Below are 242,132 nucleotides of genomic sequence, written 5' to 3'. Positions count from 1 at the left end.
AGGAAATAAGCAGAGACTTTATTGTGGGTATTCAGTCGAAATCACAAGCCCACTTTTTCCAGTTAAACTGCAAGATGGAGGGGTGAATGCAAATTACCTGGTTCCCCTCTCTTTGAAAGCATCATAAATCAGGACTTACTTGATTGTAACACTTTGGTGCAGATAATTCCCAAGACTCAATATTGCTGAAATGAAGATGGATCACTCCATGCTTGGAGTTGTGGTCCTCATATATTGTTATATTATAGAAAAAATAACAGTGATTTTCAGACACATTGTAAAGTTCTGTGGGTTCTAGAAACACTCTAGATGCTTATACATTTCAGACTTAACTAGAAACTATATTATAAAGAAACTCAACCCTCTATTTCATAAAAAGTATTCAATTTTCTTCTTCTGGTTTTAAGCACAAAACAGACACCCTGCCACCTTTGAAATTATTCTTCTCTTTGCTTTCTACAGAAAATGAGTAGGGCCACATACTGATATCATAAATACTTCTCAGTTTTTTTTCAGTTACCAGGTTTGTGTTTATCTTGCTATTGCAAGTCTGGGGGCTCCACAAGGAAATGTAGCAGTCTTTAAACCTAGAATGTTATGCACAGAAAACAGTAAGGTAGTAGCCTTTCTCATTGCATTTCACAGTACAGGAAAACTCCCAAGTAAACAAAAGCAAGTGCTTTCCCTGGAGCAGCAATGTGTTGTCTATGGGCCAAATGGTCCAACACACAAGACACTGGTAATTGAGCTGTGACTGAAAAACTGTACAAATGGAGTCCTCCTAAAATGTTTCCTTTCTTCTTGCTATGACACGGCTGTATATTCTAGTGCTGTGCACTGGATGCTTTCTGATTACATGGACATAGGTCAGTGTTTTTATTTATTTGACAAGTTGCCACTATCCTAGGCAGCATTCACATTGAGGCAACGCACCTCTAGGTGGCCTGGGCTGAAGGGGCAATGTTTTTATTCCAGAGAATCAGAAAGTATTATCCCAACACTGAGGAGTTGTTTTATTCATTATTGGTTTGCTTGCTTGTCTCCCGAAGAGGGACTGGAATTGTGTTTAGAATATGAATAGATGGTGTGTAGAATTCTGGTGGGCATGTTTAGGCAAGGTTAAAATTTAGATGAATTAAAATGTAACATAAATGTCACCTTCAACTTGACCTAATCGTAAAGTACTGTTTTGCTGGTGTATAATAAAAAATACATTTTCTTTAATTATGTCTGTAAATTTGCTAATGTACTAAATGCCTAATTATTTATGGCTTGCTTTAAAATGGTTGATACAATTAAACATTTTAAGCAGTATGAAACTCCAGTCTTAATTATTCAACAGACATGAGCTACCTGCACATTGCATTAGAGACCTTGACTCATTCTATCCTGCTTCCAGTATTAATATGTGCTGTAAACTGTTCTCATGTAGCATTTTTTAAAATCTAGTTTTTAAAAATGCTTTCACAGTAACTACTGAAAATATTTTTATCCCTTTCCCTTTGCTGGGTTTTTTTCTCTGGATGACCTTTATATATGTCAACAACAGCTTGACATTTGAGGGCAGAGAGATGGTTGTCAAAATGACCTTTTGAAGGTGACTTCAAAGAGAAGAGCTCCATCTGCGTACAGGAATCCCAGAGGCAGGAGCAGAAAAAAAATCATCAGGAAAAAATGAACTATGTCTAGCACCTGAGAGCATACTGGACTGATGTGACTTTGAGTACTGAATAATACAAAGCACGTAATAGCAGAAGCTGTGAAACAGACTTAGGCCAATCTCTAGAAAACAGAGTATTCAATGGGCCAGATTCTTCTAGCGACACCAGTGTAAGTTGAAAGTAATTCTAAATAAATAGAACTACAACTAAGGTAAACCTGGCATACAGGAGTTCAGAATCAGGTCCTGCATGCCCTATTGCAAAGGAATATGATATTTCTTTATTAAATAAGTACACCTAAAATATTAAAACCAATACTGTAATCTTGATGTAATTTAAAAAAATCATATCATTTTAAAATAGTAATGATTTCCTGTAAATTAATGATTAAGTGCTACTTTTAAATTGTTTTATCTTTATAGATTTTAGGTTAGCACTATAATGATATCAAAAGGTGAGTGTTTAAATGTTATGTTTCCTTCTCATAATCCTGCTTTTTAAGATCAAACAAAATGTCTCTCTGTGGTTACAACACTGATGTACATCTCCTGTACTTCTCACAAGATAGTCTAACAAGGTCTTTGTCTGTACATGCATAATTCTCACTCACACAGACAGGCCCACTGACTTTTGTCATCACTATTTGTATGAACAGAGATTATTCACTAGAGCAAGAATTGTGGAATTAGGTCCTTTCTTAACATGCCGCTTCATTTTCACAGCATGTGAACTAGTATCTTCATTGTACTACAGAGATGAATCTTAAATTCTGTCTTTTCACATTATAATAGTTTAATATTTTTCATTAAAAATGACACTTTATTTGATGGGGTTCTCTCTCTCCCTTTAAACTGCTGAAAGGAGTGCATTATCCTTCATCCGCTCTTTTAGGATAGGCTACTACACAAAGAAACTACCCTGTATGCGTTCATTATTTTACATCAAGATAATGTACTGCTGACTTGGACACAAAATGAATATGAACAGCAACCAAAAGAAAAGGAGCTTGAAAAAAAGCATAATAGTTTTCAACTTACTGAGATTACACCAAGAAATATATTCCATCCATATTAGAAAATGATACTTATGTGAATAGCAGCACATTTATTAGCATTTTTGGCTCTTAAGTATGTTTAACCACACTGACATATTTGCATATATTTGTTTGACTTGATTTTTAAACTCTGCATTTTTTTGTATTTTTGTCCTACTGTAGGAAAATGACTGAACTGTACTTGTTTTCTTCATGCAGACAGAAACTTCCAGATGACCTGATATTCCATTGACTTTAAGCATGTACATTGCTGAAGTATCTTGGTCACCTGAACTAATTTGATTGCCTGTTCTCCAGATTCATGAGAAATAAGGACCCAGTTGTTGCAACTTCCAGGGACACTTTCTTCAGCCCCAACTGCTGCAAGTTCTACACTGGGAGTGTATAAGCATTCAAATCAACAGGTGGAGATTAAAACACTTTAGATAAAGCAGTTGAAAACCCTACCAGTTCTAGGTTGTAGAAGAACGCATCTGTTTGGCTGCCTGCTTGACAGACTGACTGCACAGCAGAGGGCACAGTCAGGGCGCCCCAGAGCATGCATCAGAGCCTGCGCAGGCTCTGCTGTCTACCTGGAGAGAGGTGACAGCGGGGAAGGAGCCTGTCAGGGCTGACTGGCTGTGATCAAAGGGGACCACACTGTACTCCTCACAACACCCACTCCCTCCCAGCCTCTCAGCTGTTAGGTTACTGGCTGAATCTTTTGAAACTGGGACTCTGGCCTCAGAAGCTGGGGGTGAGGGTTGCCTATAGTGATCCTGGATCTCTGGCTGTGGGAAGCCACGGCTTCTGCAAGAGCTCAGGTCTCTCAAGACCTGCTAGGGGGAATATCTCCCCCGTGCAGCACTTCTAGCCTAGGCCTGTGGCCCTGCATGTGGGGCTCCAGGTGTAGGGCTCTCAAGTGCCAGGCTCCCCCCTTCCCCACCCACAGCACTTCAGAGCTGGAGCCAGAACTCACCCAAAGGACAGCAAGAGTGCTTCTACCAATGAAGAAACTGTACAAGCATTTGTTAAACAGTCTAATCGCTATTGGTTCAGAGTTAGATTTCATTAGATGAGGTCTAACTTTAAACTGGGTGTGCTATCTTTAAAGCAGATTAAGAGCTGTTAATGCTTACATACCTAGAGTTTCTACTGGAGTAAACTTAATTCTGACCATCTAAACCAGGGGTGGGCAAAATACGGCCCGCAGGCTGGAGCTGGCCCATGAGGCCATTCTATCTGGGCTGTGGGGCTCCTAAAATTTTTTTGAAAATTAAAATTTATCTATCCTTGGTTCCTATCAAAAATGACATGAACAAGGGGCAGTAAGACCCAGGGGAAGCCCAGCGTGCTCCTGCAACAGCTGGGCCTGCCTGGCCCCACCCCCCCCAGCCAGAAGCCCTAGCAGGGTCTTCTGGCCTGGGATCCTGTGGCTGCTCTGGCATGGAAAGTTCAGGTAAGTGGGGAGGGAAGGGAAGGGACAGGGAAGGAACTGGTGTGGAGCATGGGGAAAAGCTGCCCCTTGCCCGCCCTGTGGCCCATGCTCCCTGCTGCAGCCACTTGCAGCCTGTGCAAGGCTGTCCTGAGCATGCACAGCCAGCCCCATGCGGGCTGCGAGTGGCTGCAGCGTGGGCGATGGCCACGGGGTGTGTAAGGGGCTGCTTTTCCCCCACACTCAGCACCAGCTTGTAACCTGGCCCCGTGCTGGCTCTGAGCTCTCCCATTGGGGCTGCACTGTGGTGCGAGCAGCTGTGACCCCCCCCGCTTGGTGTGCCAGACAGTGTTTGCTGCTGCTGCCTGTCTGAAGCTCATGCCATGGTAGGCTGTGTTGAGGCTGCCACTGCCACCTCTGGGCTGCCCAGTGCACAAGCTCCGGTCGGGCAGCAGCAGCAGCAAACACTGCCCAGCATAGTAAGTGGGGGGGGGGGCACTTTCCTCCACGCCGAGCAGCTACTGCCATCATGGCGCAGCCCCAACAGGTGAGCCTGGAGCCACGTGGGGCCCAGGCTGGCAGCGGGGGTGGGTTACAACCTGGTGCTGAGTGCGGGGGAAAAGCAGCCCCTCTTCCACCCCGTGGCCGGTACCCTGTACTGCAGCCTCTCGCAGCCCACATGGGGCTGCCTGTGCCTGCTCAGGACAGCCCTGCGTGGGCTGTGAGCAGCTGCAGCAGGGAGCATGGGCCACAGGGCAGGCGAGGGGCTGCTTTCCCCATGCTCAGCACCAGCTCCTTCCCTGCCAGCAAGCAGGGGGTTGTGGCTACACGCTTCCTCTCGCCTGTACCGCACAGCTAGGGGGGACTGGGAGTGAGCGGGTTCATGGGGCCTGCACCGGTGTGTCCTGGGGCCAGCACCAGTGGAGCCCAGAGCAGGGTGGCAGGGGTACAGGGTCCTGGCCGGCAGGGCTCTATGGAGCTGGGCCAGCTCCCCCCTCTCCCTGCTGGTGCAGCCCAGCCCGGCTCCAAAGACCCCTGCCAGCCTGCACCCCATTCTGGGCCCCACTGGTGCTGGCCCTGGGACATTGGTCCCAAGACATTGGGACATTGGTTCCAAGATAGTGACCAGGGGGTCGGGCACCTGTCAAGGGGCGGGGCTACCCATGCAGCCTTCAACAGGTTGCCAAAACTGGGCAAGCGGCCCTCTACCCGAAATAATTGCCCGCCCCTGATCTAAACATAATGCTTGTAGGCATCCACTGGTACTGTTAGGGGCTTTAAGGAGTTAACTCTTTCCTACCATCTAGCTCAGCCAACACCAGTATCATTGCCCTGATAATGCTAGAGTTGAATTTAACACAAACCTACTGTGCATTGCAACCATCTCAGTATCACCCCAAAATAACTTAGTATTTGATCTGTAGATGAAAACATGGCCAGTAAATAAATGGAAAATATCTTAGAGTAATTTGCAAAATGTGATGACATTTACATTTTGGATATGATAGTGTGAGATTACTTCTGGCACATTATCAGCTTTAGAAAAAATCTTTTAGTGCTTTAAATTATTTGCTTTGGCATCATTTTCCTGCTATTCAGCATAAACAAAATGGCTATAGGTACAATAGCCTTGTGATACCACATAGAAGAACATGTAAAGAATTCAAAGGTTCTCTCTTAATATCCTTTTTTTTTAAATTAACACATAAAGGTAGTGCTTATGAAGTTCTACCTTGGCAGTGTTGCAACTAGTCTTGAGCAAGTACAATGTAAACTAGACTCTGTAATTTGTGAAAAATTCAACCTTGTATGACTTGTGCCCTGATTTTTAATAGACTTCAGCTCTAGATTAAACAGAAAACTGGAAATTCTGGCTCATAATCTCTAGTCCAGGTAAACTTCACTTACTGCATAATCAGAGTGGGTGAGATAGGAAAAGATTACCTTATGCATCTTTGCATTCCTAGGACTACTCTAAATTGTGTTCAGCTACCCAAGGGTCATTCTAGTAGCCAGAGATTAACTGAAGCATAATACTACCACTAATTCCATGACTGTCTCTCTCTATTCCCCTGCAATCTCTTTAACTGCTTATATAGCAGCATCTTCAGAGGATCCCTCCTCAACTCTATTCAGCTTCCTGTGGCCTTTGTCTCCTTCTCTTTCCCCCTGTATCATATCTCTGTGTTATCTCACCCACAAACACAATTTTAACTGTATATGGACAATTAAGAGATATTTATCATTAATAATTATAAATTATAACAATAATATTAATTAATTGTTATAATTTATATAGATATTTAAGAGACCTTTATATGGATAATTAAGAGATCTGCCCCTTTGCTCCTGATTTATGCCCATTTGCCCAACTAAAACCAGGCCATGGCTCTGCGACATTCTATTATTTGCTAATACAACATGATTAAAACAGAGCTCTTAACTTTCCTCCATTGCAAGCTGTCTTTAGGATGTGCTTTCATAATCACTATGCATAACACCAACATCCTGCTTGTCACTCCAGTCCATAATCTTCAACCTTAGTCCAAAGCCTCCTGTTTAGGTTATGTCTAAGTCTTGAAGACCCGTTGTATAACATTTATAGTCTTTCCTGCCCAAGCACACAGTGAAAGTTCTTGTCCAAGAACTCATCGTCTTGCATCTTAATTAATACATTATCTCTTTACCTGGTTTTAAATGCCATTGTGCCCTGCTGACACACACTCAGAATAGTGATGCAGAGATCATTTTCCTAATTTGCTACCATAAGCACAATTCTTTTTTCAGACTTCCACTTCTTCCTTTTTGTCATCATATCAAGTATAAGCTACTTTTCACTTTTGAGGTCCTGACCCTATCTTGGTTATCATCTGACCCTACCACCTATCATCTGAAAGGTCAGCTTTTCCATCAGGTCAGCTCTCTCCTTCAGTCACCCTATAACACCAGACTTATTTGCTTGTTAAAATATGAGACAATGCTCAGAAGGATTAGATGCAGCAGAGTAAGAAGGGAACAGGAGGGCACAAGAAGGGAACAACAGAGTAAGAAAAGAAGTAAATATAAAAAAGTGAGGGGCTACTCATAAAGTCTTATACCACCAAAAAGGACTACCAGAAACAAAATGGAGAGTATGTTATGTAATCAAGCAGTTGGTCCTGTGATAGTATTGTGTTTATTTTCATCTTGCCTTCTAAGAAGTGTAACCTAGGTGGTATATGGGAGGTACCCTCTCTTCAAACAGAAGGGATGTTAGCAAGAGTGTGTATGCTGTGGGGAGCGTGACTGTCTAGCTATAGGCCAGCTCACCTCCTTTCCTACAGAGCAGAGCAGAGAAGACTAGGAGTCACAGTGATTCTTAACTATGTACAAATTTAATGTTACACATTAATAAATAACTTACAGCCTTAAACTTATATACGTGAATATATATATATATATATATTTTCATGTATATTCATGTAAATGCTGACGGAAATACATTTACACAAACAAAGGGCTCTAATTACCCCCGAACTCAAGCACAGGCCTATCCTCTGGCCTTCTGATTATTCTGCAATCCTGCCCCCCCTCCCTCCCCCCCCCCCGGACAGGGCCCCCTAGGCAGCAGGAGAAGGAGCACTTAATGATAAAGCATCAGGTTAATCAATGGACTGATGACAAAATAATAGGCAGTGATGGGTCAATAATTTGACATATACAATAAAGTTACATCCAGTAGAAACCTATATACCTAAAGATAGTCAATACAACCCAATGACAAAAATACCTGATGGTAATAGGACGATATATATACTTATACAATAAGGTTACATCAAACAGAACATATATGCATAAAATACCCAAATACACTAGATACAAATATAGTACAGCTAATAATCCTCCTCTAATACAATGGACACAAGATAACAATAAGAACCCCAGAAGCGTAGGACAAGAAACAGAACCCAACCATGGCACAGCTGCTGTGCCCAAAGAACACAAGCAGGGTCCCTGTCACCTAATAGGGCACCATTACCCTCCATTACCCTCTCCAGGTTACTCAGCTTGGCAGGGCCCCTGTGATGTCCTCAGTTGGTGGCATGAGTATCTCCCTGCTTCCACGAGTATCTACCCCGACTTTCCTGCCACAACTTGATGGAAATATAATTGAAGGAGGGGTTTGGTGGTGTTCCCACTGTGTCCCAGAGATGGTAACACTCACTGAAATGGTGCGACTGATCCTTGGGCTCTACCTCCCCTACACCCCATTCCACTCACCAACCATGCAGGCTGTTTTGCCGCCGTTCCCAATTACGGGCTCTGGCTTCTTATGGCCTCTCGTCAGGCCTCAACCCCATCAGCCTAAGCAGGAAGTGCAGGCTTGTAGTTGCAGCCTGGCACTCGTCCCTAATCCTTGACCCTGCTCCATCCCTTGGCCAGACCTGGAACTGCTGTCCCCTCCATGGGTTCAAGGATGGCTGTAACAATCCAGAACTCACAGGATGGCAACCGAGCCCAGAAACCCTTATTGGGGAGCTGTGCATGGGAAGCCTGTTCTGGCTCCCTTACACTGCTCCTGCTCACCTCCGGTGGGTCATCATCATGAAGGAACCCACGCTGGCTGGGATACAACCTGGTGAGCTTGGCATATCATGCCATTTGTTCCCGCTGTACCTGATTTCTGTTGGGGTGTTTAAATCTTCAGTGGCAGTGGTCGTAGATGATGTCATTAGCTGGCCGCTGCCCAGTCTGATTGATAGATGTTTGAAAAACTAGTGCAGTACCGGCTCAAGCGGCTCCAGCCCCTGCCTCCGGCTCCCTCCTGGATAAGTTCTTCATGGTGCCGAGGCTCCTGGGTCTGCCTTCAGGAGCATCGGGGTCTGTTTCCAATGCCTCCAACCCGTGAGCGGCCCCAGCCGCCAAAGCCCCAAACTAGGGAACTTCCAATATCAAACAGGAGCCCTGGATCCCTCTTTAGGCCCCAAGGCAAATTGTCCCCTCCCGTCAGGGGCTTCCCTTCAGCCCCCCCATAGCGTGGAGGGGCCCTTCTCCCTTGTGGGAATCCCCTTCTCGAGTGACTCACGATTCCCTCTGGCTTGAAAGGGTTGGACTGGTCTCCAGTGGTGTGTGTTGGAGGTGCACGGCATCCCCTCTCTCTGTGGAAAGGCCTGAGCTGGGCTTGTGTGGCTCTCCTGGCCTGTCAGGCTGCCCTCCGCCCTGTGCGCTGAAGAGGCACCTGCCCCATGCAGGTAGGGATGGGAACCCGAGCTGCATAGGACAGTCCTTGGCATCCCTTCTGTTCTATGGCCCTGTGCACCACTATGGCCCTGTGCACTGCACTGATGACATTGTTCCCACCTTGTGTAGGTCTGGGGACCTGTGCTGCCTCATGCAGCTGCTGTGGTCCTGTCCGCTCCTGGACTCTCTGTGCACTGGCTCTCCAGCCCTGTGCACCGGTCTGTGTACTGAGGGCTTCTACCCCTGCCTCGTGCCGGGTTGGGGACCCGAGCTGCTTCATCATCCCTCGTCAAAGCTGCCCATTTGCTGGGCATGCTGCTTTCTTATTCCTTCAGAAGATTCCACCCCTGGAGTGGGAGCGGATCAATAGAAAAGCCTGAGGGGTTAGTTCCCCCTCAAGTCCTGCTTTTCACCTAACCCCTAGGTTGGGAAGGGCAAGGCTTTCTCCCTCCCTTTCCTGATTCATAGGGAAGGGAAATGCCCTCACCAATTGCTCTGAGCCTTCCGGCTCAAGCCAGCAAGCTGGGCTGCTACCAGCAAGACTGCCACAGAAGCATCTTATTTTATGTAATCAATTACTGGAATTGGTGTTTGACTAGCTCAGCAGGTAAACTGTAGGACTGGAACTTTGAGGGGAATTATTCCATGAGAGTAACTGTCAAAAATGTTGTCCTTAACGTGAAAGAAGTTTGAAAACTAGTGCAACAGATAATCAGTACTTAGAGATCTAAATGCCAGCAACGTTTAAACTAATGCAAAAAGACATGTGCTGTGAAGTGATGGTAGGTTGACAGTAAAGAAGGAAAGGCAAAAAATGATACAGAAAAATGAGATTCAAGCACCATTTAGAGCATCACAGTGGTACTCAAGGTGACAAAAGGAGTATTAATTACCAATGAAAGTCTTAATAACTCAACTGATAAATTCACTAGAACTAAAAGACTGTATTTAACACTTCAGGGAACTTAGACAAAATCAGTAATTAACAGAGAACATCCAGAACTTGTAATTATTTAAATGTATACATAATATAAAATAATCTAATAATAGAAGCACTCAGCCTGAGCACGGATCCGAGTGTCTATAAAAGAGCTGTGAGTTTTCTCCAATGCACTGGAATTCCAGACTCAATTAATCGAGTCACTGGAGCGTGGCAATTGCTACACTCTAGCAGCTTCCTGCATCTTGTTGAACAAGCTTTAGACTGCAGACAGAAGTGCTGCTCCCAGATGTAACAGAAAGATTTCTGCAAAGCGCTCTGTTACCTCAGACCAAACAGAAGTTCACTGTTTGTTCTGGGGGGAAGGGAATCTAGCTGTGGGCCATGAACCTGCAGCCAGGTTCCTATAGCAATAGTCAAGCTCTCTGCAGTGCTTGCTGTTTTCAGAATGGGAGGGGGAAAGGCTGCGGAGAGAGCTCATTCTTGGGGCTACCCAGCCAGTGCTGAAGGGCGGGGTGGCTGAATTGGAGCCTCCTTCACCGGGGGGGGGGCTCCAATACTCCTGCTTCACCCTTTGGAAGAGCTGAAACCCCCCCAGACTGACCTCCCTCTGCTCCCTTCCTCTCTCCCTGCTCCTCACCGCCCCGCTTCTAAAAACAGTGACAGGCTGGGAGTTGGGCAGACACAAGTTACAGAAGATGCCACATTTTGAAAGATCTCATGCAATGAGGGTCAGATTTTCTCCCAGTTAGCCATCTTTGAAGCTCTTTGCAGCTGTGTGCTTGTGTTTGGCCACAGCTATAAACTGCTTTCTGTGGCCAGATGAGGCAAAAAAAAAATGTCAGTTCTGTCTGCACCCTAAGTTTAAGCGTCCCTGCTATCATTTTTAAGTGTGAGAATGCTGATACACAAGACGCAGCGGTGTTTTAATTAGAGTACTTGGAGCTCCTCTAATTAAAGCGCTGCCCCCTCACCTCCGGAGCACATGGAAAAGTGCCCTGAGTAACTTCATAAGATTTATATTGAACAATAAGTCAGAGAATAACATTAGATACTACTTGTTCCCTTTTAATTACAATAATGGCCATTTCAAGAAGCCAGGTGACAAATAACATCACCACCTCTTCCTGCAAGACAGTTATTACATGGCATTGTTGTGGTGCCTGTGTCATTGCACCATCAATATTCACTCCAGATACATTTTTCAGGTTGCTAATACCTTAAAAATATGGATCAAACATGAACAGAACTAGTATGAAGGTAAGCATATCTGACCAGAAAACATTGCAATATATACCACAACTGATACTGGTTCGCATAAGTATTTAGAGAGGAGAATGATGAGGTTAACATTTCTACTTCTATGAAAAAACAGACGGTTAAGAATATTCCATGACCATGGAATGTGGGTTTTGTCATATACAAAAGAGATCGCTCTCAACAGCTCGGCGCCTGCTAGAGATGAGCCAGGGTGCAACATTTGATGGAAGGGTGTTATCTACAGAGCGCCAAAACCATTTAATGGGTGTTAAATGTTTTTAAATCACATTTAATTTGATTTCCACAACTGTATGAAAGTTTACTATAGTTGCCCATCCGTGGGGGAAAAAAAACTTCTCTAGAGATGGTAAGGGTAGATTTCACAAACTAAGTTGTTCATATTGCCTAAAATTATCAGAATAAATGTTATTTTCATAAACCTAGGCATTTAGCAGCAAGACCGACAGTAATGCCAACTCTCGTGAAAAAAATCGTGAGACTTGTGATTTCTAAGTCAAATTAATTCTGACTCATGACCCCAGGATAGAGCCCTTAAATCTCAGGATTTTTTCTTTTGGGGCAGGTCGAGCAGCGCCCAACAGGTGGAGAGGAAGGGGCGGGGGGAGAGGAAAGGGGCCTGGGAAGGCAGATTGAGGCCTCCATGGGCAGGGGCTCTGGGACCGAGGCAGGTCGTACGACAGCGCGGGGGGAAGCTCATCCAGAGGTGTGGGAGGTGCGGTGCCACTGCGCGCACTCCTGGGGGGGGCACATGCTAGGGTTGCCAGTTCTGTTCGGATGTCATGATGTAATGGCATTAATGACTGATCTACTGTACACAGGAAGGCAGATGCACATTACTAGTATTACATTTAAAAGACACCCCCATGGGACTACTGTATAAATTGGATTCAACATTTAATACTTCTCTTAATGAATGCCCTATCATTTATCGCCCCGGTGCCTCTGAGATAACACTGAATTCCTGGAGACTCGAGGGTGATTCTGGAGGGTGGGCAGCTCAGCATGGCCGCCCCCGCCTGGTTTGTGCGCAGGGCGGAGGCGGGCTGGGGTCTGCACCCTGCTGCCTTTGCCCCAGGAGCTGCGCGCTGGCCGTGCCGCACGCCCCCTGCCCGCCCCGCCGCCATAGGAGGCGCAAGCTGCCATCGCACAGCTCCTGGGGCAAAAGGGCAGGGGCAGGTGTCGAGGTGCGAGAGTGGCAGCCTCTGAAGTGTCACTGCTGTTTTAGGGGTGCAGGTTGTAATATTGTTCTCCAACTATTTAGCTGGTCTAATAAAAGATATCAGATTCACCTAAAGAACCTTGTCTGCCTGCTGCCGTTTTAACATTTCAGACGCCACCAGCTGATTTTCCCTCTAGACCACAGTGTCCCCAGGCGAGAGGGGCGCAGGGCGGAGAAGACACCAGCACACGGGGGCGAGCGGCTCTGAGGGGCCGAGCTGGGACTCGAACCCTCCACCCGCCCGCAGCCGCCGGCCTGTGCCGCGCAGCCCAGGGGAGAGGGCGCGGCCGCAGCCCGCCCGCTTGCCCGCGGCCTCGAGCGCACGCGCACTTCTGCGTCCCCCCCTCCCACCGCAGAGGTGCGATGACGTCACCAGCGAGCATCATCAAGAACGGCCGACGACTACGCTCACGCGCTGAATGGCACAGCGGAAGTGACGCGTCGGCAGTGCTGGCTGGGTTGTGGTTCCGCTGGTTGCTAGCAGCCGGCTTGTGCGGTACCCGCCGTTTCCCCGGCAGCCGTCTCCGTGCGGTGCCTGGGCCCGAGCGCGGCGGGGCGATGAGCTACGAGCACCGCAGGGGATGGGGCCGCGGCCGCGGCGGGAGCGGGGGTGGAGGTGGGGGCGGGAGCTCCCGGCCTTCCTCCTCCGAGGCGGGATACGGAGGCCGAGGGGGCGGCGGCGGCGGCGGCCGGGGGCGACATCCCGGGCACCTGAAGGGCCGCGAGATCGGGCTGTGGTACGCGCGGAAGCACGGGCAGAGAAGCAAAGAGGCTGACAGGCAGCAGGTAGAGAACGGGTGGGGTCTGCGCCCCCCAAACGCACTCCTCGGCCCCGGGGCTCCCGTAGTGCCCCTGACATCTGCTTGCCTGTGAGCCCCTAAGAGCAGGTGACAGCTCGCAAGCAGCCGGATGTCAGTGCCAGCACTTCTCAATCAATCATCAGCAATTAATTTCCACCCCCCTTCACCCCAACCCCCACTTCTGGGTCAGGCTAGCATGTTCCTCCCTCAGAGAAGCCAGTTGGAAGAGAAGTTTGCATAGAGGCAAGAAAACATGTTAGTTTTTAAGCTGCAACTGAAGATAAACTATGGGGAGGACAGCTCTAAAAGACACTTGCTGTGCCCCTCTGAACATTTGAAAGGGGATTTGAATAGGGCCTAGTTCACCTGTCATTTATTGTTCCTCATACAGTTAAGCAAAAAAACTGGTGAATACAAAGAGGAGCCTCCTCTATCTCAAGCTAAAGGCTTTGATGGAGCAAATAGGAGATTTTTTTTCCTGTTTTTTTAATGTTTGTGCTGATTTTGCTGTCATACAAAAGGTAACATTTGTGCTATGACATTTGTGCCGTTTGTCATATACAAGGATACCACTCTCGGCAGCTCAGCACCTGTTTTCAGATACAAAACATTATCTTTCCTTTTTAAAAATTCCTCTGCAGAAGAGGAGGGTGAAGTCTTTGCTTTTACACTATATTTCCCCCTGGCAATAACATGCGGCTGTAATGCGGTGAAACGAGCAATTCTTCTCAATGTGTGTGTCTTGTTTTATGTGTCTTATTTTTTTTCCTGCTGGGAAGAGGCAGTTTGTGTGCTGTTGCCTGTTTGTGCACTCCTGTGTAATATCAGTGCACATCCACATGCGTAGCTCTGAAAAGAACAGTTTGGGAAAGGAGGGGGAGAGGCAAAAGAATGTGAGGAAAGTGCTCTCAAGTAATGTTCACGGACAGGAGATGTACAACAGTGTCAACATATGGACCTGTTCAGTTCATTTCTTTTTGATCCAGCAGACTATGTTCTTTTAAAAACTGTGAAAAGGTTGTAGTGTTTTTTGCTTTGTAATTAATAACCTAACTTTTGGAAGATTTGGATGACTGAAAGACTTGTCTATTAAAATAGTTACTCCTCACTTAATGTTGTAGTTATGTTCTTGAAAAATACGACTTTAAGCGAATCCAGTTACATCACAGTAGTTACCTACTAGCAGGCAGCAGCCAAACACCATTATAACCAAACATTGTGTGACTTTAAATGAGTATGTTCTCTAATAGATCAGTGACGTTGTAATGAAACAATGTTAAGCAGGGCAACGTTAAGTGAAGAGTACCTGTAGCTGTGGAACACGGATTTGAAATCCATTAATGGCATTCACTGTAACTGGATTTTTTTTTTTAGGACTTTAAGGCATTTAACAAGTGAGTAATGAAGGGCTGGCATACTGAAGGTGAGGGCATTATATAAATCTCAGCTTTTTAAACTTCAGTTTCCATTACACCTGTAATGCAAAGAAAAATTTGCACTGAAGAACTTAGAAATAGCAACTTGTGCACACGTTTGACCATAAGCTTGTATACAAATGAATATGATGGTTACAATGTCTTCTGTGATATAGCAAGAAAAAATACATTGCCCTTGTTTTCTGAGTTACTGGATAAACAACTTTTTAGGTAGCTTACCAATTATAACAGCTTCAGAAAAACGATGCTTTTGCATGTAAACCAAGAGTGTTTTCGAATCTGAAGTGTGAAGCTTGGTGTAAAGGCTACTTTTCTTTTGCTTTAGAGAGCTGTGGTGCAAATGGATGAACATCGTGAAGAACAGATCGTGCAGCTGCTGAATACTGTCCAGACTAGAAATGAAAAAGAACAGGAAGCCATGTCCTGGTGGTCAGGCGAGGAAGAAGGGTAAACGGAACAATTATTTGTGCATTATATTGATCTTGGTTCAAACAGTGTCGTTCTGGGAGTTGCTAGAAAGACTTCAGTAGAACATCTAATGTCATTGCATGTGTGGCTTAGCTTAAAAATGTCGTAAAAAATTTATCTCTGTTATAATATACCAAGGAAATTAATATGGGTTTGTCACATTGTTTTGCAGGAAATGTTTGTTTAAAATATTTACCCATTTCAGAGGTTAAGCCGATCAACTGTAGGCTGAGGAAGAATACATTTCCTTAGCTTACCTTGGACTGATGTCTTTTTGTTTCCTGTGGCTGGGAAGGGCCAGGATACTGGGCCTCCTATTAATTCTAGGGACACTTTGCCTTACACTATTTGTAATTCTGTAATTCTCTACTAACCCACTACTAATGGCTGCAACTGGAGAAGCTGCGTTAGAGAGAAGACTGTCTGGTATTTGAAACTGGTTCTTTTGTCCCTTCTTCTGGGTGGTCAAACTTTGGCACAGGCAGTCTGTGTGTAGCATGTGGCAGATTGGAGAGGGCATAGGCAGCACAGTGGCAGAAAGATAGGAAGCCGATAACCTGTGGTCCCTGACCAAGCTAAGGAGCAGAAAGTAGAGCAGCAGATTGGGCAGGTGAAAGCGATCAGAGTGGTATTCAGGGAGGGTGCACAGCTAACCTGTGGCATCATGCCTACCGGAAAGTTTTCCCTTCCATTGCCCTACTCTGTTTAACTGATGTGGTGATAAAAATGCTTGCCTATAGCAGAAGCATGTGGTGTTGCCTTGTCTTCAGTTTGCTCTTGCATCTGTCTGAAATATTATTTGCTGTTGTTGTTAATTATACCTACAATAACTACAGCTGAAGGATTAGAAGAGTTTCTTTTTTGCTTCGTGCATTTGACAGCACTTTCATTCCAGCAATGGGTTTTAAAAGTGGGAAATTGATTTCTAAAAAATGAAAATTGGCAAAGGCCTGGCAGGTATAGTGGCTGAAATGCATTTTAAATAACTCCTTAAAGTGACTACATTTCAGATTGACATTGAGGATGATTAAGAAAGAAAATTTAAAAATCTAATTTATTTGTCACTATGCTTTTTTGCTTCTCTTTGAGATTGAACAATGAAATCAAGAAAAGCTTTGCTCTTGTATAGTCCGTTTCACTTGCAGACATCTTGCAGGGCATTATTTGGGTTTTTTGCTATTGTAGGGGAAAGGTTTGTTCCAAAAAAGTTTGTACATGAATTTTGTGTCTGTGTGTGTGTGGTGCATGTGCAAGTAGTTTTCACTGGCGGTTGCAAAATTACTTTGAACTTAATAAAACTTAAAGCAGTTCCCCATGCATACCTGAGAAACCTAAAGATACCGATTTTCTTCAAGGTGCTCTTGAATTCATATGTTCAAGAATATTAGTGCACATGGTCTCTGCTCAGAAAAGCAAACTCATTTGTATGGCTTAAAAATTAGACAGACTCAAGGTATTTAAAAAAAAGTTTTTGTACTTGTTTCAGTGGCCAAGTGTATCCTTAATTATTTTGTTTTAACATTTTAATATGGAAGTTAAAATACAATCTAATCTTTGTTCCAGACCTGATCAAGTGGAGCAAGTAAAAGAGAAACCAACCTTGGAAAAGGTTCCTATAAAACATAGACCAAACTTGGAGAGAACATTCCTAGATCGGGATGCAGAATTTCTTTTTCAAAAAAATGAGCCAGATATTGATTTAGATGAGCAATTTAGAGAAGAATTAAGAAAGAAGAAATCTGATTCAAGATACATTGAAATGCAGGTACTATATAATGCTAAAGTAACTTGGTTTGAGTAAAAGGCGTAGCTTGTTTGATCTTATTTAGTGAAAGAATGTTGGTTTGATAATGTTACCTTAGTTTTACTAAAATACCTGAAAATAACTTTTGACATTTTTTGTGATACTATTTTTATGTAGCTAGCTAGCTAGCTGTCTATCATTTTAATTAAAACATTTTACAAGGGTAATTACCAATTCTGTGCAATCTAGTAGAAAGTATTAGACATTATATTAATTTGTATTAATATGAGCATACATATTTATATTGTGCAATGTTTTTCATGTGGCTAACATTCCAAAATTCATAGTTAAGAATGAAATCCAGAGCTGTGACAGCCTTTGGTAACTTTGAATAAATTAACTGGGTAATTTAGTCATGAAAGCAGTAACTGGCCTTAAGTTCAGTTTTATTTTGATATTGTGCTAATTGATTTGATGGAAATGGGTGAAGGATAAAACAATCCATGTATAATATGGGTATATAGGTTGTCTTTACAGAATATCGTTAAGGGGTGCTGATGTGCCTACAACAGGGAAGGGCAATTATTTCGGGTGCAGAGCTGCTTAACTTGTCACCTCTGCCACAAGAAGTCCCTCCTCTTGCCTCTCATAAGTACTCCTTTTGGGAGTGGGGATTACTATCTTGGAACTAGAAAAAAAATCATACAGTAAAAGTCAAACACCTGCTAGAACATTTTTTAATTTATTACAAAAAATATTTATCATGATTTGTGTTTGTGTGCTGTATATAGAAGGGACTGCATAATAACTCAAAAATAGTCTCATTCTTTTATATTGTGTGTGTGTGTGGCTTGGGTGGGGGGTATATGGTGGAGGTGTGGCTGCGTGGGGGCATAGGGTATGGCGGGGTGTGTGTATATGTGGGGGGATTGTGGAATGGAGTGTGAGGTTTATGCAGCAAATGGGTCAGGGGGACTCAGGGAGCTCCTGCCCAGTGCAGGTACTGGTGCCTGGTGTGGCATCTCTCCGGCCAATGCTGCGCTGGGGGCAAGAGGTGCAGCCTACCTGGCCACCTCTATCCCAGTGGCTCTGCATGCACCTGCAGCTTCTGCCCTCGCATGTGGCAGCCCTGTTGGACCCTGTGGGGAACCAGGGGGCAGGCTCCCTCCACTTCCAGTCAGCAGACCTGCGTGGCAAGGACAAGAAGACAGCAGCTCCAGTGCAGCGATTCTTCCAACACGTGGCCCTCGGATAGAGGCGGCAGCAAGAACCAGCCAGGAACCATGGGGCCAGGCTGGCTTCTGCTGTGTTCTGCGTTGCAGCATTGCAGTCAGGAAACACGCAGCATAGCATGGCACAGAGCCGTCCAGCCTGCCTGGGCAGTGCCCCGCCCTGCCCCGCCCCTATGGTTCCCAGCTGCAGCGTAGCACACAGCAAGAGCCAGCCCAGCTCCACAGTTCCTGGCTGGCTCCTGCTGCCGCTGGCTCTGACCCCTGGGGTCCCATGCTCCCACCCGCTGCCACTCCTCCTCCTCCCCCCCCGGGCTACTGCCGCTGCCCTTCCTTCCCTGCTTGCCACCACTGCTGCCACTCTGTGGCCATGGTGCCAGGACTGCGGCGCAGCAGGAGCACTATGTGGCTTCCAACTGGGCTGGGCTGGCTCCCGCTGTGCCGGTGGTCCTCCCTGATTCTCCCCCTCCCCTTTCCCCAAGTTCTTACCCGAGTTCCTTTCTGGGGTGCAGCAAGGCGGGAACAACCCCAGAGCACAGGCCAGGACCCTCTGGTAGGTTAGAAGCTTGCAGGGCGTGGCCGGGCGGGCCTTGCTGTTGCTGCCACTGGGTCTTGCTGCTGCTGCCACTGGGTCCTGCCGCTGGCTTCTCCTTGGTCTTGCTGCCACTGGCTCCTGTCATCTTTGACAGGCAGCCCGGGGCAGATAAATACTCATTTTTAGGCACCCTGCAGGCCGGGTAGAATGGCCTGGAGAGCCTTATTTTGCCCACCCCTGGCCTACAAGTTCTCTGTGGGAGTATGAACTTGTAATTTGTTCAAGAGTCAAATCCAGAAGATGAAACTATGAAACAAAGGCCCCAGTCTCTCACACATGCACATACTTAACTTTAAGTTTGCAAATACTCTTTTCCCACCCATGCCCCTGCCCCAAGTGGAAACTGTGCATGTGGTTAAACATGCACATAAACCTAAGCCTACCAATTCTTAACTCAAGACCAATATGCTGTTTTGTTTTCTGATTGAAAGATGGATAGTAGACAACATTGGTTATATCTTTTACCTTGCATTGTTTTTTTAAATGCTCTTCTCAACTGCATGTATTTTTTTTTTTTTTTTTATCCTAGAGGTTCCGAGAAAAATTGCCTTCATATGGGATGAGAAGGGTAAATTATATTTTTATTTTAAAATTGAATACATACTTGTTCTTTTATTTAAAAAAAAAATAAAAATAGAGAAGCATTTGTAAAAGTATGGCTTTGAGCTGAGCTTTAGAATTGAAAGCCTGTTGGTCTTGGTGCATCTCTTCTGAAGAATCCTACCTTTTATAATAAAAGTTACCTTTTACTTGTGAAGCATCAGTATTGGCTCTGACTTCATTTCAGAAGAGATGAATTCTTCACCAGTCTGTAGGAACTTATTTTGATTATGCTGAAATGTATAATTTTTGTCAGAGGTAGCATTGTGTATGGAAACAATCAAATGTACCAAAATATGGTACTGTTAAAATATATATTTTTAAATGCCATTTTTCTCCATGTCTTTGCAGTGTCAACTTCTAAAGTTGAATTTCATGGGCTGTTCGAGACTCAAACAGCCTTAACCCCAGACTTTGCTAATGAATCATATTATGCCTGCTAGCTTGGTACTTAGGGAACCCTATTAGCCCATTATATAACATTGTATTCATTGCTACTGCATTTTTGTAGATTAATTAAAAGCTGAGTCTGTAGGAAATTCTTCTGAAGTCTAATGTCCACTTAATATAACATTTATTATAATGCTTTCTTTACCTTTTCAAATAGGAACTAGTAAACGTTATAAATAATAATCAGGTAACTGTGATAAGTGGTGAGACTGGTTGTGGAAAGACCACACAAGTAACTCAGTTCATTCTGGATGACTATATTGAGAGAGGAAAAGGGTCTGCTTGCAGGATTGTGTGCACACAACCAAGGAGGATCAGTGCCATCTCAGTAAGTATCATCTTGAAAACTATATTACTTTTTTGAATATTAATTTATTTTTGGAAGAAAGGAGTGTCTCCTATTTGTATTGAAGAACTGCAAGAAGATTGCAGTCTGCTTTTGTTTTCTTTCATTTTCTGTTCTGTCTCACAAAGTTTGTGCTGCCCAAAGAGATTAGTCCTAAATCCCCACTCCTACAGACACCTATACCCCTAATTAGTTGTGCAGATATAAAAATAAACAGAAGTTTGTTGATTATTTTTGCAGGTTTGCAGCTAAACGTTATTCACTAACAGTAAGGTATTTTACAGCAGTTAACCAATTTACCAAAAATTGGCTGAACCCTACAATAGGAAATTCATCCAGAACAAATCCCCTTTATCTTTGCGAAGATCATAGTGCTTAGGGTCAGAAGGGACCTAAACAGATCATCAGATCTAACCCCCTGCCCTGGGCAGGAACGAGTGCTGGGGTCATAACACCCCAGCCAAATATCTATACAGCCTCCTCCTTGAAGGCCCCCAAGGCAGGAGAGAGCATCACCTCCCTTGGGAGTCCATTCCAGAGCCTGGCAGCCCTAACCATGAACCATCTCCCGATGTCCAGCCTGAACCTTCTTTCTAACAATTTGTGGCCATTATTCCTAGTAACCCCTGATGGTGCCTGGGGGGAACAGAGTCTCTCCCAATTCCTGCTGACCTCCACTGGTGAGTTGGTAAACAGCCACCAGATCCCCTCTCAGCCTTTAGCTTAGATATTAGCTAGGTTTTCTGTTCTAACACCCATATCCTATATGAGCATGTTACAAGTAAAGGAGAACATAAGAGTTTGCACTTGACCTAGTTTTCTAGCTACCTTGTTTGCGAGTTGGTCTGGTTCTGTGACAAACAAGACACCTTTAAAAAATAACAGATTCTGCGCTTACAACTTCATTTCACAGTCAGTTCGATAGTCACAAGACAATACAGCTAAGTCTTGCCTAAGCAATTTCACAATCTAAAATAGTTGGGAAAACTGTAGCACTTTGCTTTGTCCAGAATTTTGAAAGTTACAAATGAACATTTCTGAGCGTGTTTGATTGCATGAAACTTGGTAGCCAGAATGAACAAAGAGTCTTTAAAGTTTTATAAAAAAAAATCTCCTTGCTCTTAATCTCTTCAAGTATAATGAATATGTGTTTGTTATAGGGTTGGCAAGCTAGTCAATTGACTAGTCAAATATTGGCCACTGACCAGTCAACTGACTGGATTTTTTTTTCCCTGAGTGGTCAAAGATTATAGCAATTTTACAAAAACCCCCAACAAAACCCTACATTTTTTGCAGTTGTCTTCACAAAAAATATGGGGGGGGGGGTTATTTTATTTTTTTATACATTTGTGATTTTTCTGTGTATTATATGGACCTGTTGGTAATTTGTTTACAATTTTTTTGACTGAGATTTGACCAATCTTTATTTGACCAAATGAATACCCAACCCTAGTTTAGTATATAAAACTGTTAAGTGGGGAAAGCTGAAAAAACTTGTAAAACCCCCTGTAAATTGACATAATGCATATGTAGTGGTCATCCTTAAGAAATAAGTTGACTTAGTAAATCAAAATTACAAAATCATGAGTTCTCCCAGTCAGCCCATTGAAGACAACTAAGCTAAACCTTCTGGGTTTGTTTTGGTGCTAATTTCATACCATTTTATTTAAATGGTTACATTTTGAAAACTCTAATAGTAAATGCTTTGAATTTTTGGTGGTTAATGAAAATTGATGCTGTGGGTCTTAATCTATTCTGTATTTACTTCTGTCTTATACTGCTGACTTCAATTGACTTACACTTTTTGTAGTCCTGGAATCATGAATGCTAATACATTTTTGGTACAGAAATTACAGAAATTTGTTTATTTAAGGGAAGATCTTGGTCTACGTTTACAGCTATTTACTAAAGTTGAGATTTGTTTGAACGAAGTCAGTTGACCATAGAACCCTTCTCTCTTTTTATTTATTTTTTATTTTTTATTAATGCCCATCAGGGAGAAGGTGTATTGCCCAGGAAAAATTGCATGTCATACAGCGAAGAATTAAGGAGATGTTTAAAATATCTTTCAGTTCTGTTGCATATAATTTTTGTTGGTTTTTTTTTTTTTTTTTTTTTTTTAACAAGTGCATGTACAACTTCATTATAGGGAATGACTATTAAGAAATAATGAGAAGTTCACAGATAACCATTGTAACTTTTTAACATGTTGGTTTGATTTTAAGGTTGCAGAGAGAGTTGCCACTGAAAGGGCGGAAGTATGTGGTAATGGGAAGAGTACAGGATACCAAATTCGCTTGCAGAGGTAAATGATGGTTTTCTTGGAAAACTTTGGGCATGTGGTACTGGTTGAGGTGAAGCAGAACAATGTTATGGTCTAAGAGTATACTGTATACTAATCCTAGAAAACTGGAAAAAATTAGAAGATGCCAAATGGATAGCAGACTAAAATGTTTCAAATGGGTTATACGGCCCAAGTTATCTGAGATCGTAAACAGTATAGAGAGATTTTGACAGCTTAGTCCTGTTTGCCGCATCTTATTTGTGGAACCCAAGCTCGCTGTCTCATTTATAAACACTGCTTAATAGAAATGAATCTTCTACCATATTGTTACTCTCCAGCAGTCATTTGCACTGTGTTTTAAATTGCTGCAATAATTTGAGGCAGTAAGGAAAAGCAAATCCCAAAATGGTAATAAATAATGGCTGTACAGTCTGATTCTGGCAGATTGACTGTCTGTTCTCATCTGAAGAATATTGTGGCATAGCCACTTACTTAATTTCCTCCTGCAACAATTTATTTCTAAATGAGTGAGTCAACAGAGTAAAGTTGAATGATACAGACCATCATTATAGACACTTTAAAGCGTACATTTTGATTTTTTTGAACTTTTAAAGTACTTTGTAAAATATTTGGAAAAAAGAACTCAGGAATTCTTAATGCATCTCTTTTCAGTCGGTTGCCAAGGAAACAAGGTTCCATTTTGTACTGTACAACAGGAATCATCTTACAGTGGCTTCAATCAGACAAGTAAGAACTTGTTGAAAAGAAACAATGTAACTATCATAAGATATAATTAGTGAACTAGTTGTTTTAATAGTGATATTTATTGGGTTTTTTTCTTTAACATTTGCTTCTAGTCTGTGATATGCTAAACAGAATATATTCATCTTTGTACTCTATTTTAGGCAATTGTCCAGTGTTAGTCATGTTGTCCTTGATGAAATCCATGAAAGGAATCTTCAGTCAGATGTCTTAATGACTGTTATTAAAGATCTCCTAAATGTTCGTTCAGACCTGAAAGTAATACTGATGAGTGCTACTTTGAATGCAGAGAAATTTTCAGAATATTTTGGTGAGTGAAATGTCTGCATTGTAATATTAAGTACAGTAGTTTAGCCATACTTGCACACTATAATTGCAGTTGTTTTCTGGTTTAGGAATAGCTTCACACTACTGTCGGGCATCAAACTGCTGACCATCTTAATGCTTCCTTAGTTTATTCCAGGCTTGTCCAGCTTCCCTTTGGCTGGAGGCTGCATTTGGTGCTGGTCCCTAGGGTCCCCCCCTACCATGCAGACAGTGCTGGCAGTGCATGGCTGCCTGAGATCCTACCTTCCCAACTGTATAGGAACATCCCCACACCCTTGCTTCATGGCCTTGGGAGAGGTGGCTGCAGGGGTCTGCCAGTTGGATGGCCCTGATTTATTCCATCGTGGATATATGCCACTGTCATTTTCTGTTAGTGGGATGTCTTTTAGAATTGTCTTTTAGAATAGTAGAGCATACTATGTAATAGAAGCTGCTACACAGCAGTTGGCTTTTTCTTTAGGTTTTAGTAAATTTAAAAGATCCAGGGATGAACATTTCAAGCTCTCTCATATCTAATTCCAGCCTACAAGTGGCCTCTGGTTTGGGTTTCAGACAACTAATAAGAATATGGGGAAGCATGTGCTCTTGTTACGTATGGTATTTTTATTTATTCATTTTCTGTGAATATTTTCTGGCCCATTTCAAAGGTAATACATTTTCCTGGAAACCAGAGATTTAAAAAGCATGCAGTTAAGAAGATAAAAAATAACTTAGTGAGAAATGTTAGCCTAGCTTCACTTTTTTTAATACAGAATAGTGCTATAGTTCTGTCCTGTCTTGCATTACTTGTTTAAGAACTACTTATTTTACCTTGTTAGACAATTGTCCCATGCTTCATATACCTGGATTCACTTTTCCTGTAGTGGAATATCTTTTGGAAGATGTCATTGAAAAATTAAGGTCAGTGCATTTCTAAATGTAAGGATCATGAAATGGTAGCAAACATTACTGGGTGCATATGTAGAATGAAGTTTACTTTTTGCTCAGCTGAACTCTGGAATTACCAAAGTTGCCAAGCACTCTCCACCATGACTAAACTGAAAGGCAATTCACTCTTTCTAGTGACAGCTGACGCTTCTGAATTGAAGGCAGGTATCTTGTTTAAGAAAACATTTTTACTAATGGAAAACTGAGTTGTTTTTGTTGTAATTTCATAAATAACATCTTGCTAAATGTGAGGTGCTATCAGTAGCAATTAAATATATTTTTAATGAGGAAAAACTGTTAAAAAGATCAATATTTGTTCAGGATAGATGATGGTGCATAATCATCTTGTTACTTTCAATCTGCTAGACTGAGCTAAATAGTGTTCATGTATATTTAGAGACTTTGTCATTTTTTATGCTTTGTAAGGATGGTGCCTATTTTGTAAGGAAAGATTCTTAACTACTTTTGTAATATAAAGTGCAGCAAAATATTCTCATGTTTCTTACTGGTTGTGGATTGCAAAAATAATGCATGTAGTAATGTTCAGATTTTACTTTTTTTTTAATAATTTTCATTTGATTATGAATAAATAATTTCTTTTTAACATACACTTAAGGTATATGCCAGAAAACACAGATCGCAGACCTCGCTGGAAAAAGGGCTTCATGCAGGGGCACATAAGCAGACCAGAAAAGGAAGAAAAAGAGGAAATCTATAGAGAACGTTGGCCAGATTATCTAAAGCAGCTTCAAGGAAGGTTGGTCAGTCTAGTTTTCTTTGCTGCACTTCAAATGTTACCAATTACATGTACTTCTACAGCTGCAAATGATTAATATGACTAACAATCCTATAGTGAGAGGCATAACACCAAGTGTTGAAATGCTAATTAAGAATTTTAGATAGACTCATGTAATTCTAGGTCTGATCAGACTAAAAGCTGCCAGTGTCACGGCTAATGTAGACAAAGTTGTTACTGTTATGCATTTTCCTGTTGGTACATATGATCCATAATTCTGTCTCTTAAAGAAACTATCTGGCTACTGTTTCTCTTAGAATCCCCTTCCCTATTCAGTTTTTCTTTGTATTAAATGCTGTTGATGGTTTGGTTCCACAATCAATAAAATGCATGATTAAACACTCTAGTGGGCTCTAAAATACTTCTGACAACTTTATGCAGACCGTTTCTTCATACTGTTTTAAACAGATTAAAAACAAAAACACTGCTTTTTCCAATTTTCTGAATGATATTCTCGACTTGAGTCTTTGTTTTGTTGTATTTATGGCTCTTACAGTCCTGTGGTCATGTCAAAGGCCTAGCTGAGCCCTTCCTTAGAAGTCCCTTTCTCACAGGTAACCCAGCCCTCTCTTAAATAGAGATGTTATATTGGAAACCCTCCAGGGCTTGGTACCTATGCTGTTCTTGGTGATAGGCTGCATATTACAGGAAGTAGCTCCACAACTTCAGATCTCTTGTGTGAAAGCCATCAGGTCCTGGCAGTTTGTTACTGTTTGATTTATCCATTGTCCTCTAAAACATCATCAGTTGACACTTTAGAACTGACTCCTAATATTGATTTGATCCCTGGGAGGAGTGGCTCTGGCAAGGGAATCTCTCTAGTATCTTCCATAATAAAGTGATGCAAAAAACTCATTTAGTTTTTCTGCAATGACTTTTTTGCCCTTTGGTGCTCCTTCTACATCCTGATCATCCAGTAGCTCACTTATTTCCTGCCATTCTTCCTGCTTTTAAAGTTTGTAAGACATTCTTACTATGTCTTCTGTTCCTTGTAAATTTTCTCCTCAAATCCTCCTTTTTATTTATTTATTTTTTTTACTTCTCTTATAGCTGTCTTACATTTCACTTCCAGAGTTGTTCTTTTTTTATTTTTCTCACTTGAACTTGACTCCCCCCCCCTCCCCCCCCCCCTTTAATGAAGTGCACATTTTTTTTTTTCCTTTAACGTGTTTTCCTCTCCTTTGGTCATCTCACTTTTTTGGTTGTTCTTCCCTTCTGAGTTCTGTTGCTCCTCTCTTGAATGAATCTGTCCTAAAATGAAAAGTATCAGCTGTACTCCTACCAGGGTAACATATGCTTTACTAGAATATTGCCTATCCTGTACAGTTTTTTTTCTTCTGCACATCCATACCTTCATTCTACCCAAAAATCCAGTGTTTTCTCCACTGGATTTAAAGCTTCTCTACCTTTGCCGCTTTTGTTGTGGACTGCAATAATTATGAGTAGCGATGCCTATATAATGTATTCTAAAGTCTTTACTAATTGGCTTGAATTAAGTCCCTCAGGAAGATCATTAGTTTGAATGATGAAGCATGGAATGTTTGTAGGCTGCTTAAATTATTTAGTTTAATTCAGACAGGTTATATTAATATAGTCTGCCTCTTTTTGCATTGCATATCAATAGAACATAAAATCTTTCATTTAAGATGTAATGCCAAGTAGTATTTAGTATTTCTGTACTATTTTGGGGTATCTCAGGGTAGGTGTTGACAACCAACAGCCTACTGGGTGGATCTGGTCTGCCAAGGTCTGATAAAGCTTTGGGTCACGTGGGGGATTGGAGGCACACAGCTGTTTCTTACTGCCCATCCCCTCCATAGCCTTCCCTGGTTTCGTGTCTGAATTTACCTGTGCCATGGTATTTGTCCCTCCCTATTGCCATTGGGAGCAGGGATTGGTGGTAAGAGTAAATGTAAGAGGCTTAGATGGCCTAGAGAGACAAAGATGTACCACTTGTCGTGCGGGGCCAGATTGGAAACAGTGGTCTGTAGCAGAAAAAAGTTGCTGATCCCTGTAAGGTGATCCAACTTTATTAAATATTAGTTTGAATAATGCAAGAGCTCTGACAATATTTTACAGCAAATTACGTTTAGGTTAAACCCACTATATAGATTAATATAATGCTAGCGTGTCAAAAGAATTGTCCTACGTTAATGCTATCTTTATGTTGTCAGATTGAAATTAGTTTTGTATACAGCCTTTCCCATTGCAATGGCAGGTCTTTGGAAGTGCCCTCATTTATAGTGTTCTTATCTGTAGTATGTTGTAGGAGGCTCTTGATGTTTCTGAATTTATGCCATATAGTTGCAGGAGTGAGGGTTTGAAGTGGGTGATCATTGGGTAGAAGTACTGCCAGCTAATATAGGGGGCTTGACTGAATCACCCAGGAAGCCCCTTCTGGTTATATTCCTATGAATGGATCTATGATTGTTGCTTTGTATGCAAACAAGTTGCCTCCATATTCACTTGATGTTTATAGGTATTCAACAAGTACTATAGCTGCTTTGGAATCGATGGATGATGACAAGATTGACCTTGACCTCATAGCTGTACTCATCCGATACATTGCCTTAGAAGAAGAGGTGAGTTTTTGCCTAGTGTAATTTTTTTTTTTTCCTAGGTAAACAGTTTTTAACCCATTCAGTTTAACTTTTTTTTTTTTTTAAGTGGTACTCTGCCTTGTCAGGCAGAGGCAGCATAGGGGACCACCTTATTAGACCAACTACTTGAAAGGGACATGAGCTTTCATAAGGTACAGCCTCCTTTCTCAAATGACATGCTATGCTGTGCATCTGGTGAAGTAGATCGTAGCCTACAAAAGCTCAGGTATCTCTGAACGACTCAAGGCACGGAGACGCCTTTATAGATTGCCTTCTGCGTAGCTTTAAAAAAATAAATTATATAACATATTTAAAATTGTTACACAGTTTGTTACGCTGATGCCAAAAGTAGTCTAACATTCATATAAGCCTTCTCCTCTATTTCTCAGCACTTTCTATTTTCCCTTCCAGAAGCTACTTTCTGATGGAAAAGGAGCATTTACTTAGGTTTTATGTATATGTATATGTATATGTATATGACGAGGACGAATGGTCACAAACTACTACAAGATCGTTTCAGGCTGGACATAAGGAAGAATTTCTTTACTGTCCGAGCCCCCAAGGTCTGGAACAGTCTGCCGCCGGAGGTTGTTCAAGCGCCTTCATTGAACACCTTCAGGATGAAACTGGATGCTTATCTTGCTGGGATCCTATGACCCCAGCTGACATCCTGCCCTTTGGGCGGGGGGCTGGACTCGATGATCTTCCGAGGTCCCTTCCAGCCCTAATGTCTATGAAATCTATGAAAATATAAGACTTGCATTCTTTAGAAAATCCAATGCTCAGGTAAAATATTGAGCAAAGAGCACTCAAGTCTGTCATAGCATTGTTACTGTTACAGCAGTAATATTGAAATGTGACACCATGCTTTAGGAAATTACTACACTGGTCAGTGGTCATCAAGAAAGTCACAGTAGATGGAAATTTTGCTGGATTCTATAACTACACTGTAACTAAGTTTTTGTTTGTTTGTGTGTTTGTTTTTGGTTTTTTTCCCCTCAAAGTCACCTACAAAATTTAGATGCATAATTCCTATTCAAGTCCCTGAATAATGAGAGTACAACTTAATTAAGTCAACATAATTCAAGCAATTGCTTACATTTAATGCCTGCTTAATGTTTTCTTAGATAAAGCCTATTGAAATTAATGAAAACTGTGCAGTTAAATCCTGCTAGTAGCTTTGAAAAAATCTCACTCTAAATACATTTATCAGTTTTGTGGTATATACTGAACAACTGAAATGCAGCATATATCCTTTACCTAGGCAGGAACCATTGTGTAGTGAGTAAAGTGCAGGGTGAGAGATTTGAAAAACCTTAATTCCCAGAGGTATTAATAAATGACTGCTAAAATATCGAGGGAAGCCAGTATAGAAATCTAAATGAAAATGTTGTTAGTAAGTAGTTTGGAATTTATTGTTTGACTTAATGGTACACTGACAGCAACCTTAGTTACCTTATATACTCTCTAGAAATTTCATATAAAATTAATCTCTAGTGCTTGTCCATCTTCTTAAGTGGACAAGTGGCTAGGAAAAAATGCTTGAATGGGTGGAGAGATGTTTTATGTCCTTGTCGTAATTGTATGGGGCGGTAGGTCTTAAATTTACGCATTTCAGATGAGTCAACAAATTCATTTCAATACAGTGGACCCTGTTTCTTTCTTTAAAAAAAATTTAATTTCATGGGGTCATATTACTTCAGTGATTAAACACAAACATTGAGGATACATCTCTGCCGCCTTAAGGTTGTTTACCTGCTTGAGAGATACCAAAGCTTTGCATTACTGTTGAATACAACACTTGTATCTTTTTTTTAGTTAGTCCTGCATATGCCTATCCCATTGATGTCTAAATTAATTACACATTTATACATTCTGTTGTCTTGTGTGCTTACGAGATAATGGACTTAAAAACTTAACTACTGCTCACCTCTGCAGCAGCATGTTTTTGCTCCTGCTGGAGGCAGGATACCAGACTAGATGGCCCTATGGTCTGATCCAGTATGGTAATTCTTGTTTTCTCTTTATATAAATTTACTTAAAATTTTAGTTCCATTCCTTTATTTTTATTAGCGAAAGTAGGCCATGGAATGGATAGGCATACACTAGCGATAAGTCATGAAACCCTAATAAAAGGCCACTTTCACTATAACTTAATATACTTTGTCAGAACGGTTCTGCACCTGAGACAGATTTCAAACATGGAAACTGAAGTTAATTCTAGAAAGAGTAATGGAATAACTCAGTCCTCATCCAGCACATCTGTTGTTTGTCTTCCCCAAAGGACAATTGAATATTAAACCATATACTTTCAAAATCACATATCCTATGCTGCAAAACAATTAGAAAACTAAGAGTGAGGAGAAATACTTGCTTTTTCAGCTAGTTCTCTGTCTTTTATTTAATTGCACTGCTAATTTCTCAGAATGTTGAACTGGAATGTCCTTTATAATAATTCTGCAAGGGAATGTGTTAATTTTAACTTGAAGTATTGAGAAAACTTGAGAGGTTATGTAACCATCTCTTTGTAACAACAAGCTTATACAGTTTTGTGCCATGTTTTGTTCAGTGATGTCTCAAATGTCAGCTATTCATAATACCCAACTTTGTCTAAACATTTCGAACAAATGCTTTTATAATTTTAGCCATAATCCAATTTTTCCCCCATTTTTATATGTAGGATGGTGCAATATTGGTGTTTCTCCCAGGCTGGGACAACATTAGCACTTTACATGATCTCTTGATGTCACAAGTCATGTTTAAATCGGGTAATATATTTTGTTTTTCCTATATAGATTCTAAGAGTTCTGTGTCCCTTCCCCCCCCCCCCCCCCCGATGAAAATGTCTTCAGTATTTTCTTGTGGTTTCTCAGATCCCTACATACTTGGCAATGCATTTTTTCACAGTCTTTCTCTTCCTCATTCTTTAACGTGAATTAATTTTGCACGAGTAGTGTCTTTCATCTGAGACTGTTGGCAATGCCATTGGCTTCCCATATTTTAGCTTTTGTCTCCATATTGATGAGTCTCAGACTTGCATTTCCTCTGTCTTGTCTCGTGTCAGAACTTTCCTACCTTGTCTTCCTCTATAGAGAATTGAGCTTGTCGTCTTCATTCCTCTTTGCTGATTCAGTCTTGCTGTTTGAAAGACTTCTTAAAAGTCTTTTAATAGAGACCAGAACAACATTTCTTGGAATAATGATGGCTCATATCTTCTGGGTACAGAACTATTTGCTCTGTCCTCTTGATGCATACGAGGCCCCATCTATACATTACATTTAGGGCATGATTAACCAGTTAATTATGCCTTAAGTTGTCATCCAGTTACACATTCAGTCAATTAGTGGCATGATAAAAAGGAATAAGCTACAAAGATATTCCACAAAACGTGCAATAAATTTGTAACTGCTTCCTATAATGCCATTACTTGAATGTGTGGCCCTGGGCCCCTGTAGCTGGCAGTCTTTTCAGCTCATGAGAGCTCCCAGTTGGGGGAGTCCATGTGCATGCCCAACACTGGGAGTTCCCAGCCCTGGAGGGCTGCCACACACTCCTGCAGTTGGGAAGCAGCTGTGAGAGTACACATGGTGCCCCTGTGGCTGGGAGATCACAGTAGCTGCGGCACTGGCAATAAGGTATGATGGGATTTCACTTGCGATTCCACAATCATGCATGTATGGATTATGTGAATTGTGCAGGTACAAGCATCATGGGATCTAATGCATATGTAGAGGGGCTCTCAGTTGGAGAAGCACAAAAAAATGGTCCATGAGCTTGTAATGTTTCTGATCATTTCTGTGAATGAAATGCAAACTGTGGAATGTCAGCAAGGATCTGTGTTCAGCATGCAGTCACCCAGAATCCAATCTATTTGCTTTGGCCAGGCAGATAAGTTTGAGCCCAGCCAATCGGGCTTCCCCTGGCGGCCTTGGTCCCCCCTCTCCCTGTGTCGGTCCTCTCACAGCCATAGCTAAATTTAAAGCTTTGATAGCCGGATCTACTTGCAGATCACCTGCACCAATGAGAGAGTAAGGCTGACAAGGGGACTCTGGCTTGGGTCCGCACTGCAAGTCTGCAGCCCTTGGGTGCTCTAAGTGCAACATCCTGTCCACCCCCACTCCCAGAGCATGTGTATAAACACCCCTAGTTCTTCCAAGTTGCATGGCTGCTTCTCTGCCAGTAGATGGCCAACTACAGCTAACCAGCTTGGTTATAGAAAAGGCTGTGATAACCTTACAGCCACATATCATGTTGTCCTGGAAAAATGTGGTAACACAATTTATCCTGCATACTTTGGCAAGACTTGAAGCAGGACAGTGGTCTTGTATGTCTGTAGCCGTGGGTGGGGAAATGCTTTCTCCTGGGACATCTGTTTACAGCCTTGGTAGTAGTAAACAATAGCTGTACACACATTCTTTTTTTGTTCAGTTTGTTCATTTCTGCTGTATAAGAATTGTATTTTTCATTCTATATTATAATGCGTACTGTTCTAATTTGCAGATAGATTTGTTATCATACCTCTCCACTCTTTGATGCCTACTGTTAATCAGACGCAGGTAAATGGTTTTTTTAATAAGAAAATTTTGTGAATGTTGGACCATAAAAAGCATCAGGAAACGTACAAAATTTCTTAAGTACATTGTACAGAAGGCATAGACAGTGAATACTTTATTTTCAATTTTAAAACTTGACTCAGTGATTTTATTTCAGTGTTTATATATTCAGATATCATTGCTGTGATTATCCTGTACTGTGGTGCTGTTAATGGCAATACGATTTGTGTGAGTGGCTGCCCCCCATTGTAGAAGGTTTTCTTTGTTTTAACCTAATTATGGTTAACTGTACACAAAATATTATTTATTTAGCATTCCTAAAAAATATTTACAACTAGTTTGTTTTGCAGAAAGTTTCACCTCCGCTAAATAGCATGAAAGTGTTTGAGGACAAGTGTGTACTAGGGGTGTGTGAAACGGGCAGTATTCGCTTCAAATTCAGCCTGATTCAGAGGACAGTGATTCGATTTGCTGATTTGGATTACTCTCCTGACTTTTTTTAAGAATTGGCTGAATCTCTATTTGAAATCAGAGCATTATTCCATAGAAACAGCTTTTCTATGTTTTTTATTCTATGTACCTCCAAGGTACCTGTGTGCTCGGTGGTGGACCCTCCCCCCGCGTACCCCCTGGCTTGGCAATCAGCTGCAGGGGGACTCTGGGTGCCCCCCAGACCCAGGAGGCACCAGGTGCTGAGCCGGGGGTGGGGGGTCCCCTGCGCAGAAGTATCGGAAGTACTTCTGGTCAACTGCTGGGTCTGCTGCCAAGCGCGTAGGGACCACCCCCCCCCCGCCCCCCCCAACACTCCTGTGGGACACTCCATCCACCCCACCATCTCAGCATTCACGAGCCACACCTGGTGCCTTGAGGTGCGTAGAAAAAACATAGAAAGGTGCGTCTACGGCCGAATTGTTGAATCTCTCTGAATCGAATGGGAGGCTTCCAATTGGATTCGCAGAGATTAACGAGTCTCCTGATTTGGATTCGGAATTTTGGCTACTGAATCAGGACAAATCTCCTCCAAATCGACTTAACGACCAAAGCTTTGCATAGCACTAGTGTGTACATTTGTTCATATCTGGAAAACAACTGATTGACTATCCTTCGTTATTGGCAAATGCTTAAATAGGAATTAATAGACTCTGTATTTACAGGTTTTTAAAAAGACCCCTCCTGGAGTACGGAAAATTGTAATTGCAACCAACATAGCAGAGACCAGGTAAAATATTACATGTACCAGGGGTGACCAGACTTCAACTTAATGCAAGCAGCATACATTTTGATTTATAAAATTAGAAGTATAAATCTGTTAAATAATATGGGAAATGTATTTTGCTATTTTTTACTATTGGTTTATAATGCTAAAAATAAATTTCTCTTCATAAATGTTCTTAGGTTCAATCAATCTTCTAAGCAGATTTCAAGGAAACAGTTCAGAGTATGGAATTGTCATAATGTTTCAAATCTGTTGCGTTTTGAAGCATCTGAGTTGCTTGTTTTTCTGGCAAGCTTTTTTTTCAACCCGTCTTTTATTAACTTACTACTGCAAGGCCGAGAAAAGTGACTCAGACTTTTCCTTAAACAGTTATGTTGATAAACAATTTAACATTCCACCCCAGGGTTTTTATTTGCGGTTTGTAACTCATGGAGAAACAGTTGACTAAGATGTAGACTGAGTTGGAAGAGCTGATGGTAAAAGTATGCTTTTACTTGTGCAAATATTATAGTCCAACTTTTTGTGTAAACTATTCTTGTTCATGATAATCCCTTGTTGCCATGTTTGAACTTTCTAAACTTCTGTCCATAATTTTAAAAAGTTCTTTAAAACTAGGAAGTAGATTTTCCTGTCGTATAATGGGGAGGGTAACTCGTGCCAGGTTATTCTGGTTCTGATTCCTGCTAGAGCACCGAGTTATCCTTAAAAGGTTTGTGTAAACATCGGGATGAGTTTAGAGCAAAATTTTGAAAACATCTTATCACAGCTTAGTTATGAACAATGATCATGCTGCATTTTGTGTCCAAACCCCCCCCCCCCCCCCCCCAAAAAAAAATAAAAATTAAAGTGACAAGCCTCCCACACATACCACTACAGGGTGGTGGTGGTGGTGTTGTTTGGTTGGATTTTTGTGGGGGGGGTTGTTTTTGTTTTTGTTTTTTTTTTTGTTGGCAATGTTAAATCTATCGGTGCTTAATATAATACTTGATTTATAGGTACTAAGTGTTTGCTGGAGAGCTGCTACAGTAGAACAAGAGCTGTCTTTCTTGTAGTTTAAAAGAGTACAAAATGAAGGTTTTTAAAATGTGTGCAGAATTGCTGCTCAATTCTCTTTTATATGTAGCAAGTACACATCTTTTGTTTTATAGCTAGACCACTTAAAATAGCACTAATAACCTTGATAATTGTATGCAGTTCTTGAAACTAGTATAACTTGTAATTAATTTCTTTATGTAGAGATGAAGTATTAGTTGGTCTCTGTAGAATGGGTACTTCTGTTCATATGTCAAAGATGTGACAAATGAAAACTTCTTTTATTTTTGACAGCATTACCATAGATGATGTTGTGTTTGTTATTGATGGAGGAAAAATAAAAGAAACTCATTTTGACACGCAGAACAACATTAGCACCCTGGCTGCTGAGTGGGTTAGTGATGCTAATGCCAAGCAAAGGAAAGGCCGAGCAGGAAGGTAAGACAGATGGCTAATAGAAAAATTCTCATTTCAGTAATCTCTAAAAGGGAATCCAGTGGTGTGCTTTTGCACTCGAGTTGAGAACCCTGATGTTCAGTCAGTGAATATTAGAACATTTTAAAGCATGATTTGGCATAACTGTCTCTGTTTTACTGAAAGAATGACTGTGTTAAGTTTTAGGAACCTGATTTACTTTTGACAGCCTCTAAAGATGTTTTTCCTTTACAATAAAATACAATTAGTTAGGCATTGTCTTGCATCCACTTGTTTTAGTAGGGTTTTTTTTTTTTTTCATATTGACATCTCATTAAATGAGGATGAACTGTGGAACCAAATTTTTCTTAAAAGCAGTGTAATTTTGCAGTATATCGTTGTAGCCCACAGATCTGGTCTGTGCTCCCCTTATTGTCACTGCTTCTTCATTAATCTTATCACCATTGTGGGATGTTTTCAGTGTTGCTCCTGTCATCTCAGATCTGAAATTTTGCAATTGCTTTTACCTGTCTAAATAGCCCTTAATTATAGGTCCTTGAAATGTGTTTTGTAATACCATTTTAGACACTGTTTCCAGCTAGGTTAAGATGGAGGGAAAAAAACATTCATACAGATCAAATATGTTACAGAGTCCAGCCTGGTCACTGTTTTCATCTATACAATGGTCTACGTGCCAGTCTTCTAGATGATTATCAGTTACCAGAAATCCTGAGGACGCCTTTGGAAGAACTCTGTCTACAAATCAAGGTGAATATCTGTTAGATGGGTGAGTTGTTGTGAATGGCACTATGTTTTAGAATTTTTTTTCTGAATGCAAGGGTAAAGAATTTGCCACTTGTATACTAAAGAAGTTAAATAACTCTGAGCCTGAGGCTGTCCTTTGCCTGGCATAGCAGAGTCCAGCTGATTTGAAAAAAGCTGTTTCAGTTGTTTCTTTGAGGTATGATAGAGGGTAAAGACCAGAAAAAATTGTTTCCCAAATGGTTGGTTAAAAAACAATAAAAACCAGACTCTGAAATACATCAGTCAGAGAACTACTTCTCCCCCGCCCCCCAATTTCTTTTCTTTTAATGTTTATTAGAATTAAGGGCCTCTCTAATCATGCAGGTAAAGGCATGAGAGGGATCTAAGGTGCAATCCATATAATCATACTTCCTACCATGCCATATATGCCTGGCAGGAGGTATGATTGTGAGATCTCACATTAGATCCTGTTGTGCCTTAGCATGCTGTGACTGAGACATCATAGCAAGGTGCTGCCATGACCCAGTCTGCAGCTGCTATGCACTGCCTTCAGCTGTATAATGCCCAGTCCCTGGTGTACCCCTGTGGTGGAAGTCCAGTGAACTGACGGGGCTCCCAGCTACTGGGCTAGACCCTGCTACATGTGTAAATTTTATATCTGGTTAGCAATTGGCTATAAATTTATTGCTGGAAAATGTGTAACTTTATAGCTAGTCAGACCTTTTTATGGCACCATATTTAATTTGTGCATGTAGCTAATTTAAATTAATTGCACGATTAACCTGGTAATTGTGTGATTACATATAGCATGTTGTGGGGGGGAAGGGGCTTACAGAACAAAATTGATGCAACAGACAGAAAAGGACTATGGGTTGCAGGATTTGCTGGCTTAGCCCCTTCTGTCATTACTGTTAATGTGTTTTGTTTTTTTTGGGGGGGGGGGGGTTGTTTTTGTTTTGTTTTTTTCTCTTCCATCTCCATACTTGGCAGTTTGCAGTGAAGTGTGTGTGACAATGAACAGTTCATGGATCTTAAATAAAAGCTGTTCAGTTCACGACTTAATCAACACAAGTTCCAGACATGCAATTTGGATGAGGAATGGATCCCTAAATATAAATAATGTTGCTAGTGCCTGTTTTATTATAACTTAGTGCTTTTTCTGTGGGGAAGGGGGAATAAATCTGAGTATATTCCTAGTGAAATTGAAACTTACAAGTTCTTACTTACTCACGGTTTTGTAATTAGTGAGTAGCACGTTGGTGGTCTGCAAATGTTCACAGTAACATAAAAATATTCACTTTTCGAGTCATATTTCTTGGACCTTGCATTTTTTCTTCCAGATTTTAAAGCTTGGGGGAATTGCTCATTTTCTAAGCAAATTAATGGATCCACCATCTCATGATGCTGTAATGTTGTCCATAAACCACCTAATGGAACTGGTAAGCATCTTCTGTTCCAGAACAAAACGATTCATTTGCTCAATATAGAGTCATCTTGCTAAGTTATCTTAAGATAATTCAGGTCTGGCTAGTACAAGTTTGGATTATTGAATTGGCTCAGATTCTTTTGGCTCTCCGTACATCCAGACTATATTTCACAGCAGTGTTGCTCAATCTTCTGGCCCCACAGGCTGGATGAGTGGCACAGGGTTAGTCTGCAGGCCAGTTTGGGCCCCATGCACTGGGATCAGGTCCTCTTCTGCCTCAGCCCAGCTTGCATGCTGAGATTAGACCCCATGCCTTTATACCCCTGGTTTACGTTTGCGATCATACCCTGTGCCATGTAGCTGTTACTGGCTGGCCCTGTGCACCCTGACTGGGTCCCCTGCCACCTGAGCCTGACCTTATGCTGAGATTGAGCCTCGTTCTACCCTGTGCGCCCCATCTACCAGGCAGGGCCATGGGCTTGGAAATTTGGCAGCAGGAAAGCAGCAATTAAACCTGCCATTGTCTGCCTGCTGCCAAACTTTTGGACGCAGGAGAGTCCTGTGGGCTAAATTATATATGGCTCTGTAAGCTGGATCTGGTTCTTGGGCTGGGGGTCGAGCACCCTGCTTAACAACATTGGAATCGCTATAGTCTGCCTCTGAAATGGAGGGAAAGGACTTGGGGCTTGAAAAATAGGAATGTAACAAATTGAGAGAACAGAACATGGAAAAGTACCATAACCTATTTTAAAATTTTGTTCTAGACTCTTTCCATCTAGTATGGTATAGTAATACTATTTGATATTGGTGCTTTGTCTAATAATCTTTTAGCAATCGCAATAAATCCTAAATTCTAATTACAAGAATGATTTGCTGTTTAATAAAGGTACAGATATTCTAGCTTTCAATGTGGAACATAAGTTAATTCACTAAAGAAATTCAAGTTTGCCGCCACCTTAGCTGTCATGCTTTCCTTCCAATCACATCATCTGCTTCCAAAAAAAAGTCTGCCTTGCGTAAGAACTGTGCACTTTTTTTTTCTTAACAGAATGCTTTGGATAGACAAGAGGAACTGACTCCACTAGGTGTCCATTTGGCACGATTGCCAGTTGAGCCGCATATTGGAAAAATGATTCTCTTTGGAGCTTTATTCTGTTGCTTAGATCCTGTGCTCACAATTGCAGCCAGTCTCAGCTTCAAGGATCCCTTTGTCATTCCACTGGTAAACTATCTAAGATGATATTGCAGATGAAACTAAGACTTTTTGTTTATTTTAAACCTTTTAAAATAAGATTTGATAAGGGTTGATTTCAATTTGACTTAAAATTTGTAGAACTGTTTCTGCCAATCTCTCGCTATGGTGTTGTCATTGCTATCCTGAATATTGAAGTAGCTCACTAAAGCTATTTTTATTTAAATAAAAAAACAGTTGGGAGAACAATAGCTTTTCAGTGTTGGGAGTATTTGGCATGTTTTAATTTTTTCTTGTGTGGTTTTTTTTTTTTTTTTCCTTTAGGGCAAAGAGAAAGTAGCAGATGCAAGGAGAAAGGAACTCTCAAAGAACACTAAAAGTGACCACCTAACCATTGTGAATGCTTTCACAGTAGGTACATTAGTATTAATATTCCGTTAGTCTTTGCAGTTGTAGGTGTTCAATTAAATTGAAGAAGCTTTTAATTATGTGATTCCTAATCAAAGCTGATTTCTGTACACTTATAAAGCATTTGTGCTCGACCTTTACTGTGACGTAATGCCTTGCAAGTGTTACAGAACTTTGTCTCTGGATTAATAGTAGCCTCATTTCCTGCCCATTGCTTTATTAAGGGGAAAGGAAGAATGGGTAAATTCATAGTTATGCTGCAGATGCCTAAATATTAGGGCTGTGTGAAATGGCAGCATTACATTTCAAATTTTGTTTCGATTTGAAACAGCTGCTCCGTTTCGTTCCACTGACACAGTTTCACCGTTTTGACCCTGTTTTGACGTTTCGCCCATAGGATATAACGGGGAAGATCAAAACAGCCTATAACTTTTGTCATTTCTGTCCTGATTTGGATGAAACTTGCAGGAATTCTTGCGCATTCTGAGGGCATGAAGCCTGCCAAGTTTCAAGGAGATAGGTGCAGCGGATTTGGGGAAACTGCACCCCAAATCTTGAAAGCAAAACTCATGTCATGTGTATGTGTTAAGCCACAGCGAGGTCAAAACTGCAGGCTTGCTAGCCCCTGCTGAGTCCATGAAGCCTGCCAGCTTTCAAGGAGATAGGTGCAGAGGTTCTGGAGCCCTGCACCTCTAGCTGCTGACAGGCAAACTCGTGTCATGGGAGTTTGTTATGGAACTGTGTCTGTCTTGGGGCAGAGGGGGGTGAAAACTGCAGGCCTGCTAGGCCCTGTTGCTGCCATGAAGCCTGCCATAGTACCTCACAGTTGTTTAATGAACTTATTCTCAACACTCCTGTGAACTGGGAAGTGTAATTGCTCCATTTTACAGGTGATTAGTGTCTCGGCCGGGTGGAGCCGACCGAGGGGAAACGCTGGTTAATTAAGCAAATGTCAGGCGGGCTGGTGGATGGAGAGGCGAGACGGCATATTGGTTTTATAAAGAAAGCTTTACTTACACTGCTGATGGTCACAGTGCAGGGTGGAAACTTGCTTGAGTTGCAGTTGCAGACAGACAAACACAAGTGAGATCTCTTCCGAACCGAACCGAGATGGGCCGTTGATATACGACTCCACGAGCGCTTCTTCACACGGGGGATACGTCAAATTACACTATGACGGGGAGTGGCTAAATGCTGATCAGGCCTCTCTGTCCTCCTCCAAGACACATGCGGAGTTTGCTAGGCTCCACAGCGCGCTCAGAGTTTTCCACGAGATAGATGTGGAGTCCTCCAACTTGGGGGGAAACTGCTCTAACCTTTTATACTGCTAGCGAGCCAATTGCTAGCCGCCACGTAGGAATAATTTAGAATCAGCCAATAATGGGGTACAAATTTGCATGTGTGTGGTGGGAACTCTTTGCACCGGGGATTTCTCTCTGCAGCTGAGAAATCCACCATGCAAAGAAAGCTCCATGTGGCAGGAAAATTCCAATGTGCCGAGGCACTAAAAATCATTGGGTTATGACAATTAGGTGAGGCTCAGGGAGGCTAAGAAACCTGACCGAGCTTGCTCTGGAAGAACTGTTTCAAAGCCATATCTCCTAAGACTTAGGTTCCAGCCACTCAGATTGTAAGGCCAGAAGGGACCTTGGAAGATCATCAGATCCAGTCCTCTGCACCAAGCAGGAAAGATAACTGGGGGTCAGGTGACCCCAGGAAAGTGACTGTCTAGTCTCCTCTTGAAGATTTCCAGGGTAGGTGATCGCACCACCTCTGGAGGGAACTTATTCCACAGTCTGGACACCCTAGTTGTGAAGTAGTTTGTTTCAGGCTCAACATTAGAAAAACTTTCCAGGTGTTTGTGGCCATTGCTCCTAGTTTCCCACTCAGGTGTCCTGGTGAACAGTTATTCACTGAGCCCTAGGTGTACGCTTCTGATGTTGCGGTAAGCTGCTACCAAGTCCCCCCTCAGCTTTCTCTTTTTCAGGCTGAAGAGTCCCAGGTCCCTCAGCTTTTCCTCATATGCCTTGCCGTGCGAGTCTCTGATTAGATGGGTAGCCCTTCTCTGGACTCTCTCAAGCTTTACCACGTCCTTGTTAAAGTGTGAAGCCCAGAACCGGACACGGTACTCCAGCTGCAGTCTCACCAATGCCGAGTAAAGCAGGAGAATCACTTCTTTGCAGCGGTTTTGCTGGAGCTGCATCAATTAATGCATGCCATGGTATTGTTGGCCCTGCTGGCTACAGCATTGCACTACCGGCTCATGTTCATACTGTGGTCAGTTATTAACCGCAGGTCTGTGGTGGCAAGTGATGCGGGATTTTCAGTCCTGCTGCCTGATTAGAGGCAGCAGTTGCACAAGCACCCATGTCACAAGTTTTGCCTGTCGGCAGCTAGGGTTGCAGGGCCCCAGAACCACCTTGCACCTATCTCCGTAATAGCTGGCAGGCTTTGTGGCTGCAGCAGCGCCTAGCAGGCCTGCAGTCTTTACCCCGTTGTATCTTAACAAGTACACAACACGAGTTTTGCTTTCAAGACTCTGGGGTGCAGTTTCCCCAAACCTCCTGCATCTTTCTCCTTGAAACGTGGCAGGCTTCATGCCCTCAGAAGAGGCTACCATTAGTGCAAGTTGCATCCAGATCAGGCCAGAAATGACAAAGTTATAGGCTGTTTCAGCCTTACCCATTATAGTCTATGGGCGAAATGGCAAAACGTTTCGCCAGCCTTGTTTTGTTTCGAGGCTGTTTCGACCATATCTGTTTCGATTTCTCCATTTTGACTTTGAAACAAGTTGAAACAGTGTTGAAACAAAACTGGCAGCTAAATTTCACACAGCTCTACTAAATATGTGATTTTTGTATTGGGTAGAAGAGTAAGAACCTTGTTATGGCTTGTTCTTCCTTCAAAGTCGGTGACTTTTCACCTGGCCTCTGCAAGGGCTGGGTCTGACTGCACAAGTTTTAAAATTTCCTTTAACTGTACCCTTGTGGAGATGGAAACTAGGGGAATGCATAACTTTAAAGTCCTCTTACACATTTACATCAGTCTGCTCTGGCTATCAGGAACTGTTACTTATAGTAAATAGAGTAAATTAGCAACAGTTAGATAGCAGTCCTAAAGAATTTTCCATTCCTGAAAATATACTCAGAAAACAAAATATGTACAATAGCTTGGAATCCATACTCTTTTCTCTTTATCTGCCTGGTACCTAAAAAGTAAAAGAACCCATTCTAGGGACTAGCATTGTGCTTGATCTTTTAAACATAAATTTTAAAAACCTTTCTGCCATTCTTGGCTCTCTTGCATATGCTTGTATGCATGATGTGGATGTGTAAAGTAAATACAAATATTATAATACAAAGAATTAAATGTATAATTAAATGTAGTATTAATATGTGTGTGCATGTGTATATATAAAATAAATAGAGTAATTTGTCCTTTAAAGAACTACAGTTCAAAATACTTTTGTGTCCAGGGCTGGGAAGAGGCTCGGCGGCGTGGCTTCCGAAATGAAAAAGACTACTGCTGGGAGTATTTTCTGTCTTCAAATACACTCCAGGTAATATCTTAAGTGTGTCATGTTAGGAAGCATTGTTTTTAGGGGAAACTCTGTGACAGTATAATTCCAGAAGAATACTTATTACTTGACATTCCTTCCTAGATGCTGCATAATATGAAAGGGCAATTTGCTGAACATCTCCTAGCAGCTGGGTTTGTGAATAGTAAAGACCCCAAAGATCCAAAATCTAATACCAACTCAGGTAAACAGTAAGAGATGCTGGGTTTTAGATAAGTTAAACTCCTTATTTACAAAACTGCATTGCTTGCTTTGTTGTTTTCTACAGATAATGAGAAGTTGCTCAAGGCAGTCATCTGTGCTGGTTTATATCCAAAAGTTGCAAAGATCCGGCCAAGCTTTAGCAAGAAGCGAAAAATGTAAGGGTTTGATGTGAAAGTCCATTTGTTTATATTCAGGTTTACTGCAAAGATAGTTTATAGGTATTGAAAGTACCTTAGGGGCAAAATGTAATAATCTGTCCAGTTAATTGTACTTATAGGTTACTTAATTTATTGTTTGTTTTTTTTGATGTAAATCAGCAATCTTGAACCTATGAGAGATGGCAAGTCACTTTAATGTTAAGTTTTGGAGACCTGGCAGTGCATCTAAAGGTTCCCTGGCAATGCTGTATGGAAGTATATTACATATACAGAAAATTGCAACTGTCAGATTGTCCTGTTTATTTTTTCTCTTCAGTGTCACTTTCGATGTTTAATGCTTTGTCCTTTCCCCCTCACTATTTAGAAAGAGATCCAAACAGATCTGGTCTTTAGTTCATGATTTCTTAATTTCTTTGCCTCATATGAACTGCATGGATCGTGCACTTAGCATTACCCATGCTTGGCACAAAGGAACAATGATATGGCAAGTAACATGCAAACTATTAGTTGCTTAGCTCAGTGAAAAGAGAAAAATAGAGACTAGTTTGGATTCCACTGTATACCAGCTCATGTTGTAACCTCTGTGAAAACCTGAACTGAGTCTTGTTTCCTTGCTTGGGAAGGAAGGGAATCATGAACCTTTACAATTTTGCAAAGTCAGAACACTGATTAAACCAATCCTAGAAATGTATTTTGTAGCTTGTGCTTTCAACAGTATAGAGTACTGCAACCTGCATTTCTGCCACCTGGTGGTGCTAGTTGAACTTGTATTAGGAAGGCTTCCTCTTACAAATCTGCTGAAACAGTATTCATTCTCTGGACTGCTTCCAAAGCAAGTTTCTCTGTGTCTGTCTCTGCAAAGCCCCAGGTTCTTACTTTGCAAAACATTCCCTTCTACATACCAGTAGCCAAAAGGGTTTTATGAACCACAACTGCAATTGCTATCCTGAAGTATCTATCCTCAAGCTCTATGAAGGAGGAAAATCTTCTTTGCGAGTGTCTTGTAGTTGGTTTTTCCCTCTTTGTTCCCTTTGAATCTCAGGTTTCAGGAGGTGGATTTAAATTAGCCACATTTGGTCACAAAGGCAGGTGTGGTGTTCTTTCTTGAGCCCCCTTGGTTGGTCACTAGTGGTATTAGTAATATATTGTTTTAAACTCTGTCCTCTATATCTAATACAGTTGCCATGCAGAGAGCTCAAGCTGATTTAATATGCTTTTTCCATTAATTCTTTGGCAGCTTGTTTTGTGTACAAGTGTTCCTAAGCAAACTCATAAGTGCCTCTTTGGAAAAGGTGAAAATGTCAAATGCTTTTTATACAAAATTAATAGTTGCTAAATATAAATAATAGTATTTTTCTGATTTTGAGAGCAAATGACAGCCTAACCACTTACATGTGGTTGGATTTGTTTTTTTTTTAAGCAGATAGTTTCTTAAAGGGGACTTTTTATACATTTATTTTCAAAATTGAAATGTATGTAGTACACAACTTGAGAAGGCTTTATATTTTTTGTTAAAATACAGACTTATCTTTTCTGACACTTCAAAGATCTTATTGCCTTAATTTTTTTTTTAATTTTTAAAGGGTTAAAGTTTGTACCAAGCCAGATGGAACTGTTAACATTCATCCTAAATCTGTTAATGTGGAAGAAACTGAGTTCCATTATAACTGGCTCGTTTATCATCTGAAGATGAGAACCAGCAGTGTAAGTGAACAATTCTGTTTCCTTACTGTACCTGTCAGTGCACTTGACACCATGTAAAGAAAATTCTTAAAAGCAGCATTTTGCATTTGGTGTGAGAATTGTTGGCATACTATATTAACAAGATGAAAAGTCATTTTGTTAAAATCAAATCAGTATTGCAGGGGTAGGCAACGTTTTTTGACCAGAGTGCCGAAAACCCCCACAATGCCTACCTCGGACGGTGTCGGAGTGCCGGCATGCCAGAAAAACAAAATGAGGGCAGGGGGTACATGGAAGGATGCCCTGCTTGTGCCTCTGCCCCCCAGCTTGGGCTTCGTAGCTGTCAGCAGCTACCCAGAAGCTGGGCCAGCTGCAAACATCTGCTGCCTCTCCGTCCCGGCCCTGGGCTCCAGGGAGGCAGTACATACCAGCAGTGCCCCCCTGCTGTGCTGCCCTTGCTGCTTCTGCAAAGCAGCGTTGGAACCTGGTGCGGCAGGGCACAGCGGGGGGCACAGAAAGCTACCTGCTCCCAGCTCCCCGCTACCCTGCCATAGTTCCTCTGTGTGCATGGGAGCAGCGTGGGCAGCAGTGCAGGGTTGTGCCCCTTGCTGCTGCCCCTGCCTGCAGGGAAAGTGTGGCAGGGCAGCAGGGAGCTTGGAGCAAGAAGCTTTCTGCACCCCCCTGCTGCGCCCTGCTGCGCTGGGTTCCAACGCTGCTTTGCAGAAACGGCGAGGGCAGCACAGTGGGGAGCACTGGTGGTATGTGTTGCCTCTCTGGAGCCTGGGGCTGGGGTGGAAAGGCAGCAGATGTTTGCAGCTGGACTAGGTTCTGGGTAGTTGCTGACTGCCATGGAGCCCGGGCTGCTTGCAGCAGAGCTTCCATGGGAGCAGCCTGGGCTCTGTGGCTATCAGCAACTACACAGAACTGGAGCTGGCTTCAGCTGGGAGGCAACAAACAGCTGCTGCCCTCTTGCCCCGGCCCCAGGCGGGCAGCAGGTGCTGGCACTGTACCCATTGGGGCCGGGGAGGCAGCAGCTGTTTGTAGCCTCCTGGCTGCAGCTGGCCCCGGTTCTGGGTACCTGCTGGTAGCCATGGAGCCCAGAGTGCTTCCAGCAGGGCTTGCAGTGTCCCAGCTGCCTACTGGGAGCAGCCCGGGCTCCCGGCTGGCAGCAGTTACCCCAGGGGCGGGCATTTTGGGTGGAGAGCTGCTTACCCAGTTTTGGCAAGCTGTTGAGGGCCACACAGGTAGCCCTGCCCTCTGGTCACCATGTTGGGACCAATGTCCCAGTGTCTTGGGCCCAGAGCAGAGCACAGTCTGACAGGGGTCTGTGGAGCTAGGCTGGGCTGCACCAGCAGAGAGAGGGGGGGAGCTGGCTTGGTTCCATAGAGCTCCTGCCAGCTGGGACCCCTGTACTCCTGCAGCCCTCCTCTGGGCCCTGCTGGTGCTGGCCCTGGGACACCGGTGTGGGCCCCGTGCACCCACTCACTCCCAGTGCCACCCCCTCCAGGCCCGCGGTACAGGCAGGGGGCAGTGTGCTGCCTCAACCCCATGCTCCACAGCAGAGAACAGGCTGGTGCTGAGCATGGGGAAAAGCAGCCCCTACCCCACCCTGTGGCCGGCGTTCCCTTCTGCAGCCGCTTGCAGCCCACGCAGGGCTGTCCTGAGCAGACACAGGCTGCCCTATGCGGGCTATGAGCAGCTGCAGCACAGAGCACCACGCATGGGGTGGGCAAGGGGCCTCTTTTTCCAGCACTCAGCACCAGCTTGAGTAACTTGCCTCTGCTGCGGCCACCCCACTTGCCGCACCAGGCAGTGTTTGCCACCGCCGCCTCTGCTGGCAAGTGTGCGAGCTCTGGGCAGGCAGCAGCAGCAAACAGTGCCCGGCACAGCAAGCGGGGGGTGCCATACCTGCTGCTGCCGTGGCGCAGCCCTGATGGGTGAGCCAGAGCTGGTGTGGGGCCCAGGCTGGCAGCAGAGGTGGGTTACAAGCTGGTGCTGAGAGCAGAAAAAGCAGTCCCTCACCTGCCCGGTGCTCGGTTCTGCAGCTGCTCGCAGCCAGCCTGGGGCTGCCTGTGTGCGCTCAGGACAGCCCCACGTGGGCTGTGAGTGGCTGCAGGAGGGAGAGCACTGGCCATGGGTTGGGGGAGGGGCCGCTTTTCCCAAAATTCTTTCCCTCTTCCCTCCCTTGCCCCCCACCCCTCTTACCTGAGGTTCCAGCACAGTGCAGTCAGGTGGTCCCAGGCCTGAAGCCCCTCCTGAGGCTTCCAGCTGGCGGGGGCAGGGCTAGGCAGGCCCTGCTGTTGCTGGAGCCTGCTGGGCTTCCCCTAGGTCCTAGTGCCTCTTGCTCCTGTCACTTTTGACAGGAACCAAAGACTGATAAATACTAATTTTCTAAATTTTTTTATGGGCCCTGCGGGCTGGATAGAATGGCCTCGCGGGCCGGATCTGGCCCATGGGCTGTAATTTGTCCACCCCTGAGCTACCCAGAGCTGGGACTGGCTGCAGCCGGGAGGCTGCAAACAGTTGCTGCCTCCCTGGTCCCAACGTGTGCCAAGGAAAATGGTCTCGCATGCCATGCTCGACGTGTGCCGGAGGTTGCCGACCCCTGCACTACTGCGTTTTGTAATGATTGTAACACTTTATTATAACTACTCATCAGCATAGCATCTCAGCTTACTTTGTGTCTTACTGAACATGTTGTTTTAAAAAAAACAAACAAAGTGTGTGCACATGTAAAAGGAGTGACTACCTGGACTGATGCCAAATGTAAAATCCTTTTCAAAGAAATTCTGCGCATTAATATTTTAATCTGTACTCCAAGTAGCCTGTTTAACTGTAGTTACCACTTTTTGAAATGGTAGGTTAACCTCTGAGTTGATAGAAAGTATGTGTCTGAATCCACGGAGGTAATAGACTTTATTGCTCCAAATTTCACTTTAGTGATTTTTCTTTCCTTTGTTACTTTCTTCTTTACCCTCCTATCTCAGCTTCCAAGATGTCCGTTTATTCCTTTGCTCCCCCTATTCCTTTTGGCTTCTCTCTATCTTCTGTAACTTTCCAATCCCTTCTTAATACATATTTTTCCCTCTTCGTAGTTCTCTCTTAATTTTATACGCATTTGTTAGGCTCCCTCTTTCCTTTAAAGGATAGGAGGAACGTATAAGCACCTGTCTTGTCCAGATAGAAATTGCTTTATAGTATGCCCTTTTTTGTCCTCCCTTGAACTTTGTGGCTCTTCAGATTTAGTTCCTTGGTGACTACAGTTATAATAATTCATTTCATACTAATAGGTTGAGATAACTGTAATAATATACTAATTGTTGCTAACAAGATCATTCCTTTACTTTAATTGACTTGTGGTAAATGTCTTAATGTAAAAGTTTGCTCCAAAAGGTTGTAGCTTTGACTTCAGAACTTTTTGCCAAGGAAAACTGTTAGCAATCTGGGCTTCTATTCTTCTGTAACAGTTCAAATGAAGATATTATATATATTTTCTAAGTCATATAATTACTATTTTATTGATTCAGAAATGATTCTGAAGACATGATCTCTAGTGTTCTTTGACTTGTATTAGTGATATAGCACTGTCATTTTGGGTGGATTAATTTGCTTCTTAGTGTCGCTACATACTTTTGGCTTGTTGCAGATTTACCTCTATGATTGTACAGAAGTCTCTCCATACTGTCTCTTGTTCTTTGGAGGAGATATTTCCATTCAGAAGGATAACGATCAGGATACTATTGCTGTGGATGAATGGATTGTCTTTCAGTCTCCTGCAAGGATAGCCCAACTAGTCAAGGTGATAATTGGCATATTTTGGAGTATTGCTATGGATAATCGTTTGTGTTTCATAAATAAATTGTGGTGTGCAATAGGAATCTTGGCCGTGTGCTATTTAATAATTGTATTGATGTTCTGGAAGAAAACAATTGTAATTGCAAATTTGCACATGTATTAAATTCCAGTAGTAGTAAAAATCACAGATACAGAATGGTCTAGGTCAGTGATTCTCAACCAGATGTCACACGCAGCACTCTGAGGTGTCTTGATTTCTTTCAAGGGTGATCCAGATTTGCCATGTAATTGTTAGCACTTTTAGGTGTGTAGACATGACTCGCAGGTTAAACCCAGAGATTTCAAATAGGAATTCATAGTGTTAAAAAATATTGTGACCTGTTCTAGTCTGAGTTCTTTGCAGCAGAAAAACTGTGGTATTATTTTTCCATAATCAAAAAAACAAGTGAAAACAAAGAGCTAGCATTTTATGAGGGGTGTTGTCTCCATTCCAAAATGATTGAGAACCACTGGTCCAGGTTGTCTGGTAATCTGGGCAAAAAATGTTCTATAGCATTTAGACATCTGGAATCAAAGAATGCAGGACATTCACATGATGGGGTACTCTATCTTAAGAAGCATTGACTCTAGGAAAAATAGTGGGGGTTTTGACAAATAATCTTTTACATCAGCTCTTAGTATAACAGAGCAAAAGGGCTAATGAGATTCGTTTTATGGCAAAAAGAGTATGGTATACTTGTACTATCATGTACAAGTAGGAAGATGTGTTACCTGATTTCACTGATATGTAATTATGCAAAAGTGAAATAGTGCATTCAAAATTTAAAGAAGTTTGAGGTGTGGGCGTGGGGAGGTAGAGTTAGAGAGGGTACATAAAAAGAATAAGTAAAGGATTTAAAGGTCTGCCTTATTGTGAGAAACTTCCCTATGAAAGAGGAAGTTATGAAGTGACTTGATCAGTCAGTAGTTATCTACATGGTGAAAACACGTTTTGTTATTGGGTTTCTTATCAGGGAAAGGTCCAATAAAATTAAATATCTGGAAATGTAATGTAGAAAAATTCTTAGAAAAAAATTGAGTGTAAATGAAGCATTGGAACAATAACAAGGATTTTCTAAATCAAAATGGGATCTTTCTCTAAAAGATGTACCGTAGCTCAACCACAGATATTGGAATCTAAGCAAGAATTCAGGGAAGTCCTGTGCTAGAAAACTGGCCTTAATCTATTCATCTGTTTTCAAATAGTTTTAAGGCTTTTAGCTGGAATTATGGTTCATTGAATCTGATTCATGATTTATAGATCTTTCAAATGTTAATAATTCTAAGACTAGCAATGATTTTATTAATTTATTTGTTTACTTATGGCACATGTTCTGAGCGGGAAGTAGTAAGTCCTGGTCCTTGAGACATGCCTTTAGTCTTATTTCCATGCATTTCAGAAATAAATAATTTGAGTGCAAGACTTCAAAGAGTATTTAAAGTCAATAGCATTTTTTTGTCCAGACATTAAAATTCAGCATGACCATTTTTATTCGGGGATTTCTGATGAAAGCAGCAATACGATCAATGGTTGTATTCAACTTGTTTGTCTACTGACCCATTCTGGTATAATTTTTTGCCAGACATAAGGAAGCCATGTTAACTTCACATCTACTACAAATGGAAGTGTTGAAATGTTTGAGGTAAAGAATTATCAAGGATATGATGATTATTTTTGGAAAAACTGATGGTCTAAGTAATCTTACCTTTGTGTTATAACATTAAATTGTTTGCAGCATTCTAGGTTGGCTGTCGTCTTTACTCCAAAAAAACCCCTTTGTTTTATTCGCAGAATTTAAGAAGTGAACTAGATGACCTTCTCCAAGAGAAAATTGAAAACCCGCACCCTGTGGACTGGAATGACACTAAATCCAGGGACACAGCAGTCCTGACAGCCATTATAGACTTAATCACAACACAAGAGAATGAAAGTGCCAGAAACTTTGCTCCTCGATTTCAGAATGAACGTTATAGTTGACACTTTCTTTCTTGTTAGAAAGAGATGACATTTTGCCAGTTTTTCTTTTTAATTTTATAGCATTTATCTAGCTAGACTTGAGACTTTTTAGGGCAACGTAGTAATTTCACCTTATTAAAAAACAGTTAATTTCAGTAGTTTGTAATGTCTATATGTGCACGGTATCCAGTGTTTAATGTCTCTTTTTAAATACAAGACAGTGTATGCTGTAAGCAACTATTGGTGTATGTTTATTTCTTGTCCGTACTTCTTTGGAACTAACTTTGATGTAAAAGGTGAATAATGTTCAGAATGCACTGCAAAAAGTACTGCTTTATTATATATAAACTGTCAAGTTCCTGCTGCCTGTGGATTTTTGGGGAGGAAATAGATGCTAGTAGTCAGTGTTGTCAAAAACAGTAAAAATGCTGCATGGTTGCAACTGAAGCTTCCTTCAGTCAGTTAGAAACCAAACTTCTTGACAAAACGGTTAACATTGTACAGCGTGAAGATTCACTATTTAAAACTTAATCTGCTCTCCCTTCATCCAAATCATTACATCTCTTGTTTTTCTTTTATGCCCAGTGATCAGTTTGAGTAAAACTTCAGAATAAGGGAAGTATTTACTATAGACTTTAAAAAAATCAGGATGAGTTTAAAACTTTGACGTTTTAATTTTATTCTGATTTACTTAAAAATGTATGTACTTAATGGTACTTTAAAGGGTTTTGTTTGTTTGGGGTTTTTTTGTTAAAGCTGCAGCTATTTCTAGTGTTTCATGTTTTGAATACTTCCAAGTATGTGCACATAAGCTATAATATGCTTGTTTTATTTATGATTTAGAATATCATCTGGTATTATAGTTAAGGAATTCCTAGCTTTACCCTGAAAAAATGTGAATCAGTAACACATCTTTTTCTATTTAAAATTTGTTTGACTACAAATCCTACTGTTTCTCTGTCTCTTCCAGGTTAAGATCAAGTGTATGTTTTTCCTCTATTTGATATAAGGATTAGCACTCACTTTAATCTAACACATCTAGATGGTATTTTTTGGAAAGTTGCCATTAGGCAAAAAAATGTATTGGATATTGCAACTTTCCCCCTTTAATATAGTTTGTTCATCTGTCAGTGTCTTGAGATGATAAATGGGGAAGTTGTAGACTTTGCATCCACTGCTCTCATTGGAAGATAAACTGCAGTAGCTTAGTCTTATTTTATTCAGGTGTAAATTGCTTCACTTTTTAAATTAGTATCTCTACCCTTGCATAAAGAGAATTTATTAAACTCTCCCCCCTGATATCCATTACAAATATACCGTTACCACAACACAATGTTTTGACAATAACAAGTACACAATAAAAGCAACAAATCTTTCAACACAATAATAAATAATTCATTTGTATTTACAAATTTCTTAAAAACTTGACAGGCTGTAGGCCAAAGGAGAATACTAAATGTGGAGAAAGCTCTATCACAATCAAGCTTCATAATACCAGTGCCTCATCTTAAGTAATGCGATTTAAAATTGCAGAGAGCTGGGGGGGAGGGGAGGCAACAAAAAACAACAGCTCCGTGGAAAATAAATTACAAATCCATATATAATCAAATATACTTGTTCTTAACTCTACAACTCAGTTCCTTGGAAAAATTGCAAATCAGCTCCTAAAAAGCATGGAGTCCATAATGGCAGGAGTTCCTTTGTCTGGCTGTAAATGGTCTAGTACTGGAGACCTGATTTTTCTTCAAAGGTTTCCATGTCCCTTTTAAAACTAAAGTAACTTTTTTCCATGATAAATGAGAGAACCTAATGGATTTTACAAAAGACCCAATGCCTCTGTCATACATGAGAGTGACAGCTCAGCAAAAGCTTTTATTTGATTTTTAACAAAGATAGAATTCTCAAAATATGACCATATGTCAGTATTATGAAAAATATGGAATTGAAACGGTGCCAGACATCCAACTCAGAATTGCACATAAAAATTAAATGAAAGTGAAGACTTTCATCAATTGTATTTATTATATATATATATTGGTAGCTTTTTAAAAGCAGTCTGATCTACATCTGGATGCTTTCACTCACCCTTCAATAGAGCTTTACTTCTTCCTGCAAAATAAGATTAATCTGATGACATTATTATTTTATTAATAACAATAACAACAATAATAATCTGAATCTAAAATCGTGACTCGCTGGAAATGAAACCTCACCTGCTGCTGGATGCACTGTCACACTCTGTTATGCTAAGCAGTCTTCACATCTTTTTTTTTAACTATTTCTTTCTTTAGGGATAGCTGCTGTAGCTCCAGCATTTTATGTTTAAAGGGTGCTGTCAGGCAGCTGTAAAATCATGAATATGTGTGCAAAGTATATATGACACTTGCAGTTAACTCTGTTATTGCAAGGAGCTATATTACTAATTTCATGTAGATGGATACTCATATGATCATCAGATAAATATACCATTAAAAGGAACTACCTTGTTTGAATAAATGTATGCACAGTGCTCCCGCAGTGATTACAGATGATTTTCTGTATTCATTTTACTATATTAATAATTAGAGGTACATTGGTTTGATATCGCATTGGCACCAATGTAAAGAAAATTGACCGTATTGGAAATTGACTTTTTATGCCTCATATGGCTCATAATTTGGCTAAGTTGGCCATCTAAATAAACTGCCTTCTTGTTTTACATTTCAAAAATGTTCTCAGTTATCCTTAACATTTTGAAGAGCTGCTATGGTTTGGATTACACCTGGAGAATGTATCTCTCATTTGTCTGATCAGCCAGTTGTGGTTTCCTACAGACCTTTTGGCAATTGGTTGCCAGGTCAGTGGTCTTCAAGTCTTGGAAGAGGTTCTTCAGCTCCTGGATAGGTGGAAATTTGTTGGAAAGTGTCACTGAAAGATTTAAGGAATGGTATGACACATTGCAATACTCCACCTGACTGATACCTTTCCCAGAAGCTATACAAATGAAGGATTTCAGTTTCCAGCTAGGTGAATCATGGAATATAAAGTGTTTGTGAACACATTTACAGCCTTTTTTCCTTCCATTATTTTTTCTTTTGTTGGAATTGGAATAAGCTACACTGTAACTTACTGAATGTAACTTTCTTTACATACTCCTAAGCAGGTACACTAGTCCAGTGTTTCTCAACTAGTGGGACACGAAGGTTGTGTAGGTGGGAGTTCAACTAATTTCCCAATTAGAAAAAATCAAAGTTGTTTGTACGTCAAATAGATGAATGAATGGATATGTCAAACAGTGGGGTCTCGTTTTTGTCATGGTATGACCAGGGTTTTTTGACAAAAGGTTGGTGGGACATAAGGTGCCAAAGGTTGAGAACCACTGAACTGGTACATCTAAGATGATGATATGAAACTGCTTTTTTTAAAGCAACTATTAAACTGGACTCCTGGGTAAACTGGACTATGTCTTAAAAAGCATGCATGCAGCCTTGAGTGTGGCAGTGTGTTCATATCTGCATTAGTGTTTTCCCTTTATATCCATTACCTTAACATTGTCTTTAATTTTATTTGTTCAGAAACTCCTTTTAAAATATTATATGAGTCATTTATTGGATGACATGGTGAACACTAACTTACAAGTAAGTAATGCACCTTAAGGCTAGGGACAGACAATCAAAAAGCCTGAGCCTGAATTGATTCAATCTTTGTAGGTTAGTCTCACCTGCCTAGATTGAATCAGTTTGTAACTGTACACATTCCCTTGGTTGAAGAAATGCAGGCATATGCCTGCATTGGCTCAGGCTAGAAGCCAAGGGGTGCTAGAGCAGCCCTCCCCTTCCACAGTACTGAGCTGAAGGGCAGGGCGGGCCCTGGCAGGACACTTTGATTAGGGAGGGGTATAAACCCTCACCCTGCCTGCACTATCCCAGGCTTTTCCCTGCTCAGTGCTCAAGAGGCTGGAGTGTTGCCAGACCCTGGCTAGCACTCTGAGACAAAATGGGGGTGTGGACTGAATGCATCTGTTGATGATACTGAGCTTTTCAATCTCCCTCTCCCTGCTTCTTCATACTGTCTATAAACCTGACAGGCAAGGGAGCCAGCAGAGAGCTGATAACACGGAGTTTAGCAACCCATCAACAAAACAAAAGCCTCTCTCATAAGTTCAAGCTCTTCTTGAACAGCTTTTTTCAAGGAAGGAAGGAAGGGAGGGACATTACCAGCTACCTGTTGATTAGTTCCAAAAAACCCTAAGCAGACACTGTTCTATCTGGCTATCCCAGTGAAATTGGAGACGTATGCACAGACACCTCTCAGCATTAGCTAGCGTACCACATGCCCAGGGTCTGTGGGGCTGGGGTCTGTGCTATGGGAGATGCAAGGGAGGGTGAGGATCCCTGCTTCAGTAGTGAGCAGTGGGGGGTGGGAGGGAGGGCAGGTGGAAGCCGAGCAGACCCTGCTGCGTGTGCAGTCTCTGCTGGATCTCTGGCTAGGGAGCAGAGGAACGGGGCTAGCCTTGTTCTCTGGAGCAGACAGCCCATCCCAGGGCTGCAAGGCATCTGGGATCCTGGGGGACTCTGGTTTAAGTTAAACCAGGAAGGGGTCTGGGACAGATATTGCAGAAACTGGTTTGACCCAAATCAGTTAAGTCTGGTACTACATTCAAACCAGGTTTATCTTAAAACCAGTTTCAGCCATTTTGAAAGTGGTTTGTGTGCACTGAAATTCTGTTCTGTCCCTAGCCCAGAAACTTGAACTGCTTTGAGAATTTCTGAATCTGCAATTTGGAGTACACCTGGAGAAATATCTCAGATTTGTCTAACCAGCCACTTGCAGTTTCCTACAGACCCTTGGACAGCTGGTTTTCAGGTCAATGGTCTTCAAGTCTTAGAAAGAGGTTCTTAAGCTCCTGGATGAACAGTACTTTGTTAGAAAGCCAGTACTGTGTAGAGCACAAAACAGGTCTACCGCCCTTATTTCTCCTCAGCTATTCTGACTGTGCTATGCATTAAATCTACTGCTGGCTAAAAATAGTTCAATGGAAGAATTCCTTCAGTTGTCCCTTTTTGTGTTCAGTTGAGTGTTGGTCATGACAGAGGCTCTGGCTTGATTCATAATGCAGGTCCTCAGTGTTCCCAGCTCCTTTTCTGGATAAGTTTGGAGATAAAAGATTGTTGAATTAGGACAGATTTCAACATTTCTTGTAAATTCATTGTAACTGATGCCTATATATTTCCTGAGAGAGTTGTTTTCAATGGTATTTAGATAACTTCATGTATGCTAGATCTATTAAGGGCTATTGAACAGAATGGTTGGAAATGTTTCTTCTGGCATCTCTAAACTAACCATAATGGATTCCAGGGAGGCTATTGAGCAGGAGATGGATCACTTCAGATATACCCAGTTCAGTACTCTCCCTCTGTAGCATCCATTTCTACCACTGTCAGAGACAGAATGCTGAACTAGATAGACCATTAGTTTTACCCAGTTAGCACTTACATTTTTATCTGTCTTTATCTTTGTTGTGCCTTCTACATTTCTATGTTAAGACAGAAATAATATTTGGAGATGTTCCTTGTGCTTTAAAATATCTGTTTATTGATGACCAGATCTTGAATCTACCAACTGCCAGCTTGTGATTTTATGTCCCTTCCTGGCTCAGTCTGTGAAGGGACTCAATGTAGTTCTGTGTGTTCTTATGAAACATTGGAGTGGAGAATGGGTGGGATTCTCATTAGATGGATCCTTTTGCAGCTAGTTATGAAGCTTGCCTGATTCATAGGCTTTGCCAGACTAATGTTCTGCTTCCATGTGGATAGTGAGGTCTGACTAAGTTCCCTTCCCACGTAGTCAGTCTGGTTTCTGGTGACTTCTGGAGCTGTTTAGGTTAGGGCATGTAGGCCCATTTTCCACCTGCCCAACCTCCCCAAGCCCTGCTACAGCCACATCTTCCTTGACCCTTCATGATTGTGTGTAGGGCTGAGCTACTGCTGCTGTTGGAGCTTCCCTGGCTCAGACAGGTGGCCGGCACACCTGGCTGGAATGGAGCAGTCAGCTCAGCTGCATCCTGGGCTCCACCCTGGTACCAGGGTGGGAAGCAGGGCCCAGCGGAGACTGTGGACAGTGGCAGGATGTGCCACAAATTGCACCTGGGACAGGGATGCAGTGCTGAGGGCAGTGTTCAGGCAGTGGTGACAGGAGCCTACCCAGAGTGGCCTGGCCAGCTGGTGACAGTGCCCATGCAAACAGGCAGCACTGCATCTTCTTCCTGCTGTGCCCAAGCCTGTACCAGGGGTTCTGTGAAGAGCAGGCTTGTGTCCTTGGCAGTGCTGAGCACCTGCATGTGGGGGGGGTGGGATGGGGGTTGGACTTCGAGGCTGTCTTCACAGCAATAGCACCAACCATGGCCCCAAGCTAAGGAGATCTCAAGGATCTTGTGTACCCACTGCACCAGAATCAAAGGCAGACAGTGTTGCTAAAAAGACAAATACTGGCTGGGCAAAGACTTTGCATTTGTTTTCAGAACAGTTCTTGAAGAATGTTGCAGCTGAGGCCCTGCTGCAGTGGTGATAGATTGGTACTGCCACATCCCTACCCGTAGTGTGACCATACACAGTTGTAAAGCAAAATTTAGTTTTCAATAATCTAAAGCATGGAATTTTTAAAGTATTTTCTACCTCCCCAAAACCCTATATATTTTACATTTCATAAAAAAAAAATACTTGGTTCTTTATTTTTACACAATGAGAACCAAAAGTAGTGGAAAAACAACTTGCATTCTTCAGCGTGCCTGTGCACTGTGACTTTTCCTACGTGGCCAGTTATTGAATCCTCATAGAAATTGGTGCTGATGTGAGATTCAAAAGGTTGTGTTTTATATAGCTAAATTACGGCCATATCAAAGTTGTGCACAAATATTGGCTGACGGCCAGCTTCCAGATGACACTGTGTACTTAGTGGAGGTGGCTCAGTCATCGTTTCAGAAGTTCTAATGTGAGCTGGTGCACTCTCAGATTCAGAAAGCCCAGCCTCTGTTGCCAGGCATTCATTCTTTTTGACAAGTTGTGAAATGCCCTGGAGCCTGGAACAGCTAGCCAGTAGGGTCATGTGAAGCTTCAGGTGCTGATTCCCTTCAGAGGCGATTCAGCCTGATTTGGCGGCTGAATTTCTGAATCTGAATTGAATCAGGGGACCAATTAAAAGGTCTGAATCGATTCAAAGCTCTCCAAATCGATTCAGAAAAGATTTGGAGATCTTTGGTGATTTGGGCAGTCCCCACCCACTGCAGCAGGGAGCTGGACCCAGACTCCAAGCTGGTAAGTAGGGAGAGCTGGAGGAGGGGGGAAGGTACCATGGGGAGGCCCCTGCCAGGCCCCATCCCCGGCCTGCTCCCCCAGCCCTCTTATGTCTGCCCCACCCACCCCAGCTCTGGCCTCTTATGAACCCCTCCCCACCCCTGAACTCACCAGCTGCTGCAGCAGCCTTGGGGCTTCGAGGGGCTTGTGCAGAGCTCACCACATAGTGCAGGGCAGTGGCGGGCAGTGGGGATCACCCCCGCACCGGGCAGGAGCCAATGACTTGGGTTTTTTTTTTTATTAAAGGGCCAGAGTGGGGCAGGTGGAATAGCCATGGAGGGACTGGGAGAGTGGGCAAGGTCAGGGGGCTTGTGACAGAGCCCCCCGTGCGATGCGGGGCAGCAGGGATTGCTCCCCTGCCTGGCAGCAGCTGGTGAGTGGGGGATTTTTTTTTTTTCTCAAAGAGCCAGGAGCTGGGGCTGGGAGAGTGGGCTGGGGATGGGGCCTGCATGATTCTGAGATTCGACTGATTCAGCAGCAGCCAAATCTCTGAATCCAATTCGGCTGAATCGATTTGGGACAGTGATTCAAATCACTGAATTGAATCACTGTCCCCTGAATCGGCCAAATCCGAAGCAAATGCTAGCCGCTTCGCACAGGCCTACTAGCGAATGCCTTTAAGAGGAGTGGGCTATCATTATTCAGACAAAAGTAAAGGTATAAGCACATCCATGAAAATATCAGAGCCCATATGGTCCCTCTCCCCAGGTTTAAGATATAACCATCAACCTCACAGCTAACCCGTCTTCTAGCCTTAGTCTTGTGCAGCCATCCCATCTTCCCGCTCAGAAGTTTTGAATAATTTTGGGTTAAGTGTTTTTCAAGAAACACAAATTAGCTCTTTGTGAAGGCCATTGTGGCCAGGCTGGGGGTGAAAAATGAATACTCTCTCTTGGGGACTCTCCTGCCATGCCTTAAGATATGGGGAGATTAAGAGAGTTAATTATCCCTGAGAAACAGTGTAGTTAATCACATAAGTAATGAGATAAGCTAAATTTCATTTTATTGTGCTCCCTGCATGAATGTTAACAATCACCATGATCCACGGCACTCCTACGCTTTATTATCTTGCCCTTTCTTATCTCTTGCCTCACTTAGTAGGTGTTCTTCCCCCTGACATGACTTCCTCTCTGCTTCTGCCTGCGTCTTTCAGCTGTGTCAAGCATCCGTTCACTTGTTGCAATCCCGTGCTCTTTGGGCTGTGTCAGGCGACTGTCTGCTCACCACGATCCCAAACTCTTTGGACCCTGCAGGTAAGTAACTTTTCTCCTCACCTTTTCCTCATGCAAGTAATCGGTTGTTGAAGTGAGGCTCCCAGCTGCCAAATGTCTCCAGTCTCTAAGTGCCCCAAAGGCAACATCCTCTTCACATGCCACCGCTTTTGTACTCCAGTGTGCCGCTTGCCAGTTAACTCTTCCCCTGTGTGAAGATCCCCCCAACAATGACCAATGTTTTAATTATCCTGATGTCATTTTCTGACCCCCTCCCTGGGGCTACCCCCTCTAGTACAGGGTTGTCTTTCACCCTGTTGCAGCCATCATATAAGACCTCATTGCCAGTGCCAATGTCTTCAAAATATTACACACATGCATGAAAAACACGTATATAGAGAAAGTTCTCATATAGGGGACAACAAAAATTTTAAAATAACAATATGGTCAGATTAAAAAAAAAAATATGCCTACTGATTAAAAAAAAAAAATCCATCTCTAATTTGCTTCTTGAACTTGTAAATGTGGTGACATATAGTTTTTCATTTATCTAATAGTTTAAAAAGCAGTATCCTTCCAGCAGCTCATACAGCTATTTTATTTCCCACTAAGTTATCTATGCAAAAGAAAACAAAGGAAAACTTTTATCTCTCTGTCAAGCCGAATCCATCTCTCTTATTGCCTTTCAGAGAGAGTGAGCGAGGAAGCAGACATAAATTGGGTGGCAGGTGAACAGAGTACAATAATGCAAAAATGTGCCTTTCAATCATAGCCATTATGGTTGGCTAAAATTTACTATATTTTAAGGACTTTCAACAGGTCAACCATATACAATGGGTAACCAATTAAAGCATTTGGATATAGGCAGAAGCGACCTAATATTGTGTTTTGTTACCTAAAAATGGTTAGTAGGCGGAGGTATTCCTGATAGTATTATGAACTGCTTTGGCAATTTTCTTTCCTAGTAGGGTAAAGATGCAAGAATTAGTATAATTAGTTCTTCTTATTATTATTACTTGTATTTGTATAACACTTTTCAAAAGTATTTTGAAGCCCTGGAAATGCATGGAACTACAATCACCAAGACTTAGGCATTCCATCTCCAACTTCTAGGTGTCCTCCTGCCTAGCAGGTGCCACAGTCTTGACTTAGGCTTCCTACACAATGCCCCCCACCTCTCTTTTTGACACACAGGGACTGGAGCGCAGGTCTCCTCCCTTTCCTAATGATTAGGCTATAGTGTAACACACAGCTCTTACTTTCTCCCGCCTATATTTAATCATAGTGCAAAGTGGAACTATTTCGATAAGAGAAACCGCTACTCCGGGCCTAGGGGGTTAGAGAATTTTTCACGAGATGCAGGTTCAAATCCACTCAGAGAAAAATAATGCTGATTTTGTATAGGCAAACTCCTGGGTGACTCCTGAGCTATTGGAAAATAAAAACAGGGGGGCGGTCCCCTCCCTTTCTCTTTTGACTCAATTTTGTGCAGGATGTGCCCTATACACATGCTTTGAGAAAGTACTGTATTTTCTTGCATACCATGTGTACTTTTTCTCTGCTGCTTCTGAATTTGGTATTTCACAATCACTGTTGGACATTCATAGACACCAGTGTGAGGCAGAGCCACAGCTAAAAACCTTCAGCAAGAGGGAGCTTTGAACCCTCATCTATATTCTAGCAGAGTGTTTTAACCACAGGGCTGAGGGCTAGACTAAGGCAAATAGCCTACATTACATCTGTTGCTGTTGTCCCACTGGGCGTGGAAGGGGTGCATAAATAAAGGGAAAGAACCCATAGAAAAACCTGAAAGACAGTGCCTGGGGTTTTGGCTTCTGCTTCTGCCCCCATTTTGTATTTCTGATTTTTTAATGTAATACTTGCAGGCTAACATGGATAGACAGCAGGGCCAAGGAGAGGAAACTGTGAACCTACCACTCAGTTAAAGGGCCTCACCCCCATACCCATGGACTAGGCAGGGCAAAGTGCTCCTTCCACACCCCCAGTTAGGGGTGGCTTGATTGGCAATTAGGGGCAGGTAGGTGGAAATAAAGAGAAAGAACAGCAAAGAAGGCCTGACTATGCTGCAGTGACCTGGGCACTATCTAGGGGGAGGAAAGCCAATCTAGGGGACCCTACAGACCCAGACCTCCCTCCCCACCTCACCTAACTCTATACCCTACTGGCCCCAGGCATAACTGAACTCAGCACCACTTATGGGAGCCACCCGCTGACCCAGCCTGGAGGAGTCCCAGGGAAAGAATTTTTAGGGCTGGCATGAGTAGGGGTTCCCTGGCTGGAGGTAGCAATGGGGTTACTAGAGTTACAGCGGGATAAGGCCTGGAGCAGTAATGACTCCTGGGCTACGATTAGTAAGGAACCCTGGGTTAGGGTAAGGGTTTAGATCTGCAGGGTCTAAGTTTAGGGCTGCAGTGAGAAGTGGCTGTGTGGTTAGTGTTAAGGCTGAGGTGCAGTAGGCTTTGCTAGGCATAATTTGAGGGCTGGGAGAGTGAGACTTCCTGTGTTTTCTCCTTAGCTGAGTGACTAAGACAGTTACTAGGAAGTTGGAAAACCTGGGTTTTAGGTCCCCCTCATCCAAGAGGACTTTAAACCTGGGTTTTTCTGATTTCCCAGCATAACACTAACTCCCATGCCATGTATTAGCCCAAAGGCTGATGTCTTGTGCTCCTGTTGAAACTAGCTTATGAGGCAGCTACAAGAAGGGTTATGTGGGAAATATATGGGGCCAAGAAGAGGGACAGCAGCGAGAGTGTTAAGTGACGTGTGACCTCAGAGGCAGGGGAGTCCTTGGTTCTAGCCTGGGTCCATGTTTCCAGTGAGGCAGAGACTCTTCCTGCATTGCTGTCTGTCAGGTGTTTGTTTTTTTAAAGAAATTAAATGAATACACTACACAAAAGAGCAGTACCTCTTCTTCAAAAAAAATGTGTTGCAGAAGGGCCAAAATAATAGCTGACTTGTAGTGTGGGTGGTTAGAGCACTGTGCTGGAGGTGAGGAGGGGCGTAAAACCCCAGCCTTTGGGGAAAAGATGGAAAGTAATAATCTAAATTTGGTGGTCATGGGCTTTGATCAATCAGATTTTCATGTACCTAGAGGACAAGGAGTTTGCATCTGACTGTGCACAGCCAATGGGCAACCTAATATGCATGGCCAGCCTACATGCAGAGACAACTGTGTGCACACTCAGGCTTAGACTTCCTACCGGGACCTAAGTAGCATTTTTGGCACACAGATGACCAAATCTGGCTGGCCAGGAAAGAAACAGAATTTCAGCCAAGTGGATCCACTGGCTAGGGTTAGGGCTGGGATCAGTGCGGGCTGCAAGGCGAGGATTTTGTTAACAGGAAAGTACATAAGATCCAAATGAATTATAGTTCTATCTGAAACCAACAAGGCCTAGTTAGTTAATTTCAAAGAAATTATTTGGAATTAATTCAAAAGCAAATATTTGCATTTGATTGGCATTTTTTTTAGGAAAAAGAGGAACTTTTAATCTTTTATTAAAGGATTTAAAGATGTTTTATTGATTGTTGACTTTAAGAACACTGGTCTTTATTTTCTGCATAAAAGGAAAACTGGAAAATACATTTATAAAACTTTAAAGTATTTTGCAAAAAGTAGGCATGAACATATTTACAATGCATTAAAAAACCTGGATAAAAATTAATATCTGGATTTACATTCAGTTACCATGTTAACCATATGCCTTCATACAGTAAATTCTGTTGTTAAAATATTAGCAGTATTTTTACTATGTTAAATAAAACTTTGTCCAATTTATAAAGTTTACAATATTCTCATTACCACTTCATCAGTCCATTTATAAATTAATTCACAGGTTGTATAACCATTTGTCAGACTGCTAAGATCAGTGTGGTACTCACAGTGTTTTATGGAAAACAACTGCTTTACTAGTTAACCTTTAAGGTTAATCATTACAGATACATTAGAAACATTATATTCATTCACAAATCAAATTCCAAACATTTTACAATATATATTTTACAATGTGCAGGTCTCAAAAATGGACTGAAAATATTACAAGCCAAAAATCTTGTTTTTGCCTCATTTTTATGTTAACATTTATTCAACTCTGCTGAGTGATCAGCTATGCCTTAAAACAATGAAGCTATTTTGAATACATATGGGCTGTGTCTACTTGAGTGGCAGACTGTGCACTTGTTATTGCACAGTCATTTAGTACTTGCACTGGTGTTACTGCACGTAGCGTCCCCACACACTTTTTTTTCAGATGCTACTGCACAGTAGCGTTGCATCATGGTTAGTGCCCACCAACACTACTGCGCAGTAGCATCTTGTGCAAACTGTCAGACCTATTCACACAAAAGACGTACTGAGAATTATCTCCTATGTACAGGTACATCTTGATTACACAACATTAAATGGTTGCTTCTCTTGTGAAATTCTGTGAAAATTCAGCTGGTGAGCCTTGCAGTGCAATTATGACTGATGCTTTTCTAATGCAAGAACATGTGTGAACCAACCTGAACCATTTAAAGTGGAGCCTATGGACTTAATTATACATCGTTCCTCTCCCACTTTCGTATATGTACCTTGAAGCATCTAATGGCAGCAGATCACATTTTAGAATGGGGAACTAAACAACACAAAACTTAGCCGGGTGAGGCTAGAGAAACTCCCTGGAAAATTTTCCTCAGCACCAAACTGTCTCCTTTTCCCCAGCATGATTAAGACTAGGGACAGGCATTACACATAAACCGGTTTAAGTGATCAGAAAATGGTTTAAACCTGTAACATAACAGATGTTCACTGTACATAAACCAGTCTGAAAATGGCTGAAATTGGTTTGAGATAAACCTGGTTGAATATAGTATCAGACTTAACTGATTTGGCTCAAACCAGCTTATGCAATGTCTGTCCCTGACCCCTTGCTGGTTTAAGACCAACCAGACACCTCCAGCATCCTGGTATGCTCTCTGGGCTGGGCAGGCTCTCTACTCCACAGCAGAGCTGGCCCCTCCCCTCTGCTCCCTGGCTGAAGCGCAGCAGAAACTTGTAGGCAATTATTCCCCCTCCCCTCTGCCTAACACAGGCACCTCAGCATTAACTACACAGGGGTTTTCAACCTTTGTAAAACAGGGTACCCCTTCTGGGGGGTACCCCTGCCAGATGTGGAGGGGAAGTGCAGGGGGAGTGCTGACAGCCAGCCGGGGAGTGGCGGGGTGGGGGCTGCTGACGGATGGCCAGACGTGAAGCCGGCAGCATGGGGCGTTTGCGTGCAGCTACTGCCACCATCTATAAATTCCATGTTGCTGCTGGACACTGCTTTCCCGTGCCCAGGTACCCCCACTTTTGAAAAATCCTTCCCAACACTGCTGTAACACTAGGAGGACACAAAATGGGAACTGCTTGACTAGATAACATTCTACTATCACCAGGAAAAAAGAACCACCCCCAGAACCAGTCTGGATTTTCCCCCTAAAGTTCCTGGAAAATGTATCAGTTTTGCTATCTTGAAGAGAGGTGACTTAATTATTGCTTTAAAAGTTAAAGAACATTTTCTTTTTTTTAAAATAAAGGCATGCTTTGTGTGAATTAACCAGCCATTGTAGGAAAGAGTTCAAAGCTCAAAGTGCTCAAAAGTCTGTAGTTTCAAAGGATTAACACAAAAAATAATCTAATGTAATGGAAACTCTTCACACACACATATGCAGAGAGAGTGAATGGACTCACCAAAAAAAGGGGCAAAGACATTAGCAAAACCCAAGTCCTTATACAGCATATACTCATCAATCTTATTATGGTTAGATTAGGGACTTGAAAGCTGCTATATGATCCTCCAAACAGCACCTTCTGAGGCCAGGATTGCTGCATTGCAGCTTTTCAATGAGGCATGACAAGCCTAAATACTGAGCTGTCACCACTGCTTGCTGGTGGTTTAGTCTGTTGGGAGGGGCTGGTGTTAGAGCTAGGCAGAGAAAGCTAAGGTGAAAATTGTTTTTAATAATTGCAATGAATAAGAGAGAGAGAGCCTGGAGAGTGTATGTGTGTGGCTAGAGAAAGTCAGGGAAGAGTGTGTAAAAGTGGTTAAATGGAAAGTGAAGTCAAAACTAGTCTCCAGAGCCTAGGATGTCAGTCCTGATTAGTATCAATTTAGATGTTGAGTCAGGGCAGGATTCATTTAGGAGCTCCCTTATACCATAAAAGTAGGAGGAAACAACTATATAAAGAATCATATCTATTTTTTTACTGTGTCTTCAGAAGTTAATTTATTTTCAGGGATTTTCACAACTGATTTGGGATGCATGCAAGGAACTGCTGACTTGTTTCTGCATGCCTTTTCCTCACTGATGTTGTAAGTCTACAACCACATCTTCCATATGCCCACTGTAGTATAGCAACCAGCACAAAAGCAAGCCATCATTGACAGCATATAGTGCAAATCCTGCAGTTAAGAAATGGCAGTGTAAAAAACAGATCTCTGAGACTCTATACATTTGTTTCAATTCCAAGCAAACGCCCCATCCGCTCCATGTTCTTGTCAATTGTGGCTTGACAAGTGATCTCCTTGGCACATTCCATCGGAAACCAACCTCGCTCACCATCTCGCAGTCGTTCACCTTCATACCAGCCTGCAAAGGGGAATAGAGGAGCAACAATAAATAATTTCCAAAATGTTTCAAATACATATGTAAGAACTGTGTATGGCACACTTTTAGAGAGAACCTTGGTGCACAGTCAGCTATCCCACCTATGCACTTCTAATGTGTAAAGGGTAAGATACATACAAAAGGCAATTTGGATTAATTGTTACTACAGACTGGGAACAACAAACAATATAGTAGTAAAAACTATAGGATATTTGACAAAGAACAGTTTTCTTTGTATCTCAGACACTGTAAGTGATAGCAAATAACCATGTTGTAACTAAGAGCTTGATTATGCTGAATATCCTCAAGTCCCTTGAAACCAATGGGAGTCAGATTTACTCAGTATCCTTCAAGTCATTTTATAGTTAACATTTATATTTTGGCAGCATCTATTGGCAACAGCCAAGCTGGACTGTTCTGTGCTCACCATTTCATAATCAATTATAGTCCTTGCCCCATGGAATTTAGCATATTACAAATTACCCCATTATAGTGTGAAACACCCATATGTAATATTAAGACAAACTACTGCATATACTGCTTGCCGTGACTAATTTTTTAAAGGCCAATTTTTAAAAGGGGCTCCCTGTTTAAGAATTTGGTTCACGCAAAAACTATTCTAATGCTTTTTGGCACCTGCAACTACCTGCAAATCTCCAAATGAGAGATTTCAATAATGCCTTCATAAACAGAGGCTGCCCTTTAAATATTTGATCCTAAACCTATGGACTTTCCATGTTGTTTCCCCAAAGCAGAAGCCAGGATAGATTTGCACCTTTGTAGACTAAATAAATAAGAGATCAAAAAAATCAGAATGATAGAAAAATAGGGTTGGAAGGGACCTCAAGAGGTTATCAAGTCCAACCTCATGCTCCAAACAGGACAATCACCAACTGTATCATCCCAAGACTCTGCCTAGCCTGGTCTTAAAAACCTCCACGGATGGAGCATCTACCTCCTCTCTGGGTAACCTGTTCCAGTATTTTACTACCCTCCTAGTGAGATATTTTCCCCCTAATATCTAACTTAAACTCCCCTTGCTGCAACTTGAGACAATTACTGCTTGTTCTGTCATGTGCCACCGCTGAGAACAGTCTAGGTTCATCCTCTTTGCAACCATTCTTCAGGTAGTTGAAGGCTGCTATTAAACCCCCTCTCAGTCTTCTCTTCTCCAGACTAAATAAGCCCATTTCCCTCAGCCTTTCCTGAGAAGTCATGTGTTCCAGCCCCCTCACCATTCTCATTGCCCTCCACTAGACTCCCTCCAATTTGTCCACATCCTTTCTGTAGTGGGGACCCCAAAACTGGTCACAGTACTCCAGATGTGGCCTCACCAGTGCCAAATAGAGGGGAAGGATCACTTCCCCTCTATTTGATCAGCTGGCAATGTTCCTAGTAATACAGCCCAGTATGCTGTTAGCCTTCTTCACAACAAGGGCACACTGTTGGCTCATATTCAGCTTATTGTCCACTGTAACCACCAGGTCCTTTTCTGCAGAGCTGCTGTTTAGTCATTCAGTCCCTAGCTTCTACCAGTTCATGAGATTGTTCTGTCCTAAGTGCAGGACTTTGCACTTGTCCTTACTGAACCCATAAGATTTCTTTGGTTGAATCCTCCAATTTTTCAAGGCCTCTCTGAATCCTAGTTCTACCCTCCAGCATGTCTACTACTCCCCCCAGCTTGGTGTCATCTGCAGACTTGCTGAGGGTGCACTCCATCCCATCTTCCAGGTCATTAATGAAAATATTGAACAAACTTGACCCCAGACCTGACCCCTACGGCACTCCACTTGATACCAGCTGCCACCTAGACATCGAGCCATTGACTAGTACCCTTTGAACTGGACAATCTAGCCAGTTTTCTATCCACTTTATAGCCCATTTATCCAACCCATATCTCCTTAGCTTGCTTGCAAGAATGTTGTAGGAGAAGACCATATCAAAAACCTTGCTAAAGTAAAGGTATAGCATGTCTACTGCCCTCCCCACCTCCAGAGAGCCAGTCATCTCATCAAAGAAGGTAATCAGGTTGGTTAGGTATGACTTGCCCTTGGTGAATCCATGCTGATGTATAGCAAACACTTCTGTAAACAGAGGGCTTACTTCATTGGATACTTTGAAGGGACTGAAGGAAGCAGACTGCTAAATAGAAAGCAGTGATTAGAATACAAAGGGTAGGGAAGGGGACACCTAGGTTGACACCATGTTTTGTTGTGGAAAAAATGCTACAAGGACAAATTAATTCTCCCAACAAACTAATCTCCTTTGTTGACAGCATTAGCTAAGCAGAAAGATGTTCACCTACCATCATTCACTTTTTGATAAACTAGAACCACATCAGCAACCTGAAGGGATAGTTCATCTGACTGCTTTGCAGTGTAAGTTCTGATGATCTCCACCTGAGTCAATGCTGGGGAAGAAACAGAACATATTGAATTAATATTTTTATATTTAAACAACACAAGAAGGCATAGTAACAAAAAATCCCTATTTTAGGCTGTAACAAAATAAAATTGTTCAAGTAATCTCAGTAGTGTAGAACATTAACCAACTGGATTTCACTTGATAGCTACACACAAACATGAATTTAGGTGATGTGAAGTTCTGGCTTTCTCAACCTCAGCCAGGTAATAGGCTGATATAATTGACCAGATCAATCTAAATGAATGCAAGGAATATAATAATGTGTAAATGAAATCTCTCAAAGAACCTCCACAAAACCCCACCTGGTTCACTGTGTGCACAGAAGGTCACACTTTGGTTATGTTAGGAGGAAAAGAGCAATTTCAAAGGGAACACAGGTGACTGTTTTTTGCAAGGAAATACATTTCTTTTTTCAGTCTACACTTTTTCAGTTTAGCCACCAAGGGGCAGTATATTTCTGTTTTCATGTCAACTGACTGAACAGTCTTGTCTCTTACTTACTTGTCCTGTCTGTGCTCTGTCTGTCGCTGTTCTGTCCAAGTGTAGTAATCCAGCGAGCTCTTTCACTCCTGTAAACAATTGAGACAAATTCAGTTTCCAAGACCACTGACCTTAGAGTGTTAGAGGGCCTGCCCTTTTCACGACTCCGGATTTGAATCTTTCTCCTTTCTCATGGGAAGAAAACTTGTTTTCTTTTAATTTCACAAGATGGCAAGATAGATTTTCTTGGAAATACTTCAAAATTAAAATATAGCAAGATATTTTAAATGACCAACAATATTGCTTTTTTTTTTGTAGAAGTGGTATTCTGATAAAGGAAGAGCAAAAAACACGCTATCCATTTGGGGACATGTTAGAACAGTGTCTTAAAAGAAGTGCTTGAAAAATTTGGTTTTGTGTGCACGTTTAATTATAATATAAGCACTTTTTTAATCTCTGCAACCAGTGGGCTTTATATTATTTCTAATCTAACAAATAACTCAAAAGTAATATTTTCATTAAAAGATAAGCATTTGGAAGTATACTTCTGAACACCCTTTTCTATAAAAACTAACATGCAGGGTATCTTACAGACAAGAACATTTTTACAGAATGGGGACAATGACAAGAAATGTTGAATTTTCCTATAGCTGCGACTTGGCTGGATGTGTATTTAGAAAGGAAAAATGATCTCTTTCAAAAACCAACCAACAAACAAACAAAAACTTTCCGTATGTTCTGAAAGAAGGGACACCTTCTGTCCCTTGGCTATGCTGACTTGGGAAGTCTGTGAGAGATATCACAAATATCCAGCTTAACCCTAAACATTACCTTGCCAAACAACTGATTTCAGATAGATTATCCGGAGATTTTTTTTTTTAAGTGAGTAGAGATGGGCATAGGAAGAGTTTGATGAAATGAACAATTTTGGGAGTTGTGTAAGTGGGATAAGGATCAAGGAGGTAATGGGCAGTTTAGATAGGAAAATAAAAGATTATTATGGGTTACTCAATTCAATACCCTGAACTACAATTTAAGCTGAATGTTTCTGATCTTTGAAAAATTTAGATCTGACTTCAACTCACCATGCAGGGATGCAAGTATATAGCTCATTTTGTGAAACAACTATTTCAATTAAACACATTATTTTGTCTGACTGTTGTTAAAGGGAGACTAACATGTTCAGATGGTTCAGGTAGCAGAAAAATGGATTATTAAGATACATTTTTAAATCTGAATTCCCACGTGCTTTTAAAAGCCAGTTACTGAACTCTTTTAGATACACATCCTATGTTTCAGGTGAATAAATTATGCACACAAATTATATAATATGTTCAGAGGTATTTATTAACTAACATAACATTTCAGTATTTCAAAACTGGTGTCAGCTGGAATATGACATCAAGGGAATGCATGTGTTAGAACAGTGTTTTAAAAGAAATGGTTGAAGTATGAAAGTATTAGAACAGTTTTAAAGGATCACCAGACAAAAGAAAGTCATCGTGGAATCTTATCTCGCTCCCCACTCTGCCTCTTGAAATGCTGCTACTGACAACAACTTTCTGCACTTTGACTGTCAGGTTACACTTGAATCTCTGCTCTAACTTCCCTTTGCCATGCACATCCATTTTAAGCTCATAACTTTTTCTGTCATGTCTATCAGAATTTTTAATTTGAGCACTCCTTTTGGTCATCTACCAAACCACCTCCTATGCTTAAAACCCACTCCCTGGGCATGCATACATGCATTTATGCCAGCTTAAATTTGCTGTGCAGTAAATTACAGTTTATCCACTGTATTTAATATCTTTGCTGCCTTTAAAGCAGCTGCCCTCTATTTAATTATATCTTCAGGTAGGTTGACCAAAATTCAACACTGTGCTCCAAAGTGTAACCAATACTTTAAACAGTGATAGCATAATATAGTTAGACTTCACTGAATACACCTTGTGTATTCAAGCCAACAATCCTGTTAGCAGAGTACATTTGAAAGGTGCCAGGATAAATGTGTTCTAAGGAAGAGTTTGTATATAGGGTGTACATCTACATGTGCACATTTACACTTGTACTGTGCAGTAAATATGGTGACTTATGCCAACTTGAGCATAAATTTGATACCTACATCATACAGGTATCAAATTTGCGTCCAATTAGTGACTGTGCAGAAATGCACATGTAGACACCTTACTGTGGTAACACTGTGTTTGTGGACTGACTTGGGATAAGGTGTCACAGGACCGCACCCCCTATGTACAAACTCCTATTTAGAACACATTATCCTATGACACCTTTAGTCCCCAGTCAGTCCACACACACAATGTTACTGCGCAGTAGCTAATTGGATGTAAATTTGGTTTCTGTATGATACAGGTATCAAATTTACGTTCAGTCAGCATAATTTACACTCAAAAGATTTCTATTTTTTGTCAAAAATACAAACACTTGAATATTGAAAAAAATCATATTAGAAATCCCAGTGTGATACATTGTGGGAGTTTTAATTTGTATCCATTGTGTCCCCACTTTGGCATAGTCCCTTCAAGTTACTATATCACCTATAATGTACCACAGTGGCTCAGAACAAAAAGAAGGGAGATAGCAAAGGCAATGTAGTGTAGCCACCAAGTCCGGAAAGGTATGAGGCATTTTGAACAAATGAGGTAGCATTTCCAAAACAAAGGTTGTGAGTTCTGATATTTCTTTAAAAGGTAGAAATCTTCCCATATATATGAGAATATTCCCCAACATCCCCAATTTTCCAGTCAGCCCTAGTTGTTGGTTTTGTATTTAGAAGTACTCAGAAATGCCCTTAATGGAGGGTGTGGAATGGACATTTATGCACTTTCCCTAGATGGGTTATGCATTATTTTGCATGAGTCATTTTTATTTTCCCAGGAACAAAAATATTGTAAAAATATATTTAAGGAGTTAAAAAATGTTAATATGCATACAGACTCCTCCTCCCTTCTATCAGATATTTCACACTCATGAATGCCACACAGTTTGCTTACTGTCCTACATAAATAAAAAAAAAATCACTTCTGGTTGAAAAAAAAAATCTAAGAGAATAATCTACTAGTTACATGAAGATTGGCATGCTGTCTAAATATAATAAGCATTTTAGTTCCATAATTGAAATTCTGCAATCTCACCCTAATTCTTTACCCCAATTCTTTGTCATCTATATCTGTGCTAAGTAACTGGAAAACTCTACTATTTTTATTTGGTAACACTTTACACGTATTTTGCAAGGTTTTAAACAACAGCACAAGGATCAAGCCAGTGATAAAACAAATCAGATCCTTAGGGATGGGGCAGCCTTCAAGCTTACTTGACAGCTCCCTGCTGAGCAGGAAATCAAGGGGACAGCTGTTCTCCCTCCCCTGCCTTTCCCCTTGGAGCAGGAAGTGGGGAGGTAGACAAGAGCACTGTGGGATAGTGGGGAGTATAAGACCTAGCCATACATTAAATTCATCTTGACAAGACAACGAAGCTGATGTTTGAAACAGTAACTTCTTTCCTGTCAATCTGCCATTGTGGTGGTGGATCCATCCTTTTTATGTTGCAACCAACTTGAACACATGGGCCATCGCATTTTGTCATGCTAATCTTGCATATAAATCAGGACAAGTTTAACATCTAACAGGATCAAATCATGCTATTTACATGGTGGTATTTTCCATATTTTCCTTTTATTTGCACTGTTGTCCTGTAAACTTTTCTAAAAGGAAACCAATGATCTTCACGGCAGAAGCCATTTTTCTTTGAAGTGAATCAGAGTGAGGGGAAGAAGTTGACTATTCTAATTTAAAAGGATAGACAAGAAAATGTCCTTCTAAACTATGTCTAATGGTACAGACGGAAAAGAAAGATGATTCTGAAGAACTTGCACAAGCTGAGGTACATTCTCCTTTGGCGCTTTCAAGTAAGGTGTCAAGCACCAGACTGGTTGTGTGTCAGGTGAGCTGCCAGCATCAGATATGGATTTTCTTATGCTAAGTGACAATTTAATTTGAATCAATGCATTCAGTGGCAGGAGTATTATATCCATCCCAGGATGAATGTATAAGAAGCATACATGTAAAAGGCACATCCTGATTTTATGACAAATGGTTCTTTTTAAATAACAGAAGTAGTGGTATTAGCAGTAGTAATTGGCAAGCTTTAGGCATATAGTCTCATGGTGGCATTTTCCCTTCTTTCCACTTGATTCCCCTCACGCTAGGCTGAAGAAGATCTAATTTTCCCCTCACAGACCAAATGCCAAGATTGATCCATGAAGAACAATCTACAATTACACCAACTAACACTCAGCAACCCAATTTGCCAGAAATAATCAAACAGTAACTGGGAAACTGATCCCTCAAACTAACAGGAATATCTTATATTTATAATGCAGAACTATGTGCATGTATAAACACCTTTGACTCATTCAGTTTGACCTGCCTGGTTAGGTTTTTATTCTTCTGTGTTTTCCCCATTTTAGCATCAGTCTTAAGGGCACAGTGACAACTTTCAAACCCAGTAATTATTTTCTAGATTTTTCCTCCTAAGTAGGCTTTGCTGGATTGCTATTTTTATTAATGGTGGTAGAGAATATAACCAGTTGCTAATAGTCACAACAATAAATTAATAAATTAAAATATTTTATTAAAAACTAAACATCTACAAATGCACTACAGTGTGGCCACAACCTGTGCCAACTCAGAACACATTTGATTCATTTTACAATGATGCTTTTAAAAGGAAAAATAATGATCTATAGTTTCTTTCAGAGTTGTTCTCAACTTCGAAAGCAAGTCTAAAATGGCAAACTTTCCAGATTAGGATATGTCAAGAGCACTGAGCAGTTAATGTTTTCATGTGTTCCACCCGCCTCTGGTTTCCAATAAGACAGATAAAATCTGTTACTTCTGCGGAGGGCTCCTTGGTTGCTAACGACATCCCAAGGAAATGATGCCCCCTCTCAGAGGTTTCCATGAGAAAGAACAAGACACTTCTTGTTGCTTTAGTCAAAAGCAGAATGTTCCTTGAAACTGCCTCAACAGAACAAGGACCACCTCTATCCTTACCCAGATTCATAGCTTTGCCCAAGGCTATGCAGGATTCTCTGGCACTCTTTCTGCACTGTATCCCACTGCTGCATCACACAAACATCATTGTAAATAATTTGATACAAATCCTAGTTTCAGGACAATAAACTTTATAATCTAGCAGAGCTTTTCCTTGTTCTGTTACTACTATTATTACAGCTTAAAGTACATCTGTACTTTACCGGAGCTATTTCCACCTGAGTGGAATCTGTGCCTAGACATAATTTCATAAAATGCTAAAATACTAAAACATAAAAAGGAAAAATAACAATTAAAACTTATACTACACACCAATGAGGAAAAGGCAGCACAAAAGGAATACTTTCTTAGGCCTCTCAGAGAACTGGCTAGTGTGTGCCTGCATGATCAGGAAATACATTTTGAATGGGGTTTCATAACTGCTTTATAAAACATTCATAAAAACAGTATTTCTTCTTCAGAAATCTACAGCGGTATTCACATTTGTGAACACAATTACTGAACTTGCACAAGCAAGTGCAATATTTTATAGCAGTGGAGGCCAACCTTTTTGGTAGGCAGGCCACAAGTTAGCCCCCCCCAAGTTCCCCTAATCCCCTTCCTGTCCTATACTGTCCAGTCTCCTGCTTTGATTCCTGCTTTCCACCCTCCCTGCTGCTGTATTGCCTGACCCCTCTCTGATCTGCTGTATGGTGCACATTCAGGTTGTCTATGCCACTTATGGCAATTGTGGCTCCAAGTTGGACACTCCTGTTTTACAGGATCAGATGAAGATGCCTGCAATGCAACTCAGGATGATTTGAAAATACAGCTTATGTCATTTAATTTGCTTTAAAAATACCTTTCATAAGAGATTTAAAACTGTTAGTTAGTTACCGTAGAGACTAGAGCTACTTCAGTGTTCTGAAGTAAATCCACAATCTAAATCAGAGTTTCTCAACCCTTGGGTTGCGACCCAAAAGTGGATCACAAGAATATATGAAAGGGTCATGAACAGACTTTAAAAATGGATTCTCCTTTAAAGGAGAAAAATGTGGGAAACTGTGGCTTTTCCCTTTCCAGCTGTTAGAGTTCCAGCCTGTGAGGGGCTGCTTGGCACCCCCATGCCCCCCACACACTGAGGGGCACTTAGCATTTTGTTCTCTCTGCCTGGCTGGGACCAGCTACACCTTCCTCCTCCTGTGCTTCCTGGACTACTTCAGTCAGGGGCCTCTTGCCCTGTTGCTCATAACTGGTGGAGCTATAACATAAGACAACAAGCCCCCTCATCTCATCAGGACTGCCCAGGCCTGTCCTGACATGCATGTGTTTTGGTAAAGCATGTGCTCTCATGGAAAATGGCAGTCAAAAGGATCCGGATTGTGTGACTGCAGAACTCAGTGAGGCTTTAGAAGAAAAGTGCGGTGGTCAGCTGATGAGCAAGGATCGGGGGAAAAACATGGCAAAACCCAGATTTTCTCATTTTAAGGAGAAAAACCAGGATTTTCTCTTAAAGGAGATAAGCATGGGAAAGAGTGGGGTTCCCCTTGTAGGCTGGCAGAGTTCTAGCCTACAAAGGGCTGCAGGGAGTAGGAGAAGGGCAATTGGCAGGGGGTGCCACATGCATGTGTGCACATGGTTTCCAGGCAGCCTGGAGACCAGGTCCCCACAGGTAAGTTTGTGGGGAGAGGGAAGGATTGAGGCCTCCATAGTGAGGGAGGGACGGAGTTGGGCAGGGCTGGGGCTGGGGCACCTGGGTGGTGCATGAAGCTTGGGGCATAGGGCTGCAATGCCACAGGGGCCACAGGGCCTGGGAAGAGAGAAGGAAGGGGCCGTGGGAGGCTCATCCAGGCATGGGGGCTGGCTCCCTGCCATTGCATGCACTCCCAGGGGGGCATTGAGGGGCACGTGCCCCCCTGCTTTGTGCACTGGATGAGGGTCAGGGTGCCTGCTGCAGGCTTGGGCTCCCTGCCCTGCTGCAGTCTCCCCAGAGCCTCTGCAGCCCAGTGGGCAAGGCCCAGCACAGCATGGCAAAGCGGGGTGGGGAAGCTCGATGCTGCCACCAGGAGCCCTGAACTGCCATGGTGAGGTGCCCCCTGCTCACACAGCAGCAGCAAGGGTGGTAGCACGGAGTTGTTCCCTTCGCTGCTGCTAGGCTGGCAGGGGGTGCCTCACCATGGCAGCACAGGGCTCACAGCAGCAGCACTGAGTATCCCCACCTGGTCCTGCTCTGCCCTGTCATGAGCAGCTGAGGCCTCAGGGGGAGGGCAGCAGGGCGGGGAGCCCAAGCCCACAGAGGGAAGCCCATATCCACCTTCCCTTACAGGCTCTGTCCCAGCTGGGCTGCCCATGGGGGAGAGGGAGCTGGACCCTGTGGTCCACTCCGCTGCAGCAGCTGCTGCTTCCCACATGTGGCAGCTGGGGCTCAGGTACTGCTGGGAGGATCAGGGGGCTGCAGACCCAGGTCTCTGACCCTGTAGCCTGGGTAACTTGGGGACTTCTTTGGCAGGGCTGGGAGGGGCAGGAGGCTCTGGGTGAGAAGTGAGGGGCACCTGCAGGGCCCAGGAGGCTGTGGGTGATGAGTGAAGGGCACTGATAGGGCTGGGTGGCTGTGGGTGGTGAGTGAGAGGCACCTGTAGGGCCCAGAGGTTGTGGTTGGTGAGTGAGGGGCACCAGCTGGGGGGGAGGCGGGGGGCGCTGTGAGTGCTGAATGAGGGCACCAGCAGGGCCGGAGGGCTTGTGGGTGGGGAGTGAGGGGCACCAGCATGTCTGGGGGGCTGTCGTTTGGGAGTGACGGGCAATGACATGGGCAGGGCACCAGTATATCAGGGCTGCTCAGCATCACAAAGCGGGGGGGGGGGGCAGCTGCAGCTGGACCTGCATCCTGGTGAGTGAAGGGAACTTGGGGAGCTCTGATTTCCCATGATAAGAAACCCCAAATCAAATGCCAAGATTTATATGCTTATTTTAGAATTTATTTTATTATAGTGATTGAGGCACTAGTAGTCTTCTAAATCACTTCAGAATTGTAAATATAACAATAAAACATTGTGTTTAACTGATACCTATTTCATTTTAATCACAGAAAAAACGTGGATTTGGGGGGTTTAATCAGAGAATTTGTGCTTTTTTTTTAATCAGAGAAAACCAGGATCCTTGGTGATGAGCAACAGGGCCATGCAAAGCTGGATTAAGGCAGCCTGGATGCCAAGGTATGCTGTGATGCAGGACCTCACATGGCTCCATTCTCAAGACCCCCACTCAGGGCAAGTAGGATCTGACTGACTAGCCTTGGATGCTGTCTCTGAAGAGAACTTAAACATCTAGGGAAGTAACTTTGACAAGAAGCTCTGCAGGGAGGACTCAGAAGCATATTGCCATTTGGTTTTTAAAAAATTAAAAAATCTAAATTAAAAAAAATGCAGATTACATACTTGACATCCTTTACACTCATGTAAGATGAAAATGTAGTAGCTTATTTCCACTGAAAATGTCGTAGCTTATTTCTACCGTCAGGTGAACAGAATAACCTTTAAGGCTAAAGTGCAGTATTTTCTACTGCCATGAAAGAGATACCTGAGTCTACAATCAATTATTGGTACTAATGTTCTTTGGGCACTGACCATGAGTTGTGTTATCAAGATATTGGGCTAAGACTCAACTCTAGCTTTTTAACTCACTACACAAATGATAGAATAGGTCCAAAAGACTTGATGCTTTTGTACTTTGGCTAGAAAGAAAAATGTTTAAAATTGTAGGATGGAGAAAGGGAGTTAACAACGATCTACTTACTGACTCTCAGTCCCAAGTAGCATCTCCATCTTTTCTCCTGCATGATTACTAAGGATAGTTAATCTGAAGAGGTGACTTGCAGAGTTCTGCCGTGAATACAACATAGTTGAACTGGTTTTTACAGGAGAGGAATTCAGTTCTTCGTTGTCACACTGTTCAACCAACAGCTGGTCCCTTAAGGAATAGGCCGTAACACTGTAGCTCTCTTCACTGCAAAACAAAAGGAATGGTACTCTGTGTGAAATAAAGAAAACTACACACTTATCTTCAACGTGAATAATTCTCCACTAAAAGTGTCCAGAAACAGACTGACTACTACAGCCCATTTTCAGCAGTGTTCGTACCACATAAGTATTTTGACACTTTCACCCCCTACAGCAAATATTTTTCAGAAACTTACAAAACATCTGCTTGTCAAAGGCACAAAAGCAGCTAATTGTTTTGTCTTAAGGAATTTCACTCAGCAGTACAGTTACATGTTTTTGACACTCCTTTTGTAATGTAAGCTTAACTTACTTAATTTAGGGCACGTCTACATGTGCAAATAAGTGCAACTAAATTTAATGCACATTGAGTGATTTTGGCAGGTGTTTACACGTGCAGAGACTTTGGACTAGTTAGTGCACTTGGCACTAAAGTTAGTTCCAAGACCCTCCAGTCCTGTCATATGCCCTTGTGGTCACTGGGGGGACCTCCAACCTCTGGCCACATGGCTGCCAACACTTGGCAGCCATGTTGAAGCCAGAGCCAGCTGCCAGCACCTGGCAGCCATCTTGAAAGCTCTGATCCCTAGTCAGACCTTTCCCTGCACAGGAACCACATGCCTAGCACTGGGGCGGTGTGTGGCAGCTGCCTCCTTGCCCACACTGCCTCCCCATGCCACGGCTGCCCCATGCTTGGCTAGCCACAAGCCCGGGGGATGGGCTCAGGCCACACCTCCAGTGGTGCTAAAGTTAATGCTAGATCATGTCTACATGTGCACTCTCATGGACCCAGAGGGACAGACTTCCATCTTCAGCTCCCTCTGTGTAAAAATGACGTTTATTTCCTACCTATGGGGACTTTTTACCACCTTGTACCATCTACACTTTTCCCAGAGCCTGACGAAGGGACTTTGATCCTGAAAGCTTCAATTTTCTTGCCATTTTCCAGTTGGTCTAATAAAAGGTATCATTTTGGAACCAAGAGTTCTAGTTTTTTGTATATCTTCCATGTGCAATAATGCACTTCAACTAAGCATGCCCATATTTGATCCCTGCATTTGCGGGGTTCAAATTGAGGCCTGATCAGCCTAAATTCACCATTTTTAATGTGCATTAAGGGCGTAATGTGCGTTGTTTCTCATGTAGATGCACCCTTAGAGTTGATGACAAACAGTAACAAATATTGCTTATAGAGAATAATATCTCCTGGTTTATCTTCTCTAACCCTAAATAACAGCTGACAGCTAAAAACAATTGTTTGTTTCAGAATTTATTTTACAAGCAGAGCTACTAAGGCTGCTTACAGATGTGAAAAAGAACAAAATGGTGCTTTACTTTAAACTCCACACTCCCCCCAAGCCTAGCCCAGCACATGTCCAAAAGTGGCATTGAGTTAGTTGGACCTGGCTCACCCAATGACGGTATAGACCAGGTGCTTTAGTGGGGCTTTTTTGGTGCTTTTATCTAATAGCTGATTGAATCTAATAGCCGATGTAGGGGGAAAAGAGTGCTTTACCAAAAGAAGCAGTGTATTACTTTGACCTGGCTTGGCAGCATCTGTATAAATTGGGCACTTCAGCAGGGTTTTTGGCACTTGCACCTAATACTTGATTAGATAACAGGACTTCACCAACAAATCCTGCTGAAGCGCTTGATCCATACAGATGCTGCAGAGCCAAGTCAAGCTCACACGTTGCTTCTTTCGGTAAAGCAGGTTCTTTTTCCCCAGGGCTAGGTGGCATTACGTTCAGGTATGGCATTTCGTATGCTCCTTTAAGAGTAGCATTCTTGTATAGGGGGGTTAGACCAGATGACCCTGGAGGTCCCTTCCAACTCTATGATTTTGATTCTTTCTTTCTCATATCTTTTCGTGAGAAAAATAAATACTAGCTATCCTATTGATTGCAAATCCAAAGACTTCTGCATGTGCTTGATAACTTCATAAAAACTATTTGTAAAGCTACGTTAAAAGCATCATTTCTCCTTCACATGCATATTAATGTGCAGAATGGAGGACAATGCTGAGCAAAATAGCTGCCTACACAGTTGTTAGTCAACCTTACACATTTGGCATAGGAAACAGAAGAAATCAGGGCCTCTAGTTGGCCATGTAAGGATGAGGTCACAGTAGCTCAGCACAAGCACAGACATAAATTCTGATATTTCACACAGTAGAGAGTAGTAGTGCATATACACACTAGCCTTCATTACAAAAGAGAGAACAAGTAATTGATGACCATTGGCACTACTCTTCAGTATTCTTGAGGGTTAACAGGGAATGTAATAGAGCTTGACTATATTTATAAATTCCAGCATTACTTCTGTTTAGGTTACCAAAATTGAGCTCTGCCACAAAAAAACCCACTATCTATGTAATGAAAAAAATTTTTTTTAAATGACACTTTTTTGTAGATTACTAATTTTACCCACATAAACACCTTTTGTAGATGAGCCTACAGACTTCACTTCATAAATCTACTGGATACAAAAAATCATGGACTAAGTAAAGACATTGGATTTATGGCACACCATTGCCTGCCTGCCATCTGATAACCCCAGGCAACCTCTCTACATTTTACTGGCTATATTCCATCATCAGGTCAACATTCCCCCTACACTCCCCCACCCCCCTCCACCTACCTGTCTCACACCTATTGTCACCCATGGCCTCTGATCCTCAGTGCCACACATTTGCATTTTCACAGACCTGCATTTTGCATATTGGCTTCTATTCAATGCAGGAGAACACAAAACAACAGCAGACTCTCCCTATGCCTGAAGAAGGGTGTTTGTGCCCAAAAGTTTTCAAAGAACATTTTTTCCAACTATTTAGTTGGTCTAATAAAAGATACCACATTTACTCAAAGAACCTTGTCTACCCACACACAATCAGACTTTTAAAAACCTTGCCATATCCTCATAAACAGGCTATTCATTCATCTTCCTAAATGTCTCAAACAACATTAGCTAAAATTGTTCATTTCTGCATCTTCATCAGTTGCAGAAGGAAATCTAATCAGAAGATTTTGTTATATGTAACAATGCCATATACTGTTAATGAACAGTTACTTCAACCCTTCCAGCCCCCACTCCAGTAACATTTACGTATTACAATGGGTGCCTGAACTGTAGAACCTTCAAATATATTAAGAAGTATGTCTCAACACTCCAAACTGTGAATTCATAGTGTTTTTTTGTTTGTTGTTTTTTTCCTGAACTTATTGTTAAGGCACAATTACTGTAAGCCAATAATGCAAGAGTCCTTTCAAGCAGAAAAAAATTTTAATGACATTTCCAAATCTTTAAAATGTTTACCCAAATATACTTTAAAGGAGCATGAGAAAGGATCTGCATCATAAAGTTCAGAAGCAGAACTGCTCAGCTAGTAAAGAACAGTCTGAAAACCTTCTTCCATTTGCTAAAATGCTTGTGATTTTATTCCCCATAATTGTCTTACATATGTTCGCAAGTTTACCAGCTGTCTGTCAATACAAGGTACTTTTTGTGATCAGCTAACATAGCTTTACCCATATCATCTACTACATTTATTTGTAAAATGTGACAAGGTCCTCACTGCTAAAAGCATAATTTTTCAGATATACGTTTTTTCAGTGGTATGATGGAAGAGAAACAAAAATACCATAATTTATCTACTGAACAGGGATTCACATATTTCTCTATCGTTTCTGAGACTGTGCAGTAAGAAATTCTTTTAATTCAGACTAATGAGTATTTGCTGGCAAGTACAATCAACCCACACATTTCAGACAGAAGGCAATCACCAGCTGGGGTTACCAGAGAACCTGTAAGATGCTGTTCGGGTGCATCTACATGTGATGTTACATCACTGTAATAATGCGCTACAGCAACAAAGTACCTGTGAGTATCTACATATGACCAGCAGCTACTTCACCATAGAGATTCACTCCCCTTGTATAGTGCGCTGCTACAACAAGCTAACTGCTACAAATAACCATTTGCCGCATGCACGGCACAGTACTGTACAGTACAGGCTGTTACTGCACTGTGATTTAATACTTCTAAAAGGAAGTACTAAATCATGTCTCAGTAACAATGTCACCATAGCGACATGTGTAGATGTACCCTTTAGGTAGCAATGACATATCAATAGAACACAATAATAATGCTGAGTTTTATAGCTGTTCTGTTTAATTTCAAACTGCTTCCTTCATGTAGCCCTCTTTAAAGTGGGTGACCAACTGATTCATCATTCTTTAAAATCTCTATCCGGAGAGACAGAGCAGTGACATATGGACAGATAAGTTAAATTGAATATAAAAGTTAAATTTAAATATAATTTTAAAAATAAAGCCATTTAAAATTAAAATTGAAGTTATGAAACCCTAATTATGACTTAAACTTACTAGAGCTATTAAAATAAATACATAAAATAATATTCAAGTGATACATATTTTATGCCTCTTTTAAAGAAAGTCAAAACAGTGAACTCTCAAAAGTAATTGTCTGAAAAAATGCATTGGGACACTAAGTTAGCAGAGATATATTTTTCAATTTATTCAGTTGGTTCCAGCTCAGTAGTTCATTCAAAGCTGTGAGTTGAGGCTAGGGTGGGGTGAGGAGGGACAGAAGGAAAACCTGTTGCTCTTTCCCAATCTGTGGTTAAAAACGAGGTGGAAGAGGATATCTACCAGTTACAATTCTGAAGGACATGGCTAACTAAGGACAATCAAATAAATTTACTAACTACTCTTTTATGAAATAAGTCAGATTTTTAAATGAAAGAGATGTTTTCATAAACTTCCTTTTTTCCCTTATATATTTGGCATGCTCAAGGTACAGTAGTTTTATTTCACTAAATAAAACAATTTTAAATGGTGTTTTTGTATATTTTAATTGAATTTGATTTTCCATCCAAATACAGCTTGGCATAAATCATGGGGGGAAAAAAAGTCAACTAGCAATTAAGAATCATAGAATCATAAAAAGTTAGGGTTGGAAGGGACCTAAAGAGACCATCTAGTGAGTCCAACCCCCTGCTCAAAGCAGGACCATCCCCAACTAGATCATCACAGACAGGACATATGTGACTCATTATTTGCTAACAGAATAAAAATATAGAATTCAGGACCTGAGTATACAAAGTTATATAACTGCTTAAAATAAATATCCTCTTGGGTAGCAAAAAAAAAGAAAGCAATACTAAGAATTAGTGCAAAAGCTATACTTGGTTGTACATAAACATATTAGAATAGTTACTAACTAATAAGAAACAACCTCTCAAGTATAAATGGAAAATATTAATAATTACTATTTAAGAGTTACTGTACACTCACATTATAATGAACCCCATGGAACGATGAAGAAAGTTTATTAAAATAAGGCATTTGCTAAAATAAGGTGTCAATTTGCTGCCTCTTGATGATGATGATGATGGTGATGATAAAATAATAGTGAAAAAAATCAGGTCCTGCTATTCAAATTGGTAAAAGCATGAGTATCTTATAATAATGTTGTGCTATGTTTAATAATGCATTAACTGTACTTATTTTCATCAAAGCTTCCTTCTTGCTCATTTAAATCATGATTAAAATTGTTGCTTTAAAATCAATTCATTCTAGGGCAGGGGTGTTCAACCTCTAGCCAAAATGGCTCCCCATGGACCAGGAAATTTGGCAGTGAAGGAGCAATGGCAGTTAATGCCACCACCCTCCCTACTGCCAAAATCCCAAACTCTGCACAGTTAGTCAGAGCCAACCCCCTTTCTTTGTGTGGCTGAGCCACAATCCCTTCCCCTGGGCAGCTGGTTCAGGTCTGGGCTATGCCCCCCTCCCTCTACCCAAAAATGTGGGGACCAGGCTATTCTCCTTTTTCCCCCATCCCCCACCTGGCCAGGTTGGGACTGGGTCAGGCTCCCTTCCTCCCATGGGATCAGAGCATGCCCCCTTGTTTCCCTGCTGGGTCAGGTTCAGGCTGGGCCAAGCCCCCCTTCCCAGTGCTACTGGATTGGGATGGGACTCCCCCTCCAGATGAGGCCCCTCTGCCTACACCACAGGTGCCATATTGGGTCCACCAGCTAGATCCTGCCCACAGAAGGACAAGCCACTGCCCATCCAGTCCCATTGACAAAAGAGTTGAGCACCACTGTCTTAGGGGATACAATGGGAACTGTAGAGCTGTATTCAGGAATGTTGTACTTTGTTTTTTTGACTTTTTAAAGAAACTACTTGTCCACTTTTTAGTAGCTAAAGTCTGTACAGTAAAATGGATCTGGATAAAAGGAGATAAAGGATCATACAAAAGTAGGGATGGAAAGGATCTAACATGGTTATCTAGTCCAGTCTCCTGGTTAGGCAGGATCACTGATGACTAAACCATCTAGGCCAACTGTCTGTCTAACCTGCTCTTGAAAATGTCCAAGGATGAAGATTCCACAGGCTTCTCTAGGCATCCTGTTCCAATGCCAGACTACCCTCATAGTGCAAAAGTTCCTTCTAATCTCCAACCTAAATTTCCCCTGCTCCATCCTGAGGCCATTGTTCCTAGCCCTGTCCCCTGTGGCCAACGAGAAAAGCCCATCCTCTCTATAATTGCCCTTCAGGTGTGTGAATACTGTTACCAAATCCCACATTGGTCTTCTCTTCTCCAGACTAAATAACCCTAAGTGGAAATGATATAAAAAGAACTGATTCTTGTAGAAATTGATCTTACCTATTTTACTTCCATCTTACCTTTATTTCAGAAAAATATCTTTAAATCCTGATTAATAACTTTTAAAAGAATGTATGCTCAAATAAAAAAAATACCATTTTCAGGTTACTTCAAAAAAACAATGACTACACTGGAACAGAACACTAACCATCCTGCATCATAAGTGGAATCATAAATGGCTCGTCGTGATGATTAAATATCTTTTAAAACACTTGCATAATCCCTTATTTCCCCTTAAGGTATGTTTTGCCTGACTGGAATCTGTGAATTAGTTGCTCCTGACAGTTTAGTTAATGAAGCTATAAATATTATTTGATTTATTCATTACAGTAGTATTATTTAGTAATATTTATACTTGTGCTTGAATTTATTCTGTGCAATCATAAAATAATTAATTTATAAAATTGAGAATGCACATTTCTAAGTCAGCTAGAGAAAAATCAGTTTGCCCCATATGTTCATACTTCCATAAGCATTCTTTTGGTCCACCATTTATCATAGGAAAACATCAATCACATTTCTCATTACTTGAAGGTATTCAATGTAATCCCTGACAAAAACTGTGTAACTGTAACCTGTAAAAACTGTGTTACCAATTCAACTTCAGCTCAAGTCAACATCTCCTACTGCGTTATCCATGTTAATCTTTTTGAGATGATAACGTTTATTTCTAAGAAGTACTTTCAAGATTCCTTCTCCAATCAGTAAATCACACAAAACAGATGTTCAGCCCCAAGCTGTAAGATTGTATATTGCACACTATCAATCATATTACTATACAGCTAAGCAAGATAAAATCAACACCCAGACAAATCAGAATATACGACATAATGCTTTTTCACATACAGAACAGGGGACTTTACCTTTTCCCCTGATTGTTTTTTAGTCATTTCTTTACTCAGCAGAATTAATTTTGAACAGAGGTAGTTTTAGATTTGTGTCATTTTCTGACATTGTCAGAAGTCCCTCAATATGAATAGGACCTCAATAGGAATAAGTACAGAGATGGCTGAGGAGGCCAATCTGTCAGAGATTCTGATCAAGCAGATGGGAGCCAAGCACGAAAGTTACCACACCTGCCCGGATCCCTTTCTCATGTGGCTGACCCAGATCTCTGCAACCAGACTGGCTACTGAAAGCGCTACTCACTCCTTTTAAACACACATGCAGTCTTACACTGTAGGCATGCCTTCACATAGCCACAGTGGGCGCATCCACACATGCAAGCACATGCACTTGCAGCAGCTCAAATAGAAGCAGTACATAATTGAGTTGGGGCTTTTTGCCTTAGCACGTGTGCCCGGACATGCACTTTGGTGTGGGGCAAATTGTGCCACTTGAGGCAAAATAACCCTGCCTGGCTCCTCCCGGATCTACAGCCAGGGGGATCTAGAGCCTGGGGCCAGCATCTCTGCTGTCCGTAGCAGTATAAAAAGCTGCCCTGTCCTGGCCCCATCAGTAAAAAAGCTGCCCTGTCAAGTAGCTCAGGGCTACTCACTCTCAGGAGCTTCTGGGGCCCAGTCAATTGGTACCTGGGGACACTAGTGGCAGCTGGACTGCTGCAGCAGCCCTGAGAATTCCCTGCACCCTCTACCCACTGCAGCAGTCTGGTAGTGGGGGCTGCTGCCTGGTTGTGACCTGCTGTGCACCTGCCAGACCTAGATGGGGACTCTGGGCCAGCTGCCAGTGGGCCGTGGCTGCAGGGTTTGCCTTTGTGCGGCACTACTGCCATGTATACCCAGAAAATGTTCCCAGTGTGGTGGCCTGCTTTGAACTGTCAGCCACCTCCAGCTGGGTCCAAGGTGCTAGCTCTGAGCAGGCTCCTCTGCCTGGGTCCTGCCACTGGCCTCCCTAGCAGAAATTCTCATGTTCCCTATTTGAAAATTTAAAGATCCCTGATAAAAAAAAATCCCAAAGTCACTCTGTAAAATACCCCAAAATCTATGTTCCTCCACAATTAAAACAAAAGACCACTATATATATAGAGAGAGAGAGAGAGAAAGAGAGAGAGAGAGCGCGACAAAGAGACAGTGATCAGTTGGGCAATATATTATTGATATATCTACAGTGTTAAAGCAATTTGGAAACCTACCAGTGTCTCTATCATAATAATAAAATGAATTCTAAATACCTATATGTTTTGCTGTTTGCCTTTGGTTTCTTACCATAGAGCAGTTAGAGCTCCCCGTGACCCCTTCACTTACCAGGATGTGTGGACAGCTGCCCCTGCAGCCACAGCTCCTGCCAGCAGGTCTCATCCTGTCTGGTAGCTGGGCATGCAGGGTGTGTGCTGGAGGGATGTGGGGTTTGCAGGAGAGGGGTGGAAAGAGGGGTGGGGGGATGTGGGTGGCTGTGGAGGGATGTGGGGGGCATTGGGGTGTGTGGGTAGGTGTGGGTAGATTTTGGAGGGACTGTGCAGGGGTGGGGCTGCTCAGGAGGGGTGGGTCCCTTGCCTCCACAGGTTGCAGTCCCCCCACAGAGCTCCCCACAGGGGCTACAGCCCCCCCCAACTGGGGCCACATGGCTCCTGCAGGGGTTACCACTCCCCCCCCCACAGGGGCCACATGCCCCACCCCCGCTTGTTTCCCCAATCCCTCAGATTGCTGCCCATGCCAGATCCTGTAGTCTCCCCAATGGCTGCCCCACACAGTCCCACCCCTTGCTTGCACCCCCAGCCCCTCAATGGCTGCCTCACCCAGTCTCAGCCTCCCAGCACTTAAAAAAAAAAAAAGAAGGCCTCATACTCACTGGCAGTAGCAGGGACTCTGGGGACTCTGGTCGGCAGGGCATCATGCAGCTCTAGCTGGGGTTGCTGCAGCTGTCACCCAGGCCGCATGCTGCCAGGGGGCTATGCCATGAGGCCCCAGTGACCCCAAGGGCAGCTGCTACTGCCAGTGAGTGGCGCTTTTTTTTCTTCTTTTTTTAATTACCGGGACGCTGGGGCTGGGTGGGGCAGGGATCGGGGGGGAGGCTCGAGGGCAGGTGGGGGATAGGGCTTGGTGAGGCAGCCATCGGGGGACTTGCAGGGGCAGCATCAGGGGGGCTTGGGGGACAGATGGGGGATTGGGCCAGGCAGGGCAGCCATCGGGGAGTTGGGGGAGCAAGTGGGGCCAGTGGGGGTCCCCCCATGGTCCCCTCCCCCCTCCTCCAGCCCTCCCCACCCCCTACTTACTGGCAGGAGCCCAGGTCCAGCTCCCTGAGGCTGGCAAGCTGCCTGCCCCACACAAGCAGGCAGTGTGCTTCAGCACAATGGGCGAGGGCCAACCATAGAGACCCTCTGGTTGGCTACCAGAGCATCTATGTGGAGAATCCAGCATCCAGTTACCTCAGCGCATGGTCCAGGACCGTGCCTTGCCTGCTTTTTTCCTCTGTGGTTTTTTTTGACCCCTGGATATCCAGGGGTCTAATTTTGCCCCACGCTGCAAATCTGCAGTGCAGGTAACATTTTTTCTTTCCCACACAAGCCTCTTGCAGTGTCTCAAAGGGCTTTGAGACACTGCAAGAGGCACGTGTGCGGTAGTCTGGATGTGGCCAGTCTGTTCCATCAAGCTTGCATTCACAGCTTTCCCTGGTGCTCCTGACTTCTGACCAGACTTTGGCTTTTCCTGGCCCTAATCTCCCCAGAAACTTGGTGCTGGTTCTGCTCTCTCTGGCTTCCCTGGCATCCTGACTCTGCTTGGCTTCCTTGAACCTGATCTCAGATTTTCTCAGGAACTTGGCACCAGTTCTTTGACCCCTGGTTCCTGACCTCAAGTTACATCTTTTGGATGTTCCTCTCCACTCCAAAAACCTTGCTAACCTCTTAGTTGCTCCCCAGGGCCTATCCACAGACTTGACCACTTACATCCTGGCCAAACCCTCACACAATCCAAGATCTGAATATTCAACTGCAGATGGGAGAGGTTTCATCTTCCATGAAGTTACTTAAAATGTAACATTGACTAATAATACCTTGACTTTCCTCCTTTCCAAATCTTGTATTCAACCAAAAATCTTATTTATACGCTGCCAAAGTTCAAAGCATCTCAAACTGAACAGATTCTCATTTCAAGCTCAAACATAAAAAAAGAGAAATCAAATAAGTATCCTCACCCAAGCAATGTTGTATTAACACTTTTTAAAATAGGGATATGCTAATTAACTGAAGGGTAAGGGGCAGAGCTGGCGAGCTCCCACAGATGCCACTGGCAGTGTTGGCAGCGGGGGCAGAGCTGCTGAGCATCCACAGATGCCGCCAGTGGAAGCGGGGATAGCCCTGTCATGGGGGGCACATAAAGCACCCGCAAACGCAGCTGGCGGCGTCGGTGGTGGGGACGGCCCTGCTGGGGAGGCACAAGCCCCTCCACGCCTTCCCTACCAGTCACTTATATCTGTAGGAACAAAACCACTTTTACTTGGATCTGTAGTGCCTCTGACTAACCAGCTCTACAATCGTATCCATCATTCTATTATGCTATTTTTTTCTACTGTATTTTAAAATACAAATAGGATAGCATTTTTATTAATAATATGCATGCATACAAAGAGATTTTATTTCAGTTTATTGTGCATAGAATATTTTAGATAGAGGCAAACCTAACAGTGACATATTACTAAATATATTCTTTTACAAGTTTCCCACAATTTATCAAAGGAAATAATTTTTTATTATTAAGTCCATCAAATTTACAAAGAAGAGGTTTTAATCAAGATAGTAAATAGTTTTGCGGTGTGACTAAATTACTTTGAAATACTGGCACTTGATTGGAAATCTGGACATCTTTATTCTAACAGTACTATTTTGATATCTGTATGTTGTATAATATTATATAGCATAAAACTGCTCAAAAATTAAATTATATCCTATTGCTGGCTTTCCCTATAGAGACACATACATTTGATGCTTTCCATCCTCAAGACAGATTCCTGTTCTTGCCCATTTACACTAGTATACAGAAATTATGTTTGACTTACATAAATACAAGCAAGAGCTTTTGCTTTCACGAAGAAAGAAACAACTGCAAATGTCAGTTTGTGAATGTTCAGTTTTTGCATTACAGTATAAAAAAGTCTTTATTTCCCAACTGACCTTGTACTCAGAAAGTTAATTTCCTGACGGGAAGCATGCATCATCTCCGACTTCCTTTGCAATAATGACAGATGCACTGAGTTGGGACTGTTATATTGGCGGGCTCAATTATTCAACACCATCTCATTTCTTAATAGGTTTCATACTTCTCATAATTCTAAAAATGGTACCTCTGACCATATTATAGCAGCATTTGGGACACAGACAGAAAAAGATTCAATAATCTGTCAGGTTTCCAGGATTATGCTATAGCAAGCAACTTCCATGGCTTGCAAGCTCATATAAAACTGTATTAGAATATTTTCTTGGATCTATATAAGGAAGCCAGAAGTGCTGTGTTGCTAAATTGGACCTCTGAATAACTAATTTTAATCTCCCAGTTACATGCCGAAGATTAGTTATGAACAGCTTTCTTTGGGTAGGGGTATGCTTAAATTTAATAAGCATAATTCACAACAAAATTAATTGAAAAACTATTCAGTCTTTAAGTATTATGCATTTCTATTTCATTTCAATTAAGCAAGACAAACTTGTGTGTTCTGAAAAAAGGTCCGCAAAATAGTTCTACACTCACAACGATTACAAATTTACATCTACTTGATTATTTTACTACAGAAATTAAATATCTGTAAGAAGGAGTAGTGGGGGTTTGAGAGATGGTGTGGGAAGGATGATATGAACAAAGGGCCTCTGGTTGTACACTTCACGGTCCCAGAATACACTCAAATTAATTTACCAGTCAACAACAGAATACAATTTACCAACTAAAGAAAGTTCCAACTACTTTTCCATGATTACTGAAAACTTTATTTAAGAAGAAAGATTCTTGTTATAAGCTAACACTTCTACTTCCTCCCTCCAGAAAGTTCTCTTGATGTAAAAGTATTAATACATTTCACTAAATCCTCCCAAACATATTTATGGATCTAAAATCTTGGTAGGTTTAGTCTAGCTTTACAAATCATCAGTATATTATGAATAATAATATTTCATTACCAATAAACTCCACATAGGGACAGCTGGTTTTTGATTTTAAGAAGAAAGTTTCAGATAACTTTTCAGTTATATACCCAATTTCCTGGAGTTTGTAAAGAATGAATTCCATAGCTCAGCTGCTTTGGGAGGTAGAAGCCTAATTTAATGTTGTTTTCTAGTTTTTTCTTATAGTGAACACACACAGAGACAGATACAGTTCAAAAAACAAAACCACAGTTGATGAGACTGTTAGGACTACTGTTTTTCCTTTGGAAGAAAAAATAGCAAATACCATAGGAAAAAAAGAAAGCAATATGCAAAGGATCACACCTGTACTCTATAAAAATAGATAATCACTGAACTGTTTCATACAATACTTTAATTTATTTCATTTAAAAAAAAATCATTTGACCACATGGTTTTGAACCAGCAGAATAAAGAATTATAATTTTTATAGAAAAAGGGAATCAGATCTGTGCTCTGGTTAGATTATTTGGGGATGTATTCAAGAGGTTTGAATTTTTAGAATGTAAAGGTCCTGAATATACTGAAGACTGGGTATGTCTAGACTAGACTAAAGGATGTATTTAAAGAACTTACTAGCCAGTGACTAAAAGATACACTCTATCTTAGTCTAGGAAAGCCATATAGGGTTTCAACAAACTGTAAATATGTTAAAATGTCTACACTAGGTGTTTAAAGTGATGATTTAAAATGATGTCAGGTTATTAAAACACCTTACCTCTAGTTTAAACAGCTTTGCTATGAGAAACTGAGAATGAAGGAAGCAGGGGTCCCATCTCTGCACACCCCTTGCCCATCATATGAGCCTTCCTGGCCCTAGCCCTGGCCCCAGGCGGGTGGTGGCTCTGGCTTTGGCACCAGAGCCAGGGCTGCAGTCAGTGCCTGCTCCAGCTGGTACTCGAATCCAAGATGAGGGGCTCTCCCCGCTCCTCCCCACCCATGTAGAATGCAGAAAGAAACCTGGTCTTGAATAAATACAAATATTATAAAGACTTTAATCAAGAATATTTATTACTATACTCTGATTTGATTTAGAGCTTTTCACTAATTCATAAGTAGAGAGTATAAAGGCAACAAACTCAATCTATTTCTTTGTTCTATTTTGAAAATCAAGAATAACTAATGAATCTGCTATTACTTGAGGTTAGTAATATTTAAAGATAACTAGAGATGTTATTCTGAGAGCATTAGTGTTTCAGCACAAAATTTGTTTTTTTATATTTATACAGAAGTATCTATTTGCTGCTTTAATTTAAACATTATTTTTGGCATATGGAGAACAAACCCAGTTTTGCAAGCAGCTGTGAACAGGTAACATTCCAAAGTATTATTTGACCTTTGGGTGATTTCCAATTCATGAAGTCCAGCTGCATTCCATTGTCAAGATTATCTCAGGAGTTGACAAGCCATGCAGCCATTAGACAGACAGTATTTTAGTGATATCCTTAGGGGATTACAGAAAGTGAGCTAAGAACATTAAATAGCCTTTTTAAAAAACAGGTTTTCTTGCAGCTTTTGTGAAACCTTTTAACAGTCTCAGCATTGCACCTGGTGGATTTTTTCTGAATGGGTGAATAAAGAGTTTCTACTCCAACTATATTTAATCTTATCCAAAAGGTTAAGAAGTGATATGCCACAAACACACCACTTCTGGAGTATAGAGTTAGAGACATATTTCAAAGCAAGCCACACTATCTTTAAAGTCAGAATTTTTAATCAGATGTTTCTAGGTCGGTTCTAGATGAAGATATGTACTAGTCCTAGCAGTCTGCCCTTGTGGTGTAAGATACTGAGAGATATGGAAGGATACCCCTGCAGTCGGCTTACTTTTTAATCTGCTCTGCCAGGATGTAGAAATAGGAGTTATAGAACAACTGCAAAAAGGCAACACATGAATTGCCATTTATCAATGCATCAGGTTACACTCAGAAAAAGATGCATGTTTCTAGTTTTTTGCTGGGCGAAGAGGTTGCTCTAGAAGTTCAACACAGAAGAAACATTTTTTTATATCTAAAAGTTTTTCAGGCAAGATTATTGTTACCAAGCAAAGATAATATGCATATTTGTACTGAGATTTTTCCAGTTTAATTCTGCACTATCTACACGTGCCACACAGGAAGTCCAATTTAGCTACACTTAACCTGCTTGATGTATTTATGCTGATAACAACCATACTCTGGACAATCTTATCTTTCATTTAAAAAAAGAATACTTCTATGGTTGTGAGAAAAACCTTCCAAATGTGACCAATGCAGTAATTGGAAATTCATTCAAATCTGTAACACAACAGAAGTTCGGTACACATAAACTGCTTTCAAAGTGGCTGAAACCAATTTAAGATAAATCTGGATAGATGTAGTGTCAGACTTAATTGATTTTGGTTAAATCAATTTATTGAACTTCTGTCTCAGATCCCCTCCAGATTCAAGTTAACTCACAGTCCTCCTGCAACCCAGGATGCTCTGCACCTCCCCCACAAACTCTCCCTTGCAGGAGGGGCAGGCTAGCCTTGGCCCAAGCTGTCTGCTCCAGCCAAGCAGGGAAGTATACTTTGACCCCCCCAGCTTCTGGCCAGGGCCACTGCAAGCATATGATTGCATTTCCAAAATCATAAGTGAATGTCTGTTCACTTGCTTATCAGTTCAATTTATGAAGTTTAGACTAACCTGTGAAGATTGAATTGATTGAGCCTTGGGCTTTTTGACTGTACTTAGCCATGGAATCTACAGCCTGCCTGAAGCAATGACTTCGAAGTGTGAACTTCTCTACCTTCTATTAAACATCGTAGGTTGTTATCTTTAAGAGTGCAGACCTGCCATTTTGGTGTCCACCCAAACTATTTGATCGCTGCCCACTTCAGTGGAAGAAATGTCCAAAAGGACAGGAATTCAGAGTACTGTAGAAAAATAAACACATAGGGAAGAACTGAGGAAACACCAAAAATCAGGGGAAAAAGATGGGGCATTAAAAGCCATAGAATCAAAGAATCATAGAAATCAAGGGTGTCACAACCAAATTAAGTAGTTCCCATGTCACAAACAAGTAAAACCATTCAAAACAATTTTTTTCTACACTAAGTTAACTAAGGGTTAACAATAATGATAGTAACCTCTTTTTTGCTGCGCATGTCAAAAAGAGATTTATAACTGCGACACTAACTAGAAATGAAACTTAGCCTTCTGTGCTGTACATAAATCATTATAACTGGTCAGAGAAAACAGGGAGTAACCCTGTGAGATAACACCCTAGCAAAGACCGCTAAATAATTGGCGATTCTAATTAAATTTATGACGTGGTGAAAAACAATTGGCTATTACGCAAATAAAACCCGTCTTCACTTCCGTGAAGAACGGGAGACCTCCGCGCACACACCTGAAAAAACCTCTGAATGTATGCGTGAGAATAACTGACAAATTGATTGCTTGTCAGTCTCCCCTGTCTCGACCTTATCAGACGTAAATCAACGACCTGCCGGCCCGATTTTTTCTCCGTTTATCTGCCTGACCAAAGAACTTTTATGCAGACCAACCTTTGAACCTTAAGCTGTAACTAACCAAGTATCTCTGACCTCCGCTATTCACCACCTTGACGGCGTGAGTAAATAATCTTGTTTTGCAACCGATAAGCGTCTGCCTAATTAATTCCACTCCAAGCATCACAAGTACCCGCCTGATGGCCTTCTAAGGCCCCGGACCCTTATCTGCCCGGGTGGGAGTCAGGGAGAGCTGCTGGCCGGCTGCCCTGGGTCCCGACAAAGGGCTGGAAGGGACCTCGAAAGATCGAGTCCAACCCCCCTGCTCTGGGCAGGAATAGTGCTGAGATCAAATGAGCCCAGCAAGGTGTCTGTCCAGTCTCCTCTTGAAGACTTCCAAGGCTGGGGACTGCACCACCTCCCTGGGAAGTCTGTTCCAGAGTCTGGTCACCCTTACCATAAAGAAGTTCTTCCTTACATCCAACCTGAAACCATCCTCTAACAGTTTATGGCCATTGCTCCTTGTCCACCCCTGGGGCACCCTAGTGAACAGTTTTTCTCTCCGCTTCATTTTGTGCCTGGTATAATGATGAATGAAACATTCTAGTACTGAATAAACAGCAACAATAATGAATCAGTCCTTACTGAAGGGTTGAAGTCCACACAAATTCTTTTCACAAATCTCTAATGGACATCAATAGGATCACTATGTACAGTGTCAATGACACTAAATTTATGTTCCAATTCAGCAACAATTTTTCAGAGAGGAAGTTGGCCCTTTTCTAGAAGAGCTGGACATCCCTTGATACAAACATGCCTTCAAAAAAAGCTGTGCATCTTTCTCAAAAAAAGCTGTAGAAAAAATTTCATTTTTACATTTAAAATGCAGATATTTCCAGTTCCCTGGAATGCTTCATAGAAATTAGAGAACTATCTAGATTAAAAAAAAAATAAAAATGAAGCAGTAGAAACTGCCAATGAAGAATGGAAAAGGAAGGGGAGTTCTAGTCACTGTTCAGAACTATGAGCCAGAAGAAGAACAGGGGCTTGAGCCTGGATATAACTTGCCAACTCTGAATTACCTCAGGAGAGCTGAGGAAAAGCTAGCAGTGATAGGGCATCCACTTATTGTGGTTGATAAGGACAGTGAAGAGTGAAGCAGTGAACAGCTACTTGCCATATACTTCTGTTGATCTTGTGGATTTCTCATTAAAATTCTTTTGCTGGGATTGCTCTGTAGCCTGCAGGAACCAAGCGGTCAGGAAAATGAGGGTACAAATGCACCAAAGCAGAAGGTCTGACATGTTACCTCTCTAATCTGGTAGCTTCAGGGGCTAAAGTCTCTTTGAAGCAATTCTGAGTTTCTTGACCTTTTATAACACGAAGAGGACAGAATAAGTCCCTAGGTGATCCCCACAAACACATTTAAAATACTTATAAGTGCTTGAACTATACAGCAGCATGCTCTTAGAACATAAACCTCTAAAATCCTTTGACCCTAGCTGACTTCCTGTCCCTTGGGCAGGGGGCTGGACCCAATGATCTTATGAGGTCCCTTCCAGCCCCAATGTCTATGAAATCTATGAAAATATTTTGGAGCTGCATGGACGTTACCATACCACATTTATTAAAAGTGAAGAGAGATGGATCACTAAATCACATCCAAACTATTCGAAAAGGGGAAGGTTGTTAAGCCTTACCATTTCAGACTCAAGATAAAAATCAAATCATAGGCTGTCAAGGAGTCTGACTACTAAAGTATGATTAAAATGAAGGGATAAAAACTGTGGGGCATGCCTAAGCATACCGCATCATGAGATTTCTTGCCCTTTATCTTTTCATACTGAATAATTCTCATTGCACAAATGCTTTTGGAATGCTTGTACACTTTAATATATATGTACAGTTCTTTTAATGATGTTTCTGGTATGCAAAACATTCACAAATGCTTCTTGAAGCAATTATGTAAATACCAATGTACATACTTGAAGGTTGTTGGACCACCACTGCTTTTTAGTTATCTGTGGGACTACTTAGACATATACCATCAATCCTGGTCTTTAAAGACTTAGTCACTCCTAACTGAGCTCAACAAATATGATTAACTGCCTGTGACACAAGGTAAATAAAAGTCAGCTTCAGTGTCAAGAGTGAAAACTTATTTTGCACAATTCTGGCAGGTCAATATGTAGGACCTATAACCCAACAATGTCCAATAGTGTTATTTCTGGGAACATGGAAAAGTCAATGGAAACCCAAATGTGCAAATAAAAATTTAACCATCTTATACTTGACTAGTAACTGCAAGCCCATAACTTCTTAAAAGCTAAAGGAATTGTAACTATGAACTTTGTACAGCTATTACATTGTGTAATGTACCAGCTATCTACAGAAGCCTATTAACATATCACAATGAAAAACTGTATGGAATGGATATATTTCTGTCCACTGCTAAATGTTTATGGTGAAATTGTGTGCGAGACAATAGACTACAAAAAGAACATTATCAATAAGCTAGTCTGCTTTGTACAGCCTATATTTTATGATCAAATGTCCATGGAAGGAACAAGAGAGCAATACTCTTCAATTTCATCTGCTTATTTAGAAAGGTTTTACTACAGTGAATATATACACATTCTGTCATTAAGATTAATTTTTTGTTTACTGTGGCTCATGGGCCAATTGGGATAGCAGAAATTCCAACAGCCGGAAAATGTTATAAATCAAAAGCACCAGAGTTTATGTAGTGTACATCACTCCAAAAATCTTTTTTCAATCTGGGCAACCAACCTATCACATAGGAAACCGATAAACAATGTAATAACACAGATAACAGATCTTTTCATTGTTTTCTTAACTCAGATGTTTAATTTGCTACCAGCACAATAAAATATTAACTTTAGTCCCATGAGAAAAGAAAGCAACAAGCTGTTTGAAGATGTGTGATACTAATCTGTGATGTGCTGCCAATGTTTTAACAAGGGGTTCCCACAAAAAAATGTTTTCCTGAGGCTTGTGATAAACCATGAGTCTCAGGGATGCACAACAGCAAATTGCATGAGGAGAAATCTATTCACTTTTCTTCCTATTCAACTAACCACAACTAAAGATGGAGGCAGCAAACAAATTATGCTGCACTTTGTTGTAAGTGTTAATGTTTATTTTTTGGAAAACGTTGAGATTGGCAGCATTATAACACAGTGCTCAACTTGTGCTCCTGGAAATTTGAGCTCAAGATTTTGTAGTGTGGTTTGGGCATTTTTCTCCCTTGGGAACTCTCTTTCAAATGCTTGATATTTGGTATAACTAGTCAATTGCAAATTAAAACATATGTTCTTCAAAGTCATTTCTATCAGCAATGTTGAGCAGCATCTGCAGAGGGGATAGGCTCAATCAGAAGCAGACAATTCATCCTAAACAACCTTTCGTTTTGGTGATGGAGATTTAACTAGTAGGCTTTTTCTAAACATCACTGACATTTTACATAAAAGATCTGTCTGGGGAAGATCTCCCTCTTTATTTGTACTGCTAAACTTACATGTTTGCTGTGTCAGTAAAATTGGGACTTAATTTTTATTTCTGCTTGACAACCACCGTTTTGTAATTCTGAGTACGGTTTGATGGAGAAACGGGAGAGACAAATAGCTCCAGAAGCAGTGCATTCCTTGTACGGGCATAGCACATTTAAATATGTAAATACATTCTGTATGCTTTGGCAAAACTTAAAGCACTTTAGTAAAGATTTCCACTTGCATCAAGTTCTGTTTTCAAGTTCCTTGCATAATATGAACAACTGCTCTTTCCTGAATCTTTCTCATTCACTCACTCACACAAATAGTTGTTAAAGGGAGATAATAAAAATACTTTGGAAGAAATGAATTATACTTGAGATAAATACCAAAAAAAAGTTAGCCTTTACAAAGTCAGGAAGTAACTCATGGAACAAGACAATATTTAAAAGTAGCTGACATCTTTTAATTGTTCCTTATGTGTGACTCAAGGAATCAAACAAAAATGTACTGGTACTTTTAGATTGGTGAAGTGCTTACCTCTTCTTCTTTGTGATGATGAGGACATCATTAAAGAGGAAGAAGTACACCTGCTGCTTGGAGGTTCTTTTAGAAAAAAGTCCAGTATCTTCTACATATGCTGTTAGCTCACCCCTTTTCACTAACCATCGGGAAGAGGAGACCAATGGAAATGGCTACAAAATAAGAGAACAACATTTTAAGCTCTTCAAAGCTTATACAAATCTTGTGAGACAGAGAATAAAAATCACCTGGAAAGATAAAAAAAATCCCTCTGAAATACACAGATAATACCTGATAATAAGGGTACAACAGGGACTTCAAGCTTCAAAATCACAAGTCATACAGGTAAGGTACATTTCACAGTTTCATAGATTTTATGGTCGGAAGGGACCTATTAGATCATTGAGTCCAACCCCCTGCCCTGAGCAGGAATGAGTGCTGGGGTAGTATGAACCCAGCCAGGTGTCTGTCCAATCTCCTTTTAAACACCTCCAAGGAAGGGGACAGCACCACCTCCCTTGGAAGCATATTCCATATTTTGGCAACCCTCACTGTAAAGAATTCCTGATATTTAATCTGAATTTGCTCTCTTCCAGTTTGTGGCCATTATTTCTAGTTACTCCGACAGGCACTCTGGTAAACATTGTATCCCCTATTTCTTGCTGGCTCCCCCGATAAGTTTGCAGGCAGCCACGAGATCACCTCTCAGCCTCTTCTTGTGGAGGCTGAAGAGGTTCAGGTCTCCCAATTAGTCCATATAGGGTTTTTTCTGTAGGCCTTTAACCGGACAAATGGCCCTCCTCTGAACCCTCTCCAGGCCATCCACATCCCTCCTGAAGTGCGGTGCCCAAAACTGGACGCAGTATTCCAGTTGCAGCCTGACCAATGTCATGTAGAGGGGAAGTATCACCTCCCTGGACCTCTTTGTGATGCACCTACTCATGCAAGAAAGGGTGTGGTTAGGTTTACTTATTACCTCATCACACTGGTGACTCATGTTCATTTTGGAGTCGACTATGACTCCGAGATCCCTTTCCGCAGTTGTGCTACCTAGAGTGGTACCTCCCAGGCTGTAGGAGTGTTGATGATTCTTCCTCCCCAGATGCAACACATGGCGCTTATCTTTGTTAAACTGCATCCTATTCTGTTCAGCCCATTTCCCCAGCCTGTCCAAATCAGCCTGGATTTGCTCCCTGCCATCTAGTTTGTGTACCTCCCCCCGTAGTTTGGTGTTGTCAGAAAACTTGGACAGGGTGCTTTCTACTCCCTCGTCCAAGTCACTAATGAAGATATGGAACAGTACTGGTCCCAGGACAGAGCCTTGGGGGACTCCGTTGCCCACATTTCTCCAGGTAGAAACTGACCCATCCACCACCACTGTCTGGGTGCATCCCATAAGCCAAATTTCTACCCACCGGGCTGTGTAATAATCTACATTGCAACTGTTTAGTTTATTTATAAGAACTAGGTGCAACACTGTGTCAAAGACCTTTTTAAAATCTAAGTAAATAACATCTACCTCCATTCCTTCATCCAAGCATTTTGTGACACAGTCATAAAATGAAACCAGGGTAGTCAGGCAGGATCTGTCTGCTATGAACCCAGGCTGATTGCCTTTTAGCATTATTTTACCTGCTGTTCCCCCACAAATGTGATCCTTAACAATTTTCTCAAAGGTCTTGCCAAGGATAGAGGTGAGACTAAACAGCCTATAGTTACCCAGTTCCTCCTTCCTCCCCTTCTTGAAAATAGGGACCACATTGGCCTTTTTCCAATCCTCTGGGACCTGTCCTGAGTGCTCAAACAGTTGTGCCAGGGGATCCGCTACGACTCCGGCTAATTCCCTAAGTGTTCATCATTTGAGGACATGTTTTAAGCAATATTCACACTGTCTCTGCTATTTCAACTGAATATTAAACAGACTATATAATGAAATACTATAGGACAGAGCTAATGACATACATCCACCTAATGCAGAACTGAGTGAATTTCTTAAGGAGGGGACAGATAAAATGGCCATAAATATTTCCAGACCCCAATCTCTTGTAAGTCACAGTAGCATAAACAATTGTTCTTTCAGCTTGGAGTATGTGTCAGTATGGGTCCCACTGTATGTGACAGTCAAGTAGTATCCTCTCTGAAGAGAAGTAATCAGGAGTTTCAGCTTAATTTGTCAAATAATGATTGAGAAACTGTTTTCCTAAGTTTGATATTTGACCTGGATACTACATCCAGGGCATAACAAAAATAAGGCTGGTCCATAAACCTGAGACTGACAGAGCAGCCTTCTGAAGCAGTTTGAAGATGTTGTCTATGCTACTGTAGTATGTCCTGACATTCAATGGCAGGTGTATGATCCACTTTGAGATTTTCTGCAGCAGTGTGGTTTGGCATTTTATGAGCCAGAAACGGCCACTAAATGGGACACCCTAAGAGGCTTAGTCCTTATTAAGAGCAAGCCTCTGAGATTTCTTACATCTTTTCTCTTAGCATCATGCATAGTCCTGGGAAGACTACTCAGTTTTATTGATCAATTCTGATGAAACTTAGGAACCTTAAGGAAGAGCTTATGAAAATGGTCACAACACAACTCAGTGCCTGTAAAAGGATATGTAAGAGGTCTAGGCTATTAGATTGAAAATTGTTAATGCTGGTTTATAACAATGAGAAATCTGCCTTGTTGGTAGGGTGGTTGCCTGAGAAATCCAATGGTAGCTCAAAAGGAGGCTTATTGAACTTTAGGATGACAATGTTGAAGCCCTAGGGAGAGATGGGTATTTAATAGATGGAAGGTATGCATAAGATCTTTGAGTAATCTGGGGAGCATCTGATGAGAAGCACAAAACATGTCTGTACTATAGTATATACAAGGATGACCTCAAGATAGACTGGCCTAGTATGCAGCATGTTAATCAAGGATCCTCAATACTGTGACCTCTACTAGGACTAGATCACACCAGAATGACATTCCAGAGAATACCCTTGTCATTTCCAGTTGTCAACCATACTAATGGATTGGTTTTTATTTGGCATGAGACTTTCCTGACTCAGGGAGTATGAAAATAGGCAAGGTCCCAAAATCTGATTTTAAAGGGTTTTTGGCTTCAAAAGTATAGCACTTATGTTCTTTTGCTCTTCTTTAAATTATTTCATTTTCTTGATGTTTTCCCCCAAGGTATAGAAGTTCTTATAACTCTAATTTCACATTTATGTGCCAACTATCTGCTCCTAAACTGGACATAAAATAATTCTCAAAAGGCTGAAAGACCCTTGTATAAACTAAGAGGGCTATGTTAATACTGTTCACAGAAATATCAAAATGATCCACATGGTTGTTTCAGGACATCAACACTCAAGTGGCTGAAACTGAGAAACTTCTTAAGGAACAAGAGATATATGGAAAACTTTATTAGAAGTTTCAGTACTCTAAGTTTATAAACTCTACAAGGCAAAAGTTCTGAAATTCTGCTCCCATTACATTCAATAGCAACACACTCACTGATTTCATTAGTCCAAGAGTTGACTAGGGCTGTGCAAAGCTCTGGTTGCGGCTTCGATTCAGTGGAGATTTGTCCCGATTCGGTGGTCAAATCTCTGAATCTGAATTGAATCAGGACAGGAAACCCTTTAATCTCTCTGACTTGAACCCACAGCATGCTTATAGGCTTGGCAGTGCTACGCTGCCTAGCACTATGGATGAATGGGACTTGGGGGTCATGATTGACCACAAGATGACCATGAGCCTTCAATGTGATGCTGCAGCTAGTAAAGTGAGCAAAATGCTGGCTTGCATCCATAGATGTTTCGCAAGCAAATCCCAGGATGTCATTCTCCCATTGTACTCAGCCTTAGTGAGGCTGCAGCTGGAGTACTGCGTCCAGTTTTGGGCTCCACAATTCAAAAAGGATGTGGAGAAGTTTGAGAGAATTCAGAGAAGAGCCACACACATGGTCACAGTTCAGGAAAACAGACCTTATGATGAGAGGCTGAGAGCTATGGGACTCTTTAGCCTGGAAAAGTGCAGGCTCAGGGGTGATCTGGTGGCTGCCTATAAGTTTATAAGGGGTGCTCATCAGGATCTGGGGGAACGTTTGTTCACCAGACCACCCCAAGGGATGACAAGGTTGAACAGTCATAAACTCCTCCAAGACCATTTCAGGCTGGACATAAGGAAGAACTTCTTTACAGTCTGAGCCCCCAAGGTTTGGAATAGATAGCCACCGGAGGTGGTTCAAGCACCTACTCTGAACGCCTTCAAGAGAAATTTGGACGTTTATCTTGCTGGGATCCTATGACCCCTGCTGACTTCCTGCCTCTGGGGCAGGGGGCTGGACCCAATGATCCCTTCCAGCCCTAATGTCTATGAAATGTATGATTAATTGGAGCAGACTTGATAAATACCAATATAAAATAAAGCAGACATTGGGATAGATTTTTAGTTCTTTTTCCCAGTTGCTGCTTTTAATTATTGTAAAGCAGCCCTAAAGAGGCAGCTGGAAAGAGCAGTCAATACCCTCGCCCAATATGTACTGTTATTTTATACTGGATTTTTTTATATTATATCCCAGGATGACAAGAAGGGCATTCCATAAATAATTTTATTACTACACTGCCAGTGAAAAGGCAAACATAGTGAGAAGTTTCAGGGTGTATGAAGAAGAAAGATACTGCTTGTAAAACTAGGGAGGGATTAATATTCTGTGTAAAACTGAAGCAGGCCTAAAAGGCCAACTAGTTAATCGAGGTTAACTTGATTAATCAGTCTGCTCTGCATTCTAAATGGAATGCCCTAGCATTGCCACAGTGTCACATGTATAAGCCCCTCCAGGTTTAAAAATAGCTGCTGGGGCACTTTAACTAAAGCTCCTTGAATGAGCTTTAGTTAAAGTGTCCTGCAGCCATTTTTAAATGTGCGGGGGCTTAATATAGGTTACACTGCAGCATTTTAATTAGAGCAGCTCTCCAGGAACCACTTTAATTATCTCTCCCCCCTCACACACACACACCTCTGAGCACATGTATAGGCACTCATAAATTCTAAAGTTTTAAAAAGAGATGCTTGGAAAAGAGGGAAACTCACTAACACTGAAGGGACCATTAAGCCTATACCCTGTCTTTTCCTGATGTCTCTCCCTGATCCTGTACAATTTATAAATTCCATGATGTGTCTGCCCCTGTACAACCTAAAAGCTGTACGCATCACAGCAAATATTCATATAAATCACAGCAAGTGTCCTAAGTCCACCCAAAAACCTGGCAGACTAATTCAGTTTTTGTAAAGACAGAGATAAGATAGAACTCAAAATGGAAAGCCTATCAAAATGCCATATGGGGTGAACACTAACTAACTGTCTTTACAGTTGATGGTGATATACACCAGGAATCAGAAGAGTACAAAATGACCTCAGATGTACTGTGGAGGAGTCGTAGTACTACTCACCATTACCAATAGTCTGTTACAAAGTTTTTTGTCTCCATCATTTTCCATTGCAAACATGTTTTATTAGTTCTGGTGACTGATTTTTTGGTTACCACATACTAAATACTCTTTGCGACTGCTGAAACACATTATCTATCTTGCCATGTTTGACTAATGAAGACAACTGCTTTTTTTCTCTCTAGAACATCCTTTTACATGCTTGTAATTTTTTTCCCCTCTCAGTTGTCAGCCCTCTGAATCAATCTTCATAAGTCTGATTTTTTAGGCCTTAAATCATTTCACCTATCCTTTTGTGACTTGTCTTAAATTTATCAATACTTGTCAGGAGATATGATGCCCAAACTGAACAAAATACTTCAGCTGTGGAGCCACTGATGCATGGATTGAACACAGAATAAAAACCTCTTTCGTTTTCATATGCAATGATTTACTTCTGCTTACAATCTGAAGTATATTACTTTGATTATATTTAAGTCAAAGTAAGCTAATAACCAGGGATCCTGGTTTTCTCTGTTTAAAAATCACAACTTCTCTTATTTAAAACCCCCCAAATCCATCTTTTTACACGATTAAAATGAAACACCACCATATATATATATAAGTATCAGTTTAACATAATGTTTTATTGATATGTTTGCAATTTTAACCAATTTGGAAGCCTACCAGTGCCTCAATCACTATAATAAAACAAATTCTAAATATCTATACATTTTAGTGTTTGATTTTGGGTTTTTTACCAGTGAAAATCAGAGGTCCCTCTGCCCCCTTTGTTCACCAGCAGCTGTCCCTCCTGCTGCTTTGTGGTGCTGAGCAGGCTTGATATGCCAGTGCCCAGCCCATGACATTGCTCCTCACGCCTCACTCCTGACCCTCAGCCCCACAGCCCTGCTTATTCCCACTTCCCACCCACAGGACCCTGGCCCTGCTGGTGCCCCTCACCCACAGAACGCCCCCTGCCCCCCTGTGGAACTCCTCACTCCCCACCCACAGCCCCCTGGCCCTCCTGGTGCCCCTCACTCTCCACCTGCAGCCCTCCCACCCCTGCTGGTGCCCCTGACTCCCCACCCACAGTGACCCTGGCCCTGCCAGTGCCCCTCACTCCCCACCCATATCCCCTCACCCTCCAGGCCTGCTGGAGGGTCCCCCAGCTGCCAGAGGTAGGGGGCCAGGGATCCAGGTCTACAGCCCCCTGCCCCCCACACCAAGGTGCCCCCTGCCCACTCAGCAGAAGCAAGGGGGTACAACTCCATGCTGCCACTCTTGCTGCTGCCGGGCAGGCAGGAAACACCTCATCAAGGTGGTACAACAGTGGCAACGTGTAGGGGGTGAATGGGGGTGCAGGTGCACCCCCTGAGCCAGCGATCCCTGCTTAAATGATTGGGGAGGGGGGGCCAGGAAGGAGCACTGGTGCCTCCCTGAGAGCACCAGCTGGGGAATGGGGATGCCAGGAGAAGTGCCGCTGGCACTTTAGGTGCCTCACTCACACTTCCCAGTCAGCACAATCAGATGCGGGAGACTTCCCCCGCAGTTGGCGAGATCAGCCGTGGGGGGGACCCCTCCAGTTGCTGACTGGCCGTTGGGGGGGGCACGTGCTCTCCCTGACTCAGGAGGCACCAGTTGCCTATGCGGTGTGGTGCAGCAGCAGCACTGAGCTTCCCAACCCCACTCTGCCCTACTATGCAAGGTCCTGCCCGCTGAACCGCAAAGGGCCTAGGGAGAGGGCAGCAGGGCGGGGAGCCTGAGCCCACAGTGGGCAGCCTGTCCCCATTCTGTTTTCAAATCTGGGGGGCGATGTGGCCCCTATCCCTCCCTGGGAGTGCTCACAGTTGCTTATTAATTATTGTAAAGTAGCCCTGAAAAGGTAGCTGGAAAGAGAAGTCAATAGCCTGGCCCCAAATCTATTCTTATTTTATATATTTTTAATATTTTTTAATATACTATATGCCAGGGTGAAAGGAAGGGCATTCCATAAATTATTTTATTAGTACACTGCCAATGAAAAGGCAAACACAATGAGATGTTTCAGGGTGTGTGAAGAAGAAAGATATTGCTTGTAAAACTAGGGAGGGATTAATATTCTGTGTAAAACTGAAGCAGCCCTGAAAGGCCAACTGGCACAAATTAAAGCAGCCTTAAAGCTGTAATAACTAGGTATACCCAACTCCACAGAGAATAGGTGGGGCAGCAGTATGACAAAAAGGGAAAAGGTGACTTAGAGTCACTTGTCTCCCTTGCTGCCCAGTTGTATTAAGCGTAAAGACAAATGTACATTTTAGCTGCTTTCAAACAGGAGGAATGGCAGCCGGCTGGGATTGCACAGCAGCTGTTATATCTGCACGATCTTGTAGTGATACAAGCAAGCTAAATCACTTCAACTTCAACCCTGCATGAAGTAGGTTATGGTTTTAATGCACTTTTTACAGACATAACAGCTAGATAATAACATCTTTATCTGTATCCTTTGATAGTGATACAGTTGTTATGTCAGTCTATAGCTTAAGTTATATTTTGGTACAAGTGAATAATTAGCCTATTAAATTACAATGTCCTTGTTTAAGTGCATAGCCTTTGGACTGGAAGGCTAGGGACAAACTTTCAAAAAGCCCAAGCCTGAATTGATTCAATCTTTCTAGGTTAGTTTAACCTGCAGAGATTGAACTGATTTGCAAGTGGACAGAAATCCACTTTTCATTTCTGAAATACAGGCACGTGCCTGCAGTGGCTCAGGCCAGAAGCCCGGGGCTGCTAGAGCAGCCCTGCTTTCCACAGGGAAGCTGAGTTGGTGGGGTTGGAGGGGATGGGGCATGGCCAGGCCCTGGCAAGCCTGAGTATGATTGTGGTACAAATACGATTAGAGGTTAGACATAATGATTGAATTTAGACATAATGCCTTTTTGCAAAATGCTTCTGTATTCGACATGGCTTGCAAATGGCTTCCGCATTAGCTTCTGCACATAGATTGAAGACATAAGATAAGGGGTTGCTAGAGGATATTAAGTTTACCGCAGACCCCCCTGTTAAAAACACACAGGTGCTATAACATAACCCATAATAAGTTAAGCATAGCATGAAAACCCAAACTTCCCGTGGAAACTTAGATATAACCATGGAAACTTTGACGTCTTGCGGAAACTTAGACGAAACAGTAGAAGCTTGTAGAAGCTGTAAGACAGCCATTAAGTGCATAACACGCTACGGTTCTTTGTTTAGGTAAGCTATAAAAAGACCCTTGGACAAAGACTGGGGGTTGACTCTGCTTTGGGCTACTAGCCCCCTAGTCGATCTTGTTTGCGCAAACAATAAATTTGAAATGGACCCAGCCTGAGTGTGTGACTCTCTCCTTGAGGTCAATCGGAAAAGCCTCCGGGGGCACGAAACTAGCTGTTTGGGCAACAATTTGGCGAGCCAGCCAGGAGATGCTCTCGGACCACTCCGGGGTCGGACGACGAAATCGGCGAAGGGGTCCGTGAAGTGCGCACCAGACCATTCTTGGAGTCTGTCACGGTCCCTGGGTACATGAGTCGGGACACCCGGAAGGTTAAAGGCTCTCCTTGAATGAGTCACCCAGGCTGAGTGGGTCCAAAGAGACGGCGCCAGGGGTTCGGCAGAGTGAGTATTCAGTTTATTTGTGTCACCTGAATAATCCTTCAGGGAATTTGTGGATTGTTGGGAAAGTCCAGAATGGTTCTGGCATTTGGCGCTTACAAGGGGACATTAGATCCGGGAATTTTTCTTAGAGACATGAGCCGCTGACCAGGTCTGAGACTAAGGTTGAGTCTAGCCACCCCGATTCTGCCTGGTGAGGTAGCGTTGATCGCAAGGGGGCTCAACTGGAACCTCGTGACCCAGTGGACGTTAGGCCCGGAAACTCCCCTTTAGAAACATAAGCCGCTGACCAAGTCTGAGACTACGGTTGAGCCTAGCCGCCCCGATTCTGCCTGGTGAGGTAGCGTCGATTGCAAGGGGGCTCAACTGGAACCTCGTGACTCAGCGGACAGGACTCTGATTGAGTTTGTATACCAGTTGACACAATGGGTTCTGGTAGCTCCTGAGAAGAAAACTCTGCAACCCCATTAGGATGCATGCTAAGGAATTTTAACAAGTTTAAGGGAGAATACGGGGTAACAATGACAAAGGAGAACTTAGTAAAGTTTTGTTAGTTGGAATGGCCGACCTTTAAGGTAGGGTGGCCGGAGGAAGGCTCTTTTGATATAAGATTGACTAATGCGGTGTTGAAGGTGATAACAAGGGATGGTAATTGGGATCAATACCCATATATAGACTCTTGGGCTACAACTGTAATGAATCCCATACCCCCCTGGGTCCAAAGGTGTAAAGGAAAAATGTGTAAAATGTTACTGGCAAAAGACACTGGGAAAAAGCCCCAAGTCCTTCTCGATTCTGGTAGTGAGGGAGATCTGACTCAGGGACTAAGGCATAGGAATAGAGCACAGTCTCCGGCCAGTACCAACGTTGCAAGAAGGGGAAGCTTGGAAAGTTCGTCCCGAGCTAGCCCCAGCAGCCCGGAGGGATCTCCAGCATCATCCCTAGCGAGTCCTAGTACTTCGGGAGGGGGAGACCCAGGGAGTTCCTCAGCGTCATCCCAAATCGACTCCGACACCGCGGAGGAGAAGGAAGGAAGTTCAAAGGGCCTCCTGGCAACGGCCCCCCCCGGCTTATGAGTACAAAGGGAAAAACAACTCCCAGGGTCCTGAACCGGATCCGGATCCGGATTATCCTTGGCCACAGGACTGCTGGCCCCCGAAATGGTGTCGCGAATACTTGGATGGGTGGACACAGGCACCACCACCACCACCACCACCAAGCCGACCCATTCGTAGCTCCCGCAATCAGCATCCCCGATACCAGTGTCCGATGAGACAAGTGGCAGTTCAAGGAGAGGAACCCACCTTTGTCTATTTGCCTTTCCACACATTGGACTTATTTAATTGGAAGAATCAAAATCCTTCTTTTAGAGAGGACCTCGAGAAAATGCAGAGCTTGTTCCGGTCAGTAGGGCAGACTCATAGCCCCACCTGGGCTGATGTTCAGATGATGTTACATACCCTTCTGACCTCTGAGGAGAGGCGATTGGTACTGGGAGCGGCAGATCGGATAGCTGAGGGACAACTAGGGCAGGGAGGAGATATACGGAATATATGTCCTATTGAGAGTCCCGACTGGGACAACAATTCGCCGGAGGGAAGAGAGAGAAACAGTAGGTACTTAGGAATTATAGTGGAAGCTCTGGGCAAAGCAGTACCACGAGTAACTAACCTCTCTAAATTATACGAAGTCCGTCAGGGAAAGGATGAATCTCCCTCGGGTTTTCTGGAGCGGTTGTATGATGCCTTTAAGAAATTCAGTAATTTGGACCCTGAGGCCCAAGAAAATCAGCGCAGGGTAAACATGCTGTTTATTGGGCAAGCGGCCCCAGACATAAGGAAGAAGTTGCAAAAGGTTGAAGGGGGGCCGGGAAAGCCTCTTTCGGAACTCGTGGAAATTGCGTATAAAGTTTATGGAAACCGGGATCAGGTAGCAGAGAGGAAAGAAGAAAAGCGCGGGCAAAGGCAGATGGCAATGCTGGCAGCTGCTTTGAGCAAGAATACCAACACAGGCGGGGGATGGAAGAAGAAACCTGAGGGGGGGGAGAAGAGAGGAAAAGGCCAAGTAAAGCCGGATGAATGCTTGTATTGCTGAGAACAGGGACATTGGAAAAGGAACTGCCCTAAATTGAAGGATAAGAGGAAGGAAACCCAATCGGGGAACCGCCAGATGCGTGCGGAATCCTCAGGGGAAGATTCTAACTGAAGGGGACCAGGGTCCAAGGCCACCGCCCTGCGGGCAAACGCCTGGAAGGATCCCATGGTACAAATAAGGGTTGGTGGCAGAAAATACGAGGCTTTGGTGGATACCGGAGCCACTTTTTCAATGATTCCCAGGAAACCCCCCCTAGCTGAAGAAAGCGGGAAGCACATAACTGTAGAAGGGATAGAGGGAAGACGAACCAGATTACCTGTGTGTAAGCCCCTCCTCACGAAAATTGGGGATAATATGCTGGAGCATGCCTTCGTAGTGTCCCCTGCCTGCCCAGTAGCTCTCCTGGGGCGAGATTTGTTAACAAAATTACAAGCTGAAATTTTCTTCCGTGAGGATCAAATTGTAGTGTGGCTGCCAGTAAAACAGGGCTCAAATTACCAAATGGCCCTTCGAACAGCCAAGATGGGACCAGAAACCAAAGGGGTTGAACTTTTGGAAAATGTTGATTCGTGTGTATGGGCGGATGGGACCCCTGCCCGGGCAAAATATGTAAATCCTGTCAAGATTCCCCTGAAGGAGGGAGAGGGTCCTGTACGTGTGAAGCAATATCCTCTGAAGAGAGCCACTCGCACGGGCTTGAAGCCGCTGATTGAAAAATTCAAACAGTGTGGGTGGTTAATAGAGGGATCATCCCCCTTTAACACCCCGATTCTGGGTGTGCCCAAAACAGATGGTGCCTCCTTCAGGTTAGTGCAAGATTTGAGAGCTATAAACAAAAAGGTTCTAGTGGATCACCCTATAGTTCCAAATCCTCACACCATTCTGACCCAAGTTCCAGCAGATGCCAAGGTGTTTTCGGTACTAGACTTAAAAGATGCTTTCTTCTCTATCCCACTGCATGAAGATAGTCAAAAATTGTTTGCCTTTGAATGGGAAGATCTGGACACATATCATAAGACTCAATTATTATGGACAGTACTGCCCCAGGGATTTGTCTCATCCCCCCATATCTTTGGAACAGCATTACAAAAAGACTTGGAACACTGGAAAGAGAGGCACCTGGAGGTGGCACAATTGAAGTATGTCGATGATCTATTGATAGCAAGTTCCGATATACAGACAGGGAAAAGAGTGACAGAATCCTTGCTGAACACCCTGGGAAAGAAAGGATATAAGGTGTCACGGGAAAAGGCCCAGATTTGCCAACCAAAGGTTACCTTTTTGGGATATGAGATCGAGAAGGGGGTTCGGGCCCTGAGTAGAGATTGAATCCAAGTAATACAGGATATGCCTACCCCTAAAAACCCCAAAGAACTGCGAGCCTTTTTGGGCCTAACTGGGTTTTGTAGACTATAGATTCCTGATTATGGGGGAAAAGCCAAACCCCTATATGACTCCCTCACAAAGGAGGGCCTTGCTAATTGGAAATGGACTAAGGAAAACCAGCATGCATTTGAGTTATTGAAAGATGCCCTCTCGCAACCCCCTGCTTTGATTATTCCAAATGGGCGTAAGCCCTATAGACTATATGTGCATGAGAATAAAGGGGTGGCTTCCGGGGTTTTAACTCAACCAGTAGGCCCAACTTGGAAACCCGTGGGATACTACTCCAAGGTCCTAGACCCGGTGGCGAAGGGGTGGCCTGCATGTTTGAGGGCTGTCGCCGCCACAGCTACCCTTGTGGAGGAGGCCCAAAAGATTATTATGGGAGCTGATATGGAAATACATAGATTTATAGATTCATAGATGTTAGGGTCGGAAGGGACCTCAATAGATCATCGAGTCCGACCCCCTGCATAAGCAGGAAAGAGTGCTGGGTCTAGATGACCCCAGCTAGATACTCATCTAACCTCCTCTTGAAGACCCCCAGGGTAGGGGAGAGCACCACCTCCCTTGGAAGCCCATTCCAGACCCTGGCCACTCGAACTGTGAAGAAGTTCCTCCTAATGTCCAATCTAAATCTGCTCTCTGCTAGCTTGTGGCCATTATTTCTTGTAACCCCCGGGGGCGCCTTGGTGAATAAATACTCACCAATTCCCTTCTGTGCCCCCGTGATGAACTTATAGGCAGCCACAAGGTCGCCTCTCAACCTTCTCTTGCGGAGGCTGAAAAGATCCAGCATGGATCATACACCACATGGACACCACATACACCACATGGAGTTCCCCAGATTCTCGGAGGAGAGGGAGAGAAATTTCTGAATCCCTCCAGACAATCCAGATATGAAATCTTTCTTCTGTCTAATCCAGGCCTTACCTTCAAGCATACCACGGCTCTGAATCCAGCCACCCTGATACCAGAACCAGGACCCCCGTGCCATGATTGCCTGGAGGTGTTGACTCAAACCATACTAATCCGTCCTGATTTGACAGATGACCCACTCGAGGACCCAGAGGAAGAGTTCTTCGTAGATGGCTCAAGTAGTATGATACATGGGGAGCGACACACGGGATGTGCTGTGGTAACGCTGACTGAGACTGTGTGGAAAGAGAAACTCCCTGCAACCTGGTCAGCGCAGGCAGTGGAACTTACTGCCCTGACCCGTGCATTAGAATTAGGAAAAGACAAAAGGGTGAACATTTTTACAGACTCACGATATGCATTTGCCACCGTTCATGCCCATGGGTTGTTGTGGAAAGAGCGTGGATTCATCACGGCCTCTGGACAATGGATTGCCAATGGGCCACGGATTGTAAAGCTGTTGGAAGCCCTCCGATTACCAAAAGACGTGGCCGTGGTACATGTGAAGGCCCATGGCAAGGCCGCAGACGAGCGCCAGAAAAAAGAAAATGCGAGGGCTGACATGGCAACCAAAGAAGTGGCACGAATGGGAGGAGAGGCAGTGTTTCAGGGCTCGGTCCATGAAGTGTCTTTTTTCTTAGAGGATTGTAAGGTGGAGTACGGCCCGGGGTCAGACGAGCTAGCCACCGAACTCAAGGCCAGTAAAAATTCACAGGGATGGTGGATTGTACCTGGGGGAAAAGTGTTAATGCCTCAAGGCTTATTAAGAGAAGTCCTCCACCGGTTGCATTCTTCCACTCACATGGGAGGCACTGCAATGGGAGACTTGTTGACTCATCAAATGGTGGCTCCAGGACTTTATTTGGAAGCCCAGAGAGTGGCCTCTCAATGCCTGACCTGCCAAAAGGTGAATCCAAAGTCCGCAAAACCACCAGTCCCCATGGGAGGGAGACCGTGGGCCCAGTATCCTGGACAGGCTTGGCAGATTGACTTCACTGAACTGCCCAAATCCGGTCGGTACCAATACCTGCTGGTACTTGTGGATCAATTGACTGGATGGGTTGAAGCTTACCCCACAAGAACGGCTACTGCATCCACAGTGACACAAGTGCTACTTCACGAGATAATACTCAGATTTCTGTTGCCTGAATCTATTGAGTCAGATCAAGGTAGTCATTTTGTGGGGAAAATAGTACAGAAAGTGTCCAAAGCTTTAGATATCAAGTGGAAGCTCCATACTCCATGGAGACCCCAGAGTTCAGGCCAAGTGGAGCGCATGAATAGAACACTGAAGGCTATGTTAACAAAACTTTGTATTGAGGCTCATTTAAAATGGCCGCAGGCGCTCCCACTGGCTTTAACTCGTATTCGCAGTACACCACGTAGAGGGATTAAATTGTCACCTTTTGAACTAATGTTTGGTATGCCTCCCAGGGTCTTGCCAGCAGGGTGGAGAGAACCAGTTACTGTAGAATTAGGCAAATCCGAGATTTGGAAACATGTTATTGCCTTGCAGTCTGTTTTGTCTTCCCTACATAGGTTTGCTGCACCCTTCCAGAGCCTCCCCCTTGATACACCGATCCACAACTTTAAACCGGGTGACCAAGTCCTGGTACAGAAGTGAAAGAAGAATCCCCTCGCGGAAAAGTGGAAAGGACCATACCAGGTGTTGTTGACTACACACACGGCTGTCCGTTTAGCAAACAACAACAAGTGGACTCACTGTTTGAGGGTAAAGCTTTTTCGTCAGGAGAACACCAACTCCCAGGGTGTGGTCACTCCGGAAGCTGATAACACCCGGGAACAAAAAGCCGACAAGTGGACAAGCGAACCAGTAGGAGATCTGAAGCTACGTTTGCAAAGATGCAGACCTTAATCTTAACACTCTTGCCTCTTTTAGGTACCTGTCTACGTGTGACCAGTTATGATGTATCAAACTCAGCAACCCTAGAAATGTCTGTCTGCTGTAAGTGTAAGGAAAGCGGGTCTGTACCCTTCTCTAAGACCGCCTACGAACAGGCTAAGTCTTCAATATCTAAAGCCTACTTATTTCCCATTTCTCACTGCTGTCCTCGCCAAGAGATTGTGCTAGAATTCGTAGTCAGCATAGGCCACATGGTTAGGTGTGTCAAGATGGAGCAGGAACTCTGGGAGGCAATCCTCAAATATCGACCCGCAAGCCTCCAACCTATTGAGATTATACCCACCACTGTAAGCACTGCCATTCCGAGACTTGGGGGCCCACTTATAAACCCATGGGTGGGAAATTCCTGGGTAACCCTTCTCAGAGACTCGGCCCGAGCTTTGACTAATCATAGTTGCATTTTGTGTGCGCTTACTCCTACTTCTAGTGAGGAAGGAGTCCCCTTTGTACCCATCCCCCTCAATAAGACAGATATACTATCAGATTGGGGCTTTGACCGTCACTTCAATTTCTCCTTTCGTTACACCGGTTCAGAAAGGCTTAGAGTGGTAAAAGTTAGGGGCTCTATATGTATTTCTCAACGAGGAGGGGGCTTGGAGTAGGAAAATCAAGATGCCAAGAAACTTGGATTTCTAAAGAAGCGGCCCCTCGGGAGGGCGCCTGGGCATGTAGTAGTGTCTCAAATGATACGTCTGAACATTGTGGCTGCCTATGGAAACTCTTCTCCCAGCGTCCCGCTTTGGGTAAGAATCTATTTCTTTGGCGGAACTGCACCATACACCTACAAAGCGATACCCGAAAAGGCTCATTAACTTTAGATTTAATGTTCTCCCGCTCTAGCATCACAAATAAGGCCTGTGGGCTGTGGTGGATTTGTGGGCAGTGAGCATATAGACAACTTCCCTCCAATTAGACTGGGACTTGTTATTTAGGAGCTCTGATTCCTGGTGTTTGGATAACACAGCCTACAGCCGCTGATATTAAAACAATACCTCCCAATACTCACCGCGCTAAACGAAGCATTGATAATTCCTTTGAGAGTATAGCCAAAGACGGGAGCCAAAAATGGGGTGATGAGGAATGGCCAGCAGAAAGAATTATTCAGTACTATGGTCCCGCAACTTGGGAACCGAACGTAGTTGGTAGAGAGCCCACGTACTTGACAAACCGCATTGTAAGACTCCAAGCCGTAGTAGAGATAGTTACCAACAAAACAGCCGCAGCCCTACGCCTGATCAGCGATCAGCTCACTGAGCTACGTACTACGGTACTACAAAACAGGTTAGCTCTTGACTATCTACTGGCCAGTGAAGGAGGAGTGTGCAAGAAGTTGAATTTGTCCGACTGTTGTGTCGAAACTGATGATAATGGGGAATTGATAAAAGCCTTAGCAGATGACATGGAAAAGGTAGCACACGTTCCGGTCCAAACTTGGAGAAGGTGGAGTTTTGATTGGTTTCCTACAGACTGGCTTCAGGGACGGCTTGGATGGTTAAAGGGGGGCATAATGGCCTTTACTCTACTACTATCAGTGATTTGTCTGCTTCCCTGTATTATACCCTGCATCATAACCCTTATGAGACGAATTGCTCAGTCGGTCATCAATCGTGAAATGCTTATACGTTATCAGGCGCTAGCCCTCACTGAGGATTATCAAAATCTGTAGAGATAGAAAGCATCTTGAGGGGGGAGTTGTGGTACAAAACGATTAGAGGTTAGACATAATGATTGAATTTAGACATAATGCCTTTTTGCAAAATGCTTCTGTATTCGACATGGCTTGCAAACGGCTTCCGCATTAGCTTCTGCACATAGATTGAAGACATAAGATAAGGGGTTGCTAGAGGATATTAAGTTTACCGCAGACCCCCCTGTTAAAAACACACAGGTGCTATAACATAATCCATAATAAGTTAAGCATAGCATGAAAACCCAAACTTCCCGTGGAAACTTAGATATAACCATGGAAACTTTGACGTCTTGCGGAAACTTAGACGAAACAGTAGAAGCTTGTAGAAGCTGTAAGACAGCCATTAAGTGCATAACACGCTACGGTTCTTTGTTTAGGTAAGCTATAAAAAGACCCTTGGACAAAGACTGGGGGTTGACTCTGCTTTGGGCTACTAGCCCCCTAGTCGATCTTGTTTGCGCAAACAATAAATTTGAAATGGACCCAGCCTGAGTGTGTGACTCTGTCCTTGAGGTCAATCGGAAAAGCCTCCGGGGGCACGAAACTAGCCGTTTGGGCAACATGACCAAGGAGGGGGTTAAATGCTTACCTTGGCCTGCAGTGTTTGGAGGGTGGTCTAAGAGGGAGCATGGCTAAACAGGGCATAGACAGACCCTGCCGTTGATGGGGAAGAGGAGGAGGGGAAGAGCCCTGCCCGCTGCAGCAGCTCCTTGCCAGCCGGCGCAATCTGGGCACACAGCTCCGCTGCCCAGGCTCTGAGGGGGACTCTTCCCCCTCCTCCTTCCCCACCTTCCCTCCCCTCACCACCATGGGGCAGGGCAGGGGCTCTGTGTAGTGTTGGAGGGCAACTCTTCCCCTCTCTCCTCCCCCACTGTCACCTTGGGGCTGAGGTGGGGTGGGGGCTCTGTGTGGCACTGCCTAGCCTGGCCCAGCCTGGGCATGGGGAGCAGCTGTCACTGAGCCACAGCTGCTGGAAAGAGCCTTGCCCCCAGAGCCTGGGGCAGCCCCACTGAGTCCCAGCTGAGGCAGCTGCACGGTGGGGCCGGCTGTGGCTGAGTGACAGGAAAGCTGAAACCTGTCAGTGAAAGTAGTCTGGCCATGGGCAGCAGCTGGCTGGGCAGTGGGCTACCCGGGCCAACTTGGAGGTGCCGCAGGGGCTCGTGTGTCCATAGTGAGCCCCCCATGGCAGGCAGCTGCCAGAGTCCCCCTCCAGCACTGCACACAGCTCCTTCTTCCACCCCGTGGCAGCGGAATTTTTCCCAATTCTCTAAACATATACATTTTTTTAAAACTATAACTTTCCTTTTAAGTGTTCTCAAGTCTATTGAAATCCCCTAAAATATTTTTCTATTGTTTTTATCCAGGTCAGAAATCTCGCAAATATTTTTCAAAGCAGACAAAGCAAATGGCTTCAGTGGACCAGAGCATGAAATCAAACTGATTATAATAATTTTATTCACTTTGATGGTGATACTTCCAATTTTCTCAAAAACCAAACCAAACCAAACAAGCAAAAAGAACAACAGAATTAGGTCAGGCCTTTGGCTTTCTATCCAGATTTGTACCCAGATCACAGAAATTCTAACCAATTCAAATGCTTATTTTTTCCGCTATAAAAGTATTACAACGTTCCTTTTTATACTGTCGCTCTATTCAGACTCACATACACCCTCATAAGGAACTCCCCTATGCTGCAGAACTCTTGAATGTCATCATTATGAAATCCATTATAAAACTAGCTTCCACAGTTTTATATCAATAGCTGTCTTAACATTTTGGCTGAGTCTAAACCAGAAACTTAACCCACTTAATCAAAACTTAAGGTTCATGCAATCCTATGAAAACTAACATTGCTTAGAATATCTTTCCCCCCATTTCTTCTCCAAATATGACGGGAGCTCCAAGCAATCAACTGTCAGACTGATATGCCAACATCATGCTTTTGTGACTATACAAAAAATTGAGAGAGCTAGGATTTGAAAGTGTCAGCAGCAACCACAAAATACGTAACAACAAACGATCAAAATTTTTATTTCTATCTGAAAGAAAAACTGTTGTTTCTCTAGTACTATTGGTGAAAAACTTGATACTGACATCAATGAATAAATCTCCTTTAATCTTAATAAAAAATTAAATTCTCAGGATTAGCACATAGGTAAGTATGGAAAAGGGGAAAAAAACCCTGACAAAAGTTTCAAGAGTGGCGTCTCCTCTTTAAACTTTACAAATCACAAAATTAGATATAATGAAATACTGCAAAAAGAAATCAAAGACTGTTACCAGGGAGAGTAACATATATACACACAATAGAACTTAAGGATAAAGAACGGCAGCACCATGATACTGATTTTGATTTTTTTTATGCCCAAAAAGAGCTTTAAAAAGTTTCTTTCTGTGCCAAATGAGTTCAGCACATTTTCCTGATTATTCCAGGGGTAATTTGCTTTGACTTTTAACATTAACTCTTTCTTATTGTCAAAAATGTTGACCTTTAATACAGAATGTCATCATCTTTCTATAAAAAACCCTAAGTATCTGACTTAATAAAGTGTATTGGAACTATGTAAAAAAACAGGTTTTTACAAGCCAACTGGCAAACTCTCAAACCACATATAAATTCTAAACTACTAAGTTATATGTATGATATACAAACTGATACACCAGCAAAAAAAATCCAGGGAAGTGAAAGAACTGAAGTTGCTATTATTGCCATGAAACTAGTGAGAGTATTTAGTTGGAATATTCATTCAAGAAGAGTCCACACTCTTAAGGGAGAGTTCTTTCTATCTAAATCGAGATCAACAGATCTTTAGTAGAACTTGAGGATAAAGGACAGTTTATTTAATCTTTGTAATTACAAGTGAATATGTACATCTCACTCCTTATTCTATTTTTATTTTAAAATATGTAAATAACAATTATTTGTATGTTTTGAAAAACCTCTCTTTTGAGGCAAACATTTTCTACAGTCAAGAGAGAGAGAGAAAGACTCACATTTACTTTTAAAAAAATATGTAAAACTGTGCATCTTGCCACTGCATTAAGTAGGCTCCTTGGGAATGGATGCTGACAATGCTAAGAATATGACGGTCCATTAACAAACAATTTTTCATAATCATTTTTAAAGTACAAAGAAAATTCAATTGTTGTCATTATGTGAATGTTTTAAAAATACTGGAAGCCAGATTAACAACATTTGACTAGTATTTTCTTACTATTTTCTGCTATTTACTTGCCAGGCCAATTATGAATTAGATCATAAAATAAAAATTTTTTTTAAAAACTGAAAAAAGGAAATATTTATAAGTTATAACTTCAGCAATATATTTTCAAATATAATTATCTTAAGCTCTTTAAAATTAATTAGGGCTTACTACAACACACTGTGGGGGCTAAAGGAGAGTAAAGACCTGTAAACTCAGTACACAGCAATGATTTAAGTAAAGATTGTATAAGTCAGAGCTAGCACAACAACGTTACAGGCAAGTGTACAAGAAACTGCCTGGCTGGTGTCTTGTGTTTACTTCTGGGGCTTATTTAAAATTACAGTATACCAGAATCAGCATAGATTCTTTTCACACTGCCTAATCCATGTACAGGCCAAAACAAAGCAGTACTCAGCATGCACCATAACAGCAAATATATCAAAGCCCTGATAAGGTCTGAAGAATTCAGATTTTCGTAGGCCTATAAAAATAGTCCTAGTCCTTATAGTTGCAAAGACATATTAAAGAGTAAATGGGGATATTTTGTCTTAGTAAAGCCACATAAGCAATGCCTTACTGGTCTAGGAATGTCAGTGTACTAAGCTGGCAAAGTGCCCTCTGCTTTTTACCAGTAAATTCACCCCCAAGAGTGAACCGAACGAACAATGAAAGTGCAGATTTGCCTGTATAACTTGATCTATCCAAGGAATTTCTGAAGCACAGCTATGCTGGACAGTGATCACACCTAGTAGAGCCATTCCTTGAGTTCTTCTTACTTGAGAGGTCATCAGTCATCTCAGTAAAACTACCAACCTGCTGTGCAACTAATTGGGGCCAGCTCTGGATTCAGTAGTGCACACAGTACTTCCGTAACATTACATCTCGATTTCAATAGTTTCCCAAAGAAAAGGGGTGATTCCATAATTAACACATACAGGATGATCCTTACAGAGTTTATCTTTATCTGCTGCACTCATGCAAATACTACCCATGTATTCTGGATTCAGAACAGCTTTTTGAGGCCCCTAAAGTCACTTGCATTCACTACACTGCTATGTGCAGCTTGGGAGAGACCAACCAATGCTCATTGTGTCTGACCATTAAGAAAGTTGAGGGACAGAAGAACTGGCCAACATGTTATCATTTGTATTTACAGCTGTGATGTGGTAGAAAGGACAGGCTCTTTGAAAGGTAGATGCATGCAGGGCTGGCATTCTAAGTAACTGCAAGAAAATTAGAGTCTATACATCAGTCCTTTTTATTGTTTTATATTTAATATAAAAAAAATAAAAGATGTCAATTCAAAAATTGTTTTAGTATAGACAAACGTTCAACTACTAATACAAAGAGACTTTCCATTCTATTTTTTCTATAAGGTATTTATTTTTATTTAAATAGATTTTATTTGCCTCAATAAAAAACTTCAGACTATTTCTATCATTATATGCAACTTTTCTGCTAAAACTGCTCTGTGCAATTCGTTATGGGGGGGGGGAAGGGAGAGGGGGCAATGTTTTGTTATAAGAGTAAATTTTCTCCCCCCCCACCTCTCTCTCCCCTCCCCAGCTTGCAAGGGCCTCAAACTCCTCTGCTTCTTGGTCCAGGCATGTGTCACATTTGAGTTTGGACACTTCGTCTTGGAACAAAATGTGGATCAGTTTGTGTCATGCTCAGCCACTGAGGAAACACTGCAAGGTGGAAAAAGGAGAGCTAGTCTTAAATGTGTAACTCCATACAGCTCACTGCAGGGAGAACAGTCCAATCTCTGCTGATACGAGTGTTTAATATTACTGAGAAGTATTTTATGGTTGGCCACACACATTTGCATATTCATCTTCTGTTTTTATTATTTTTATAATAAAGTTTTAAAAAGTCAAAAGTTTCCCTCTCTCTCTCCCAAAAATACACACCACAAACCATTCAAGATCTGACAAAGCCTAAAGAGATGGACTACAGAAAGGCAAAAACAGAAAAACAAACGAGTGTGTGATTCTGTATCTATTGTTCCCTGAACTTTTATATCTTCAGCCACCCCAAGGGAATGAACTTTCAGCTTTTTGCTGAAAGGTTAATTGCTGCCTCTTCATTCCTTAGTGTTGTTTCATTTATACTGGCCGTGAATCTATTAAAACTTGAAAAAAGGCCAAAGCTCTGTAGGTATTAAATGGATTCATGAATGGAAATATCATACCTTGATTTTAAATTCCAGCTGTGAGTTAATTGTGTACATCATTTCTGTCCTCTCCATTTTCCGAGCACCCTCATTACATAAACGGACCAACTAGAACAAAAATTAAGAAAAATAGTGTTACAATGCATATATATTCAGACGTCGTAATACTGGCATTTCCTTTACAGTATTACTTTGAGGAAGCAAGAAATTCATAAAGAAGCTGATATTTTTTGTGTCATGCTTTAAGCCATAGAAATAATTGGGTGATACAATGTAGTACAGGTGGCACAAAGTCTGTCGCTTACATAATCTGTAGCTAGTCAGTCCAAGCAGGGGCTCCATGGGAGGGTGCCCCTCTCATTTTGACACACAAATGTGTTCTGTAGTTGTGACTCAATGATATATGCTGTAGGGCTGTGTGAAACACCATCGTTTCATTTCAATGTCTGTTCCGCCTTTTCAAAGGTACAGTGTTTCATTTTGTTGTTTCGTTTCATTTTGAAGCACTGTCCTGTTCTGTTTTGTTGAAACTGTTTCACTGTTTCGACTCATTTCAACGTTTCGCTCATAGGCTATAATGGGTAATCATGAAAATGCCTAAAATGTTGTGATTTTTTGCCTTATTTGGATGCAAATTGCAGCAATGGTAGCCTCTTTTGAGGGCATGAAGCCTGCCATGTTTCAAGGAGATAGGTGCAGAGGTTTCTCAGAAACTGCACCGCAAATCTTGAAAGCAAAATTTGTCAGCAGCAGCAGCTTCCTGTCATCCGACATGCACATCCGGGGGCTTGCACCCCTGGGAGGGCTGAGGGGATGTGCTGGACTCCTCCCAGGGGTGTAGGCCCCTGGATCTGTGTCAGATGACAGGAGGCTGCCACTTCCACCTGGGACTGGCGCTGGGTGCAGCCCGCACCCAGTGCTGGGGAAGAGAGATGCCGCCGCTGGCCCCAGGCAGCAGCAGCAGCCTCCTGTCATCTAGGCACAGAGAGGGGGGGCTGCAGGGCTGTGCTGGACTCCTTCCGGGGGTCCAGGCCCCCAGATCTGCACCAGATGACAAGAGAATGCCGACTGGACAGCAGCACCGGGTCTGCCCATGTCCCCCCACCAAACTGCGCTCTGTGGAGCTGGCAGAGCCAATCGGAGGGCATCCTGGTGACAGGAGGTGGGCAGAGCTGGCACTACCCTCTGATCAGCTCTGCCAGCTCCATGGAGCGCAGCCTGGTGGCAGGAGGCAGAAAGAGCCAGGGCTGCGTTCCCCACTGAGCTGAGCTACACGGGGCTGTGGAGCCTGGCTCTCCCCTGCTTCCCACCTCTGAGATGCTTCGAAACTTGAAATGTTTCAAAACTTTCAAAATGTTTTGAGTGCCCTCATTTTGTTTTGAAGCTATTTCAATGCTTTTTGTTTCATTTAGATTTCGCTGTTTCGAGCTCAAAACATATTGAAACAGCTGCAAAACGAAACACTTGGTGAAATTTCGCACAGCCCTAAAATGCTGTCCTTACCATCACAGGTGTGCAGATTTTTTATGGAAGGAAGACACCAAGGTAAATATTATGGTGCTCTTTTGGAAAGATAAGGAAGTCAGAAACCTTTTTACCCACTGTTAGTGTGCTCACTGTAAGTGAGACTTTAGTTACATTCCTTTAAGAAATGTAAAATAGGGAAGAATTGAAATGGGAAAAAGAAAACACTGTTTAACTCTTTTCATGGGGTTCCCAAGACTCAATGAACGCTTCCTTGTTGCTAAGACTTTCCTCTAGGAAGTTAGAAACAGTGTACTTCATTGATTCCCCAAGTTTCCCAGATCCTTCCAGTGATGGAGCAATTTAATGAAAAGCATACCTAACATACTGATAGCTAACACTGGGTGCATGCATCTACATGTGAAATCAGTGTGACACAATAACCCCCAGTGCATATTGTGCTGGAGTTTATTGCTCCTGGGAGCTGAATTTAAACATGCACGCAGGACCGCAGCATATTGAGCTGGGTTGGAGCACTCCCAACTGGCAGAGGACCAGGGGGGTCAGCCTGCCAGCCCATGGCTGCTCCAATCCAGCTCAATGCGCTGCAGAGGGGCTGGCTGGGGCATGAGAGTCCTTCAGCGCAGGGCTAGCTGGCAGGCAGCCCCCGCACTGAAGCACCCTTGTGCCCCAGCCAGCCCCCTCAGTGTCTACACGTGTGCTGCTGTGTGGTAAATAATGCTGCCACAGGACAGTACTTGAATTTACAAGTACTGACCTATGGCAGCATTTATTAGTTTACTGCAACCTAATAGGGCAGCTTGTGTAGATGCAGGGTCTTTACTGTGGTGTTAATTAGGCAGCTGCACAGTAAACATCTCTTGTAGATGTGCCCACTGTGACCCTTTCTAATGCTTGTCATCAACTTAGTATTGGATAGCTAACTGAACCCCCCCCCCCCCCCCCAAATCAATTGAGTCTGGAGAGTCTTCTCCAAAAGGGTAATATGTAGCATCAAAAGCCTAAAAAGGACAAAAGAACCCTCCTACTCCAGTAAGAAAATAAAATCATATTTAATGTGCTGTAATTACTATTGAGGAAGGTTAGAAAGTCAGGCTGCTATATTTTTATCACATGTTATATAAGAGAGAAGCCAAGCAGTTACTACCAGGCAATAAATTCATTACAACAGCTTAGTCATTTGGAGGAGCTGAGGGTATAGGGTTGGGGAAACAAAACTTGAAAATGTGTTCCACAGAAGAGTTTTTCAATGTATCAGAAATAAAATCATGCTCATCGAGGAGATTTCAGCAGTATCCAGACAGAAGGATATGAACAGTATCAATCAGGCAGATTCCCCTGCCTCGTGTCTTCCAGTTTGAATACAGTGTATGCCATATAACATTTCCACAGCAAAATACAAGTGTCGGCAAGAGCATTGGGTTAATGTCTGAATTCAGGATTTTTTCTTAAAAGATAGAGAAAACATGATTTAAATGTAAACCTAGCTCTCTCAGTAGTCACTGATAGATTTTCACGTTTGGAATTTTCATCTTTCATTACTATTCATCTTTAACAGAAAAAATAACATTTCCCATATTAAAATAATGTAAAGTGGACCAGAATCCACAGGGCCTAAGGCAATTACTAGCCTTAACAGGTGAAGAACCTTATTTCTAATAAGAGTATGCCAATTCATCCAATGTAACTATCATTTATTGAAAGTGCAGTTTTCCAAATTCTGATATGAGGCCCAGAAACTAATCCCCATCATTTGTGTCTCAAAGCACCTTGCTGTTCCAATAGCTATATTTCTCCAGTAGCAATGGAGTTTTCATTTGGAATTTGGAAGCTGCTACCAAAATAAGCTACTGAAATCTAGTCATACAGCGTTAACAGGAACATACCGGAGGTTATCATAAGATCAACTGTGGTCAATATTTACAATCTATGCATGGAATTTCTTTTGTTTTCAGTACTCAGTAAAGAAGTTCTTGCTCCAGAATGACAAGGGAATTTCAATGCATCTCTCTCAGACTGACACACAGGAATTATTTCATTTTATTTTTAAAAAGCAATCCTTTAATTTTCATGAAGATCCAGTTTCATGGTGGTTTCCCTGCTATAAGTATACTCTGTCATACCTTTTATCCCTTCTTTGGATAATGAACAATAAAAAAGCACAACCAAAGCAAGTAATAAAGGGAAAACTACATAGACATCAAGTAAGCCACTTATTGTTCAGAAAAGGAAAAGTGACTCCCTCCCATACTGGAATGATAAATTGACTATACAGCTGGGGAAAAGAAGAAGAAAACCAGGTGTGGGTATGAAGCAGGATTGAGTTTTTAAAAACTTACCTTGCTTACTTCTTTCAAAGCTCGTTTGCAGTCCTCATATTTTGGTGAGTCTTTGGGGGTTTTCTGACAAATAGTCTGAAAGAAAGAATGAGCCTTTTCAGGGATCTGAACACTTCAGACTGTTACATCTAAAACACAATTACAGAATGAAGATGCACCTGTGAGATTAACCCTGAAGGTGCTCAGTCCCACACCTGAATGCACCTTCTCATTTACCAGACCTCATCTGTGTGCTTAAGGGGACACCCACAGAGATGCCCTTCAGGGAGTGTGGCGTATCTTTCCCCTTGCGTGCCGGTCTCAATCTGTGGTCCCCTGCAGAGGAAAGAGATAAGCCATATCCTCCTAAGCATTTTGGAAGGCCACAGATCCTGCACTCCATTTTAGTTATGCCTGTGGCTTATGCAGACCATGCAAAAAGGGGGATAAAGGAGATTCCTTTTGTCCTTTATCCCTTCCATGTAAAACATGGCATAATCTGGTTCTTAATGTTTCAATTTATTGCTGAACATCTGCTGAAAATTTTCTAACCCAGTGGTTTTCAAACTGTGTTCTGAGGGACCCTGGGGTTCTAGATCATAAGAGGTTCCACAAAGAGAAGGGGTAATGGCAGAGTGGGCCAAGAAGAGCTGAACCACCCTTGCAAGATTAGGTTGCTCAGCTCCATGTCAGCTCTTTAAGACAGGGGAAGGGGTTCTGCAGCAGAATAAGTAATATGAAAGGTGATGGCTAGACAATGATATTAGAAATTCGCTTTTAGAAATTGGCTTGCATTAGGATGATGGTCCAGGGGTAATGGCAAGGGTTAACTGGTTTCTAAAGTCTGTAGTGAATATTCAGGTTCTCAGCACGTTAGAATCCAGGGATCCAAAGCTAGCAGACAGACAGGCACATACATCCGGGGAAACTGAGAACATGCAGCAGAAAAACAAGCACTTTGCTTCCTTAGAACCCATAATAAGATAGGAACATGTACAATTTGTATCAGGTCACAATGACCCACTGTAACTTGGTGAGATATCCTGACCAAATTAGAAGACCAGAAACTACCGAATTAAGGTACCAACAAATGATCAAATTCAGATATATGCATGTCATGTTTTTAAAGAAACAAGGGATGAGGCTGACAGGGCAAAATGTGGACAGCATTATGGCCACAGGAAAACCAAATAATGGTACCCAGAAATGAAGAATCATCAGGAGAAAAAGAAACAAAAGGAGGAAGTTTTGGGGCAATTATTTGGATGAGACATCGACTCCCAACCTACAAGGCTGCTGACATCCCGATTCAAGCAAGAACCACGAGGTGGCATTCACATCCCAGCCACACATACCATCTTGTGAAACTCTAGGGCTGGTAAATAAGTAGGAATGTGCTGTTATTTTGCTTGCTTTGCTTGGAGTAATCTTACTCGCTATTACTGTGTATCAATAACATTCACCTATTATCAAATGGAAGGGGTCGTGATTGGTTTCATTCAGAAAAGTTGTGCTCACCGGGAACAAAGTCTCAGGTCCAGTGCGAGCAAAAGGATTCTGTGACATTATGAAGTTTGAAAACCACTGGTCTAACTGTATGAAATTAGTGTTTGCAATGGGCTGCTATACCTTCACCCTCTCTGGAAACTATCTATTGGGAACATACTACCAACTGCTCTCTGTGCTGTACTGTTATGAGGACTGACAGCAGTAAGAAAACACAGAAAATGTAGAAATGGTCTTAAAACAAAAATCTGAAGGAGAATCAATAGAACCATAGAATTGAACTGTCCACAAAGTAGCAAAAGATGAATTTGATCAATGTATTAAACATGACAGTTTCACATACTGGAAAACTTTACTTTCACTAGTTGGAACAAACATCTGGCATTAAGTATTCCTAATGAAGAAGGGGCTAAATTACATTTTTTTTTCTTGGAGTAATGCATATATTGCAATACCTGTAATATGAACCCAGGAAAATTGTGGTTTTGGTCTGAATGTAATAAGGGAATCATCTTTCCTATATTACAGCTAGAGTGAAATGAAAAATTACTGTAAAGAAATAAATTAACATAAAGTATAGAAATCCATCTCCCAAGGCATGGACAACAACTGTTATATTCTAATTGTTATGTATGGACAGGTTGGGTGCAATGCAAATGTAGCAAAGGCCTCCATGTTTAACCCCTTTTGAAATGCCTCCAAAACTGTGTCAATACCCCAGAAAAAAAGTCTTCATATTTTTCATATTATTTTTCTTAAATTATCTGAAACAACAAAAATGGAATGTCTTAAATTTAGAGAGAAAGGGAAAAATACTGGGTGGGTGATGGATTCTTTTATTTAAACACAGGGTTTTATGGCACAATAGAGCATGATTAGACACCTGGAATATATAAACTTTCTACTCCTATCACCTGAAGGACCACTTCAAGCAGTCACTGTAAAATATTGAATATATACTCAGGGTTATTACAGAATTCCTAACTGAATCTTAATCTTGCCTTTGTATGTTCTGATCTGGATCCTATTAAAGGTAGAATTCAAGTAGTGACTTTAATTCACACCATTGGCAATGGTCCAGATCATAATTGATTTCTGGCATCCATACAGAAATGCTAAAAACCTCATAAGTACAGATGTTTTCCTCGAATTTCCATCTCTACTTCCTGACTCTTCCAATCAATATTATGACCTTCTGGGAGGTGGCATCCACAGGTTACTATATTGATTTCTGGCTAAATATGCCAATGATATTACTCTGTAGCAGCTGCCCCATTGAGTGTACAGGACCTATTACTAGATGTCTTAGCTAAAAGCAGATTGTGATCTTCCTGCCCCTTAATTAACAGGTTCACTGAGAACATTCCTGTGAGTAACAGTTTATCAATGTAAGTGGATGGGGCTGAGGCCTAGAAATGGAACCATCCCTGAACCCCCAAAGTAGCTAGTCTGTGTTTTTTGAACTGAGGGACTATAGCTCTAGTTGTAGTTTTGTATATGTGTTTTCTCTGGTACCTGCAACCAGATTTAACCACAATTTTATACCACAAATTTTACAATTGCCATTTTGTTGGTGACAGACCAGTTTATCTAGCTAGTGGCCCAGTCTAAAAGAGCTACACTTAAGAGGTAGAAATGGTCCAGTAATGAAAAAGTAGAGATTGTTGAATTTCTAAGTATACAAAATATGAGAGGAAAAAAGTAACTCTGTTCTCACATCCATCAGTAATGGAAGGCGTGTAACCCTCTGCATTGGGAGAATGAGGAAAGAGATCATCGGTAAATTCCTGCAGTCTTCATGGGATTCGATCCGTGACAGCACTTCTTTGAATGTTGGATTTGTAGCTCTGTAGAAAAACAAGGGGGTTTTTTGTTTGTTTTTTTTAAAGATGAGTATTTTAACAAAAATGTGTTTTCTTTTCTTTTCAAATAAACAGTGATGTCATTAATCTGAGGAATGGTGGCTTGTGAGGAATCATATTCTTTTAGTATTCAAAACAGTTTATTTAGAAGTATGATACAGAACAGTTTATTTAGAAACATGAATGCTATACACATAACACAATGTATGACAAAAATAAATTGGGAAAACTTATCAATGGGAACAGAGTTCTACACATGATCACAATAAGATTGTACTGTACAGCCAGACATATTTTTTACCCTTAATTTCTTATGTCGAATTTGAACATGTGCTTTTAGATAAGCACATGCTTACATTCTTTGCTGCACTCGTTCCTATATGGGCTGCTGACTCCTACTATTAAGGGGGTGATTTTACATCCTGACATTCAAAGCATAATTTCTTACAATAGTTTCTGGAGTGTTCGCTGCTGGTAGACCTCATTAGTGCAATATTTCACATATGGGTCAAAGGTTGATGTTGTATGCTTTTCAACAATGTCACTGATGTCATCTATGAAGATGTTGTTCTGATGCCTCATTTCAAGTTCTTTAAAGAACCTGAAAAAGAAAAAGAAATGATTTGGCAAATGATAATTTTGGCAAACATATTCTCAAAGATGGGTGCAGTGGCAGAGTGGGTAAGGTGTATCTCTATGGCTTCTGACATGTGGGATCAAGCTCTGATCTGGACTTGTACCAAAGGTCCCTCTCAGTTGCCCCAGTGACAGATGGTATCTGGTTATTCAAGATGGGAGTCAAAGGTGGTCAGATATGATGTTAACTACATCAGTCTCATGAATGCTACAGGTTCCAGAAACTGATGTGCCTTCAGCACACGAGCTCAGTAGGCCTCTAGGCTTAGGGTTACCTTTGACTAGACTTGGTTTCACAATGGCCATGCAAAAGTTTTGCTTGATATGACATGAGAAGATATAACAAAGTTATTCACCAAAAACTCCAAGAAACCAGGGACAAAGCTGAGAAGTTTGAGAATTCTGAGGTAGAAACAGGTTAATGGATGTAAACTCATTATCCTTTTGATTCGATTACTTATGTACCTCTTGCACATTAAAGTGTAAGAAATGGCAATGTAGCTGGACGGACTGTAAAAAAATTGATAATGGTCAAATTACTGTTTCACAAATTAACAACCATTTAGAAAGAACAGGACTAACACCAATTGAAACTATAGCGTGGGCAAAGACACTACACTTAATAAGCTTTAAGCATGCAGAAAACTTTACAGCCCTAACAGAACAGACAGTCATGACACATAAAGCATTTTTAAAATGCCAGATCCCGCTCTAAATTAACCCTGGATGGATGTGTACTAACCTAAACACATACTGCTAGAATGCTTTATCGAACATCTGGCCAGACCACGTCAAGGGTTAACTTAGAGTGCAATCGCTGCCATCCCAGGCAGTGACAGCCTCCAATCCCAGCCCCTCCAGCAGCCTGGCAGGGGGATGGGGAAAGGGGAGTTTCTGTTCCTGCCAGTGCCCCAGTTGTGGGGGGTGCTGTGGGGGAAGGGCTCCAGCGTCTCCCCATTCACAGCACCCTGGCCAGGGCTATTGTTGGGGAAGGGCTCTGGGGTCTCTCCACCACAGCAGCCCTGGCCAGGCAGTGATACATTAGGACATAGACCCCAGAGCCCTTCCCTGCAGCAGTCCTGACCAGGCCATGCCACTCTGCAGCTTCTATCTGCAGCTGTCAAGAAGTCGGGTGGAGGGAAGGGAGCCCCTCCATGCAGACTCAGCCAACACCCTCCAGGCCCCAGCCAGTTGAGGCAGCCTTCATGATGGGGGTGCTTCTTTTCTCCCCCACTTCCCCTGAGCCACTACTGACAGTCACCAGCTGGAGGGAAGAGGGGGGCAGGGCTGGAGTGAGGGGCTGCTCTGGCAACCTCCTGGGAGGCATATGAGAGTGCCCCCAGCAGCCAGTGTGGCTAGGCTATAAGCCCCTCACCAAATAGTAAACATCTCTTCAGTTGGCTCCTGCTCTGACTTACCATACTTTGAGTAAAATATGGTAAGTAAGAGTGCTTCCACTAGGGGCTTTTGGAACATCTGTACTTAGCCATACTTTCACTGACGTGGTTTAAAAAGAAACTAAAACAACTTGAACATGAGGAAAGAATCTTTTCCCCTTGTCATAAAGAAAGTCAAATAGCATAGCTACAATGGAAATTGGAAAACCTCTCACAGGCTTAAAGGTGAACTGCAAAACTCAGATTAAAATTAAAGTAAACTGTACACTGATATGCTAAGTGACTCAGAGAACGAGGCATTTTCACCACTCCTAAACAGTCCACAGGTCATTTTACCATTAAATCAACATTATAAGCAAGAAATTTAAGACAAAAAGAAAAAAGCAAGCCTGATCTTTCAGTAAAATTGTGTACTCTGGACTTTTTATGTAATAGTTTGGGATATCCACAATTATCAAGCATTATTTTTAAGCAATCCTAACTCACAAAAGTGAAATTGACATCAAAATATTGATAAGATTTCATTAAAAGTTTCATTAGATGATCAATGATCTGGTCAAAACAGATGAGGAAGTGGAAATGGGGCCAATCTTTAAAATGTATTACTCTAATCAATGGCAATGCTTTTGAAGGATAATGTATTTGGCATTTTCTCTCACACAGTTAGTTCTTACCTGGTGGTAGAGCTACAATAACTACAGCAGTTACAATGACACTTCTCCAGTTCTAAGAAGCATGACATCTTTGCAATTCCTTTAATGTCACTCCTGCTTTTTTTGATGCATGAGATGCCACAGGCTGCCATTGATTTATTTACATTAAATACTGTTCAGATGATTTGGCAAAGTGTATTGACTGGAAAAGAACACCAAGCTGAAAACAAATGTCATACTTGATATATATATTTTGCAGTTGTTGTTCTTTTCCAACACACACACACACACACACACACACACACACACACACACACACACACATTCACACTGAAGTATTAAAGTTGGTCTTAAAGTATTAAAGATGGTTGGTCTCAATTTTCTCTGGGGCTCTTCAGATTTTTATTAACCAGACAGGAGAACAGTTTGCAAGCTATGTTGTCTATTAATATTCTTATGATGAATTATAATATTCAGGTTTAAAATACTGACCAGCACAACTTGTAGGCAGTGACTGGAAACCATTTCTACTCTGCTCAGCTCAGGCAAGTTTCATAGCTCTAAGAAATTCTTAGCACGTTGCTGATTAATGTTGGTTTGCTGAAAAGGTATTTGACCATGTGGGCTAGAAAATCCACTTTTAAAATTTATCAGGTGCTTTGTCAGGTGTTATGTTGGTCATCAAATAGTGTAGCTCCTTCAGGGAACAGTAAAAGATACAGGTTAGGAGTGTTTTAGGAACAGAGGAAGAAATCATGCTGAAAGACTCCCTACCTTTAGGGCTAGTAGATACTTTTACATCCAGCATTATGAATATCATAAATTGAGATCTGGACCAGGGGGTTTCCTAGTGTGCATCCAGTTTACTTTTATTATAATGAAACCAGTGATTTCAGAAAATCAGTTTACTAGTTTTTTTACAGGTGGTGCTAGGTTTAAAGATTAGTTCTGATATGTCAAAAGTGTTTATCCCCATAAACTAGACCCAAGCTGGATCTGGCCTTTTGTTCAATATCAGAAGGATTTATTCAAGTGTTTTTAATGTCTTTGACTTTGACTTTTCTGACTAAACTCGGATCCCGAGTAAAAAGTTAAACAAGACCACAGGAGGGTTTAATTCTTTCCTCTTATCATTGCTTCTTAAAATAAATCTCCAATTTGTTAATAGTCTAATGGAAGGCCAGATTGCTATTTTCCTACAGGCCATACACAACCAATTTAGAAGATGGAATTTTAATTTTTTTTCTTTTCTTTTCAATCCAGGGAAGACCAGATTAAGCTTCAATCAGTTATACCTCTCCATTGACAAAAACGGTCTCTCTCCGTCTGTTTGTAACTGTGGCTCTTGTTGAGGGCATTCAGTTGCTAAGGGCTTTCATCACTAACCTTCAGTTAAACATTAATCAAGAACAGTGCTTTGATATTTACTCTGCCAGTCTGCTAATCTGGACAGCTTTAACCACTGATTGTCCAAAATGCCTTAAGACATGTAAGTTAATTTATATAATTTATATGAACATGTCATATTTTGTGGCTTAATTATGCTTCATGTGCACAGGCAAAGCATTCATCAACTTCAGCAGAAGTTTAGTGTAAGTTAAAAAGGCTCAAGGTAACAGCTACAAATTCCTCAGGACAAACCAACCCATTAAATCTAAGAGGACCAGTCTTCTCAAATTCACTGCAAAAAGTTACTGTATAAGACTTAAGATACTGGACAAATGGATACACATTTACATGCATACTTGGGCCTTCTAATGAAGATATTGTAGGCCTTGGCTTATGTCACACGGGAACCTAATTCCCATTTCTCTGACAGTGATAAGATATACTTCTATTTCTTCAGGTGCATTGGATTATAGGGATCTCTAGAGGTAGAACTGCTGTATTCAATACATGCTTGCTTTAGAGAAAGGACTTTTTGCCCATCCCCACTCCGCAGTTTGACAGTAGCTGCCTCCTCCCCCTGGCCTGGCTGGTGCCTGGCCATGCCCCCTCCACTCCAGCAGGAAGGACACAGCCTTGGAGGGTGTCTCTCTTCCCTCCCCTTTGGTAGTGGCTGGCAGGCATGCTCTAGTACCCCTGGCTGCTGGCACTGCAGGCATGTAGCTGCATTTCCTGATTTAACAGAAAATGTCTGTTCAGCTATTAATCAGTTTAAGCTGCACAGCTTAGACTAACCTGCAAAGATTGAATCAATTCAGGCTCAGGCTTTTTGAATGTCTGTCCCTAGCCCATATGACAGAACTGCTCAAAACCTTTCAATGATCTTTTCTATTCTCATATCATTTTGGGTCCTCTAACTTTTCATTCTATGAGCTAGGAGAAACAGATTTACTTGCATGGAGAGACTTGGGGACCTTTTTAGTACCTCAACCTTTCTTTATCAGTTTTCCACCAAATACAAATCATTCTTTGCTTCTAGCTCCCCCCCTGCCATCAAAGAAAAATTCAAACTTTTACTTAAAATGATTCCCTCTCCCCAATATTTCTACCTCAGGTTCTTAATGTTGGACTTTTATTGCTTCCCACCAGGAACATGGGTTGGAATCCTGTTTTAACATGCTAATTCCCTCCACATACAGTTTAAGAATATGGCAGGGAGTGTTCCCTCCCCTCCCCCCACTTCTGCACAAATTTCTGGCAACAGTTGTTCCCAGACAGTGGAGCTATGCTGGTTTAGACTGACAGTTAAGTATATGGTTCCAAACTCACATGTCAATTTTCATTAGGACAGAAGGGATATTAGAAATGTACTTTTTATTGACAGCACATAACCACAAGTCTCCCATAGTTCCTAGAGTTACTCTAGAGTTAAAACAGCATAAGGATCAAAATCTATCACCATACCATGTAATGAAGCATTCAACATATTCAAATTTAACCATCTAAGAATTAAAGTATGCTGCAATGTTGCAAAGATAGCTAATACTTTCTCTTTATTATCTACTGTATCTCTTATGCAGCACTGCATGCATTCAAAGGACTTAAAATAATTTTAATTTTAAATACCTGTGAAATACCTCAAGCAATCAGGACTCATAGTAGATATGAAATCTTTTATTAGACCAACAAGATCTTGGCAAAAAAAAAAAAATTAATTGCAAGCTTTTGGGCACAAACACCCTTCATCAGGCATTGGAGAAAAGATTGTAAAAGTTCTCCTGGGTAAAAATGAAAGTTCATATTTCATAGGATTTCACAGAGGAGTCAATAGATGGAAAAGTCCTTTGGGCACTCAGTTCATAGCTGGTCTGGAGTTTCTCACCTCTATATGAGGTTCTGTGATGATGCAAATTACCTTGAAACAAAGCCAGGGCAGTGTCTCAGGTTTCAGATGGTCACAGTTGCTTCCTGCTTGGGAAACTATGAAGATTTCATTTAAAAAACCTGGATACCTGACACATGGAAGATATTGAATTTTAGCCAATTTTTGAAGTCCTGATTGTTACGAGTCCTGATTGCTTCTTCCTTTAGACCAATATAGCTACAACCTGGATACCTGTGAAATACCTCAAATACCTGTGATGTATTATTCATACTTTACAGATCTGGAAAATGAAACAACAGGTTACTAAAGGAAAGAAAGGGTAGCAACAGAGGTTGTATTTGTCTCCGGATAAATTGTGCATGTGTTTGTCCTAAAACAATAATATCCTAGAATTAATGTGTACATTCATCACCTTTATAATCAGGGTTTAGTGAGTGGCTGAATGCACTGCTACTTTTAGGCCATTGATCCAGCAATGCAATTCCTGGATAACTGTACAGATGTATTTTACAATATCCTGGGATAAACCTACCTCTTATCTGGGAAACTTTTTAGGATTTATCCCAGGACAATGGACATGGACATCTGTATGTTTGCTTTGTCTGGGAGTAATAGAGAGACTAAAATGTGTAAAATAGAGAGATAAAATGTGTCTTCAGGTTCTCAAATCTGTATGAAATTCTCTTGCTCATTCTATCCCTTTCAGTTATAGCATTTACGCATTGCTCAAAAAATGTTAAAGTAATAAATATAACACCAAAATGCTTTAGGCAGAACCCTGTGGCCACCACAGCGATGCTATATTCTTTGTCTTCAGCCCAATGGCAATATAACAAAAAGGAATGCAATCAGAAACCCAACAGCAACAGTAATTTGGCTTTTAACAAAGTGTGTAGGAGTCACTTTAACTATTGTAAAAGGCTTGCCAAAGTGCAAGATTAAAAAACCCCAAGAAATATAAAGGAAGTAACTGCATTTCATTAGTTATTTAGCCAAAATATAAATAAGTCGGACTCGATGGGGGTCGGACTCGATGATCTATTGAGGTCCCTTCCAACCCTAGCATCTATGAATCTAAGTTTAAAACATATTTTGCTTTCCTGATGTCAACATTCATAAAATAAGGGTCTCATTTTTTTTTCTGTTTCTCACTGACCATTCTGGCAAACAATAAACAGAATTTAGAATGTATAACAAATAAAAATACTTTTAGAGAACACCACATTTGGCCAATGACCAGAAAAAAATGCTGAATGTTAAAAATGGAAGCTTGTTAAATAAGAAATTGAGAGTAGCAGAGTATCACACAGAACAGATGACCTTGTGTATCTGTATTCTAAGATATATATTTACATTTATCTATATATTTAGCTGTATCTGGAAGGCAAGAAAGGCTTACAAACTTGAAAGCTGAAAGACCCTGGCTTTCCAACATCCCTGTTCCTGTTTCCAGAGTGTCACTGTCTCCATAGCAACATACGGGCTGGCAAGCTAATGGCAACTAGTGATTTGCACATCTATGACTACAGCCCTACTATTGCCTGATTATTTTCATTGTTTCCTCTTGAATAACTTCTTTTTGTGCTTCAAAACCGGATCCTGAAAGGTGCTGGACAGCCTCAACTTAATATAATACCCAAGAAAATCAATGAGCATTTCATAGTGCTCAGCTTCTTGTATTATCGGAGTTCATACCACAAAACACTTAGCATCCAAGGCCCAATCAATAGTGACAGTATGCCCATTGAAGTCATCTACTAGAATCTACTGTACCAGCAACTGTAGAAGTCAGAAGCCTTAAAAATTCCTGAGGATTTTCTTTTGTAGTTTGGAAAACAAACATATAGGCCTTAGCCTATATGTTTGTGTTCAAGAACTTCGAGGAAGAAGCTCTCTAACTTTTGAGCTTTACTCTAAGTGCCCAAGATTAGATTGAGACCGAATAGAACAGATATTAGCTCTTTGGTGGTGTGGGGCTCAGAGCCTTTCTGCACAGACTGAGCCCAGCAGGTAGGGGGAGGCTCTCACATACCTCCAAGCATGTCCTGCTGCTTCCCTGGGTTGCTGAAGACTCCTGAATGGAGCTGAATGGGGGTGCCACCCCTGATTAGGTGCTGGGCATGGGCCACTATGCCCTCGACTCACTGCCACTGGGACTTGCATAAGCCTTTGTTTCCCAATTTGCAGACCCAAGCAAGGAGACCAAGGCGCTGCAGCAGGTCCTGCTGATCATTCTTTGGGAGTCTAGCTGGAGGCTGCAGAACAACACAGCTGCCCACCTGAACCTGATTTGGCAGCACGTCATCACAGCATGTGCCCTTATGGCCATAAGCCACCAGCTGGCCATCCTGCACATGGCTACCCAATGAACTCTGTGCTCTCCAAGCGTGTGAAAGTCTTGAACACCTGGGTTATGTGTGTACATATGTGTATGTATGTCTCAGATGACTGGGTGGGTTCTGTGTATGCATGTCTCTCAGATGCCTGAGTCCTGTGTACATGTGTGTACACATGCATATGACACCTGGGTTCTGTATGTGTGTGTACATGCATGCATGTGCACCCTAAATGACTGGGTTCTGCATGTCTAAATGTGGGTGTGCATGTGTTTCAGATGCCTGGGTTCTGTGTTTGTGCATGTGTGTCTTACATGACTAGATCCTGTGTGTATGCGTGTGTGTATGCGTGTGTGTCCCCAGAACTCAGCATACACAAAACCTGGCACCCTACTTTCATGGGTCTGGAATCAAGACCAGGCAGTTCTCTGTGTAGGAGGTGGACAGGTGCATGATCCCAGATCCAATGTCTGTCTGAGAGAGCTGTAGGCTGGGAGATGGCTGCTGAGCTAGGGATGGGGTGGGGAGGTGCAGGTTGGGAGGCATGGCCGCAGCAGGCACTGAGGACTCCTGGTTCTTCCACATGGGATCCCTGGCTCCTCAGCTCCCAGGATCAGGTCTCCCCCTTTGAGGACCATGGACCCACAGACCTGACCAAGATGTAGTGGTCATGTCAGGCAGCCAACCTGAGCTGGGGGACTACCTATTCTCAACAAGGCTATGCAACTCCCCTACAGCAGGACCTGGGCCAGGAGTAGGGTCAGGAGCAGAATACCTCCCCACCCAGACCTCCTGGCTGGTGGACCGTACTTTTTCTCCCATTCTGAGCACCCCTGTGATCCTTGAGGACTGGCCTGGAACCACTTGGGGGGAGTGGGGTGTGGAGGGGACAGGGCATACAGGGTGACCGCCAGCACTCAGGGGTAGTAAATTGGGCCTGGAAGGGTGATAGTGACCCTGACAGTCCCAAAATTGAGTCTTGGGCAGCTTGGAGTTGCTCCACCCACCCACTGTTGTTCCCCAGAGCAGGCCCTGCTGGGTGCCTTTTTGCCTCCTAGGACCATGGGGCAGTGGCTCCTATGTGCCGCATCTCCTGTCCCAGTGCCCCCTTGCCCCCCAGCATCTCTGAGTCAGGGCACAGGGGGAAGCATTCCCTCACAGCTGCCATCATGGGGTTCCCCCTTGGGACTCCTACTCCTGTCTCCCCAGGAAGAGTCCTTGAAGCAGGGCTCACCATGCCATGAAGGGCTAGGTGGCTGTCCCACTCCTGCAGAGGAGGGCTATGTGGTTCACTGTAGGAGCCAGTGCTGGTGCCATTCAGGTGTATTGTAAGTGGACCCCAAGGGGTCCAGTACTTTGTGCATTAATTCCCATTAATGCTGGTGCTGTGACTCTTAGGAAAGCTGCACCACAGGGTGTCTCCTCCAAACAGCAGGTGGCTATCAGGAGCCCTTGGTCATGTCCAGATGTAAGCACACCCCAGCCTGTTCACGTCCCCTGTATATGTCCTGCTTTGTTCCTTATCCCCATTTTGTAGCCCCTGGCACCAGGAGTCCACAGTGCATGGCCTGAGATCAGAGTGTGTGACCAGAGCTTGTAACATCTCTTCTTTATTTCTCTGCCACCTCATACACACATCTTTCATGCACTGTGCAGGTGTTTGGCTACCTGTTCTGGACCCACCATGCCAGTCACTGCAAGCTGGCCTTCTGTGCACAGATGTGGATCCTGCAGATGAGGGGGAGGGGATGCTTAGCTTGCAGGAGTTGGGGTGAGGGGGCAGGTGTGGGATGGGGATGAGACTGCAATTGCAGGAGTGGGATTGGCTAGGGGTTGATATAGTGAGTGCCTGTGCTGTGACAAGCAGAATCAGCCAGCACCCACTGGATTGCACCCACAGATCAGATCAGAGGGGAGGAGCAGACACCTGTGCTGTTGGGCCACTTGCCAGCCTGTACAGGTGTACAACCCAGGAGTCACCCTGGCGGCAATAGTTGAGCAGTTGAGATAACAGGTGCCATGTGGGAATCTTTCCATCACATGTGTCCCTTTTCTGGAGTGGGAGGGAGAGAGGAAGGAAGGGAAGTCTGGGGTATTTTTGACAAGGGGTCATTTTTTTCTTGTCTCTGCTGCACCATGACTGCAGCTGTATGCTACCTCCTGTCTCTAACCTACCAAAACTGTTGTTTAGTATTTGCTTGCTGAGCTCAATAAACATTAATGATGCCTTTCCGTGAGTGCTTTGGGGAGTGGGGGAGCTGTTTACACACAAACGCAACTCCATTTCCCATGGAGCACATAATGGCCCTGAGAGAAATGGCAAGGACACGTCAATTAGGCAGATTTATGATCCTACTGAATGACAAATGCTCTCTTTAACACCCAAGAGCAGGGGGGGAGAGGTAGGCTTGTGCTTTGGCTGGACTCCAGGCTTCAGTAGCGGAGGGAAGAGATGGGAGGAAAACTGGCAATTCACCCTCCTCCTATGTCCCAGCATTCCCCACTCCATCCTGCCCCCTTTTGTAGGCTTCTCAGCTGTAATGACCTAAGAGAGAGCTATGACCATAGAGGCCTGTGGCAGCTTCAGCATTCCCACTGCCCCTTCCTCTCCCTTCTTTCTCTCCTTAGGGCTCTGCTTTTCTCCCAGGACCCGGGTTCCCATCATGGTCACTTGAAGCTGAGGCAAACCTTACCATCATGGGTTGCGTAGTGTCCTCATGCAGGGCCTGAGTCACCAAGAAAAGAGTTGGGAGGATGGGCCCTGGGTGCTGTGGGTCACACTGGCACAGCACCCACTGAGCTCTTACTGGGGAGGTGGGTGGCGGGGGGCTGGTACAGTGGACTGGTGTGTGAAAGCACTTGCTCCAGAACAGTCACAGCCCCTGTGTGGGGCCCATCGTCTCAGGGCCTCCATGAACTGCCTCCTCCTCCTCCTCAGGCTGGGTCCCTGCAGACAACTCCTCTGGAATACCCTAGTCCCATGTGTGTGGGGGGTGTCAACTGCTCTGTTTTTGGCAAGAAAGCAGCACAGGTCCTTGTAGAACAGCATCCTGTGCCTCCAGTCCACAGACCACTTTCTAGCATCAAACATGTAGTAATAATGTCTATTCATCAATGTGGTCCTGACGAGACACTGCAACCAGTCTTTATTGTGCTCCCTCACATGCATCTGCTGGGCGATGTGTTTGAAGACATCTCTGATTCAATGCCATATCTGGAGCTGGTGCTGGATGTTCTTGCCCTAGATGCTGATCAAATCCTTTATTTCCCCAAACTGCCAGTTGCATGCCTGGGTTTGGCTGGTGGCGGCAGATGGGTTTATCCATAGTCCCCAGCGGTGCCCTTGGTCTCAGTGCCTGTGAGTGCATGAGGGTCTGGCTGCAAGGAGGTGGGTGGAAGGCTGGAAGGGTAAATGGATAGATGGATGGAAGCAGTGGTGGATATGCAAAGCTGCAGTTCTTGGTACATGGTTCTCACTCTTACTTCAAAGGCTTGTGGCCCCTGCTTGGGTGTCACCTTCACAATCTCAAGATGTCCAGGAGCTTTCAGCAGACACCCTATAATTCTGGCAATGCCACAAGCCCCACCCAGGCCATAAAATTCAAGGGCCCTTGATCCCCAATCAAGAAGGTGACTAGCCATAACCCTGATACCTCCAGGACCATGTAGGGCATCTGTCTATCACCCCAGCTTGGAGGTTCAGTACCCCCTCCAGCCACAACAACCTATACGCTTAACTAGCTAGTTGATCATCTACTAGGTAGTTCATGATCAGCAAAGAAGAAAAAGGGGAGTCAATCTGAACCGAATGAGAATGCAGAACATGGCAGGAGTCTTCCCTCCAAATAAAAAATGATGGCAAATATTTAGGGCCCAGCTCAGCCACCCTTACTTTACACCCTTATACAATGGAGGACATTAGTGCAGTGAATTCTATTGCTAGCATCTTATGAATTTCAACCCCAAATACTACTTGCCAAATTTGATTAAATTTCATTTTTTTCACTTTCACTTTCTTTCCCTATCCTTTATTGGCACTGTACAAAATCCCTGTTTTGAGGAAATTTCAATATAAATATAGATGTCACAAGTGAGAAGGCACACGGCAACATACTATCAGCCAGTTGTTTTGTGTTACTATGAATTCATTTCAATATTTTAAAAAAATATCTAGGTATGTAGTTTGTAAACCTGAGACAGGTAGAAAGTTAGGATGAATCATGGTGGCATATGTGGTATGGAGAGACATGAGATTTTAAAAGGAAGGAGATTATGAAGGAGGTATGAGACAGAGATAAGACGAGATCACATAAGCAGAATGATTCTAGCGCTGGAACCAAACCATGTGTCAGATCCAGGACTTTAATGAAAACACTCCCCTCCTCACCTAAACTGGAGTTTCACATTTAAGTCTTTATCCCTTCTCTAGGTGAAAGCAATTTTTGAATGCAGTAGGCAAAACCAGAGAAATTTTGGTTCAACACTCAGATCTAAACAAAATCTTAAGCAAACACAAACTTGGTTTAAACAAGATACTGCTTGTATCAGGACATTACAAAATTATTCTGAGAGGTATTTGGTCACGTGTGTCTGAAGACAGGCAGAAGGCAGAATAGATTCATAAATGTTAGGGTCGGAAGGGACCTCAGTAGGTCATCGAGTCTGACCCCCCGCCCTGGGCAGGAAAGAGCATTGGGGTCAGATGACCAGAGCTAGGTGCTTGTCCAGTCTCCTCTTAAAGACCCCCAAGGTAGGGGAGAGCACCATCTCTCTTGGAAGCCCATTCCAGATTCTGGCAACCCTTACTGTGAAGAAGTTCTTTCTAACGTCCAACCTAAATTTCCTCTCCATCAATTTGTGGGCGTTGTTCCTAGTTACTCCAGGGGGTGCCCTAGTAAATAGAGCATCTCCTATTCCCTGCTGCCTTCCCCTGATGAATTTATAGGCAGCCACAAGATCATCTCTCAGCCTTCTCTTGCGAAGGCTGAAGAGATCTAGGCCCTTCAGTCTCTCCTCATAGGGCCCTGCCTGCAGGTCTTTGACGATATGAGTGGCCCTCCTCTGAACCCTCTCAAGATTCTCTGCATCCCTCTTGAAGTGCAGTGCCCAAAACTGAATGCCTATGGCCTGACCACTTCCGCACAGACGGGAACCTGTTCATCAAGCTAGTGCATGATAAAGTGTGATAAAGTGCGGTGAGCCTTGTTAATCACTTTGTCACATTGATGACTCATGTTCATCTTGGAGTCAACTGTGACTCCAAGATCCCTTTCCACTTCTGTGCTTCTGAGAAGGTCATCCCCCAGCCTGCAAGTGTGTTGGTGGTTCTTTTTGCCTAGGTGCAGCACTTTGCACTTGTCTGTTGAACTGCATTTTATTTTATTCTGCACCTGGATATTCTGTACCAGATCCACCTGGATCCATTCCCTACCCTCTGGTGTGTTAACTTTGCCCCAAAATTTGGTATCATCTGCCAACTTGGATAGCATGCTCTCTATGCCCTCATTCAAGTCACTGATGAAGACATTAAATAGCACTGGTCCAAGAACTGAGCCTTACGGGACTCCACTGCCCACATCTTTCCAGGTCAATACCGACCCATCCACCACCACACTCTGGGTGCGACCCCTAAGGCAATTTGCCACCCACCTGACCATGTAATCATCTACATTACAGCCTGCTAGTTTGCTCCTTATAGATGGACTATGAAATAAGCAGCCTCTTACTGCTTCAGATGCATCTGAAAACACTTTGGAGAGTGAAAGATGGAGAGAATAGATATTATGAGGATGGAGAGAGCAGATATTATACAAATAAAGGCAGGCTACAGGTGTACTTTATAAACTAAACAGTACAGTACAAAGACCCAATCCTGCTCCAACTGAAAATCAAGGGAAAATTCCATGACTGACAGGTGTGGAGATGTGGGGTTGTGCTCCTCACTGCTGCCGCACGGGCAGGGGACACGTTGCCAGGGCAGCATGGAGCTTGCAGCGGTAACGAGCTTCCCTGTGTGGCCCTGGTGTTACCTGTAGCACCAGGCTGCACCCGTTGGGCTGCAGAGGCCCTGTGGGAGGACAGCAGGATGGGAACCCAAGCTCACAGTGGACAGTCAGTGCCCATCCCTGCTCCTGCCCTGCACACAGATCTGGAGGGCACAGGGTCCCCTCCAGCCCCACCAGGAGTGTATGCAGCAGCAGCATCAACAGCAGTAGTAGGGACCCCACCCCCACCCAAGCCTGCAGCAGGGTGGAGAGCCAGGCTCTGCTCTTCTGCAGTTGCCACTGACTCCTGCCGGGGGCAGAGGGATGTGGACCCGGGTCCCCGGCCCTACAGTTCTGGCAGCTGGGGGTCCCCTCTGGTAAGGCTGGGAGGGCAAGGGGCTGTGGATGGAGGACGAGGGACACCAGCAGGTCTGGTGGGGTGGGGGGAAGTGAGTGGAATAAGCAGGGCCGGGGAGCTGTGTGTGTGTGTGGTGGGTGGAAAATGAGGGGCTCCAGCAGGGCTGGGGAGGGCTGTGGGTGGGGGGAGTGTGGGGCACCAGCAAGGCCAGAGTGGCTATAGGGGGCAGTGAGGGTCCTTTCATTTTAATCACAGATTCCGAGGTTATCAGAAAAATTGTGCCTTTTTTTTTAAATCAAAGAATTTGTGATTTTTCATTAGAGAAAACCAGGTTCCCTGGTGATAAACAGGGATCCAGGTTTTCCATTTGCCATGGAAAAATGTGGATTTTTCTCCTTTAAAGGAGAAAAACCTGGGAAACCATGGGTTTCCTCTTGCAGGCTGCCAGAGTTCCAGCCTGCAAGGGGCTACTTGGGGCAGGGGGAGCGCCACATTAATATGTGCATGCACATGTGTACACGGCAGCCAGACAGTGTGCTGGAGAGCAACTCCCATTAGATAAGTCTATGAGGCCAGGGAGAGACACAAGCAACAGGGTGCAGGGGCACAGGTGACGTGTTGGAGAGGGAGGGGGGAATGTGTCCCCCCCCCCAGATTTCTGCGTCCACAGTGGAACACGGAGTAAAGTGGGGCTCGACCAGCTCTGGGCAGGAGCTACCTCTGCAGCCCAGCAGGCAAAACCTGGTATGGGAGGGAGTACTGTGCTGCCATGGTGAGGCACCTCCATCCACCCAGCTGCAGTGGGGGGCACAACTCCATGCTACCGTCCTTCGCGTTGGCAGCCATGAAGGTATGGCACTCCCTTCTGCGCCAGATCCTGACCTCTGGGCTGTGGAGCACCCCCCCAGCACAATGCATTGCCTGTGCCCATACCTCCCCTTCCTCTACCTACCCCTTTCCTTACACAGTGGGGCTGGGGGCAGTGGGTCAGGAGTGAGGAACACTGGCAGGGCCAGGGAGCTGTGGATCAGGAATGAGGGGCAACTGCATGTGCAGGGGCAGGGCACCAGCATATCAGGGCTGCTCAGCACCACAAACTAGCAGGGGGGAAAGGGTGGAGAACAGTTGCACCTAGGCCCACATCCTGGTGAGTGGAGGGGCCAAAGGGACCTTTGATTTTCCATTATTAAAAAAAGTAAAATCAAATGCCAAAATATATAGGTATTTAGAATTTCTTTTTTGGCATTTCATTACAATTGTGGAAAAATGTGGATTTGGGGGTTTTAAAATCTTAGAATTTGGGATTTTTAAACAGAAAACCAAGATCACTGGTGATAAACTTAATCCTCCCCCCCAAAAAAGTTAATTGCAAGTGTTACTGCCCTGACTGCAAACAAACAATGCCTTTGAAAACCTTCAAATAATTTCTTGCTAAACAATATATTGTGCTAGCACTGCAGGTAGTAGTTCCACTGCCTGTAATTCAGGTGCACAATGGCTCCTACCAGGTGTTAGGGTGATGGCTGATTAGGCAATTAGGGCATTTTTACACATGCTCTGGGGTTGGGGACGGGGTGGGGGGCATTTTAATTACAGTGGCACCAAGACCCACTAATAAAAGTGCCATCATGTCTCTTGTATTGGCATCTTTACACTTAACAATGGTGGCACAGGTGCTTGAACTAAAGCTTGTTCAATGAGCTTTAGTTCAGCTGCCCCTGCTGCCATTTTTAAGAGTGGGGATGCTGATGCACAAGACACAGGATGCTGCTGGAGTGCTGCAATTGTCATGCTCCACCAGTCTCGATTAAATCAAGTTTTCTATGATGTGCTGGATTTCCAGCATGTCAGAGCAGCCTCTGCACTTGTGTAAAGGCACCCTGAGAAAAGAACTGATGGAATAATGACACAGTACCAAATACCTGGTGATCCTAAGTCATCCTTTTTGTCTGGTGGCTTCCTAAATTCTGTACAGATTTTTGGGAATCTACTTGGTTCAGAAGGGAAAATAAAGTCATTGCTTCTTTTGTAGGCAGCAGATTGGGAAGGTGGGAAAAGAGTTTCTGCTCCTCCCATTGAAGACTGGGAAGTTTCTTAAGGGAAACATCACAGATACTGTGTCCCAGAGGGTTTTTCTTTCTTTTATGGTGAGTTGCTCTAAGAGAAGAACAGTATATTAAGAATAGTAAGAACATTGGATCTTATTATTCATATAGCCAGGAAAAGCAACAACTGTAAAATGGTACTGTGACTAATAAAACCCACAAAAATGTGGGGGATTGACAAAAACAGTTCACAGAGCTAGCTGCCCTGCGTATGCATCTGTGGGACTCCCAGGAGCATACCTGAACCTCTGTAAGAGACTGTCTGAAACTGCTTTCTATCAAGTGCACGTGGTTCGAAATCATTACTCAAGTGACCAGAATTATTAGAACTTGGTTTTAAGACATGAGAACACACATGAAAGGCACATGCCCCCGGCAGCTGGGGAGGTACAGCTGCACTGGCGGCGGCAGGAGCCTGGCAGCAGTGAGCAGGGAGATCCCGCAGACGCCGCCGGTACTGTCGGCGATGGGGCTGGGGTGGGCGGGGCGAGCGCTGACCACAGTTTGGCAACCACCTGCAGATGGTGGCGGCACCCAGGGGCCATCAGGGACCACCTGCAGATGCCGGCAGGGGTGGCGAGTGGAGACATCCCGCAGGCGCCGCTGACTGTGTAAGTGGCACCATTTTGCAGGGGGTGCGCGTGCACCTCCTACACATCACTCCTGAGAACACAGAAACACTCTTTGCTTCTTTATGGGCTACTGAATACATCCAAGGTTTCTGGGACTTCGGGTCTATTAGCTGGACTCATAGATGTCTGGTCCTGCATCCTGTATTGAGCACAGGCAGCAAAAGTGCTTCTCACATTCTATATCTACATTCAGTTTCCCCAGAAAAATCTGAGAAACAGTGCTATTACATATTAGTAAGTATGCATGTGCTGCTGTGCATTTTGGGCATATTCAAGTATATTTTTTATAGTAACAGGAGTTGGGATTCCTGTCTCTGCCAGGGACTCTGTAACAGTTTTTGAAAAGCACAACACAATTTGACAGTGTTACAGAACGATTAAGTGCCTTGTTAGAGGCTCGGGTAAAAAGGCATTTTCATCACCAAATTTATTTTGATGCCATTCTGAACAATGTTAAATAGCCAGGAGTTAAATACAATTTTATGTCAAAAGCCTCATGTCCATTAAGGAACTTGTCAATTCCAGGAATCAGTGCAAATGAAACAATTGTTAAGACAGGTTAACTGTGAGCAAAGACAAAATACCAGCTGAAGCACATTCAGCACTTGTTCAACTACACCCATGACAATATGCAATAAAAGAAATTCAGCAACAAGTAGTTTTATTTGTATGGCTCGATCTATGCTAACTGGAGGGAGGCTGTGGACAGGCCTGGGGACAGAGGATTCACTGACCCTTGTCAGTAACACCCTAAGGACAGGACTGGCCCAGCACTTGGGCAGACTAAATGAACTCTGGCTGAGGCTAGAGTAAGAGGGGTGCCACAAAGCCCCATGGGGTGCTGGTGAAATGTGAACCAACATGAGTCACAATGGGATGTGGTACAGACATTTATTATGGTGCTCTAACCTTCAGCACTGAAGTCTGATACCAAATACAGCCAGGATAATCAAAGCGCGGGGTTTGCCATTCTTACAGTGCTCTATATGGCCTGACCATCTTTTCAGTTATGGCTGTGGAGTGTTTTCTGCATGCTTACCACTCAATAAAAGTGTAACATCTGTACTTACCATAATTTTTGAGATAGCCCATTCAATTCTGAAGAACACCGTGCCTCAGAAATCAATGTATTAATCCTGAAACTCTAACAGTCTCATTCCTATCTTATGAAGTGAATTTCAGTTCATAAAAGCTTGTGCTCTCTATATATGCATCTTATTTCATCAGTTTATAAAGGTGCATATCCACCTTGCCTTCTGATGGACTTCAGAATAACACAGCTCACTACCTCTCATTATTCCTATTCCCAGTGGGAAAGGGCAGGGAAGGTGCTAGCAAACTGAGGGCATGCCGCATTATCAGGGAGGATATCAAACGGAAATCATACAATTCCTTACATCCTCTCTCCCAAAGCCCCTGCCTTCCCACCCCCCCAAATCTTCCTGAGGAAAAGCATGAGAGCCTAACAGGATGCACAGCCTCTTAAACAGAGCATTAGGTTGACTGAAGCCAAGGACGTTCTGGTAATTCCTTGGAAGTCCTGACATTGTAGCTCCAGAGATAAAACACAGACACATGCTGATGGCCAGAAGTTAGGGATCCTCAACAGCTGGAAGAGAGGGAAAGGAGATGCAACTTCTTTATCTACCTCAGAAAAAGTTATTCACCAGTAATGAGAAAAAGCAGGTAGTCTCAGAATCATAACATTTAGCGGATTAATTAACCACAAACAAGGCTTCATTACTGGGGTGAAAGTTCTGGTCTCAGGGAAATCGGCTAGGTAGACTGAAATGGGACTGCCAGCACTCTGCTACCCTCATGAGAAAATAAATTTCTGTATTTATGAACTTTTTTTTTAAACAATGTAAAACATGCATCAGAGTTTTCTATAGCATGTCCTAGTCAGACAAGAGGGTGGAGATTTATCTTATTTCCAGGCTAACTGAACCAGAGATCTGACTTCTGATTCAGTTAGTTTATAAGGTGCATCTTGATCCTGCATGCTGCCCGACTTCAGAATAACATGGCTTTCTATCCATAACTTAAAAACAGTCTGTGCCTTCACTGAATACACCATGAAATGTAAATACTGTGGTAAATATAAATACAGTGATATGTAACAGAAGAAGCAAAAAGAGAAGAAGAAGAACCACCAAGAAATTAGCAGAATGACCACAAGACACTTATACAAGCTGCAAAATAAACAGCATTTTACTTCAAACTTGGTGTGCCCCAGCACATGCCCAGAAGAGGCATCATATTGAGTGAGCCAAGTCCAACTAATGTCTATATAGATTGGGCACTTCAGTGGGGCTTTTTGGCACTTCTTCAGCTACTAGATAAAACTGCCAAAAAGTCCTGCTGAAGCACCCGATCTATACGGATGCTGTGGAGCTGGGTCAAACTAATGTGCTGCCTCTTCCAATAAAGCAAGTTTTTTGTCACCTCTGTCAACAGCCGAACTGTTTAAAATTCCTGCTTTGACAACCACATACATTCACAACTCGCAAGCTGAAGCCTGATTCTAACTTCAGAGCAGGAACCAAAGTGTATTTCAGCTGAAAAATTTTTGCTTCCTAAAAATAACTTCTAACATATTTAACAACACATTAATTAAAGCTTCTAACAACCAACCCTTTATTGATCACATGCTTCAAAGATTATACTAGTATTAGTATTACAAAAACTGTTACTAGGTTCAAACACACCCCAGTTATGAATCTGTGTTATGAAAGCAGTGAGAGAAAAAACCAAAAAAACCCTCAAAACCAAAACCAACCACATTTAACATATGCATAGCTCTAATGTTATAAAGATATAACATTATCCTTATAATTCCACCACGTTTGCATGGTTCTGCATTCAAAGGAAAGCAAAGGGAGGGAGGATAAGGAAGGAGCAGCAATTGTGCGTGCCTGCACCATACCCTTATTTTTAGAGGTGAGAGTCAGCTATAAGGGGAGTTTAGTAGCACTGGAAAGAAAGCAACACAGGTGACTTTCAAAATATCCCTTTCCTCAACTCCTCCCTGACTTAGGTAGTGTAGGGCTAGCCCTGTGAATCTGCCAAAGGAAGCTACTTGCTTTAAGTGTCACTTTGAATAAAGTTGGCAATGCCTCCCAACCCTTCTTCCCACCCCTTTATAGACCATTCATTCTGCAATTTCAGTACCCCACTGTAGTTCTGCAATTCTGCAACATGTTATTGTGGCTGCAGATTCGAATAAAAGGAGGGAGTTTGGTTATAATAAACAGTAAAGCTTTTAAAATATAGAAATGTTTCACTAACTGAAAGTGCCATGCTCTCAACCCATTTTCCTCTCTTGGGAGTATCAAAATTGTGAGATTCCTCAAAAACTTCCTATGAAACAAAAGGCAGTCATTCAAAGTGGATTTGGATGTGTGTTATAGAAGAACATTCTAATTCATTTTGATATTACCAGTAGGATACATTTAAAGTTTTGATACATGATCTCACAATTTTCCCATGTCACCATTAAAAATAACTTACAAGTCATTCATTTCACAAAAAATCCTCCTAGAGAGAACTCTGTCACTCCAGAGAAAATACTTCTTAGGAAAGAATGTCATGCTGTGCTACAAAATAAAGTGCAAACCCCTTTGCCTCCCCCCCCCCCACACACACACAGAGTTTATTTCAAGCTTTATCTGGTATTATGTGCACCCTTTGAGTTAAAGAGAATGACAGCAGGGCTTCCCTTTCCCCATCCCCTCCCTGTCCAAAATAAAGTGATATTAACGTGAAAAAGTCTTAGATTTTAGACAGAACTAATATGAAAACCTACAACAAAAAAGCCTCAACATTTAGCACACTGACATGCATAGAATTTATATAGTGAAAGCATGAAGAAAGCAAGCTATTTTCTGAACTTTGCTCACAGTAATAAGGCAAAGGAGGAGGAGCTGGTTTCCATAACAACCTTTTATTTATGTGCCACAGGCCTTTTTCTCCTGTCATGTGTGCATATTCACATTCTAATTTCCTAGTTAAAGCATCATGGTAAGAAACTAATGACCAGCCAAATATATATTTGCCTACACTTATCAAAACATCTTCAGAGGATGATTGTAGGTCTGTGCCCAAGTAAGAAACTTGTAAAATAACCAAAAATGATGAGTGCCATAATGATATTCTTTCTGAGATTAAAGCATACCAGATAATTAAAACTGCAAAATGGGAAATAAAGTATCTTTGTTAAATACAGAACTAATGAAGTCTTGGAACCATTGCCATTTCCAAAAAGTTTCTAGACTCAAAAACAGGTATCCATAAGCAGAAGCTACGCTTAAAGAACAGAATCAAACTTTAAGATTAATTTAAAGAAACTAGGTTGTTTACAGTTAAGAAATAACTAAATGGGCACAGCAGATCTAACAGCTTTGTCAAGTGAGGACAGGGAAAATGTGATACAGGAAAATGCTATATAGACTTGACCCTGAAAGCCTGCCCTCATTAAATTTAATCTCACTGATGCATTACTTTCACCCCTGTAAAATGTTTGCGTAACTTTAAACTCCAAAGGCATTTTTGATATAAAGATTCAACACGTATGTGAAAAATGATTGTAAAAACTTCACAAGATAAGTTGCTGGCTGTGAGAAACAAACTCTTCCATTACAATTTCAAACTGACATGTTATTTGGAGACTCAGAAATTTCCCTTCAGATTTTATAGCAGTGCTAAGGGAAAAGGAAAAATATATTTGCCAGTTAATTGTACATACTAGCAACCAATTGTTTTGCTTCCATACAGCTAATGGAGGTCAGTCTACTATTCAAAAATGTATGTTTAACTACACAACTTTTCCAGCAATATAGTCCAGATTACATCTGCAGATCTGCAAGAATCAGCAAACTACTTATCAGATGTTCAGAACAGTACTTGCAGCTTAATCACATTTACTAGCCATTAATATATTCAGTGAACACTTACTATCTTTTTTTCTGGTAGTTCAGACAAAATATCAAAACTGCCTCTTAAAACCAACTCTAACTGCCTTCAATATTCAGAAAGCTTTAGAAAACAATGCAGATATTACAAATGGTTTTACAGGATTTCTGAAATTGGATGCGAGGTAAATTTGGTTGCATTCTGACACACTGGAAGCAACAGTATGAACATTATCATAAAGAAATTTAGGATCGTTGGGGTGAAGGTACTGCTTAAACTGGAGACTGCCTTTCAATGGAGATGGAAGACTGCCTTCAATGGAGATGGAAGGCCACCCTCTCCAATGGAGATGGAAAGCTTTGGCCACTTCCAAGTTATCCCAAATTCAAGCTGATTAAATGCTTTATTACTTCTTCAGCCCATCATGCATGAATAACATATTCAGTGACAGAACGATAATTATTGAGATAAAACCAGTTACTAGTTATACCTTAAATTAGACATCTGAACTGTACTGCTTATCAAATTTGGTATGTAATATGCTTGGGAGATTATGTCTTTCCTTATGCTTTAAACATTCCTTGGATATCCAACAAAAGTAATAACTATTACAAAATATAACATTAAAGACACTGGTGAGACTGGTACTCCATTAAAGAGTGTAGGTGAAATGTATTAAGGTTGTCTTTTGCCTTATTTATGTATCAACTTGAGTGCTCTGTGCATTCCCAATGGGACAGACAACTATTCCTAGCATAGTGTATCCTTGTTAAAATTGCAGCTTCTTACAGGCAGCAACATTATGATATTAAATCATTTTTTTTTTGTGTCTAAGGAAACATTAATTTTGTTTCAAGTATACTGAACTTTAAGGAGGCCAGCATGTTTGTAGAAAAATTACTTGGGAACACTTAGAAACATTTGGAAACACAGGGTTCTGAAACACTGGCTTCCCCAAGGCTTTTCTGCATTGATATTTGGCCTCACAGGGCACATCCACACATGCAAGCATGTACACTTGCAGCAGCTCAAATAGAAGTGGTGCAAATTTGAACTGGGGCTTTTTGCCTCAGCGCACGTGCTCAAACATGCACTTTGTTGTAGAGTAAATTGTGCCACTTGGGGCAAAATAACCCTGCCTGGCTCCTCCCGGATCTCCAGCCAGGGGGAGCTAGAGCCTGAGGCCAGCATCTGTGCTGTCCCCAGCAGTATAAAACCTGCCCTGGCAAGTAAATCAGGGCTACTAGCTCTCAGGAGCTTCTGGGGCCCCACCAACTGGTACCTGTGGACACTACCCCTTGTGCCAGCTGGACTGTGCCAGCTGGACTGCTGAAGCAGCCCTGAGAGTTCCCTGCACCCTCTACCCACTGCAGCAGTCTGGCAGTGAGGGCTGCTGCCTGGCTGTGACCTGCTGTGCACCTGCCAAACTCAGATGGGGACTGCAGAGCCAGTAGAGGCATCTGCCCCTCTGGGCTAGCTGCCAGTAGACTGCAGTAGCAAGGTTGGCCTTTGTGAGGCACTACTGCCATTTGTGCCCCCTGCCTGGCCGTCTGGACAGATATCACCTCGAAGATGTTCTGGGTGTGGTGGCCTGCTTAGAACTGTCAAAGCATGTCCTCCTGGCCCCATCTGGCCAGGAGGTCAGCCACAGCCAGATGGGTCCAAGGTGCCAGCTCTGAGCAAGCAGGGTCCTGCCCCACCCCAGCCCCCCGATTACTGCCCCAACTGGCCCCATCCCCCACCAGTTGCTGCAGCCCCCCCAATGGCTGCCTCACCCCCCCACTCTCCCAGACACCCCCAATAGCTTCCCCACCCAGCCCTACCCCCCAACATGCACCCCCAGACCCCCAAGGCTATCCCCACAACCCCAGGCACCATCATGTAAAAAAAAACAACCCAGAAAAAGAACAGAAAAAAATGGGAAAAAAAGCCTCTGCTTACCTTAGAAGCAAGGGGGGGGGGCTCCAGGGCTTCCTGGCAGAGCCCCCCCAGGCAGCACAGGACAGTGGGGGGGCAGGAGGGCCCCCCCACAGTCCCTTCCCCCCTCCTCCAGGCCCCACAACTCCTTACTGACCGGCACCAAGGTGAGGGGCAACCATAGAGACGCTCTGGCAGCCAGAGTGTCTCTGGAGGACCCAGCCTCCAGTTGTCTGAGTTTTTTTATACTTCGCTTTTTTTAGACTCCTGGATAATCAGGGGTCTAATTTTCTCTCTGTGATGCAAGCTTGCAGTATGGGGAACATTTTTTTGTTCCCATACGTGCCTGTTGCCCTGCCTCAAAGGGGTTTGAGGCGGGGCAAGAGGCACGTGCGCACTCATGTGGAAGCCATTTTTAGAAATAAAATAACAGATTTCACATATTCTCTGCTTACTGACACTTCCACAAAAATGCAAGTTTAAAGATGCAATTAAAACTTTTGTTGTGAATGGGAAAATAAGCCAGTGCAAACCTCTATTTGGAACCAGTAGAAACTACCAATCTCAAATGTACTAGCTGTATTTAATATAAAAGCAGAAAGATTGTAGCTTTAATTTTAAATCAGATTAACCTCTTTGGCACATACAAGCATGAATTCCCAAGAATCAAGAACTAATGAAAAATACATTGGCTGCAAAACCTTAACTGTCAGTGCCAAGTTCTTGAGCAAGTATAACCAACACACTGAAAAAAATTTCTGGTTTACCAGGTGGAAAAAGTTGTGTTCTTTTTGGAATAAAACAGACACATAACTTCTCATTAATGGACTGTGATGTACTGAGATTTTATAAAGCACTGTGCCAAAAAAAAGTTGTGTGTATGGCATTTTAGTTCTAAATGTATTTCTTCATTCTAGTAGAGTTGCAGTGGTAGTTCTGTTCAACACAAAAGAAATATTTGAGAACAGCTACGTAAAACAGCAGTCTTGAAGAACATGTAAGGCTAAGCATTTCCATCCAGTATTGCTGTAGGCATTAGCTATATAACTCTTTTAAGAAACTTCTGTTTAAATGATCTATCACAATGTTTACTGCACTACTACATTGTTTCAATGAAAAGTCCGAAACTGAAGTGTCTATAATAACATTCTAATATTCAAACCACTATAGGTATGGACAGATATATATTTGGAGCTATTTCAAAAGTGGAACATTTCAAAAGGGCAGCAGTTATGTTCTAATTGTTACACATGGACAAACCCCAGGGAACAACGCAAATATAGCTGTATGGGCACACATGTATTTGAAGCCGTATCAAAATGGAAAGGTTTCAAAAGGGCAGCAACTATTATATTTTAATTGTTGTTAGTGTGGACAAGCCAGATATGATACAAATGTAGCAAAAATGGCCCCTGGATGAAGCTGTGTTGAAGTTGGAGCAGTTTTGCTATACTTCTATCATGTCTGGCTTGTCCATACATAATGACACTTAGAATGAAACAGTTGCTGTCCTTTTCAAATGGCTGAAAATGTATGTGTACCCATACAGTACATTTTAAACAAGAGATGATCTGCAACTTTGTATTAATACTAGCTTAAACCAACAAAACATTTGCAATTCACTTTTTATTGCAAAAGTACTTCTTTAAATACAGGATTTTTAGTAATCCTTTGATTGAATACTTTAACAGAATCAAAACTTCTCACCCTTGAAAAGACTACATAAAGCTGTCCATGTGTAAAGACAGGTATTAGGAATCTAAATACATATTTTGTCAAAATTCTGACCTTGTGACTTGTTTATAATCATAGAATAAGAGGCCCGTGTACACATGACAAAGGGCCCTTGTGCATATGAGGAAAGTACCCCTTCTAGTGGTTTAATAGCCCTTTTTAATGATTTACTTGCATAACTATATACAAGTTTGGTGGCATTTTACAATTAAATTTCATAACAATGTACATGTTTGGCGGTGTATTTAATTTTAAATGACTTCTTTATGTAGCAAAATAAAACACATCTCATGTATCTTAGTTTTCTACATAACAAATTACAGTGATATTCCTCGCTTGTACAAGGGCCGTATCTGGAGAAGGCAGCAGAGACGGTGCCCAGGGTGCTGGAAGGCCGGGTATGCTCAGGAAAGCTCAGGCTCAGTGGGCTTTCAGTGCCCTGTGCACCATCTCTGCTGCCTTCTCTGGCTGCCAGCACACCCAGCTACCTTCTTGGGGCAGCTACCTGACAGCACACCCAGCCACCTTCCTAGGGCAGCCAGCTCATTTCCGGGCAGTCCCAAGTGGCAGAAAGGTAGGGACAGTGCACGGGGCACTGGAAACCTACCAAGCCCAAACTTCCTCAGGCACACCTGGCCCTTCAGCACTCCGTGCACTGTTGGATCCGGCGGGTGCTGCCTGTGAGCTGGGGCTGCACCCGTGCAGCTAGCACCCAGAATAGTAATTTAGGAAAAATAAGGTTGTAATTTTAAATTCCAAAATGTTGTTAAAATATAGTATTCATATCTAGAGATGTATGTATAATTATCTTCTTAAATCCAACTCACAACTTGTAGCAGTTCACTGGGTGAGAAAGGGTGTTTGAAGTACAAGGACTGTGTTTACCTTCATTTGAAAACAACTTAGCCCTGGGGTCAACAACATTTCCTAGTGAAGGGGCCAGTACAACCCAGCTTGGGTCTGAGTGGGGCAGGCACTAGGGCTTGGCCACCTTTGCCACTTCTTGCTACTCAGCTGCAGCACAATGCAGGGATAGCCTCCACACCAGAGCCCATGCTCCCTGACTATGGTGTGGTGGAGGAAGAGTTCCCTTTCCACAAATACCTGAGCACCTAACTGCAGGAGGCAAGGGCAGAGCACCCCCCACTTCCTCCCTGCCAGCAAATGCCACTGAGCCATGGCTCCATGACCCAGAGCCAAAGGCTCTGAGGGCCAGATCTGGTCTGCAGGCCATATGTTGCTGACTCCTGAATTAGCCTATTATTTGTGTTATCACAACCAAAAACCTTGGTAACAAAATACACTCTTTTTGTACCCAAGGACTATGAAGTTGACTGTCTACAAGAGGTACAATTGGTTAAGCAACTCCAACAGTGCAACTAAGAGGAGGAAACGAAAACTCAGAAGGAAATTTATACATAAACCATCTTGACATCCTGCAGTCCAAAAAGTAAGTTACAATCAGCAAAATCGTGTCAACTGTCTGCAGCTGTGCACATGGGTAACGAAATAAATAGCTAAGCTTTGGGGTTTTCTTTATAGTGTACTGGCAGAAATCCAAAACAGTAAAATAAATACATGGTAATCATGCTAATATATATGGGTATAGTGACATTCCTGAGCTAGTGATTAAGTGTTCATAGTATCTAGTTCAATGCAGTTCATTCTAAAGGTACAAACCATGATTCAATCAATTCATACCCATTGACAAACTGACCCATGTAGGCCACTTTGTGCCACTGGAAATGTAAATCATTGTGGTAAGTTGTGAAGACATCACACCAGGAGTCTTCATATCCAAAGCCTTTCCCATGCTCAACAATTAACTTCATTTTTCTTGTAGAGTAATTGTGTATTTCTACCTCCTTGAGTTTGAAGTTATATACATAACAATTTACGATAGAAAAATGATAGAAGTTTTGATACAACAAACTGAAAGTTGTGTTGCATTCCCTAAAACAATTTAAAAATAGGCAAACAAAACAAGGCTGTATTCAAATTATACACATGCCAAAAGAGTCAATGGAATATATATAGAGAGAGAGAGCGAGCGAGAGAGCACATGTGCAAGTGAGTGAGCTCGCATACGATCATGAGCACAAGGAATAAGCGTAGAGGAAAGAGAAGAAAATCACAGAATGCAAAAATGTGATAGATCTTATCTGAAAAGCTCGAGGTTCTAATAATGTATCAAGAGATATCGGTGAGTTTTACAGTAAACCTAGTGATGAGAAATCCTTACTCCCTTGTCATGTGCTGGAGAACTAAATCAAACATGTTATTAAGGAACTACATTTTGACAGCTCAAAAATGTAATCCACATACAAGCATAAATTAAACATCTGCCTAGTCCTTGGGGGAGAAAGTCTTCTACCCATAGCATTCTTTAACACAACCTACTAGCTATGATGAGACGCACAGGGCCCAGGGAAGCTGGCCAGAGAAAAGTCTGGAATTTGTCATTTATATCTTTCCCTGACATCCACTTGCAGACACAATACAGAATGTATAACTATGTTTGTGTTTCACCACAGTTCAGAGCACTAGGGGTGAACACAACAGTCTAAATTTTCTCTTTTCTCCCAGAAGTACTGTATGCACTAAAATAGCAACAACTCCACCGTTCCTGAGTCAGAGATGGCAGGATCAAAGTGCAAAGAGCACTACTCATTATGTAGTTTTAGCTGTTTGATAGTCCCAGTGTAGGTTGCTCTGAAGGCAGAACAGGAGCTTTAGAACAGCAATTGAAAGAAAAGCCAAGGAAACAAGGGACAAAGAGTCAGAGCCCAGGCAGCTCCAAACAAATTAAATAGTGAGGCATTAATTGGCATCACACTTATCCTTATGTCCACTAATATATTTTATTGCCTTCTTACATGGTTTCCCAGGTCTGAACGCAATCATACTTCCATAATGGCAAGCAGTCACAGTTTTAATCTGTAGACAATTTTGCACTCCCTCCAAATTTGAAGAATAAACTATATTTGTATAAATGACTTTTGCATTGATATGATAGTGTTAACACTAGAAGTAAAATATTGCACTTCATAAGTGTATTAAGTTATATTGGTTCAAAACCCCTAGGGAGGCCAAGATGAGAAACCTTATCCAGCCCAGAATATATCAGAAATATGCAACACACCATATTCACTTGGATTTGAACATGTATCACTAAGAACTTGTGTACCAGTAGCAGAAGCAAAGTCTTTTAAATGACATGTGAACAGGAAAATTTACAGAACTCTGAGTAATCTGAGGAAAGGGTATATAATTCCACAACTCTTAAGCATTCATTGCATGAACCTATATGCCAAAAAGGACACTGGTACATCTTAGAAATCAAACAATGATCTCTCATCAGATTGAGGCTACCTGTTCTACCAGTTGTCCTGTTTTATTAAAACTGAGAAATGCTGCCTCCTCATTCTTAAATATAAAAGATTTAAGTTAAAATAATCAGCCTATGTCTTCCTCTAATTATTAAAAAATATACAGAGATAAAGAGATTCCTTTCTTCATACTGGCCACAGCCAGTTTGAAAACCTGCAACAGATTCATAAATTGCTACTAGAATGAAGGGTACAAGACCCAGCATCAAAGCATTACTAGCTGAGACTGTTTAAGTAATGTTTCAGAGGAGATTAAATGAACTCACCAATCTGAACACCTTTGGGAAATGCTGCAGAATTTCAGAGTGGATAAAACTTTCCATCTAGAAGTATAACAAAATTCACAACTTCAAATACCTTGGTATCCTATTCACTTCCCTTCACCTCCCGAAATATATATTCTTTAGAAGTAGAGCTTTTGCAGAAGGGTCAAAAAACCCTCTTGGCTAAGTAGAGAAGATGCAGCCCTCCTACAGAAAAAGAAAGAGGCGTACAAACAATGGAAGCTTGGGACAGCCTCTAAGGAAGACTACTTGACAATGGCCAACACTTGTAGAAAACAGATTAGGCAAGCTAAGGCAGAAACCTAACTAAAACTAGCTACAAGAATCAAGGACAGCAAGAAGCCCTTCTTTAGCTACATAGGGAGTAAAAGGAAAACTAATGGGAGTGTGGGGACGCTGCTCAATCCCTCAGGATACCTGGTCACTAACACTCAGGAAAAAGCAGAACTCCTAAATGACTACTTTGCCCTGGTCTTTCACAAGACCAAGGGAAACAACATAGCAGGTAGGGCACAGAACAAGCAGGATGGGATTGACACTGTTCCCACCATTGCCATAGAACTGGTGTACGATCAATTAAAGATGTATATAAAATCATCAGGACCAGATGAACTCCACTCAACAGTGCTGCAAGATTTGGCTGAAGTAATCGTAGAGCCCCTGGCAAAGGTCTTTCAAAAATTATGGGCCTCTGGAGAAATCCCAGAGGACTGGAAGAGGGCCAATGTTGTGTCCATCTTCAACAAGGGGAAGCATGAAGACCCAGAAAATTACAGGCCAATTAGCTTAACTTCTAAAATCCTAGAAACATTCATCAAAGAGGCTATATGTGACAAACTTGCAGAAGACATGATACTGAATGACAGCCAGCATGGCTTCGTCAGAGGCAGGTCTTGTCTGACCAACCTCATTTCTTTCTATGATCAGGTGACTCATCACTTGGACGAGAGAAAAGCAGTTGACATCATATATCTCGACTTCCAGAAAGCCTTTGACCTGGTATCCCATGAGGTACTGATCAGAAAACTGGAAGATATCGGGCTCAACTGCATGACCATCAAATGGCTGCGACACTGGTTGTGGGGTAGGACACAGAGAGACGAAATGAATAGATTGGTGTCATCCTGGCAAGATGTGGGCAGCGGTGTACCCCAGGGGTCAGTACTTAGCCCAGTGCTGTTCAATATCTTCATCAACAACCTGGATGAGGGGGTGAAAAGCCCATTGGCCAAGTTCACGGATGACACCAAGATATGGGGTTGTACGGATACACCCGCAGATAGGCTGCAGATACACGCTGACCTAGACAGGCTGGCATTGTGGGCAGAATGGAATCAGATGAGGTTCAACATAGAGAAATGCAAAGTGCTGCATCTGAGAAGGAAGAACCCCCAGCACACCTACAGGCTGGGCATTACTAACCTGACCAGCAGTACAAATGAAAGGGATCTGGGGGTAACAATAGACCCCAGCATGAATATGAGCCGGCAATGCAATGCAGTAGCCACTAGGGCCAATAAAACTCTGGCATGCATCAAACGATGCATCTCCAGTAAATCCAAAGAAGTGATTCTCTCCCTTTACTCAACAGCTGCGGCCACACCAATGGAGCATTGCGTCCAGTTCTGGGCACTGCACTTCAACAAGGACATGCTAAAGCTTGAGAGGGTACACAGAAGGGCCACCCATATGATCAGGGACTTCCATAGCAAGCCATATGAGGACAGGTTGAGGGATCTTGGACTCTTCAGCCTAAAGAAAAGAAGGCTGAGAGAGGACCTGATTGCAGTTTACCGCTTTATCAGAGGCGTACATCAGGGACTCAGTGAGCAGCTGTTCACCAGGGCACCCTGGGGGAAAACAAGAAACAATGGCCACAAACTCCTGAAAGATAGTTTCAGGCTGAACATTAGGAAAAACTTCTTTACAACTAGGGTGTCCAAACTATGGAACAAGCTCCCCATAGAGGTGGTGCAATCATCTACTCTACAGGTCTTCAAAAGAAGACTGGACAGTCACTTGGCTGGGGTCGTCTGACCCCAGACGTCTTTCCTGCTCATGCAGGGGGCTGGACCCGATGATCCTTCCATAGGGGTCCCTTCCAGCCCAGTGATTCTATGGTTCTTTCTATAGGACACTAAAAGAGCAGAATCAGAGGCTCTATGAAGCCTGCTAATAATCTTCCAACTGCCTATCTTTTTTAGGCAGGTGCTTAAATATCACGATGATGGGAAGTGCTATGATATGTAGAAATCTCATCAGCTTGAACAAAATAAAGACTATATATACTAAAATCTACCACTCAGTTCTTAAAATATTAAGTATACATGAAGAATAGTGCAGTTAGAGAGGGATATTATGGTTCACCCACAGGATACAAAAAAAGCACCGTCTTCAATGAAACGGAAACGAAGTTGGCAGCCGCTACATTTAATCTATATTATTAGTGTATCTCAAACAAAAATGGATTAGAATAGGTCACTGAATAATCATTCAGGATTGGAGGAATACTAACTATACTACCACTTTTTTTTTCCTTTAGATAAGTAATCTGTACATATAGTAGTACGTGCTACAATACTAGTAACAATAATACTTCCTTCCTTTTTATTAAATCCATTATGCTTCTATTGGTTTCTCATATTACTATATTAGAAACAAGAGAGAATGCCTAATTTCATTTCAAAACTAGAGGAATAATATTGATAAAAATCAGCACTTTTTTGTTTGTTCAGCCCTTCTCTCATCACTAATGAATTTAAGATGGCATTAAAAAACCAGGGGAAAATTATTATTTTAAATAAAAGAAAGTGCGTAACATTACTGTTAAGATCACTTGAAAACTTTGTTTGTAACAAAAATTCTATTCCCTCAAATCATACCGAACCTTGGAATCTAGCTTCCATATAATCTGTTACCACTATATACCTCAATTTACATTATACAATTGGTTATAAAGGTTTCAAGCTTAAGCAGACCTGAGCAAATAAAATCTGAATTGGAAGCGCCCCAAATCCAGCAACATTCCTGGCTACTATATGGCAAGGCTTTTATTCCTTTTGTTAAGACCATAAGAGTGGAAGCCATTGAGTCCAGTCCTTTGCATTTGTAGGCACCATTTAGCCAAAGAAATCATCCACTCAAGCCCCTTATGTCCATGCACTCTCCTTCACAATGCTGAAACCCCACCTGTCTAGAAAATGGCAGGCCTAAACCGCTATTATTATTATTATTATTTTTGTATTATTATTATTTTTTAGAAGAACTGTGGTCCAATCCACTCAGATGGAGTGCTCTTTCCTGCCACATCTTGATGTCATCACCAGAAATCTGGGTTTTCTGTTTCCCACAGAAAAAGGGAGTAAAATAGATTTTCACCCTTACTAGAGTAAAACATGGATTTCTCATTTTAGCAGAGAAATCTGTGGATTTTGCAGCTTTGCAATGAGCTCCCCTGCAGGTTAGCAGGGTTTCAGACTGGAGGGGGCTGGGAGGGAGCAGGAGGAGCTGGGAGGGGATAGGCAGGGGGCGCCATGTGCATGTACTTGTCCCCAAGTACTGTAGAGAGCATCTCTAGCACGCAAGTGATGGAGGGGACTGAGACCCCCATAGGGAGGGAGGGAGGGGGGGGGAGTTGGGCAGAGCTGGGGTTCTGCCCAGCCAGATGGTGCATGGGGCTTGGGGCCCAGGGCTGCCATGAGTGGAGGCAGGGCCCCAGCAGGGAGCAGGATGGGACTACACGTCTTGTTGGGGGGCAGAGGGGGCTGGCTCCCTGCTGCTGTGTGCACGCCTGGGGGACAGAGGGGACCCGTGCCCCCCAGATCTGTGTGCAGGGCAGGGGTGGGGGTGGCCTGCTCTCTCCCAGCGGTGGGGGTAGCCTCTGCAGTACAGCATGTGTGACCTGGCATGGCAGGGATCAACAGAGCTATGCAGAGATCTCCTTGCTGCTGTGTGCTCCACACTGCCCTGGCAATGCATCCTCCATGTGTGGGGGCAGTGGGGAAAGTGGAGTGGGGTTGTGCCGCTTACTGCAGTCTCATGAGTGGAGGACGAATTGCCAGGAAGCATGGAGCTCACAGTGGTGAGCCGGTTTCCTGTGCAGCCTTGCTCTGCCCTGCAGTGCTGGGTCATACTGGCCGGGCTGTGGAGGCCCTGGGGGACGGCAACAGGGAGGAAGCCCAAGCCCACAGTAGGCAGCATGCACCCACACCCATCTCATGCACAGATCTGGGGTCCCCCCTGCCCTGGTGATGCATCCTCTGTGCACAGGGCTGCAGTGAGCGGCACAACCCTGCACCACTCCTGCCACTGCCCCTGCACACAGAGGACATGTTGCAAGAGCAGTGCAGAGCTTGCAATGGCAAGGAGATCCCTCCATGGCTCTGCTGTTCCCTGCAGTGCTGGGTTGCACATACTGGGCTGCGGAGGCCCCAGGGGAGGGCAGCATGGTGGGATCCTGAGCCTGGAGCCCAACCCCACCCTGTGCACAGACTTGGGTGGGGTGGGTCCCCCCACCTCCTGAGTGTATATACAGAAGTGGTGCAGCGCCCCTGCCACGCCCAAGCCTGCAGCAGGCGGGCAGCAAGCAGTGCGGGGCGGGCAGGAGGGAGCTGGGCTTCGTGCTCTGCTCTGCTGCAGCAGCAGTGGCCCAGGAGCTTTGGCAGCTGGGGGCCCCTTCTGGTAGGGCTGGGGGAGCAGGGGGCTGTGGGTAGGGGGTAAGGGCACCAGCAGGGCTGGGGAGAATGTGGCGGGGGGAATAAGAGGCACCAGCAGGGCTGTGGGGAGGAGGGGGAAAGAGGGGCACCAGCAGGGCTGGTGGGGCTGTGGGGGGGAGTGACGAATACTAGCAGGGCAGTGGGGGCTGTGGGGACCGTGATTAAATATGTTTATTTTAATCACAGATTTTGGGGGTTTTTTTTCAGAGAATGTGATTTTTTTATCTGGGAAAATCAAGATCCCTGGTCATCTCACAAATTCTTGGGACCTGGAAGAACAAGACCAACACCTCAGTCACTTTATGCCCATCTTCTTATGGGGCTCCAACCTCCCATTTACCCCACCCTACAATGGGACCACTTCACATGAAACTCACAGCAATGGCGTAGGGCTGCTGCTAGTGATCATTACAATCAATTCACACCTTCATCCATAGCTGGAATCTCCGGCTTCTCCTTAAGGCTCCCTAGGAATCTGCTTTCCCTTCTTGGGATGGTTCTTCCAGCCTATTCAGTGGCCCTCTGGCCACTCTCTGCTTGCAGCTCCCTGCCTGCTGGAGGACTCTCTCCATTTCCGTTTTCAGCTACCCCAGAAGTGAAAGTGTACTGCAATCTGGCATCATCCTCCTCACTCTGCCCCTTACCAGGGCCTGAAGTAACCCTACTGGGTGCCTCTCCTCCAACCAGAGGGAGAGGCTACTTTTAAAATGCTGCATCTCCTGGGTGGCACAGTGCTTCAGTTCCAGGACTGGGTAAGTGCAGGGCCATTCTGCAGCTGTTCCTGCCCTTTGCTTTTAATTTTCCAGGGCTCTCCCACAACTTACTCACACCACAGCCACAAAGCACCCTATGAAACAAAAATACCCTACAACATGCCACCGAAAGAAAAAAGAAGAGAAGACCAGGAAAGCTCGTCTCACACCAAAGAGGAAGGCAAAAACTCCTTCAGTGCTTGCCAATATGCCTGAGGAGAGGGGGGAAGGGAAAAAAAACCTTTCCTACTTCAAATCTGGTAATCAGTTTGACCTTGAACAGAAGAGCTAAACTCTCCTGTCAGGTACCTGAATAATTTTTAAGTATTGGCAAGAGCAAAAACATACCTGAGTGTTCTCTAAACCCAGTGCCCACTGCTTCATTGACAGGCACTCCCCTTTCCCTACACTGCCCCTCTCCCACCAATACTCAAAAAGTTTATATGGATATTCAAGAGGTAGGGAAAATCATCCCTGGATCCTATAGGTAACCAGCAGAATTCTTGAGGAATGAGGAGAGCTGCATCTTGAAGCAATAGTATTTTGCCCCAAACCTCTGTTCCGAAGACTATTTCGCTTCACCCCACTAATCATTAGAAACCTTTTTGTAAATTCTAATCTAAATTAATTCATAACCAGTCAGAAGATTTTTGATTTTTTACTGAAATTGTGGTTCAACTTAAATAGTTCTTCTCCCTCACTGATATTAACTCTGAATGCTTTGCCTAACTAAATAAGCCAAAACCTTTAAAGAAGAGACAAGGATCTCCATTTTCTTAACCATCTCAGTATCCCTTCTATTGCAATTTAAAGTTGTTGGGTTTTTTTTAAATATAGGTAACCAGAATTGTTCATAATATTCTAAATGGGGTCTTACTAACACTTGTACTACCACTTCATTGTCTCTGTTGAAAATACCCTGACTAGTACTACCTAGAACTGCATAAGCCACATTGGGGGCTTGTACATGTGATGGTTGTCACAATACACACATGAAGACAATGTAATTTGTGTGGCTTAATGTCATCACGCATTACATGTGCACCAGTTTTGGGGTTTTTAAATGACTTTGCATCATTGCAAACTAAATTACACCAGGATGTAGTTTACTTTGCAATGTTGCAGCTGTCAGTTTGCCCCACAGCCACAGGAGATGTGGGCAAGCTACACCAGAAAAAAGGACTGGGAGGTGCCACCACCATGGAGGGAAGGACTGAGACCCCCTGCATCTCAGGGTCCACTCAGCCTGCCGGCAGTTCATCCCCAGCCATGGGGGCAGGCTCTGGCTCTGACAAAAAAAAAAGAAAAAAAGGATTGGGCCCCTCACTGTAATGTGACAGAAAAATAGAAGCAATGGGTTTCAATTAAAAACTCACTGTTTCAATTTAGAGGTCATAAAACCTTGGGGATTAAACCCCCATCATGTATACATGTGCCTGTGGCCACATCACATTAACAGCTCATGATCATTGTGTGATTAACCTAACCATTACACCCCAGGTCCCTCTCTTCCTTCACTGCCTCCGATGTGTGAGTCTCCCTCTCAAAGCAAAATACCTTGATATCTTTGCACTCATTCTAGTTCTACTATTCTACTCTACAAGGTCATCTAATTCTTCCTGTACTTATGTATTCCTATATACAGCTGATCCTCCTCCATATTGGCAATACACCTCAACTAACTTTTATCCACAAATTTAACGAAGACATATCTAAATTCCTGCCCCAAGGTTATTAATGAAAAATAGAATGCTCCCTGAGGAACATCATTAGTAACTATTATTCAGTCTGATAACTTGCCTTTCAACATAACCCAGTGCGATCTCCCTTTAAGCCAACTCCTTACATGCATTATGATTATGAGCCCCGATCCCAGCCCTTTCATGGCTGGCTAATACTTTCTTGTTATGTCCTTTTTAAAGTTGTGCTTAAATCTGGATAGATGAGGTCCAGTGTCTAAACAGTCAGTTATTCAGGTACAGAAAAATATTACATTGGTATGAAACAGTCTTCTATGTGATGGGTGCTTCACCCCCATCCCATGGGCCAGATCTAGCCTACAAGCCAGGTAATCTAACTTGTGGCTCTCCCCATGGGTCCAGAAATTTGGCAGTGGGGACTGATGGCAATTAGGACTGCTACCACTCCCCTGACACCAAATTTCCAAGCCCCATGGGGCTGGATGAGCCCCAGCCAGGCCAGTCTCATGTAGAAGGATCTAGTTGGGTGAACATGACCTGGCTGGGACCCAATGCAGGCATGCAGAAATGGGTTCTAGGTGGGCTTTCCCATGCAGCTGCATTGGGTACCGGCAGGCCAGTGCTGCATGCCAGATGGGGCCCAAAGATGAAATCCAGCCCATGAACAGACCTGGGACTGCCCATCTGACCCATGGGCTGTAAAAGTTGGGCATCACTGTTCTATGTTGTTTCCTCTTTTTTTTTTGTTTTGTTTATCCTATATCCTTTCTCTCAGTATCTAAGGTTCTGAGACCTTTCATAATATTGAAATCGAGTTAATGGGCTTGTAATTGCTTGGATCAGTCTTTTCTTCTCTTCTCGTTGCTCCTCCCATTCCCATCTCCCCCACCCCCAGTTTTGTGACAGTCATCCAACTAAATGTTGCTTCTATAGCAGATCCGGTAATTTTACAATCTCTTAAAAAGGTTAGAGCTGAATGGGAAATAAGTCCCCTGCTCTACTAAAGTTTGCAATTTCAAAACACTCTCTGTTCAGAGCTAGAATGAACCTGACCTCATTAGAAGATTTTCTTATCAGTTGACGTGAGAGCATACACACCAGCTTGCCTTCCACCCCATGCCCTCAGAATAGTCAACTGCCCAGTGGTTAGGGAAAATCCACAATGTGCAGTAGACCCAGTTTCAAGTTTTTGCTAAAGTAAATATTTTGTTTTTTGTAACAAGTAGAACAGCTCTAAAAGAGAGAATGAGATCTCAGAACAGCAAATAGCCTGGTAGATATAGAACTAGGTATATGTAGGATGGAGGCATAACTAGCAATTTTTGGTGCCCTGGCCAGAGATGTTGTCAAGTGCCAGAGAGCAGGGGTGCACAGGCTACAGGATGCTGCTGGCACCCCTTCTAAAACAGTGCCTGAGGCTGATACCCAACTTCTCCTTCCTATACTATTGATGCTAGATTGCAGTTAAAGACCCTGACCTAAGGCACTGGCTAACCTGCAATGGATATACTTTCACTCATACCCACTCTCCTTTTTTTACAAGAATTTCCATCTTAGACTTAAGAAACCACTCCTGTTGAAAAAAAAAGTTACTTTAAACAAATCAGCCTTTGTTGATGAAATGCTAAAATGCTGTTATTCCTGAGATTTTCAAGGATGTAAAATGCAATTTGTACCTACTTCCTACTGAATTTCAATGAAAATTAAGCACCCAATCAAATTCTGTGATTTTGAAATTAGTCCCTGAGTCAATCAGAATACAGGCAAGCATACTCTATTTCCCCATCCATCTTTATCAATGCACATTGCAATCTATTTCCAAATATGTCTTATGGGTAAGAGACTGACCAAACATCAAGGTGTTGTAAAATATTGTATTAACATTGTACTAACTGTATTGGACTAATATTCTACTAACAAAATATTGTACTAATACTGGAATAAGTTGTAACGCTGTTATAAAATATTGTAGCCAAGATTTGCTAATTCTGTTTTCTGAATAATCCACAATTCTCAGGTTACAGTTGTGAACAACTTCCTTGTTGATAGATAAATAATTTGAGGACAAAATCAAAGTCACTTCAGTTGGGGATGCATTTGGTGAGGGTTTAAAAAAGACACAGGGCATATCTACACATGCATTAATGCACTTTTCCTAATCCCTATAGGGTGCCTATACATGAGCAGGGAGGCTGCTCTGATGTGCTATAATTCCAGTGTATTGGAATAGTCTTGATTAATCGAGTCTACTGGAGCGTGGCAATTACCATGCTCTAGCAGCCTCCTATGCTGTGTATCAGCATCTCCACACTTCAAAACAGTGGCAGGGGGGCTTTATCTAAAGCTTGTTCGATGAGCTTTAGATAAAGTGACCACAGCGCCATTTTGAAGCTTGGGGACACCGATACACAAGATGCTTCAGGCACTTTAATTAAAGCAGCTCTCAGAGCCAGTCTAATTAAATCTCTCCCACGCCCCACCTCTCTCAGAACATGTGTATAAATGTCCTGAGGTACTAAATTAATGTGCATTAGGCTTCCCTTACTGTAATAGCATTTTTTTACATGCCACTTTAATGCACAGTAAATTAAGCTACTGTACATTAAAGCGCATGTGTAGACACAACCACAGAGATGGAGAGCATACACGTGCATAATTAAGATTTATTAACACTGTCAAGATAAAAAGTTAGCTAACAAACAAAGCAAAAAGGTTGAGGACTACTAATTCACTTGGAAAAAGCAGAAAAAAACATGAATTGAGTCACTGAGTCCCACCAAATGTACTTGCTACTAGTAGCAAAATAAAAATGGGATATGTGAAGTCCTAAGCAAGAGACTGGCAGAAAAGTCATAGGAAAAGCCTAATTATGAAAGGAAATGTTCCAGAGGGATCTTATATAGCGAATCTCTTCTCATAAATATCTGGGCAATGAACTGCACACCATCTGTGTTGTATTTCTATAGGGATGACAAACTGACAGAACAGAATTCTCCAGAGTCATAAATCTTTCAGAGTGGGGCTCAAATAGAATGAATTCATTTGTCAGAATAGTCTTGGTAGCAGAATAAGAATACTGACAATAAAAGCTTTGGTGAAGATGCCTTTAGTAAATACATAACTAGATATCAGATGTAACTAGATTACTAAGACTCTATTTAGATTCATCACACAAGTAAGGCCAGCTTATCTAAATAATAAGAGAGCTGAAGTAAAACATACAAAGATTTCCACAGTGACTAGCTGAGAAGATTGGATTTCTGATTCAAAAAGGAACTGAACCATCTTGGACTCGACATTCAGACTGCTAAAACTATCACAGTTCAAAGATCACAATTAAAAAAACAAATCTTGATATTATACATTTAAGACAGCATGTGTAATCATGATTTTGACATTTCTTGGTCTGTAGTATTTAAGGGCGCTCGTCCACATAATTGGCATTTACCTGCTAAAAACATTCCTGGCTTAATTTTCCTTTCTTAGTTTATGACAACTAATTCAGTAACATGGACGAGATTTACCATGTAATGGCTAATTATGCTATAACTAGTAAAATATGCTAGGGGCTGTTCTCATCAGTCTGTGTCTTGAGGCAGACCTCTAAACCTGGCTTTCCAGGAGTCTGAACAGACATGAGCCCAGTTCAATAAACCATTCTGTGATGACTGTTCTGGGGCCAGCAATATTATTGTTTTCTTGTCACTTACCCTGTTAGGAATAGAGGAGGCCATGCCTCAGCAAGCAGCCCACAGAGGCAATTCCTCATTCCTGCATTACTTTCCGGTATGCCAAAGGCCTATTCCATGATTAATTACCCAGAGCTGCCCAACTCATACCACATACACCCAATGCTATATGCTAGGGTTCTCTCCCAGAATTGGCAAAAGCCTGCTTAGCTGTGACTTGCACTTGGCAAGTCATGGACTTTATTTTCTCTGTTCATCAGTCAGCCACCCCCCACATTTCTGAGGTCCCAGGAACATTTCAATTGCAAAATTCCCTGCCAGTCCCCCCTCTGCCCAGGTGTGGGGCTGCGGGGGACCCCCTGCTCAGTGAGTGGCCTGCTCTCACCATCCAATATTTTGGGATGCCATAGGCCACATGCTAGGGTTTGCTCCCCGAATTTCAAACTGCCTGCCGCTGCTGAAGGTCAAGGAACATCTGCACCACATAGTTCCACACCCCCCCCCCCACCCCGACCACCACCACTGGTGGTGTGGGGCAGGGACCCCTGGCTGGCAGTGACTGGCCTTCTCACCATCCACTGTTTCAGGGCAGCCAACACCAAGACTACCAGCTATGGTTCATGAGGCTGCAGTTTGTTCCTTTAATTCCCAGCTCCTTATTCCTGGTTTTTCAAAGCTAACCTATACTCAATAAAAGCCTCTTATTAATAAATTATACATTTTAAAGAGAGGCAATTTCATTAGCAATTCATATTTACCAAATAATATGTAAATTAATATGCTGCATCCTGCATGTACCCCCTACGCACCGCCAATGTCTTGACAAGATGTTAAAGATATGCTTTAAAAAACTGTGTTTCTGTGTCTTTTTGCTGAAGAAAAGTGCTGACTGACTTCCCATCCCTGCGCTATGGTCGAAACATTTCGACTAGCCTCATTTTGTTTCAAGGCTTTTTCAATGCCCTTTGTTTCATTTCCATTTTGCTGTTTCAACCTTGAAATGAGTTGATACAATGTTGAAAAGAAATGGCCAGTGAAATTTCACACACACCTACTGTTTATCTCATGATACTTTTAAAATTTATTGTGAGATAAAGGACGTGGATATCCAAATGACCGTGCTTTGTCCCTGGATAAAATGGCTTATCCTTGGAAAAAATGCAATGGCTGTTTGGCTATACGGCAGAATTCTGTCCCTTACATTTTTCAAATTTCTCTAAGCCACCTTCTATATCCATTCATTCAGTCCTGCTGCTGAGAAAGTAGATTTCCTCCTTGGGCTAGGGACAGACATTACGCATAAACTGGTTTAAGTGATCAGTGACTTGTTTAAACCTGTAACAGAACAGATATTCAGTGCATATAAACCAGTTGGAAAATAGCTGAAACTGGTTTGAGATAAACCTGGTTGAACGTAGTATCAGACTTAGCTGATTTGGTTCAAACCGGTTTATGCAATATCTGTCTCAGAGCCCTTGCTGGTTTAAGTTAAATTAGAGTCCCCCAGCATCCTGGCATGTTCTCTGGGCTGGGCAGGGCTCTCTGCTCCATAACAGGGCTGGCCCCTCCCCCCCGTTGCCTGGCTGCAGACACAGACTTGCGGGCACAGCAGCAGGGTCTGCCAGCTTCCCTATGTCCCCCCTCCCCCCACCTCACCACTCACTGCTTAAGCAGAGATCCCTTCCTCCTCTCTGCCACAGCAGGGACTGTAGCCAGCTTGTGGTATGCTAGCTAATGCCAAGAGGTGTCTGTGTGTTCATCTCTCTTTCTGCAATTTCACTGGAGCAGGCTGGCAGAACATATATAAATAACATATAATATATAATATATATAACATATAATATATAATATATAAATAACATATATAAATAGTGACTCCTTAGGGCTTCTGGAGCTAATCAACAGGTCAGCCTGTAAACTGTTTAAGAAGTTTGAAGTAATGTGGAGAGAGGCTATTGTTTTGCTAATCAGGGGATAAAGCCAGCCCCCCAGCTGGCTTGCTCACCTGTCAGTTTGCCGCAGACAGTATAAGGAAGCAGGGAGGGAGATAGAAAAGCTCCATATTATCAAACAGATGAATGCACTGCACACACCTTCTTGCCTCAGAGTGCTAGCAGGGGGCTGGGGGCTGGCAACATTCCCGCCCCTTGAGCAGCCAGCAGGGAAAAGCCTGGGACCCTGCAGGCAGACCTCCCTAATAAGAGAGTCCTACCAGGGCATGGCCACACCCCCTCAGCTCAGCTCCCTGCAGAGGGGAGGGGAGGGCTTCTCTAGGCCCCCCCCAGCTTCTACCCTGAGCCACTGCAGGCATGTGCTTGAATTTCCTCAGTCTAGAGAGAATGTCAGTCCAGTTTCAAATCAGTTCAGCCAAGCCAGGTTAAACTAACCTGCAAATCAATTCAGGCTCAGGCTTTTTTAATGTCTGTCCCTAGCCTTACAGATTAATTCAAAGGATCCTAACTTTAAGCATCACTGTTAATGAACTCAAGTTTACCCACTTAGTGGAACTCCAACCTTATTTAAGAGAAACAGCTTAAGAAGCTAAAAGGACTGCTTATTTTCAACGTACATTTACTTCAGTGCTTGGCTTCTGCTTAAACTGCTAGCAAAGATAACACCTGTAACACAAATGGTTGTCAAGCATAAAGCAGGCCTGGCCTACCAATTCACTTACCCCACTGGAGCGTCATCACGTACTAATAACTGTCAGTTATTCTCATCTGGGACTAGACTCAAATGGCAACTTCACAGTTGTAAAAAAAGAAATGCTCTTTATTTGCTTGGGTACCAATGGAATAGAGTGATTTTTTAAAATTAATTGTGATGGCCAGAACCAGAGAGATTAATAAGCAATAAATATGTGCTTCTTGGAGGCATTTAGTATTTTGCGTAATAGGCAATATTAGCTAATATAAAGTTTGTAAGCTAGTAACCCGCAAATGTAACTTGTGTGTCATAAGTTCAACAAAATAATAAAACTAACTGTTTGTATTAATTGTGGAACTGACTGGGCCCCAAAGGTGAAGCTATAGCTGCAAAATTAGCTGATCTAACGGTTTTTACTCAGGGTTCAGCCTTGACAATAAAAACTGGATCCAACTGCCTGGCACACCCAACATATTCCAGGAAAGCACATCCCAAGAAAGCATATTCAGAAAAACCTAAAAGGGTTGAGTTTAGTAATGTTAATTTCAAACCTAAAAATGCTGCTTTGTAATTTGTTTATTGGATAAACCCGAGTCTGGGTAGTAACCTTTTATGATAATTTTTAACACCTTTCAGTCCCATAGGGTAACAGCTATAGGGCAAAATTGTGAGTGGCTCTAAAGCCAACTGAGTAGCATAAGACTAGGTATAAAAAGTGCATGCATCCAGTGACCAGCAGGAAGGAGGAAACAGAACAAAGGCATTCGAGAATGCCTGAGGGCCAAAAGGGAAGTGTACACCTGGTGGAAGGGAAGGGCTATCACCAAGGAGGAATACTCCTCCTTGGCCCATGAGTGCAGGAGGTCTATTAGGAAGGCCAAGGTGGGGGTGGAGCTCAGGCTAGCGACCAGGATTAAAGGACAAGAAAAAGTCCTTCTTCAAATACATTGGGAGTAAGAAGAGGGGCACCGGGTAATGTAGGGCCTCTGCTAGACTCAAATGGTAATCCTGTGGCTACACCAGACGAGAAAGCCGAAATTTTTAACAAGTACTTTGCCTCTGTCTTCTTGGACAGGGACCAGGACAGCTCTCCCACCACAAACAGGGGCAATCTTGGCAACAGCACTGCCGGGCCTCAGGTCTGTACAGAAGTAGTTAGGGATATTCTGGAAGGGTTGGATGTTTTTAAATCTGCAGGCCCTGATGCCCTCCACCCATGGGTGTTGAGAGAGCTGGCGGGGGTCATTGCTGTGCCCTTGGCCCGGCTGTATGAGCGATCATGGTCCACGGGCCAGGTGCCCGGAGATTGGAAACTAGCTAATGTGGTCCCCATTTATAAGAAAGGGAGAAAGGAGGACCCAGGAAACTATAGGCCCATAAGCCTCACATCGGTATTGGGGAACATCCTTGAAAGAATTATCAAGGATCATATCTGTGAGGGGCCAGAAGGGGAGATCATGCCCAGGGGAAATCAACAATGGTTCATCAAAGGCAGGTCCTGCCAGACCAAACTGATGGCCTTTAACGACCAGGTAACTAAATCCTTGGAGGATGGTGTCACTGTGGACATAGTCTTTCTGGACTTTAAGGTGGCCTTTGACACTGTCTCTCACCCCATTCTCATTAATAAATTGAGTAACTGTGGCATTGAGCTGTGGGGTCCCCCAGGGCTCAGTCCTGGGGCCTACACTGTTCAATATCTTCATCAGCGACTTGGACGAGGGGGTGGAAAACATATTGTCCAAGTTTGCCGATGACACCAAGATGTGGGGAGAGTTAGGCATGCTCGAAGGGAGAGAGAGGCTGCAATTAGATTTAGACAGACTACAGAAGTGGGTGGATGGTAATAGGATGGGGTTCAATGTAGATAAATGCAGGGTGCTGCACTTGTGGAGAAGGAATCCACAGCATACATACAAGCTGGGGAGCTCCCCGCTTGTGAGCACAGAGGCGGAAAGGGATCTTGGAGTCATTACTGACTCCAAGATGAACATGAGCCACCAATGCCAGACCGCAGCCAGCAAAGCCAACCACACCTTATCGTGCATCCAAAGATGCACCTCAAGCCAGTCCAGAGAGGTGATATTGGTCAGGCCACATTTGGAGTACTGCATCAAGTTCTGGGTACTGCACTTTAAGAAGGATGCCTGCCTTGAGAGGGTTCAGAGGAGGGCCACCCACTTGGTTGGAGGGCAACAGGGCAGGCCCTGTGAGGAGAGGCTGAGGGACCTGAACCTGTTCAGCCTCAGCAAGCGGAGGCTAAGGGGGGATTTGGTGGCTGCCTACAAACTCATTAGGTAAGATGAGCAGCAAATAGGAAGGGCCCTATTCCCCCCAGAAGCACAATGGCCAGAAGCTCCTGGAGAATAGGTTCAGGTTAGAGATTAGGAGGCATTATTTCACTGTTCGGGTGGTTAGGATCTGGAACCAACTTCCTAGGGAAGTGGTCCTCGCTCCTACCTTGGGTAAATACAAAAAGAAGTTGGACGAACACCTGTCTAGGGTCATGTGATCCCAGCGTGTGCTCCAGCTAGTGGCGGGGGGTCAGACTAGATGATCTGTTCAGGTCCCTTCTGACCCCAAACTACTATGAAACTATGAACTACTAAGAACGGTCATTGCTATTCCAAGCCCAGACTCCGGACTCCTGGTGTGAGTGAAGATTGGATCCTGATCAAGAGAGCTTCCCTGGTAATCCCTCCAACCGTGTCAATTGTGGATGCCTGACTTCACTGGAATCACTTGGCGTGCACCTGGCATCGAGGGACTATCAATAAGTTGCCAACCCATGTCTGCCTATCTGTTGTTTTGAACAGCCCAGTGGCTGATACCCTTGCAGTGCCCAGCTGGCCTGCAACAGAATTGATTCATCTGTCTGTTATTATCTGTTGTTATTATTTATCATTAGCTCTTTAATACTGCATTATCTGCTTATCACATTTATCTTTCTGTTAACTGTTGTGTGTGTAAGCTATAATAAATTTGCCTTTGCTTCACTCCCAACTCTGCCGCCTCAATCCCGAACCAAACAGCCCAGTAGCTGATAAAGTTGCAGCACCCAGTCAGCCTACAACTAAATTGATACACTCACAGTGCCCAGCTGGCCTGTGGCATATGTGACACATTAATACAGTATTTTCAACCATCCAAAAAAACCAGAACACATAACACAGGAAAGCACCAAAATAAAGTACCACCTCTAGAGATGATGATGGGTTTAGGTCATAGCTGGGCAAAATAGTGGATCTGGCCAGCAGCTGGAGTCCATTTCCCAGCAGCCCCTGCCCCCATTGCTGTGGCCAGTTTCCATGGAAACCCCAGAAATGTGAGCAGTGGATCATGGCTCTGGCCCAGTTCTGGACCATGCTGTCATCCCTGCAAAATCCCAGCCCCAGCCCTGGAACAGCTCCCTGCTGATTCAATCTTTGCAGGTTAGTCTATCTGGCTAGGCTGAATCAGTTTGTAACCACATATATATCCCAGACACACAGGCATATGCCTGCAGTGGCCCAGGCTAGAAGTCGGGGGGCGCTAGAGCAGCCCTCCCTTCTCTTCCACCAGGCCAAGCTCAGGAGGGCATGGCCAGGCCCTGGCAGGTTTAGGGAGGGGTTTCCTCCCGCATTTATCAGCTCTGTTATCAGCATTTATCACCCCATCAGAATACAAACAGCCTCTCTCCTTAGTTCAAGCTCTTCTTAAGAAAAGAAGGAATGGAGGGACATTACCAGCTGAGCTGTTGATTAGCTCCAAAAAGCCCTAAGCCAACACTGCTGTCTGCCACAGCAGGGACCATAGTCAGCATGTGGTCTGCTAGCTAATGCTGATGTGTCTGTGTAAGGCAGAGGAGACATGGGATCCCTGCTCAGCAGGGAGTGGTGAGAGGAGGGGGATCAGGCAGGAAGTAGAGGGGAGGGGCCAGCCCTGCTGTGGAGCAGAACCCTGCCCAGCCCAAAGAGTATGCTGGGATGCTGGGGGAGTCTGATTTAACTTAAACCAGCAAAGTCATCTGGGACAGATATTGCATAAACCTGTTTGATCCAAGTCAGTTAAGTCTGATACTACATTCAACCAGGTTTATCTCAAACCAGTTTCCGCCATTTTCAAACTGGTTTAGGTGCACTGAGCATCTGTTCTGCTACAAGTTTAAACCAGTTTCTGATCACTTCAACTGGTTTATGTGTAATATCTGTGCTTAGCCACACAGGCTTGTCTGAGGCCAAGTGAAGGGAGAGATGCCCTGCTCAGGGGACAGATTCAGAAGGTCAGGACAGATGGAGGCCACCCCATGATGAGCAGGGTTTCAGGGTCTCATCTAGACAGCATCCAGGTCTCTGAGGGCAGCCTTCCTAACATATATAAATAGTTCAACAAAGTATGACAGGCAGGATCAGGAGTGTGCTCCAAGATCAGGTGAATCAGTGGGGAAAGATTAGTTTAGGTACCGGGGTGCCATGGCAGTGCTCTGAGGCAAGTCCTATTAAATGCAGCTCTCAATGAATTTTACTTCATATGATTTTATGCATCCAACATCCTTTTAAATATTATACGTACAGATAAATATTCATTATATGAAATATCTAGCTTTCTGAGGCAACTTATACAAGATGACTTTATAGATAAACATGACCATGCATATTGTACCCTGTGCAAATTATTCAAATTGTCTCTCCTCTTTGTTAGAGGAAAGAAATTCCAATGACCTCCCGAAAGCAGAGACAGACTCTAATGTCTGTATTATACCCATAACAAAGAGAGCTTTGTTCAATCAGGAATGACCCTGTCATTTACTAGAAGGCATCTTGATATTACTGGAGTGCTGTTCCACAGATTTCTTTAAATTCAAGTCACATAGATAAAAGCTCTATATGATTATCATTAAAGATATAATTTTTGTCAGTATTTGTCTTACTCACTGACCTTTTTATCCAAACAACCCAAAAAATGCAAATACATTCCTTACATGTAATCTGTGTGCATCTCTTCAAGAATAGAATAAGGAAAGAATAGCTGGAATAGGCTACATCATCTAAACTAGGATAGCTACCTAGATTTATTAGCACTGAAGGCTCCCCACCCCGCACACCCCAAGCTTCTGAAAATTAAACAAGGCAGTTTTAATGTACTGAAAAAAAGTAGTTTTAAAATCCTTTTTCATGTGCTTACTTGCACAGATGAAGCTATGGAAAACCAATACTTCAAATTTTGTTTTATTGTAATTCAAGAATTTTTAATAATCTTTCATTTAAATATAAGAAAGGAGTTATCTCTTACACTAGCCTACAACAAACCCCACCAGTTTTAAGCCATTATATTTTTTTTCCAGACAAGAAATAATAAAATGATAATAGTTTAGATATTTCCCAGTGTATTTTTCCCTCTCATTCCTAAATCCTCAAGGTCCCTCAACCTTTTTAGACTTAAGGCACCCTTCACAAATGCAAACTCTTAGCTTTTATTTAGAGTATTGAAAAATAATACAGCAATTCTTCTGTGACCAGGAACTTAAAGCCCACAATAGATTAGAAATGTTTCTGACTCTATGGATTCCTATTTGAAATTGCTGGGTTTATCTTGTGAATCACATGTAGCAACACCTAGGTATTAATTCAGACCAAACATTAAGTCATTGTGGCTGATTCTGAAGCACTTAGGATGAGTAGAACCTTACCGTTGGAACTGTCTGAAATAAAGATATCACAATGTATCTTACATGACTTTGGGCATGAAACTTAAATGAACCATAACACTTATCAAATGGTTTCAAACCTGCATATAACATCATAATTTAAAATAAATGGCAGGGGTGGGGGAAGCAGATTCTGCATCTACACATTTCTTTGAGGTAAATTAATTTAAACAGTGAAGTATGAAAAAACATTCTGAACAAGTAGTTAGCATAGTTAGACATGATATTTCAAATCACCTTATCCATACCCTCATACATGACCAAGGAGTTGCACGTGATTTCAAATCACTTTCCCCATATCCTCATACCTAGGAAACATTTTAAGCAAAGATTTAGGAACTGATTTCTTAATATAAAAGATCTTTACATCAGCCCCTCCCAGATCTGAACTTCCTTCTACAGGGAATATGAAAGCAAAGGACAAAAGGTTACAAACAAATCTGTCTTGATCCCCTGGAGTGATACCTCAGACTTTGACTTGGTTCCCAAGCCTTGATTTTGGTGCCTCCCTCCCCCAACAGGTTATACAGTCTCTTGAGTAAGGCACAGTCTCTCAAATGAGACTCTTCTGTTTTGCAGAAAGTAATGTGTTTAAGGTTGCTAAAGTGAGGGGACCATCAGGGCCTTAAATGGATAGCATGTATCATTCCTTCAGTGTGCTCATTTTCAAATAAAATTAGGGAAAGGAGCAATAAAACTTTGAGTTACACAGAGTAACACAGACCTGTGTCCACACATATGTTCAGTAACCAGGTTGCGGGCAATGCATGAGCTATAGTGATGCAATACCATTAATATAGCCTAAGAATATAGCATGTGTCTTTGTCTGTATACATGCATATTCCGTATAAGAATTACAGCCTGGTGTTTTAAAGTACAAGGAACTCCCTGGCGAAAAAACCCCTAGAATTATAATACAAATGTAGCTTGAATATTTGGTCAGTAATATCAAATAGACTTTGCAATATGTGTACCCATTTTAAACTCAGCAGCCACTCCCCCCACTTTTTTTTTAATTTGAGATCTGTCTGCATAGACTGGTTTCTTTCAAGAGAGTCAAGAATGTTTTTTTCACGTCTCCTAATTACTTCCTTTCAAACACAATTTAAGTTTCTGTAGTCAGGTGTCAGCACATACGGGAACATACAGTAACGTCACTGTGCTGTTGACCTAAAAGATACTGTAACAAAATGGAATGCTACACAATGAGTATCCAGGAGAAAATAAACAGTGATTCAACGGACTAAAGAAAACATTGACAAGAGTCAGTTTTCAGAGGGTAAATATGAAACCGTTGCTCAATCTGGGCTAGTTAAACATACTCTTCAGTTAAATTTAAAAATATGTAAAGATAAATTATGATTATTTTATTTATTGCATTTTTTGGCTTAAACTGTTTAATGAAAACAAATAACATTGGATTAAAAACATTTTGAAAATGTTAACCCACACTTTCAAACCAAACATGCAGGTGATGCTAACTGCCCAGAAATACTTATTACCATGTTGGAACTTTTTTTTTTCAAGTTCTTCTGAACTTCAAGGCTAAGTAGTCATTCAAAAAGCCCGAGCCTAAATTGAGTCAGTATTTGCAGGTAGTCTAACCTGCATTGACTGAACCAGCAAGCAAGTGAACAGACATTAACTTTTGATTCTGGAAATGCAGGCACATGCCTTCAGTGGTTCAGGCAAACCTACTGCACTTTCCCAGCCACTGGGGCTGGGGTGTTGCTTGACGCAGCCCAGGAGCAATGGCCAGATTGGGGGGAGGGAGGGGAGAAAAATGGCCCAAACCCAGGTGGGGACATGCACAGAGGGATCACAACAGTGGCAGCTCCATCCTGGATGTGAGCCCCGCTGAGCAGAGGGACCCAGGCTGGGGGGAAGGGGAGGATGGAGAGGGGCTCAAGTATGTTGGTGCTAGCCCAACTGAGCCAAGCCGAGTATGCAGCCCAGGGAGCAGCTCCTGCCTGGCGGCCCCTTCCACCTGCTACAGAGTGGCACCCAGGCTGGCCCTGATCCCTGCAGCGGTGCACATGGTGGAGCTTGCCCCCTCAGCCCCAAGTGCTGTTATCTGTATCCCCTGAGCCACTGGGTGTTGAGTTGAGTGTGTACTGCTGACTCTTCCCCTACCCACCGCTGCCAATGGTGGTGCAGCACAGCTCTGTATACCAGCTGCCAGGCACAGGGTTCTACCCCTAGGGTTTCCCCACCTCTGTAACCATCAGGGAGACCTGCCTTGGCTGTACTGGTAGGCACTGCCTGTGCAACCAAACTGCAGTTGGCTGCCAGGCAGGCAGATGGCAGCGGTGGTAGCAAGGAAGCCATAGGGGTAATGCCCCGCACTTAGTACACAGGGCTGTGCTGCACCCATGGCTTCCCTGCCACTGCCATCTGCCTGCCCGGTGGCCTACTGCAGTTTGGCGGTGAAAGCATATTGCCTACCAATATGGCCAGCATGTGGCCCCCCTGACAGCAGCGGTGGTGGGGAAGCCATAGTGGTAGAACTCTATGCCTGGCACCTGGTACACAGGGCTGTGCTGCACCACTGCCACTGAGCAGGGGAAGAATCAGCAGTATGCTCCCAGCTCGGCACCCCGTGGCCCATGGGATGCAGGTAACAGTGCTTGGGGCTGAGGAGTGAGCCTGTGCCACACGTGCCGCTGCAAGGGCCGAGGCTGGCCTGGGCACTGCTCTCCAGTGGGTAGAAAGGGCCACCGGGCAGAAGCTGCTCCCTCAGTTGCATACTCAGCTTGGCTCTGCCCCAGGATAGCACCGACATACTCAAGCCTCTTCCCTGCCCCCCTCCAACTTGGATTCCTCTGCTCGATGGGGCTCACATCCAGGATGGAGTCGTTGCCACCACAATCCCTCTGTGCATGTCCCCACCTGGGCTTGGGGCCATTTCATTCTCCTCTCTGTCCCTGTTCTGGCCTTTGATCCTGGGCTGCCCCATGTGAAACCCCAGCCCCGGCAGCTGGGAAGGCAAAGTGGGATCACCTCCTGGCTGGGAGGGAGGCTCTGGGGATCCCAGGCTGTGCTGAGCGACAAGCAGTGGGCAAAAGCCAGGCAGACCTTGGCTCAGGTCCATGCCAGTAGGACAGGAGAGAGAGTGGGGAATTAAACCCCATTCTGTCCCCTGTTAGCTTGAGACTGCTTCAGGGGCTGTCCATGCCCCACCACCGCAACACTGACAAGGGGGTTAAATGCCTGACAGCAGCTGCTCTGCCCCAGCCAAGTAGACCCCAGCTCAGGACCCCGAGGGGAGGGAAGGGGGAATAAACCCCCTCGCTGCCTCCTTTGCCTCAGGGGGCCATGCCGGGCTGGTGTCTGGCCATGCCCTCATCCCTGCTCTGGCAAGACAGCAGAAGGGCAAGGACAGCCCTGTTCTCTGGAGCAGACAGCACACCCCAGTCCAGGGCTAAAAAGCATGCTGGGATGCTGGGGGACTGTGATTTAACTTGAACCAGGAAGGGGTTTGGGGCATAAGTTCCATAAACCAGTCTGACCTAAAATCAGTTAAGTTTGATACTAAGTTCAGCCACATTTATCTTTAACCCATTTCAGCCATTTTGAAACTGGTTTATGTGCACTGAGCTTCTGTTCTGTTATAGATGTAAACCGGTTTCTGATCACTTAAACCAGTTTGTATGTAATTTCTGTCCCTAGCTCAACTGAACAGTTAAAGAGCATATTTTAGTATACCTCTGAAAATAGTTGGTAAACCTTCAGGTTCACAGATTTGCTAGTCATACCTAATAGGGTAGTCAAAGCAAACCTCAGATAAGTATACCGTAGGAACGTATTATTTTAACATATTTGCAAAACCTAGCATGTTTACAATCCTGGTGAATTTGCTAAATTTATAGATACCCACCCCTTTCTGTTCTCCATTGCCAAACTCCTTTATATACAAAAAATGCTCAAAATGCTTAATTAACTGATGCTTAATTCATTATGAAGGCTTGTTATGAAGTCCAAACAATTATCAGGACATAATGAGACCAGCTCTTTATCATGTCTCTTCCCTTTTTACCCACACACTCCAGGTCACAAAAGAAAACAATTCTTCTACAGTCTATTTTGGAGGTATGATGGCAAGAAAATCTTTGGGAAATCTAACAAGCATAAAGATCTCTCTCAGAAAAAAGACCTGTTTAAGCCACACTCTGATGCCTGCAAAATGTTGATAGGACTGTGATGATTCAAACTCAGGCTTTCCAAGTATTTACAGAAATATGAACCAAATCATGGGGCTCCTTTCATCAAGGGATAGGGATCCCTATTTAATAGGGATTAAAAGAAGAAAATTTGTGACAGGTAAAATCCATTTATAAAAGGTAGAGTGACAAATAAGAGACAATTATTTAGAGGTTGAAAGCAGTAGGCTCAATCTGTGTGTTTGCCAGAGCTGACTAACTTGATTTCGTTTTAAGAGAAGATGACAAGCTGAGTTGATGAGGGGAGAACAGGATATTGTGTCCAGTTTGGGTACTGCACTTCAAGAAAGATATGGAACAATCAGAAAGAATCTAGCAAAAAGCAATAAAAACGAGGCCTGGGAAAACACAATTCATGAAGAAAAGCTAAACAAGGATTATTTAGTTTGGGGAGAGAACTGAGGGGAGATTTGATAACAAATATCAAATATCTGAAGGATGGTTATATGGAGGATTAAGATATCCTGTTCTCTGCAGCCAGAGACCAGGCTAAGGAGTAACGGTTTCAAATTGCAGCAAGAGAGCTATAGGTTGTACATTAGAACTTTCTTACTATAGAGCCTCTACACATGCAGGTATAGGTGCAATCAAATCTGATGCACCATCCATACAATCACGCCTCCTGCCATGCTACACATGCCTTATTGCTGGTGCAAGGCGAGCCCAGGGAGGCTATGAATACCCATTCTTGAATATTTTTAAAAGCAGGTTAGACAGAAACATGATTAGGATGGTCAAGGATGATCCTGCCTTGAGCAGGGGAGTTGGACTAGATGGCTTCCTGAGTCCCTTCCAGCTATATTTTTTTGTTTGAATTCCCTCCCATATTTCCATTATTTACTCACTTCCAACTGTAAACTCCATGATGCTTTAAGTTTTCTAGTTCTCTAGAATTCAAAATGTATGGCATTGTATACAACAGCCCTCTTCTTAAAAACAATGGAAAGAGAAACCTGTTTATATTATTTCTGAAAGAAGTTACCCTGGCAGGAAAAATGCAAACACTGTGATCTCATTTGAAATGCCATATGTGAGAGATCTAAGGCTCTTATCCTGCAGACTGACACAAGTTTATGCACTGCAAATAGTTTAACTAAAGTCACTGAAAAGCCAGATGAAACAAAAGACTTGAAGGACATCTGGTGAGATTATTTTTTTACTTCTCTTTTCAAACACTGTGACCTTTCAGAGCGAGAAAGAAGCCATTTCGCTTTCCTTACCACTTTATCTTAGTATATATATTATCCAAATATGTTTACCTGTAAAGAAACACTACAGTCCAAATTTTAAGTCTGAGCTAGTATGAGTGAGTGAATGTCATAAATTCTGAAAGATACAAAATAACCTCCACTCACATTGAATTTAACGGGTTTAGACGAGGTCCATATTTCTTAAATCTGGGCCTCAAATAGGATTAACATTATTTAGACGAGTGCCTTTCATGATTTCTTTTTAACTTTCTTATACTAATCACTTCATTACTATGTTACTCACTGCAGTATTAAATTTAAGTAGATTTAAAAAGTTTTAAATTTTATTTCTAGTATTTGCAATTACTGTAAGATTCTTAAAAGTTGAAGTTTGATATAAAGAGATTCATAGTACAGTTGGACTTTGGTAAGGAGAATTGAGAATCAAATACTAAAACTGGTCTGGATGAAACCCAGGTTTAAGGATATGGTGCTGAGTCAGGAACAGAAAGTGAAGAGACAGTGACTGAATTTCCAAACGTCATTCAGAAGAGCACATTCAGCAAATTTTTGAGCTAGGTACAAAGGGAATGGGTAATTAGCTCTAATTTCAAGTTGCACAATGAAGCTAATACCGCTTGCATATGAGAGTGTCTATACATGTGCTTCAATGAGTTCTAATTGGAATGTGTCAGAGCAGACTCTGCTCTGTGTACTAATTAGAATGCTCTAGTATCACCTTAGCATCACAGGCATAAGCCCCCTTGGGTTTAAAAAGGGCTGCTGCGGTACTTGAACTAAAGCTTGTCAAATGAGCTTTAGTTAGTGGCCTGCGGCCATTTATAAATGTGGGAGGCTTAATACATGTGAAGCTTCTGCGTTATCATTAGAATGGCTCTCCAAGAACCGTCGTAATTAAAACTCTCCCCCCCCCACCCCGAGCACATGTATAGGCACCTTAAGTATTCAAATTCATATTGTAAATGCACATAAAGCCTCCCCCTAAACTATGTAAGTAGTGAAGAAGAAAGAAAGGTATTGTTTAAATGCAAAAACAAGATAGCAATTTATACATTTCCAAGTCTATAGTAAATACATTAATCATCTTTCCTGTTGGTGGTCTCAGAATACAAAAAGACAAATCCTCTGCTGATTTAATTATACTCTAAGAAGTACTGAGATTGAATAGATATTAACAAGCACAAAATTTGACCCAACAACTGAAGAATTAACAGACAGTTTTATACACAAGTACATTTGTATGTGCGCTATACAAAAGGATATCATTCCTTAAGTACCCATTAGTTCCAGGACAAACAGTTTGCTGAAAATGCACAGAATTCTCTGGTTTTGGTTGCCTTAAATGGTATATTTTGCATAACATATTTCTAAGCATATGAAGTTTTTCTTCCATTCAAAAATAATTTAATACCTTAATGTAAAGATTAATCTGTATTTTACCATGTACAAAAATTATTTCTTTTAAGTTAAAATTTTGCATTTGTTTAGCAGCACACTTTGCCCCACACAAAGCTGTATTTAAAACCTAAACTGTTACAACTGAGGGAACAATAAATCCTGCTAATATACCAAAACACTACGTTATCTAATATAAAAGTCATCATCTCAACTTCTGTTTCTAATCAATAGAAAAAAAATAGTGTTGTTGTTAATTATTTAAAAAGGCACTGAATTAAAATGAAAGACAATAAAGTATAATTTGATATGTTCTTTTCCTAACACACAAACATCAAATGTTTCATGATTGTAACTGGAAGCTATTTGGTTCTGCAAATGGCTAGTTCTTGTCCCAAAACCAAATAAAGATGCTTCCTGCTAAAGGCCATTTCTACAGGAGAATCCCCAGTCTCCTGTTAGAAACTAGATATACATATGTGTCCATTCAATTTCTCCCGACAGAAATGTGCCTCCACATGTAAGAAACTCCTTTGCAAGAATGAACACCTTATGCTGCTAGACTCCTCCAGGAGCAGAGGATCATGGAGACTGGGAGGAGAGAGCAGCTGGGCAATGCTCCCTGTGCTTCCCCAGACCAGAGTGAGCCAGGTCTGAAAAGGGTGCAGGGAGTTTTCCCCTACTTCTGCATTTGCCCTTAGGGACTGGGAGGAATGGAGCTGCTGCTGCTCCTCCCCATGTCTTCCCCAGGCCATGATCACCCCAGTCCAGGGAAGGCACAATGATCATGGGAAAGGGGGGGCGGAGGGGCTGCAGGCTGAATGCCTGTACTGGTCTTTTTCCTTAAAAGATTTCTAGTGGTGGAAACTTCTAAAAAATGTCCATCTCTAGAAGTGAACACCTGTTCATACCCAGTCATGGAATGCAATGCACAGAGCACTAATTTTTTCCTACCTGAGATGCCTCCTAGGCATAATTTAATGCCAATTTATATTTATATACAACTTTTTGAGAAGTTTCCACCATTAGAAATCTTTAACTATATATAGTTATTTACAATACACTTACTTTTTGCTTGCTTCACAGACATCAGAAATATTGGAGAAAAGGTGATGGCTTTCTGTTTTAGTCATTGTGAAACTCAGTTCTTTGGAATTTTTAAACATCCGGATCAGAATCTCCAAACTCAGCAAGTATGAATGTTCAGAAGATATTACTTCAAATATAGCCTGCATAGTAGGAAAAAAAATGCTCTCTGTCACCAGGTTTTTCAGGGAAGGTTTGCCTTGTAGATATGGAAGAAGAAGCAGCAGGTGCTACCCAGCCGGGGAAGGGTGGAGCACGAGATGGAGCTGGAAGTGACTCATAAAGGGGGCCCAGGGAGGGAGGGCAGCTCCCACCACTCTGTGCACTCCCAGGGGAGGCATGGGGGGACACCTGCCCCCCTGGATTTGCCCATGGGGCAAGGGCAGGATGGGGTTAGAGGTGGTGCCAGGTTCTTCCCGGCAGGTGCTATGGGTAAGGGCTGCACTCGGGTCAGGTGGCAGCAGTGCTGGGAGAGGGGGATTCATTGTAGCTCCCCGCTCCCAGCACCACTGCTGCCGTCCACCACGAGCACAGCCCTGGCCCAATCCCCCTCACTGGAAAGAGCCTGGCACCACCCCCTGCCACAGGTCCCCCTTACCGTGCACATAGATCTGGTGACCATGTGCCTCCTATGTATCCTCTGGGGGTTCATGCAGCAGCAGGACCCCCCCGCCCCAGGCCCCCTGGATGAGCTGCTTGTGGCTCCATCCCATGCCCCACCCTGCCCTGGCTGGGCAGCGCCTGCCCCTGCCACTGCCCCAGCCCCACTCCCTCCCTCACTGGGGACCTTGATCTGCCCCCGCCCCCCGACCCCTTCCCTCCCCCTGGCCCTTCCCTCTTTTGAGGATTCCAGCTTTTGTCTTAAGACTTGTTCTTGCTCCTTCTAAAAATCTCTGTGGCCTTTGCAATGCAGAGCTGCTGCCAATGTACCAAAAGACTGGAGGAGGTTTGTTCTCTCCTCCAGACAGCCACCTTGGGACTTACCTATAGAGCTAACCTATAGGGCTAACAGCCTATAGAGTTAACCTATAGAGCTAACAGCCAAAAAAGAGGGATGTGACCAGGGATATCAGAAGCCACATAAGAACTCCATTATACAACATATTACTTGAAAAAGCGCACGCTTTAAAGCAAGGAGACATACAAAGATAATGAATGATGTGCTAAATCCCTGCTTGCTTTAACATTTAGCCCTCAAAGTCTATGGAACATGGCCAAATCTTAGCTTTAGCCTCAATATTGCAGCACAGTTACCTGCTCATGAAGCTAATGTAGGGGGGGCAGAGAGGTGTCTGAACACATCATTCAGGCTTTGGTTTCTTTTGTCTGTTAGTAGTTTTCCAGCTGCACCCCAGGTACATTGCATTTCCCCCAGGTCCACCCACAAAGAAAGGATTTGCTGAAAAATAACTGTGGTGGTCCATGAGTAATTTGTTCCATAATTGCATTTTTGTACTGAAAGGAAACATAAATATGAGCCCTTGTCTTTACTACATTATTTGGAAGGTTCTTTGTTTCCAATTTTAATGAGTACCCTCATTGGCTTCTTTCAGTTTGAGAACAGCAAGGTCATGCTGATGGATTTGGGGGTGTGGGGGGTGGGCAGGAAATCAGACAATCATTTCGCTTTTAGTTGCTTGTGTGATAAATATGAAGTACAAATTGGATTAGGAATGAGTTAGAGTATTATTCCTCCTACTATAGCCCCAAAACACTTCAAAAGACTAAAACAACAAGTCAAGAAAATCTTGGATTGAGTAGACAGCAGTAACATGAAAACAGAGAAGGACTGTTTCTATTTACCAGTACCACTGTATATGCAAGTTAGAAGACTGTTTAACTGAATGACAGTCTGAAATGTAGTTATATATATTGCTTTGTATCAACATGAACAGATGTATGAAGCTTGATCACTGATGAATGCTTCAAGGAAATCTTAAGAAACCAGGTATATTCTGCAGTTGTGTGTGTGGTGTTGCTGAAATACATACATTCAAGGTTAGAATTTGATGGCAATTTGAAAGAAAAGGAAGAAAATGTACTAAAAGCTTTCCTTCTTAGATCAGCCTATTTATAGAACTATTTTCTCTGAGCAAAACATTCACAAAGGTTTAGCATAGTAACCTGAGTTACAGTAAGCAGTGCTTGTGAATATTTGTTATTTTATTCTTTTAAGCCTCACCTAAAGAAGTGGAAAATGAGTTTTCCCCAAATTTTCATAATGGTGATGAGTTAGTTTGTTACTTGAATTTCTATCCTGTTTAAAATAAACAACACACATGGAGAATGTCATACCAATGTCATGCACCAGCATCAATTCTTCCTATGATTTATTCTTTTTCCATTACTAGAACCTGCCTTCTGTTGGATAATAGCATTGGCCAATTTAAGATTTTAAACTTGAAAGACACCTCAAGGACTTGCTCTCTCTAAGGAAGTGCAAGTTGATGGGACTTCAGGGGGCCATCAATATGACTCCCAAGGGACTGAAGTAGAATAAAAGAAGGCTCGGTCTCCCTTCCCCCTACTTTGTCAAAAGTGAAAACAGACAAGAGGTACAGTGCAAGTGGCCATGAAAATGAAAACCAGCAAATGGATCCTGGGGTTTTTTTGGACAATTACATGTCTGTAGAGATGCTTGTTATTCATCAAGAAAACACTGATATCCTCCAGAAAGCAAATAAGAAACCCACAGTGATGGGTGAGTCAAAGGAGAAAATAGGCTTAATACTAATTTCCTATGATGACATTACAGAAAAATGACCCACATTCTCAACTAAAAGTGGGGAAGGGGTATCATATAAATAAACTAGTTGCAGCTAATTCTAGGCTTGCCATGGCAGAGAGAAGAACAGCTTTTGGGCTGACTGATGATGACCATTAAATGGCCACCCACCACTGAGAATTCACTGGAACACAGCATACCTCAACCAGCCAGAGCAGGCAGAGGGTCACAGGCTGCATATGCAGGATATCCAGAATGGTTTTGCAGCCCCTTGCTAAGGGAGAAAATTTAACCTAGTCTATTGGACAGCAGACAATAGAACTAGGATGCAATGAACAGTACAGGCAGGGAATAAACAAAATATCTAATTAAGGATACTGTATAATACTAAATAAGCAAGAATGGAGAATTCTTTAATGAGTACCTCTTGCCTCTTCCTTTCTTCCTGGCTGATTGTTTGAGACAATCCATTCCTTTTAACCTAAAAGATAAATTTTTTTTTTTTTAATATTTGCTTGTAAAGAACAATTTTTCTTTTAAAATTATACAGAATTATATCCAGAACAGTTCTAACAAACAATGATTCAAGTTTTGGGCTAGGCATTTAGTAGCCTCATTTTCATCCTAGTTGTTAGAAAATCTTGGCCACTTCAAAAACACAGCATTTGATTAAAAAATTAACAAAACAAAAATGAAACATACCATACTACCACCACCATACTACCACCACCAAAATAGTACACACACACATACCAATTTCCCCTTCTCCACCCCCACCACCGCCCCCCCTCCACCCCCCCCCCAAAAAGGCCATAGAACCCATGACATCAAATTTGACTGATAGGTAGACCCAAATATTTTTTAAGTTAAAATTTCACCCCACTACATGCACAAAGACTACTACAGCTAAGCCATATGGGCTAAGTACAGACATTCAAAAAGCCCAAGCCTGAATTGATTCAATCTTTGCAGGTTAGTTTAATCTGTGTAGACTGAACTAGCAAGAAAGTGAACAGACATTCACTTTTGATTCCAGAAATGTAGCCGCATGTCTGCAGTGGCTCAGGCTAGAAGCTGGGAGGGTGCTACAGTGAGCCCTCCCTTCCCTTCTGCAGTCGTTGGAAGGCTAGAGGGAAGCTGAGCTGAGGGGAGGGGGGGGGGAGGGGCATGACTAGGCCCCATCAGGCCTGAGTATGATTGGGGAGGGGTTTAAACCCTGACCTTGGTCTGCCGGGACTCCAGCTGGAGTGTGCCTGGAGAGAGAAAGGGGAAGAAGCCCTTGCCTGGCTTTGGTGGAGGGGAGGGGGGAGGAAGAAGCATAGCCAGAACCTGGCCCCTGGCCAGATGCCAGCCCAGCATGGCCCCCTAAGGCGAAATAGGAAGGGAGTGGGCTTATTCCTCCCCTCTCCCCCCGAGGGAGCCCATCCACTGTCTGCATGGCCAGAACAGAGCAGCCCCTGTCAGGGTCCCCCCGCCTCACCACTGCAGCATTAGGGACATGGCCAGCTGGCATGGCCCTCTGAGGTAAAGTGGGCAGGGAGGGGGTTTATTCCTCCCTCCCTCCCCTCTCTATAAACCGGTTTGACCTCAATTAGTTAAGTTTGATACTATATTCAACCAGGTTCATCTTAAACCAGTTTCAGCCATTTTGAAACTAGTTTATGTGCACTGAAATTCTGTTCTGTTACAGGTTTAAACTAGTTTCTGATCACTTAAACCGGTTTGTGTGTAACTTCTGTCCCTAGCCCTAGAATCAGGATAATGTCACCTTGAAAGGGACTTTACATGACACCCACAGGTTTTGTGCAAACAAATATTTGTTGTGCAAATCTTTTTTTATTATTATTAAAGTACTCATTTTGAACATGCAGTTTACTTTAGTTCACTTTTTGAGGCCTGCCTGAAAATGTGTACTAAAACATTTTGAAATGTGAAATATATTAAACCAATACCATCTTTCAGTGAGATTGTACATTAATTAAAAACTGATACTGGATGAACCCTGTATGTATTTGTGGTAAGTACAACACCATTTATCACCCGAGACCAATATTAGCTTTATGATTTCATCACCAGAGATCTAACCTCTTGCCCACTGATACCCTGAACCCACATTGTTCTGTCTTCATCCTAGACAAATCACAATTCTGACTCAGTCTATCCCACTCCATTCTACTTCTCTAAGCCCTACCCCTGCATGTTTGACACTATTCACTCCATCCTTTCTTCTAAGTCTTCTTGATACCTCAAGGGTCTAGGGTTAGTCATCATCAGAAGCAATTTCTTTCTGCCCTTCACCTACCCTGCAGAATTAAAAAGATTTAGAAGTGAAATAACTTACAAACTACTGCTTGCCTGGTTTAGAGGACAAATATTAATGCAAATAATATCAAAAACAGCACCATGGTGTTATGCTGCATATAAGTGTGTATTCAAATGAGTAAAAATTCAAATTTTAGTCAGAAGAAGACAGAATTAAAATGCAGAACATCTGAGAGAGATGAAGAAGATACAGACTTATTTTAGTCACTAATGAAGACACAGATGAAGAAGATACAGAATGTTAATGTTGATTATCTAAATATAAAAAACATATAGTAACCAACCACCTTTTATTAGAAACCTATTTTCTATTTGGATTAATTGAGCTAATAAATTAAAATAATTGATCTGTTATTTTTACAAACAAGAAATTATCTGGACCAAGAAAGAAATTAGCCAGCTTATATTCCTTCCCTGCTAGGACCTGGTGTAAATAGTATGCAAGTAACTCTCTTTTTTTTATTCTTCTGTTACTTCCTGTGATAATGGGCCATATTATTTACTTCACCAGAGGTGGTCTACTGAATTTCATAAACATTCCAGACTCATGCCAGAAGGTGCATGAAGCCAGAGACTCAGCTTGTTTTCTAATGTAAGAAGACTGAATGTAAAACTTGGAAAGTTAAAACGCACAAGCTTGGTCTTAACCTCTGTCAAGGATTTCTTGTCTAAAAGTTAAGACTATAAAACCATTTCAAACATGAATTTTGGATCTACTAAAGACAGTAACTCAAAATGCTATTTTTTCAACTTTAGAAAAAAAACATGAAAATTGAACATTCAAAGCAGAAAAAACCCCAAACAAATCTGTGAAGGAGTCTCAGGGAGTTCTGACAATGACCCTTGGTTTATGGAATTTGTTTTAACTCTGTACAGTAGAGGCATAATGATACGTTTCCCTCCAGAGGTGTAGATAAGATTAATCAATACAGAGCTAAAAAGGTTTTTTCTCTCGGCTAAAATACATATGCAAAGATGAATAACCTCTTGCAAGAAAGAAGGGACCCCTTTTGTGGACACCTGTCTCAGAGAGTGGAAGAGAGATACACAGCATCTTGAAGGCAGACAGAGAGAGAGTAGGAGACTGGAATATGGAAGACATAAAAATTACCATGGTGTATTACATGGCAGGATATATAGTTTTTAGCTACAAATGAAAGGTAGTTCTGATGCGGGTCAATCATGACTGACTAACCTCATCTCCTTCTACGACCAGGTCACTTAAACCTAAATAAGGGAGATGAGGTTGACATAATTTACTTGGACTTTAAGAAGGCTTTTGACTTGGGGTCCCATGAGGCTCTCAAGGTAAAACTAGGGAACTATGGGCTCAACAATTCAATGGTCAGATGGGCGGAAAACTGGCTGCAGGGTTGGACCCAGAGAGGACTAACGGATGGATCTGTGTCGACCTGGCAGAAGGTAGCCAATGGGGTCCCCTAGGGTTCAGTACTTGGACCAGTGTTTTTCAACATCTTCACCAATGATCTGGATGTGTGGGTGAAAAGCACACCAGCAAAGTTTGGCAATGATAGTAAGATGTCGAGGAGTGTGGCCATGCATCAGGGTAGGCTGACAATCCAGGCAGACCTAGACAGATTAGTCAGATGGGCAGACCAGAACCAGGTGCTGTTCAACACTAAGAAGTGTAAAGTGCTCCGTCTGAGAAGGAAAAATCCTCAACCAACACAGGCTCAGTAGTACAACACTAGCTAGCACCATGTCTAAAAGGACCTGGGGGTCATAATTTGCCATAAAATGCATATAAGCCGCCAGTGCGATGCCACAGTTAGCAGAGCAAAAAATATGCTGGCATGCATCAGCCGATGCATCTCAAGCAAAACTAAGGAAGTTATTCTCCTCCTCTACTCAGCATCGGTGAGGCCGCAGCTGGAGCACTCCGTCCATTTCTGGGCACTGCACTTCAAGAAAAATGTGGAGAAGCGCAAGAGAATCCAGAGATGATTGTATGATTAGAGGCCTGAAGAGCAAGCCATACGAGGAAAGGCTAACAGATATGGGACTGTTCAGCCTACAAGAGAAGACTTTGCGGGGTTTGGTGGCAGTTTACAAATATATCAGGGTGAGCATCAGGGTCTAGGTGAACAACTGTTCAACAAAGTGCCCCAGGGGAAAACCAGGAGCAGCGGTCATAAACTTCTAGCAGGTTTCAGACTAGATATAAGGAAAAACTTCTTCACGGTTCGTGTGACCAGACACTGGAATAGACTCCCAGCAGGGGCGGTCTTCAAAAGGAGACTGAACGCACACCTTGCTGGGGTTATTTGACCCCAGCAGTCTTGCCTGCCCAGAGCAGGGGGGCTGCAACTCGATGATCTCACGAGGTCCTTTCCAGTCCTAAACTTCTGTGAATCTGTGATCATGTGTCTCAGTTGTATGGGGATCATAGGGACAGCCTTTAGGGAGAAAAAGTCCAGATATGTGAGGACAGCATCACTGTGAGTAGATCAATACTAAGTATAAAGACAATGGGCATGTCTACATGAGCAATTAAGATGCATGAATTAACTTTGGGGCTTATTGCTCCAAGTTTATTGCTCCCAGGCATGCCATTTGAACATGCACCAGGGAGCAATATGCTCCAGAGTGCTGACTGGGGCACTAGGGTGTTTCACTGTGGGGCTAATTGGCAGGCAGCCCTCCCTTCCTCCTCCCCCCAAAGCCCCAGTCAGCCAGGGCAGCATCTACACGTCCGCTGCTACAAAAGTTTTTACTCTGCAGCAGGATAGTACTTGTATTTACACTGTATTAAAGGACAGTGCTTTAAAGTATTTACAAGTACTATCCTGCTAGGGAGTAAATTAGTATACTCCAGCCTAATAGGGGCCCATGTGTAGATGTGTGATGCTTACTGCACAGCCAATTAGTTAACAGTGTGGTAAGCATCTCATGTAGATGCACACTGACTGTATATTTGAAGAAATGAAGGAAACATCTGAAGTGTAAACTGCATCAGCCACAGGACCTGAATTCCTGGATTCCTGGGTCCTGGAATCAGGAAGGAAGGTCTGCTTATAAAATGTACTCGAACGCTAAACACAATTGTATACACCTCCAAAGACGCATTTTAATTTTAATTTTGAAAAAGCAACTCTTTAAAGATGAAAGTCCTAAGTGTTTGTTTTCGCTGTAAAGGGCCAAGCTGAATCTCTATCTAAACAGGAAGCTGAGGTTGATCTGTGACCAACAGCAAAATGGAGTATGCACCCCTTTTCTGAATTAACACTTTAAGGTTAATAAAGTACAGTACTAGGAAATGTGATGGTACTTTTATTTTGAATGCTGTTGAAGGTTTTCTAAAAATATTCAGACACAGGAAATACCTATGAATGTATCCGAGAGATCTCAATGCTTCCTGTTAATACAAGTGACTATAAGTTTCCAGTGAAGTTGTTATAACAATCACAGCATTAATTTTCCAAAAACTGCAGTTGTCAGCCATGATAATTTTTTTTGCTAATTATGGCTAAGTGATTATTGCTGGTGAATGGCCCAATCCAATAGCATAAAAATGGGTGGACAAGAGGGCATAAGCCCCAGGCACAGCCTAAGTATGTGTGTGAGGTGTAGGGTGGGTGCCTAACCTCTCTTCCCCCAACCCTGCATCCTGCTGTGGATACTCTATCAGCGAGGAGGGCACAGCAGCAGCACTGACACGCTGTGCCCTGGGCAGGAATGTCACAGAGTGCAGAAGCAGGGGTCACAGATTCACTGCTTTGCAGGAAGATGTCACCTCCTTTTATTGCCATTGATATTAGGTGCTTAAAAGGTTGCTCAACATATGTCACCACCTTTTTTGACGCTGACATCTCACCCTGCAGAAGCCAACCTGGCCATTGCTCTTGCACCACCACTGTCCAGGGTACAGAACTAGCCAGTTACACCTCTAGCCTGGTCTTGCACTCACTGGGCACATCCGTATATGCAGGCATATGTGCTTGCAGCAGCTCAAATAGCAGTGGCACAAATTTATGCCAGAGATTTGCGCCTCAACAGATGTGTCTGAACATGCTCTTTGGTGTGGGGCAAGTTGTGCCACTTGGGGCAAACAGACCCTGTGCAGCTCCTCCAAGATCTGCAGCTAGTATAAAAAGCTGCCCTGGTGAGCAGCTCAGGGCTACTTGCTCTCAGGAGCTTCTGAGGCCCACCCACTTGACATATGGGGACATTAGCTCCCTGTGCCAGCTGGACTGCTGCAGCAGTCCTGACCTAGAGTGGCCCCAGCAACCCCTACTCACTTCAGCAGTCTGGCAGTGGGGGATCCAGCCTGGCTGTGACTTCCTGCCATCTGCGACAGCATCTGCTGCCTTGGACCTGCAGCCCCTGTCTGCACACTTGTCAGGCTTGGATGGGGACTGAATGGCCTCCTAGACTGTGGCATGGGCACTGTAGCAGAGTTGGTGAGGCTGGGTATAGAGGGCATGTAGGGTGTGTGGGTGGGGAAGCTGTGGGGGATGTGGGGTGTGTAGGTGGGTGTGGAAGGGATGTGGACAGTGTGGGGTTTGTGTGGGGATGCCACAAGCCCACCACCCCCACTCCCTTTAGTGCACAGCTTCCAGCACTGGCAGCAGCAGCCAGCTGAGCCCTTGCGGCCATGGCTTACTGCAGGCACAGCCACACGGTGGTGCAGTGCAACCTGACCCAGAGTCTGTACATGGCAAATGGATCCATCCTGGCCCAGCCTAGCCTGCCCCACTAGCCCGTGGCTTTGAACAGAACCAGGATGGCTCCTGCTACCACCCATGGCTCCTGTCCACCCATCGGGCCTGGCCAGGTCCTGCTTCCAAGTGCCCTGTGCACCATCGGGCTGGGCCAGCTCCATGGAGGCAGGGCTCAACCCAGCCCAATGCATAGACCCTGGGTGTGGTGCTGGGAGCCAAGGTGACAGCAAGAGCAACCCAGTTCTGCCCAAAGGCACACGACACCGGGCCAGACCAGGCCAGGCCCGGCCCACACTATGTGGCACAGGTGATGTTGGGTCTAAGGCAGCCAGGGGCCATGCTGCACTGTGGGTGGGTGGGGCTCTGCCAGCAGCGGGCCCTGAGCACTCCACAGCTACTGCTGCAGGGGGGTTGTGCATCATGTGGATGGAGGAGGGAGACCCACCCCTCCCAGCAGTCCCTGCCTCACACAGTCCCCCCACACAAGCAGTCCCCCCTACCTGCACACTGTTCCTCTCACCTGACACCCACAGTCCCCCCACACACAATCCCCCTCACCCCCACCCCCATGTCCCTATTTATTGGGGTCAGTGCCTGGGTCCAGGTCACTGCTGCAGCCTTACCCCAATTGTGTTTGTCCCAGGATGCTGAGGCAGCAAACTGGGGTAGCAGGGGAAGGGGGCAGGCATACAGATACTCTGGCCAGGTGCCAGAGTGTCTCTCTGGAGGACCCAGACTATGGTTACTTCAGGGCATGCTCTAGGAGGGTACCCTTCCCCACTTCTTTTCAGCGGGTTTTTTTGTTTGATACTGGGATTTCCCTATCAAATTTAGAGTCCACTGGGAACTAAAAAAACATTTTTTGTTCCCAGTGTGCCTCTTACAGTGTCTCAAACTGCTTTGAGATACCACAAGAGGCATGTGTGCGCTCATCTGGATGCGCCCACTAATATTAATGGCAAAACTTCAACTGACTTCAGTTTGAATTAGGACTGGGCCCAAGAGAGTACAGAACTATTCTCAGTGAACGAGCTGAAGAATTCAGTTCTCACTTGTAGCGAGGCAAAAATATTTTTGCTCCAATAGTCCAGAAATGATGAGTCATTTTACTTGTTAGGGTCTCAATCACACACATTGACAGATCAAATATATAGCTTCACCATCAACGTTGAGGACAATTGGATGCTTCACTGAAAGTATTCTAGGCTGCTCATTATGGAAGTACTTATTTTTTACAGAAAGGAGGAGCTATCCAGGGCAAATTTCACTCTTTCCCTGTAGAAAACCCAGTTTGGAATATAGAAATGGCTGTACTGTATCAGACATGAGATCCTGTCTCTGATAGTAGTCAACATGAGATGCCCCCTATATTAACTTTCTTCCTGATCTCTAATAGTTGAAGGTTAACTTAAACCCTGATGCAAAAAGCTTATAATTACAGGTTATTTTGGCAGGTACATGTATGATACATATTATCATAGTACCTAAGAGCTCTAGTCATGGACCAGAGTGCTATACAAACACAGAACAAAAGCACAGTTCCCACTATGACAAGTTTACCTTACATCTACATTAGACAATCTAAGCATATAACAACAACAAATGGATGCATGCAGACTGACCAGGACAAGGAAATAACAAGGCAATATTGGTTAGCATGTATGATTTGTAGACTGGTCATCTGGGAGATGGGATAAAGGAGCACCAGTCCAGCTCAAATAAATGCTTAATTATTTATATAAAATGGAACAACATGAACAAGAGATTGAGAGCTTCTCACCCCATAATATCCCACAGCTTGGCAGTTCTGAAATATGTAAATTCAAATCCGCCAAGCAATTCTGGTTAACTTAACGCTGGTCTCCCACATCCTGAGAGTGTGCCCTGAACATTGTGCTGCGAGATGAAACAAGAAAAATAATGATGTACTTGACATACAGTTTTATGAATCTAGTACAGCAAATATTTTTTTCAGCAGAAATCATTTGGTAAATTCTGGTGAAACTGGAAAAGGAGCCAATGGGGGAGTACTTATGAGAGCAGAAGATTAAGAACTCTGTTTTGCTTTTGATCTCAAGCAAAAGATCCATGAAAGTTGTGGACTAAGATTTTAGTTGGGACAGGAGAAGGCAAGTCAGGAGAAGAAGGTCTGCAACCTGCTTGCATAGAAATGATAATTCAAATGGAATTTGTCTGGAGAGTAGATTGGAAATAAGCACACAGAAAGCTAGAAAGGGATAAGGAGGATCTTCTGAAGGACAAAGTGCAGGATCAATTAAAGAGGTAGAAGCAGCAGGAGGCAAGTGTCACGCAACCCAAGGACGAAAAAATTGATTTAAAAAAGTACATGGTCAAGTTTGTCCAAGGAAGCTGATTCAAGAGGGTGAAGATGGAGGCCCAATTCTGAAATATGGTTAAGAAGATTTTGTTAGATACTTTGGAACAAATGGTTTAGGTGAAGGGTGACTGGTAGGAGTCAAATTGGAGAGGGGGTTCTAGACAAAGACTTTAATCAGCGTATTCAATGAGGTCAGAGGTGAAATGAAAAACACAGTGGAGAGTTAGAGAAGCCAGTAGAATCAAAAGTGGAATGTTTAAGATTGGAGAGACATGAGGAAGTATGAGGTAAATGAAGGGACTGCAAGGCAGATAGAAAATTGGCTAGATCTTTGGACTCAAAGGGAATCAATGGCTCAATTTCTAGTTGAAAGTCAAGATCAAGTGGAGTGGCCCAGTGGGCAGTCCTGGGGCCAGTTTTGTTCAATATCTTCATCAATGACCTGGAAGATGGCCTAGAGTGCACCTGCAGCAAATCTGCAGATGAAACCAAGCTGGGGGAAAGTAGTAGATATACTGGAGGGTAGGACTAGGATTCAGAGTGACCTAGATATATTAGAAAACTGGACCAAAAGAAATCTCAGGGGGTTCAATAATGACAAGTGCAAAGACAAGAACAATCCCATGCACCGGTACAGGTTGGGGGCTGACTGGCTAAGTAGCAGCTCTGTAGAAAAGGACCTGGAGGCTGTAGTGGACAATAAGCTGAATATAAGTCAACAGTTTGCCCCTGCTACAAAGAAGGCTAACAGCATACTGGGCTGCATTATTAGGAACACTGGCAGCAGATCAAGGGAAATGATTCTTCCCCTCTATTTGGTACTAGTGAGCCCACATCTGCGGTACTGTGTCCAGTTTTGCACCCCACCTCCCGCCCACGTTCAAAAGGATGTAAACAAATTGGAGAGAGTCCAGTGGAAGAGACTGGACTCTTTAGAGGGCTGGGACAATCACTTCTAAGGAAAGGCTGAGGGAACTGGGCTTATTTAGGCTAGAGAAGAGACTGAGAGGGGATAGCAGCCTTCAACTACCTGAAGTGTGGTTCCATAAAAGGTGGAGCTAGATTGTTCCCACTGGTGGCAGAAAACAGAACAAGAAGCAATGGTCTCAAGTTGCAGTAATGGAAGTTTAAGTCAGATATTAGGAAAAACTCTTGCTAGGAGGGTAGTAAAGCACTAGAATAGGCTACCCAAAGAGGTTGTGGAATCTCCATCCTTGGACATTTTTAAGACAAACTACGGTATTGTTGGGGATGGTCTTCCTTTGAGCAGGGCATTGGATTAGATGACCTCCTGAGGTCCCTTCCAACCTTAATTTTCTAAGATTCTATGGTTTCAGAGGAAATTTCAGTGTTCCTTTCATATAAGTTAGCATTTACATTATCCAAAAAAACCCTGGTTTATGGATAATGAACTCACTACTTACATTTTAATCCTTCCAGAATGAAAAGGCTGACCATGGTTCTAGTCCATACAGTTTAAGTAATCCTTTGTAAAAATATTAGATTCATAGTCCCCTTATTTCCTTATAAATTCATAGCACAAATAATCTATCATATTAATGCTGTTCTCCTTCCCTAGTTACATATTGCAAAGTTTACAAGTCTATCATTTTCTACTTGATTTACTGAGACACCCAAATCAAGTACTTAACACATTACTACATCTGGGTTTGTCAGAGAAGCACGTGTTAATTTGGACAGATTCTATTCAATCCACTGGGTGTCTAAATGAACCCAGGCCTGTAATGAGACTCTATTCCCTGACGATACACTAATGCATCTACTATTCAAATCCAAGAATATCTATTAATGTATCTACTTTTGTAACATGCCACCATCTTACCCTGAAGACTGAGTCAGGAAAAAGAGGGGAGGAGGAAAACCCCATCACCTTTTGCATTAACTGTTTTTCAGGGACTGAAACAAGGTGGAACAGAATTGCACTTAGGTGATGTAAGGTGACTTTACAAAACTACAAATATGGTGTTTCAACACTGTATTTAAATAAAGCCACTTAAGTGCTGAATAGCTGTAAAAGTATCTGGCTCAGGTGACTCATTGTGTTTCAAAACTCTCCTCCCCACTGCTTTTCCTTGTTTAAGAAATCTCATAACAAAACATAATTATGAATCATGGTACAAAATTTGCTGTGCTGGCAACACAGGAATGAAACATATTATGTAAGGTGACTGTAGAAAACTACAAATATGGAATTTCAAAACTACATTTAAATAGTCTTTTACTGGCTTTTGAAAATCCTATGCTGTATGAAATTACCAGTAACATTCAAGAACCTATTATTTTATACTTAATAACTGGTATTAAATTATGAAAATAAGAGAATTTCAAAAAGACAAGCTTACTTAGAACAAAACAGAAAAAGAACAGTATTTCTTGGTTATCATACTATCTCAATGAACGTAATACAGAAATAGAAAAATATCTCTCCATCCTTCTAGTAGCCTTCTTGTAACATATACAAATGATAAAATCCTAAACCTATAGATAGTCATTTGTTGTGAGAGATACTAAACTACTTAATTGCTTTAAATAGAAATACTTAATTTACTAAAGAAAAACATGTACCAGACATTGACAAATTAATTCAACTTTTATTGCATTGATTATATTTTAAATTGCTCAGCATAAAAAGGTTTCCATAAGTGTTCATATAACAATGTGTTATGCCAATCATAGACTTCTAAATGCTTAAACGCACTGTACTTACAATCATAAATACAACTGTCCATAGTACAAGGAAGAGGACTTCAACCCATTTTAACTAATGCACCCAAAAGAACTACTCTTATTTCAATTCTTAATCTGTAAAAAGTCAAATCTCTGATAAAATTTATATCTTAACTGGCTCTGAGAATTTTAATGAATCTTGAAGTTATTTCATCAGATCAGATTTAAACAGCCAGGAGACCAAACTATTATTCACAAAAAACTGAATGCTCACGGAGACTCAATTTTAAATATAAGCTATTTCTTTTTATCCTAGTTTGAAAGGATGTTCTGATAGACCTTAAGGATGCAATGGGCCCAAACTTTCCCACTCCACAATCATCATCCAAAACCCACAATAAGTAGCATTCAGAGAATAAACTAGGTATAAAATCATAGAAAGTCCACATTTTTTTTCATTAGCCAAGTCAGTTAAAAAAAAGAAAGCTCAGAGTTACTGGTTACTTTGTTCCTGCATCTCTGAATGGAGGGTGTTAATAGGGCTGTGCGAAATGTCGTTATCTGTTTCGTTTTGATGCTGTTTTGACTCGTTTTGAGCTCCAAAGAGCAAAACCAAAATGAAACAGAGGGCTTTGAAACAGCCTTGAAATGAAACGAGGCCGGTTGAAACGTTTCAAAACATTTTGAGTTTTGAAGCAGCAGCCCAACCAGGTGGTGGGAGGCAGGGGAGAACCAGGGCTGCATGCCCACCAGCTCTGCACAACCACATGTGGCTCATCCGGGAGTGCAGCCCTGGCTCTCTCCACCTCCCATTACTGAGTTGCACTCTGTGGGGCTGGCGGAGCCGATCAGAGTGCAGCACTGGCTCTGCCTACCTCCCAAAGCTGGGCTGCACTCCGATCTGCTCCACCAGCACCATGGAGCTCAGTCCAGTGGTGGGAGGCAGGCAAAGCCAGGACTGCGCTCTGCCTGCTGACACTGGGCTGAGTTTCACGGGGTTGCAAGTTGCAGGGAACAGAGCCCAATGGAGGCGGGCAAGGCACTGCCCCTAGGCTGTACCCCACCCATCTGCCCCGGGCTGGGTTCCCAGCAGCTTGAAGCCCAGTGTAGGTGGGCGGGGCACAGCTTGGGGGCTGCACTGCATCTGCCTGCACCGGGCTGGGTTCCCAGCTACTTGAAGCCCAGTGCAGTGGCTTGAAGCCCAATTGCTTCAAGTTCCCAGCTGCTTCAAACCTGATCTCAGCACTGGGGAGGGAACCTCAATTGGGCTGCATTCCCCTTTCCCAGCCCGACTGAAACAGCATCAAAACAGTGAAACCGTTTCCATGTAATGGAACGGAACATTGTTTTTGAAGTGAAACAAAACTTAAAACGAAACACTGTTCCGTCAAAACGTCGAAACAGATGTCGAAGTGGAACACTGCTGTTCCGCACAGCCCTAGGTGCTAGCTGTACTGGGGTCCTGATTAAATCATCAAGATTTTAATTATTTTTATATTTCTATTGAGGAAAAAAACCAAACACTGCTCATGCAGAATAAAAAGCTATAATAAGGACAGTGGACACCTATGCCTTGTCTACACACAAAAGGTGAACTGATTTAACTAAAATTATTTTTAAATTACACTATTGAACCAAATGCATAAATAGACACACTTATATACCATATTTGCCCAAATCCAAGATAACTTCAAATTTAGGCTCGTCGGGGGGAGGGGAAGATGAAGGCGGGGGAAGCTGTGGACCACCAAACCATGTGGCACCCACAAGGACAGCCCAACCTGAAGAAGGAGAACATTGGGAACCTGCAAGCCATGGGGTGGCCAGCAGTACAGCACAGGTAAGCAATAAGCAGGTAAGAAATAAGGGGCCCCTTGGGATTCGGAGCTGGGGGACAGCAAAGGCAGCAGTCACAGGGCTCAAGTCCCTATATACTAATGCTAGGAGCATGGGGAACAAGCAGGATGAACTAGCGCTCCTGCTTGCAGAAAATATCTATGACTTAGTAGGGCTAACAGAAACCTGGTGGGATTCGTCCCACGTCTGGGCGGTACATATTGAGGGTTATAGGCTGTACAGAAAGGACAGGGTGGGGAAGAAAGGGGGAAGGGTTGCGCTCTATGTCAATGAGCAATATACATCGACCCTCATCAAGACGGAATTGAAGGATGAGGAAGTAGAAGGATTGTGGGTTAGGTTATATGGGGGCCAAGGAGAAAGGGATTTGGTGGTAGGAGTCTGCTACAGACCCCCACACCAAGGGGAAGAACTAGATTCAGGGCTCCTGAGGCAGCTCTCGGAGACAATAAAAGCTAAGGAGGCAGTAGTCATGGAGGACCTAAACTACCCAGACATCTGCTGGGAGACTCAGACAGCAAAGTCCCACTGTTCACGCAGGTTTCTATCCTGTGTACAGGACCTCCACCTGACACAGGAGGTACACGGTCCCACTAGGGAAAATGCCTTACTGGATCTGGTATTGGCAACAGGGGATGATATGGTAGGGGACCTACACTTTGGTGGCCATCTGGGGGGCAGTGATCACCTAGTAATAGAATTCTTCATAAGACGTCGAGTGGGTAAGGTAAGTAGTAGAGTGAAAGTGCTAGACTTTAGGAAAGCTGATTTCAATGAACTCAGGTGATTAGTCAAGGACGCACTGCAGAGTAGGAGTTTTGAAGAGATGGGAGCCCAAGAAGGGTGGCTGTGCCTTAAGGAAATGATCCTTCGGGCACAAAGCAAGACGATCCCCAAGCGAGGCAAAAGAGGGAAAGGGGCCAGGAGGCTTCCTTGGCTGACCAGAGAAATCCAGGGCAGCCTACGGGCCAAAAGGGAGGCACATAAAAAGTGGAAACAGGGAGAGATCACCAAAGAGGAGTATACCTCCTCTGCTCGTGCTTGTAGGGAGGCAGTTAGATGGGCCAAAGCTACCATGGAGCTGAGGATGGCATCCCAAGTAAAGGATAACAAGAAATTGTTTTTTAGATATATAGGGAGTAAAAGGAAGGCCCAGGGAGGAATAGGACCCCTACTAAATGGGCAGAAGCAACTAGTGACGGACAGGGGGGACAAGGCTGAACTCCTCAAAGAGTTCTTTGCCTCAGTGTTCCTAAGAGAGGGGCAAGACAAGTCGCTCACTGGGATTGTAGAGAGGCAGCAGCAAGGCGCCAGACTTCCATGTGTAGACCCTGAGATGGTGCAGAGTCACTTGGAAGAACTGGATGCCTTTAAGTCGGAAGGCCTGGATGAGCTCCATCCGAGGGTGCTGAACGCACTGGCCGACGTCATTGCACAGCCACTGGCGGGAATATTTGAATGCTTGTGGCGCACGGGACAAATCCGACCGCAGTTGGAGTACTGCATGCAATTCTGGGCACCACACTTCAAGAGGGATGCGGATAACCTGGAGAGGGTCCAGAGAAGGGCCACTCATATGGTTAAGGGCTTGCAGGCCAAGCCCTAAGGGGAGAGACTAGAGAACCTGGACCTTTTCAGCCTCCGCAAGAGAAGGTTGAGAGGCGACCTTGTGGCTGCCTATAAGTTCATCACGGGGGCACAGAAGGGAATTGGTGAGGTTTTATTCACCAAGGCACCCCCTGGGGGTTACAAGAAATAATGGCCACAAGCTAGCAGAGAGCAGATTTAGATTGGACATTAGGAAGAACTTCTTCACAGTTAGAGTGGCCAAGGTCTGGAACAGGCTCCCAAGGGAGGTGGTGCTCTCCCCTACCCTGGGGGTCTTCAAGAGGAGGTTAGATATGCATCTAGCTGGGGTCATCTAGACCCAGCACTCTTTCCAGCTTATGCAGGGGGTCGGACTCGATGATCTATTGAGGTCCCTTCCGACCCTAACATATATGAATCATCTATGAATCTATGAATTAAGACAACCTCCACAAAAATAAGATTCTACATATGGAAAACTTATAAATGTGTTATAATATTCTACATAGAGAATCTAACTATTGGATCGTCATCTTAAATTCATCCCCACCACTGCTGCATTGATGCAAGTAACAGGGGGGCAGGTGGTAGGGGCGCATGGGAATCAAGTGGGCTGACCCCTGCCCCTTTCCACTTGTCAACCCACCACATGCCCCTCCCCCAATGGGCACCACCTGGAGTCTGCCCCCTAACACCTGCCCCCTGCTACTTGCCCCCACTCCCGCCTGATCCCCCATGCATGCATTATCTGGCATCTGTCCCCCTCAGCACTTGCCCCGACTCTTGCCTGCACCCCTGAACAACTGCTCCTCCACCACTTGTCTTTCTTCTTGCCTGCCCCCTCTTTGTGTCTCCTGTTTCCCCCCACCCTCCACTCCACAACTCTGCAGCTCCATGACTCCCCCCAGCTCCTGCTCTGACCCCACTCTGGACCAGGTCATAGAGTACATGGTCACTCTAGGCCCTGCATGGCCACACAGCAGTGGCAATGGTTGTGGTAGTTCTAGTGGCAGTTTTGGTACTCACCAAAGGCAAAACTGCCACTGTCACAACCACTGCTGCTGAGCTGGAGCCAGAGCTAGAGCTACAGTCTGCTGCCACTCCCTGTCCTCCCTAGTCCCCTGGCTTATGCTCAAATCCAAGATGAGGGTCTGTTTTCCCCTATGTTAAACCTGTTCCTAAACAACTATAGTTGAATTTGTTATCATCAGGGCTTTATTGAATTTAAAATATCCACATGGTTCTTTGCATTTGTTTAACTGATACTAAATCATACTGTTAGTGATACAACTTTGGAAGAAATTAACCTGCCAGCAATACCCAGAAATTAACTGTGTTTGGGTGGGAAGGAGTATAAAGACTGTCCCTTTTGCTCAAGCATTTCGGAGTTACTCTTAGGAAACGATGAAAGGAAAAGGAAATAATCCACCTACCATTCAAAATGAAAGGAAGTCCTCACATTGACTACATCAGCTAAAGAATCTGCTTTAGAATGGATAACGTAAGCAAATAACCGATCACTCAAAGGCCAGCAGCTTCTTAATAATTTTGTTTGAATAAACAAGTCAGGTGTTTTTCTACCATGAATATACCATATTTCTATAAATAGGTGGCAGGGGAGGGGGTCCTCCACCAGCATTCCAACCCTTCTTTGGCAATATTAGAAAATGCTAAAAATCCCTTAAAAAGTATGTTCTTATTGCTTTGACAGATACCGTATGTAGATGGCACAGTAATCTCAACCTAATTTTGACATTATCCTAAGAAAGAAAATAGTGCTCCTCTTCAGAGGTATTTTTTTACTTCTACAAAGGCACATTGAAACTGGCTCTGAAAAAGCCAGAAAAAGCATGAAAAGGTACTTAGATTTCAAACACGGCACAGACAATCTTTTTATTTTGTTGAAAGAATCCCTAGTACAATGGAGTCCTGACCCCAGGTACTACTGCAATGCAAACAAAAAATCAGTAAAGTTTTGCTATCTTCCATGCCTCTAAAATCAGAGAGAAGTACTATTTAATATGTGTTGCCAGATATTTCCAAAACTAGTAGAAAAGGTATACAAAAGAGGTGCAAAAACTGTACAGCCTGTATTCAGTGCATGAGAGAGAACTTGTTACTACTAGTCTAATAACCTCAGATTCATTATCTCATGTTGTATCCCCCTCTGGCTGCTTGGTGGAATTCACAGGTTCAGAAGTTATCTTCTCTGTTTATTCCTTTTACATTTCATCATTAGTCATGAACTCTTTGGCCTTTGATTTTAATGTACCACACACAAACAAAGCAGCACAGAAAGGCAGCAAAATAGATAATGACTTAGAAAAAGTGATCCCAACATCCATTACAGGCAGTCCTCGCACTTACAGCGGGTTACGTTCCTGGAAAAGGAGCTGTAAATCGAAACAATGCAAGTCGAATCTGATTTTCCCATAGAAACAATGTTAAAATAGGGGGTTACATTCCTGACCAAGGGCCTGATGCCCAAGTTTTCATAGAAATGACCATAAACACCATATTTAAATCAACTACTTAATTTTGTTTAATCAACTATTCAACTTTACTATAGACCATGTTGATTCTGACTGTATAAGTAATTACTCACACTGGGATGAAAGGCCAAGAGACAGCAATTGCCAGAGCCCCCCATAATCCTGTGTTGACAGGAGTGGTGAGCAAGCAGAGGAGAGCAAGGTAGGGCAGGATGTCAGTGGGGATGAAGCTAGTGTAAGAACCAGCATAGCCTCAGCACAATGGGGGCATAGCAGGGCAGCTGGGGCCAGGGCAGTGCATGGAGCGATGTTGCCTGGAGCACCCAGCTCCAGCTCCAGCTATTTCTGGGCCCCTCCCCACACGAGGCACTTGCCACTCAACTTACACTGCTGAGCAGAAGGGAGGAAGCCTTTCTCTGTGGAGCTCGGAGCTCTGCCTGGCAGCCCCGCACGTTGGTTTGCTAAAAGACAGAGAACTCCCCTCAACATTGCAAAGGCATTACAGCCATAGAGTACAATGGGCAGCTCAGGTTCTTTAATTTGGAAGTAGAAGAAACTTACACATCAGGACACCAGAGCACTGACTGAATGACATACAGTGCTGGATCCTTACACTTATGTCATGCCCTAAGCGCGACGATCAGCGGTGTAGTAATAACATAGGTGTAAAATGCGGAGCGCTGCAAGTGTGGATTACTGCAAGTCAAGCCGCTCCAAGTTGAGGACTGCCTGTACATAATAGATTGAAATCCCTGGGCTCGAACAGTCACTTCTGGGAGTGTGGGGCCAGGCCAGTGTATGGCTGCATCTTGTCACGTAGGGTTAGGCCAATGGACTAACCCCGTGTGGGATCCAGCCTGTGGACTGATCCCATGCCACTCATATGCCCCTTGGGGCTGGAAAGTTGAGCACCACAGATCTATTCTAAAGGTTTCTATTGGTGTGTACACAAGTGGAGGATCCCATATATATAAGGCCTAAGAACTATGCATGGTCCCCTATGAAAACTGTTTGCAAAAATCAAGCCCTAAAGCTTGAATATGAGCTAAAAGTGATATGGATAACTGTGGGCTTTAAGCAAAGGCTTGAATTTACAAATCTGTTGATTATGTAAGTTTGTAACTACAACTCACAATCCTTTGCTTAATAACTTATCCTTCCTTATTCTACTTATTTTCATTTGCAATATATACCAAAAAAAGTATCTATTAATCTGGAGTATTATTTCTAGTTCTACTAATATTCTCACACAGATAAAGGATAGAATTTCCGGTCGAGTGGAAAAAATAACTTCTTATGCATGCCCATTTCTTCGTGTTATCCATTTTCTTTAACAAAGGAAAAAGCCTTATATTGCTGATCTTATTTAGATAATTACCTGGCTTTTAACTTTTCCAGTGGGTCTAACTAAGATAGTTTGAAGCTGATGGACATTTGTTTGTGTAGAATTTAAGTAAAGATGAGTTAATACCTCAGAATTTGGCCTCATGTTAATGATACTTTGTCAATTCAACTCCGAGGATTAACATAAAAATCTGCAACCACTTTATGTTTGGGAAACAACATAAGGATCATAAATGTCAAACTGAAAATTGCACTTGCTTCCATCCATTCTTGCACACTGTATTTATTTTCTAATTGACTATGTAACAAATAAACACTCACCACAGACAGCTGACTCCACGTTGATCTCAGAGGTTTATACTGAACAACAATCTTTTCATCTGTTTTCTGTTCTTTAGGCTCAGAATCTTCATCTGAATCTATGTCCAAAGCTTTTTCTTTGTAGTTCTGATACAGTACAGCATTTTCTAGGAAAAAAAAAAGAATCCTTAATTACCAGAAAGTTTTGCCATTTTCTTTCAACGGAGTTATAAAGTAACATTCAAACAATAGAATAAAGCAAATAATACACGTTGCTCACACATTATGTGAGCAAAGACAAAGATAGCATCTCATTTAGGGTGGACAATGGCACAGTACAGTAACAATGGATTACTGTGCCACTATTAAAAAGATGCCTGCTGACTGAATTAAAGAACAGATGCATCCTTTGTTAAGGAAAACCAGAAAACAATTTTATTTCCTCTCTAATTTGCTGTATAACATTTCATAACTAGTTCAATTTCTTTTTAAAAGGTATCAGTAAAGTAGGTGTTTAATCCAGAAGTCCAATTATTTGATGATTAAATTCAGCAAAATAGGGGGTTACAAACCTACAACGCATTGGAATTCACATGAAGATTATCTTTAGGGTTCATTAAGAGTAGGGGAAGAAAATAAGCCCAAATTTTAATTTCAGAACTTTAAATTAGGACTGGCCAAAAACAGAACTTGTGGGACACACCTCAATACCCGTCCCTTAGCTTTGGTAAGTATAAGCCCTCTATGCCTGTAAGCTATTCAGCATCCTTTTTCTACATACTTTAATTCAGGGATGCCCAGCCCACAAAATCATCCATCCAAACCTCTGAGCTACCAATGGGCCAGGGAATTTAGAAACATGGCTAGTGGTTGGCATGGCCTACTACAGATCCTAGGGGCCTGGGGCCCCAGTGGACATGACCATCAGCAGCAGGAAGCAGGCAAGTGAGGGCTGTACAGCCTTCAATTGGTCTGCAGCCTCCTGGCCCACTACTACTTACCCCACTGTTGCTGCAGTGGCTGTGGCCACTACTAGGGGTCAGATTCAGTCTACTGGGAGCCTCATGGTCTGGATCTGGCCTAGGGCACAAGGTGAGTTTGACACCCCTGCCTTAGTGCTAATAAGATTAATGCACATGAGAAAGAAGCATAAAAATTAAAACTAATCCCCACTCCCCCCGCAAATACCTGTGCCCCATACTTTGTGCAAATACATGGAATAACAAAGAGAAGTCAAAGGCAGGATGCAATCTGACAGGAGAAGAAATACTTGGGTGTCTACACAAGTGCTCTAACACACTCTAATCAGAATGCATCGGAACAGACTTGATTAATCTTTGTTCTAATTAGAATGCTCTAATATTGCCACAATATCATGTATATAAGCCCCCAAAGGTTTAAAAATGGCCTCTGGGGCACCTTAACTGAAGCTCATTGAGTGAGCTTTAATTAAAGGGTCTTGTGGCCATTTTTAAACAGGCTAGGGCTTAATACACGTGATGCTGAGGCATTTTAACTAAAGCAGCTCTCCAAAAACCTCTCTAATTAAAACACCTCACTCCCCACTTACTGCCAAGTATGTATACAAGAAAAGCTTGTGTAATACTTTAAGATGTACAAGGTATTTTCATAGAATCATAGACTCATAGAAAACTAGGATTGGAAGGGACCTCAGGAGGTCATCTAGTCCAACCCCCTGCTCAAACCAGGACCATCCCAGCCAAGGCTTTGTCTAGCTGAGTCTTACAAACTTCCAAGGATGGAGAGTCCACAATCTCTCTGGATAAACTCTTCCAGTGTTTTACTACCCTCCAAGTGACAAAATTCTTCCTAATATCTAGCCTAAATTTCTCTTGCTGCAACTTGAGACTGTTGCTCCTTGTTCTGTCATCTGTCACCACTGAGAACAGTCTAGCTCCATCCTCTTCCAAACCCCACTTTAGGTAGTTGAAGGCTGCTATTAAATCACCTTCAGTCTTCTCTTCTCTAGACTAAATAAACCCAGTTCCTTCAGCCTCTCCTCAGAAGTCATGTCCACCACCCCCTTACAATTTTCATTGTCCTTCACTGGACTCTCTCCAATTTGTCCAAATCCTTTCTGTAGTGGGGGGCCCAAAACTGAACACAGTACTCCAGATGTGGCCTCATCAGTATTGAATAGAGGGGAAGAATCACTACACTTGACTTACTGGCAACACACCTACCAATGCAGCCCAGTATGCTGTTAGCCTTCTTTGCAACAAGGGCACACTACTGGCTCATCTTCAGCTTATTGTCCACTATAACCCCCAGGTTCTGTTCTGCAGAGCTGTTGACCAGCCAGTCAACCCTAGCCTGTACCGGTGCATGGAATTGTTCTGTCCTAAGTGCAGAACTTAGCACTTGTCCTTGTTGAACCTCATGAGATTTCTTTTGGCCCAGTCCTCCAATTTGTCTAGGTCACTCTGAATCCTAGCCCTACCCTCCAGTATACCTACTACTCCCCACAGCTTAGTGTCATTTGCAAACTTGCTGGGGGTGCACTCTATGCCATCTTCCAGGTCATTGATTAAGATATTGAACAAAAATGGCCCCAGGACCGACCCCTGGGGCACTCTAATTGATACTGGCTGCCAACTAGACCTCGAGCCATTGATTACTGCTATCTGAGCCCGATAAAATTCCACCTCAGTCTTCTCTTCTCCAAATTCCCTAGCTCTTTCAGCCTTTTTTCAAAGGTACTGCTTCCCAAGCCCCTTATTTTTGTTGCTCTTCACTGGATTCTTTCCAATCTGTCCACATCCTTCTTGAAGTGTATGTGTCAGGGGGAGGGAGGAAGGGAAACTGAACACAGTACTCCAGGTGACGCCTCACTAGTGCTGAATAGAGCAGAATAATTACTTATCTTGATTTGCAAGTGACACTTCTGTTGATACAACCCAGTATGCTGTGGCTTTCTTTTGCAACAAGAAAACACTATTGGCTACTATACAGCTTACAGTAACCAAGAGGTCCTTCTCTGCAGTGCTGCACCTTAGCCAATCATTCTCCAGTCTGTATTTGCGTGTGCATTTATTCCATCCCAAGTGCAGGACTTTGCATTTGTCCTTGTTGAATTTCACCTGGTTGATTGCAGACCATTTTTCCAGTCTACCCAGGGAATTCTGGATCCGAGGCTTGTTCTCCAGAGTGTCTGCAACTCTACCTAACTTGGTGTCATGTGCAAATTTGCTAAGTGTGCAATCAATCCCATCATCCAAATCCATAATGAAAATGTTATACGATCACCATTTTATATAACATATATATCATCATGATAATTGGAACTAGTAGGCTTCAAAGAATAAATGCAGTTTTGATACGTTTCCTAAGGAATGAAACTGATTAGCATTATGGAGAGCGTAATGTAAGTGACACTGACAAAGGAGAGCAAGAGAATGGTCAAAAGTGAACTAGAACAAAAAAATCACTTAAGAGCATAGGAAAAGGTGAAGGTAAACAAAGTGATGCTGGAAGAGATGAAGACAAGACATCATTGTGGAGTGCTCCAGAACTGGAAGAACAGTGTTGGAGCTGAACATTGTTGGAGTTGTTATAGAATGGGAAAGACACAAATGGAAGACATTGACAAAGTAATAAAAAAGGAATTAGGACAACCAGATTTTGAATGGAGGGGAGATGAAAAGAGGGACAAACCAAAGAGAGCATGGTCAAACCAACATTATCCCACAGCCCTAAGATTTTGTAGACAGGAAGAGAAAAAAAAAAAACTGGAGATACAGGGAAAACAACAAAATTGTCAAGAGTCAGGGTAAGAGGTGAGAGACAGAGCATGGAAGAGCAGAGACAAAGATAATACCTAGCCTGCAAACTTAAGCGTCAAAAAGCTACAACAGAAGAAAGGATTAAAACCTGGACAGCAAAGACAGTTCTCCTAAGCACTGGTAAAGGTCAGGGAGCAGAGGATAGCAGTAGTTAACACCCCCACCAGAGTAGGACAACTTAGCCCCCAGCCTGCAAGCTGAATCCAGAACTTAATTCTTGCATCCACACAGCTGCAAGGTGGCTATGCTTCTAGAGCAGAGGTTCTCAAACTGTGGTCTGCGGACCACCACTGCTCTATGAGCTCCATTCATTCAGGTGGTCCGCAGAAAGGTTGCAGAACAATTGAGAATATCTACACTTGTAAGGTAAGACTACTGCTATCAAAATATGAGTGATGTGCTTTGATTTGTAGAACAAAAAAAAGTTTATTAAGTGGTCCACCAAGACCCTCAGAAATTTAAGTGATCCGTGAAGAAAAAGTTTGAGAACCACTGTTCTAGAGGCCTGAAACTGGCTTATGGGAATGGACCATTTTTGTAGAAATTCCACAGTGCTTTATACCAGCAGAGGTTTAAACAACATACAATCCAGTTTCTTTTCATATTCAAGTTTAAGGTATTTCCTTACCTGTCTTTCTATATTGGTTAAAGAATTCCATAAGCAGCATTGTCAGTCAGACAAAATATTAGCGAAAGGAATTTTCAACTGATTGGTAACCCAAACCTTGAATTTCCCAAGATGCTTTGACAAAGCATTGAAGAATTCTAAAAATAATTTTCTTGAAGTTAGTTTCTTTTAGGATTTATTCTGTCTATTGAAAGCATGTTTTCTTAGTATTCATTAAAATAGTAAAAAACAACCTCCACAAAAGGCCAGTGCTTACCTTCCCCATCAAAAGTCCCTTGTCCTTTCAGCATTTTCTTCTAATTTTTAATAGAAAAAAGGAAACAGCATGTGAAGATAAGAATACCAAGTTGCTGACAGCATACAGGTACTATAGTACTTTATTTGATATTTAGGCACTGAGTCGTTTATTCCTAATGTATAAACTTAGGAAGTCTCTCATACAACAGTTGTTTCACTTGTAAATTGTTTCACTTTAAAAGTTCCTTTGGATATTTTTCTGTCATGTATCATTTATTTAGATTTGTCCTACATGTGGTATTTTTCCTATAAACTGAATAAAGCTTTAATGGCTTTACAAGAGTGTAATGAACTAACTTATTTCACTCCCTCTTAGCCTTCCTATAAATCTCATGTTTGAGTGACTAGCTTCTTTCTGTTCACCCTACAATAAAACTCTAATCAAATATTCAGCAAGTTAGTGTCTGAGACCACAACAAACCTCCAAAATAGACTTTATCTGAGCATTACATTTCAGACATTTATGTGGTTCAAATACCATTAGTTTAGTTGATCAAAGAGAGAGATGTTGCTAGCAAAAAAAAAAAAAAAAAAAGAGAGAGACACAGAGGGCAATATCACATCATCAGAATTTAAGCAGAACCATCACAACTCTCATCACAAAAAAACTGATGGCATGATATGGCCCACACATTGACCTCCTGCTTCTTTATTTCATTTCTCTGAAAGCTTCCAACCCTCACATTAAATTATCCTGTAGTTGATAATTACAATATTCCAATAGTTACAGCTTGTAAGCCTTGGCTGGAGTACTTTACCACACAATTCCAAGTCACCCTGCAGAAATTTGTAATGTACCAATTTATTAAAACAAGCAATGCTTGAAGCATCAAATGCAAATGAAGCACAAGAAAAAGTCAGTGTGACACATTCAAGCAAAAAAAAGATTAATAAATGTTTCCAATTTGTTAGCAAGTTTTTGTGGCATCATTTAGTATGTGAATACATGATAAAATATAGTAACACTATTACTCAAAAAGGATTAATTCTGAGTATTAAAATAAGCCATCATCCTACTTTTAGGACACATATTAGACCAACACCATAGGTAAAAGTTATTTGTCAGTTAAAAATCTGCCTGGTTTAAATATACTATTACAAGTAATGCCTAAGATTATTGTATCTGAAAAAAAGATTAGAAGGGGAAAAAAATTATTCTTTTTTGCCAGTTCATTTACTTTCTGCGTTAAGCAGCAGTTTGCGAAATCATTTGCACTGACTCCTGTACTCACAGGCATACTGGGTCATGGGAAGCAATTTTAAAAAGAAGTGTGATTGCAAAACAACATCTAAATTGGCAGAGGGGCTCAGGGGCAGACATACAACATGAAACTACTGCTAACACTCTTTTTATTGTAAACATCCTGGGGTCAAATTAAGTGTCCCCTTGAAAGTATTGTTTTGATCAAAGTGGAACTGAACAGATTTTAAATGACCATAGAGATTTTCAGAACAGACAAAAAAGTTGCTGACCATAAACAGTGCACTCAGAAAAACACAGCAAATCATATAATACCATTCAAGTTACTGCTTTAGTTTCACCCACCAGTTTACTCACCTTTATTCTTCCTAAGCTTGAAAACTTCTCCTTATCTTCCACCACTGCTTTGAGTAGAGGCTGGGACATTCTGTTTTTTTTCTTAAAATTTGTAGAACTGTCAAAGTCAACGCCGCTCACTACTGCCCTGCGGTAGGAAGTAGATCTCAACCCTCGTCTCAGCGTTCCTAGACTATCCAAGTCACCTTCCGTTTCTTCATCGCCAGCGGCTACCAAAGGCACGTTAAGGTCCTCCACCATGCTGCGAACCTTCACAACTCTCTTGTCTGGCTCCAGGTTTGGGTTACTGAATTTGTTGGTCACTTTTATTTCCGAGGCCAAACTCTTAGGAATGATCTGCTGCCTGCCCACCTTGAGAGCTGCAGGACTGTTTGTACTCAGAACTACGGAGGGCTGCTCTGAGCCCTGGGTCTCATCAGACGGCAGTCTTTGGAGTGTGGAGCTTTGCTCTGGAGGAGCTGTCTGGGACACCAAGGAAGGCCCCGGGGGTGACTTTCCTGTTCTTTGAGAAACCTGGTCACGTTGGACCGGTACACTCGCTGACCCGTTGTTATTCGGGGAAGGGACATTTCCAGCAGGCGAGGACCCCGGGCTGGGCGGTAAGACAGTCTGGTCCTGCCCTGGGACTAGTGCTGGCTGCCTGGAGCTCCGCGGCGGACGCAGCCCTGGGCTGTCCCGGGCGCTCAGGGCACCGTGAGGCCTGAAACTCAGGGAATGAGTCGAAACCAGCTTCAGCACCTGAGCGGGCGGGCCGGAGGGAGGGCCGGGGGGCTGGGCTCTGGGCTCGGCGGCAGCCCGCGATCCCACCGCCGACTGAAGCACCAGGGGGCTGCGGGGGGCGACGCGGCCGTCCGGGGGGGGCACGGCAAGCTCTTCCACGGGGAAGTCGGTGACGAGGACCCCGCTGGGGCTCTGGTAGGACTGGGGGCGAGGTCTGCTCTTGGCCCGGAGCTGGGGCGCGGGGGCCGAGCGCCGCTTCCACAAGGGCGGCAGGCTGCGGGGCGGGAAGTCCACCTCGCTCTCCCCGTCCATCGCAGCCCGCGCCCTCCGCTGCGGCTGGAGCGGAACAAAAGCAGGAGCGGGGTCAGTGCCCGGCAGGTCGCCTCCCTCCGCCCGCGCCCCCGCCCGGCCGGACTCACCTCGTGCTGGTGCGGGGACACCCCGCGGCCGCGGCCCCTCCCCACCTGCAGCCGCCCGGGACCCGCGCCCGCCCCGCCGGCCGGCCGGCCCGCCCGCGCCCTGGCGCCTCCCCCGCAGCGCGGCCGAGCGGGGAAGCCAGCGGCCGCCTCCCAGCGGGCGCCCGCTGCAGCCCGAGGGCTCCGAGCCGCGCCGCGCCGGGCCGGGCCGGGCCGGGCCGGGCCGAGCCGCCTGCTGCGCTCCCGCCCCTGGGTGCGGGTCGGACGGCAGGCTCCAGTGCCCGGACCCGAGCGCTCCCCACGTCTGTGAGCTGCCCCCTGGGTGCCAGCCCGTGTCTCCTGACCGTCCCCACCTCCTCTGTGCCAAGTGTGGAGCCCATTCCCCACTCTACCTGTGAATGTATCTCCCGTAGCCTAGTGCTATGGCAAAGCTGGGACCCGGGTCCTTTCTGTCAGGTCAGGGCCACTATAACCACGGTTAAGTGTATGGTGAGGTAGCCTCGGGAGCGAGCCGGGAATGGGCTGTGGGACCACTAAAGCTATGGGGCTGCCAGCCGCTGTCCCTGTGGCTGCAAGGAAAAGGTTGCCGCCAAGTTGTTGCTTTGGCCTGGCAGGAACGGAGAACGACTCTTGGATCCACTGCGATTGCCTAAGCTGAGCGCGCGTGTAAATCTGAAGGATCAGGGATCTCCACACTTTCCAAAGGAAATCAGAAAAGTGACAAGTGTTTGTGCTTTGTCGATACAAGGCTTGATACTGATCCCTGACAAACTCGCTTTCACCTAAAGGTCTGTGGTTCATTTAAACCTGAAAAAACAAAGGCTTTGACCATGCTTGCACGTAAATTCTGGCCAGACAGGGGCGGATCCAGGAGCGGTGCAGTTGCAGCTTCTTAGTAAAGCTTCTAACTTCTTTTTAACTTGATCAAAACTTGTGTCATGTTATCTGTGATGAAGCACCATGTAACAGGCAAACCAAGTTATGCTCAAGGAGTCCTTGGGACAACACACCCCACCATTTGCGTCCCTAGATCTACTCATGGGCTCTGGTCAACATAAGCGCATATGTGTTTGCAGAATTGGGGATCCAATGGGAATGAGAAATTCAGCCAAACAGCCACATTTCAAAATGCCCTGACAAGTGCTCCTGGTTGTACTTGTGCAATCTCATGGATGGTTGCAATGGATTATACCTAACTCATGAATGTTTTGTTTCATTTTGAAATTTAGTTTTAATCTACGCAAAACCTGATTAAAAGTAGTATCCAGAAGTTACCATTGATCATGTTTCAGCAACATGAACCAGAGCAGATCAGGGGTCTCAATTTAGTTCGTAATAGATGAGTATGTACATTGCATAACCATCTTCATTGTAACAGACTCTTGCTCACAAGCTTCCTGTGCATTCTGAAAAGCTATGGGTTGCGTGTGCATGGCAAATGAAGTGTCATTTCACTACAAAATCAACTGCCTCCACTTCCATGTTGAGGATAATTTGAACAGTTCCTGCCTCCAAATCCCAATTGGGTTCAGACAACAAATCTGTGGTCTCCATGAATGACAATCTAGCACTTTTCGTGAGAAGAATACAGATAAAATACAAAAAATATTTAAATGCCAAGCATGTTAAAAAAAAGTTTAAGGTTTTTTTTTTAAAACTAACAACAATAACAAAAAACTATGTGTTTATAGTTAAACAGATAGACGCCAGTACCATGTCAAGTTCTGTCTGCGTGGTGTATTTCAAATTTTGCAGAGATGGCTACTAACAGTGCTAAAGCTGGCCAAAGATGCACATAAATGCTTTCTTCCGGCAGACTTGCCCTTTCTTCTAAAGATAGAATCAGATTTGGCTAGCTCACATTGTTTTACTGTATGCCAAAAACAGTTGGAACAAGGGTGGGAAGAGTAGAACTTTTCAGTAAGAAAATAGGAAATAAACAGCAATTCTGTTGGCATTTTTTTATAAATTACGTAAGTGTGAAAGATTGTGGCTGTAAAGATGTTGCAGCTTTGATATGACTGGTACATAATATAACAACTTCAAGGGAAACAAAATTCAAACAAAATTCATCACTCATTCCTTAAGCACGTTCCTCCAGTGACTATTTTACCCCTCTCCTGCATGTTCTGACACCAAGACCTATGTCTTTAGGGTTTAGTACCTAGAGTTAAAGGCATCCTATACACATGCTCAGGGTTTGGGGCATTTTAATTACAGCAGTTCCTGGAGAGCCACTCTAATTAAAACACCTCACCGTCACATGTAGTAAGCCCCCATGGTTTAAAAAATGGCTGATGGACACTTTATCTAAACCTCATTCTATCAGGTTTAGTTAAAGTGCCCCAGCAGCCATTTTTAAACCTGCAGGGGCTTATACATGTGATGATGAGGCCATGCTGGAGCATTCTATTTAGAATGTGGAGCAGACTCGATTCTAATGAACCAGCACATGTATGGGCACCCAAAGTATTCTCCCTCAGAACAGGTCTGGGGAATTTTGAGGGATGTATTAGCACCAGGGTTCAGAGAGGAAATACTTTTCTGGCTACACCATACTTCCCCGTTGGCTTACCTGTTCTATGCAAGTGCAGTGGAGGGAGAAGCCAAGACACACACCATCCCTGCATTTTTGCCCACATAGCAAAGGATCAAAGCATTTCATTAGTAGAGATTCTCTCCAACCTACATGGACAAGCAAGGCAGGAAGCTTCCAGCTTTTATACATTTACTCTCCCATGTGCTTTAATGTGTATTAGCCCATTAAAGCATCACTAAAAACAGTGCTCTTTAGCTAATGTACATTAAAATGGACTAATGTGCATTTTTATAGTACCTCACAATGGAGATACTAGATTTAATGCGCATTACCTAAAGCTTATTAATGAATGTGTAGACACACCCCTAGGCAGCTAGAGTGCCAAGAAGCCCCAAGGAAGCATCTAAATCAGATGTCCCAAGAGGAGGTATTCTTAAATGAGATGTGGTCAAAAAACATTAGCATTTGTCACTAACACAGTGAGTAAGTGATAACATGACGTAAGTGCAGAATACACTATATAATTAAATCGGTTTTCCTAATGTGATTTCTAAGTGGTTCATGCTATTGGAGCATTCACAAGATGATCACACTTCACCCTCATTTATTTATATTACAATAATCACAATTATATCTAGGTATTTTCTTCTTCAGTTTTGTTGAAAGAACGAAGATTTATGGAAAATTAGAGGCGGCAGCTAACAAAAGCAGAAATCTGTATATGCAGACAATGTAGTGGTTCAGAATGCATCCAAATATATATACCCCATATTGACATAGTATATGAAACCCATACTGATATGGTATCCTCTCAAACTTCTGAAAGAACTAAATTTCATACCTCAGTCTTATCTCTCTACAATGGATCTGAACTGGATGTTGAACTCTGAAGACTGAATCCAGATCACCATATTGTGGTTTAGATCCCTCTTCAATCTAGAGCTTTGGCGTTGGTGCAAAATAAATGGGGAGCATACAATACTTGCCTCCTGTCTGTGGCTGTTAATCTTGGCCCTCACCCTCAAGTTTTCTGCCACACACATTAGTTTTGAAACATTTGGGTCTGAAACCGAGCTTAAGAAAACAGCTGAAATAGCTCCAGCCAACAAATACTTTATTATACTTAACCCAGATTTCCACGCACCTGGCTAAAAGGACACATTGCTTTCATTACCTGAGAAATTTGAACTTGATTTTGTCACAGGTTTTAACCTAAAAACTACAATACAAAAAAAGCTTTGATATGGAGACTTGGGCACCCAGCCAATCTATTCTACAACATGCAATAGTAATACAATATGGCAAATGCTTTGCTAACTGGAGATCTGCCACCTAGCAACCATGTGGAAGTGTTTTCTTCAGTAGCCTGAGACCACTACACAGATTTTAAAGAAGAAAGTGGGGGGGGGGAGGGCTGGACAGAACTGCACGTCTGCTGTGTGCCTCTGTGACTCTGACAACTGCTAAATGAGGACTTGGTTCTTGGGAAAAAGACATGAAGATTGAAAGACCTGTTAGATTCTCAGACTTTGCTGTTGAAAATGAAACTTGTTTTAAGAAAAAATGTTTACACTAAAAAGGAAGGACCCTACTTTAGAAAGAAATTTTACCCAGACATTGCTGAGGAAAGTCTGAACACTGATAATGATCATTATTGTTCTGAGAGAGATTTATTCAATATAAAATTGTTAGTGGTGATATGATTACTTTGAGAATGTCAACAACAAAGATAAAGGCAGATTTAATAACCAAATAGATTATGAAGGCCTCCTAATGGATCCAGAATTATGGAATAAGGAGGATAAAAAGCTACACTTAACCACATAAACTACATATTTCCTCACACAGGTTGAAATAAAGTCGGCTATTTAAGCATATGCCTAGGTTTAAGTATAGGAATATTCCCACTAAAGTCATCCCATTGACTCACCTTGCTTGAAGTTAGGAACATACTTAAGCACCTGCCTGAATAGATGCTTTGGCAGAATATCACAAACAGTAGAAACAGACTTGCTACATTTCAAACCACACTTCTCCACAGACCTCAAGTCCTGAATTCATGTCATTTGATTGAAAAAAAAATCAAAACAAAAGAGTCATATTAAAACTTTTAATATTAAAGTAAATATTGTTTGTTCTAAGCCTTTTAATGGGTGTGCCAAGGCTCTCTGAAACAGAGTGTAAACAAAAACATTAATGAGAACAAACAGGGCCCGTCCACACGAGTGTGCACGTGCCTCTTGCCCCACCTCAATCCCCTTTGAGGTGGGGCATCAGGCACATGCGGGAACAAAAAAATATTCCCTGCGCTGCAAACTTGCAGAAAATTAGACCCCTGGATATCCAGGGGTCTGAAAAAAGTGAAGTATAAAAAAGCGGTGCAGGGAACAGTCCCTGACCATGCCCTGAGGCAACCAGAGGCTGGGTCCTCCATGGCTGCCAGAGCTTCTCTATGGTTGGCCCCTCGCCCTGGTGCTGAAACACCTGGCGGGCCAGGCCACATGTTTCAGCACCGGGTGCCGGTGAATAAGGGATCAGGGGGCCTGGAGGAGGGGGGAAGGGACTGTGAGGGGAACCCCCGATGGCCCTGCCCACTCCCCAGCCCTTCCAACGCCCCCGACCCCTGCCTCGGTCAGCCCCTACTCCTGCCAGCCCCCTCCCCAAGGCCCTCGACACCTGCCGTGGCCAGCCCCTACCCCCGCCAGCCCCCCCAAGCCCCCCGACCCTTGCCACAGCCAGCCCCTACCCCCGCCAGCCCCCCAAGGCCCCCAACCCCTGCCGCAGCCAGCCCCTACCCCCGCCAGCTCCCCCAAGGCCCCCAACCCCTGCCACAGCCAGCCCCTCCCCCTGCCAGCCCCCCCCCGAGGCCCTCAACCCATGCCATGGTGAGCCCTTCCCCCCACCAGCCCCCCTGAGGCCCCCGACCCCTGCCCTGTCTGGCCCCATCCCCTCAAGCCCCCCCATCCCTGCCCCCCACACCATACTTTAAAAAACAAAGGAACAAAAAAACCTGGCACTTACTGGCAGGTGGAGCTGCAATGTGGCTGCCTGGGGCCCCGCCCGCACAGTGTGGGGCAGGATGACAGCCCCAGTGGCCCCAGCCTGGGCCCTCCTGCCCCCCCACTGTCCTGTGCTGCCTGGGGGGCTCTGCTAGGAGGCCCTGGAGCCCCCCGACCCCTGCTTCTAAGGTAAGCAGAGTCTTTTTTCCCCATTTTTTTCTGTTCTTTTTCTGTTGTTTTTTTTTAAGTGATGGTGCCTGCAGTTGTGGGGGTAGCCATGGGGGTCTGGGGGTGCAAGTTGGGGGGTAGGGCTGGGTGGGGCAGCCATTGGGGGGGTCTGGGGGAGTGGGGGGTGGAGCAGCCATTGTGGGGGCTGCAGCAGCTGGTGGGGATGGGGCCAGGTGGAGCAGTAATTGGGGTGGCTGGGGTGGGGCATGTAGGCCTTGCAAGGGGTTGGTAGTCCCTGTGGGGGCCATTTGGCCCCCGTTGGGGGGTCCATACCCCTTGTGTGGGGGATGAACCCCCTGGGCCATACCCCTTGTGAGAGTGCCAACCCCCCTGTTGGGGGTCTGAGCCCCTTTTGGGGGGCTGAATCCTTTGTGTGAGGGACAAAGCCCCTGTTGGGGGGCTGAATCCCCTGTTGGGGGGTGTAGCCCTTGTGTGTGGGCTGAACCCTCTGTTGAAGGGGCTGTACCCCGTGTTGGGGGGCATAGCCATTGTGTGGGGGACCAACCCCTTGTTTGGGGGACCAACCTCTTGTGTGCGGGCCATCACCCTGTGGGAGGGCAGCAAAATATGTATTCATGAATTAATGAAACCTGTATTTATAGTTCACTTTATTATTATGATAAGAGACTTGCTTTAACAGCCTAGATATATCAATAAAACATTGTCCAACTGATTGCTGTCTCTGTCTCACTCTCTCTCTCTCTTTATAGTGGTCTTTTGTTTTACTTGTAGAGGAACATGGATTTGGGGGTATTTTAGAGAGTGATTTGGGGATTTTTTTTTTTTTTTATCAGGGATTTTTCAGTTTTCCAGTAGGGAACACCAGAATTCCTGCTAGGGAGGCCAGGGGCAGGACCCTGCCTGCTCAGAGCTGGCACCTTGCACCCATCTGGCAGTGGCTGACCTCCTGGCCAGATGGGGCCAAGAAGACATGCTTTGACAGTTCAGAGCAGGCCACCACACCCGGAACATCTTCTGGGTGATAGATGCCCAGATGGCCAGGCAGGGACACACATGGCAGTAGTGCCGCACAAAGGCCAACCCTGCAACTGCAGTCCACTGGCAGCTGGCCCAGAGGGACAGATGCTTCTACTGGCTCTGCAGTCCCCATCTGAGTCTGGCAGGTGCACAGCAGGTCACAGCCAGGCAGCAGCCCCCACTGCCAGACTGCTGCAGTGGGTAGAGGGTGCAGGGAACTCTCAGGGCTGTTTCAGCAGTACCAGTTGGCTGGGCCCCAGAAGCTCCTGAGAGCTAGTAGCCCTGATCTACTTGCCAGGGTGGCTTTTTATATTGCTGTGGCCAGGACAGGTGCTGGCCCCAGGCTCTAGCTCTCCCTGGCTGAAGATCCGGGAGGAGCCAGGCAGGGTTATTTTGCCCTAGTGACACAATTTGCTCCACAACAAAGTGCATGTCCAAGCATGTGCGCTGAGGCAAAAAGCCCCAGTTCAAATGTGCACTGCTTCTATTTGAGCTGCTGCAAGCACATGTGCTTGCATGTGTGGACGTGCCCGTATAGGGGAAAAAGCAAAATATGGAAAAGAGACAACTGCATGTGCAAACAAATAAAAAAAAAAATGAAATTCTTTACATGACATAATCCAAGCAATGAAAAAAGACCAACATGAAAAAACACAAAAATGAAAATTAGTGAAATGGTATGTTTCTCAAAAAAGGACAAAAGTGTGCTCATTTTGTGTACAAACACATCACCTTGCTTCACTCCCCACCAAAAATAGGGAAACACAACACATTATTTAGGTCAGAAGCAGCAAAAATAAATTACACTGAACTAGAAGCATAACTCAGCTACAGAATATGAAGGGAAAAGCATCCCACATTTAAAAATGGAACAGAAAATTCATTTGTTAATCATACTTTCACAGTTCCATGTGTTAATATTGCATATTTAAAAAATAATTTTCAGAAAATTAATTTTGCTCCTCCTTTCACCTATTTCCTTACCAGGTAAGTTATCATACAGTGTTAGAGAGTTGGTGTTGCACTAATATGGGGCTGTCCAAATTAAGGGGCAAAGGGTCACACACTCTGTGAGCTGCATAAGCAAGGAAGGACTGCATCAGGGTGAGCCAAAAACTCCCTGGTTGCTCACTGCACTGTGCATTCATGCGGGCAGCATGCTGCCACCTCCCCCCACTACTGCATGGCACACTTGCACAACCCTAGACTTACCTTCCACTCTCTTTGCTACATGTCACAGTGCCCTGCCCCCTTGGGTGGGGACTGGAAGTAGCAGCTGGAGGAAGTAGGGGGAACCTGGAACCTCTGGCTGTTATTACAGCTGGAGCAATGCAGGAGCTTGCGGGTCCCAATATAACCCTTTGTGGGTCACATGTAGCCTACAAGAATAATATGCAACAAAATAAAAAATAATACAGTAAAACAAATTAAAATTCTACCAATTAAAATGCATATACATTCGAATAAGAGAAAGATTCAAATCTTAAAAGAGAGAAAAAAGGAATCATGATAAATAAGAGTTAACACAAAATAACTTTGAAGAGGAAAAACTTAAAGGTACTTTCTATAAGTGACAAGACATTAAATCAGATAGATTTCAGTGGAGAGTGAGTTACATACCATGGGGCCCATCACAGTAGAAGTGCAATTGCCTGCCAACTTTGCTTGGTAAGATGGAAACCTTATATACCTTGGGATGTGTGAGTGCAGCTACCTGTCAATAAAATGCTCAAGGAGTCGTCCCAAAGTAACATGGGCCAATTCTTTTAGGTCTTTAGAAAAAAGACTAGGTACAATTTAAATCCAATATTTTTTAGCTGCCTTGAAGGATGTAGGACTGATGCGATGAGCTTGTGCATGAAAGGTGCTTAGCATTCCAGCCATGAGCTACACCTCCAGAAAAGCTAAACTTTAAGCATCTGTGTAGTTCTCATAGACTTCAATAAAATGACTAGTAATTAATAAAAACCAATAGCTGGAAGGTAAAGCTAGACAAATGCAAATCGGAAATTAGGAACATTTTTTCTTTTTTTTTAATCAGTGAGGGTGATTGACCATTGGAATAAATTATTAAAGGGCATGGTGGAGAGCAGTTCTAATCAAGAACTGGCCTTTCTGCAAGATATTCTTTAGCTAAAAGTTATTGAGCAAGTATAATGGAATGACACTGTATGGGGTGAATCCTCTCATAAGTTTAATGTTAAATAGGTCCTCAAGGGCTTTCCTGGATCAGGGCCAGAGTACACAGCATCTTGCAGGATCAGCCCAATGTGATGGTGATTAGCCAGTGAGAAAGGAAGATAGATACACACCTTACAGACTAAGATATATCTAGAGAGAGCATTGGTGCTCAATCACCAGCTTGCAGGCCAGATCGGACCCACAGAGCCACTCTATCTGGCCCGCAGGGTTCCCTATGAAGCCAAAATTTGACGGTGGTGGAACAGGGGCAATGATAATTGTCACTCCCTTACTGACAATTTTCTGGACCCATGGGGGAACCCTGTGGGCTGAACAGAGAGGCCCTGAGTGCTAGATTGGGTGTATCAAGCTGAGCAGAGGTGGTACTGGGCCCAGTCTGGCAGTGTAGACTGGGCCCAGCAGAGGCAGCTCAAGGTCTAATCCTGTGGCGCTCCCTGATCCAGTAGTGCAGTACCCTTTAGGCATGGTATAGGCCCAATCTGGGCAGTGTAGGGCCGAGGGGAGGCAACGCATGGCCCAGAGGAGGTAATGCAGGGCTAAACAGAGGCAGCATAAGCAGAGGAGGTGTGGGCCCAATCTGGCAGCTCAGGGCCAAGTGGAGGTGGCATGGGGACCAGTTGGGCCTGTGGATCAGCCCCATGCCACTCATCCAACCTGTGAGACCAGGAGATTGAATGCCACTGATACAGAATGCCACTGATACAGATATATTACAAATAAATTAACTAAATAAGATATATTTATATGTCTGTAAAGTACATATCTATTCTTCCTTCTGCCTGACTTCAGACTAACACAGCTAACTACCTCTCTCTGATAAGCCAGTGATCCACTGTATTTTCAGCAAGTTGAATTATGAAACTAAGAGCCCTAAGAGAAGAAATTTACAAAAACTGAATTTGATCATCACATGGATATACATTGCTTTTGTAATGTCATCACAGGATTTGTGGCAAGGAATTAAAAGAAACAGATTTCAATAGGGAGTGACTTACAATAGGGTCCAACAAATTCCTGATACCAGCTGTGGGATTTACAGACATAGCATCAGAAATATTTTTAAATAGTTCTTATTATCAGTGAGATTTGGGACAACTGGAATATTATCATCTTGTCTTAACAGTAATGCCACTTAAGAATTTTCAAATGAAAAACCTAGATAGAGAAGTCAGAAAGTTTACAACATTATATTCGTTGATCTACATAACTATAAAAAAGTCAGGTTTAGTGTTAAGAATTAAGTAACCTATTAAGTATAAGAATTACCACATGGATGTTCCTACTTCATTATTCAAACTAATGTCTGCTACTCTTAGGACTGCAGAGCTAGTTTAGATATGGAAGAGTAAGGTCTGTTCATTTTTGAAGTTGGTTAAAATCAGCAAAACTATATTGATTCATTCCAGCTGAATCAGTAATTTCTAGTTAGTAATATTACTTGTATTTTGTCCATTTTTTCACATTATCTGTCACAACACAATTCTTAGTTATCAACATATATTAAAAAATTGAAGTTGACCCTGAGTTTTAATCTCAGAATCTTTAATGCAGCTGATAGTGCATGAAAGTAAAAAGAAGATACCCAGATTTTCAAATCAAATTAGGTCACTCCCAGACACTAATTATATTCAGACAGTTATAAATTCCAGAACCCTTACTGTATCTGGTATCCTATAATTATTCAGAATGATATAAGACCTTTGGGCATGCAAAGAAAAATTACCTTAAAGTTAACAGAATAAATAGCTGGCATCAGATAAGTGATTATTATTATATGTGAATTATTTGGTATATTCTCTTCCATTTATTATCCACATGTACCAGATGTTCCTAAACACAATATGCTCTGCCAAATCAATTCTGTATGTACTAAGTGCTTAACTTAAACAGCATATGGATGTTAACATAAATTGTTAACTCATTGATGTGCATTTTCTGTGTAGAAGCTGAGAGAAAGCACAAAATCTGATATGCTGATTATTTTTGCATAAAATGCCTTATGCCTCCACAATTCTTACACTCAGTGCTATTTGTATCTGCTTTTAACTAGATGGACAAAATAATCACATAATCATGTTCATAATAATACAATTATTAGAACTAGGTACAGAGATTCAAAAAGCCAGAGGCTGAATCCATTCAATCTTTGCAGATTAGTCTAAACTGCATAGCTTGAACTGAGAAGCAAGTGAACAGACATTCACTTTCAATTCCATAAATGCTGCCACATCCCTGCAGTGGCTCAGGTCAGAAACTGGGAGGTGCTAGAGCATACCTCCCTGCCTCCCAGCCACTGCCAAAGGGAAGGGAGGACGCTTCAAGGCTTTTACCCCCTCCCTGCTCAAGCAGAAGGGGCATGACCAGGCCCTAGCCTGGGGCCAGCATGCTGAGGCCAAGGGGAGGAGGATTTAAGCCCCCCTGTTCCCTGGTTTGGGGGAAGTCCCTGCCAGGCTTTTGCTTGCCCCCCTCCCCACCAACTTAAGGGGAGAGGGAGACAGCTCCTGCCAAGGTTTTACAAACCCCACTCCCTGCTAAAGTGAAGGGAAGGGTCCATGATCATGCCCCACCCAGGGCCAACAGGTTGAGGGGTGAGAGGGGGGTTTAACTCCCCCCTTTCCTGGCTGCACAGGACCCAGCCAGGTCTGCTTGGGCCAGGTCTGCTTGGGCAGGAGAGGGAGGAGGGGGAGATAGCTCCTACCAGGCTTCTGCCCGCCCCCCCCGAGGCTTCTGCCCCCCATTCCCTGCACAAGTAGGGGAGAGCACTGCCAGGGTTTTTCCTCCCCCCTGCCCAAGTAGATCTGGCTGGGGTCCCCTGTGAGCATGGTAGGGGGTTTAAACCCCCCTTCCTCCATTACCCCAGCATGCTGCCCCAGGGCTGAGGCATGGCCACACCCTCACTTTCTGCTTGAGTGAGAAAGTGGCAAACGCCTGGCAGGGGCTGCCCCCCAACTCTGTCAAGTGGGGAGCAGGGGAGGGGCAGAAGCCTGTCAGGGGCTACCTACCCTTGTCAGACCCTGGCTGGGGTCCCATGTGGGTCAGGGATGGGGTTTAAAACTGCTTATTGCCTCCTGAGCATGCAAGCCCCAGGTCAAGGACTGGCCACATCCTCCCTCCCTCTGCTTGAGTGAGGAGGGAGAAAATCCTGGCAGAGACTTCCCTCTCCCACTACTCAAGCAGTAAATGGGGGGGCACAGAAGTGTGGAAACCTACCCCCACTGGCCATGGAGGGGGTTTACCCCTCTCCCCCCACCTCAGCCTGCCAGCTCCAGGCTGGGGTGTAGATACACCCCCCACCCCTGCTCCACTCGTGCAAGGAGCGAGGGGCAGGTCAAAAGCCTGACAGAGGCTGCCTGCACCAGGCAAACTTTGCCTAAAGTCTGGGATGAAGGAGGGGAGTTAAGCCCCCACCCTCCCCCCTTCAGCATCTGAGCCCCAGTTTGAGGTGTGGCCGTGTTCCCTGCTCTCCAGTTGAGTAGTGTGGGGAATGGGGCCTGACACAGGCTTCCCGCCTTGAGGCAAACTCCAGCTGGGGTCTGGGGCCTCCTTCCCCTCTGGCTCAGAGTGCCGTCCCAGTGTTTGGCCATGTTGCCTACCCCCTCTGCTGGAGTAGCAAGTGGGGAAAAGCCAGGCAGGGGATGCTGCACCCTTGCCAAGCAAACCCCAGATAGGGTCCAAGGCAGGTGGGAGAGGGGGATTTAAAGCTCTCTCCCTCCCCTCTGCTTCAGTGTGCTGGCCCCTTCTGGTGTCTGGCCACATCCCTGCCCCCTCCACTCGAGCAGCAGGTGGGAAAAACCAGGCAGGGGCTGTTCTGCCTCAGTGGGGGTTCTGTGTGGGCAGAGCAGGGGGCTTAAAGCCCCCTCTCCCTCTGCCTCATTCTGCCAATCTGGCCATGCCCCCTGCTCCAGCAGCAAGCAGGGGAAAAGCCTGTGAGGGGCTGCTCTGTCCCCAGCAGGCAGACCCTGGCTCTGGTCTGGAGCTAGGTTTTTCACCCCCTTCTCAGCCAGTGATAGTGCTCAAGGTAGGGAGCAGAGGGGTGGGGCCACCTTAACTCTACTGGAGCAGACAGTATTGGCCAGCCCAGAGCTGCAAAGCATCATGGGATGCTGGGGGGCTGTGATTTAACTTGAACCAGGTAGGGGTCTGGGACAGAAGTTCCATAAACTGGTTTGACCTAAATCAGTTGAGTCTGATACTGTAATCAACCAGGTTTATCTTAAACCAGTTTCGGCCATTTTGAAAGTGGTTTATGTGCACTGAACTTCGGTTCTATTATAGATTTATACTGGTTTCTGATCACTTAAACTGATTATATGTAACTTTTGTCCTTAACCTAGAAATTTTAGGGCTATCAACTCTTATGTCTATGTGAATACAATGGATCTTGACTTTCATTGCTATTTAGATGCAAATAAGAAATGGACAACATCTCAGGATAATGACAAATAAGAAACACTTAAATAAAGATAGAACTTTATATTGTTTATAAGTTGTGATTTTAATACTTTTGCTAATTCCTTAAATAAAGAACTATGTTCTTTAAAATAAATATGTAAATAATTGTATGTAATTTTGTACGAAGATATTTATATCTTTGTAGGAAGATAGGGCCATTAATTCTGGCAAAGAGCCTATGAAAGAGTGAAAGACAATTTAAAAATTCTGAGACTCTCGCACAAATTCTCCAAGTTATCATGGAGTTGGCATTTGTCTTTGTCTTGCCATGGTGTTTGCTGGCACGTATCTGTATAACTCTACAAATGGCCCAAGAACTTCAGGAGTATGTTGCAATTTAGGGCATTCACAGAGGATGTCATGCTACCAACAGTTCCACATCCTATTCAAGTTATGGAATAAGAACCTGTGAGAATGAACAATAATAGTACCAATGATAATTCTGGTGGGTATGCCATGAGATATACCATTTTGGATGCTATCCCATGTTCATGACTACCTCCCAACCTATCATGCCCCTAAAACATGCAGAGCTATACAGATGTGCCACACAAAGTTTGAGTCCAGGTCATGGGCAACTGGTGCCTCTTGAGTCTGGGGGGGCACCAACAGAAGCCACTGACAGTGTCAGTGGTGGGGATGGAGCTGGCAAGCATCTGCAGATGCCAGCAATGGTGTCAATGGCAGGGGCAGATCTGGTAAGCTCCCACAGATGCCACCAGCAGTGTTGGCAGCAGGGGCAGAGCTGTTAAGCAGATGCTGCTGGCAGTGTCAGCTGTGAGGTCAGCCCTGTCAGGGGGGGCACATTCCCCCCCTGTGCCTCCCCTACCAGTCACCTATGGTCTAGGTAACAAGTCATGTAAGCTCCTCACTCTACTCCCTACCTACCAACCTTCCACTAGATGGAATTTTCATCTTCATTTTAACTCACCCATGCCTAAAGATAGGAGGAATGAAATTGTTCTAAGCAGAAATGTTCAATTGCTTTTGATCTACAAGCAATTAATAGTATATTTAATTAGGATCCACAACTTGTGTTTATACAAATTGCTACTGAAATTACATACAGCATATTTAATTCTTTTTAAAAAATCCTTGACACTGACAAGCTTTTCACAGTCATCCAAAAAAAGGGCTGACTATCCTCAGAAGATTAGCACAATGCACTTATGTCATTAGCATGTATGAGTGAATAAGACTCCTACTGTCTCACAGACATCTCACCACAGGAACAGAGATGACAGAGGTCACTGCAAATTGAACAAAAAGAAGACATAAATGTGAGGCATCCAGACCACTGGTGAAATAGTTCTGTTAGCACTTTCTTCACTCTGTCAGGGACATTAACCTCTAGGGGGTCCTTTTTTGCCAATGGTGGGAGCTGAATATTACTAAAGGGTACACTTGTCAAATGCAATAGCATAGGTGTTCTAAGGTACACTCAAGAAATATATTCATACACTGAACAGTATACAGTGAATAGAAAGGGGAGGACCCTCTTAAACCTCAACATTTTCACTTCTGTATGAATGCAGACTGTGAGCAACCTTACTGTGAGAGCTAGTTAGCTCTGGGAAACCTGGTACATCAAAAACTTAATTTTGCTTGTATTAGGATTTCCTCGTACATGTTTTTCTTTCAACTGCCCAAAGACTAATCAAGAAAACTAATATACTATGCAATAGTAAATTAAAGGTATATTAGAATGATGGTACTATACTGCAACAGAAAAGAACCTGTGAGTATTTGTATCTGAACTCCCTTTTTGAAAATACTGTAATTAGAAAAGTGTAATTTGTTTTCCAGCAAAATTAGGTTTGAAAGTTTAGCTCAGTTACTCATTTTTTTTCTGTTGAAGTTTTGCTCAATTTTCCTGATCAGTACTTGGATGGAAAACTGTCAAAGAAAATCCAGTGTGGCAGGTAGTGTTATTGGCAGTTCAGTAAATGCCACTCTTCCCTGCAAGAATGGTATAACTGGTCACTAATGGAAGCATCATCTTCCTGTAAAGATGTGAGACCAAAGCCCTGAATACTTTAGTTAACAAAAGATCCCAAAGATTTTTGACCCCTCCAGTGTAGTGCCCTCCACAACTGGAAAGGAATTCAAGATTCCCAAGTGTCATCATTCTCTCTTGTCAGCAAATATTTAATAACCCCATTGGCAAAGTGTACTTTTCATCCCCTTCTAGTAGCTGGTGCACATAGAGAATAACAACCTACTATAATTCAGTGGCAGAGATCTGCAATGTGTTTCTAACAGTTGCAACATCACTGGTGACATCTATGTGTCAATTGGATGTCATGTGTAGACTACAGCATGCTCTAAACTACTTAATGGCAATATAGTATAGTATTTGTTTGCATTTGGTTGACCAATGTTTGGGTAAAAGCGGAAGTGGCAAACAAAATGAGCAGGTGAGAGCATGTCATAAGTGGAAATAATTTTAGGAAGTGCAAGAAAGATGGAACAAAATAAATAGGGACCTACAGAAATTGAGGAGGTAGGCTGTCAGTTTCACAGGCCAAATATGGGGCTGCCTTTTTTGCAGGTTTATCCCAGCAAGGTCCCCCATACTTCTGATTGGCTGAGGGGTCCCAGTGGTGGATTATCACTGCAGATTAGCTGAGAGGGCTGTCCATCATTCAGCCCCTACCCCTCAATGCTGATTGGCAGAGAGTGGTGGGGTCACATGATGGGTAACCCTCTCAGTCAATCAGCGGAGAGGGGGAGGGGCAGCTGCTATCTTGGTTGCTACCCTTTGTGCTGGGGGCTCCCCCACCCCCTGCTGGGCTATGCAGCCAAACCTCAGCAGGCATGAGGGCTGCTGGCTCCCACTAGGAAGCTAGAATTTTATTTTTAGTAAGGGGTTTTTTATTATTATTTCACAGATCTCATAGACAATGCCCAATTTTTCAATTTCTGTCAAATCCATGAAATCACAAATTAAGTAGGTCCCAAAAAATAAATAATCTAAATGTCACTAAGGTTATATACAGGCATTACTTTAGATCAACCTAAGTGGAGTTAGACCAATTTGAATGGCTGATTGTATAGATGTACAGAGGGCATAAATCACACTAAAATTAACACACACAATTCAAGTTAGTTCACCTGATTCGGTGCAATTACTTAGACTGAGGTTGGGTTAATGTGATCTTGTGAATACCTCTATGCATTTACAGGGCAGCCCTAGGGCTGGGAAAGCCCCACCGCTCACCCCAGCTCTGGGACTGTACTATTTCCATTCCCCTAACCCTGACTGAGCTAATTTTAGCCGCTTGACCAAGCAACATCCCCTCTCCCTCCCCCCACTGACCCACCAACCCCCCACTGGACCCACTAGTCCTCCCCAGTGACACCTGACCCTCCCACAAAACCCAAGTTACTTACATTAAGCACACAACACATCTCCTAGACCAAGTGACCAGATGCACACACTACACCTGGCACTGGTAAACTCCTTTTATAGACTTTCATAGACATTTGGGCTGGAAGAGACCCCAGAGGATCATAGAGTCCAGCTCCCTGCCCCAGGAGCAGGAAGTCATCAGGGATCATAGGATCCCAGCAAGATAAGCATCTAAATGTGTCTTGAAGGCATTCAAAGTAGGTGCTTGAACTGCCTCCAGCGGCAGTCTATTTCAAACCTTGGGGTCTCGGACAGTGAAGAAGTTCTTTCTTATGTCCAGCCTGAATTGGTCGCGGTGGAGTTTGTGACCATTCGATCTTGTCATCCCTTGGGGCGCTCTGGTGAACAGATGTTCCCCCACATCCTGATGAGCACCAAGACCAGGTGCAGCAAATGTTTATTTGTGCCAGACATGCAGTGTGTGGCGCCACCTCTTTGTGGCACCAAAAACTGCACATGCTGCATGTTAAGCCATGTATGGCACTGCTAATATACAGTGTGGGAGCAAAATTTGCTACTAGGAATTCCAAGTAGCAAAAAAACCCTGGAAAAATGTAGCACAAAGCACGTGAAAATAATGTGTGCTGTGGGACAAATTCAGAAATGGCAAAGCAGGCAGCCTAGGGCTGCCTGCTCCCCTGTCTTCATGTGCTGTAGACCCCCTGTGCTGAGCACCACGGGAGCACCAGAATGTTGTGGGCAGTGCCCAGCTCCTCCCAGCTCCCAGCCAGACTCCATGTGCTTTGAGGGGCGGGGGGGGGAGCTTGGCTGTGGCACAGGGAGCCAGCCAGGGAGCAGCATGTAGAGATGGGGGAGCTGTGTGCCCGCAACAAAGGGCATGCTAAGGGACATGTGCTGTGGCACAAAGTACTATTAGTGCTGCTGCAAGTGCATACCCCTGCTCCTCTGGACTCAGCTTTAGAGTGCATTTAGTCATTTGATGCTGGTTAGATCTGATTTAGCATAAGATACAGCTTGAGCAAGGGATAAAAATAGGCATGTACATATTAATTAGAGTAGAATCTATTAGGAACATTTTTTAAAGTATTGGCTTTATTTAGTAAGCTTTTTTGATACTGAGATAGACAATACAGTATAAAAATCCAGGCTCACCTCAGAATATTTGGTCTCCAGCCTTGAACTATGTTTCTTGCTGAATGGGTCATTGGTAGATGAACCAAGACATGTGTTATTTAAAACTCAATTTTAGACCTAGATAAAAAGTCCTTTCCCCTAGCAGGATGGCCACCTGTTAGAGGCTTTTTAAGACTTTAGGACTTAGAGAAATTTATCTTTATTTCTTTCATATTTTATTCAAATTATTTGATTAATTTATATTTTATACATTCTAATAATTTGCTTGATATGTCTTTGACAACTTTAATGTTCTGGTGTACTTTGTTCTTAAGATATGCTATTACAGAAAAAAAATCTTAAACATTTGTAAAGGGTTTTGTGATTCATCAGAATGAAAGGCACTAAAATTAAATTATTATGGATTCAGCTATCTATTGTAGTAGCATCTAAGAGCTCCATTCAGGGCCCATTCTGCTGCTTTCTTTCTAAACACAGATTGCTAAAATCACTTTCAGAGTTTATTATTAAGTCCTAATACTCAATTCCCATTTATGTCATTGGAAATGTTAATCTCTACAGAAGTTGTTCAGAACACAGGTTTATTCCAAACTTTTAAAAATACACATACCTTTCTATGTCCAGACAAAGAAGCACACTTTAATCTCACTGCTCAGGTACTTTTACACACAAATCCCAGAACAGGAAAATATTGTGGAAAAAATACCCCACTCATCATAACTGCTCTGTATTCAAACTGATAAAATATATCAAATCTACAGCCATGTAGTCAAGTTGGGAGAATATATCAACTTGAACTGAAGGTGAATCAACTTGCAAGTAATACAAAATTATGAAAAAAAAATCACAAACCCCTATTGCTACAAATATATATATTTACAAATACACATAAACACTTGGAAAGTGGAATTAAAAACATGCCACTTGAAACAGTTTCAAATCAGTTTGGCATGATGATAAGTTACACACACAACTACAAATTAGCTGATTTATGTTTAACAGACTTCTCTTGTGGTTTATTCATACCATATATCACTTGGCAATGTATATTTATTATCCCTAACATGTTTTAGGGATTGATGAATGATGCAATTTGCTAACTATTAAATGAATGAGGTCTTTCTGGTAGACCGTATCTCACATCTTTGGCAACATTTAAAACAGGATCTTTCCATGTTATTCCCTTCAGAGAAAAATGTCAGTCATAACTGGAGTAGAGGATACACAGACAAGAGGTTAATTGTGGATTAAATGAAGAACAGTGCGATTAAGGAAGCAACTAAGACTAAGATGGTACTATATAAAATAGAAATATATATTTACTAGCTAGGTTATAGATGTTAGACATAAGGGTAAACTTCTCAATACCATCAAGGTTACTTAGTACTGTTTTCAAAAATAACTAAGGGCTAGATCCTCTGTGTAGACTGAACCAATAAGCAAGTGAACATACATTCACTTTTGATTACAGAAACACAGCCACATGCCTGCAGTGGCCCAGGCCAGGAGCCAGAGGTTGCTAGAATTTCCCTCCCTGCTGAGCTGGACCATACAGCTTGGGCCAAGGCTAGCCCTCCCACCCTGCAAGAGGGGGTGGGGGCTGTGGGGGAAGTGCAAAGCATTCTGGGATGCTGGGGGATTGCAAGTTAACTTGAATCTGGAGGGGATCTGGACCAAAAGTTCAATAAGCTGATTTAACCTAATAAATTGAGTCTGACACTACATTCATCCATGTTTATCTTAAACTGTTTTTAGCCATTTTGAAATTGATTTATGTGCACTGAACTTCTGTTGTGTTACAGATTTGAACCAGTTTCTGATCACTTATACCGGTTTATGTGTAATTTCTGTCCCTAGCCTAATGGTGCATCTTCACAACAGAATGAAATCCCAAACAAAAATAACCTGAGTTAAATGGAAAAATAATTATTCACCAACCAGTGACCATGTGGTACAAGACAACACTGCACAGAGATACCCCAGTTAGTTCTGGAACCAGAAGTGGTCTACTTGTGTTTGTGGGTCATTAATTGTGGCTAATAATTTCATTACTCTGGGAACAGGACTAGACTAATATGAATAAATTATATCCAGTTCCAGAGCCAGTCCATATCTTAGCTACATCTATATAATGCTGCCTTGCATTGTATAGACATCCCTTAAAATGCCAAATATAAAAGATAAAAATATTATTTTGGGTAGGTATCTTTCCACTTGAGAAGGCCTATGCAATGGAATATATGACATAACTAAAGGTGGAACTTATTGGTCCGCAGGATAATGTGTGAGTTTTTTGCATGCTTCCGAATGTTATACACAGTGCCACAAAAGGGTTATTAATTCATTCTATCTTGTTTCTCATCTTAGCATTTCACTCTTCTAAATACCGCAATGAAACATGCACTGCTTTCTGTAAACTTAGTATTTATCTAATCTTCTTTTGATCAAATCATAAATCCTGATCTGGATACAGATGGACTACTGTGCTCTGGGCGGCGTGCTGAAGGAGTTCGGTGCCCAGGTGGTTTTCTCTTCCATCCTACCAGTGACCGGACGAGGAAGACGGCAGGAGAACTGCATCAGAGAGACCAACTGGCCGCTTCGGCAGTGGTGTCTCGAGGCAGGCTTCGGCTTCCTGGACCATGACCCGCACATCACGACGAGGGCATGCTCAGCTGGGATGGGCTTCACCTGTCCCCCAAAGGTAAGCGTGTGTTTTCTTCTAGGTTGGCGGATCTCCTCCGGCGGGCTTTAAACTAGGCTCGTCGGGGGGAGGGGAGTACGAGGGCAGGGGAAGCTGTGGACCACCAAACCATGTGGCACCCACAAGGACAGCCCAGCCTGAAGAAGGAGAACATTGGGAACCTGAAAGCCATGGGGAGGCCAGCACAACAGAACAGGTAAGGAACAAGAAGGTAAGAAACAATGGGCCCCATGGGACTGGGAGCGGGGGGGCAGCAAAGGCGCCAGTCGCAGGGCTCAAGTGCCTATATACTAATGCTAGGAGCATGGGGAACAAGCAGGATGAACTAGCGCTCCTACTTGCACTAAACACCTATGACTTAGTGGGGCTAACAGAGACCTGGTGGGATTCATCCCATGACTGGGCGGTACATATTGAGGGCTATAGATTGTACAGAAAGGACAGGTCGGGGAAGAAAGGGGGGGGGTTGCACTTTATGTCAGTGAGCAATATACATCAACCCTCATCAAGACAGAATCCGAGGCTGAGGAAGTAGAAGGATTGTGGGTTAGGCTACATGGGGGGCAAGGAGAAAGGGATTTGGTGGTAGGGGTCTGTTACAGACCCCCACACCAAGGGGAAGAAATAGATGCGGGGCTCCTGAGGCAACTCTCGGAGACCATAAAAGCTAAAGAGGCGGTAGTCATGGGGGACCTAAAATACCCGGACATCTGCTGGGAGACGCAGAAAGCAAGGTCCCATCGCTCATGCAGGTTTCTAACTTGTGTACAGGACCTCCACCTGACACAGGAGGTGTATGGTCCCACTAGGGGGAATGCCATACTGGATCTGGTATTGGCAACGGGAGATGACATGATAGGGGACCTCCAAATCGGTAGTTATCTGGGAGACAGTGATCACCTTATGATAGAATTCAACATAAGACGGCGAGTGGGTAAGGTAACTAGTAGGGTGAAAGTGCTAGACTTTAGGAAAGCTGATCTCATTGCACTCAGGCGATTAGTCAAGGAAGCACTGCAGAGTAGGAGTTTTGATGGGATGGGTGCCCAAGAAGGGTGGCTGTGCCTAAAGGAAACGATCCTTTGGGCACAAAGCAAGACGATCCCCGAGCGAGGCAAAAGAGGGAAAGGGGCCAGGAGGCTTCCATGGCTGACCAGAGAAATCCAGGGCAGCCTAAGGGCCAAAAAGGGAGCACATAAAAAGTGGAAACAGGGTGAGATCACTAAAGATGAATATACCTCCTCTGCTCGTGCTTGTAGGGAGGCAGTTAGGCGGGCCAAAGCTACCATGGAGCTGAGGATGGCAAACCAAGTAAAGGACAACAAGAAATTGTTTTTTAGATACATAGGGAGTAAAAGGAAGGCCCAGGGAGGAATAGGACCCCTGCTAAATGGGCAGAAGCAATTGGTGACAGATAGAGGGGACAAGGCTGAACTCCTCAACGAGTTCTTTGCCTCAGTGTTCCTAAGCGAGGGGCACGACAAGTCTCTCACTGGGGTTGTAGAGAGGCAGCAGCAAGGCGCCAGACTTCCATGCGTAGATCCTGAGGTGGTGCAGAGTCATTTGGAAGAACTGGATGCCTTTAAGTCGGCAGGCCCGGATGGGCTCCATCCGAGGGTGCTGAAGGCACTGGCCGACATCATTGCAGAGCCACTGGCGGGAATATTCGAATGCTCGTGGCGCACGGGCCAAGTCCTGGAGGACTGGAAAAGGGCTAACGTGGTCCCCATTTTCAAAAAGGGGAGGAAGGAGGACCCGGGCAACTATAGGCCGGTCAGTCTCACCTCCATCCTTGGTAAAGTATTTGAAAAAATTATCAAGGCTCACATTTGTGAGAGCCCGGCAGGACAAATTATGTTGAGGGGAAACCAGCATGGGTTTGTGGCGGGCAGATCGTGCCTGACCAACCTAGTCTCTTTCTATGACCAGGTTACGAAACGCCTGGACACAGGAGGAGGGGTGGATGTCGTATACCTGGACTTCAGGAAGGCCTTCGATACGGTATCCCACCCCATACTGGTGAACAAATTAAGAGGCTGTGATGTGGATGACTGCACGGTCCGGTGGGTGGCGAATTGGCTAGAGGGTCGCACCCAAAGAGTCGTGGTAGATGGGTCGGTCTCGACCTGGAAGGGTGTGGGCAGTGGGGTCCCGCAGGGTTCGGTCCTTGGACCGACACTCTTTAATGTCTTCATCAGCGACTTGGACGTGGGAGTGAAATGTACTCTGTCCAAGTTTGCAGATGACACAAAGCTATGGGGAGAAGTGGACACGCCGGAGGGCAGGGAACAGCTGCAGGCAGACCTGGATAGGCTGGACAAGTGGGCAGAAAACAACAGGATGCAGTTCAACAAGGAGAAATGCAAAGTGCTGCACCTAGGGAGGAAAAATGTCCAGCACACCTACAGCCTAGGGAATGACCTGCTGGGTGGCACGGAGGTGGAAAGGGATCTTGGAGTCCTAGTGGACTCCAAGATGAACATGAGTCGGCAGTGTGACGAAGCCATCAGAAAAGCCAATGGCACTTTATCGTGCATCAGCAGATGCATGACAAATAGGTCCAGGGAGGTGATACTTCCCCTCTATAGGGCGTTGGTCAGACCGCAGTTGGAGTACTGCGTGCAATTCTGGGCGCCACACTTCAAGAAGGATGCGGATAACCTGGAGAGGGTACAGCGAAGGGCAACTCGTATGGTCAAGGGCCTGCAGACCAAGCCCTACGAGGAGAGACTAGAGAAACTGGACCTTTTCAGCCTCCGCAAGAGAAGGTTGAGAGGCGACCTTGTGGCTGCCTATAAGTTCATCACGGGGGCACAGAAGGGAATTGGTGAGGATTTATTCACCAAGGCGCCCCCGGGGGTTACAAGAAACAATGGCCACAAGCTAGCAGAGAGCAGATTTAGTCTGGACATTAGGAAGAACTTCTTCACAGTTCGAGTGGCCAAGGTCTGGAACGGGCTCCCAAGGGAGGTGGTGCTCTCCCCTACCCTGGGGGTCTTCAAGAGGAGGTTAGACGAGTATCTAGCTGGGGTCATTTAGACCCAGCACTCTTTCCTGCTTATGCAGGGGGTCGGACTTGATGATCTATTGAGGTCCCTTCCGACCCTAACATCTATGAATCTATGAATCTATGGAATGGCAGATGTATTTCCACTCAAAAAAATAAAAATGATAAAATGCCAAAGGTTTTGTTTTTCTTAAAAGTTTTGTTAGCCAGATGTGATTGTCATTTCAAAAGAAATGGATGAATGGAATACTAGCTAGATCCGTAGAGACTATCAGCAATGGCATGAATGTATGGTATTATTAGTAATTTTCCAGGGTAGTCCAGAAAAATTCAACACTTTCCCTTACAGAAATTTGGAGACAACAGCCTTTTTAGATAGGAAAGTTTAATTTGTGGGAAGTCTCAAATGCAAAGAACTCTCCCACATGAAAAAGGAATAGTTTTTCATTTACACACAACAGCTCTGCCTGCTTGGTTTATTTGGGCACTAGAGACAGATGCAGGAGTGATAGAGTTTAGGGATTATTACAACAAGCAATGTAGTATGCCAGGTATTAAAACAAACATGAAGAAGCAAATTTTCAAGCTGTTAAAGTCATAAACTGCATGCAACAAAGCAGGGAAAATGTTTTTGTGACTTGAATAGCATTGTGAAATCTTCATCTACACTAGAAAAGAGAGAATATTTATTTCAAGCCTATGAACAGTAAAAATCTGAATTGCCTAATGGAGTTGACAGAACTGAGAGGCACTCTCTTAATGTTAATTTTGGAGGACTAAAAAGGCATGCTATAGAAAGTGCATGCTATAAAAAGGAGTTTAAAATAACTAAAAGCTAGTGCACAGTGGTTCTGAGAGTCTTACAACAGGATGCACTGCTTTGTGCTGGATTTAGTACAAGTCTTTTAAAAGTTTTATTTCAAAGAAGAGTTATTTTATTGTGTACTTTATTATCTTAACTTAGATTAGTACAGTGGTACTTAATGATATCCTTTTGTAAGAAATATTTTCTGTCTCCAAAAACATGCAAATAAATATCGTTAAGATTCAGTTAACCCCAGCTTGTAGTCTGGCTCTGATGTGACTACATTTGTATATATTTGCATATCTCTGCATAAATAGATCCTTTTATTTATTCTTGGGGTTTCTAAAATTCATCTTAATCATTGAGTTAAAATTAATATAAGCCCTTAGAAATAATGTTAGCATACTATAGTTTTCCTTGCATACAAACATACACATTTTTTGTACTGAAGAGAGGATAAAATAGACTCCTGGCATTTTTTGTGGGTAGAAAAGTTTAGGGATAGACCAAAATTATATTCCTGGATCACTGGTATCCAACCTCAGAACAACTGACCTACTTTATCAAACTGAAATTCCAGTCTCCTTTTCCTTTTTCAGCTGTAGCAACGTGGTTTCTCTTTAGCAGCAGCAAGTGACTTCTCTTTCCTAGCCTAGTGATTCCCAGGAATTGTGAAGGGTCTGCAATTCCACCATGTTCCAGATCCTACTGTGTACTGCAGTCCGAGGCTGAGAGGCCTAAGGTATGGCAAAGAAAGTGGGCAGAAGTGATTTATACATGTGGCCTCAAACTACAAGCAAAATCCTATGCTCATCATTGAGAGAGAAACTCATGAGAAGACAGAAAGTAAAAGGGAGGAAAGGAGGAGCTGCCAGCAAAATATGACTAGCTCTCAAAGTAACAATGCCTCTTTGGGTCACATAACTGTGATTAGGCATCATTTCTGTAGGTGAACATGAACATGGGTGAATTTTTACATATGTTAAGCCTATGTTACTTGCAGGGTACCCAGAAATATTGCTATTGGTTCTTAGTAACAATGTCTATTTATCCTGAAATTTTGAGATTTCGATTTTTGGTAAATTTGACAAGAAAAAATTAAATGCTCAAAAACGCTCATGTGACAGGAAAACCACTTTCCCTCCCAGCTCTAATCATTTGTCCCTTCTTCCACGTTACTTGTTGCCCTTAAGGTTCACAGCGGAAGTCTTTTCATTTGTACAACTCTTGTGGACCTCAGTATGGGCACAGGGTGTGAAGAGGCACTCAGTTTAGGCTCATAAGTTTTTACAATAGGTAACCCCTAAAAAGGTGACCCTTTCTGAAAATGGGATCCCTTTTTAATTTTCACTGTCTTCCCCTCACATTTGCTTTGCTTTAAGTTATACTTGCTTTCAATGGCTGTTTAATGAGGAAACATTTTTAAAGGTCTCTTCGTAAAAACGAGAACTGGGCCATTTCATATTTAGTTTATCTAAACAAAGTGTTTCTTTTCTTTAAAGATGAACTGTACATACTACTAAAATTCTGAAGCAAAATTTCTCTCAATGTATTTCCTCCTGTCCCTGCAGTCTTTGTTCACCCACACTTTGTTTTATTCACCACTTGCTTTACTCTATTGACAATTAGATACAGTCTTAGCATTTCAGATCCCATTGATCCTGAATCTGACAGGAATATTTAAGGGCCAAGTCCCTGAAAACTTTAGACTTATTTACAAAATGTTGCCATTTAAACAGGTTAGCAGAAAGATAAGGTAAGCACTTAAAATCTTTCATACACCAAGAGGGACCTAAATGTGAAGCACTGTCTGCCATAGCCCAAGACATTTTGTAGTTGCTATTGGCAACTGAAGAAAGTTTGGAAGCTTGCAAACCGGTGTCTGAACCTCTGAGTTGTATTTGCTATGGAGGGATGCTGTTTTCCGAGTCTGCTCTTTCTTTATTCTCTCTTTTTCTGCCTGGTGAGCGCAAACTGCCTATACAAATGACAAGGGACAGACAAGATCATTATTGTGGGAATGTCTGGAAAAAGCTCGATGTTATTCTTTTAAGGTTTTTCAGGATAAAAAAGTAGATTTTTTTAAAGAAGGATTAAAAATAATTTTGAGACATCTGGAAATCATTTCAAATTAGTTTCTTTAGTACTAATTATAATGTTGAGCCCAATTTACCATTGTATTACTCCAATATTATGCCAAAAAATGTTATTGAGGAATTACTAGTTAATGAACATAGTGTAAATTTAGTACCTCTCCCTGTCTAGTAGGAGCACTCTTATATCTACAGTGGGCTCTTTCGACTCCAGTGCACTTAATGTGGGCCCATGGTTTTTATAGACTTCACTAGGGATCAGGGCTGAATAAATTAAACTTTGTACAACCCCCTGGGAAGGGTTGGTCTTTATTACAATCCCTGATTTACAACTGTGCAAGCTTTTGTGCAAAGGTACAGGCCCTAAGTAGACAAAACAGATTGTCATTTTTGTTTCATGATTCTTAACATTTGCTAATAAAATTAATTTTGGTGCAACTCCACAACCTGTGTTGGAGTTTATCACCACAGAGATGGAACTCAGGCTAGCATCCAGGATTAAGGACAACAAAAAGTCCTTTTTCAAGTACATTGGGAGCAAGAAGAGGGCACCAGGCAATGTAGGGCCCCTGCAAGACACAAACGGTAATCTGGTGGCCACGCCAGACAAGAAAGCTGATATTTTTAACAGTTTCTTTGCCTCTGTTTTCCTGAACAGGGACCGGGATATCCCACCTACCAGAGGTAGGGACAATCTTGGGGATAGCTCTATCAAGCCTTTAGTCAGTGCAGATGTAGTTCAGGATCTTCTGGAAGGGCTAGACATTTTTAAATCTGCAGGTCCAGATGCCCTCCACCAAGGGGTGTTGAGGGACCTGGCAGGGGTCATCGCGGAGCCTTTGGCCCAGCTGTATGAGCATTTGTGGTCATCTGGCCAGGTGCTGGGGGATTGGAAACTGGCTAATGCGGTCCCTATTTTTAAGAAGGGGAGGAAGGAGGTCCCAAGTAATTATAGGCCTGTAAGGCTCACCTCGGTGCTCAGGAAGCTCTTGGAGAGGATCATTAGGGAGCCTATCTGTGGGGGGCCTGCAGGAGAGATCATGCTCAGGGGCAATCAGCATGGCTTCACCAAAGGCAGGTCCTGCCAGACCAACCTGATTGCCTTTTATGACCAAGTAACTAAATCCTTGGATGATGGTGTTGCTGTGGACGTAGTCTTTCTAGACTTTAAGAAGGCCTTTGACACTGTCTCTCACCCCATCCTCATCAATAAATTAAGTGACTGTGGCATTGATGCCTGCACAGTTGGATGGGTAAAAAATTGGCTGATGGGGCACACCCAGAGAGCAGTGGTGGACGGGTTGTACTCAACCTGGTGAGATGTGAGCAGTAGGGTACCCCAGGGCTCGGTCCTCAGGCCCGCACTGTTTAACATCTTCATCAGCGACTTGGACGAGGGGGTGGAAAGCAAGCACGCTGTCCAAACTTGCTGATGACATTAAGATGTGGGGCAAGGTGAACACACTTGAAGGGAGAGAGAGGCTGCAACTAGATTTAGACAGACTACAAAAGTGGGCAGATGAGAATAGGATGGGGTTAAATGTAGACAAATGCAGGGTGCTGCACACTGGAGG

At 43.2% G+C, this 242,132-nt stretch overlaps 2 protein-coding genes across 3 annotated transcripts; one reads left to right on the top strand and one right to left on the bottom strand.

The window, feature by feature from the left end:
- Positions 1-13,218: 13,218 nt before the first annotated feature.
- Positions 13,219-53,093, top strand: DHX36 (DEAH-box helicase 36). The gene is made up of 25 exons (XM_006263879.4): positions 13,219-13,575; positions 15,351-15,472; positions 17,057-17,258; positions 19,591-19,629; positions 20,269-20,439; positions 22,683-22,762; positions 23,414-23,488; positions 23,647-23,813; positions 24,649-24,730; positions 25,374-25,514; positions 28,033-28,135; positions 30,834-30,921; positions 32,654-32,709; positions 33,861-33,925; positions 35,249-35,392; positions 36,019-36,136; positions 37,474-37,572; positions 38,608-38,781; positions 39,076-39,162; positions 42,635-42,718; positions 42,821-42,920; positions 43,005-43,095; positions 44,682-44,802; positions 48,428-48,580; positions 50,408-53,093. Exons 1-25 carry the CDS (start codon positions 13,348-13,350, stop codon positions 50,591-50,593), a joined length of 2,976 nt encoding a protein of 991 aa, XP_006263941.1. The 5' UTR covers positions 13,219-13,347; the 3' UTR covers positions 50,594-53,093.
- Positions 53,094-62,619: 9,526 nt separating this feature from the next.
- Positions 62,620-214,125, bottom strand: ARHGEF26 (Rho guanine nucleotide exchange factor 26). Of its 2 annotated transcripts, XM_014602768.3 has the most exons (15): positions 214,048-214,125; positions 212,909-213,964; positions 211,310-211,349; positions 206,644-206,789; positions 187,437-187,493; positions 184,270-184,430; positions 128,029-128,181; positions 127,436-127,565; positions 124,234-124,308; positions 120,428-120,517; positions 97,994-98,148; positions 77,513-77,722; positions 68,691-68,758; positions 68,071-68,175; positions 62,620-65,747 (listed from the first exon to the last, which is right to left on the bottom strand). In XM_014602768.3, the coding sequence occupies exons 2-15, from the start codon at positions 213,938-213,940 to the stop codon at positions 65,605-65,607; spliced, it is 2,565 nt and encodes an 854-aa protein (XP_014458254.2). In that variant the 5' UTR covers positions 213,941-213,964; positions 214,048-214,125; the 3' UTR covers positions 62,620-65,604. The 2 variants fall into 2 exon arrangements, with proteins under 2 accessions (XP_014458254.2, XP_059587032.1); XM_059731049.1 differs by having other exon boundaries at positions 212,909-214,092.
- Between the last annotated feature and the right edge of the window lie 28,007 nt (positions 214,126-242,132).

Source organism: Alligator mississippiensis, chromosome 7 (genome assembly GCF_030867095.1).
Source record: "Alligator mississippiensis isolate rAllMis1 chromosome 7, rAllMis1, whole genome shotgun sequence".
Taxonomy (NCBI): domain Eukaryota; kingdom Metazoa; phylum Chordata; order Crocodylia; family Alligatoridae; genus Alligator; species Alligator mississippiensis.
The sequence above is the reverse complement of the archived record's forward strand: the minus strand, read 5'-3'. Positions and strand labels throughout refer to the sequence as shown.

Coding starts and splice junctions, on each gene's coding strand:
- DHX36 (XM_006263879.4), top strand. CDS start 13,348: ATGAGCTACGAGCACCGCAGGGGATGGGGCCGCGGCCGCGGCGGGAGC. Junction 33,926..35,248: donor ACCAACATAGCAGAGACCAG/GTAAAATATTAC, acceptor TATTTTTGACAG/CATTACCATAGATGATGTTG. Junction 38,782..39,075: donor ATCCCTTTGTCATTCCACTG/GTAAACTATCTA, acceptor TTTTTCCTTTAG/GGCAAAGAGAAAGTAGCAGA.
- ARHGEF26 (XM_014602768.3), bottom strand. CDS start 213,940: ATGGACGGGGAGAGCGAGGTGGACTTCCCGCCCCGCAGCCTGCCGCCC. Junction 68,759..77,512: donor CTACTTGGGACTGAGAGTCA/GTAAGTAGATCG, acceptor AATTGTTTACAG/GAGTGAAAGAGCTCGCTGGA. Junction 68,176..68,690: donor ACAGAGCACAGACAGGACAA/GTAAGTAAGAGA, acceptor TTTCTTCCCCAG/CATTGACTCAGGTGGAGATC.